At 41.5% G+C, this 258,809-nt stretch overlaps 1 protein-coding gene and 1 long non-coding RNA gene across 51 annotated transcripts; both read right to left on the minus strand.

Moving 5' to 3' along the window:
* Positions 1-24,921: 24,921 nt before the first annotated feature.
* Positions 24,922-192,492, minus strand: CXXC5 (CXXC finger protein 5). 50 transcript variants are annotated; one of them, XR_015733553.1, is made up of 11 exons: positions 192,059-192,278; positions 191,166-191,828; positions 104,345-104,422; positions 82,714-82,835; positions 78,587-78,732; positions 78,150-78,286; positions 75,694-75,763; positions 74,062-75,022; positions 47,984-48,064; positions 45,236-45,363; positions 34,498-35,421 (listed from the first exon to the last, which is right to left on the minus strand). XR_015733553.1 is itself a non-coding variant. In XM_087891256.1 (9 exons), exons 8-9 carry the CDS (start codon positions 74,839-74,841, stop codon positions 29,895-29,897), a joined length of 786 nt encoding a protein of 261 aa, XP_087747382.1. In that variant the 5' UTR covers positions 74,842-75,022; positions 75,694-75,763; positions 78,150-78,286; positions 78,587-78,732; positions 82,714-82,835; positions 104,345-104,422; positions 191,166-191,828; positions 192,059-192,278; the 3' UTR covers positions 24,922-29,894. The 50 variants fall into 50 exon arrangements, 33 of the variants coding, with proteins under 33 accessions (XP_087747382.1, XP_087747383.1, XP_087747384.1 ...); XR_015733550.1 differs by lacking the exon at positions 45,236-45,363; XM_087891256.1 differs by lacking the exons at positions 34,498-35,421; positions 45,236-45,363; positions 47,984-48,064 and adding an exon at positions 24,922-29,900.
* Positions 192,493-215,597: 23,105 nt separating this feature from the next.
* LOC148114807 (uncharacterized) lies at positions 215,598-221,302 on the minus strand. Its single transcript, XR_015733567.1, has 4 exons — positions 221,217-221,302; positions 216,966-217,039; positions 216,613-216,818; positions 215,598-215,683 (listed from the first exon to the last, which is right to left on the minus strand). It is a non-coding gene; the product is annotated as an uncharacterized LOC148114807 (long non-coding RNA).
* Between the last annotated feature and the right edge of the window lie 37,507 nt (positions 221,303-258,809).

A 258,809-nucleotide genomic window follows, 5' to 3' on the forward strand; every position in this document is an offset into this window, starting at 1 on the left:
AGTATATGCTCCCCCATGGGTGTTCCTGCCTTATGCCTGGCTGAGTAAAATTCCCTGGATATTTTGGTTGTAGTGGCTGCACTCTTACTGTAAAATAAATTAAGTATTTTTTGTAGTATCTCTGCCACGGTTAAGTGGCGGCCAAGACTGGGGAAAATGCTGGGTGACAAGCTAGACATTAACAGATAGTAAGCCCTGTGGTACAAACAGTCAATCTCAAAAGTCCATGGCTTCTTGGGTGGGTCATCAAATAAGTACAACATATTTTCTTTCAGAAAAGCAATTTGTAGTTGGTGGTTCCACTCCAAAAGATTGGACCCATCTAATTTCAATTTGTGATTGTCAGCAGTAAAAGTTACGTTACTTACAGTCTGGTGCTGTCCATGGTTCTTTATGTGAGTGAACTCGCAATATGCTGGCGGAATGCTTGTTGCCAGTCTGAACTGACTTATCTCTATGTTCCTTTCTCTTCCTGTAGGTGGCGACTGAGCATGCGCGAGGCTCATTTCACGCCGGAGGTCGTCTGGTGAGGAGCTCCTTGTTGCTGCTCTCAGGCCTAGGCCTAGGCCTGCTGGTGGGGGGCTGGGCTCGCTCCTGATGGGCCCGTAGCCCTCCCTGGACGGCTGGGCCCCTGCATCTTGGGCGAAGAGTGGAAGAAGGCAAGGAGGTGAGGTCGCAGGTCGAGGATCCCTGGAGACAGTGGCGGCAGAGGTCGTAAGTCGAGGATTCGGCGGTGCAGCAGCGGCGGCGGAGGCGGTGGATCCTGGGCGACGCTGGAGGACCTCCGGATGGGTCAGAAAGCCTGGTGGAGGCCGCATGGCTGGTGAGTCGTTGTTTCTTCTCCTCATTCCACAGCCTAGGGAAGTTGGTGCGGCGGGTGGCGAGTGCGAATCCTGCGGGTATTCAGTCCTGCAGGTGGCCGGGTCTTGGGTGTAGTTTTTGGGGTGCGTTGTCCCACGTGGTGTCTGCAGGTATGCTGCAAGGGTTCCAGTGACTACCCTGCTGCTCTTTTGGGGGTGCTGAGCATCAGTTTGTTTCTTCCTGGCTCCTGGGGGCTTGAGTGTTGAGCCGAGTGCTGCAGCCAGGTTTCCGATCGATTCGTCTGCTTCGGGCTTGATGAGTGAGCCCCCGCAGGCTTCCGATCTTGCTTGGGTGTTGTTTTGGGGGTCTTCCCCAGCGAAGTTGGGGTTCTCGCTGTTTCCCGCCATTCGATTTGAATCTCGGCTTCCCATTGGCTGTTGGCCATTCCAAGATGGCCGCCAAGAGCATGGCGCGGAAATGAAATCCTCTACGTCCGGAGCTTCAGCTTGGGGATACCTTCCTCTTGCTGGGCTGGGGATTTCTTTTCTCTGTTGCTGGATGCTCATCGCTGCTCCATTGCTTTCGAGTAGGCTTTGGAGTTTCACGATGAGTTCCTCTTTGCTGGCGGTCACTTCCATTATATCCAGGATGGTGGATCGGACTTCTTCGTTGCTTAGTGGCTCTGCCCTTTCGCAGTAGTAGATTTCTTCTCTTGGCCCTTCATCCCTGGGTTGTGGACTCGGGTTGTAGTCTCCATCACCTTCTGTTGTGGTGGTCCTTGCTGTGGCAACTTCAAGAGCCTGCAATTCTTTCATCTGCTTGATGTAGGCTCTGGTGGCCATTCTTTTCTCTGCCTCTGTCTGGGTTCTTGATTCTGCCATCTCTGTGAGTTGTGGGTAAACCATCCTCTGCTACCAACCTGTGACTGATTTCTAGGATCTTACCCAATAACTCCAAACACAGGATGCAGTGAACCAATGCTCTTTATTGATCAATGTTTCTTTTACAGGTATTTGGCTGGAAGTGGCCCCTGGACTCCTGGACCATGTCTTAAGTACCTGGGAGGCAGAGCTAAGGTAAAGAGGGTTCAGGGGAGGATCTAGGTGGATGTAGAGTTAACCCTTATCATACCTGGGATGGTGAATGGTGGGCATTTATACTTAACAGCATTCCATTCATCCTTAAGAGTCTATGGAAGAGGACTGAAAAGACAAAAAAATATTTACCTAATTACAGAATAAATGAGTTGGAAGGGACCTTGGAGATCTTTTAGTCCAACCCACTCCTGAAGTAAGAGACCCTATACCCGAGAGGTGGCATGCCACAAAGAGAGGGCTGCGGGGTTTTTTAAAACTGTCCTTGTCTAAACTTTTAAGGGGTTTGGGGAGGGGGGAGGGGGGTTGGACAGGAAGTAGGGTCGTGGGTTTGGGGGATAACCCACTTAGGGGAGGGTCGGGCCAGGCCGGGATGTGCGGCGGGGGGCGGGGGGGATCCGGGGGTAATAGGGGGGGGTCAAGCTTGTCCAGACTGTGTTTCTATCATTGGTACTGTGAGTGGGAGGGGTAGATATGGCGGGAGCAGGGGGCCATATCATGTTAAGGGAGCGCGCTGTCTCCAAGCGGTAGGGCGCTCCGGCCCCCAAAGCTCTACTCGATTTCCAGGTTGCACAGATCCTCAGGGCCTGGGCCTTCGACTGATGTTGTGCAATGCCAGGTCTGTAGTAAATAAAGCCCCCCTCATTTGTGATCTTATTCAGGAGGGGGGAGCGGACCTGGCGGGTATTACAGAGACCTGGTTGGGCCCGGAGGGAGGGGTCCCTCTGGTAGAAATGTGCCCACCAGGCTTCCACACATTCCATCAGCCGAGGCCTCAGGGGAGGGGCGGGGGAGTAGTGGTTATTATTAGAGAAGGTCTTAGGCTGAGGGAGACCACTGTTCCTCAGACGGCTGGTTGTGAGTCCCTCCTTGTGAAGTGGGGTCATGGGGTGCAGATGGGCTTGTTGATCACGTACCTGGCTCCCTGTCACGTGGCTGCAGCCCTGCCCGAGCTACTCAATGTTATCGCCGCGGTGGCGGTTGATACCCCCAGACTTATGGTCATGGGGGACTTTAATCTGCCGTCCGTGGGTGAGGCATCTGAGGTGGCTCGGGAGTTCATGGCTTCCATGACGGCCATGGACCTGACCCAGTTAATTCATGGCCCTACGCACAGGGGGGGAAACACACTGGACCTGGTTTTTGTCTCTGGACAGTGGTTGAGTGATCTTGAGATAGGGGACATAGTCACTGAGCCCTTGTCATGGTCGGATCACTCTCTCCTTCGCCTTGACCTTCAAACCGTGGTACCCTGCCGCAGGGAGGCGGAACCGGTCAAATGGTACCATCCCAGGCGCCTGATGGAACCCGATAGGTTCCAAATGGAGCTTGGGCCAATCTCCGAGGATCTTGCACACGCCTCGGCTGGAGACCTAGTGGCCGCCTGGGATAGAGCAGCTGCTGGAGCTCTGGATTGAGTTGTGCCTTTGCGGCCTCTGACCCGGCGCCGTTCTCACCTGGCTTTTTGGTTTACTGAGGAGCTGAGGGAGATGAAGCGCTGGAAAAGATGCCTAGAGAGTAGTTGGAGGGCTAGTCTTTCTGAATCCGACCGGACACTGGTAAGATCTCATATTAAGACTTACCTAGTGGCGATAAAAGCAGCAAAATGTACCCATTTTGCTGCTCTTATTGCATCATCAGATAATCGCCCGGCCGCCCTGTTTAGGGTGACCCGCTCCCTGTTCCACCAGGAAGCGTGGGAGGACCCCTTGGAGGGAAGAGCCGAGGATTTTGTTCAATATCTGCATGACAAAATCACTCAGATTCGGGAAGGTCTGGACTCCGACTGGGTAGGTCCAGCGAGGGTGACGGAGGCAGGTCTTGAGAATGTTATCTGGGACGAGTTTGATCCTGTGACCCCAGATGACGTGGACAGGATTCTGGGTAGACTGAACGCGACCACATGTTTGTTGGACCCGTGTCCCTCCTGGTTAGTACTGGCTTCCCGGGAGGTGACGCGAGGCTGGCTCCAGGGGATTATAAATGCTTCATTGGGTGAGGGTACCTTCCCTGCCGCCTTGAAGGAGGTGGTGGTGAGGCCTCTCCTCAAGAAGCCTTCCCTGGACCCGGCAGTATTGGCTAATTATCGTCCAGTCTCCAACCTTCGCTTCGTTGCGAAGGTTGTTGAGAGTGTGGTTGCACGACAGCTTCCCCAGTACCTGGATGAAACGTCGTATCTAGATCCGTTCCAGTTGGGTTTCAGGCCTGGGTACAGCACGGAAACGGCATTGGTCGCGTTGGTTGATGATCTCTGGAGGGCTCAGGACAGGGGTTGCTCCTCTGTCCTGGTCCTGTTAGATCTCTCAGTGGCTTTTGATACCATCGACCATGGTTTCGGGGTGAAGTACCATCAGTACGCTGACGACACCCAGCTGTACATCTCCACCCCGGACCACCCCAACGATGCCCTTGAAGTGATGTCCCGGTGCCTGGAGGCCGTATGGATCTGGATGGGGAGGAACAGGCTCAGGCTCAACCCATCCAAGACTGAGTGGCTGTGGTTTCTGACGTCCCAATATAGTCAGCTGGTGCCATTGCTGACTATTGAGGGTGAATCATTGGCCCCCACGGAAAGGGCTCGCAACTTGGGCGTCCTCCTGGATTCACGGCTGTCTTTAGAAGATCACTTGACGGCCGTGACCGGGAGGATTTTTCATCAGGTTCGCCTGATCCGCCAGTTGCGTCCCTTTCTAGATCGGGACTCCCTACACACAGTCACTCATGCCCTCGTCACCTCTCGTCTGGACTATTGTAACACTCTCTACATGGGGCTCCCCTTGAGGTACACTTGGAGGCTCCAACTGGCGCAGAGTGCGGCTGCACGGGTGGTTATGGGAGCAACATGGAGCTCCCATGTAACACCTCTCCTGCACGAGCTGCACTGGCTCCCGGTGGTCTTCCGAGTGCGCTTCAAGGTTTTGGTTACTACCTTTAAAGCGCTCCATGGCTTAGGACCTGGTTATCTACGGGACCGCCTGCTACCACCAATAGCCTCCCACCGGCCAGTACGCTCCCATAGAGAGGGGCTCCTCTGGGTGCCGTCGGCCAAACAATGTCGGCTGGCGGCCCCCAGGGGGAGAGCCTTCTCTGTGGGGGCACCTACTATCTGGAACGAGCTCCCCCCGGAGATACGGAGGATCCCGGATCTTTGCACCTTCCGTCGCGCGCTTAAAACGTTTTTATTTCATCAAGCTGGCCTGGCCTAAATCATCTCCTCTTTTAAATTTAAATTTTAAACATAAATTTTTAATCTGTTTAATTATGGGGTATTTTAAAATTCAGCCTAAATTATTTAATCTGTTTTAATTTATTTTAGATTTTGTATTTCCTGTGTTTTATCTTCTGGCTGTTCACTGCCCTGAGTCCTTCGGGAGAAGGGCGGTATAGAAATTTAATAAAATAAATAAATAAATATACCATTCTGGAAATATACCATTCTGTCCAGCCTCTTAAAAACCTTCAGCAATGGACCACCTAAAGTTCTGGAGGCAAGCTGTCCCATTGATTAATTGTTCTCACTGTCAGAAATGTCCAGATTGCATCTCTCTTTGTTAAGCTTCCATTCGTTACTTCTTCTCCTGTCCTCAGGTGCTTTAGAGAATAGGTTGATCCCCTCTTCTTTGTGATTGCCCCTCAAATATTGGAAGGCTGCTAACATGTCACCCCAAAGCTTCTCTTCGTCAGACTAGACAATCCCAGTTTCTACAACCGTTCATTATATGTTTTGGCTTTCAGTCTCCTAATCATCTTTATTGCTTTTCTCTGCACTCTTTCTAGAGTCTCAAAATCTTTTTTGTATCATGACAAAAGGTGGATGCAATATTCCAAGTGTGGTTTTACCAGTGCAATATAAAGCAGTTACTAACACTTCATGTGACCTCCATCCGGTGGTCATGCTATCTATTCCACATTTTTCTCTTACCAAGTAGTAATTTGTGGTCTTGTTAGATTGGACTATTCTTTGCCTTTGTGAAAAGACGGACGCAAAGAATGAATTAAGCAGTTCTGCTTTCTCCCTACTGCCTGTTACCTCGTTGCCATCTTCTCCCATTGGTGGACTGTTGCTTTGACTTTTTTCTTGTTTTTTTACATGTTGAAAGAAACTTTTTAAAATTATTATTGATATTTCTTCCAAGTCTTAGTTTGTTTTTAGCCTTAGCTTTTCTCACTTCATCTTTGCAAATTCAGGCTATTTGCTAGTATTCTGCTTTAGTTCTGTGTTTCTTTCTATTTTTTTATACTTGTCCTTTCAGTTTATCAGAGAGTTCCTTATGCAACCATGCTGGTTTCATCTGGAGTCTCTTGTTTTTCTTTCTCAGTGATATTGTGCTACACTGGGCTTTTATAATCTCATTTTTCAGTTTCCCAAGCTTCTTGAGTCGTTTTCCCCTTTAAGATTTTCGTCCATGGATTCCTTCCTAAGCTTCCTCTAGGTTTGTTAAAATCAGCTCTCTTAAAGTCTAAGACACTAGCTTGACTTTGTTCTACTGCTTGTGTCTGCTTTTTGTTGAATTCCAATATGGCATGATCACTTTGCTCTAAAGTTCCTGCACCTTCAACACCCTCTATCATTTTATTTCTGTTAGTAAGGATTAAATCCAGTATAGCTGACCCTCTAGTTCCTTCCTCTACCTTTTGGGTGACAAAATTGTCTGCTAGGTTTGTCAGGAACCTGTTTCATCACCCATTACTCTTCTAGTGTGCTTCCTGCAAATCTTAGCTAACAGTTGAGCCAAAAAAAGTCTAATTCCTTTGTTTGCTTGGCTATTCTGTAGTATACATCTATGGCAATGTCATTCCTTTTTGCTTTTAGATTAATCCAACGTGGATTAATTATTCAGGTCTGAACTTCAAAATCTTCACTAGTTTTGTTAATGATTTTGAAGAGGTAGAGGGAATATTTGTTAAAGTTGCAGGTAATGCAGAACTTAATGTAGTAGTGAACAGAAACTGATTAGAGACCTGCAGTGAAAATAACAGAATGAAGTGCCGATAAAGATTCTCAGTCATCCAGGCAGAGATGTCTGAAGATTGTCTGAAGTTTTCTAAAGGTGAATCATTGCAACTGGCCTGGTTTTATTTTCAGAGATGTTTCACTGCCCATGCAGGCAGTTTCCTCAGTCAGAGCAGGGTGGTTAGGCAGAGAGTCATTGGAATGTACCAACTCCTGCCACGCCAACCTCTATGAAGGTTGTCTGAAATTGTCTGGACTAATTTTTTTTTTAGTTTCAGAGATGTTTCACTGCCCATCCAGTTGCAATGATTCAACCTTCAGACAACTTCAGACTACCTTCAGACATCTCTGCCTGGATGACTGAGAATCTTTATTGACATTTTGCAATGTTGGAGAAGAATCCCCTGAGGTTGATGTGGCAGGAGTTGGTACATTCCAATGACTCTGTGCCTAACTACCTTCCTCTGACTGAGGAAGCTGCCTGCATGGGCAGTGAAATGTCTCTGAAACTAAAAATTAGGTGAGTTGCAATGATTCAACCTTCAGAAAACTTCAGATAACCTTCAAACAGAATGAAGTATTAAATAAAAATGAATCAAAAGTCACAATATTTGAACGCATTTAAATGTTCTCTGAAATCCAGCATATGACAAAAGTCAAACACCCAAACTTGATCTACAACTTGATGTTCATATGTGCATGTGCCAGGTGGATGTTTAAAGCAGATTATATCATAACAAGCAAGAAACAAAATCTAAACCAATTATTAAAATGGGGTTTTCTTCCCAAGGAATTAAAAAAAAAATTGGAGTGACTTCCTTTTATGGAAATTTGATTCTGGAAAGGAAGGATGAATCTCCCCCCCACCCCCCTTCAGATTGCCTCTGCTTCATACTTTCTATTTTTAATTATGTGTACCAAGCAAAGATGCATTTAATATAACCTGCAGCTGGATCCTCAGTGCATGCTCTTTTCAGCTACAACTGCTTTTGCCCAGGAACTGGAAGAGGGCAAATGAATAGAGCTGACAAAAAGCTCACTGTTGGTCTCTAAAGTGCTTTCCAAATCAGAAATGTTATTCCCTTATTCCAAAGGAATGATGCATTTGAGAGCGTGGTGAGTGATTGCTTGAAAATAACACAGGCCAATTTTCTTTCTTTCCTTGATCTCTCATCTGGATAGCTACCACAAATCACTAACTGGTCTTGCTTCTTTCGTTCTCTGCCTTCTTTCCTAGTAAGTTGTCATAGTCGGTATTGTTTATCCCCAAAGCAGATGCCCTGCCTGGCTATACGTATACAGACCCCTGCGCATAGCGCAGATGGCTGCAGAAATGTTACACTAGGCACTGTATTCTGCAGAAGGCAGAATCTGTTGGTAAGTGATTATGCACCAACCAGAGAAGCTCTCATAGGAAATGTTAGCAAGAGGACCAGAGAAAGGTGAAATCAGTGGAGGTGAGGGTGGCAGTGATAAACTTCTCAGAATGCCTGGCAATTAATCTTGTGCTGTGAGGATCTGAGAGCCACAACCCAGTCCTTGGCAATGAAACACACTACCAGCTCCAGCTCCAGGGAGTTAATCTCATCTTTGGGAGCTTTCAAATGCCATCAGGCTTAGAGAGATATTAATTCTGAGAAAGAGCAAATGAAGGAGGCACATCTGAGGGGTACCCTTCTCAGTGAGGTGTGTGCACAGGCTGACGTCCAGCAACCAAATATGAGAAAGATTTGTTCAGGATTTTTCTTGGGAATTTGAACAAGAGCTTTCAGAAGGAAATCAAAAGATTGAAAATAAGAAAAATAACACTCAGGGGTCTTTTAGTCAGAGGAAAGAGATGACACTTGTGAACAGTATACATTAGTGGTTACTGTTTTTATATAATCATCACCCCCATCTTGAAAAGATTGCCCTTAATACTGGCAAGATTCCCTGAAGCACAAGTGCTTTGCCTCACTTATCTTTCACATACAGTAACTACAGACGCAAATGCAGTTTTCAAATTTAACAGCAGATGTCTCTCCTATTATGATTTATCCAAATGTTTCCAATAAAGTATGCAAACGTATTTACAATAAGAAGTCCCATTCCTGAACAGAGCCTCATCAATAGTGCTGTGTCAACAATGTTTGAAATTATTTCTCAAGAGTATAAACATAATATTTCTAGCTTTATGATTAGGTTACTCAAATACTGGATCAAAATCTGCTACTTCCCTGAAAAAATAGAATGTAAAGAAGCATAATTATATTCATTTCATGGACTTGTATTGTTCTACAAACAAGAATGGATTAGTTAAGTTTCTTGAAGATGCCATCTACAGTGCAATTTTTCTGGACAAGTTTCTGAGGCAAAGTATGCCTTGAAAGAGACATTGGCAGTAAAACACTTAAGCAAATTCTCCCACAGAATTTGCTTAAGTGGACATACTTGCCTCTTTTATTTAAAAGGGTACTTGGAAAAAGATAAATATTTAAATTTGTTTAAAAATGTAGGAACAGAATTATCACAGGGAATTAATTAATGGGCCTTAGTAGTAGGAAAGCAATAACACAGGATTGCTCATCCATAGCAAGATGTCTACAGATCCTGAACTTGGAAACAACTTCTGCTATATTTGGAAGCAAGGTAACATTAAGGGAATATGAAGTACTGGAGAACCTTATGACAAAAGAAGCCAAGGTGCTGGTATAAAGATAAATAATTATCCATTTAGGAAGAAGAGACAGAAATAGAAGAAACAAATATTCTATTTATCTCCGTTGGGAGACCAAAAATCTTTGTATTTGGATTTGTCTACAAGCTGCCTTGTAAAACTCATTTTTCTGGGCATTTTTTCTAAAGGTATTTCCTCAAGAGAAGCTTCAGAAATGCTAAGCAAGTCAAACTGCTCACATTCAAGAAGTCAGCACAACTCATTCTGCAGTAGAGAAAGTGAGGCTATACAATTCCTTTTTAAAAAAAATAAAATAAAACCACATTCTTCTTCTCATGCTGGATTTTTACTCATTTTTTATCAAATATTTCAAGTTCTTCAGTCTAAATAAATTAATGTTTATTCTAAATGAATGAATGATTAACAAAGAAACAAAATCAGGAGTAATATTAGCACAAATTCTAGTCTAGCATTAGATACTGGATAGCTACTCAAATGTGTACAGAAAAAAACACATAAAACAATCAAGGTAGCCTTCACTGAGGGCTCATCTCTGCCTTCTCTATTGCTGAACCTGATTAGTGAAACCACATACCCTTTGACATTTGGATGGCCCTGATTGAGATGATTTTTCATAAGGCATTAAAAATTTGGTTTGCTTCTCCAAGTCTTGACCCAAAAAATTAAATTATGTGTATATGAGCATTCCCCAGGCTTGATATGCTTCATGTTTTTCATGACCCTATTATTGTTTGTAATTTATTGTTTTCCATAAACTGTATGTCGAAGGGCAACCCTACAAATTGAACAAACAAACCTGCAAGTTCTGCTTCCTCCGACAGGAAGACAACCCGCAAACCAGTGGTGGGTTGCCCCCAGTTCGGACCAGTTCACAAGAACCAGTAGTAAAACTGTGGGAGGCCCCACCCACCACCTCAGATGTCATCATCAGCAATCTGCGCATGCACAGAAGCTTCTTCAACGCGATCCCATTGCGAACCGGTAGTAAAGGTAAGTAGAACCCACCCCTGCGGCAAACTATGGTATTTCTTAAGGGCAGGAGTGCACACCAACAACTTCAACCTATTCCATCTTGTTGCAAAGATAACCTCACTGTTTTTTTCTTGCTCCAGATCAAAAATATTGTTTTTTTACTCACCGTGGACTACTGGGATTGGACCTTCACACAGTGGATCAGAGAAACTGTATTAGTTTAGCCTGCTTCCCCTTCTAGACAAAGCTGCAGGAAAAAAGATAAAGCTGTCTGTTTAAATATATTTTTCATGAATAGTAGACATGGTAGACATACAGAAAGGTAAAATGTCAAATATGAGATGACCAACAGAGAGGGTTTCATATATGAGTTCTATTGAAGGAGTCCACATTTCCTCAAAGAATTCTCAGATCTCCCAAGGAAAGCAAAAGATCCTTGCTTTCCTCAATCCACCAGTCAGTGGCTGTGGTAACTATTATCAGGCCAGCATCATTGCTAAATGTTAAGACAGCACTGAAATCAGATAACACCAGCTTAATCATATCTTTCTTTCCTTCTTTCTTCATGATTCAATAGCTCCCACCCACCCATCTTGTTAAAAGCTGGATCTAGCCCAATAACTCAAAGACAGACTCCGATTCTTTTCTGTAGCTTTATTATAGATTTGATGGTACTGGAGGTCACTGACCTTGTACCTTTCTCTTTCAGGTATACATCTGGAGTACCCTGTGGACCACGTGGTTGGACCTTTTATACCCAGGAGGAGGGGCAAAGAGGTAAGGAGTGATTACAGGGGTTATGGGATATGTGGTCAGTTAACCCTTGCAGGTCCGGGTGATCAGGGATATGTAGTAGTTAGGCATTTACCATGACAAAACCCCCTCTAAATGCCTAACTGGGTACCTGGGGGAGTGATTGTATACATACAGAGAATACACAGGCACAGGCACGAATTACAAGTAAACACGCATTTTAGACATGAGGTATGCATGCTGTTTATGTGGTAGGGGTTTAGTGAGAATATCTGCTGTTTGCTCCTCTGTGTCACAGTGTACTGCCTTAATGAAACCTATCTCTGAAAACTGCCTGACGTGTTTGTATTTAATGTCAATGTGCCTAGACCGCTGACCTATGGCATCGGCCTTTGAGATCTCTATCGCTGCTTTGTTGTCTTCGTGGATAACTATGGGATATGGAGGGTTCAGCCCAGATGTTGCAGAGCAGGTCATCGAACCATACTAAATTGTTTGCGGCCTTTGATAGGCAAACAAATTCTTTTTGATAGGCAAACAAATTTTTTTTTTATTTATTGAGTGCCGCAGGAGGCTCGAAAGCGGAGCCTAGGGCAGCGGTGATGGTCTCGATTGCCTTTTGCAACTCGAGATCGGTAGGTGTCTTTTTCTGAGTGATTGTGGTTTCTTCGTGGTCGCTTTCAGAGTCGGGCTCTTCGTAGTCGCTTTCTGAATCCCCCTCGTCTGTTTCGGGGTTCAGGCATTTTCGCGCCAAGGGATTCAAATCCTGGCTTCCCATTGGCTGGTGCTCGTCCCAAGATGGCCGCCGGGAAGGGGGCGCGAAAATGGATTCTGCCAGCTCAGGATCATCGGGTTGGGGTGGCTTACCCTTTTTTGCTGGCTTTTCTCTCTCGGTGGTCTTTGGGGCCTCAATCACTGCTTCTTGCTGCTCGAAGAGGCTTTGAAGGTCCGCGATGAGGTTTTCTTTGTCGCTGCTTGCCTCCATCAGTTTCAGGATGGAGAGTTTGAATTTATTCAATAGCTCCCACCCACCCATCTTGTTAAAAGCTGGATCTAGCCCAATAACTCAAAGACAGACTCCGATTCTTTTCTGTAGCTTTATTATAGATTTGATGGTACTGGAGGTCACTGACCTTGTACCTTTCTCTTTCAGGTATACATCTGGAGTACCCTGTGGACCACGTGGTTGGACCTTTTATACCCAGGAGGAGGGGCAAAGAGGTAAGGAGTGGTTACAGGGGTTATGGGATATGTGGTCAGTTAACCCTTGCAGGTCCGGGTGATCAGGGAGATGTAGTAGTTAGGCATTTACCATGACACATCTCTACCCAGCAGTCCCTTTCCAGTGGCTCCACTCCAGTCCCTCATCCAGTAGCTCATAGACTCTAGGAGTGCTTTCTGCAAGAGCAGCTGTAGCTGCTGGCTTCTCAAGCCATACCTCTAATCCCTGTAAATTCTACAGAACGAATAGATGAGCACCAAGCAAGTTAAAAAACAAGGATGTCCCATTCCTAAAAGCATTTGAGTTTCCAGAGAACAATTTCATTCATATTTCAAGACAGTGAGAGGGTCAACCTCTCAGAATTGAGGTAGCTTACTGCTGTAGAACAATGGAAATGGAGGGACATCTCCTTTCCACTCTATATTCTAAGGAGATGGTGGGAGATTCTGTAAGAGCTGTGAAGATACTCATGAAAGGGGAGGGAGGGTTCATCTTTCTCACCAAGTTAGCCCAGTGTTTATATAAGATAAAACTCTGGCAGGTAGGTCTATATTTTCACCTCTCACAAGATAACTTGACCTAATTTCAATAAGTTTTAAGATTGAGAAGAAGATAAAATACTGAATATATTATATGAGGTAGTAACATGGTAAAACTTGTCAAGCTCAGGAAATCTGGAACCAAGATAAGTTCAAGATAAGTGTAAGCACTACACATTTATGCAACCTATAAACAAGAATCTGAATCAACTAATGGTCAAGTGAATAATAAAGGTAAAAGTCATCAGACTTCATGTGGGGCTGGACTTATATCTCTTACAGGAATGTAGTGACTCCAAACTGATAAAGCATTTGATTGCACAACCAGCCTCAGTAGTTCATCTACATATCTATGATGAATATGAATTTTATGTTATTTCAAGATAACAACATTAAGACATGAAATGAAGCTACAATTATCACTGTAGAATAGAATTTCTGTGATTAAGATGTTTTACCTAGAATGTTATTTTTGTTTCAGACAATATCTATTTTGACAACTGATGTGCCATTTAAATAATGGCAGCAGGATATATCTAAATTTTATGGCAGGAGAAAACAATGAATTAAATATAAGATACTACAAGATGCAAAAGAAAGTGGATTAAATCTATCAGATTTGGAAATATATTTTGCTGCCTGTTGTTTAGTTTGGATGAAGGAATATGGGTGTTGTTAAGAAATAGAAAGTTATAGAAAGAAGGACATGATATAGGATTTGTCATGGATATTTATGGTGTGATAGAGCCAAGGTTAATGTAGATTTCAAAATTCATTATGTCAGGAGGGCCATTCTAAGAGTATGGAATAAATATAAATTTAGGTTTTGCCCAAAACCAACTTTGTGGCTTTTATAGATGAGAAATGATATGTAGATGAGAAATAATAAGTAAACATAAATGGCTAACTTACTGTGATGTATTAGAATTTTCTGAAGAAGATTGTAAAATGACATTAATAGATTTGACAATAGCATATCCTTGCCAATGGTTTTCTTATGTACAATTATCAGAAAGCTGTAAGGTAAATGAAACATTTTATAATTTTGAGCAATGTAAAACTGAGTTTGAAACAAAATTATGTACTAATGATGAACATGTAATTGCTAAAACGTATACAATTTTGTTGAAATATGAGACAGAAGAACAAGTGAAATGATGCATGATAAAATGGGCTAAAAACTTTGGTTACAACATACAAATGGAACAATGGGAAAATATGTGGCTGAAAGCATTGAAATTTACATTATGTTAAAAGTTTTTTTTAAATGATATATCATTGGTATTGTCATCAGAGGAATTATCTAGAATGTATAACTGTGTTTGGAATCATTGTTGGAAATGTGGACATAGCATTTTATCATGATAGTGGATGTTTAAAAAAACCAAAACATCTTGGACACAATTTATATATTAATTCAGAAGATTTAAAAATTAAAGTATAACTGGAACCAGAGACTTTTCTTTTGGGACTAATGGAGAAAAAGTCATGAAACTTCATTTTTATATATGACAACTGCAGCAAGTTGTCATATACTTGTTACTTAAAAGTGGAAAGGTTCAATGCTACCCACAATGCAGGAATTGTAGGTGAAGGTGATGGAGTTTGCAGAGACCGCTAAATTAACTTCCTTGATCAGACATATCAAATAACTACATTTATTGTTGACTGGAAACTGGAAATTCCTTATGGACTTTTTGCTTGAAACAGAAAAGTGCATGTATGATTTGTGATTTTTATGATTAGAAAAAAAATGGATAATAGAAAAGTGAGTGTTTTTGTAATCATCGAGTAAGAGGTAATTTTGTAATAATATTTATATTTGATGCAGAGGAAATTATAGAAGCTTTGTTGTTTCTTTTTATTCTTTCTTACTGCACTTTTGGGTGTTTTTTCCTTTTTGTTGTTTCTATTTTGCATTAATTTGGGTTAGTTTTTATGCTCTCTTTAAAACTTTTAATATTTTTTTAAAGATAGCTTGGGCTTCTTTCTTGAGTGGCAGTGTCCTGTCACCTTAGCAACTAGGCTATCACACTTCTCTTGGCCAGTGCCCTTATCATGTTGCTGCCTGGGCTGGTTGCCTTGGTAACTGGTACAGCAGCCAAGGCAACCAGCCCCAGTTCTGGTCCCCTGCTGGAGGCAGGTCTCCTTTACTTGCCAAGCTGAGGTGAACCATACAATCCTTGTTGGTTTTGAGTTCAGGGGTTTCACATAGGCAGACTGGTATTAAAATCTCTGCTTTCATCTCTGTAAAGGTTGAAACCTTCAGGATTGTTGAAATTAAGGCAACACAATTGGTCTTAAAACTAAAAAAACAACAGTAATCAACAATAAATCAGTATAAGAGTAAGATATTTCTCCCTCCCCTGTGTGCTGTTTTCATATCTTATAGTCTTAAAGCTAAGTTCATTATCGCAGAAGTTGAACTGAGATTGGATAATATATTAAAGATTCCTGATATACCAGCCTGCCATAAGAATCTTCTAGTATAGTAAGAAAATACTTAACTCAGTATGCTAGTGATTGAATCCTAAGAATTAAATGTTACACTCGTTAACCCAATGGTTATATATATAATTCCTTCTTAAGAACATTTTTTCCATATTAATGAGACCATTTGGTCCCATGGTTTTCTGAGGAACAGAAGACAACGATACAAGAAGGGAAATATGTAAAATGCACATTTAAAAAGAAAAATGAAATAGGTCAGACCTCATTCTGGAACCTCCCTTCTGTCGGGGGCAGCTGTTCAGATTTGTCTGATGCGTATTCCAATGTGGTCCACAGATTTTCAGAAGATTTACTAAGCACTTTGTGAATAAACTCAAGTGATCTCCAGAATGCTGCACAGTTTTATTTTGTAAGCTTTCTTTTTATTTTATTATTTATTAATTTATTTTGTAAGGTTCCCTTTCCCACCTTCTTTATTTCAAAATGTATGATTGTGTATAAGGTAGTTTGAGGAGCACAGCCAGCCAGTCATGTGTCTCTACAATCCTTTTGGTTCATAGCATGCAACATGAAGGGAGCATCTTTTAACAAGACAGATCACTTTTTAAAGAGACACTGTTACTGAATAAGACTCCTTTGGTCCTGATTATTGTACGTATGATTTTTCTAGTGAAACTATTTCTGATTTGGATAACCTACCTGAGAAAGTAGTTACCATTCCTGGAGAGTGTACAAGAAAAATGTGGCACAGAAAACAGACACTACATTGTAAGGATTTATAAGTCTTGAGTCCAGAAACCCTGCCTTGACTTGTTATTTCAGGCCTTGACTTGTTATTTCAGGACATATCTGGATGTATAATGATGTTCCTCTAGAGATTTGAGGGGCTCCCATTTTAATAGCGTTGCAAAGGGGCTTTAAGATCTGCTCTTCTCCAAGGCTTTGTTTTGGGTTGGTTGAAGCTTTTTGTTAAGTGCATGTTTGTTTATCTAATTTGCCATCTTGTTGAGAAGAGATAGGTAGATAGATGTGTGTATGTGTGTATTTTACATATATATATATATATATATATATATATATATATATATATGTGCAAGTTTTGGTATATTCGGGTCTTTTCCCGTGTAAGATTGAGAGTATCTTGGTGACGTTTCGACGAGGTCCCACTTGTCATCTTCAGGCTGGTGTCTTTGGCTTTGTGCTTGTGCGAGGAAAGCGTGATCGGAGCTGCCGTCTCTCTATAAATACTGGTGGGTAGGTGTGGGGTGCTGGCTTTGTTGCTATGAGCGGGTTGATTGCCTGTGTTGTTACATTTTGATTGGTTGATGGAGTTGATGTTTGCAGATTAGTCAGCTGTTTCGTAACATCCTGTGTGGGTGAGGTCTTTGATGTGTGCCCATTAGTCTTTTTTCAAAACTTGCATACCTCTACCTGTGAAAATCTACGAAATCAAATTTATATATATATTGTCCTAAAGATGCGAGTTCCAGGTGTAGTTATAGAAGAAGCGATAGACATCACGATCTCCGGAACGTTTAAAAATTTAAAAATTTTAAACTTTTAGTACCAGGTTTATGGGAACCCTCAATTCCGTATACCCGGATATCCAGTTTACAATGGAAGAGGAGGCCAATAATAAACTAGCCTTCCTGGATGTGCAAATTAGCCGCAACCCAGATGGGAGCATCGACACAGAAGTATACCAAAAGACCACAAGCACAGATCGCATTTTACACAACGAGAGCAATCACCCTAATGCGCACAAAGTCAGCTGCATTCGGGCATTATTTAGCAGGATAGATACCCATTGCAGCACACGGGCAGCCAAAGCAAAAGAACGTGCACATCTCCACCGGGTCTGCACTCTCAATGGCTATTCTAGGGATTTTATCCATCGATGTATTACACCCAGGGCCCAGCAGCCCATGGAGGGTGCATGTGGAACATCAATGTGGAGGGTGCTCCCATACATACAGGGGGTGTCCGAAACTGCGGCACGCATCCTTGTACCACATGGAGTTAAAGTGGCACACAGACCTGACCAAACACTGAGGAAGAGAGTAATGCGCCCGAAAGAAGCTTTGCCGAAGGAGGAGACTTCCTCGATAATCTATAGTATTAACTGCAACAATTGCGCAGGTCATTACATAGGAGAAACATCAAAACGACTGAAAACGAGGGTGCATGAGCACAAACTAGCAGTCAGACGTAAGGAACAGCGCTCCCAGATTTGGATGCATATGGAGGAGCATGGTCACGAGTTCAACTTCCAAGAGACCGAAGTCATTGCCCACGATGAAACAAAAGGAGGGTGCCTCTTGAAAGAAGCCTGGTTCTCTAACAACTCTCTCAATAGACATATTGACATACCACCGGCATACCAGGCTTTACGGCACCAGGAAAGACTTAAGGAGGACCGATCACTAAGACTGAATGGAGATCGGGGACAAATCTCCTCCTCTAGGCATAGAGATTGGCCCAATGAAGGTGTGACAAACCCTGACAGAGGGCAAGAGAGTAGGTTAGGGAAACAGCAGAATGAGGGAGATGGGGGGGGGGTAAGGAAGAACAACGCAGACCCATCACAAGATCATGGGTAAAACAAATGGGTTTAGAGGAGGCAACGTGTGCGCCTAAAAAGGAAAGGCATAACAATGAGGGAGAGGGAGCTGGGAGTAACACCTTCAAAGCAATGCCTGATAACCCTGCGTTACCCCCCAGGGAGAGAAAGAGGCAACACATAATGGGGCAGGAGGCAGGGGAAAGTGCATCGTCATCTGTCAGCATGACTAAGGCAGAAAATAAGATAATTACAGGCGGAAGGCAAGGGTGTGGGCCTGTTACACGCGCAATGACCAAATTGATCAGCATTACATAAAAGCAAGCAGCTCTTCAATGGTGATTTTATACTCTGACGAAGTCGATAGGGGCCGACGAAAGCTTAGCACAAGTTTTAAAATAAAAAAATTTTAAACTTTTAAACATTCCGGAGATCGTGAGGTCTATCGCTTCATATATATATATATATATACCGTATTTTCCGGCGTATAAGACGACTTTTTAACACATGAAAATCTTCTCAAAAGTCGGGGGTCGTCTTATACGCCGGGTGTAGTTCTCCTGTAACCAGGCAGACCAGCCCGAAAGGCTCTGACGAGCCTTAAATGGCTCTGGCGATCCCAGCTCTGGCGATCCCAGCTCTGACAATCCCAGCTGAGTTCCCTGCAACTCAGCTGGGATCGCCAGAAACCACGTAAAAGGGAAAAAGTTTTTTACCTTTTACTCTGAGGATCCCAGCTCTGACGATCCCAGCTGAGTTCCCTGCAACTCAGCTGGGATCGCCAGAACCATGGCTCTGACGGTCCCAGTTCTGACGGTCGATCCCATCCCAGCTGAGTTCCCTGCAACTCAGCTGGGATGGCCAGAGCCATGTAAAAGGGAAAAAGTTTTCCCCCTCCAGCTTGCTTACCTCAGCTGCTAGTCGCAACGCTTGCCTTGCTTTGCTTGCCTGAATCTATTCAGGCAAGCAAGCAACTCCCTGCCTGCAATCAAGCAAGGAGTTAGTTGTGGACTTCAACTCCCAGAATTCCTCAGCCAGCAAAGCAAAGCTGGCTGAGGAATTCTGGGAGTTGAAGTCTACAAGTCTTAAAGTTGCCAAAGTTGGAGACCCCTGTTCTATTGGGTAAGTTTTTTTCCTCTTTGGGAGCTTTAAAAAAAATAGTCAATTGGGGTTTTTTTAGTTGTTCTTTTTTAGACCTAGCCATTTAAAGTTTAGGAAGTTTTAAATTTAGCTTTCATATAAAAATAAAAATAAAATAAAATAAAATAATATTTGTGCAGCTTTTTGAGATTTAGTGTGTTTCTGTAGTGTTTCACTCCAACTACACAAACACACAAAATCTCACAAAGCTGTATGTGGAATTTTGTGTGTGTAAAGTGTGAAAGTTGGTTTTTTGGACTTTTTGTGGCTGTGTGAGGTTCCTGCTTGTTGCAGGGGCCATTTTGGGTCTAGCACAGCTGCTTTTACATTGTGGGTGAGCCAGTTGTGTTGTGTTGTGTGTGTTTAGAGTGTGAAAGTTTTTTGGGGGGGCTTTTTGTGGCTGTGTGAGGTTCCTGCTTGTTATAGGGGCCATTTTGGGTCTAGCACAGCTGCTTTTACATTGTAGGTGAGCCAGTTGATGTTTTTTAATTTTTATTTGGTGTGCATTGGAAGAGGGGCAGTCTTATATGGCGAGTATAGCCCAAACCCTATATTTTAACAGGAAAAGTTGGGGGTCGTCTTATACGCCCAGTCGTCTTATACGCCGGAAAATACAGTGTATGTATATATATATATATATATACATATATATATATGTATATATAGTGTACATATAGTATACATATATATATATATATATATAGTGTACATATAGTATACATATATATATATATATATAGTGTATGTATATATATATATATATGTATATATGTATTCTTCTTACTTTTTGTAGGTTTCATGTGTCTTTTTCTTTTAGCCAGGTTTCTCCTACGTAACCAAGATTTTTCTTTCTACAGCCCTACAGCCCAGTGGAGTCACATCCACTCGATTATATGTATATGTAGGTCTTTGGTTATTCGGGTTTTCTCCCGCGTAAAATTGGAAGTGTCTTGGCGACGTTTCGACGAAGTCTCATTCATCATCTTCAGGCTGGTGTTTTCAGTTTCGTGCTTCTAGGAGCAATGTGTGATCGCAGCTGAAGATGACGAATGATACTTTGTCGAAACATCGCCAAGACACTTCCAATTTTACGCGAGAGAAAACCCGAATAACCAAAGGCCTACATACAAACACCCGCGAAAACCTCAGAAAACACACATACACACACACACACACACACACACACACACACATATATGTATGTGTGTATGTGTATGTGTATGTGTATGTGTATATGTATGTATGTATGTAAAAAGTTAAAATCTCAGGTGTTTTCCCGCGTCATTTAAAAGTCTGTTAGTTAAAATGCTAAAGTTAACAGACTTTTAAATGATGCGGGAAAACACCCGAGATTTTAACTTTTTACATACACACACCCGCAAAAACTTGAGAAGACATATATATATATATAATTTACATTTTGCTGATAAAGATTGCCCCTCCTACATGTTGGAGTAGACCAGGTGCCTCGATAGGAAAACAATACACACACACACACACACAAGTTTTGGCGCATTCGGGTCTTTTCCTGTGTAAGATTGAGAGTACACGGGAAAGTACACGGGAAAAGACCCGAATATGCCAAGACTTGCATACATGTGGATATTAATCCTTTAGTTGCTTACTGAAATTGTTGGTTGCTCCCTCTGTCTTTTTTAGCAGATAGGACAATGGTTTTTATAGAGAATTTATTGCTCAGTGAAAACTTTTTCCCCCATTTACCAACATTTAATACTATTATGAATTAAACATTTTTTCACAATTTTTCCCCTAATGGAACAATTTGGACAGGTATAGTTCTGTTCAGAAAAGAGTGTATGGAGATTCTCAGTCATCCAGGTCATGGTTGTCCTAAAAGTGGTTTTTCAAGAGGCAACTGAACTTTCTGGTTTTTCTTTGAAAATGTTTTGTTTTTCATCCAAGAAGATTCTTCAGCTCTGGCTGGATAGTGGGGAATAGAACTATTTATACTCCTTGCAGATAGGAGTATATGCATTCTTTTAGAGAGTTGTTGAGGCCACCTGGAGATTTATCTGTGTCGTCAGGGTCACCTGACCCTGAAATAGTCTGATAGAATAGTGCAAATGGGTCATCAAATATCAAATAAGACCTTACAGGAGCTTCTCCATAACAGACAACAAAGAGAATAATAAATGAAGCAATGTTGTCATTCCATACATTGCAGGAATATCTGAAAAGCTCAGGAGGATCTTCAGCCAACACAATATATGTGCACACTTCAAACCCAAGAATACACTAAGGCAGAAGCTTGTCCACCCCAAGGATAAAACTCCCAAACACAAACTGAGCAATGTGGTATATGCAGTACAATGCAGTGAGCCATGTACAGATCTGTACGTTGGGGAAACAAAACAACCATTTCATAAATGCATGGCACAACATAGGAGAACAAGCCCACCAGACAAGATTCAGCAGTCCATCTGCATTTAAAAGACAAAGGTCACTCCTTTGAAGACAGCAAAGTCCACATTTTGGACAGAGAGGAGCGCTGGTTTGAAAGAGGGGTCAAACCGGCGATTTATGTCAAAATTGAACAGCCTTCTCTCAACAGAGAGGGAGGATATGACATCATCTATCTCCAGTCTACAACCCAGTCCTTTCAACAGTTCCAAGAAGGCTCCACACTCATTTGCACTATTCAGGTGACCCTGACAACACAGGTGAACCTCCAGGTGGCCTCAACAACTCTCTAAAAATGCAAATGACCAGCTGTCTGCAAGGAGTACAAATTCTTCCATTCCCCCCGCCCCCATCCAGCCAGAGCTGAAGAAGCTTCTTGGATGAGAAGTGAAAGTCTTCAAAGAGAAACCAGAAAGTCCAGTTGCCTCTTGAAAAAGCATCTTTGGGACTTCAGAAAAGAGGTGTTTGTTTGTCATTATTTTCTCCTTTATATAACAAATGTACAGTTTAAATAGATAACCTCAAAAAGGCAGGGTTTTAAAAAATGGCAGGTTGACCACAGCATTAACACCCTTGAAGGAGAAAACAGAGGGGGTGGGGGAGGGAGAGATGAAATGTGAACGTTCTGCTATTTAGTTTTTCTGGTGAACAGATTCTCCAGGTTTCATAGAATCATACAACAACAGAGTTAGAAGGGACTTGCAGGTCTTTTAGTCCAATCCCCTGCTTGAGCAGAAAACTGCATACCATTCTGAACAAATGGTTCTCCAATCTCTTTTTGAAAACCTCCAGCAATGGAGCTCCCAGCTGCAGGAAACAAGCTTTTCCACTGATCAATTGTTCTCACTGCCAGAAAATTTCTCCTTACTTCTAGATTGGATCTCTCTTTAATGATCTTCCACTCATTACTTCTTGTCCTCCTCTCAAACGCTTGGTAGAGTAGGTCAACCTCCTCTTCAGCCAACCTTCTCTTGTCGATTTTATTTCTGCTTTTTTAAATTTTGTATGTATGTATTTTATTGTTGGCTGTTCACCGCCCTGAGTCCTTCGGGAGTAGGGCGGTATACAAATCAAATAAAAGTAAAAAGTAAGTAAAGTCTGACAGCCCCTCAAGTTTTGGAAGACCTCTATCATGTCACTCCCAGTCCTTCTCTTTGGTAGACTAGATATATCTAGTTCTTGCAACACAATATCTCCTGACCCGGGAAAATGATTGTGACAGATATTTTGACCTTCTCTTTCAGTACAACAAAATTTGGAGTAGGTCTTCAGTATTTGGAATATCTATCTTGGTGTGACCTAAGACTAATGTGAACTTAACTCACCATAACTGACCGAGACATTTATTTGCTCTTCTATTTGTTTTATATCTTGGGGGGAAGGAGGTGTTTTATTTTTTGTGTGTTTTGTTGTGCTGTAGAAATTAACCATCTCATAGTAATTTAAAAAAACAGGAGACAGGTTCCAAACATTCCTGACTAGAAGAGGTTGGACTGACTTTTCAAATAAGTGTGATATGAAGGGAGACTTGTGACATCTTGAAAAATAATAGATCTATTGTGGCGCTTCATGTCCTGGATGATTTGGGTTAAGATTCATGATATGTTATGAAGTAATGGTGGGTTTTACTCCACATAAACGTACATCATAGCAACTGTACAAGACTATTCGTTCTCTCAGCTGAAATGGGTTTAACCGGAATGTCATCATAAGGCTGGATCCACAGTCTCCTTAAAGTCCAGTTCTTCAGACAGGAAGGACTTTTGTCTGAATGTCTATGAATGTTCTCAGTCATGCAGGTCACAGTTGTATCAAAAGTGGTTTTTATTTTTGAAAAGGTGACTGGACTTATTTTTTTGAGGAAGAAGACATTTCACTTCCTGTCCTGGAAGCTTCATCAGTTGTATTGGATGCTGTGGGAGATGGAAGGACAATTATTGACAGCTGAGATTAGTTAGGGGGGTGTGTGTGATAGGATCTGACAGGCCAGTGGTGGTGGTGGAAATAAAAAGATTGTATGTTCTTTGCAGTCAGCTGGTCTTAGCACTCTTTGAGAGCCATTGTGGATACTTGGGGTTTTCTCTGTGACCTCTGTGACCTGAGTCAGATATATGGAATCTTCTTGGAACAGCCAATAGGACTGTTTTAAGTCGGGGATAGCTGGTGTCTTATCCCTTTCTCTGTTGAAAGGGCTGCTCAATGTTAACACTTTTGTCTACTTTTTCATGTGAAAGAACAACTGTGGCAAGGAATCCCTATGTTTGCTCATTTTTACTGACACATTAGTACACCCAAGGCTGAGCAGCAATTGGCATGGCTTACCTATTTTTTCTGTCCCCCCCTCCCCCCGTTCTCTCTTTCTCTCTCTCTCCTATTCTTTCCTGAACAGCAAAAAAAAAAAAAAAAAAAAAGGTAAGTCACAACCAATCACTTATTTCTGAAATATGGTAGAGGGCCACATGAATTTAGTCCAAGGCTGCCCATGTGCTCATAAGATTGCAGGTTGTTCACTCCGTTTCTCTTTGATGTAGTTCAGAAGCTTCAGCTCACATAAAATGTGGTCACTGTTCCAAATGCACCAGTTTCTTAAAGTGCTCTCAAAAAGCATCCCATTTAATCATAGCCCTGGAGATCCATAAATGAACTGGAACTGTGTTTTTTTCTGTATCAGTCCTCAAAGACTATGCTTTTATTTTTCTGTAGTTATAAAAATCATAAACATAGGAGCAAATCATTTTGTTTTTAAAAATTGTTTTTACATTTCAAGAGTGATCTCTTGCTCAAAAGAGACCCTGAACAAGTACAAGGAAGGATAAAAGAAGGAAGGGGAAGGAAATGTCTAAAGCCAGACATTAAGAGGTTCTTCTGACATAAAAAATACTGCTGATGCAATTCCGAGTTACAAGAGTCTTCATTTTGCAAGTTTTGGGAATCCCACTGAGATTTCATCTGCTGCCACTGTATTTATCTGAGCAAAAGCTAACTCTTTCTGAAGTAATGGCCTCAAGAACCCAAAGTAGGAAAAATGTTCAGATCAACAAAACTGTCATAGCACTGTGTATTTTGGATTACTTCTGTGATGTCAAATCTGTCTGATGATTTTCCTGATTGCCCACTCCTCCTGCTCACTTCTGTATTCACATTACTTCCTTAATAAAAAATAGTCCAAAGTTGTTTGGGGTAGGGAAGAACAGAATCCAATATTCAAATAAAATAAATTAAGTGTATTGGCCTTTATGGGTTCTTGGGCAAGCCTCCTTTTCTCAGCTTTCTTCACATTTCCAGTATAAAGATAATAATACAAGATAGGGCTGCACTTAAAGATATACTCAACTAATAATGGAGAAGAGTTTGAAGTTTATTTACAATCTAAGACCAATCATTAAAAATACATCAAATACAGCTGATAAAACACATACTAAAAAAGGAATAGGTTTTCACAGTGGAAATTCTTAACAGTTTAAACAGCTAAAGGAATGTTAGGATGCTGTTTTATGCTTTGGGGGTGGAACTCAAGTGATATTATAGAAAAAAAATCAAAAAATTAACTCACAATCATAAACCAATTCAGTGACATATAATGATCTGGGATTTTGTCTATTCAGTTTGAATTTAAACATGCCATTCTGCCTAAATGTATAATCTAAAAGTGCTACACATTATGACTAATGTTTCTTTATATTTCACAAATGAATAAACTATAAATAATAAATTTATTAATAAATTATTATAATAATTACAGTATGGCATTATGCATTTTGCTGTTTGGATCAGTGGTGAGTGGAGAGAACCACCTCAGCTTTTCTATGGACTATGTACACTGGAATTTACACAATCCATTATTTGAAATCACTAGCTTTTTCAAAACCAGGTATTTTGGCAAAATTATTTCCTTAATTAAGAGCATTTCCGCACTAGCCATTTACAGTGTCACCCTGCCATTGCTACAGTGATATAAAGCTTGTCTTCATTACTGATTTATTGCCACAGCAATTGCTGGCCATGCTATAAATTGCTAGTGTAGAAAAGCTCTAAGAATAGAGTGGAAATGGAATGACCAGCTCCACATTCCTTGAATATTGCAAGGCATTTCTAAAAATCTGTATATTGATAAAGAACCCAGTTTTTATGAAGTTTTGTACAGAAATTAAATTCTATGTTATATGTTATTCTATGTTATAGAATAAATATTTCCTTGATTTCACTGTAATAATAGAACCTACTCAAAAGGAATCTGGGGATTTAAAAAGGAACAGCTGAGGGGTTTTTTATGTTATTTGGTAGGCAAATATGTGAAAGAATAAACTGTGTCTCCTGGTTTATTCATTTCACTCCTTCTCCAAGAGTCCAGATTTAGTAATTCAGGTCTTAGTAACCTGCAGACTGGCACACTTTCTTGAGGGTTGCAGAACCATGTTAGTCTGATGCAGTAAAAAACCATAAAGACTTTAGATAGCTAAGAGATGTATACTAAAGTAAACTTTAGGGACATGGAGATTCTATATACTTTTGTGTGGATAGCCTAGTGAGCCAATGTATCTGTGAGGAGTAGGATATATTGGCAGTTTGATCCTATCATGAATCCAAAGTAATACTCAGCTGATCCTGCTGACACCAGAAAAAGGGACAAATAAATGAATTAAGCAGACTAATGACTGTTAGATCCAGCTTATTTGAGAACGTTGTCAGTAGGGATAAGAATTGTGCCTGATAGAAAGTATTCAACATAACTAAAGAACATACCTGAACCCTTTTTGGCAGAAGGGTAGCAAAATTATAGAGTTAAGGAGTGATGAACTTTAGAAAGTGATTTTAATTGCTAAACCAAAGCCATCGTTTTCAGTAAAGCAGTAAATCCTAGCCAAAGTATGATCAGCATTAAGGGCAGGAGTGAAACAGGCAGGGGGGTTCCCTTTGCTTCCACTCTGTGTAAATTCCCTTTGTATGCAATGGCCTGCATTGCAGAGATTTTCCTCCTATCTTCTCTGCACTCCTCCCTAGGATCATTATGATGAAGTCATTGTGAATTAAGACCTTGCTGTAGAACCCAGCGGGCTGTTTCTGTGGCAAAAATCCAGTGACATGGTTGCAGGCTTTTAAATAGCACACTAGCAGTGCTGGAGAAAAAGCACTTCCCACAGCATAATTGTCATGTGAAAAGGGCACTACCATATGGGGGCCATTGGGCTGATTGCCTCTTTCTGTAATAAATCCCTTTGTGAGTTCCACAGGCTAGTGACTCGAATAACCTCTTTTTGCTTGACAGGCGCAAAGAACACAGTAGCACACAGTATTTGCTGATCAATATAGTGCATAACATCCTCAAGTGGACAATATAGCCTTCAAAAGGCCAAAGGAATACCATTACATTTCTGGAGAATATTATGTGGACCTATTTCAGTCAGGGGTTTTGTTGCAATATTGTACTGAGCTTGCTTAATCATCTGGATGGAAAACATATGCTGGAAAGTAGATGAAGAAGTTCAGCTCTGTAAATTCTCATGGCCTCTTGGTGGCTTTTGATACACAATTGTGGTATCCCTTAGGACCATTTGGCAGGACTGAACCTTGGAAACCCTGTTTTGTAATGATTCAGTACAATCGATAGGGAATTATTGTTCCACACCTTAACTGTTGACTCATGGTATTCCATTTTATATTTTACGCATCTTCAACATCTACATAAAACTACTGGGAGCTCTGGAATAGGATGTCATCAGAATGCTGAAATTCCCTGGTTCTACTACTTGTAGCCATCCAGTTGTTAACTCCAGTATTAATTAAGGAAGTAATTAGCACCACTGAATGCAGATTCAGAAAATAATCCAGTCAAGACACTGTTAACCAATATGAAATGGAATTTGGAGTTGGACTCCCAAAGACAGAACAAATCTGTCTGCTGGAAATCTGTGTTTCACTTGGAATGACAAATGGCAATTGTAGTACAAAGTGCAGCCACACCATTACACCCAAGTGTGCCAGCATAACCATGCCTTGATAGTTGCATAGGGCCCGATATAAAAAGTGTCCAGAAGTTGTCACTGAGACAAAATGTAGTAAAAATGTGAGAACTGGGCTGCTAAAGAGTGCAAAATACTGTACTGAACTGAAAGATTTGTACTATTTGCCAAATACTTTCTGAACTCCATTTAAATTATTAGCCATAAGAAACCTAAACAGCATAAAATCTGTCTAAGGGACATCTTGTTTCATTATGAATCTGATCTGCAGATGACCTTCTGAAGACATTGCTTTTAGAAGCTCATTTATATGGCTTGGTAAAGATGGCTTTGTCTGTATTTCTCCCAAGGCTATGGAATGCTGTCCCTTGGGAACTGTATTTGGCCTCATTCTCTCTGTCTTCAGAAAGCAGTAATGATACATCCGTTGTGTCAGGGCTTTAATGGTTAAGTAGCTTAATTTCTTAAATTTTCCAATATACTCTTCTAATTAAAAAATAAATAACCTGGCACATTACAAAGCAAAGTACTACCCTCTGACATTATCTTTATTTTCAAGTCTTCAGAGGGCCCACAAAATGGAGTGCTAATATCAGTCCCCAAAAGAAACCTGAAGATACATATATACAGTATTCTAGCACGATTGAGAAGGGAGAGTACATGTTGGCTGTATCCCTTGAGGCAAATCAGCGGCCTGCTTTTGAGAAGTGAAGGAGAGAGCTTAAAGTAGCCACCTGAATTGCCTACATGGGTATGTTTACTTGTTAAAGGTCCAAGATAGATCATAAGCTTCATCCCTCTTTGAGGATAGTGAAATGTCTTGTGTGTCAGAACCTCTGAACTTCATAGTTTTTTTGATCAGCAGGGAATGGGTAACTTCAGCTGTAATAAAATATTTTTTTGAAAAAACAGATGAGGTGCTTTAATGGGGAAGTTTGTATTAAAAATACATAATATACATAATATATAAAGGACTGACCTATTTTGATTAGGTCTAACAATGAGACTACTCCATTTCCAAATAAGTCCCATCCAGCAAGGATCCAGGAATGCTTGTTGGTGTACTGTGATAATGATGATGATTTTGGTATTTTCAGTTATCTGGAAGATTGTTCTAGTAGTTAATTTTGGTGAACTTCAAGCATTGCATAGAACATTGAGAAATGTTCACCCCAATTATTGCAGATTTAAGCCTGTGGACCATATTGAGGGTGCCACCTATCTTCATACCAAAACCTCCTAATTTTCAAATGGGAGTCTCTAAATGAGTGCTCTGGACTCACAAGAACCCCCACCCCCCCAAAAAACAGGAGTGCCTCTATGGTAGCCACAACTTTTAAGCTAGTCACATACATGGTATAGATGTTACTTTCATATTAAAGAACCACTTGAAAGTGTGGTATGTACGTATGTAAAATATCCGTGTATTATAAACTTTGCTCAGGAGCCTCTTGTACTCTTAAGCACTGCAGATAGAACTGGAGTGGCTATTTACTGAATAGCTACAGACAGAACCACTCCAAAATAGGGTCATCTATAGCACAAGTCCTCTAAACAAATGGGGTGTTCTGCAGTACTAATGTATTCCATATATTACTTGAAGTCTTCTGGAGAAGCACTAAACTAAGTCATCAAGACAAGTGTGACAGGGTGTAAAGATGACTTAAAGGGGAAGTCTTTGGATTCTTAACTGCTTAGGTCTTTCCACCTCTGTAATTATACAGATGGTATTGGCGATGTTGAAGCAATTTTATGTTGGATTGGCCTTTTGGTAAATTTGGAAGAGGGATTCTTGGAATAAACCAAAGGTCCTACATTTCCAAGATTTTTGGAAAGTAGAAACTCAGTCCTGAAGTTCCAGGTATCTTCACAGTTGTATGATTAAACTGAATGAACAATGAATGTATATCTTACATACAGATAATATGGTATTGGAAGATGAAGAACCACTTTTTCTACAAAACTTGTAAATTTTATCATTTTTGAGAGCAAGGCAACTATGTAGACACAGGAGGATGACTCAGAGCTTCTCTTGTGACACTCCATCTTGCATCCTGCAATTGCTTATGGATCTTGGTAGTTGTACCCTCAGCTATTTTATTAATTATATAAGTAATTGTTACTGCCTTTTCTGCGTTTTGATTCCTTTCTATCTCCATACATAAATTCCTGCATCACTGAACATTCTATGCTGATAAAAAAAAAAAAGCGGGGTTCTCCCAAACCCTTATACACTACAGATTAGAAAGTCTTCATCTGTTTAGATTAATGATGCATTTTCCATGCAAAATCTGGATCCTATTACACCATCAGTGCTCAACTTTTCATGCAGACTTATCATCAGGTATTCTTATTGCTGAAAGAGAAAAAGGCAAAAGATGAAAGCAAACTGTTTCTTATATCAAGCAATCACTATCACTAAGCAAGCTATATACCTTTGTTAGATGCAACATACTGTAACATTAATTGAAGGCTTATTGTTTTAGATAAGGGCTCTGCTGGATAAAAAGGAAAGCTACAAAAATGCACTAAACCAATAAATCAAGGAAATCTTATTACAAATGTCCTTTTATCTCATTACTGTCTGGTTCTCCCTGTACTGTGGAATACTGTTATCCTGAATTAATTATAAAAAAGTGGAAATTAAAACAAAACACAATCACCCATTTCCTTAGTTGTGCTGCTGCTTATTCCAAACAAGAAAACTGAGGACAGAGCTTATTAGAACTCTCAAATGCCTCAATGTTTCAAAAAAACCCACAAAACCTAAAAAGGGATTTACTTTAGCAGCAGAATGCCCAATTTTCATTTCAGTAGTGTAGATTTCAGGCCAGGCATCTTCAGTTATAAGGTTTTGTTAGGCAGTGATGGAAAACTTGCATGAAAGTCTAGAAAACTTCTCTCTAAGCAATTAATTCTGAATGAAATGATCCAACTATATAATTTGGTAAAGGGTATCTTATTGTTTCCTAATATGTTTCCTAATAAAATTGTTTCCTAATTCCTAGTATGATTTGATTGCTTATTGTACCGTATGACTGTCACTGGGTGTTGTGCCCTGTGATTTTTGATGAATGTATCTTGTCTTTTTATGTACACTGAGAGCATATGTACCAAAGACAAATTCCTTGTGTGTCCAATCACACTTGGCCAATAAAGAATCCTATTCCTTTTTATTCTATTCTAATAGGTTAATTTATCCCATTAAATAGGAATAGACTTTTAGTAAGAATTCAACAAAAACAATACACAAATTTTTCATAACACTTAACCTCTGGAATAACATCAATCTGAAAGATTATAGACTAGTTTATCCCAAGCATATCTTGACACATATTATGATTTTATCTCATCTCATTCAATAAATGATGGGTTCCTATATTTTGTTGAATCAGCGATTGATTACATTTACACTATTTACCTGTCACAAGAGCTCTCACAAAATGACTACCATCAAAAGCCTGGGTGCTCATAAGGCATCATTTACCAGAAGACAAATTGGTGTGGTTAACCCCATTACTTCTATAGGACATGCTTTTCCATCCCAGCTTACCTTTTTTATTTCCTGAGAAACAGGCAATTCCAAAATATCACTCAACTGTTCCAGACTTAGTATTCCTGGAAATAAAGCCTGCATGAGAGGCTGGTATTCTGCTTTGCTTCCTCTTTTCTTTTTATTAAAATATTTAGTAAACATGAAAGCATGAAACAACCAGTTACTGCTTAGGTGTCTGCCATTACAGTGTTACTCTTATTCCCCTATTCTACTAGCACCATTTTAAAGTTTTGTATATTGAACCTCAGAAGCACGTCAGAAGGTCTTATTTAAAAACATTTCCAGTGTTGAGTACTCACCTGGAAAGACACTTTAATTTGTTCACATTTAGGAAAGTTTATAAAATAAATAACAGCAACATGAAAGCACCCAAAACTGAAAATGATTAAATGACTAAGGCTGCAGATCTCTACATATGATCTCTACATATAAAATTTTTGACTTTATGGTTTTTGTGCAAAGTTATGGGGAAAATAATATGCACTTGCAAGTAGTTGACAGTATCCTTCATTTTATTTTGTGATATCTAGTAAAGCCATCCATGACCATGCAGAAAATAGGAAGTAGGCTCAAATGATATTTTTCTTTTTTCAATTTTCCACTTTTGGATATACCGTAGTTCCCTAAACAGCCTGAGATCAACAAGCAAGTACATGTGCATCATGCATAGTTCTCAGATTATTTACGTAGAGAAAAAAAATCCTTTTAGCTGGTGAACAAATCTGAGCATTTTAAGCAAATATATGATTCAATTTAATAAGATTTCAGAGCAGTGACCATATTTAAAGCTGTTCCAGTGACTTTTCTCCACCACTGATCCTCACCAGAATAAAACTTAGTCACCTAGGTCTGGAGAATAGACCTTTTTTCTGTTCTGTATCAGATACATCCTAACTAGCTAACCTATATCAATCTCCAATGCCATCTTGGCACTGCTTATCAGAAGGAAGAAGTGTTCTTAGAAATGGACTTGCATGAGTTCAAATTTAAGGAAGCATTATTAACTAAAGTGGGGATTGGAAGCATGACTGTTTGGCTTTCTTTTTAAACTATTCATAAGATAAACTGATGAGGAATAAACATTGCAATTCTTCAAGGTAATCCTAAAGTCAAAGCCAACTGGATAGACTCCATGTAAATTTGTTAAGTTGCAGAATCTATTTTCCTGTAGGCAATATCCATCCTGTATTCTGTATCGCAGATGAAACCTGGGTGTCCCATTACACTCACTTTTAGGAAAATTGTGTATCTTTTTCTCTCAGACTTCTACCTATAGATGGATAGAAGGGGAAGACTTACATTAGAGAGGTAAGAAGATTGGTCTCACCAATGTTCCAAAGAATCCATGTATCTTTCAAAATGAAATTGGGAGTCTCTGCTGACATATGCTATGACATTCTATATACATATATTTATCAAAAAAAGGAGGGCTGGCACATTGAATGGATAGTAAAGAGGAAGGGCACCCTATAAAATTATGATTTATGATTATTGTATTTTATAATTATGATTGTGATTAATCATTTGTTGCTTGCATGTACACTGAGAGCTTATGCACCAGAGACAAAGATTTCTCCTCTTCTCTTCTGACCTATTCTCTGGATTGTAGGAGACCATGAATGAACTACTATTATATTCCTCCAAAAACTAGAAAATGAATACAATCTGATGAGAAGCAGTATAAAGTTAAATGATCTTTTTGAAAAGGGTATCAAGAAGCCCAGAATCACTTAAAAGTCAGAGCAGAAAAGTATAAGAACTCATTAAGTACTGATTTACAAAGCATTTTGCAACTGTTTATACTCAATGTTCACTTGGTCACAGTAGCTTATCTATCAGTTCAAGGAGCCTGTAATCGGTATTAATTGTAGAAACAGTTTATCAATTTATAAACTGTTTGTACCAGTTAGATGTTTCTTTAATGTTTAAATATTTTGAAGCAGGGTTAAACATTCAGGTTAGAATTCATAGTTATCTAATTTGATGGTACAAGACCATTTCATACCCTAGTTTGTCCATTGTCCATCCCAGTAGCTAGGATACTTTAGCTTTTATTCATTTTCTTCTACAATCCAGACAGAATTAAAAATGTGGAGGAATACTGAATTGTAGGCTCACAAAAGCCTATCAGATACCCCACAAAATTTTACTTTGCATTGTCTATATCTTCACGTTTATATGTACATTTATGATTTGTGGTAGTTGTAAAGAAAGTGGCAACATATTCTTGTTTATTCACCAAAGTGAGTTAGGGGAGCTGGAGTTTTGGGCAAAACCTGGTTAAACTTGCACAATAATGGGGATCTCTCTCCTCATCTGCCAGCAATAAAATTACTTGTTGCTCTTATACCATGAAGGAAGAGAAAATTAAGAAGGATATTGTAGCCAAAACCACCAAACATGAAAAGCATTCTTGGCTCTCTTGGAATTCAGTATTAGTTGTCCTCTAGCTTCAATTTTTAATTCCACTAAAATGTTTGCTCAAATTTTATGAACTTGAGATAGCATGTTTCTTTATTGGCTATCTGCTCTTTTTCAAAAGTAGTATGTTTCATCTCTAAACATCCACCTAATATTTTTTATTGACAAAACAAACTTAAATACAATTGTTTGTTGCATATTGAGATTGCTTCATGAAATGTAAAGTTTATTAATGATTGTTTCTACAAAAAATTTTTAAAAAGTTAAAATGCAACATTATGGACTGATCCTTTGAATGATTAGCAACTTTGAGTGACTAGTGACCTGTGCTTTCTAAATTAAAAACAGGGATTGCTTTATTAAAGCAGCAGTCCCCAATCTTTCCACTTTGGCAGCCCGGCAAGTGGCAGCCCACACGTAAATGGAGTTTTTGCTCACACACAAAGCTCCACTTGTGTGAACGGTGAGCCTTTGCACTTGTGCATGAAGCTCCACTCGCGTGAGCTGAGGACACTTGAGCAGAGGAGGCTTGAGCTTGTGCATGAAGGTCCACTCGTATGAATGAAACTTCGTGTGCAAGCACCTGCCACTCAATTAAACAATGTTTAATTGTTTGTCTAACCAAACAGTTAATAAGGTTATACCAAACCCAGATTCAGTACATCATATATTTGTGGAATATGATCAGATCAGATAATCAATTATATATGTAGACTGCAGAAGGAAACATAAAATTATGCCATTCATACTGTTAAACATGTATAATACCTTATATGAAAAATAAGAACCAAAATGCTGAAGTATTATCAAACCCGCTCTGTTTAAATTTTTTGAGGCCAAGAAAGGCCAACATTGGAAAACATTATAGGAAAAAACAACATGTAACAGGTCATTTTAGACTTGGTACCCCCACCCAAGCAACCTGACATGCACCCAAGATGGACAGAATAATGAAGATGAAAACCATGACACAAAACATGCTTTCATTTTTATTCACAAAACAGCTTAGCTTGAATTGCTAGAACATTACAAACAGCCTTTCAATTAGAGATGGTAAGAAAGCAGGAGATGAAGGTTTTTCAACATAAAAAAGGACTTCAATATTTTTTCAGCACAGGTTCTGCAATAGCTTACATTGGAATTCCAGCAATATTTCCAAATGATCTCTAAATCATTGCAATTAGTTCTGGATTTACTATAGTATGTAATTTTATTTGTTCTAAATTTTATTAATTTTGCTTTTCTTTTTTAAAAATGCCAGTTTTAATATATTTCCATTTTATAAGACCAGACATCTTGCTGATTAAATCTCGTCTTATCTGTAGAATTAGGGAAAAGAAACTACCTTATTTTAAATATATGTTCATTTATAAACATGAATAGAGGCATTCTAGAAACTAGCCACACTATTTTTCTTTAATGATGGAAATCAATCAGATAAATGAAGAAACTGCTGTGCTAATTACAGTAGTGCGTATTAGTAACTAGATTTAAAAGGTTACTGTAAATTTACATTCTCTACACAAGAACTGCATCTTCCACACATAAACAACATCAACACCAAAACACAGGAAAACAAATTGATTGATTGTCCATATTCTATTACATCTTGATACTTTATGGATTCTTTTTAAAAAATTATTTGAAAACATTAATGCTTTACTAGTACTTAAAAGATGTTAAACAAATGCCAAAAATTATATTAAAAAAAGGAATGAAATCTGCAAGAAAATATTTTTGGTTCTAAAGGAGACATAGGCGCATCCATTTATTTCCGTCAAAAAATTCCTTGCCTGAGACAACACAAGCAAGCAGTGACATTGCACTGGAGGATAGAGCTTTGGGATTCTTGTTCCTATTGAAACCATCGGAATGCAGCACCTGTAGGAAGCATCACTTTCTGTAGAGACAGAAGAGAACAGAAGAGGGACACATGATAAGCAAGAATGAGAAAAACCAGCCCAGGACAGAGTTTAATTTTGTGACATCCAGCGCACTAGAACAGGAAGTGCCATTTTCCGACTGCAGTGTTCCCTATCACTTGAAGCTTGCGATAGTGTTCACAACTGCCTCCCATATTGTTTTTGCTTTCTGCTCCTGTCCAAGTTTTCTTGATAATTTTTCTTAGTACTCTTTTCCTACCCTTACTTTCTGCACCTCATCAAAACCTATAATCAATTCCATGATCTAGTCTTCTTTAAAAGAACCACTAATCCACATGCAAATTGTCCTTAAACTCTATTTCAACGTCTTCAAGAACTGCTAAAGGATGGAATAGAAACATTGATATTTCTTGTATGACCTCAAAATAAGAAGTTGTCATACACATAGTCTTGAAAAGAATTTACTATATTTAGTTAAGACTTCTGAGATTTGTATCACTTGAATCTTGCTACCCACCGTATATGTTAGTCCTTTTACAGTGGAATGTATTTCTCATGAATAAAGTATAATGTATTTCTGTTCAAATCAACTTGGTTTGGTGAAACTGTTGAAAGTCAGCATCAGGTTTCGAAATCTGTCCTTAGAAAATGAAGGCAATTCAATTCACAGGACAGGAGTGAGAAAGTAATGAGAAAAGGGTAAATTCTTAAAAATATTTACCAATACTCCAATTTCAGATCTTGAGGTTTCCAAGATTACAAGGGATGCCATTTGGAACATTCTACCAACATATATCTTTATACTATATGTGACTGATGAAGTTAATGACACACGTAAAAAAATAACAAGACAAAACTAAATTTGTGCTATTATATAGTATCCTAATTCTTAGTGCTACTCTGGGCAACTACATAATTTGGGCAGCTAATCTGGCAACTATAATAACTTTATCAAATCTTGTGACAAACAAAAGGTGTTTAAGTGATCCAATTTAATCAGTTTCCATGCTGCCAAAGAAACTCCTCAAGCATTCATGCCTTTATGCCCACTACACAATCCTGTGATTTAGGAAATATGTAGTTTCCTTCAATGACTGAAGAAGCCTTATGGTTAGACAGCAGAGCTCAGAATTTAGCATACTTTTGAGTAGACTGTGAGAGGATAATTCGTTATATGAAAGTGCTATCATATGTATGCTTTTTATTTCCTTCTCAAAACTCCTGTACAAAAATTAAGACATAAAAACCTCAATTTTAAGAACAAACTTTATCTATGAATATTTTTGGCTTAGTTAGATAAACTTTCAAGCAAATAAGTTTCTCTGCCTATGCAAAATGTTCTTTCTGGAGCTTTTATGCATGAAAAAAGCCCTTCTCCATGCTACTATACTTATGCAATGAGGTTTTCCCCACAACTCCACAATGCAAGTAAGACTTAGTCCATAAGAACAAAGAGCCAAGATTTCAGGTGGATGGAATATGGGTGTAAGTAACCTATGGTATTGTTGTTAAGAGTTTTCTGTGCTTTACACAAGAAGTAGAATAGCAAACTTGTAAGCTATACTAGAGGTGAGGCAGGTTGTCAGGTTAAAACAAAAAACCACCTGGCTGAATGAGGCACCTGTTCTTTCTCAAACATCCATAGAAAAGTGACCAGTTATGATGTCACTAATATGCAGATCTCTCAAAGAAAAGTGCCCATCAGAAAGGCTCTTAATGATATTCTGTCAAGGGTGAGATGTCAGTGAACTCTCAGGAAACAGGGAATTTCACTTTTATAGACAAGAAAGAGCATGGTGCTCACAACTCACAGTGCTGTACTTTAGGCAGAGAGAAGAAATGTTTCTTTAAACAGCATGAGAGCCCCATTCTACAGATATTTTTAAAAAAGTGGCATGTGTTGAATTCAGCAAGCTAAGACTTGCTGGACATCAAGGCAGAGGAGCTTCCCCAGGCATTAAGGGGTATGGGAAAAATATAAATGATAGTAAAGCATCCTGGCTCACATAAAACTCAGACTCAAGACATGTTAGCATAAAAGACATTAAAACCATTTATTTAGGATCCAAGTTCAAGTAACATAATTTAAAATACAGCACACCATTAATATATTATGTACATATATAATAAACATGCATATATAATGTATGTATATTGTTACATATGTAATGCATGTAATGTAATGTAATGTATGCTGTATTTTAAATTTTGTGAAATAGAATGAGGAAATGCCATGCAAGTTAGCAAATTATTAGCACTGAAAATGAAACAATCAAAGCAGCTACTTTCATTGATAAGCAAAGAGAGGTTCTCTTCACATCCCACACTATCTAAGTAGATAGCATTGAGTTGTCCACAAAGTAGATACTAGTACTGAAGAAAGTTATATGTTATTCACGCTTTTTAAAAAGACATATATTAACTACATTATTACAGAGGCAAACATTATCTGGAAAATGGGATATCCTCTGTAATCAAAATGTTAAAGACATTAAATTATAAATTGCTCCAGTACCCACAACAATCAACACCTCAAGAAAAGGAAAAACTGCAAAAGGCTTGCAATTTGGCTCCTTGCCTCACTGTGGTTACTTTAATCATCTACCATGTTACTAATCCAATACTGGTCCTAATTGTTTAAGTTCCATGGTGACTAAAATATATTTGGGAGATCCAAATCCATGAATCCCTAAATTATTTGATTTAAGATTCTTTAGGTCTGAAAATAGTTAAAGGATTTGAAGGGAGAGACATGCCAAATCTTTTCTATTCTATACCAATTCAGCGGATCCAAAACTAGTGGCAATTTTCTATATATCTTAGAAAAGATGCAGTTACCATTGGAATCCTAAAGGATGAAAATATTCAAAAAAAAATTGCCACCACTGCAGAATTTGCCATAGAAACTGAGCCTGCCATGCCAGAAATACAGTGAGACTTACCTGATTTATCCCACTTGAAATGTACTAATAATCAATTAAAAGCTCCCAGAAGTAATGAACAACAACAAAATCAAGCTCAGGATGACTCACAATAGAACCACATAATCAAGTCAGGCTTAGCTCAGGGAAGAATCACGTCTAACAGAATAACAGAGTTGGAAGGACCTTGGAGGTCTTCCAGTCCACTCCCTGCTCAAGCAGGAAACCCTGTATCATTTCAGACAAATGGTTGTCCAATCTCTTCTTAAAAATTTCCAGCGTTGGAGCATGCACAACTTCTGGAGGCAAGTTGTTCCACTGATTAATAGTTATAATTGTCAGGAAATTTCTCCTTAGTTCTAGGTTGCTTCTCTCCTTGATTAGTTTTCATTTATTGCTTCTTGTTCTGCCTTCAGGTGCTTTGGAGAATAGGTTGACTCCCTCTTCTTTGTGGTAGCCCCTTAAACATAGTTACATGCCTATCATGTCACTCCTAATACTTCTTTTCATTAAACTAGACATACCCAATTCCTGCAACTGTTCTTTGTATGTTTAAGCCTCCAGCCCCCAATCAACTTTGTTGCTCTTTTTTGTACTCTTTCGAGAATCTCATATCTTTTTTAGATTGTGGTGGCCAAAACTGGGTGCAATATTCCAAGTGTGGTCTTACCAATGCAATATAAAATGGTACTAACACTTCACATGATCTTGATTCTATTCCTCTGTGAAAGCAGCCTAGGACTGCATTGGCTTTTTTGGCAGCTGCAGCACACTGTTGGCTCATATTTAAGTGCCTGTCCACTAGGATCGAAATCCCTCTCGCAATTATCACTATTGACCCAGGTACCACCTATTCTACTATTGAGCCAGGTATCACCTGTGCATTTCTCATATGGTACTTGCCCTACAGAGCAGACACTTCCTTGAGCTTATCTTCTGGAGTGTTGGCTATTCCTACCTGTTTGGGGTTATCTGCAACTTTGATGAGTTCCATTCTATCCCATCGTCTAAATCACTGATGATGATATTGAAGAGTACTGGGCCTAAGGTAGAGCCTTTGGTTACCCCACTGAATTCTTCCCTCGATGTAGATGCAGTTTAATTAAGGGCGTATTAAAGAGCATTAGGGTCTTTAGCGCCTTGTGAAGGGTTGGCCAAGTAGGAAGCAACTGAATCTGAGGGAGTATGGTATCTGCTCTGAGGGCAGGTACCGCAAGAGTAGCCATATTTTCGGATTCCCATTAAACAACTTTGTTTGATAGAGGACCTTACCAACCTCCTCAGACTTTGTGGGGACAAGCAGAAATAACTGGAGATAAGTGGTTCTATAAATAAGCCTAGCCTGGGCCGTGAAAAGTGTTAAAGATACTAATGGGGACCTTGAACTACACACAGAAGTTCCTAGTACAGGTGTTAAGTTACATAGGTGTACAGAGACAAGCTAACAACTACCAGTGCCATACACTATGGACTAGCTGTAGCTTTCAAGTAGTCTTGAAAGGCAGCCCTATTTAAAATGCACTAATAACCAAATACTAGATGACCAAAAATTAAGTGACAGCAAATAGTGCTTATGGGTCAATGAATGGGTGAAAGTGGCATGTAAGATGTCTCTTATAAAGCCCTTCCTAATTGTACTGTTATTTGCTCAAGCAGGACCTGAGAATCTAGGAAAAACTCCAAATTCTACACCAAATCTGAAGGTACATTCTAGAACTGAAGGGTCCAGATATAGAAACAGACATTATCCCTTGTTGCTGTCACTTCCATACAGCACTTCAAATATCTGTAGATATCATAGCAAGATCCTTCACTATGCAATAAACTGAGTATTTCAAGTTTGGATGTTCTGCTTGTTAACAGAGGCCTAAAATTTGGAAATGGAGAAATGTGGTAAGACTGTAACTGCTTATCATTCAGAGGTCAATGAGTTTTTATAGATGCTTATGTAATAATAAGGATGTCTAATCATTAATACAGGGGGAAATAAAAACCCACTGGAAATTTAGATGAACAGCAATGAGAACCTTGCATTTCATGAAACTTCAAGCACAGCAGAAAGCCCAAAGGATGCACCCAAACTAAAAAAAAGTGATTTCCTATTATGAACAACTTGTTCCAGCAATAATAGAAAAGAAATGTGAGGATAATACTGACAAATCCTTGGATATCGATTCGGTTTGCCAATCTCTTCAAGTGAAAAAAAATGGATGCTGAAATCATCACAGATGAAATAACTAATGATGGAATTCCAATCCGTGCAAAAAATTCTAAGATCACAATCTAAAAAGCCTTTTCCATCTGATGGCAGCAGATGGCAGTGAATTAAAAACACTGCCTTCCTTAGTCAGAAACCCTCTGGTGATGCTAAAGATAGAATCAAAGCTGAACATGATCTATAAACATTAGAACCTGTAGGCTGATTTGATCTAGAAGACTGTGGTCTGATTTGCAGATAAAAGTTTCAATGCTAAGGGTAGGGTATTAAGCAGAAGAGGAACAAGGAATTGGGAGTAATTCCTAACTAAGCAGTAATTCTTTTTTTTTTTTACCCAGGCATTTCTTCATTTTTTCTCATTGAAAAGGCCTTATGCATTTAAAGGATGGTCCTGATATAACCTAATACATGCATCCTTCAACAAACCACAAGAAAAAGCACCATATGTATTGACGAAATTATGATTCATGAAACCCCCTTCAAGAAGCAATATGTTAGATATTTAGTTATACTAAGTTGTCAACAGACCAGTCTGGATGACTTATCACAGAAAATGAATGCTGACACATATTGAGATTTGGGTAAGTAGGTAGAATTCTTTCATTCATTTGTTTGTTTATTATTTTATGTCTTCAAGTCAATTTTTTAAAACTTTAAAACTTAGATAAGGTTTTTCAGGAGTGGTTTGCCACTGCCTTTCTATGACTGAAAAAGAGTGACTGGACCAAGGTCAACCAGCAGGCTTTGTGCCCAGTTTCTAGCTGCCTTAACCACTACACCAAACTGGCTGTCAAGTAGATAAAAAGGTGCAACCTTTTCCCATAAAAAAAATATGGCAGTGGGCTATGCACATGTGGTAGTTAGTGATCTGAAAAGAAACTGCTCTCATAGAAAAGGTTCTTGCTCAATGATATTCAATTGTTGTCTGTTACTGATCTACCAAAACAAAACAGGTGGAACGGGAAGAGCTCTGTTGTACAACTTGATATTATTATTTGCAGCACAAATAGTGTACAAATAGTTGTCAATTTACAACAATGAAAGTTATATTTTGGGCCACCATGAGATCCATCTTAGAAGCCACAGTCATGTTAGGAAATAAATAGATTTACCACAAGGTCAGCAAACACCCAGTCAAAAGATGAGACAAGATAACAAGATTTAGGATAAGCATAATGGTGAATATATCCTGAATCATTCTCATTATAACAAGAATAGTTTGCAAGAGGAAGGAGACCTGGCTGAAAATGTATAATGGAAGCAACTAGTTTCATATTTTGATCCATGGATGCAAGAACAAGAAACCTCAGGGCTCAGGAATCCATGTCATTATCTGTGTAAATGAGTAAAAGATTACAAAATAGCAACATGTCAAATCTATAAACTTCTTTATTGAATGAAGGAAAGGGGACAGACCAGCAGTATAGCAAGCCTGCAAACCTCTCTTGGACCTTATCTTCCAACATTACAACCACAAGAAACATGTTCTTTATAAGCAAGTCCTTCAGAATAGCAAAGAAAAGTAGTAAAGAGTGAACATTAGAGTTATCATAACACTACTGTAATAGGAATGACTGCACTCTAAAATTTACATTTCTTTTCTCTTGTTTTTGTGATGCTCCTCCTCATCAGAGCCAACTCCTTTGTACTTCAAGCAAGTGAGGAAATTCATACAAGAGTTAATCTCAGAAAAAATAAAACCTGATGTCAATTGCATCAAACTTCTTGTCAAAGTAGTGGGGCTGCTGGCTGCAGGCATTAGGTTTCTATATTGCAGAAACTTTAGCTACTGCAGATGCCACAGCAGAAATGTCATCCTGAAGGATACTTTGCCACTATGTAAAGGAGCCAGTGCCATGAACATCTGGCAGTCAGAATTATACACTTGTCCTCTAAACACACAAGTCCAAGAGAACATCTGTCAGAAGACGGTAATTGGATTCTACATTTAAGACTCTTATAAAATGAGACCTTTAGAGCCACAGGGAGGCCGAGGACACCAGAAATGTGATTGATGTGATAAAATAACAATGATTACACAAACTGGAAAAAGACATAAATGATGGAAAAATATAAAAGAAGGAACCGCTTCTCCAAATGATTGATCACAATATTGCTATGCATGTCAGAAGGAAATGAGATAGTGAACAGCACTTCCCAAGCATGTATACAGGAAGGTGGAAGAAGTGCCTTTTTCTTACTCAGCTAGAAATATTCTGATAATAACAAGGCATAGAACCCCCTTTGTTTGAAATATGGGAGGCAAAAAGGAGCTTATCCTAAATATATAATATTCTTAACAAGAAATTCAGAATGCAGTACTGCATGTGGAAAGCAATCTACTAACTTCAGCCTGGAACTAGGCAATCAGATATTCAGCTTCATCATATCTTAGAGAAATTAGAAAAGTGTGGAAACAGCCAGTTCTGTTCTAAGACTTACAGGAATTACCCATATAAATAGCACAGTCCATTCAGCTGAAATGAACTGGATTCGCAACCAATAACTATTCATTATCCTCTAGGCCTTTACTTGGATTGTGGCATTCCTGTCTCAAGGAATTAACCAGATGCTTGCTATTCCATTTGACATAATGAGGAACGATCTCAATAATTTTGTTTGCACTGAAACCAGTGCATTCTATTTTGCATAATTTCCCACTTATCAAATCTTATAGGAACATTTATAGAATATGGTTACAGCATGACATACTATTTGTACAAATAATTATGTAGCATCTAGAGATGATCACACCCTAATTCAAAAATTTAAAAGTGGGCCAAAAATAAATTCTGATTTGATTTCATAAATTAAAAGAACAAAAACTTTCATGTAAAAAAAAAAACACCACATGCATGAATTGCTTAAAAACAGTTCTTTACAGGTAAAATATCTGGTTTTGTCCTTTTGCACTGTCAAAGCAACCAGGAAGCACCATTATCTATTCAAATGTATATGGACAAATATTGTAATGATTTTGATCTGGTATGCTTGTAGTTAAATTGTATACACATATAACCTTAAAAATAAATTTCACTGAATTTAGTGAGGTTTACTCATAAATAAGACAACTTTATGATAGTTTAAATCTGGCTTAACTTTGTCTTATTTAAAACATTTGTTGAGAGCTCATTGCACCAACATTCAGATTTGTTTCATTTCTAAGGACATCCCTAAAAGGGTCAAATGTTATCTATTAATTATAGTTCTAACTTTGAATAAGCATTTTATATATCATAACTGCTATCCAAATTGGAATTAATCTAGAAAAAAAAAAGAAGAATTCAATTTAGCTGAGTGAACAATCATGACAAACAGCTCTTTGCTGCAAAAAAACCCCTCCCAATTTAGTTAGCAATGTAAATATCTCTGACTACAATGTCCTTAAATGAGGCATTGCAGCTTCTAAACAGGGGTTGGTTCTACTTACCTTTACTACCGGTTCGCAATGGGGCCATGCGCACTTCTGTGCATGCACAGAAGCTTCCTGATGATGTCGGGGTCGATGGACAGAGCCTCCCGCCGGTTTTACTACCGGTTCACTCTACATTGAAAATGTAGAGTGAACAAAATATTCACTCCCTCTTTTATGAATCAGATGAGTCAAATATATAAATGTACCCTGTTTCCCCCAAAATAAGACATCCCCTGATAATAAGCCCAATTGGGCTTTTGAGCGCATGGCAATAAGGCCAAGTGCTTATTTCAAGGTTTTAAAAAATATAAGACAGGGTCTTATTTTCAGGGAAACACGGTACTAGATTTACTGGCAAAACTCTAACTTCTTTTTGAGAGTGGTGTCCCTCTTCTTTTTATGAATGAGCCTGCACTCCAATATATTTTTTTAAAAAAAGTCAAATTGCCAAATATATAAGATACCGAAATGGGTAATCTGTGAGTCACAGATAAGGTAATTAAGTGTATTCAATTGTTTGCATTTTCGCTTAACATACTAGTTATCTAACCCCTCGTACAATGTTTTCCTGCTAAATGTTTGGACGGTCAACACTGAAGTATGATCCTAAGTGTGAGTTCAAGCATCTGAGTGTCACCAGTTGGACAAATCTAGTATACTTTAAAGATAAAAGGGCTGTTTATTCAGAAAATTACCCTTTAGAAATCATGTGTAGACATATAATCATATACAGAGGCAGTAGACCTCTGAAGAGCAGATGTTCTGAATATCTTGATGCCCTACTTTTGAGATTCCAAAGGCATCTGGTTGTGCTTCGGTTTGGTCTTGCAAACCAGATTTTTGGAGGGGGGGGTGTTGGAAAAGAAAGAGATTACATAATAAAGACAAGAAGTAGTTAATTTTTGTTGCATTTATTACCCCTAAGATTGAGATTAAAATAGCTTTACTCTGTGACAGAGAAGTGGGGAAGGGCATGGTCTCTGTCTTTGACAAGGACTTCTCTTCTATGCTTCTTTTCATTCACTAAATAGGTATCCACTGAGTTGTAAACATCAAAATTACAAAATGTTTTCCATTTAGATTATTTGCATTTTCAAGGGCAAAATGTTTAGTACATAGGACAACTATGCCTCAGCTCAAGAAGAGGAGCTCAAGAATAAGGGATATACCAAGTTATTTGTTGCAATCAGTGAACATTGTGGAACTTCATCTTATTCTGTCCTATTCGGGTATGATTAATGCTTTCAAAGGACCACTGATAAGCAATATGATATTACCAGGGTAGTTTAATATCCTCCTCCACTGGATATTCTATACAACATTCTTTACAAGTTCATCATGCAGCATTGTAATTTGTTCATAGATGTATGAAACACAGAAGTGCAGTGTTTTTCATTCTTTTCATCTGAAAATAAATTGCCAATTAAAATAAGCCTTATTATCAGTGATCAAGTGGCAAAAGGCAGGTAAGTATGCACAGGAAAATATAGCACACATTTTACAGGATTCTTTTTAACCATGGCTAATTAAATTAAGTGATAGTGATAGAGGTTTATAGGAAAGTAAACCATAAGATACGGTTTAAAACACTCAGTTACAAGCTTCATACAGCACACTAAATCAAAAACACACAAAGCAGATTAAGTCTTAAATGCAATATGTGGATCCAGCCAAAGGCTCCAAGCACTCCCAAGAATTCATGCATTTTATATTTTAACTTTCTTAAACTGGAGATGTTGATTTTTGCAGTATTTAAATTTAACAATGTCTAATCTGTTCTATTTATTTCACCTTAATTGTACAAAAGGGTGCAAGTTCTTTCCACATAGAGATATTATACTGAATGAAGGAACAATTCAGGAAAAACAAAGCCTGAGTAAAGAGCTGGATACAGAAATAAATCTACCTTGCAACATAAAACCAAAACTACTTTCAAAGAATTCTGGGCCTTCTGAATCTTTCTCAGACAAATATGATAACCACAACTGGATGTTATCATACTTGCTGCATATATAATTTTGCATTGTTCATTACCACCTCCGTTCTATAGATGAATTATTACTTTAAACATCTGAAAGCTGCATGCACTCATATATTCATACAAACAGACTTTGACTCTTTTTTGATCCTACAAATCACAGAAACTAGTATTTGGAGTTTCTAGAAAAGTAAGCATTTCAGTGTCTTTTTTTTATATTATCTTTCTACCTGTGGCTAAATTAATGCTTCATGGGGAACTAGATATATGTTGCATATTTGTAACTTATTGTAGAATTGCAGGATTCAGCATTTTCTTTGCATGTTTTTATTTGTCTAACAGCAGAATCACCATAGGATAATAGCACCTTGAGTACTCCCTAAATAGAAAATCAGGGCATACAATAAACAATACTATTGCTGGGAAGGCTTTAGTGATTTCTCAGTCAAAGACCTGGGTTATTATTTTATACATTTTGATCAAAAGTAAACATTTTAGAAAAATGTTTTCTCTAATAGCCAATACGGATTTCATCTAATGAGACTATGCTAATAGGTTAAGCATAGTTAATACACATTTTATATGTATATACAACTATCTGTATGTGATTTGTTGTGTTCCCTATCTCAAAAATAGGAATTGGCTCCAAAGGTACAAATTTGAAAATGAAAACAGTTTAATTTGAGAGAACTAGATAAACAATTTTGCTAAATCAATTGGGAGTAGACACGAAAAAGCTTGAAAGCAGAATAACAAGACTATCTGAATTGAAATATTTATTCATACTACATTAATATATACTAATCTCCTGACATTAATTGAGGTTCTATCTGGTCTTTATAAAGTTCATGCATGTATTGCAATATTAAGAGTTTGCTAGTTTTTAACTACACATTCTTCTAATCTTTGCACGAAGTTATTTATATTTTTCTTGAACATTCTATAGATTTATCATTGTGAAACAATCTATTACTTCAAGAATTATAAGAGGCAATTCTTCCTCTCCCTAGAGCAGGGGTCAGCAACCTGCGGCTCTGGAGCCGCATGTGGCTCTTTCACCCCTCTGCTGCGGCTCCCTGTCACTCAAATATGCATCACAACTGCCAATGTGTGACACCTGCCGGCATGCAATTCATTGAACTTTTCAACCCCCGATAGGCCAACCATGGATAAATCCAAGAAAAGTTAAGTTTCTGAAGAAAACAAAACATTTAATTCAACTACATATGCTAGTTTTGTGGCCGCTCAAGAAATAGTCAGGCACGGGAAGGGTTTTGTGGCTCCCGGTGTTTTCTTTTCTGTGGGAAATGGGTCCAAATGACTCTGAGTGTTTAAGGTTGCAGACCCCTGCCCTAGATTTAAAAAATGGAAGTATAGATTAAAAGAATTTCTGAAGACTCACAAACACTTTTGCACATATTTCTATGACATTAGCTTCCAGTTTCTTTAAAGGAGAATTTATTTTGCCAGTTATAGAACAGAATCAGATACCTCATTCAATAACATGTAAAGAATTTTTTAGTAAATAAAGAGCAAATCATTAATTAATTTTAAACTGCATAAGCACTTGATGAATTCCTTTTTTATACATCCCTAATGATGGAGGACCTGTTTTAGGCATTTCTCACTAACAAATTATGAATCAAAATACAGGTAGTCCTTGACCTACAAGAGTTCATTTAGTAACTGTTCAAAGTTACAACAGCATTGAAATGAAGGACTTATGATTACTTTTCACACTTATGACCATTGCAGCACCCCCATGGTCACATGATCAAAATTTAGACACTTGTCAACTGACTAATATTTCTGACAATTGCAATGTCCCAGGGTCATGTCATCCCCCTCTGCGACCTTCTGACAAGCAAAGACAATGGGGAAGCCAGATTCAATTAACCATGTTACTATCTTAACAACTGTGGCAAGAAAGGTGATAAAATGGGGCAAAACTCACTTAGCAACATAAATTTTGGTCTCAATTGTGGTGGTAAGTCAAGGACTACCTGTAAGAAGTCCTAGGATGGGAGTGAAGTGAAGAAATCCTTACTGTGAGATGATGACAGCTCTTGCAAATCAGAAGACAGGCAGCTCTGAACAATCAGGGACCACAATCCACTGACTCTGTGTCCTGTATTAATTAGACAGAGGAAGGACCTATTGGATTTTCTACTCAGGATGGATGCTTTTAAATAGCAATTTTAAATTTCTGATTTAAATCCCACAAAAATCTGATTTAAATACTTAACCAAAGAAATTGTCTCGATATGGTGGATACAAAGGCATACCTGAAAAATAATTAACAGAAACTGACAATTGCCTTAATCATTAAAGTATTTTTTTATGTATGAATACATACCTGCACCATGAAATGCAACAAAAAGAAACAGGATCAAATAAGACATGCACAAATCTGGCAACTGAATGAAGCTGTTTGTCAAAACTGACTTGGCTTCACTGTTGCTTGTACCTGATTTCAGCTCACAGTTTGCCAAACAGAAATGGGGTAAATTCCTAGGGAGGGGGGAGGTCTAACGAATGTATGAGCACCTTCTGCTGCCTGAGAAGAGATACCCATCAAGGACAGGTTCCAGTCTGTTCAAACAGCACAGACTGTTTTCCCAAAACAAAAGCACTGTCTGTAACTGGTTTTACCTATGCAGGTTTTCGTGGGAAAACCTCAGAACTGACTTTGCTTCTGCTGTACCTAGATTTCAATAAAGTTTTACTCTTGCTGAATTAATTGGACCAGGAGTTCCTTTTTTTAGAATGTGCCAACTGAGATGGTTCACACTGTTGATCCACATACCATTTTCATTATCTACTGTATTGTATTCTAATATACGGTACTTCTTTTCAATCTTTATATCTAGGAGACCACAGTTAAACTCAAGGCTTTGTGGGCAATTTTTCTACTGAGTTATAACTCCATAAGAAGACTCATCTTCATGATAAAAGGTAAGATTATGGGCCAGGTCCTTAAGAGACTACATTATGATTCTCTCTTTTATCTGGTTTGATAACTATAGGAATATGCATCTGGTTTTCCTACTGGCACTCTCTTTTTTATCCAAATGTTATTCACACAAGAACATAACCCACAAGAAATATTTTTGAGGCACATTTGCAACTTCTTGTGGTGAAACCTGATTGCCATATTATTATACTTTCAGACAAAGCAAAAAGCTAGCTCCCATGTTGCCTATTGTTGTCTTCATTCTTCATTATCCTGGTGATTCTTTCCCCATTGTTACAAAAATTAGTTTCCACTATTCTGCCCATCATGTAAGCCCAGACTGGACAAATTTATTGTTCTACTTGAACGGGTGGACACCATAGAAGTGCGATTAGTATCCCTTGAAGAAAAAGAAAAAACGCAGAAAAGCAAAGCACTAATATTCTGAAATCCTATCCCAACCCAACTACCGCAGCCGCAGATAACTGCTAATCCTGTAACATCTCCATCCTTGTCAAAGACGTGATTGAATGTGAACAGAAGTGTCCCAACACAATCTTATTTGGACTGGACCAACTTATTTGGATCAACGAATCCGATGACATCACAAAGATCCGTGACATCATCAACAACTTCCAGGCATCAACCATCATTCCCGATGAAATCATCGACATTTCCCATGATGGCCCTGAATTCAAGAACAGTGATGACTCAGCCGCCCCACACTTCTGCAGAGTCATTTGCAAGAGTGAAACTAGCAAACGCAAATTCATCTCCACAATAAACTCACTCGCCAAAAGCTGCACAAATAATAGGAAACTTAATTCACGGCCCAACCTGTCCATAGTACAAAGTGCTGGCACCCGCGAGCTTCGTTCGGAGCTCAAGAGACACCAGGATCAAGGAGAGACTGATCTGTACATAGACTGCATTAAATGCAGGACCAGTGGCCTGCGTCTCAACAACTGCCCTCCCAACAACTTAAATTAGGCATGCACACTTCCAACTTCTTCCAGGTCCACCACTACAGGTCTAAAATGCAAGTTACTTAACACAAGAAGCCTCGTAAACAGGACGCCCGAATTCCTCCTCCTCTTAAACGCGGCCCTATTTGACCTTATTTTTGTCTGCAAGACATGGTTGAATGTATCCTTTCCAGACTCCGTTATAAGTGACTATCACGTTTTCCAGTCTGATCGTGAAAACCGTAGAGGGGATGGTGTTTTTATCTTCTATAAAAAGTCCCTTGGTCTGAAAAAGATTTATGTTACACAGGAGCTTGCTCTTCCTGAGACCACTGTTTGTGAACTGTCTTTAAATACGTTCGTTTCTTGCTATGTTATAGAGCCCGATTACAACCTTGGTCATACGAACAAGTTAATTGCACTACTAACATGGGCAGCTTCCCTTTATCTTTCTTGGTGACCTCAATCTGCCTCTTATTAATTGGACCTTAAACGAATGTACAACCGAACCTATACATGCAACCCTGTACCATGCTGTTACGATGCTGGGGCTGGAGCAGTTGGTAACGAACAACACTAGGTTCAACAATTGCTTAGATCTCATCTTCTGCAATAGCTTAAACTCAATTTATGGCCTACAAGTTAAAGAATCTTTTTCCAACAGTGATCACAGTATGGTTTATTTTTGTCTCAACTTGTGTCCTTGCAAAGAGGGTCATAATGATGGGACTCCAAATTATAATTTTAAAAAAGCCAACTACAATTTCATAGCTGCCTCATCTCTTGGTTGGCACCTTTTGTTCACAGGTTGCAATACTGCAGAAGACCATTATAACATTTTTTTGCTCGAAGTTAATAGAGTCATTAACCTATATGTACCAAAAATAACCCCTAAAGCCAAAAAAAAAAAAAAAATTACCCATATCAATAAGAAAGTTACAATAAAAAAAAAATCTCTTTGGCGAGAAAACAAAACTGGCTACATAGCTACTGTATTATTCGGAGTATAAGAAGACACACTTTTTTCCCTCCTAAAAGAGGGTGGAAATGTTGGTGCGTCTTATACACCAAATATAGCCATTTTTGGTCTCCCGAAGCCCTGCCCCGCTCATCCCATTTTTGCGAAAAATGGGCCCGTTGTTCGCAAAATCAGGGCGCACAGAGGGTTTGGGAGGTCTGCAGAGTGCTCCTGGGGGCCAGGGAGGGCAAAAACCTTTTTTCTTTCGTATCTCTTCGAAATCTTGGTGCATCTTGTACAGTGGTGCATCTTATAGTCCAAAAAACCTGGTAATTTTACAAACCACTACAAAGCCTTATGCCACCCGATAAAGGCAGAATCAGTTACCATTGCAATCAGGAGGAAGAGTTGTTAAACTCCGTCACAGCCTTCTATAATTTCATAAACACCAATCTTAAAGACTCGAAAACTATCCCACTCCTAAAAGGGCCTAACGGGGAAGACTGTAATGATGAAGCTGTTAAGGCCAACCTTTTAAATACGTTCTTCAGCTCAGTCTTTGTTGACTGACCCCCCATTTCCTAGTCGTATCCTAACAAATTGTAATGATTTACTACATATTGATCTTACAGTAGATATTGTTGAAATGGCACTACGTAACCTAAAGCCATCTCTATCCACTGGCCCTGATGGCTTATGTGCCTACTTCCTGAAAAAGCTCGCCACTGCCCTAGCTGAACCTCTATGTACAATCTATGTGGTATCTTTTAGAACCAGCTCCTTGCCCGATTTATGGTCATTAGCCACGGTCATACCTATTTTTAAAAAGGGAGACCCTAGTCTAGTGGAAAATAACAGACCGATCTTACTCTGTTGCGTCACCTGTAAAGTCATGGAATCAATTATAAATCAATCCATTACCCTCCACTTAGAAATAAACAACTTGCTTTCCAACAAGCAGTTTGGTTTCAGGAAAAATTTGTCCTGCAATCTGCAACTTCTACACTGCAGAAACATTTGGACCACACATCTTGACCAGGGTAAAGCAACTGATGCAATTTACTAAGATTGGGCATTGGTCCTACCTGAATGCCCTTTCTCTGCATTGTGGAACTGGCAGCCAGGCATGGGTTAACTCAGTCTGATATCCAACAGGACCGAGTCTGCAAGTTATTAAGCACTCCTCTTCCTCTTGCTTCCCAGCTTTCCGACGAGGATGATGCTGCAGACTGTCATGCTGAGCTGCAAAGACAAGGTTATGCCCCCACCACAGGAAGGGAAACACCGCCCCCAAGAAGCCACCCACACCAGACCCAGGAGGCCAAGGTTGGCGCTGGCTGCCGGGCCCACAATGCACAGAAAGGGCATTCAAGTAGGACCAATGCCCATTCTCCAGAAGAGTGGGACCGGCAGCCAGGTATGGGACATATCAAAGCCGATATCCTACTGGGGGAGGAGCCAACCGGCCCGGTGTCCCCCGGTCAGTGTGAACCTGTTGAAGCACCCTGCACCCAAAGGCTACATCCGCTGATACATACATATCTGTTGTGGCTCCATCCTCCGAGCCTATCTTATCGGAGGAAGAAGGCTCCGAACATGAAGGAGAGGAGCCGGCCAGGCCTCCCTCTCCAGGCCCCTCCTCTCTGGCAATGCCTCAGGTGTCTGCCGAGGGAGAGGAGATTGACCAGGAGCCAGGTGTCTCCGATGACAGCGATGAGGGTGATAAGTCGTTCCTGGATCCACGCCAACGAAGGCGAGATAAACATTTGCAGCAGATGAGGAGGCGTGCCAGGGATTAAGCTGAGTCACTGGACCACACCCCACAGGCTATATAAGAGAGTGTGGTGGCCATTTAGAATCTGTGATGGACAAAGCTAACTTCTGGCTAGTCACTTTGTACAACGCCAAATCTGCTGAAGGTTTCATGTTTGAGCTGGACTGTTTTGAACACTGTATTCGTTGGTGTTATCTGGTGGAGGAACACTCCCTCTTCTTGTAGTAAAGCACTTGGCAGACGGTTATCGTATTGCTGCCAAGTTCCTGATAACGAACCTTGTGTGTGCCGAGTACTTCTTTAACCCCTGGCTGGCTGTTTGTGTGTGTGTGGGGACGGGGACAGAACATCTTGTCCGTCACCTGAAATGTAAACCATTGTTTAACCATGATGGACCAACAGCTGCAGCAGCAGTTACAGCAGCTGCAAGATGCCAACCAGCTCCTGCAGCAGCAAGTCAGCCAGCTAATTGCGCAGCTGGCTTTGGGAAATGCACCTGCAGCTGTCCCTCCACCTCCTCCTCCTCCCCGTCAGAAATGCCCTATCAATGTGCCAGATAAGTTCTCTGGGCAGCAGGAGATGTTCCCGGCCTTCATGGGACAATGCCAATTGTTTATGGCTATGAGGCCAGAGGACTTTCCGGACGACCGAGCTCAGGTGGCATTCGTAATTAACCTCCTCTCTGGCAATGCCGCCCGATGGGCCATACCCCTATTGCTGCAGAATAGCCCCTTGTTGGCAGATTATCAGGGCTTTTGGCAACATCTGAGGGTGATGTACGAGGACCCCCTGAAGACTCAGACTGCAGCCAGGCGCCTCAAGGACCTCTGTCAAGGGAAGCGCCCCTGCAGGAATATGTGGCTGAATTTCGGCTTCTGGGCCAGGACTCTGACTGGAACGATGCAGCGTTAAGGGACGCTTTCCAGGATGGCCTCTCCGACGACCTGCAGGACGAGCTGGTGCAGGTGGAGGCGCCTCAGACCCTCAACGCCCTCGTAACACAGTGTTTGCGCATCGACGCCCGCTTCCAACGGCGCAAGACCCACCGGCCCATCCAGGAAACCCCGACCGTTTCTGCATCCCTGCGTCCTGCACCGACAGCGTCCCGGGTGACCCCGCGTTTCGTGGCAACCGCGGAGGAGCCCATGGAGCTGGGAGTGGCTCAACCACGCCTGACAGCCCAGGAGCGAATGCGGAGATGCCAAGGGGGATTGTGCCTCTATTGCGGGGAGGCTGGACATTTTGCCGCCTCCTGCCCCAGGAAGAGCAGTGGGGCGCTCAAGCCTGTTCCGGAATCTTGGCGTGACCAGCCGGGAAACGGGGCAGGTCTGGCCTAGGGGAAACCCTGGGTCAGGCACGTAGCCATGCCCCGCCGGAGTCGGCGGCTGTGGACTGTGAGCCCCCTCGGCACCTGATTCTGGACACCCGGGTTTTGTTGGCCAACCGGTCGGAGGGGCTTCAAGCGCATGCGCTGGTGGACTCGGGGGCCACGACAAACTTCATGGACCAGGCCTTTGTGGCCCATTTTAAGGTTCCCATGGTTCCAGTGGACCCTCCATTGAGGGTCGAGACTATTGATGGGCGGGAACTTGTAGCGAGGCCCATTAAGTTCGTGACTCAGCCTTTGCGCCTCACCATTGGGGCCCACGAGGAAGCGATCCAATTTTATGTGACGGCGGACCTGCATTTCCCGCTGGTCTTGGAGATGGCCTGGCTTCGGGCCCACGATCCGCAGGTGGCCTGGTCAAGGAATGCCATCTCCTTCCCGAGCCTGCAGTGTGTCGATCACAACTGCCACACCTGTGCTGGCCAGGATGTCTCCACCCCTGCTGTCTCTTTGCCTCCTGAGCTGACGCCCTTCGCCGACGTGTTCAGCGAAAAGGAGGCGGACCGCTTACCCCCGCATCGACCCTATGACTGCCCGGTGGACCTGATCCCCAATGCGCCACTGCCCGTGGGATGCCTGTATTCCATGTCGGAGCCCGAGTTGGCCGCCCTACGGGACTTCCTGGACAAAAACTTGCTCGAGGGTTCATCCGGCCTTCGTCCTCCCCTCTCTCAGCCCCGGTCCTCTTTCTGAAGAAGACGGGGGACTTACGCCTGTGCTGTGACTACCGGCGGTTAAACGCAATCACCGTGCGGAATCGTTAAACCCTGCCGCTCATCTCGGAGCTGATGGAGAGGTTGCGGGAGGCCTCGATCTTCACTAAGCTTGATCTCCGAGGGGCCTACAATCTGGTGCGCGTGCGAGAGAGGGACGAGTGGAAGACGGCGTTTGGCACCCGATACGGCCACTTCGAGTACACCGTCATGCCATTCGGGCTGACCAACGCCCCCGCAGTTTTCCAGCATCTAATGAACGACATTTTCCGGGACATGTTGGACCAGTTTGTGGTTATATACCTGGATGACATTTTGATCTATTCCCAGACCCAGTAAAGCCACCTCCAGCATGTCCGCCAGGTCCTACAGCACCTGCGGGAGCACCAACTCTATGCGAAGTTGGAGAAATGTTTCTTCTTCCAGACTTCCATAGAGTTCCTAGGGCACATCATCTCCCCCAAAGGCATCGCCATGGACCCGCGCAAGGTAGAGGCCTTGCGTAGTTGGGAACCCCCTCGTCGGGTGAAGGACATCCAGCATCTGCTGGGTTTCACCAACTACTACCGAACTTTCATCCCGGGCTTCGCCACCCTGACCTTGCCGCTGACCGAGCTCCTTCGGAAGAAGGTTCCGTTCCAGTGGGGTCCCCCGCAGCAACAGGCCTTTGAGGTCCTGAAACAGGCCTTCATCACGGAACCTGTCCTGAGGCACCCCAACCCACATCGTCCGTTCATAGTCGAGACAGATGCGTCCAATGTGGCGATTGGGGTGGTGCTGCTACAGGCCCCGGTGGATGGCGGCACTCTTTTTCCCTGCGCTTATTACTCCCGGAAACTCAATCCTTCTGAGCGCAATTACACCATCTGGGAAAAAGAGTTGCTGGCTATCAAGGCCGCGTTCGAGGCTTGGCGGCATCACCTCGAGAGGGCCCGACACTAGGTGGAGGTGCGGACGGACCATCGGAACCAGGAGCACCTCACCACGGCCAGGAAGTTGAACCAGCGGCAGATCCGGTGGTCGTTGTTTTTCGCCCGGTTCAACTTCCAAATGACTTATATCCCGAGCGGCCACAACCAGAGAGCAGATGCTCTATCCCGCAAGCCGGAGTACTTTTGCCCTAAGGACTCCCTTCCCCACGGACGGTGCTGCCAGCGAAATCCTTGGCCACGGTCCAAGAACCGATGGACTTGCGGGCTCAGGTGCTAGAAGCGCAGCGTCAGGATGACTGGTCGCAGCAGCGGAAAGCGGAAGTCGGCCCCGCATCCCCATGGACTTTGGAGGAGGGCTTGTTGAAGCACCGGGACTGGTTGTACGTGCCCACGAGTCCGCTCCGAGCCCTTGTCATGAACCAGTGCCATGACAACCCCGCGGCGCATTTCGGGTTCTTTAAGACGCTGAAACTGGTGACTTGGACTTTTTGGTGGCTTCAGGTACGGCACGGCGTGCACGCGTACGTGACATCCTGTGTGACGTGCCGACAGGCCAAAGCCGCATCCAGCCCACCTCCTGGACTCCTCCAGCCGCTGCCGACACTGGAGAGACCGTGGGGAGCCATCTCCATGGACTTCCTGACGGACCTGCCACTGTCCGCTACATTCACGACCGTCCTCGTGGTGGTGGATGCGCTCACAAAGATGGCACATTTTATCCTGTGCCGTGGACTGCCATCAGCCCACAACACAGCACGCCTGTTCCTGCAACACATCTTCCGCCTCCACGGCCTGCCGGACCGGGTGGTTTCGGACTGCGGGGCCCAATTCATGGCCCGCTTCTGGAAAAGCCTGATGGCCGCGTTTGAGGTGCAGGTGTGCCTGTCATCGTCACACCATCCGGAGACTGACGGGGGAATGGAGAAGGTCATCGGCATCCTCGAACAGTACCTCCGCTGTTTCGTCAACCAGCAGCAGGACAACTGGGCCGAGTACCTTCCCCTGGCGGAGTTCGCCTTTAACAACTCCCAACACACCTCCATCCAGATGACCCCATTCCATGCCAACGCGGGATACCACCCACGGTTTTTCCCACTGGCCATCTCGGACTCTCCTGTTCCCAAAACCCAGGACTTCCTCTCGGAACTGCAAGCAGTGCAGCAGCTGGTGTGGCGGCAGCTGACCCGGGCAAAGGAGGACTACAAGCGGGTCGCCAACCGTTCTCGACGGGCGATGCCACCGCTGGTAGTGGGAGACCGGATATGGCTGTCCACGAAACACCTCCCGACGGACCGACCGGTAAAGAAGCTCAACCACCGTTTTATTGGTCCCTTCCCGGTCGAGGCAGTCATCAACCCGGTGGCCTACCGGTTGACTCTGCCACGCTCCATGCGACTCCACCCTGTTTTCCATCGGTCCCTCCTGGTCCCTGAAGCCCCAACGAGCCATCTCCGACGCCCGACAATGCCTGCCCCCCCCAGCCGCAGCCGACGAGGACGACACCTCGACGTACGAGGTGGACAGCATCCGGGACTCCCGTTGGCTGAAGGGGCGCTTCCAATACCTCATTGCCTGGAAGGGGTACAGGCCCGAGGATTTCAGCTGGGTGGACGCTTCTTCCGTTCAGGCCCCTGACCTGGTACGGGCCTTTCACGACCAGTTCCCGTCCTGACCACATCCCGACCGTCAGACCCGGGGGAAGGGCCCTGCGGTGGGGGATAGTGTTGTGGCTCCATCCTCCGAGCCTATCTTATCGGAGGAAGAAGGCTCCGAACATGAAGGAGAGGAGCCGGCCAGGCCTCCCTCTCCAGGCCCCTCCTCTCTGGCAATGCCTCAGGTGTCTGCCGAGGGAGAGGAGATTGACCAGGAGCCAGGTGTCTCCGATGACAGCAATGAGAGTGATAAGTCGTTCCTGGATCCACGCCAACGAAGGCAAGATAAACATTTGCAGCAGATGAGGAGGCGTGCCAGGGATTAAGCTGAGTCACTGGACCACACCCCACAGGCTATATAAGAGAGTGTGGTGGCCATTTAGACTCTGTGATGGACAAAGCTAACTTCTGGCTAGTCACTTTGTACAACGCCAAATCTGCTGAAGGTTTCATGTTTGAGCTGGACTGCTTTGAAAACTGTGTGTATTCGTTGGTGTTATCTGGTGGAGGAACACTCCCTCTTCTTGTAGTAAAGCACTTGGCAGACGGTTATCGTATTGCTGCCAAGTTCCTGATAATGAACCTTGTGTGTGCCGAGTACTTCTTTAACCCCTGGCTGGCTGTTTGTGTGGGGGGGGGGGACGGGGACAGAACATCATCTAATTTATAATGGCAGACAAATGGGGAAGGGGACGTCCAGGTGGGAGCCCTACAGATGTCCCCCAGGGAGGCCTGGGTAGCCCAAGACGCCGAGGTGGCTGCACTCCTGGTGGAGTGGGCAGTGATACGCCAAGGGGCGGGCAATGCCTGGGCCTTGTAGGCTTTAGCAATACAAGCCCAGGGCCAGAGACCTAGAGTGGAGGATGTAACCTTATGACCCAAGGTGGCAGGTTGAAAGGAGGAGGAGGTCCGTTTAATATATACACGGAGAGCTCTCCAGACATCTAAGGTATGCCACAAGCGTTCCAGCCGGTGTACTGGTTCAGGACAGAAATTGGGTAGAATCAATTCCTGAGATCTATGGAACGTGGTATTAACCTTCGGAATGAAGGTAGGGTCCAGTCGTAGAACAACCCTGTCGGAATGGAAGACACAGGTCACCAAGAGAGCCGCCAACTCGGAAATGCGGCGAGCCGAGGTTACGACCACCAGGAAGGCCATCTTGTAGAAGAAAAACTTAAGACTGGCCTCCCTCAACGGTTCAAAGGGACCTCTGGTGAGGGCATTCAAGACCCATGTGAAGTCCCAAGTGGGAAACCAATGGATAACAGGGGGACGAAGATTAGCTGCCCCCGAAGGAATTGTCGAATCAAAGGAAGGTGTGAGAGGGAACTCCTGGACCCGCACCACAGAATGGAAGAAAGGGCAGCTACCTGTCTCCAAAGAGTGTTAGGCGCCAATCCCTCCTCTAGGTTGTCCTGCAGAAATTCCAGGATGTTCACCGTGGACACCTCCCTAGGCTCCAGAGCCATTTTGGAGCACCAATTGCTGAAAGCCCGCCAGGTAGTGACATAGATCCGGTTGATGGAATCCTATCGCGAGGCGAGGCCTGAATGAAGTCAATCACGCTGGAGGATAGCTGGTCCTTCCTCAGGAGATACCGCTCAAGTGCCAGGCGGTCAGTTGGAACCACCAAGAGTCCGGGTGGACCAACTGCCCCTGGCTGAGCGATATCCTGGCCTGAGGGAATCTCCAAGGCTGGGCCACAGAAAGGGCCACCAGGTCCGTGAACCAGGGGCGCCGGGGCCAATGAGGAGCCAGCAGCAGTAGCTCTGCCCCCTTCTCCAGCATCTTCCTGATGACCTTGGGGAGAGGGGGAAAGGCGTAAAGCACACCTGGAGGCCATGGGCTGCGCAGGGCGTCCATGCCTTCCACTCCTGGCATTGGATATCTGGCAAACAATCTCTCCACCTGGCGATTGTCGCGGGTGGTGAACAAGTCAACTGTCAGAACCCCAAATCAGACCGTGAGGTCCCTGAACAGGTCCGGGTGCAGGCACCACTCCCCGTGGTCAACTGAAGCTCTGCTGAGCGGGTCCGCCTGCATGTTCACCAACCCTGATATATGAGAGGCCTGAATGGATCTTAGATGAGTCTCTGCCCAGAGGCCCAACTGAATGGCTTCCTGCATGAGGTGCCAGGAATGGGTCCCTCCAAGGCGGTTCACTTGGCAGCCACATTACCTGTCACAATCAAAATGTCTCGGTCTTCGACCACCATCTGAAATGATTGCAGGGCTAGGTGGATTGCCCGGAGCTCCAACCAATTGATGTTGTGGGTCAGGTCCTCTGGAGTCCACTGATCCTGGGCCATGCATGAATCGAGGTGAGTTCACCAGCCGTGAAGGCTGGCGTCCATCGTCAGAACTAAGCGATAGGGTTCCCTGAACTCCCGACCCTGTGACAAGGCGGGGGAGACCCACCATCTGAGGGAGTGTCAGACCTCTAGGGGAATCCGGACCAAGGGGGATGTAGTGCTCTGATGGGTCCTCTGATATGGGAGAAGAAACCACTGCAGCACCCTGCAGTGGAGGCGGGCCCATGGTACGATGCCTATGCAGGAGATCACCTTTCCCAGTGTCACTGCGTTATTTTATTTACCAGCTGAGCCAATTATTTCTGGACTATCTGACTTTCTGTACCTTGCCAAGAATTGTTATCAGAAGCTACTACGCATGTGCATCCACCCACATTCCTTCACTTGCTTCACACACTCTTTCCTTTGTTCTCTTGCCAGCAAGGTCCGGCTGAGAAATAGCCGGCAAGAACTATTTTCAAAAATGTAGCAATTAACTTTTCTTGGTTAGTGAGGTGTTTTATTTTCTTTATAACAAATAAATGAGTTTTATTAGAAACTTTTCTTCGCGTTTCTTTTTCAGAATATTGCAACAAGGAATAAGCCTCGATCCATCCTCTAAACCAGAGCCAAACATGGGATTAATCAACGCCCTGACATCTGGTAGCTCGGACGGTTGATTTATGGCTTTTTTCCTTGTTTTGTTATTTCTGATAAGAGCGCATAGGCAATTAGTTTTTAGCTACTGAGGTACGCTAATTATTTTTGCTAAAATGCCGAAACAGAAGAAAAAAGGCAAAATGAAACTAAGACCACTCTTCCTAAATGATTTGATTGATCTTTCCAACGAAGAGGTGGCAGACAGGAGATTTTCCGATTTCCAGCCCCTTACTTCAGCCACACGCCTGGAACAAGAAGCTGTGGGAACAGAAATGGAGGGAGATAAGACAGAAGCTGTTTTTGAAGGTGAAGCACTACGACTGAGGTCAGTAACTCCCCCTTCTAATTATGCCAGCTCTCAACCTGTCTCCCCAGAACCTTCTGAATTTGTAATGCTCGGTGCAAGGCCAAAGCAAACTGCCGAGCAAAATTACTCCCACGCAGAGAGAGAAACAATTCATTATTCTCCTCGAAGCTCTAAGCTCACCCTGGATGAGCTGGCTATGAAAGCCTATCGTGACCGTATAAAACTCTATGAACAGGAGCTATCCCAGGCAAAAATGGCTATATCTATGCTTGAGCAAGATAAGGGAGATAACTTAAGATTTTCAAAAAGCGCCATATTGTCTTCTTCCTCGGAGCCAAAGACACTCCCCCTGGTGGATCCTGTGTCAGGCCAATTAAGACAGAGGGCAGTGCATACGTCACATGAAAGTCTCCCTGATCAAGTTACATATAAACCTGCCACGCAATCATTCCTTGTAACTGGGCTGCCCGAAGCTAAAGGTGCAGCACCATCTGCTGGCGAAAGAAATTTACTACAGGAAGCTGAAATGCCACAAGTGTTTCCACAGGCCCAAACTCAAACACCCCCTGGTGGTGTTGGTGTCCTTTTAGATAGAACACAATTAAACTTAATGAAGCAAAGGCAAATGACTGCATCTCCAGCAGGTCATGCCAATATTGCAGATCAAGCACAAATGGCAACTGGAATACAGCAGATTCCAGTGCATCAGCCACAGCAGCTACAAATGCCTGCATATGTGCCCCAGCCACAAGTGCAAATAGGGCCACCTCCTGGCCCCCCTCCAATGGCACAACCAAGACCATTTTTAGGTCCACAACAGGCACAGCAAATACCACAGGCATTTCTGCCAGCACAACCAGCATATCAAATGCAGGCTCCTTACCAGGCATTTTCTGTCTCTCCACTAACTGGTGAGTCAAAACTAAAAATGTCAGGACACAATTACAAAGTCTGGGTCAGTGAGATTAGACTATTGCTTCTTAAGAGAAGGCACTCACTCCATGGTTTTTAATCCTCCTGCACAACCATGGGATTTTGCAATACGAGATCTAGAGTTAAGAGCTCGTACAACATTATTGATGTCCATGGATACTGAACTGCAGGTCACTTTTCCACCAAACACAACAGCCCGACAAATTTGGGCTGAATTGGAAAATTGCTACAGGCCTGTCTCAATTGAATCTTCATGTTTACTCATGTCTGAATTCCACAGTTTGAGATTGAAACCTGGTGAACAAATTGGAGGGGACTTGACCAAACTGAAAGGACTGAGAACAGAACTGAGAGAAAGAGGCCATAACATTGAAGATATTCAAATGATCAGCATCATCATTAACTCTTTGAATTATGAATGGAAAGATGCTGTTACAAAAATTAACCAAGTCCCAATTGCTCAACGCACAGTGGACAATGTCTGTAGACTTTTAATTGAAGAAGAGGCATTCATGTTGGCCACGCCACATTTGAGAGGACCACCCGCATCAAGAGCTCCAGCTAGGTGCCCCTTCCGAGGAAGGACCTACACTCCAAGGATGCCAAGATGCTACACCTGCAATCGTGTGGGACATGCCACCCGGGATAGTCCCCAACGAGTTCCAGCTCCCGTCACATACCAGCCCAGAGGAACAGATTCCAGAGGCAGAGGCAGAGGCGGAAGACAAGGTCGTCGTGGTCCCCGACGTAATCCACAAACTCCACTCACCACATTGGCTTTAACCAATGATCCACAACCTCAACCAGAGTACGACAGACGACTCCTGTGGACTTTGGACAGTGGTGCAGCATTGCATGTTACCTACAGAAAGGAACTTTTCACAGAAATGCACGAGCCTGAACCAGAACTACGTGAACTTTATTCTTTTTCAAATCATCCTTGTCAGGTCAAAGGAAAAGGAACTGTTTATGTTGAAGAGCGCGATGCATTCATTTCTGATGTTTATTACATACCAGCAGCAACCAGTAACTTGCTTAGTCAGAGTCACTTGTCTAGAGCATTAAAATTCCAGGTTCACCACCTTGAAAATGCAAGTTACATAGTTAAAGATGGAGATATTGTTGCTGGAACCATATTAATTGGTGGTGTTTATTACTTAAAGCCAAAGCCTAAAACACAAACACAGGCAAGTATACAAACTCCAAAAAGGGAAGGCCCAGGCCCAGAGAGAGATGTTCCAGAGAGAGATCCTGTTGCTATTCCTAAGGCTCCTAAAGCCAACAAAAATAGAATTGGTAAACAGGTTGCTCAGAGCAAGCCTGAGGTTCCGCATAAAAATGTTATGTTGAGAATTCACTAACTGGTAAACCTTTGCATTCTAGGTGTATCCATAAATGGCATAGAAGATTGGGGCATGCCAGTTTCCGTGTTCTTAGGAAGATGCCGGAGTTCGCAAAAGGTTTGGATCTAAAGGGGTGTAAGATGTTTTTGGATTGTGCTGTATGCAAAAAGGCCAAATCCAAAGCAGCAGCCATTCCCAAACACGCTACACGCCTGTCAACACGCATTTTTGATTTGGTTCACACTGACATAGTTGGTCCTTTCCCACCATCATTTGGTGGTAGAAAATATTTTCTAACAATTGTTGATAATTACTCTAGATATGGATATGTATATCCTATGAAAGAAAAATCAGAGACTTTTCAGATCTTTAAAGACTTTGCAACCCTTGTTTCTACCCAACACCAAGTTCGCATTGCCAGAATCCAGAGTGATCGTGGTGCCGAGTTCATGTCTCAGTGTTTCCAGGACTGGATGCGTAAGAATAGAATTATTCATCAGACTTCGGCCCCTTACACACCAGCTCATAATGGAGTCGCAGAACGAAGACAAGGGGTACTGCAAACCATGATGCGTTGTCTCCTAGAAGACGCCAACCTTGGTAAGATATACTGGGGTGAAGCTATAAAATATGCAAATTACATTGTTAACCGTACTTGGAGCAGTGTAACAAATCAGACTCCTTTCTTCATGTTGTATGGCTACAAGCCCGATCTTAAAAACATCCATATTTTTGGTTCATATGCTATGGTGAACATTCCCTTAGCTCAAAGAAGAAAAGGAAGTCCAGCAGCAAAGAGACTGAGATTTATGGGTATTGATGATAACTCAAAATGGAGCAGATTTATTGACTCTAAACATGCAATTTTAATTTCCCAATCTGCTAATTTTGAAGAAGATATTGACTGGTCCAGGATTCATTCCAATGATCCTGGAGTTTATTTTCCCAGAGATGATACTGCTGATGCCACGCAGATTGATGATCAAGATTCCACTGGTTCTTCTCAACCCGATGTTCCGTCTTCGCAAGCCGCGGATGCTGACGCTAGCGACGAAAGTGAGGACGAGGACGAAGCAGAAGAAGACTGGACAGTTGTCCCGAGACGTTCCAAGAGGGCCACAAAAGGGATCCCTCCACAACGATATTCTTGGCAACTGACAAAAGCACCCTTGCCTTTGATTTGCAATGTCACACTTCCACCTGATAATTTCACACAAATCAAGCAGCTCCCTGATTCAGAGCAAGACAAATGGTATGATGCAATGCAGGTTGAAATGGACAGTCTAAAGAAACTTAAAGTATTTACACCTGCAAAACCTCCAGCAAACAAAAAGGTCATTGGCACTCAATGGGTCTACAGAATCAAAAAGAAACCAAATGGTGAGTCATTGTACAAGGCCAGACTTGTAGCTCAGGGTTTCGCTCAACGTTATCCTGAGGACTACACAAATACTTACTCACCGACAGTCAGAACTGAGAGTGTAAAAATTGCTTTAGCAACTGCAACTATCCTTGGTTTAGAAGTTTTCCAGTTTGATGTTGACACGGCTTATCTACATGCAGACCTAGATGAAGAGATCTACGTGAGAAGTCCTCCAGGATTCCGACAGCAAGAAGGGGATACCTGGTTCCTAAACAAAAGTCTTTATGGTCTGAAACAATCTGGTTTAATGTGGTATTTATGTCTTACTGACAAACTAAATTCAATGGGCTTTATTAAGTCCGAAACTGATGAGTGCGTGTTCACAAAAAGATCTAACAATGCATATAAGATAGTTCTTGTTTATGTTGATGATATTGTTTATATTGGTCTAAATAAGCAAATGAATGAAATTTTTGCCGAAGCTTTGCATTGAAATCATTAGGTCATATTAGCACTTATTTAGGTGTTCAGATTGAAAAGACACAGAAGGGGTTTAGTCTTTCACAAGAAGATAAAATTGAACAAGTTTTGCATCATTGCAACATGAAAGATGCTAACACAACAAAAACACCTATGCAAACAGATTTTCATAACTTGACACAAGAAGCAAGTCCTGAGTTCGACGATCAAACACTTTATCGTTCAGTCATTGGGTCAGTATTGTACATTAGTAGTTGGACCAGACCCGACATTGCACTTAGTGTTAATCTTTTATCTCGACACGTAGGTAAGGCAAAACAGTTTCATTGGACATGTATTAAGAAATTATTGAGATACCTAAAATACACTAAACACATGAAATTATTGTTAGAACCAACACATACTGATTATGCAGAATTATGTTGTTATGCAGATTCTGATTGGGCAAGTGATAAGAAATCACGCAAAAGTACTTCAGGTTATATGATGTTCTTAAATGGATGTCCTGTTTATTGGCAAGTACGTAAACAGAATTTTGTTTCTTGTTCATCTACTGAAGCTGAATATGCTTGTGTTTCAGATGCATGTAATTCTCTAACTTGGTTTGATGCTTTAGTCACAGATATCTGGACACACCCGATCCGACCGATCACCGTGATGGAAGACAATGAATCGGTGGTTTATATTTCTGAATCACATTTTACAGGTTCTAGGTCCAGACACATTGACATTCGTTATCAAAATATAAAACATTTAGTGAAAAAAGGTTTTGTCAAAATGCAGTATGTATCTACACATGATCAAATTGCTGATATGCTCAACAAACCACTTCCAGCAGCTCAACACGACTATCTGCGTAAGAAGATGTGCCTTATTTGATGATGTACTGATATTCGCTCAACTGGCAAAGAAGGGGAATGTCACTGCGTTATTTTATTTACCAGCTGAGCCAATTTTTTCTGGACTATCTGACTTTCCGTACCTTGCCAAGAATTGTTATCAGAAGCTACTACGCATGTGCATCCACCCACATTCCTTCACTTGCTTCACACACTCTTTCCTTTGTTCTCTTGCCAGCAAGGTCCGGCTGAGAAATAGCCGGCAAGAACTATTTTCAAAAATGTAGCAATTAACTTTTCTTAGTTAGTGAGGTGTTTTATTTTCCTTATAACAAATAAATGAGTTTTATTAGAAACTTTTCTTCGCGTTTCTTTTTCAGAATATTGCAACAAGGAATAAGCCTCGATCCATCCTCTAAACCAGGGTGATTTTTCCCAGAGCCAAACATGGGATTAATCAACGCCCTGACACCCAGGAACTGGCAAAGAAAGTGCAGAGGAACTGGTTGCCCCGCACTGACCCTCATAACCAGATCATGCAGATTGGAGAGACGCTCCTGGGAGAGATGTACCCTGTTCTCGACCATATCGATAATCGCCCCCAAATGTTGGATGCGAGTTGTCAGATGAAAGAGGCTCTTGGCCCTGTTGATTGAAAAGCCGTGGTCCTGCAACACCAGGAGGGTGGTAACCAGGTCTGCGCTCGCCAGAGACTCCGAATGGGATTGGATAAGGAGATCGTCTAGGTAGAATTGTATCCTTATTGGAATTGTCCAGAGATGGCCTGCTAGGGCAGCCATCAGTTTGGTAAACACTCTGGACACGGAGGAGAGACCGAATGGCAGGGCACAGTATTGGTAATGGTTCCCCGTGTGGCAGAAATAGAGGAACCTTCTGTGGGCTGGGAGGATGGGAATGTGGAGGTAAGCCTCCATCAGGTCTACTAACATGAAGAAGTTGCCCTCCCCAACACTCTCCAAAATGGACTGGAGAGACTGCATCTTGAACCACCAGTAAACTATGTGGCGGTTCAAGGACTTCAGATCGAGAATTACCCTCCATTCCCCCGAGGCTTTTTGAATCATGAACAAACAGGAATAAAACCCCTGTCTGTGTTGCTCCCATGGAACCAGCTGTACGGCCTGAATGGTGATGAGATGTTTTATGGCTGATTCCACAAGGAGCCGCTTCATCCGGTCCCGTGACGGGACAACAGATGAACAGGCTCGGGGGGTGGGGGGGGTGGAGAGAAATTCCAGGGAGAGGCCTGACCTAACCATCTCCCTGACCCAAGCGTCCGTGGTGGTAACCTCCAATTGGCTGGCGAAAAGCGCCAGTCTGCCTCCAATGGGAGGGTTGGACAAGCAGTCAATGGGAGCATTGACCCCTCTCACCCCAAAAAGGCCGCTTAGGAGGACCTCTCTGTCCCAGGCTTCCCTGTCTGTCCTGGGGTCTACCCTGCCTAGGGGGAAAGGACCATTGTGATCTCTGCTGCATAAAGGAACGAAAATAGGGTGCTGGTCTAGAAACTGACCTGTGGGACACATTAAGTAAGACCTTGCACTTATCCCTAGATTCTACCAGGAGGGGTTCCAGGGAACAGCCAAAAAGCATGCCCCCCGAATATGGGGCGGACGCCAGGCGCCATTTGTTCTTGGCATCAGCATGCCAGTGGTGCAGCCAAAGCAAGCGGCGGGACGAGATGGTGGACCTGATGGATTTGGCCACAAAGGATGGGTGGTCCAGGACCAGGTCCTCATCATCCGACAAATCTGGTTCCCTCAGAAAGTCCTTTCCTGCCAAAGAACCCTGGTTAGGGGAAACAGCAGGGTAATCTAGGTCCTGTGAAGGGCCTGGATCTCCCAATAGGCCATGGCTGACCTGGGAGCTAGGGCAAGTGGAGACCCATGAATGGATTCTCTGCTGCATGATCTCTGTCATGCTGCGTTGAACGGCCACAGAAATCAGGTCAGCTATATCCGCTGGACACTGAGGGCCATCCTACTGGTCATGCCTGAGGCCAGAGGCTGTGGGCATAAACATGGCTTCGGCCTATCTCACAGGCTGGGCCCATTGGGTGGTCATGGGGTCAGGGTCCAGGGCGCCAGGCTCATCCAAAGACCAGATAGCCGTGGCCTCCTGCTGTGGGAGGGCCGGTTGGTCCAACTGAAGTGGGGGAGAAACCGGCTGAATAGGTTGGTCCCCAACATGTAGGTCCCGAGACCTTTTGCCAGCCTCCTTGATGGCCCGATCTGTGGCCTTTTCAATCGCCTTGTGGCATTTACTGGCCTCTCTCTCTGAGGCCTTAGAAGCCTGTTTGGGAGGTTGATGGAGGATGGGTTGCCTTGCCCCGAGAGGAGACCCTGGTACCCGAAGGGCCTGCCTCCACCTGGGCAAGAGGCCCATCTGCTGTAGCTGCCTGAATGGCCCGCTTGTCAAGCTGCTTGGAAGGAGCGGTTGCCATCTTGGAAAGGGCCGAGGCCTGAAAGGCTAGGCCTCTAATCTGCACGTGGCAGGGAGGCTCACAAAGGAGCACTACTGGGCCTGAAGCAGGCAGAAGCCTCTGGAGCCTTCTCTGTGGGGATGGATGCTGCCCTCTGTCTTCCAGCTGATGGAGCAGTCTTACCGGGCTCTTGTGGGTCTCTGCGAAGCCGGGAATCCTTCCTGGGGCTTGCCGTTGTCGCGTGCTCCTGCGCGCGTGGTCTGTCGCAGGGGAAACCCCCAAACCCTGGCTCCAAGGCACGATGATCAGGACACAGCCCGGGAGTGCCAGTCCAACGCCCTGCTGATCGCAGGAGCGTCGCCGCAAAACGGCCTTCAGCGGGCTCTGGCAGATCATCATTCACGCTGGGAGAGAAGGGAGCGATACAAGGCAGGCTCCCGACCCGATTTGCATGCCCTGAAGGCGGCCTTCAGCAGGTTCGGGCTGGATCGCCCTTCACGCTGTAATTCGACACTTGGTATAAAAAATTCTTCTTATAGCAAGGGAGCAGCTCCAAAAGGCACGTCTCTCCCAATCAGACCGAGTCTGAAAGCTGGGAAGGAAGAGAAAGAGGAGGTGCTTAACAACTTGCAGACTTGGTCCTATTGGATATCAGACGGAGTTCACCCATGCCTGGCTGCCGGTCCCACTGTTCTGGAGAATTCTGTAAAGACTTTGATTCAGTGGTGCACGACAAACTACTGTTGAAATTAAGTTCTTACGGCATCTCTGGATCCCTACACAAGTGGATAGCCGCGTTCCTGTCAAACAGGCAACAAATAGTCAAAATAGAGAGGGCCCTATCAAGTCCGGCACCAGTTAACAGCAGAGTCCCACAAGGCAGCGTTTTAGGACCCACACTCTTTCTGCTTTACAACAACGACCTATGCAATAATATTATAAGCAGCTGCTTCCTTTTCGTTGATGATGTAAAATTATTTAACACCACTGACAATTCTGCTGCCCTGCAAAGCGACCTTGACTATGTGTCAGAATGGTAGCGCAATTGGCAACTCCAAATTTCAATTAATATATGTTCTGTCCTACACATTTGACAATAAAAATCAGAACACCAAATACAAGTTGGGCGGAAATGAGAGTAAGGTAGACAACCTCACTCTCTCAAGGACTTAGGAGTACTCATCTCAAACGATCTAAGCCCCAGAGCACACTATAACAGTATTGCCAAAAGGCACTAAGAGTTGTTAACTTAATTTTGCGAAGTTTCTTCTCCGGTAATATTGTATTGCTAACTAAGGCATACAAAACCTTTGCCAGACCAATTTTTGAATACAGCTCGTCCACCTGGAACCCACACTGTATTTCGGACATTAACATGATTGAGCGGGTTCAGAAGTATTTCACAAGAAGAGTACCCCACTCCTATACTCACAATAGAATTCCCTATGCCACCAGGCTTAAAATGTTGCATTTGGATAATCTGGAATTGCGCCGCCTGCGGTCCGATTTAAGCATAGTACACAAAATTGTCTGCTACAACATCTTGCCTGTCAACAATTTCTTCAGTTTCAACCACAATAGTACACGGGCAAACAATCGATACAAACTCAAGGTAAACCGCTTCAAACTTGATTGCAGGAAATATGATTTCAGCAACAGAGTGGTCAACGTCTGGAATGCTCTACATGATTCCATTGTTATATATACTTGTTGTCTTGTACATGTTTGACAAACAAATAAAATAAATAAATAAAATAAAAAAGTAAAAGGAAATACAAGGAAAAGAATGTCTACAAAAACCCACTGGTACTTCAGCAACAGTTCTGAGTTTTCTCTTGAGAAGGGATGAAAGATTCTGAAGGGACTAGGAGAGAGAAGACGCACTCCAGAAGTGCTATCCTACAATTTATGTGACTCTCATTAATTATGGAAGTGATGATTCCAATGTATCTAGAATGCACCAGATTAGGGAAGGCTGGTCTACATTATTTCTTACTCCTGGATCTACACATGAACGTTGTTCTTTGATACTGAAAGTATAAAATCATGCAATTGTGTTAGACGTTATTTTGGAAATAATGCCATTCCATTTTTTTTATCCAAAGCAGGAACTGCAATGCAACACATTACTATAAAATACACAATAGCTTGCTGCTCAGTGGTGGGTTGCCCCCGGTTCACACCGGTTCTATAGAACCGGTAGTAAAACCGGCGGGAGGCTCTGCCTACAGACCCCGATGTCATCAGAACGCTTCTGCGCGCGCGTGGCCTTGTTACGAACCAGTAGTAAAGGTAAGTAGAACCTATCCCTGTTGCTGCTCAGACTCCGCTTAGGTATCTCCAACAAAACTAGGATCCCCAAAACAAAACAACCCTCACCAATTGGAAGGTTCTTAGTGCTTCTTTCAATTTCATTCATTCATTATAGCCTTTTCTTTCTGGACCCAGAGAACTATTCTGATTCTTTGTTTGCATGACTGTCTTTTCAAACACTGTTATGTTTTAATCCACCAATGATGATATTTCTCTTAATAAACTTTAATACTGTCTGAAGAAATGAAAATGATAAAATAGTAAAACGAAATTGCTTGGATAGTAAATAAATGTCACAATGTTAATAGAATAAAGACACATGCATTCTGGATTTTATCAAATTCTAAAATGCCTAGAAGAGAAATATCTTAGCCTAGTACAACTGTGATGTTTCCTAAATCAGGGGTCCATAACCGTTAAGACCCATTCATGTACATGCGGTATCCAGGCAGTATGCAAAACCACGCCCACTAGTCCATGGGAAAACCACCCTCCACAGAACCAGTTCCTGGCACCCAAAAGGTTGGGGGCTGCTGTCCTAGATGGAAGACGGATGGCTGGCCTCAGAAGGAGAAAGGTTTAAAAGTTTAAAAGGACAGCATTAGTACCCTGAGTTTGGTTTAGAAATGGTCTAGAACCCAATATAGCTGATACCTTAATATTCTGTTGACCTACCCCAATTAATACAATTCTTAATATTCTGTTGACCTACCCTAATTAATACAATTGTACTTCAGTAGAAGTACAATTCTGGATTACTGGATTATTTAAAAAAATAATTCTAATTAGAACAATAGGAGTAATCTGAGTGAATGAAGTATTACACCTGATTCCAGACAAGATAATTTGTACATTTAGTACTGATTAGTTGGTAATACACCATTTAACCACTCAGACAACCCCCAATGGCAATGACAAGAGTAGTCCCAAACAGCATAACTGAAATTTCAGAGAAAGTCCATCCCAGATTGAATATCATTCACTTGGGGAGACAACCTATCTCCATCTCATGGTATTTTTATTTTATCTAGGCTGCATTTTAACATACTGGCTATCAAATAGCTTCCAGTCAGCTAAGCAAGAAACTGAAGGACCAAACTTCCAAGGACACCAAATTCCAGTAAGTAGATTTATTATTAGTTAATGACCTCCACAGCAAAAGAATTCCAGAAGACTGCTATCCATCCTGTACAACCAAATAAAATCAGGGTTTAAATTTTGGCACCTCTCCACATAATGTACAGGCTAGAATATACAGGCTTTGGATGCAATCTGACAATTCTGTAATTCAGGAATCAGCAGTGACCCAAATAAGAAATCAAACCTGCATAATTTATATGCAACAGATTTAACAAAACTGCATGCTACATGAGAATACTGATGTTCCCTTCCTTTATGGAAAAGCAGCCTCAATTGGTGAATTTTAGTTCAGAGAAATAATCACCTGGGGGGGTTTGCTTTTGTTTTATCTCTATTCAAAATTCGCATTATCCAAGCTCCAAACTGCATCTGATTTTTTTTCTTGCAGAAGGTGCACCATCATGGCTTTGGTGCATACATTCTAATTTGCTTTCTTGAAACAACTCATTTGAATCAAGTTCATCTCCTGCTGAATTGCTGATCATATCCATGCAATTTTCTTCATAATAGCATGGAAGTGATTTGCCATTGTCTTATCTTTTTGCAACTATGCTGAAGAAGCCCCAATGTTATTGTCTATCAAAATTGATTTATGTACATTTTCAAGTAAAATGGGAGTAAATTGTTTAATTAAGGTCACTCCTCAAATTCAAATAAATTTATTTTTTAAGTCATTAATGCATCTTGAGAAATGAACTAGTATATACACATTTTTCTTTGCTTGCAGATTTGCAGTTAAATCTAAACATTACTGGATTTTTTTCACATGCTGGAATTATTTATGTCTTTATTTTGCTGTGCTTGTATCTCAATTATAATCCTAATCCTTATTGTCTAATCTTTATTCTTTCATTTGAGAGCTCATGTTTACTGTATTTAAGCACCCATTCTTTCAAATTATAAAGATTTGGAGCTCTATGCTTAGTCAAACATCAATGAGCTTTACTAAATCAAATTCTATTGACAAGAAAAGTTTAATAAAGGTTCTGGGCATGGACTTTCAAGATTGTCAGCTACTGGGCAAAGTTCAGACAGATAAACATCTGCGAGAAAATTCACACCATCCCAAGGGTTTGATGAAATAAAATGAAAGAATGAATGTAATCTTTATAACAAGTTAACTTCCTAGGAACAGGATATTTTCCAGAGTTTAAGAACTATAATGGGGTGTTCTAGAATATAGACATATGTGTTCCTTGTGCTTCCAAGTTATAAGAATCTTGTATAGCTGGTTAAATCAAGACCTTTGGGACTTTGAAGAGATGATGCTGAGCTTGTCGATCAGAAAAGTCGGCAGTTTGAATCCCTAGTATAGGTCTCCTTTGTGAGCAGGGAGTTGGGCTAGATGACCTCCAAGGTCCCTTCCAACTCTGTTACTGAGATGTAGTCAAAATCAGTACTGGGCTAAGTAAAGAGTACTATGTTGCAATATGACCAAGGGAGGGAGGGAGGGAGGGAGGGAGGGAGGGAAGGAAGGAAGTTAAGTGCCTAGCTCTGATTCTTTGAGAACTCTCACATTATGCTACATCAAGCTTCATTTGTTTGAAACTAATATGGATTAATGGATGATCACATCTTGAGAAGAGGCATGCATATTAACAACTTCCTCATAAATAGTACAAAGTGGTAAATCTTTGCATCACTTAATAACTTCCATGAAGAGGCAAAAACCCTACATCTTTATTTCTAGCTCAAAGAAGGATGAATACACAGTTGCACCACCTAAGCTACAAACTCTAAATGCAAATAGAGATAGTCTTTGACTTACAATATTTTGTTTAGTGACAATTGCACTGAAAAAAGTGATTTATGACTGTTTTTCACACTGACAACTGTTAACAGCATCACAATGACCACATGACCAAAATTTGGATGCTCGGCAACCGACTCATATTTATGACATATCCCAGGGTCATGTGATCACATTTAGTGACCTTCTAACAAATAAAATCAATGGCAAAGCCAGATTCACTTAACCGTGTTGTTAACATAACAACTTTAATGATTCATTTAATGATTGTGGCAAGAAAGGTAAAGTGAGCAAAACACACTTAACTGTCTTGCTTAGCAACATAAATTTTGGGCTCAATTGTTTTATAAGTCAAGGGCTACCCATATCCCTCCAGCTGTAAAATTAATAAGCTATACCTATACCTTCTTCTACCCTTGGCCCTTCTTCTAATATAAGCTTACCTTACACCATTGCTGAAATATTAAAATCAAAGTAACACATGTAAAAATATTGTGAACACTCAAAAGCACTATAGTATTAAACAAGAAATGTATACAAGATAGAATAGATCCTCTTTCTTTAATGTACAGGAATTTCTTCCTGTACTTATTATCTTTCCTTGGAAAAATACTCAGCAATCTGAACCCATGCATGCAGTCTTGGATGGAGGTGTCCGTGACTGCCACATCAGCTGCTTAACTTGCTATAAGGTTCTAGCTCATTGTATCTCATGAAGGAAACTAATGTAAAACACCCTCTCTTTTAAATATTATTATTAACTGTGTGGATGTATATCTGTGAAAAGCCTGGGCTATATAAAATATAAAGGTACAAATTGTTAATGGATTCAAACGTCTGACATTTCCACATCCAGTCCTCATAATTTGATTCCACAAAGGACAGTTGAGAGGGAATTATTAAGCTGTGTCAGCAAAGGCAATTACCTCCAGTGCAGCAGAAGGCTTCTTTTTAAGTTCTTCACATTTTCGGAATTTGCAAATCTGATGTCCAGTTTTACGGTTCCTACAACTGCTGCACTGCTCACAGTTTATTCGTCTTCTGCAAGGAGGACACATGCCACATCGTTTTCGTTTCTTTTTCCCTGAATTGATGGCAGATGCCAATTCATTCTGCATTGGGTACTCTGCTAAGCCAGCCATATGGAGTGCACTTTCTGCCAAAAATACACCAGCAGGGGTCATAATGAAAAGGCCAGGGTTGATGGGAAAAGCCCCCAGGTAAGGAAAATCAGATGGGTTGTTCATTGTTTCAGCTGTTGAGACAGCTTCCATGTCTGAGATGCCCGTCCCATGGTCATTAGGCAGAGGGATGTGCTCCTGGACTACTCTTTTGAGCAACTCTGTAGACTGAGCAAACTGTTGCAAGATGTTCTGTCCTTCCAAAGAAATATCTGATCTGCTCAACATATCAGAGATGGTTTTGTGCTTTGAGGTAGAATTGCTTTTTTCCACGATTGCCTCACTGCTGTTGGTCATAGGGACACATTTCTCTGAATGTTCACTTAATGAGCTGCTGCTACCAAAAGCAGAGTAATGGGACAGTGGTCGAGACTTCTTAAGACTTTTGTTCAAAGGTTCACTAATTATCCCACTTTTGTTCCTTCTTTCCAAGTTGATTGAGGGCTGAGAATCACCAGAATTGTTGCTTTTTTCCAACAAGCCTGGCTTGATACCAGCATCTTGATGGGCGTCAGGATCAGACATCTTTCTTTCTCTTTTTTTAAACAAAAAGACCAGACAAAGCAACCAGCTCACTTGTAGAAAATGATCAATCACAATAGTAAGAGCAGTAATCACAAAAAAATGGAAGGAGCAAGATCTGTCCTCAGTGTAATTTCACAGTCATTACAACATCTCCTGCAGGTTTCATATATCACACGTAGCTCTGAAAGTAAAAAAAAAAAAAAAAAAAAAAAAAACAGAGAGGAGAGACGTTAGCAAACTGCTAAAAGTTAGTAACTGCTAAAACAAATAGCTTCTCTATTAGTGTTCAACTTAAAATTTCCCTTATACCGTGTTTCCCCGAAAATAAGACTGTGGTTTTTTTTGAACTGTGAAATAAGCGCTTGGCCTTATTGCCATGCACTCAAAAACCCGATTGGGCTTATTATCAGGGGATGTCTTATTTTGGGGGAAACAGGGTAATAAAGTCAGGACGCATCACATAGTCAGAATAGATATTTCCATGTGATTTGCATCATTAATCTAGATTTTACAGACCTTCGCTGGATGACTTACTCTGTGATCTGACACTGCTTGTACAATACATGAGAAACAAGAGACTAATTCAATTCTTTATTTGCAAACTTCTTGGCTCTATATCTTCCCTTCCTTTCAGGGTACTCAGAAGATCATTTCTCCTACAGGTATTGTCCTTGATGTGACCAAGCAGGATAGTTATGAATCAGCCATTTCATATTAATTTATGAAGAAGCCAGCTTCTATTATTAAAAACATAAATTCTAAATTGGGAAACAAGTGCTGAAATAAACTGCAATTGTTAATTTGCTATTTATTATTGCCCATTTATTTTTAAAATGATAAATAATTTTATACCTGAGAAGAAAAGAATCTGTGTGCAAGTCCAATTCCAGCATTTTTACATGGGTCTGGGAAAAACTCCTGCCTGAGAGTTGTTATGGGTAGACAAGAGTGAGTTAGTTAAACAAGTACTCTTACTGTATTAGACATATTGTTCTATGGTAAGAGAGATGAGATATCTTATTTATTCAAGAAAAACAAAGCTGAAATAAAAATGTATAATCGGCAAGAATGTAATCTTAAAGAACTGAAAGAATATGCCAGCATGAATGAAAGCTCAATGTATGCAAAAGTTCCTAATAACATAGATATTCTCTACTTCTAAATACAAATGTCACAAAAAACTTGAGTTTTTCACTTTCAAACAAAAGCAATGTACTGTGAAACCCCAAATAGGTAGCAGGCTTTCAGGCTGCAGCATTGAATCTATGAAGGAGAAAATATGCAACAATGTTTCAAATTTTCATAATGTCCAGTTTATGTCTTTCAATAGGAAATTAGACTTTTAGTTAAGACATTCATTCACATGAAAGGCAGCAATGAGTTTGCAAGGAGGATGCAAGACAACAGAGATCTTTTCAGAGGCTATAATAATGGGGAAAGAATTCATCAAAGGTTAAAGTAAAAAGGCCAACTAACCCAGTGAAGACTTCAATATATCTTGGATCTCATTCTGAGATAGTCAGTTTTATTTCTATTATATGCAAATAATCCATACTATGAAGTCATAAATAGAAACTATGCAAAAAGTCTCTTGAAACTTAATTTATCTTTCTAACTACTTGACAAATCGGTATTTCAGTCTGAAGTGGTAACTGAGATAATGCAATTTCAAAGGTAAAATTTCTTTAATTTCTCCTCAGAGGGGGCCTAAAGCATTTATAAACAGTAAAAGATTTGCCAAATTTTTGAATAGGATTGAAAGTAAAGCATAAGTGTTTTGTAACAGGAGATCTCATAGCCAAGGCACAATGGCAGATTCTCACTCTGTTACTGTCAACCACAGTAACACAGAGATCTTTTCAATTTCTTGAACTGTGACACTGTCATTGTGAAAAGGAACAGTCATAAATCCAAATTGAAACATAGAGATGTCAGTTTTCCAATAAGTTTTCTTACTCATATTAGTGTATCATCACCATATCCATAGCACTGTACGCACTGGTAGTTGAGATACATTATTTGAAAAACAATGGATAAAAAAATTAAATCTAGCCTATAGAACAAGCAAATAAAAAGATTTGCTATGTGGAAAAAATATTTTTACTGGAACTATGGAAATTATATTGAGAAATAAACACTAAAAAATAAAAGAACTTTTGAAACTGCCAAGCTTGCTTAAGTTGAAAAATTTTGATCCTGAAAAAAATGGCAAAATGCAACAAAATATATACAATCAGAATGGTTTCTTCATAAATAATCTTTCTTTCAATTTTTTTAAATGAAAATGTTTATCCCTTTCTTTTTTCTCATCTGCAGAAAGTGTGCATGACAAGAGAATCTTTTCCTGATACCTTCAAAAGGGAAATGTTTTTCCAAGCAAGCTTCAAATTTCAGACTGAGATTACCAACTTGCTCTATATTTCTCCTAGCCAAAGATCTGTTCCTTGTGATATGTTGTTGAACTTCAGAGAAGTAGTACAAAATATTTTCTCCTTCTGCCAAGTTATATTGCAGTGTGATATAATGTTTCTGCTACCAATTTTCTAGCATATGCAAACATCTCAAAAAACAATTATAATAAATGGCAAATGTAAAATTATGGCTTGGCTAGTCCAGTTTGTCAGACATGAAAACTGGAAAACCAGGATAAGAGCATCACCCTTTCCACTGAGATTTCATTTAATCTTCATTGGCACTTCATTAGGGAGAGAAAAGTATGGAGCATCCAGGAACCAACACTCATAAATCTCACAATGTATGGCCCAAAGTAATTTCAGTTTCCATTTCATAATCCAAATTGTACAAATGTGACTAACAAAGATATCAAGATTCTCCTTAATACTGTAGTCTCAAGAATTAATCCATCAGGGCCCTCTAGTAAGAAGGAGTTACATTTAACATATTGCATTGTATATTGCTATGTTCTGAAGGAATGCAACATTAATACTGGGGGATAGCTTTCCATTTGGTCCCTGGTGATCTGACAGTCTCTTTGGACCTGTTATATCATTTCAGTAATTGAAGTATTTGGAAAAAACTATGTCTGGTAGAATGGTAGAATGCTCCCATCAAAGAATCTTGTAAGTTCCAAAGGTTCCCAAAAAGACACATGCCTTTGTGAGCACAGTAAAGAACAAAAAATTACTATGGATTGATAAAAGAAATTATAGTTTCCCCAAGTACTATTGTTAGATTCCTTCAAAACATAGCAATATACATTAAGAAAATGATATGGTTCCTAAAATGTAGGACAGTGGTTAGCAAGTTTAAAGTAATTCTTACAACAGTACCAATTAATTCCTACATACCTATGACTTCCTCTGGCGAGTGGTGAATATTTTACTTCCCATTTAACCCTACAGAATTAAATGGTTTTGATATATCCTCAATATCTTGTGTCCAGACCAGAATCTTCAAAGTTAAGTTTCAGGACAGAGACAAAGCCCTAAAGCCACCAAACAAACAGTAACAAAATCAGAATTTTATTCTAATCTTCTTTTCTCAAGTTCAACACTCTCTCTGCCACTATATACTTCACAGCAATTATTTCCAAGATTGATTTTTCCTATCACTGATACAGACTTAAATTTACTAGATCCACAAGAAACATCTACATCTCTTCAACCTAACACAGAGAATAAAAAACAGGTTGAGAGAAAATTTGCATGAAAAAATTCCACTTCTAATAATCTTACATATCCAGTTCCTCTACTGACCTTCATGCAGCATTAGCAATACCACTTACCTATATATCACTCCACATGCTTTATAGCACTCTTGGAATGGTTTACAAATGTCAGCATATGATAAAATAGACAATGAGTTAACCAGGTTATGGATGAAGATCAAGGACATAACCAGATGTCACATATGACATATTTTAGGCAAACGCTGTAAATAAAGAAGACATAGGCTTTAATTGCAGAAAAGTTACAAAGGGCTCTCTAATAAGAAAGCAAAACAGTGCCAACAATCCAATAAGAAAAGCTCTGACAATACAAGCAAATCAAAGCTTATACAGCTCATTGCTGTAAAGCCAAATCTGCTGCCGCCATGATGGATGGTGTTGTCTACTTTATTAGATATGCAGCCATGCTGGTAGCTTTCTCCATCAATACTCCATACAGTGCCATATGTAGAGTAGCAACATGGATGTGTTTCTCTTTTATTTGTTGGATTTGTTAAGGCCACCCAATTCCAAAACTACTCTACCATGACCAAAATCTCCATCAGTAGACAAGCTCTACAACAAGTAGATTCTTTTTGTAAATCTAGTTGGTGAATAACTCCTGCTGTATTGAGAGACATGGCTAAATCTCATCAAAAGCCAAAGTAGAAATAGGGAGTTTTATAATATAATAAACAGCTACAGTGACAATTTTATTTGAAATGACATAGGTCTTCAATATGGCTACAAACCTCATTCTTGCACCAAATGTTCATCATAGGCACAGACACATTTGAAAAGCAACCATATCCATAATGATTTAGCTACTTAAGTGTGCCTCATGGCAAATGGTGTTAATAGAATTTGCTATTTAAGTAAATGGTAAGCTTTAGCATGGAAAACTTTACCGCTAACTTACTAACTTTAGAGGTATATGACCATCTTTATCAGATCATTCAAAGCATGTACATTCAAAGCAGTTGGAGGATACAAGAACAAAAACTTTTTTGGCCATCTTTACCTATAGGTATGGATGGTCCCACAATGTCTCGAAGTATTGAAAGGCTCAGCAAATTCACTACTGGGTGAACGACTATTGTAGTGGAGTATTAAGTGACCAAGCATTTACTGTGCCCTGCAGTGGCAAACGCAAGCCCATGTCCAGAAAACTGTTCAGAATAGCTTCTGAGATTTTGATTGTCCATTTGGTTGCTTAAGCACTTAGGCTTCAATTTCATTTAGGTTGATGTACAGACTTAACCTACAGAAGGTCAAATGTTATTTACTTGTGGATGAGATTTGAGAATAGTAAAATCCTGAGCTTTCAATCATTTGAGGGGGAAGAATGTTAAATGCAAATGTATAGTATTTGTGCCAATTTATATAATTTGCATAATTATATAACTGTCATAAATGGAAGCATTTGGGTAGTAAAACTTGATATAACGGACAAATCTTAATGCAACGTACATTGGTCCATTAAATGGGATGTAGTCCAAAGAAAAAGTATGCATTGTACTCCTCTCTAACCAAATTATGACAACACTAAAAAAACTCTGCAGCTCAGAATTCCAAATCCTAGTGTTACAATTTGAGTCTGCAAGCATTATAAAATCACCTGCTATACTGGGATGGGGCAAGAGCATTGCAGAAATCTTATACTAATTCATTACCAGTTCAGGCACTTGACCCAGCAACCCCATCGCCATAGGGGGCACACCTGATAGTCATGCAATACCAGCTATGGGTGGGTTTCTTGGTTCAGGATCCCAAGCGTGTAGTTTGGTTTCTTCCTCGAGGTTCCAAAGCCTTGTGTGGGTATCTATCTGGTTCTCAAGCATATATAAGCAATCGTTGGAATTTGGCAGTTCATATGAACAGTATGGACTTCAGCTTGGAAATCATATAGGATACCCACTTTAGGCTTGGGAACCTAGCTGCCCAATTGCCGGCTTGGAAATCCACCCATGGCTGGTATTGCATGGCTATCAGGTGTGCCCCCTATGGCGGTGGAGTTGCTGGGTCAAGTGCCTGAATTGGTAATGACAATGTCACCATGGACCAACACAATATAATAGTAGTAATGATGTTTATATAAAACAAACAAGATGAAACAATAATAGAATGGATGTGACATTGCCATACAACGCCCTCCACTTTGTCCCTATTTTTAGGGCTTTATACGTCAGCGATGAAACACCAACTCTACTTTTTTAGGGGGTTTGAAACATGCTCTTTCCAATGAGAATGATTTAACAGAGTTTCTAGAAAGTCTTTTTTTGGAAAAGCAGGCTGAAAATACCCTATTTTTGGCATTTTTACAAAAACAGTCAAATTTACACTCAATTTGTGAACTATTGGAAAGCAGTAGGAGAATGAAATTTTATATTCAACAACCTTGTGTTGCTAAGTTATTATGCACAAAGTTTCACATTTCTCATGTCTTTCCTTCCAAAGATATAAGAAGCCAAACTTTACCCTTTTTTTGCACTACAGTTATTTTCGGCCAACTTTGCTCCCAATTATCTAGATGGAGGTCGCTCATGAGAATGTTTTTATTATTTTGTTTAATAGAGCTCATCAAGTTATACAAGAGGGCCAAGTTTTGTTTCTCTCAACAAAATATTGCCGGAGATATTATGTCTCAAAGTTGTTGAAATCTCAGTGTCATACTGTCGAAGGTTGCAGTATGAAGTCATACAAATGACTATATCTCCGCAAGTATTGCATTGGCAAACATAACACTTTACCAATGTTCATTGGGGATGTGTGTGCATGTTCACACCAAATTTCATCAAAATCCGTGATGGTCGACCTGGGAGCACCAGACGTGACATGGAATGTGACCCTTCAGTCACAAAGCTGGCACACATTCGATAGAACAAATCTAACAGCTAGCCTAGAAATGGCAATTTAAAAATAAGGCCCATCAAGATCAATGAGTTCGGTCCAAAATAAATCTTTGGGCCATAAGATCCCATCTTTGTAAGCCCTGTTCCATTTGCCTAGTTTCATCTCACTGTGGTAAGATGATTAAACGAAGCTAATGCATAATTCATAAACATGAAGTAATCTTCATAAAGTTACAAGAAACATTTCCTTTTTAAACCCATATGGCCTGCATTCACTTTGGCCAGGGCCAATGATGATGTTTTAAAATCGGGTGGGGGGGGGGAAGCAGGGTACTGACTAATGAACTTTCGAGTTGCAAGCTTTTCCTGATATGAACAAACCAATCTGTAACCAAAACTTCCATGTCAAGTGGTCTGGAAATGAGAAGAAGGCAGGAAAAGATTTGCAGCAGGGTGTTTATCTAAGTGGTATGCAAGAAACTAACCCTTCCCGCCTTCTCCCAACTTCCTTTCCTACCATCTCCCAACTTCCATCAGTATACTATTAATAGATACATTACATACTGTAAGGTAACAACTGTACTGCACATGTTTTTATTGCTTGTTGGACTTGCAATCAAAATGAATTTATGAACAGCCTCAGGAACGTAACTCAGGAACAAAGTTATGTTCTAAGTGGAACAAAGTTTGTACTTTTTTCAGCTACTCATTAATTCTGTGCTATGTATTTTACTGCTCTTTCATGACTGCTACTGAACAATGAGATGCTCAAAATTATGAAACTAGAACATATCTAAGAATTCTTGGATTTCATGAAACCAACCCTACCTCCAGATTTCCCCCTTATAATCAATCTAGTAACAACTAGGGTCATCACACTTTTTCTAACCAACAACCAAACTAAGGACAGAAACTAATTACTATAATTCTTAGGAAAAAACAATAGAATTTAGGACTACAAAACCTGAAAATTTCCAGAATACTGCAACCACATCTAGGCTAATTGCCTTACACAATCACAGGTAAATTTCTATCCTTTGGGGCTCAGCAGTATAACTGCGATCATATTCCTGTGGATCATATTTTTTTCTGCTCTTTATACAATATGTCATTTGTTTCCCACAAGATGAAATAAGGAAATGATTTTTTAAGAATGTTGATGGTTTCAGTATTCTTCAACCTCCAACTCGTTTCCTAGATGTACCGAATACATCTAAATCAAATGGTTTTATTTTAGAAAAACCAGCTCTAAAAACATTGTAATTAGTTCAGTAGAGGCAACCAAACACAACATCAGTTCTCTGATTTATTTTAAAGTGATTGACTTGTGTAACTAATTGGAGCAATGTCTACCTTAGTATTTGAACCTGAAATGTAAACAGCAGCAGAAAGGTGTGTGGCCTGTTCTTCTATTTATCTCAGCACATTAAATGATACTCCATATGAAATCCATCAACAAATCTTCAGATTCCTCCCTGGATAATAAAACACAGAAGAAAATTATTATTATGCATCAATCATTTTATGGAAACATATGCTTCTTATCTACAGTACACTATTAATTCAGTTCCCAATGTTTATCAGTTACAGGTTCTCCCTCTTTAAAATTGTTAATTTTGGGCCCAACATTTATGGCTATCTTTTATTAACAGTTTGTTAAACATTATGGTGATAATGTCTGGTGGTGATAATTTCTCCTTAGTCAGTTATAATAATGTTATAAATTGTATATAAAATGCTGTCCTATCAGTATTATAATCCAAATACTGCCACATTACAGTTCTTTCCAGCAGCAATTTAGATAAGGTACAAACCCAAAAAAGTACAGTTTTTGGGTCAATAGTGTTGTATGAGGAGGCGGAGGAGGAGGAGGAGGAGGAGGAGGAGGAAAAGAATAGGAGCAATGATAGTAATTCAATAAGCAAACAAAGTAAGTTAACTAATTAATTGTTCATCCCATCCAAAAACATTTTACCCACTGAAAAATGGCTATCATTTAGAGTTTTTTGACAGATATGCACCTGAGCAATCAGAAGGTGGTGGAAATCACATAATGGTTTCCATACAGAAATCAGAAACCTGTTGCTTCATTCTACAGCCAAAAAGATACGTAACCCCATCACAGCATAAAATGAAGACTGAACTAAATCTTTAGAATATTCATATTCATAGATTATGAAACATTATTTTATATTTTTATATTTCACTCTCTTGGATTTTTGGTCTTCAATATATGGAAACCTGACATGTGTTACATCACAGAAACATTTTCTATAAATGTTTGACACATTTTTCTCTGGTCAACTTAAATAATAAACTATAGTTCAAATTCTTGAAGACACCCTAGATTTCAACCACGTTTACTCTGAAGTAAATCTGTCTAATGATGATTCCTCCAAATAAGTGTCCTATGATTTCTTCTATAAAGTAGATTTTGCATACAACCTGAGCCACAAGTGGCATGTAGTTCTTCAATATAATTTAGTAGAATGTGCAGTAACAAGGAAATGGTCAAATACCAACTAATATTTTGGGTGGAATTGAATACTGAGGAACTGTCATATTCCTACAACTTACACTCATTGTAACACTACAATTCATTCTACTGAATCACAGTGGAACAAAGAACAAATAAATGAAACAATTTCAGCCAGACCAACTACTTTTATTATTTTACAAGTCAATTCAGAAACTATTGTAGAAGTTAGACGTGGTCATGTTCTTAGATTTTTTCTCCATTACGATCTGTATTCAGTTACTAAATGTAACTTCCCATGTAAGTCTTTAGACATCACAGGGACAGTATTGTCATGACGTTTAGGAGAATGTCTAAATTAGTCAGGAAATAAAACACTGCTGCATTGCACCATTTTAAAAGATTTCCATTGTATTACATATATATATATATAAATCGGTAATATATCCCCTATATTTTTTGTATATTTCTAATTTTTAACCAATTATACCAATTATTCCATATTTTATAATAATCTGATTCTTCTTTTTCTTGTAATTCTTTGGTTAGCCTATCCATTTCACCGCATTCTAAAATTTTCCCTATTACTTCTGTTTCACTTGGTATTTTTTCTTGTTTCCAATTTCTTGCATAGGTTATTCTTGCAGCAGTTAATATGTGGATTGTAAGATATTTGATATCCTTAGGGTATGATTTGTTGAATATTCCTAATAAAAATGTCTCTGGTTCTTTTTCAATCTGTGTTTTTGTTATTTGTTCCAACCATTTTTTAATGTTAGACCAAAATTTCTTTGCTGCCGGGCACGTCCACCATAAATGATAGAAAGTCCCTTGTGCCTTTTTGCACTTCCAACAAATTGGGCTATTTTTAGGTTGTATTTTTGCCAATCTGGTTGGAGACATATGCCACCGATAAAACATTTTCAGTTGATTTTCCTTGTACGCCGTTGCTTTCGTTAACTTTAGGTTTACCTGCCAGAACTTTTCCCATTTTTCCAAAGGTATTGTGTGTTTGATATTTTGAGCCCACTTGATCATCGTTTCTTTAACTGTCTCTTCTTCCAATTTATAGCGTAGGAGAAATTTATAAATTCTACTAATTAATTTTCTGAATCTAATATAATTTTATCTATTTCTTGTTTTTGATTGTAAATTTCATATGTTTTTATATGTTCTCTATATTTGGATTGTATTTGAGTGTAAGTCCACCAGTCTATTCCTCTGTGTAAATCTGTCTCCAATTGTTGTTTTGTCTTTAGTTTGCCTTGATAATCAATTATATCTTTATACCTAATTATTTTTGTCTTATCTGTTAAATTTGGGTGCCTAATTGATTCAGCCAGTGCTAGCCAACTTGGTATCTTCATATAATGTTGTTTTTTAATTTTAAGCCAGGTTTGTAATAGTGAGTTCCTTATTGTATGTGTTTTAAAATATGTGTTTTGTATTTCTCATCCCACATAAAGGAGTGCCAGCCAGTTTGAAGTTCGTGTCCCTCAATTGTTAAAATTCTAGAGTCCTTTAATTCTATCCAATCTTTGACCCACGATAGTACTGCTGCTTGATAGTATATCTCCCAGTCAGGGAGTGCAGCTCCACCTCTATCTTTTGTGTCCTGAAGCAGTTTTAATTTTATTCGTGGCCTTTTCCCTTGCCATATAAATTTAGATGTAATTTTATTCAGCTTTTCAAAAAACGGTTTATCTAATCTAATTGGGGTAACCTGGAACAAATATAAAAATTTAGGTAGTATAGTCATTTTGATGGCCAAAATTCTTCCTAGGAATGAAATGTGTAAATTTTCCCATTTTTCTAAGTCTTTCTTTGTTTGTTCTAGTAATTTATCATAATTGTTTTCTTTAATTGCTGATGTTCTTGTAGATAAGCAGATTCCTAGATATTTTATTTTTGTTGTTGTTTGAATTTATATGTTATCTATCAAATCTTTTGTTTGAATTTCCGTAAGGTTTTTAACAATTAGCTTCGATTTACTTTTATTGATTTTTAGTCCGGCCACTTCTCCAAATTCTTCTATTTTTTGGAACAAATTAGGTATAGATTCCATAGGATTTTCTGTCAAAAATACTAAGTCATCAGCAAAGTCTTCTCTAATTTTTTTCAACAGGATTTCCAATGATAGAATATATAATAAGGGAGAAAGTGGACAGCCTTGTCTAACTCCTTTTGTTATATTAAATTTGTCTGTTATGTCATCATTCATAATTATCCTTACTGATTGCTTGGTATAGATTTCTGCTATAATTTTCCCAAATTTTTCCCCAATTTGCATATTTTGTAGTTGTTCAATCATAAATTTCCAATTTTGGTTATCGAAGGCCTTTTGGGCGTCAAGAAAAACCAACGCTGCCTGCTTCTCCGGGTGTGATTCATAATATTCTAAAGCATTAAGTATTATTCTCATATTGTTCTTTATTTGGCGTCCCGGCAGCAATCCATTTTGGTCTGGGTGTATATATGTATTTAATACTAATTTAATCCTTTCTGCCAAGATTGCTGCAAATATTTTGTAATCGGCATTCAATAATGAAATAGGTCTATAGTTTTGTATTAACTGGAGATCTGTGTCTTCTTTTGGAATGATTATTATGGCTTCCGTCCATGAATTTGGTATTTTGGCTTTCTCCATAATCGCAACATATTCTCTCCCAATACTTCTTGCATTGTTTTATATATTTCTACCGGTAATCCGTCGGGTCCCGGTGTTTTATTGTTTTTTTGCTTTTTCAGTACTTCATCTAATTCTAATTTAGTTATTGGCCTATTGAGGGTAATTCTTTGTTCTTCTGTGATTTTTGGCATTCCTGATTTTCCTATGTACTGTTTTATTTTATCTTCCTCTATTTTCCCGATTATATAGGTTCACATGAAATTTCTTAATAATTTCTTTTTTGGCCTCTTTACTATGTTGAGTTTCTCCTTTATCATCTTTCAATTGGTATATCATTCTTTTTTTCTGTTCTTTTTTCAATTTATAGGCTAGCCATCTGCCCGTTTTATTTGCGTGTTCGAAATAGTTTTGTTTCACCATTTTTATTTTTTGGGCTAGTTCTATTTGGTTTATCAAATTCAATTTATGCTTAATCATTCCCCATTCTTCTCTTATTGTTTTGTTCTGGGGCTTTTCCTGGAGTTTTCGTTCTATTTGTTTTAGGTCTTTCTCTAAATTATCTAATTGTTTTTTCTTCTCTTTATTCTTTTTCCTCGTATATGCTATTACTAGGCCCCTTATGTATGCTTTTAAAGTATCCCATGTGTTTTGTAAAGAGGTTTCCTCTATTTTATTTATCTGAAAGAATATTTTTACTTCCTTTTCTAACATCAAATTAAATTCTTTTTCTTTACATAATCTTTGGTTCATTGTCCATCTCTTACGTCTTCTTTCCCCTTTCCAGTTTATGAATAGTGGATTGTGGTCTGCCCATTGGTTTGTGCCTATCTCTATTTTTTCTACTTCTATTTTGATATTTGGGGTCATCCATGCCATGTCCGGTCTTGACCAGGAGTTATGCGGATGGGAATAAAAGGTGTATTGGGCCTCTTCTTCATGTGTTTCCCTCCATACGTCTACCAAATTTAGTTCTTCAGCCATAGTAAAAAATTCTTTTGGAAGTATTTCTTTTTTCTTTTGTTTTTTTTCCCCAGTTTTGTAGTCTTTCTTTGCATTTACTATTGCATTATAATCCCCTATTACACAAATATCATCATATTCTAATTCTGCTAATTTTATATGTAGGTCTTTAAAAAAAACCTGTAGTTTTTGGTTAGGTGCATAAATCCCTACAATTAACATTTTCCTCTTTCCTATTTCTAATTCAACCATCACCACTCTACCTTGCTCATCGGTATAAACTAGTTTAGATTGTATTTTTTCTTTTACGTAAATCACTACTCCTTTTTTCTTTTTTTGGACCAAAGATATAGTTTTCCTAATTTGGGGTTTTCTAGGATTTTTTGATAATCTTTTTGAATGTGTACTTCTTGCAGACATATCACATCTGCTTCTAATTTTCGTAATTTTGTGAAAATTTGATTCCTTTTCTTTGGGGCATTTAAGCCATTAATGTTTACCGAAAAGAGTTTGATCTGTTCATCCATTGCCTATTGTATCTGTTTTTTTGTGTTTCTTGTTTCCATCCGTTCCCTAGGTTTTGCACCTTCTCTCTGTTCTCTCTCTTTTTCTTGCCTCTGTCTTATTTCTTTTTCTTCATTTGTTTCTATTGGTTCTTCTTCTTGACTTTTACTATCTGTTTCCTCCTTGCTTCCCTGTTCTACTTCTAGTCTAAAATGTGTGTTATGAAATTCTCTTGCCTTTTCTAGAGTGTCTATTTTATATTTTTTGTCTTCCCACGTAATTAAGATCCCCTCTATTGGCAGCCATCTATACATTATCTTGTATTTAATCAGTAGTTGTGTTAAAAACTGATATTGTTGTCGTAGATTTCTTACTCTTTGGGGTATCTGTTTTAAAATTATAATTTCTTTTTCATTATAGATCACCGTTTCTTCTCTAGATTTCTTATAGGCTTCATCTCGGATTGATTTTTTTTAAAATTTAACATGGACTTCTCTTGCCAATCTGTGTCTTCTTATATAATTGGTTTGTACACGGTAAGTTTCTTCCAATTGTCCTTTTATTTCTTCTGGCTCTTTTTGTATCATTCCTGCAATAATCTCCACCATCTTTCCTTCTAAATCCTCATTTTTTTCTTCTGGAACATTTTGAAAACGCAAGAAGTATGAGGCCTTTTCCATTTCGAGCATGGCTAAGGAATCTGACATTTCTTTGTTTAGTTGTAGGGGTTTTTGTTGCATTGCTTCTACTTTTAATTCCACATGATCTATTTTTGTTTCCGTTTTCCTAATTCTTAATTCATTTTCTGCTATAGAATTTTGAATGCTCCCAATTTTATCCTTCATGGTCTTGATGTCTTCCTTAACTTCTCCTAATTCATTTCTGATCTCTGCATGGAACGTTCTCATTTCTTCCTGATTTTCAGCTATTTTTTCTTGTGTTTGAAACAGTGTTTCCTGGATCTTTTGAAACATATCTTGTATTACATTAGGTGCCATTTCCAGTTTTTCTTTTTCTTTCCCCATCATGCTATCTATTGTTTTTTGTTGTGAGGGGGAAGGAGTCATTACTAACGTATTGGTTGTAGGTTTTTTCCCTGTCTTTGTTATGGTGGATGTTGTAGACATTTTTAATATTCGTGTAAAGCTTTCCAACCTTAACATCAATTATTAAATTATTCCTTAATATCTCTTTTCCCCTCCAAATACTACTTATACACCGCACAACTTATATATAGTTATATTATATTATATTGCCAGTTATCCCAATTGAGCAATTAATTCTTATTCACAGTATAAATCTATTTACTTATCAATCAAGATTTAAATTTAATTTTCTTAATTTTCTAATTAGCAATCTTTTCAATTACCTCCTTTTCAATCAATCTATCTCAGAAATACAATCAACTCATCTATTATTTTGTATAAAAATCAGTCTTTCACTTTAACAATAATTCCTTGTCTAACTACAATTTCACAATACAATTTATAGCTATAAAAATATTGTCAACTTATATATTTCTTTCAAATATTAAACTTATTAACTAATTAAACAGTTCAAAATTAATAATTCACTTAATTTTTATTTTCTTTAGTCCTTATTGTCTTCTTGCTTTACCTCTCTCAATCTGTTCTTTCACAATCATAAAAAACGTGATCTGTGTCGTCTCAGTCTCTTTTTAAATTTCTTCTCCCAGTAATCGGATCTCTGCATCAGTTTTCAAATCTTTTTTTTAAAACTTATTAGACTAAAGAGAGGTGAAGAATTATATTATAAGTAGAATTGTAGAACATCACTCTGAAAAAATGCTTAAGAAGAAACTATACTTTTTTGTGTATATGTTGTGTAAATGTTTGTTGTGTATATGTTATGTATGTCTTTTTTAATATTTATATTCAATAAAAACTATTTAAAAAAAAATAAAAAAAATAAAAGATTTCCATTGTAAAACTAACAGGTCACTGAACCAATTAGAATCTATCCATTCAAATTTTACTACCAATGGAGGTGATAGCTAGAACTGTTTAAACGCTGGAATGAGGCTTCTCTATATCCTAATTCCAAACAAGAAGTAATATACAAGTTTAATACATTAATTTTTTTTTTTTAATTTTGATTTATATGCCGCCCTTCTCCGAAGACTCAGGGCGGCTTACAATGTGCTCAGCAATTAGTTGAAGTTTGAAGGGTATAGTTACTTGTAGGCTTTGTTCATAATATTTCTCAACAAGAATTTTTAAAAAGTAAGCCTACTGATTTTGTTTGTTCATCAATGAAAACTTTTTATACTGTTTCCCCGAAAATAAGACCCAACCGGAAATTAAGTCCTAGCATGATTTTTCAGGATGCTCGTAATATAAGCCCTACCCCCAAAATAAGCCCATTAAGATTGTCAGCCAGATGGGTGCATTTTGTACCGTATTTCCCCAAAGATAAGACCTAACCAGAAAATAAGCCCTAATGCATCTTTTGGAGCAAAAAATAATGTAAGACCCAGTCTTATTTTCAGAGAAACACGGTATATCTTAACTTTAATAAGACAATGAAGAGCCACATGCTACTTACACACATTGAATTCAACTATCTCCCCAGAATGCTAATTGGAATAAATGTTGGAATGAATCCTGATAAGTCTTAAGATATTTTTGATTTTTCTAAAATTTTCAGCAGGCTTCAACAAGCATCCATTTTTTCCAGTTTGTTGCCTATAGTTTTTCTAGAAAACAGGTGAATAGTTACCCATAGTATTTCTAGCTTGTGAGCTGTAGCATACAACCGTATGTGTTTTAGTAAAATTTGTTACTTAGAAAAGGTAGAACTGAATTCTTTCTGATTAATGAAAAAATAGTAAATGTTCTAGCTCTAGGCATCAAAGCCAGAAACTTCGAAGAGCAATTAAATGTGCATATAGTAATATATATGTATCTTTCGAGTCCACCAGCAGGTGGCAGCAATTTGAAAATCTTGCCTGGGCCTAAAAGTGAAACAAGACCAAGCATGGTTAGTACTAGAATGGGAGACTATGGGGAATATCACACCTGCAAAATAGATTGGTAAATTGGAAAACATCCTAGGCAATGGCATACCACTTCCATACTGTGAAGAAAGAAAAATATGATGGGTTGAATGTAGAGCTCCTACTTTTTGTACGTATTGCTAATATTCAGGATTTTCTGGGGAAAGTTTCTAAATCAGCTTAAACACAAACAAAATAAGTGATTTATTGTATCCCATCTTTATTACTTTTACACACAGCTCAAGGGATGAACATATCCAACCTACCTTCTTCCTCCTATTTTCCCCACAACAACCACCCTGTAAGGTGAGTTGGGCTGAGAGAGAATGACCCAAAATCACCCAGCCGACTTTCATGGCTAAGGCTAAAAAAGTTCGCAGGATCCAATCTGGGTTGATCACCAGGACCAGAGGTTTTGGTTTTGCTCCAGCATGAGTCCAAAAACTCAAAAACTAAACCTTTGATCCTGGTGACCGACCCAAATTGAATCCTACAACGTTATCCTGAGATACATATATTCGCCTTCATTTGTAAAAAAAAAAAAAAAAAAAAAGTCTGTACTATACTGGAATAGAGAAAAAGTTGAAAACCTCTAAATGCTTTATTTTAGAATAATAATTTAAAACCCTAGTCCTCATACACTGCTTTATTTCTCACAAAGGCCTTTGATTACTTGTAATACATTTATGCACTGTATCCTAGCACTGATCCTCTACATCAGGGGTGTCAAACTCAAGGCCCAGGGGCAGGATTTGGCCCGCGGGGTACTTAGATCTGGCCCGCTGGGCTGTCCTGTAGACAGCAAAGGACTGGTCCACGGTGCCTCTGCCAGCGATAATGGAGCTCTGTTTTCACTGGCAGAGGGTTGAAGGAGGCCATCGCAGCTGAAAAAGAAGCTTATGAGGGCCGCGGGTGACCCTCCCGAGTTCCATTTTCGTTGGCAGAGGGTTGTAGGAGACTGTTGCAGCCAAAAACAGAGCCCGAGAGCCCATTTTTGCTGGCAGAGATCTCGGGCCACCACAGGCACCCCCAACACAAGTGATGTTGAGCTGACCATGCTCACCCTAGCCATGCCCACCCTGGCCACACCCACCCCAGCCCCCCAAGGTCAAACACAACCCTGATGCAGCCCTCAATGAAATCAAGTTTGACACCCCTGCTCTATATTAAGGAATAACATTTGAAAGATGTCTCAACCCAAACAAAACTTCAGTCTCCACAAGTCTCAGAAACAGGAGGGAGAATTAGCATGAGTTCAGAAAATGAGATTGAACAAAATCTGAAGGCAATATATTGTTCCTAGCTATCTTCAGCATTTTAAATATAATATCTAAGAGCAGAATATGCATGTCTGCTCTCTTTTCTTCTTAGACTTTTTTTAAAACCAAATTTACAAATCTGAGATTCCAGGTATTTATGGTTCCATTATATATTACTTGCAAGGCATTTCACATGCTCAAAAGTGAGATATAAATAATAATCATTCTTAAAAACAGATACGTATGCTAATGGTTCCACTCAATATAATCAGCTTCACGCAAGAGGCCACCTAAAGAGGCTCAAAGATATTATCTTGCTGCTCTCACCAGATTTGCATACATAACCACAAATGGGATGTGAAAGAGAATAAATTCAGAGCTAGACTGAAAAAAGATTTTTCGGCTGGTTAACACTAAATAACTCATTATACCCAATGCTAGGTTCCATCCTAGTCATGGTTATTAACTACCAGGCCATACTGTAAATCTGTCTGATTTCAGCCTGGTGTCTATCCTTCATTCTCTCTCCAGGCTCTAGTCTTTCCTTCCAATCTAAGGTAAAATACTTTTGAAACAATTAATTATTCACCATTCTGAGTGACAATTTCATAGAGGCAGTGGCAGCTGCTGCTTCAGAAGAAAGCAAAGAACTGTATCAGGCCAGAGAGACCATTTAGAACACAGGGGTCAAATTCGCGGCGTCACATTGCTGTCATGTGACATTTTGTGATTCCCTTCGTGGAGCTGGGGTGGGCATAGCCTGCGTGTGACACATCTGGCCCAGTGACTGCCAGTTTGACACCTGATTTAGAAGGACCCACACAGACAGCTCTCAAGAGAGTTCCAGCTGAATCTAAGTAGAGTTATTGGATAGTTCATCCTCACCAGTTCAAATAATCATTACTTGAATAGCTTAACCAAAGAAGGTGGGGAAAGGAGAAAATAAGTGGCAAGCCATTTAATTTGATTTAATATATTCTGACGTAATTTGCTATTTATACTAGTTCAGCACCTTGAAATCAACTTGCATTATTTAAAAATGAAACATTTGGGAGTAGTGAATCACTACAGAAAAGGCCCATTTTGTTTTAAGGAGAAAAACAGCAATTCAGTTTTCTGTATTAATTGCTGTATACGCACATCACATATAACAGAAAAGAAACCTTGAGTTTTGAAGTAAGTCACACCCAAGCTACATTAGTTTGCATCTGGATGCAGCATTGTATTGATGTGATAATTTACAAATAAACATGGATTTTGTTATATTCTGGGAGAAGAATGGAGGCAAGGCCAGAGTGATTTCTAACAGTTCTTTATTCAATACTGTCTGTGAGGCAACCTCACTCCCTGGCTGACATAGCTCCTTTTATATCCAACTGATCAGCCAAACAACCTATTAGGAGAGAGTATTTTCTCACTCCAACAGAAGACCAGAATGAGAACTTCAACTGACAACTATACACTATATACAAAACACAACAGATTTTATATAGTAGACCAGGCTGCAATTCTGTGGTTTTGTATCTCTCTAAAATAGGAAATCAATTGGGTAACTAATCCTTTGAATAAAACTAATTACTTCATTCAGGTTAGGGTTAGGGCAGTACAAGAAATAGATCTACCACTTTCAATAATTATATATTAATTAAAATACTTTAAACTATGACAGCTTGAGAAGCCAAACTTTGGGGGATTACTGTTATTATCTATAGAGGTGTAGGACCATAATAAATTTTGATTTGATTACTGTTATTATGGCTTTGTTAGCATACCTTTGCTAACAAGAATTTTCACTATAATAAATACATGAAACCAGCCAAGGTTTATACTAATATGGCAGCAATTGTATTCTACTCCATTCAGTACTTTTATTTATTTTTTATTTTATTTTATTTTAAATTTGTATACCGCCCTTCTCCCTGAGGACTCAGGGCGGTGAACAGCCAAGTAAAAACATCAAGTACAAATATTAAAATACAGTTAAAATATATATATATAAATTTGGCCCCATTAATTAAAAACAATAAACAAAACACTTAAAAACACTTAAAAAATTAGGCCAGCCCGGCTTGCTGGAAAAGGAAGGTTTTAAGGGCAAGGCGGAAGACACTGAGGTCTTGGATTCTCCTTATCTCTGGAGGCAATTGATTCCAGAGGGTAGGTGCCCCCACAGAGAAGGCCCTCCCCCTGGGGGTCACCAGCCTGCACTGTTTGGCTGATGGCACCCTGAGGAGGCCCTCTCTGTGGGAGCGCACGGGTCGATGGGAGGTCATCGGTGGCAGCAGGCGGTCTCGAAGATAGCTAGGCCCTATGCCATGGAGCGCTTTAAAGGTGATAACCAACACCTTGAAGCGCACCTGGAAGACCACTGGGAGCCAGTGCAGCTCGCGCAGGAGCGGTGTTACATGGGAGCACCATGCTGCTCCGGTCACTACCCGCGCTGCTGCGTTCTGGACCAGTTGGAGCCTCCGGATGCTCCTCAAGGGGAGCCCCATGTAGAGAGTGTTGCAGTAGTCAAGGCGAGAGGTGACGAGGGCATGAGTGACTGTGCACAGGGAATCCCGATCAAGAAAGGGCTGCAACTGGCGGATCAGGCGAACCTGACAAAAGGTCCCCCTGGTTACAGCCGTCAGATGTTCCTCCAAGGACAGCTGCCTATCCAGGAGGACTCCCAGATTGCGAGCCCTCTCTGTGGGGGCCAACGACTCGCCCCCAATAGTCAGTGATGGAGTCAACTGACTATATCGGGATGCCGGGAGCCACAGCCACTCAGTCTTGGAAGGGTTGAGCCTGAGCCTGTTCCTCCCCATCCAGATCCGCACAGCCTCCAGGCACTGGGACATCACTTCAAGGGCATCATTGGGGTGGCCTGGGGTGGAGATGTACAGCTGGGTGTCATCAGCGTACTGGTGGTATCTCACCCCAAAGCCACGGATGATCTCGCCCAGCGGCTTCACATAAATGTTGAACAGGAGGGGCGAGAGGACCGACCCCTGAGGCACTCCACATATAAGAGGCCCAGTCAGAGTCCAAATCCCCCCGGATCTGAGCGATTTTGTCATACAGGTATTGTCCGAAATCCTCCGCCCTGCCTTCCAAGGGATCCTCCCGTGCTCCCGGATGGAGCAGGGAGCGGGTTACCCTGAACAGGGCGGCCGGACGATTCCCTGATGATGCAATAGAGGCGGAAAAGTAGTTAAACTTTGCCGTCTTTATCGCCACTAGGTAGGTCTTAATATGCGACCTTACCAGTGTTCGGTCAGATTCAGCAAGACTGGCCCTCCAACCGCTCTCTAGGCGTCTTTTCCGGCGTTTCATCTCCCTCAGCTCCTCGGTGAACCAAGGAGCCGTGAGGGATCGACACCGGGTCAGAGGCCGCAAAGGCACGACTCGATCCAAGGCCCCACCAGCCGCCCGATCCCAGGCAGCTACCAGGTCCTCGGCCGAGTCGTGTGCCAGATCTTCAGGAATTGGCCCAAGCTCCGTCTGGAACCTATCAGGATCCATCAGGCACCTGGAGCAGATCCATCTAACTGGGTCCGTCTCCCTGCGGCGGGGTGTAGCGGTTCGAAGGTCCAGACGAAGGAGTGAGTGATCTGACCATGACAAGGGTTTCATGTCTATATCCCCTATAATAAGACCACTCAACCACTGGCCAGAGACAAAAATCAGGTCCAGCGTGTGCCCCCCCCCCCGTGAGTGGGGCCATGAACTAACTGGGTCAGGTCCATGGCCGTCATGAAAGCCATGAACTCCCGAGCCATCTCCGACGTTTCACTTAATCTATTAAAACTGAAGGATTTGTCTTAAAAGCACTATAAATTTTGTTCCTCTTTGATTGTACTGCTGGTAATAATATTGTAACTGCAATAGCTCAGATTTGAGGTATTAATTCCAAGCACATTTATAAATTGCTTAAATCCAGTGAAAGCCTCTGAAGTACCGTATTTTTCACACTATAATACGTACTCTCCCCCCAAAATACTGGGTGGAAATGTCTGTGCGTCTTATAGAGCAAATGTTGCCGAGGCCCCACCCACCGCCCGCCTCTTTCTCCTGGAATACCACCGATCAGCTGTTCCAGGCTGCGGGGATCGCCGCCGCCCATCAATGCTGCCTATCGCCACCTCTGCGCATCCCATTTTCAGCTTCTGCACGCCCCATGTTTGGTCTCTGCACATCCCATTTTTGGCCCATTCCAGGTAGCCCTGGAACGGCCCGTAAATGGGCATGCAGAGCTGAAAATGGGATGCACAGAGGCGGCAACACCCGTAGCCTGGAACAGCTGATTGGCAGTATTCTAGGAGGCCAATCCAACCGCTAATCTGCTGCTTGTGCTAAATGAAGCTGACCAGGCTGTTTGCTATTTGCCGCAAGAAGGCAAATTGCTGGGAGGCAGAGGCAGATTTTTTTTTTCGTTTTCCTCCCCCAAAGCTAGGTGCGTCTTATGGTCTGGAGCGTCTTATAGTGCAAAAAATACGGTAAATTATATAAATTAATATAAACTATTAATGTGTATATGAAAATTTGGGGGAGAAGCTCTATAATTCATTAACACACAATTATTCTCCTTTCAAACGCCTAAATTAAAAGCAGATGTTTCATTGAGCAACTCTACAACAAGATAAAACTTCTGCCCCACAACATTATGGCAGAACCCAGACCTAATATAACATTTGTGAAGAGACACTAACACTGCAGACAACCTTAGAAAACCATAGAAATATTGTAGTTGTGCCTATTAGGATTCCCAAAGACTATTGCTACTAGGTATTATGATAATTGCATTTGAATGGGGTTTTTTTAAGTGGTGATTGTGTAACTGCAAAAAATATACTTTTATTTTTCTGAAAAAGCCTTTGCATATGTCACCATTTATATTTCTATCTATAGTTTTATAAATGAGCTAGCTGAACATTTACTTCTCTTGCAATTTTATTTCATCCCAATTTTTTTCATAATTATTTTATCCAAACCAATAAAATATTGAAGAATTCAAGACTTAAGTTTAAATCTTAAAACGTTAATATCATTTTTGTTGTTTGTTACTCAGTTTCCCTTCTGATTCTTTTCCCTCTCTCTTACTCTGAACATATTCACAAACCATTTTATTGTTCTCTCCCCTCTCTCTCAACTCAGCCGAACTTTTAATTTTCCTGACACTCCACAAATCCAGAATCCCTGTATGCATATTTATTGATAAACTAATCCTCATTCTACCTCCTATATGTTTTTTGTTCAATAGTCAGTAGTTTTTTGATGTCGACAGGAGAAGATGTTGGCATCTTCTCCTGTCTCCCAGCTGTGATACCAGCTGCTACTGTTACTGATACTTCTTGAAGTTCGGCAACGAAGACTGCATGGTAGGAGAAATTGTTATTCCCAAGAAAACACCGAACTCATTCAAGGGAGACATATCAAATGGCTACTTTTGAAGAAATAGCCAATTTCTTAATTGTGACTCTTTCTATTCTGATAAATGCTGAGTGACATCAGAATTGGGGTGCCAATCAGGGTCAAAACAATTCTGAATGCAGCCAACAGGCTGGCATGCTGGTGATTGGCTGCCAACAGCATTATATTTCTTCCAGCTGGGCATAGATGCTGAAGGACAGTAATGTACTTCATAGATATGCAAGAAGAAATTCTTCCTGTTGCTCGAGAATTTATTTATTGGCTGTTACTCTCAAACATAATCCCTTTTCCGGGAATACTAATTCACAGCCCACTTCTTTAGACACTGGAATCCTATCCTGCTGAAAGGCCCAACAAATTGGTTAATTGGTTATGAAAACATTCCTATTAAAGAGGAGGCAACCCTTCAATGATCATTTGTAACATGGAAAAAACACAATGAGACATTTCAGGCCATCATGATGACCTGAGTAAAGTACCTCCAACTTAGTCTTCAAGTAGTGATACTCTATTGTTATGGTATTAAGGTGGCCTGGTTTGTGAAATCCTAAGCAGTTTACATTCAGGCAAAAGAGATGAGAAGAGGTCTTCTTTCAAATCTGGTAAGGTTGGAATGTAATTGACAAAAGCATGTAGGTTGACACATGCGATTGATGCTTATGAATATCTTTCAACACATACACACATTATAAATTAATAGTATCACATCCCATGATGCTTTTTCTGCACAGGAACAAAAAAAAATAGAATTTTTAAAAATATTCTTGTTTGAAGTGGACTAAAATAGGAGTTTTTCCTAATTTTTATTCTAAGTTTATCCCAACCACCAGATTTTTAGTATAAACAGCTGCTGAGGGAAAACAGTGAGAACAAAAATAATGCTGCTTGTTTATTTATTTTACTTTGGCACTGTCCAACACCAGAGCAACTCTGGCCAGTTCACAATTTGGAACAGAATATAGTTATGGTTGACAATCAGCCACATGTTTAGACTGTTCAGTATTTTTATCTACCTACTGAGTTTTCCCAAGGACATGGGAGAGTCAGATGTTGGTGCTTGATGGTGTTAAAAGTATGGTGACAGGATGTAAACTCTTTCAAATAAAACTGCTTTTTGCAATTGATTGATTATGATTTTGTCAATGCGGATGGTATTCAAGTGGTGCTCCAGATGTTTTGGAATTGTACCCAAGGCATCTATTACTTTCAGTACTATCTTTGCTTTCTTTTGCCATTATCATTCTACTTCTATTTGCAGGTCTTTCTATTTTGTGATTTTCTCCAGTTGTCTTCTGTTATGCTATCTCCAGGTACTGCCACATCCACCATCCAGAATTCTTTGTCTTTCTTTTCAGTAAAGTCTGGGATTTTGTCTGGCAGATATTTGTCTCTTTGAATTCTAAAGTCCCAGGGCATTTTAGTTTCATTTTTAATTACTTTATCTATTTTGTGATCTTATTAGTTCCTGCTTGCAGGCAAATGGCATTTCTTGCAAATATTCCAATGCATCATTGTTGCTACTTTATCATGCTGTTGTTTGTAGTCTGTCTGTATTATCGTTTTACAGCAGCTAACTGGGTAGTCCATTGTTTCTTCAACTTCTTTGCAGAGGCTGTCTTCTCAATTAAGGTTTTGTTATAGCCCTGTTGGATCTGGGTTCAGAGGAGGAAGAGGAGTTGGAACCAGAACCATCTGACGGAGATGCCACATCTCCTCTGGAACCAGGGTGGATAAAAATCAATGATTTTTTTTTTAAATCAGATTTATTTTTATTTAAATCGGATTTTTTTGATTTTTATCGAATTTATTTTAATAAAAAACTTTTGGGGTAAAAATCTATCGTAAGATAGTTTTCTATTTAAGATACATAAATAATTTAGTTTGTTCAGCATGAAATGGAGCTTAGTTATGTAGCACGAGGCTGTATATTCTGCAACACTGGGACTATTGGTGAGTCAATAGTAGGATAGGAGTAGCAGAGATGACAGTTGCTCTTTAAAAATTATGATTTAAATCAAGCCTTTTTACTAGTGATTTAAATCATGATTTAAATTGTGATTTAAATCAACTCGATTTAAATCAAATCCACCCTGCCTGGAACATCCAGAGATTCCAGGGGCTGAGGATGATGCTGTCCCAGACCCAGAGTAGATAAAAATAGATGACTTTTTTAAAAAATAAAATTTTAAAAATCAGCTTTTTTTCATTTAAATTGGATTTTTTTTAATTTAAATCACATTTTTTTTTATTTTTATCGAATTTATTTTAATAAAATGCTCTAGGAGTAAAAAAATCTATCTAAAGATTTTTTTTAATTTAAGATACATTAATAATTTAGTTTATTCAGCATGAAATGAAGCTTAGTTATGTAGCATGAAGCTGTATATTCTGCAATATTTACATTTTTGGTAAATTCATTCAATGAATCCAAGCTCTGCATGCTGAGATAACATGCACTGCATTGATGCATTCACACAATTTCATAGTAGCCATGAGATAAATCATAAAACAAAGTTCAGGAATATTCCTTAATCCCATTATTTTGCTAATCTATGTACACTACAAACTGTATGATTGTTTGAAGAGAAATGCATCTAATACCAACAGGCTCTAAGTGTGAGGAAGAAGAGCAAGTAGTAAAAATGAAAGTGAAACCTTCTAAACAGCTTATAAATAAAATATTAAAGAGCACTTGTCATTTCAGATCCATCATGACAGCGCCTGTTAGGAGGCATTCAATCATCTGCTGCCTGCCACATCCCTCACCTTGTTGTGTCACTGCTGCACCACCGCCAGTCTCATTAAAGTGAATGGGACTGTTAGTGAGTCAACAGCGGGTCAGAGGAGAAGCCGCTGAGGGACAGAGATGACAATTGCTCTTTAAAAATTATGATTTAAATCAAATCCACCCTGCCCAGACCCTTCTGGCATTGGGGGAAGTGGTCAATTGGACTGGGAGCTGCCTGCCTTCATGAATGCAGGGGAGAATCAGTTGCAGATGGGCAACAGCTGTCAACGTTCCAACAACAAACCCAATCAAAGTAAGCACGGCTGAGACAATCCAATCTCTTAATGCAAAACTTTATTGAGTACATCATATTGGCAAAGATGAGGGCAAAACCAGATCTAATCATTTTCCGTGCAAACCCACATAGTTAAAGTTCAGGTTTGCCCTCCCCCTATTAGACCGGGTCACATTGTCCAATGGAGTCTCCTGGTATTGTTGTGAGAAATTCTTTTGGCTCTGGTACACGTTTCTCATGGCTGGCATCTTGATGTCTGGAACCTAAGTTCTATCTACCCCTCCCCCGCTTCATTGGCAAGCTGAGAAGCAATAATAGTTGCAACAGCAAAAGGACCTTTTGAAGCTTGACAGCAGCAATGAAAGACAACAGATCCCCTCTGACAAGGAACAGCTGCCTCCCCCACCCAATCTGCTGGTGCAGGGAGTGGAGTGAAGGGAAGCTCAGAGGAGGTCTGCAAGGCTGCTCATGAGGAGGCTGCCCCACCCTCCTCATAAGGAACATGTGGCTCAGGGTAATTTAACCAGAGGTCAGGGTATAGTGTGTTTGTTGGGAATAACCATTTATCTTGGCATGCATTCCCCTGACTTTTGTAAACCCTGACTCATGGACTTCTTGTGTTTCAGCTTTTTGATTCCCATACTTTGCTTTGCAGATTCCGACTCTGGACTATGGCAAACGGACCTTGTTTTGCAAACTCTGCACCTGGCTTGTGGACTTAAGACTGTCTTCCTGTTTGGGGGCTTGGTTCTGGTGACTAGTGGACCCAGCTGGTGGGACTGGGTTACATTGACTATGGGTGGTTGTTTTGTGGGGAAGAGTGGAATTTTACCAACACCCATGAATGGCCATCTGTCGTAGCTTAGCAGTGCAGTAAGAGACTTTATTAGTGCCTGTATCTGCCTTCGAAACCTGGATCAGAAGAGACTTGGTCATGTGCAGATAAGAATTAGACCCAAAGGTGCTTTTTCAGGAGGCAACTGGACTTTTTTTTTTTCTTTGAAGATGTTTCGCTTCTCATCCAAGAAGCATCTTCAGCTCTGACAGGATAGTGGGGAACGGAAAGTTTTATATTCCTTGCAGACTGATGGTCATTTGCATCCTTTTAGAGGGTTGTTGAGACACTTGGAAGTTTATCTGCGTCCTCAGGGTCACCTGAGTAGTGCTCCTGATTCCTGTAGTCTGCAGTTTTTTCTCTGGAAATCCATTCCTATTCCGACACCATTCAAAGGTGTTCATCCCAAATTGGATAGCTAAAAGTCTGTAGAGTTTCTCAGTCATCCAGGACATGGTTGTCCCAAAGGTGTTTTTTCAGGAGGCAACCTGAATGGATTTGAAGCAAAATGTCTTCAAAGAAAAAACAATAAAGTCCAGTTGCCTCTGGAAAAAGCACCTTTGGGACAACCATGACCTGGATGACTGAGAATCTCTACAGACTATAAGAATTAGACCTTCTATCTCTTTCTTCAACTTTTCTGCTCTTAGCCATTTCCTAGTCTTTTAGATGTCTGTTTTATCTGCTAGTTTATTATTATCATTATTATCTCGTGTGCCAGAGGTGGCACGCAGAGCCCTCTCTGTGGGCACGTGCACCGTCGTCAGCTGCACTTCTGGTTTCTGCGTGCGCATGTGCACCAGCCAGGTGGTTTCCAGTGCTCCGGTGCACACGCACATTCCGTTTTGGGCACTTGGTGCCGAAAACGTTCACCATTACTGCCATATATGATGGAATGAGGGGTGTCACTCTCCCCTGCCAAAGGCCTGGGTGAAGAGTCAGGTCATTATAGTTCTTTTAAATTTTAGCATAAATAAGAATGAGATAATGCAATGGCAGTCCAGACAACAAAAACAACATAACAACAAAAAGCATCTCTAAAAAAGTAGATTCCACCCAATGCTCACATTTCCCTTGTCCTGTTGATGCACAATGTCTTGCCAGCTCTGATATAGTGCAAAAGTTCTCACTATGCTAAATAAACTCCCAGTATATGTGTAGAGGGGTACAGTGATCAAATAATGCATAAACGGTAAGAGAAAGTGAACAACCACTCAGCCCTGGGAAAAGGGAAGACATGAGAAGGAACTCATCATAAAAAAAGCCTTCATTCTGTGTTTGGTGTAAGGGGGTAGACAAATACTCTGGGAGGTTTTTAAGATGTTATTATGCTCTACAACAGTAAAGTAGTATTCTTGAATACTTTGCTTTGTTGTTTACTGACCTGTATTATCTCAGAGGGCTGACAATATATGCTATAGTACTTTACAATTCTGAGTAAAATAAACTTGAAACAAATCCCTTGCTTCCTCAGTTTTTGACTAGGGCAACAAGCAGATAGGATGGTAAGTCATACCAAATTCTACCTACTGAAAAAATTACCAAAGTCATTACAACATTACTTGCAACAGCAGTGTAACAGTTAAGCATGTTGTTTGAAGAATGACTGCAAAACCAGAAGCCCAGCAAAACAGTAAGAGCAATAGACTCACTTCAATTAGCCCATAACCAATGTAACAACTGTAAAAAAATATACTTTAGTAATGAGCAGTTTGACACTTCTTATCTCAAGAAGAATATTGTGCTTAAACTGTTTGCTGTAGAAATTCTAAATTCCAGCCCCTTCTAATATTGTATACCATAAAGTTATTTACTTCCTCCATTTTACTTTTTCTTATTTATTCTTATGTGTATTTAAACAAGGATGTAAATAAACTGGACAAGTTTTATAAATATATTTTATATGTTTAGTTAACACAGTTCAACAGGTTTTATATTTTTATGCTATCTTAAATTTATCTATCTATCTATCTATCTATCTATCTATCTATCTATCTATCTATCTATCTATCTATCTATCTATCATCTATCTGGATATTTTACTGTGTTTTCTTTTGTCCCCACTAGTTACACTAGTTTTAAATTCCTATTACTTCTTATAGGAGGAAGACTTAAGATACTTTAAATGTTGTTCTATTTAACACCAACTAATGGAAACATTTTCCCTAAAACTGGAACTTTTTCCCTGCCAACTTTTGCACACTTTCATAGTTTAGAGCTCAGATTATTCTTTTAATTAATCTTCTCTATTAAAAAAAAATGGAGAGGCAGTAAAAAAGTTGAAGCAGTTAAGAGAGTCATCCCCGCCCCCCGGGTTGCTTGTGAAATTTGTAAATTGTGAAGTTTGATTTATACTTTCAGAGTAGATAAAATGCAGTAGAAACTGCATTCTCCCCACCCCACCCCAATATCCTGTGTTCTTTCTTTATTATATAGTTGTAAAACCTATTCAATTAATATTATTAATCTTATCATACTAGGGTTCTGAGTGTAAATCTTGATCTTTCTGGTAGCCACAGGCAAAAATCCTGATTCTATATCATATAAATTAGGTAATTGCATGGCAGAAGGGTCTTTTGTGATTTTTAGATTGAATAGTCAGACAAAGAAAAACATTACTAGCCATGCATTTGAGAAACTGATTTCTGACAATCTCATAGTTGGGTCAAGGAAAATTTAGGACCTCAGTAACAGGTTTACAACAATAAAAATTAAGAGCAATAGAGGGATGCCTGGAAAAGTCATTCAGCAACATCTGGAGCAACATCCATTTTTCTAGATCATACATTATGTTCCTCTTATTTGTAACCTATTTGACTTTTTGATTATTGTATTTCAAAGATTAAGATGGTATCTTAATACCCCACCTCTGGATGAATGTTCTTTAACTGAACGTCCTCTTCTTCAGGAAACCTTTTCTATCTTTTCCTTACTTGTGCAAAAAGCTGAAATAAACAGAACACTAAGATATAAAATTAAGTAAATTTCAAAAAAACCTTTATTTTAAAATCTGAAAATGTAATTCTTTAATATTAAGTATTATTTTTTATAAAATTGTAAAGACTTACAGTATCTGCATGTGCAAGTGGTACACTGCTGACATTAGAATATGCATGGAATAAATGAGAGTAAACAGAGGCCTGAAGATTAAGAGGCTTGAAGATTCATGGCCACAAACTCATGCACACATTAACTCACTGCCACCACCTTGTTTAAAAAAAATTGATGTTGCTTATTACAGAAAATGAAAGGAGGGAAAATATAATCTATAAGGAAGGATTAAGAATGACATGATAACTGTCTTCCAGTACTTGAGGGGCTCTCTCAGAGAGGGGGTTGACATTCTCCAAAACACTTGAGGGCAGGACAAGACACAATGGGAGAAAGCTCATTAAAGAGAGATCCTACAAATCATTCAATAATGTCCATCTTTTAATTCTTTCCAATCCACTGAAATTGGAAAAAATACATAAACAGGCTTGGAAGCACTGTCTACCTGCACCTCACAGCAGGATAACTCCAAACACAGAACAGAAATGAGACCAGATTTGAAGTGATGGTAGAAACCAGCAAAAGAAAAACATGATTTCAAGGATGAATAAGGTGCTTTCTGAAAAAAGAAATGGTGGACTGAAGACGGCTTCACAAGAAGTGGAGCCAATGACTGCAGTGAAGAATGAACAGCCTGCAAGTAGACCAGTTCTTTGAACCTCTCTCCAGATAAGGAGAGGACTTGAGATTACCCACAAGTGCTTCACACAGCTGCTTCTCATGAGAAGACCACAGATAGTGGTCTCTGGTGGGTTTGGAGGTCTGAGAGATGATGGAGTAGCCATCTTGCTCAAACCATGGCACCTTTGGAAGGAAACTGCATTCGCATACTTACTTTTCTAATCACTTTCTGAGAAATTGCTTATTAACTGTATTTTAGCTATATTAGAAAACTTTGCATTGACAAGCCTGAAAACATCAGGTGAGTTTCCTTTAATCCTTAGGAAAAGATAAAATAAGTTTTAAATACAAGTTTATGGGCATACACACACGGACACACATACATAGGTACATACAGACATACACAGGCACTCAGATGCGTGTACACGTACGTGTGTGTATATACACATACATATATATACCCCCACACACACATACATACATATAAACACACGATAGACGATAGAGAGAGAGAAAGAGAGACAGACAGATAGCAAAAGGGTGATTAGAATTCAGATTTTGGAAAATTACAAACGAACTAATAGTCCAGATGGATTTGAAATAAGATTTTGGAATTACAAGAATCTTTCTCACAGGAAAATGCTTTTGTTTTGAATTATTTTTAAAAACAGTGATAAGATGGGGCTGTGAAGATTGGACATTAGAGAGAACTAGAAGGAACCAAAGATTACAATTAAAAGAGAACACATAAACTCAATTTACAATTTATAGAATGGAGCAAAATATTCTAACCTTGGACATATTGAAGGGCATTTTTGAAAAATGGACTCAGAATGTAATATTAATAGGGTTAACAGAGACAGCTGCCTATAAGCAGATATTGTGCCTAAAAGATATTATTTAATTTATTTCTATATCAAACTTATTAACCACTCATCTTCCTCACAGAAGGGCTCTAGGTGGTGTAGAATTAAATCATTACAATAAAATATTAAAACCAAATAATTTAAGATTATAAAATGAAAAATGAAAAACATTATAAAATTGCAAGAGATGGAGAGATCCAAGACGGGGAGACTAAGAGTTGTTAATACAGGAGGGGGAGGGAGTTCTCATGGGACTAACTAGCTCCCTGGTTCTGTGGGGGCCCGTGTCTCCCACACAAGGCTACATAGCCAGGTTTTGACCCCTTTGTGGAAGGCCAGAAGATTGGAGGCTTTCCTCACTTTGGGTGGCAAAATGTTTCACAAAGCAAGAGCAGCAGCAGAAAAGGCCCTCTTCCTTGACCTCACCAGTCGGAATTCTCCCATTGATGGCCTTCCCTGCCTGAGCAAATGGGATGGGCTGATGTGATGGAGAGAAGATGGTTCTGTAGGTAAACCAGTCCTATGCTATGTAAGGCTTTATAGATAACAACACCTTGAATTGGATCTAGAAGCAAACTGGCACCCAGTGCAGTACGTGGAGCAGAAGTATCATATGTGCCCTTCTTTGGGCACTCAGTATAGCTTCTGCGGCTGCATTCTGTACCAGTTGATACCATCCATACAGAACACTCTGTTCAGGTAAAAAGATACCACATCCCTAGCAAAGGTAGTGCTTGACTTACAACCACAATCGGGACCAGAATTTCTGTTAGTAAGCAAGGTAAATGAGATTTTATTACCATTTTTGCCATGGTTCTTAAATCAATCACAGCAGCTGTTAAGTGAAACATATTGTTAAGAGAATCCAGCCTTCCCCATTGAGTTTGCTTGTCGGAAACCAACTGGGGAAGGTCAGAAGGGGCGTTGGTCCTACCTGATACGCACCTTCTCGTTGGGTGGAGACAGCAGCTAGGAATGGGTGTTCTCGCCTGTTCAGCTTGAAGGACTGAGTCTGTAGCAAAATTAAGCTCTGCCCTTGTTGCTAGGAATATCCAGCTTTTGACAAAGACGACAAACAGACTCGGTGTCTCGGGAGAAAGAAAGAAAGGTTAACAAGGAAGACCGGACAGTCAAAAGGTGGGGCTGGCTGCTGTCTCCACCCAACGAGAAGTTGCGTATCAGGTAGGACCAACACCCCTTCTCCATTGTGGGTGGAGACAGCAGCCACCCCCAGATGTAGCACTGCCCCCAGCAGTGGACAGCACTGCCCCCAGATGTAGAATACGTGTCGACGAGACCAATTGACTTTTCGCTATATTAATAGAGAAACTGTGCCCTCGGAGACAATGCATAGTTACTTGGAGATCCTCTAAGGAGAGATGTTCAGAAGAGGACTGAAATAAAATATCATCCAAGTAACATTGGACATGGATAGGGATGGCCCGGAGATGAGCCGCCAAGGTGGCAAGTACCTTAGTAAAGGCACGGGGAGCAGAAGACAGTCCAAATGGTAAGGCACAATACTGATAATGCGTACCGGCATAATAAAACCACAGATATTTGCGATGTGGGGGGAAAATGGAATATGTAAATAAGCCTCAGTGAGGTCAATGGAAGTGAGGAAGTTGCCCTTCCTGATGCCAGCCAAAATAGATTGAAGAGACTGCATTTTGAACCGTTTATAAACCACATAACGGTTCAATCTTCTAAGGTCCAGAATAGGTGTCCACACACCCGAGAATCTGGGGACCAGAAAGAGCAAGGAATAGAACCCTTGGCCCATCTGATCCTCTGGCACCTGCTGGATGGCTTGAATATCCAGTAGGTGTTTCATGGCCAAATCCATGAGGGCCTTTTTGTGCCCGTCTTTAGAGACAGGACAGTGAATAAAGAAAGTTGGAGGGGTAGAGAGAAATTCAAGGGATAGACCAGATATTACCGTATCCCTGACCCAAGAGTCCAATGTGAGAATGTCCCATTGGTCAGCAAATAGAGCTAGCCTGCCACCAATGGAACCATCAGACCTGCATCTATCGTTGACGGCAAAAAGGATGGCTTCCTCCCCCTCGAAAGGGCCACCTGCCAGGGGGAGTTCTACCTCTGTATCGCCTGTCTTGGGTCCCCCACTGTCTAGGTATGAAGGACCCCCGAGAATGAGAAATTCCAGTGCCCCAGTCAGATCCCCTCACAGGAGGCCTGCAGAAAAAGGGAGAGAATCGAGTGTCAGTTTTACGCTGCGAAGAAGGCAATATTTTGCGTTTTGTCTTTCGACTGTATGAGAAAGGGTTCCAAAGAAGAGCCAAATAAATTGCCCCCCGTAAAGGGGGAAGATGCCAGGCGCCACTTGTGATGGGCATCCACCTCCAATGTCGAAGCCAAACAAGCCAGCGTGCCACCACCGTTGAAGCCATAAAGTTCGAAGCGAAGCAGGCAGAGTCGAGGGTGGCATCTGCCGAAAACTGGACTGCCGCGATGATTTTATTTAAATCTTGCTGCAGCCTGGAGTCCTCAGGAGGCAATTTGCTTAACCAAAGCAGTGTCGCCCTGTTGAAGAAGGAGGCCGTGGTGGCAGATTTAATCGCCCAAGCCGCCCCCAAATGAGCACGTTGGAGAGTTTGGTCAGAACAGCATTCCTCAGGATGAAGACCTTCATCAGGTTCACCCGGGATGGCAGTGTGAGGCAGTAACGCTGCCACATGGGCATCAACTGTGGGTAGTTGGAGCAGATTAGCCATGTCGGGAGCCACATTAAACAAACGCTTGTCCATGGAAGAAGGAGCTGGAGCGGAACCAGGCGACGACCACTGGCGTTGAATAACATCCAGGAAAAGTGGAGGAGCTGGAATAGAATTGACAGATTTAGTAGGCTCAGAGAAAAGGGGGTTAAACGACCTTTGGGGTGTTGGAGGGACCTCTCCAGTAACCATTGGGCCCAGTTGCACCACTTGTGACGCTTTAAAGAGTAAGGATTTAAAAATTGCCGGAGGAAAAAGACCAGTAAAGGCCGGTTGTTCCGGCTCAAGGCCCTCGTCATCAGACAAGTCCGGTTCCGGGTGGTCAACCTCATCAAGAGTCGCTGGACGGGTCGCATGCGACAGAGCCGACAACTCTGATTCCGGACAGGATAGCAGAACATCCTCAACGTCCCTCCCAGGAGAAGCAGAAGGAACAGATCTCACAGAAGAAACTCTGCCAGGACGCAGATGACCAGCTTCCAGCGACATCTGTAGAGCCCTGGAAAAAATCTGTTGCAGATTATCAGGGAGCACATAGTCTCTATTGTGTGTGAGAAAGGATTCAGTCACCCCTGAAACTTGGCTCGGAGCAGTCTCCATGGACCCCACTAGAGGAGGAGGAGGAGGAACCAAGGCCATAGAAGGGCCCCACAAACCTGCAGTGAACACAGAAATGGGACAGTCCTGGAGGGAAACCTGGTCAGGTGTCACTACAGAGGGGAGAACCTGGGGAAGCACCTGCAGTGGAAGGGTCTTACACTTGCTGGCCTTACTGCAGATTTTCTGCAAGGCCTGGTCCCTGCGCCTCTCGTCCCTGGTGGCAACTGAGCTGTAGCTGCCAGGGGTATGATGAGAGCGAGACTATCTGTCCCCTGGGGGCATGTCCATGTTATCAGGGGCTTGAGTCGTTCCTGAGTCCAGGCTCAAGGGCACCCTATCAGCTTGCCCAATAGACCCGGCCTTCCGGCCATGTTTTGATTTAGAAAGTGCCTTAGACATCCTTATTGTAAAAATGAAATGCTCTGTGCCTGTTAGGAGCAAGGCAGGTCAAAGCCTAAGGCAGACTGGTCCCCAAAATGGCTGCCAGCCAGTAGAATAATTGCAAATGGCCACCTTAAATTCAAGAAAACAACCAGGGCACTTCTTCCTGGAGAAAGCTGCCGGTGAAAAACCTCCAGTTCAATTAGCTGGGAAATCCCCAGCCCTAGATAGATAGCAGAAACAAGGGCCCCCTTGGGTAAGCAGTTGCAAGGCACAAACGCGCTATTAGAATTGAGCACGAATTTCAAATGGCGGCTGTTATCAGACAATGGAGCGCGAAGCTCCTGATGGCCACAAAATGGCACCCAACGGCCAGGCAGTGGAGCGTGAAGCTCCTGAATGGCCAAACGGCTCCCAACAGCCAGGCAATGGAGCGCGAAGCTCCCGATGCCCAAAACGACTCCCAACAGCCAGGCAATGGAGCGTGAAGCTCCTGACAGTCCAAAGCAATCCAAACAGCCAAAAAATGGAGCACGAAGCTCCTGAAACTCAAATAGCGGTCATTAACAATAACGTGGCTGTCCCTGGGATTGTTGCCACCAAGCCGGGAATGCTCGCCGTGGAGGGCTGGCTCCTTCGATGCTTTAAGCAGGCAGGAGCAATGGGAGCTTAAGCTCCAACAGCTGGTCTTCATGTTGGACGGCCTCCGGCAAGATGAAATAAGCAATGGCCATCTGTGCAGCTCTCAACGGAGCATGAAGCTCCTCACCAAATCTTCCGGCTTGCTATGTTCACCTCAAACCCCCAGGAGAAAAGCCTTCAAGGCCCTCCGAAACGCCTGCTAGTTCAATGGTTGAAATTGGGGGGGGGGGGATATCCCCTCACAGGCAGGCAAGCCTGTAGGGAAAAGAACCAAGTCCAATGAGGGCAAGGTTCCCAGTAACTCACAGTTCGATGAGAACAACAATAATCAAAGTCCAAATGTCAAAGACAGCAATAATGAAAGATAAAGGGAAGGTGGTTAAGAGACCCAGCCCAAGACATCTGTCCAGTCTGAAGGACTGAGAAAAAAGCTGGATAATCCTAACAACAAGGGCGGAGCTTAATTTTGCTACAGACTCAGTCCTTCAAGCTGAACAGGCAAGAACACCCATTCCTGGCTGCTGTCTCCACCCACAATAGAGAATTGGCAATCACATGCCCCCAGGCTGTTGCAACTGTATAAATACAATTCGGTTGCCAATTGCCCAAATTTTGATCACATGCTCATATGGACATTAAGTGGGCCGGTCATAAGTCATATATTCAAACAGTCACTAAATGAATGGCTTTATAAGTTGAGAACTACCTTTACAAAGTTTCTGGAGGCCATGACTTGATTCGATGCCCACAATTATGTGTAGAACTTTTTCCTCTTTGAAAACTTAGGATTTTGCTTTTTAAATTCCTCATGGAAAATAAGAAGACGGGCAAGGAGCAGAATGGATTCTTGGGAATGGTCTTTACAGTGAATAGTTTTCTGACAAATATAGACAAGATAATAGAGACATTTTCAGGCACAACTTTGAAAGCCTAAAGCCTAACAAAATTCTAATAAATTAAATTGTAGAAAAAAAATGACAAATTAAAAGTTAATAAGGCATGAAGTGTCTATAGTATGCTCCTGAGAACTCAGAAGTAGCTCACTAATCTCCCTAATACTGGCTTTCATTTCAGTGGTCTACATATTAGTCAAAGAAATACCAATATTTTTTTAAAAAATAAGAAAATTACAAGATTATATATCTATAGCATCTCAGTTAGTATTAGTATAAATCACTGTGAAGGCTAAGAAAATCAATTGCTTGCTAAGAAAGGAAGCTCTTAGTAAACACTATGTAGGTATATATATACTCATCAATCTTTTAGAATTATTCTAGAGTACTCATGGTTGGTTTGGTGACTAAGAGTCAGTCACTCTCTCTCAGCCCAACTCACCCTACAAGTTTGGTTGCTGCAGGGAAAATAGGTGGAAGGAGTATTTAGTATTTTCACCATCTTGAATTATTTTTTATAAAAATAACTAGACAACCTATTGAATCATCATTTCAGGGCTATTTCAGAGAAAGAGTGAACAAGAGCAACAAAAGAAGTGGGAACAGGAACGACTTCCTCCCAGTTTGATTGGGCTGACTGCCCTCTGGTAGCTCATGATGGGACCAGTCTACCCAGTCACACATTTCGGTCACTTAAAGGTTATAAACAAAGAGTTTTAATAGTATGTATAAAAGCAGGATTAAAAATCTAAATACAAAGACAGAAACAGTTGAATATTTTGGCTTTGTAACTCTAAGGTTACAAAGGGTTGCACATGCATGCTTCATTATACCATGTTTCCCCCAAAATAAGACCCTGCCTTATATTTGTTTGAACCCCGAAATAAGGGCTTGGCCTTATTTTGGGGTTTTTTTATTATTTTGGGGCACAATTGGGGGTGGCAGGTGAGGGGTAGGGTGGGGGAGAAGCGAGGGGCAGGAAGCCCTGCCATGCCCGGCGAGGTGGGGAGAAGAGATGGCAACAATGGCAGCTGATTGATTGAGGCTGCAAAAGCAGCAGGAGGCCCCATGTGTCTCGCGCCCCCTTCAAGAACAGTCTTACCTCAATCAGTTGCCAAGAGCTTGGCCCTGATTGAGGCTCCCTGGGGTGGAGCCCGCAGCCCGGTGCTTGAGAGAGTCTTGGGGGGGGGGGAAACTTCCCTTTACATAACCCAGCCTCTCTTTCAGGTGGCCAGGAAGCCCCCTCCTACCATGCAGCCGACTGGTTAAGAATTGGGCGGTCCTGGGAACCACTCCCTGGCTGGACATGGAACTCCAGCAGGAAGGCATCTCCTTTGGGCTACTGAGCACTAGCCTGCAATCCTACTTGGTGCTGCAGGTACCAGGCTACAATCCTGGGTCTGGCGGGTGCTGCAGCTCTCAGACCAGCTGTGTGTGAGGTACCGTAGTTCCAGCGGGAAGTAGTGGAGTTTGCTGGGTAGCAACCGGGGCTTGGCGGTGGACTGCGCTGGGCAGAAGGCGAGGTGGTTGCAGAGCTGCCGCAGGCAACTGGGGCAGCCCTATGCTTGCTTGCCTCGCAGAGCTGGCACAAGAGTTGCAGCGGCCACCAGGGCCAGGGCCTAAAAAGCGTGTGGCTCAGCATAGCTGTAGCCAGGCGTACAAGCCGGCACTCAGCAGCCCAAACATTTGATAATGCAGACCAGCGCCTATTGGGCACCCAAACACTTTCCACCCGTTTCTTCTCCTGGGCGAAAAGTGCATGGCAGTTCAAGAGATCAAATATCTCTGTGTGTGTGTGAGCGACAGAGAGAGAGAAGAGGAGAAACAGTGGAGGGGAACCAGGTAAGAGGATCAAGCCTCCCCTGCCCAGAAGCAACGTGCAGCCTCTCACAGTAACAAGAATTGGCTGCAATTCCTTTTACCGTGAGAGGCTGCACGTTGCAAAAAAGAATGAAGCAAGGCGGGGGGATGGAGGACAAAGCAAGGCAGAGCTGTGGAGCTGTCCCAAGGCCCCACATCAGCTTACCTAAAGGCAGGCCACCCACACCAAACCCTCCCCCTTCCCCCCAGGACAGCCACACCTCTTCACTAACCTTCTTTCCAGCTCCATTCTCCACTGCACATTCAGGACAAGAAAAGTAGTGTTGTATATGGTAAAAAAAAATACTGGTAGTTAAGACCTTCCAACTTCTCATGAAGAAAAAAAAATCTCGCGAACTTGGAAGATGTTTTTACAGTAGCCCCACAGACTATGAAACTTTTCTTACCCTACATGTAAAGGTGGAGAACGGAGCTGGAAAGCAGGTTAGTGAAGGGATTGGCTGTCTTGGGAGGGTTGGGGTGGGTGGGTGAGGGTGTGTGTATGTGTGAGAGAGAGGGGGGGTGGGGAGAGACGAAGGGAACATTGCTGCCAGCTCTGGATAACTCTGAGGTTGGATCAGCTCTCTCTCTCTCTCTCTCTCTCTCTCTCTCTCTCTCTCTCTCTCTCTCTCACACACACACACACACACACACACACACACACACACACAGAGTTCTTTCTCTGGGATCACAGCACAGATGTTCCTCCCAGGATTGCAAGGCTGAAGGCTTCAGATGGAGCATTTTGGGGATATGTGTCTGTGCTGCATCCAAAGTAAAGAACAATCGGCAGGAAAAGGGGGAGTGGGCCGGCAGGTGGGGAGGTGCTCTGGAGATTTGGGCCGAGTTGCACAGCCCTCGCTGACTTAGCTGATCAGCGGGCAGCAATTAAGGGGCTGAACCTCCAGGTGACTGGGGAAGGGAAGGGCAGCCTCCTGTGCTGGCCACGCCCACTCCTTTACTTGGGCTTATTTTCAGGGGAGGGTGTATATTTATGCCCACCTCAAAAATCAGCCTTGGCCTTATTTTCGGGACATGTCGTATTTTTGGGGAAACACGGTACATCGTTTTTACAAATACAGGGTTTTTTGAGGTTTTTCTTGAATGTTGCAGTAAGGTGGTTTTTTCTACAATGGAAAAGAATAGTTTTATCTTCATTCCAGCAGAGTTAACTGTTCAGCTGAACTGCAATGAATATGTGGAACATAAACACAAAGGGAAGCACCTCACAATGATCCTCATTAAATTAATAAACTTCTCAATGCAAAGAGCAGCAGGAAAACCAGGTCTTTAATTGGAATCACTGGCAACAGTTAAAACCCAAGTCAACTGAAAGTTTTAGAGACACCCATCATTTTATAATGCTTATAATGCATTTATGTGTTTGTTTTTGATAATACATACTTGGCATTTTCCTAAGACTTCTAAAGTGTCACAAGGATTCTGTTTCATTGGAAGGCTCAGATATAAATTATGTAAGTAAATAAAATGTGATAAAGACTGAAGCAACCTTGAAAATATGTGTCAAATTTCTATCTTGCTTCAAGGTATTTATACATTCTGGGTTTTTTAAATTAAGTTCCTTTCCAAAGGTTGTTGATTAAATTTAGCAGGAATAGAATAGCAAACTAATTGCCTTACGAACTGATATCTTAAAAAAACAGAGAACGGGGAAAAAACTTGATTAGGCAACTTTGGTGCTTGATGTCTTACCTGATTTAAACCTTTTTAAAACAGAAAAAACTAACGAACAAGTATGTATATACATCAAATAAGAAATGATGAGATGAAAACAAACATTTGAGAAATTGTGTCAAAGTTGGTAAGGTCTGGTTTTCTGACAGAACAAAACTATAAATATTGTGAGTGTCCTGCCATCGAAAACACTGAATATTTTTTTCAAAAAAAATGTCATGAGGATAAATTCTAATAACAAAAGTTAAGGCATACTTGTCCTTTTGCAGCAGGGGTCCACAAAAACAGCTAAAGAAATGAAGCCAACAAGTGACCTCAATGGATGCTTTTCAATACAGCCTGTGAATAGCTAGACAATAGCAAAGATACATTTCTATTTGGTTGAAGCCTCTTCCTAATTTATATATTCAGCTCCTGCGTTTCACATTTAACAAGCTACCTGCAAAGCTCAATGAACAGAACTGTATTTCTGTATTTAACAGCCAAAAGCTCAACATCTAGTAATCCTACCAGCAATGCATATGAGCAATATAGCATTTTGCATTTGAGAGTCTGACTGAACAAGAACATATACATAGGGCTAGCAGTGCTACATCAAACTCCCACTGCAAAAAGAAAATAAACCAGCAATTTTTCCTTTTTTCAATTTCAATATTTTTCTTATGCTCAAAATTATTCTAAATCTTTGAATATACACTTAATTTTGCCTCTCAGTACTTCAGTAAATGATTAGGTTTTTACTATTGTCTATAGAGTAGGTACTTACAATCATTTATAAAGTTATGGTCTTTAAAAGCTATAACTTAAATAAAAGAGTTTTAATAATGGTGCATATGCCATTCATAAAACCAGGAAATTGGAAATTTTTATAAATGTTTATAACACTGCATGGACTTTTGGATGATCTATTTCTAAATAGGAACCCAACTACAAAGATGATGTATTTTCCACATTAGGCAGTGGGATAAAAAGAGCAAAAATGGAGTTGGTCCCTGCTAGCCTTCCTTCCTCATAACTTTTGTTTGCTAATGGTTTATGTCTTGAGAAGATTGCAGGAGATGCTTTTATCACATATGCATCAAGAATAAGAGAACTCAGCTCTGACCCTTCCTTTTTTAGTCTCATTCCCAACTGAAAATTGAACATTGGACTTACCTGAACTCTCATTATGTGAGAGTCCAAGCAATAGGTGTTAACCTCGTTTGATTGGCCAGAGACTGAGCTAAAAATTGTTTCTGTGGCCACACCTCCTCTTCCTGGGTGGATTCCAGTTTCTTTACCGATAAGATGGTGCGGGAGAGGCATAACCTGTAAAGGAAGATCATCCGCTCCTAAACCCTGGACCCTTATGGAACCAGGGAGGGGTTGGATTCTCACGCAGCGCACATAGAACTATGTTCAGGTAAGTCCAACATTCATTCTCCTGTGCGCTGCTTAGAGAGTCCAAGCAATGGGATATACCCCAGTTAATTATCCCCAGGGCAGGAAATGGATGGGTTCAGGATTCCCCCAACTGGAAGAATCTGTTGTAGCACCCATCTTCCAAACGCTGCCTCGGCCGAGGCAAACTGATCTATTTTGCAGTTCTTGATGAAAGGTGAGAGCACCGCCCAGGTAGCCACCCTGCAAATTTCCAGGATAAAACCCCTGTGTAGCCCAAGTCGCCGAGATGGCTGTGCTCCTTGTCGAGTGTGCCATAATATGGGCGGGCTGTGGTCTGGCCTGATGCTCGTAGGCCAATGCGATGCACACTTTGAGCCAGCGACGGATGGTAGATGGAGTGACCCTTGAGCCCATTACCTGGGTTGAAATGAAATGAATAGCGATTCTGTTCTCCTGAAGGTAGCTGTTCTGCTGATGTAGTGTCGCAGGGCTCTGCGTACATCTAATGAGCGCCACCATCGTTCTCTGGGGTGTCTGGGATTTGGACAAAAATCCAGGAGAATGGCCTCCTGGGCCCTATGGAACCAGGTGTTAATTTTGGGCATGAATATTGGATCCAGACATAGTATGACTCTATCTGGGTGAAAGATGCACAAATCTTTATGTACCGAAAGGGCTGCCAGCTTGGAAATTTTTCTGGTAGATGAAATCGCGATGAGAAAGGGGACCTTGAAGGTGAGTATCTTGAGACTGGCAGTCCCTAATGGAGGAGATGTGAGTGCCTGCAACACTAAAGATAGGTCCCAGGATGGGTATCTGTGGACCATTGGTGGTTGTAAGTTGGATGCTCCTTTTAAGAAACTATGTACCTTTGGATGTTGTGAGAGGGTTAATGCGCCATCGCAGGTCAGGATAGTAGCTAAGGCTAATACCTGCCTGCTGAGAGTGTCTGTGGCTAGTCCCTTATCCAGGCCCTCTTGAAGGAAATCCAAGACCTGTGGGACGGAAGCTGACTGAGGAACGAGCTTTGCCTTGGTGCAGCAAAAGGAGGACCATGTGGTCTCATATATGTGGTTCATTGATGGGCGGCGAGAGGCCTGAATGGTGGAAATGACTCTCTTATAAAAATGGTCTTTCTTTAGGATCTCCCGTTCAATTGCCAACCGGACTCATCTGGGCCAATGACAGGCCACAAGCAGGACCTCCGCTGTCTCCTCCAGGATCTTCCTGATGACTCGTGGTATCAGAGGATCGGAGGAAATGCATACGTCAAGCCCTGGGGCCACGGGCAGTGGAGGGCATCAGTCCCCTCAGCTCCTGGTATCTGGAACCAGGTGTAGAACCTCGGTAGCTGTGCATTCTGAGGGCTGGCAAAGCGGTCCACGCATGGCTGTCCAAATTTGGCTGATAAGCTGGAGAAAAAGGTCTGGATGTAGTTGCCATTCGGCCTGATCAATGGTGGTCCTGCTTAACCAATCCACCTGGGAGTTGGATATCCTGGAGATGTGTTCCACTTGCAGGGATAGTAGATGTTTCTCTGCCCATAGACCCAGCTCCGCTGCTTCACACATTAGTGCCCTGGAATGTGTGCCCCCTTAACGGTTCACGTGCGCCTTGGTGGTAACACTGTCCATCAACAAGAGCACGTGGTGACCCAACAACGGTTGTGGGAAATGCCGGAGCACCAGATATGCAGCTGTTAATTCCAGCCAATTGATGGCGTTTAAGAGGTCCTCTGCAGACCATCCACCTGGGGTTACACTGGAGTGCAGGTGGGTTCCCCAGCCAAAGAGGCTGGTATCCATGGTCAGGACAAGGCAGGAGGTTTTCTTGAAGAGACAGCCTTTCTCCATGGCTGTCGACATCCACCATTCTAAGGACCTGATCACCTTCTGTGGAACCCTGATCCGTGTGGTGGCATTGTGGAGACCTGCTTTTTGACTTGGTAACAGCAGCCACTGAAGCGGACTAGAGTGTAATCTCGCCCATGGTACTATCGCTAAACAGGAAATCATTTTTCCCAATAGCATTCAGTGGCACTCGCCTGTGCGTTCTGATCTGTTTGACCATGGACCTGATGCTGGCTAGATGCCCTGGGGACAGAAAAACCTGACAGGTCAAGGTCTCGATCCTTGCTCCTAAGTGGAGCAGATTGACAGAGGGCGTCATGTGGCTCTTCTCCAGGTTCACGGAGAACCCATGTTCCTGAAGAGTTTGGATCATGATCTGGAGGTCCCAGCTCGCTTGTTGTGGGAATGACTGTATTAATATGTCATCAAGGTAACATTGTATCCTGACGGGCCTCAACCGCAGGTGAGCCGCAACCATGCCCAACAGTTTGGTGAAGGTCCTCAGGGCTGAAGAGAGCCCAAAGGGCAGGGTCCTGTATTGGAAGTGGGCTCCTGCATAACTTAACCTGAGGAACCTTCTGTGAGATGGTCTGATGGGTACATGGAGATATGCCTCCTTGAGATCTATTGATATTAAGAGATCTCCCTGTCTGATGCCCCCAAGGATGGAATGCAGAGATTGCATTTTGAAGCACCGGTACTTTATTTTGAAGCACCGGTACTTTATGGTACTTTATCAGGAGATGTTGAATTTTGGTTTCTATCAGAGATCACTTGGTGGTGTCCCTCGACACCGAGTATTGGATGAATTGCCGTGGGGGCTCAGAGCAGAACTCCAGGTGAGACCAAGAGATACAGTCTGCAATGCCCAAGAGTTGGTGGTCATGCATTGTCATCAGCTGGCAAGCCTGCCAAGACGACCGCCGATGGGACTGTCGTTGGAACAGTCCCTTGGTCCAGCGGTAGGACCGGTAGCCTGCACCTCGAAAGGGGCATCTGGATTGTGATTGTCTGGTACGATCTCGAAAGGACTGTCTGTCCGCTGATCTATCCGCGCCCTGAGGATAGATCCTCTGATAATTTGGGGCCTGCAATCTGGTGTCAGGGATTCGAAATGGCTGCCTGCGATACGGAAAGAAGGGCCTCCTGTCCGTGCTTCTGTATACGTGAGGAAGAGCCTTCCTCTTGTCCTTGCCCTCCATGAGGATGGGTTCTAGGGCCTCTCCAAAGAGGTTGCCTCCTTTGAAGGGGGCCAACACTAGGCTCCACTTCGTTTTCATGTCGGCTTGCCAATGCCTTAGCCATAAAAGCCATCTGGATGTGACATTTGACGCAAGAGCCCATGAGGCAAACTTTGTCATATTGAGGGTTGCGTCCGCGGAATGCTCCGCTGCAGCTATCAGCTTATTTATGTCCTGGTTCAATCGAGTATCATCGGGAGATATGCGGGACTGCATTTGGCGGAGCCAAATTAGTTATGTTCTGGCAAAGAAAGACACCACTATGGCAGATCGAATTGCCCAGGAAGCCGCTTGGTGAGTCTTACGAGCAGCCAGCTGCGCCCTCCTGTCCTCGGTTTTCAAGCCCTCAGCCAAATCTGAAGGGAGAATGTTGGAGGTAGCCAAGTTGGCCAGAGGCACTTGTACGATAGGTAATTTCAAGAGCTCCTCAAGCCCTTGCTCCACAGTATACATTTTCCTGTCCAACCCACTAGGGGCAGAAATGGACCTGGGCTGATTCCATTGACGTTGGATGACATCAACAAAGATGGAATCTTGTTTGTGACAGGTTCAGTGAAAAGAAGAGAAGTGGGGTCTTGAGGGTCCGTGGATCCCTCAGAATGCCTAATAAGCACTCCCATATTAGCTGTTGTTTTCACCTTGAACAATAGAGTTTTAAATAGGTCACGGCGAAAAAGCCCCGTGGTGGCAGGTCTATCTGGTAGGACACCCTCGTTTTCAGAAAGATTATAGTCTGCCGTGTCTTCCTCATCGATAAGTGACCAGTCACTATGATATGAGGTTAAAGGAGAGTGAGGCTCCTAAATATATTCCCTGTTGGTATGAGCCACTGGGTGAAGGGCCCATTGGCAGGGTTCAGACAATGGTGATGGGGTTAATAAACCCCTCTGGGTGAGGGTTGCATCAATACCCTTGGAACTGGTTTGTGCAATCATGTCACACATTTCCTGTGATAGTTCAGGTCAGTGATCTTCCTCCAAACAAAGCCCAGCAGTGGTGGGAGTGAAAGTGGCAGAAGCACGAGAAGATCTGTGATGGAGAACTCCGGTTCTGTTGTAGTCCGCCAGCAGCTTGTGGACCTGGCAGCGGAGTCAGACAGTGAGGAGGGTGGGGAGGACAATGGGCCAGTCCTGGAGTCAGGGGAAGGCTCAGATGAGAGCTCTATGTCGGAGGCAGAGATGGGGCCGGGGCCAGGGCCATCTGGGAGCAATGCGTGGACTCCGGAGCCTCCAGAGGCAGACAGCAGAGAGACAGAGGAACAGGAGGAGCCTGTTCCTAGTGCATACATGCGAAGAGCTGCCAGAAGGCAAGAGCAGCTGAAGAAAAAAGGACAACTCGGGAGTAAGGTCAAAAGATGATTGGCCACTTCCATAAAGCTTAAAAGAGCAGCAACGAGCTGTTGGGTTCTTTGTAGAAAAGCAACATTGATTCCCGTGCTTCTTGTCAGCGTCTCTTGAACTTTGTGGGGGTTTTGCCAAAAAAAGACTTTGGCAAGTTGCCAAAGACATCAAAGGTTGGTGATAAGGCCGATGGACAGGTTATTAAGAATTTTGTTTTGGACTAAGCAGAGAATGAATTAATTCTCAGCTGTTTTAATAAAATAAGTTTGTTGAGGACTGAATTGTGTTTGGTAATCACTACTTGGGCTCGGTCACAACAGGTTCGCAGGTAATGGCACCAGCAGGGAGATCCAAGGTCCCAGCGTGTTCAGGGGCCTGAAGTACTTGCCTCCCAATTGTTAAATCAGGGGACAAATCAAATTGATCCGACTGATGGATCTGAGGTAAAACCTCTCCCTCCAGAATAGACCGGGTCTCTTTACTGCTGCTTGGTATGGCAGACTCCCAGCTGGCCTCGGCCCGCTTCTGTGTTTCTCTAAGGCCTTTTGCCTCCTCTTGGCATCTTTATCAGAGACCGAGGAAATGGATCTTGAGCCTGAGGTCTTGGACCTGGTGGAGGGTCCCCTGGAGACAGATCTCCCCCTTGATGGAGCCATTGCCTTTGAGGCCTGTTGTCTGGAAGGGGAGATTGAAGAGTCACTCAATTGAGACCTACTGAGATCCGCCATTTTGAAAGGCTGAATGGGCCTTATGCAGCAGCTGAAATGAATCACAGTTAACACCCATTCCTTGGACTCTCTAAGCAGCGCACAGGAGAAAATCTCCGAATGCCCATTTAATTCTTTGGGCTCTCTGGAATCATACTCCACTTTTGTTGAAAACAGCACCCAGCTAAAGCAAGTGAGCCATGAAAGGAAAGCCGAGATAGGTTAATCTAAAAGTGATATTGTGCCCAATTAATCACAGGGAACTTTTTAATCAAGACCTACCCAGCACAGTAGCTTTTTAACATATAGGGTATTATTACAGCAGCTTTTCTCTATTTTCAATACTTTTCTTCAGCAAGCTATCACCCTCATTGTTAACCTCTTCAGTATAGATGTGAGAAATTACTAATTATACACTTTTAACTACTTTCTCCTACTCACCTGAGATGTTCTCCTACTTTTATAAGCTGTTCACAATTATTAGTTTGTTTTTCTATCTTGGAAATTTGGCATTATAAATTCTATTTTATTTCGGTTCATTGTAGATTATCACAAAGTATTAGGAAGAAGTAGAATATGCAATCTTAATATAAAAAAGTGTCATGTAATAGATCTGTTTGCAAAATGATAATATTCATTTTTTCTTCAAAATCATAATATATTTCAAATACAACCTGAATGCAGTATAGCAAATTTTGGATTATGTTTGGTTGTCTGCTGTGTTTTTCAACACAGATCACAAAGAGGACTTACAGAAGGAACTGAACTCATCTCATTCCAGATGAATTTAGTTATTTTTAAATAATTATTACAAAGAATTGGACCAATTAAATATACTTTCACAAAATTAGGATTTAAATCACACTAGCATCTTTCATTATAAACAGCTAGTAAAATAGCCATACATTATTTTTCCTGAAATTTATTTTCATTTCAAACATTTTAAGTGCATTTCTTTAAATGTCAGAAAATTTTGTAAATTACAAGAGAATCATCAATGACTGATAGGCATGAAACTAATAGGCATGAAACTAACACCTTTTGATTAATGAATGGAAGAACAATTTACAAGCCAGGATAGCTGATGCGCAGTTACCTGCATCCAAAATTATTTACTTCCCAGTAAATACAACTAGCTGTGCTTGAATGTTAGTCTGAAAATCTGGATCTTGATCCACTTAATCGTGCTGTCCTTGATATACAACTGTAATGGAGCCTGTCCATTATAGTCATATATCATAATAGTTATAAAACAGGATTGTCACCTGACTGACCCAATTTTATGCCCCCCCCTTTTTTTGTGGTAGTTGTTAAGAAATTCCCGTCACTGAATGAATCAAAGGTTTGCTATGGGTGTAGTTTTGCCAAAAACTGGAAGCGCTGGTTTTCAACAAAACTGTCATAAAATGTGATCATTTGACTGCGGGATGCTACAAATTGCCATGGTTTGCTGAACACCTGAAGTTCATTCACATGATCGTGGAGGGGGGATGACTATTCGAACTTCAAATGCGGGACATAAGCCTCCTTTTTTGTGGTCAGTTTTAACTTTGGTCACTAAGTGACCAGTCATAAGTCAAAGACTACTTGTATTTATGGCTGTAAGCCTTGTGAGTCTTTTTACATTTAGAATGGAAATATTTAAAATGTAGGCTTCAAAACTGAGATTGCATTTTTGTGCAAGAGAAAAAGATAAAAGGGACACACAAACAAGCATGTGAGAAAATTCACACAAAGCATAAATAGGACAGGTAGTCCTCAATTTACAATTGGTCTCTTAAATGTTATAATGGAGCCCAAAAAAGGTACTTATGATCTAGTTCTGAAGATCCAACAACCAGGGCCCGTTTAAGAATGGCCCACAAATAGGGTTTAGGTCAGGGATTTCCGGTTGACGTTGTGGCAAGATTGGATATGAGGAGTGGGTCTCTGCGAGTTCTCCCTGTTGGAGGGCTCCTAAAGGAGCTAAAGAGACCCTGTAGAGCTGGTGAAGTAAAGAGGTGCACCCTGCAGGTCGCAGAGACCCGCAACTCTCCTACTTGACCCAGGGTTTCTTGCCTCTCATCCATGACAAGAAGAGGCAGTCATCATGGCTACCATGAAGCTGAGGCAGCCGAGGCAACAAGAAATGTGGAGGAGTGGTGTAGGTGAACAGTGACTGGAGCTGGGTGAGAACATTCCTTTTTTATTTAGATCCTAACTTTAAAAGAAAAAAAGAAAGAAGAAAATCCAGGAAAAGAGACTCTTAGAACTATTTTTTTAAAGCTGCGAATAACCATAGAGAGAAAAATCCTAGGCCCGAAAGAAAGGAACTAAGGGGAGAAAAGCTAAAGACCTTTTAAAACATAGAAAATTGGACTTTTAACTGGGTAGGCATTGTTCTGGAAAGGCATTATAAAATGCTGGAATACTTGAATAGCTGACTTTGCTCCCATAAACTGAATTAAATTTGGATTAATCAATTTGTCAGACTCAAAACAATCTCAAAACTGCAATCTAAACTGAGGGTGCCATCTACTGGTGAATGGAAAATATACCATACCTCTACAAGCCTGCAAAATTTCTGATAAGAGAAATAAACAACATTCATCTAGAGGACTATGGCAATACTTACTGTTCTATAACTATCTACTTTATGATTACTGGACTCTATTGTGAGAATAAGGAACACCTTTAAGTTAAGTAAAGTGATTTTTGATTTTTGGACAGCTGCCTGGACTACTTAAATGGAACACATTAATAATCCTGAGATGTAAAGAACTATGATTATTGACTTTTCTGAGGAACTACATTGGACCTGAATATATTGTCTTTGGACTATTGCATAAGAGCAGGGGAAATGAGTGAGACGCACTTTCCCTCCCCCCTAAAAGTGGGTGGAAATGTCTGTGCGTCTTTTATACCGACTGTTGCCAAAGCCCCTCCCACTCTCCGGCCCCCACCCTTTGGCCATTTTTGGCCTCCGCGCATCGCGTTTTCAGCCTCCGCATGCTCCATTTTAGACCCGTTTCAGGCTTCAGGGATCACCACAGTGTATTGCTGCTGATCGCCGCCTCTGCACATCATATTTTTGGCCTCCGTGCATCGCATTTCCGGCGGCGAAAACTGGCCGATCCCCACTGCCTGGAACAGGCCAAAAATGCAACACGTGGAGGCCAAAAACAGGGCATGCGGAGGCCAAAAACGTGACGTTTGGAGGCAGAAAACGCGATGCGTGGAGGGTATCACATCATGTCATTAAACACATATTTATTTAATTAAAAACAGCTACTTTCTTTGCCACTTGCTTGGACCATGGTGAAGGTTGTGGAGTGAGGGTAACTGACATAAGAGCTGAGCCTAGGGGAGGCAGCCACACAGCCATTAATGAATATGTGAAGCATTTTGATCATAAACATTTCAAAAAGCCACAAGAAATATTATGACCCATTTGGCACGACTCTAGCTGGCACACAAACTAACAGAAATATCTAAGCCCTTAGTGGCATAGGAGAATATGAACAGCATCTTATTACACAACAGAATATTTAGTGTTTTTTCTTGCTCTGTTTAACTGTCCAGAAAAAATGTATTTCTGAAGGTCACAAATAAATTTTAAAAATTGAATGGTATTCACATTACATTTGACTAAAGATGTACATATTTTCATTTCCCATAAGATACATTCTGCCAGAAGACAGAAGTCTGTTAAAAATTATCCAAATTTTATTTCTATCTGGATTTAACAAGTTTAGAGATAGAATTTGCTTATTTTGTATAAAGCTACACAAATTGGCCATTCTGAATTAGCACTTCATTTGTAGTATTTTCAATAGGTGTTTATTTGGAGAAAAAAGGACCTAATCAGACAGCCATGTACATGTTTACAAATACTTATTCTATGTTCATTCACTCACAAAGTTATTTAATCAACCCTGTCAACTATTTCATATTCCACATTTGGGGTTCTATATGACATCTGTTAAAAATTAAAGTAGCATTCAACCATTTGAAAGACATTATTCCACCACTATCATGGAGAACCCCTTGGCTCTTCCAAATATCCCTTAACACAGGGGTGTCAAACTCAATTTCATTGAGGGCCGCATCAGGGTTATGTTTGACCTGGGGGGCTGGAGTGGGCATGGCCAGGGTGGGTGTGACCAGCTCGATGTCCCTTGTGTCGGGGGCATCTGTAGTGGCCCAAGCACTCTCCCGAGCTCTATTTTCGGCTGCGACAGCCTCCTGCAATCTTCTGCCAGCGAAAACGGGCTCCCAAGCTCCATTTTCAGCTGCAAGGGCCTCCTGCAACTTTCTGCCAGCAAAAACTGAGCTCAGGAGGGCTGCATGTGGCCCTCCCGAGCTCTGTTTTCACTGGCAGAGGCACAATGGGCTGGTCCTTTGCTGTTTCCAGGGTGGCTCTGTGGGCCAGATCTAAGCACCCCAAAGGCCGGATCCAGACCCCGGGCCTTGAGTTTGACACCCCTGCCTTAACAGATCTATGTTTTATCCAATATTATATGCATAGTTCAGCAAAGTAACAGTTGCTGGCCACAGGAACAACTCATTGTGCTACGCAAAATCTGGGTATCTTAAATAGCTAAGATTTCTGAGACTTCTAAAACTGATCAATTTTCAGGGATAGAAAAATCGAATTCATTCTGGACTAATTCACTAACACGTGCTACACATGAGCAGTGTTATATGAATTTGCAATTCTTTGTAAGATCAAACTGTGTTTTCGCTATAGAACCTGGCTTCCTAGTTAATAATGAATAAACATTATGATAATTACATGTCTAAACCATCCAACTACCTCAACTCTGAGAAAAAAAATCTAGCCCTTATGCAAATGATAGCCTTTATGCAAAGACCAGTTTCAAAATATACAGATAATGGGACCCAAACAGTGGACAAATATTTAAATTTCCATTTTCCATAAGTTACATACCCAATTAATTTACTGTACTTCGTGATTCATTCTCCTACTTGACTAAATTGAATTGCAATAAATTGTGCTCAGTAACATACACAAATGATTAATTTCCTCTGTAAAAAATCTAAAGTTTCTGTTTGTTTCTAAATATTTCAGGATGGGGTATGTTAAATCCAACTTTGATCTAGGTATCTATATGACAGCCCAACCCTTGCTCTTTAAAAAGTCTGTAATCAATAAATATGGCCGACTCCACACATATTAAATCAAGATTTGTAAACCATGACTTGCTGAACTAATCAAAGTGGTTGGATCTGACATTATGTGTGGCCAAAAATAAGGAACGGTGTCTTAATGTAGTTACACAGGGCTGCACCCAGGGATATCCACAGGTCAACATAGTAGCCACAACCATGTGACTTAAACCTACTCCTTTTTTAAATGTGTCAGAATGCACATAAATGGGGGAAGGGAATTTCAATCACGCAGTTGCAGCTGCCATTCCTGCTTTTTACCCACACACCCCATGGATTCTACAAGCTACAAAAAACAAGAATCTAAAAAAATAGTAATTATGAAAACCAACAGGTAATGAGGTAGTCACAATCCAACAGAGAATTAGACATGTTTAAACTCAATTAAAATTAATGGATTTAAGCATGCCCAACATCGTGTTAGATTACTCAACTCTGTTAGCATGATGAGATTGGCTGATGGCCCAAATTCCAGAAAAATACAGAGAAAGTACTTTCTCAATTTCATCAACAGATCTAGCCACACAATTCCCTTACAATTAACAGAAAAATCAGGTCTCAGATAATAATAATCATCTATAATGAAGGGAGGAAAAAAGAACAGAACTTAAATTAGTGCTTGCTGATCAAAACCATCCAAGTTAATTATATTTTGATGAACATGGGTCCTCCTACATAATGAATTCAGTTTGTGAGCAGTGAAAGAGGCATGCCTGTTGATGTAAAATGACTGGCACAGGAAATCATAGCTGTTTACAAAGCACCAATATACCAGAATGTTGCCTACTAGATATAAACTGTCTTACTTTTATCCTTCAGGAGCAGATAGACATATTAATGAAATATTTGTAGACTTCTGGTTACCTATCAACCTAATAGGCTCCCAATTGGGTCTAAACAAATCTTTGGATATACAGTATAGGTGATACTGGAGACTATGTCTTCACTTTGCATCATGCCAATTCACTATTGTTTTAATTAAAAAGCTGATCGGACAAACTTCACTAGTTGGATACATCATGCAAACCTGTTTTTGGACATGAGGATAGGGAAAAAATATGGTTTCAGAGAAGTGAACCATGTCCTATTCAGACAACACATTGCAACAATGTACTTCTTTGTTTGAGATTTCCTGACTTTTTATCTATGTTTTGTGCCCCATTGAAATCTCTAACCAATGGAACAGTGTATGAGAAGAACAGATTGAAAATGGATATTGTTCTTACCTGAAACGTCCATTCTCTGAGAGGGGGGAATGGCAGTCAGGCATGGGTTAACTCGTCTGTACAGCTATAGGATTGAGTCTGCTGATTTGTTTAGCTCCGCCCTCCCCTGGTAGCCTCAAGTGTTTCAGCGAGGACGCTGACGCAGACTGACGTGTCTTTCTGCAAAGAGAGAAAATTAGTGCCTATCGCCCCCGCTTGAAGCCAGGGCTGGAACCTGTAAGGTGAGGCTGACTGCCATTCCCCCCTCTCAGAGAAAGGACGTATCAGGTAAGACCAACGTCCATTCTCCATGTCGGTGAGAATGGCAGTCAAGCATGGGACATACCAAAGCTGCATGTCCTACAGGGTGGGAACTACCCGGCCCTACGATCCCATGCTAAGATGGACGGCCTGGAGCACCCTACGGCTGAACGCCGTGTCCACTGAGGTGAAGGAGTCCACCTTGTAGTTGCAGACAAATGGAGTAAGGCTGGTCCACGTAGCCGCCCTGCAGGGAGGCCTGCGTTGCTCAAGCTGCTGAAGTAGCCGCACTTCTGGTGGAGTATGCTGTGATATTGTGCGGGACCGGTAGGGCATGCCGTTGGTAAGCTGTGGTTATAGTCACTCTGATCCATCTTCCCAATGTAGGCCCCGTGACCTTGGTTTCAATGGACGCTGGTTGGAATGAAATGAACAGAGCTTCCGCCCTATGTAGGGCCATGGTCCTGGCGATGTAAATTTTGAGGCCTCGCCACACGTCAAGAGTGTGCCAGGAACGTTCCAACCAATGGCTCAGCTGTGGGCAGAAATAGGACAAGTTCTTGGGCGTGGTGAAGATGAGTTCACCTTTGGTAGGAAGGTGGGATCCAGCCGAAGCACAACCCTGTCGATATGAAACATAGGTCCTGACAGACAGATAGGGCAGCCAACTCCAAGATGCGGTGACGTGACAGCAATAAGAAAGGTCACCTTGAAAGAGAGGAACTGTAGGGAAACCAGGCGAAGCAGTTTGAACGGAGAAGATGTTAAGGTGTTGAGGACCTTGTTCAGATTCCATGTGGGATAGCAATGGACAACTGGCGGACATAGGTTAGGAGCGCGATGCAAGAAATGACGGATAACTGGGTGCCTCGAAATGGCGTCGGTAGAACTGCAGGCCAAGACTGAGGAAATGGCGGCCACTTGTCAGCGAAGTGTATTGGGAGCTAAGCCCGCTTCAAATCCATCTTGTAGAAACTCTTAAGATGTGAAAAATAGACGCTGCCATGGGCACAATGTGTGACCTCTGGCACTAGGTGACAAAGGTTCTCCAAGTGGCATCATAGATGCGATTTGTAGATGCCCTACAAGAAGCCTGGATGGTACAGATGACGCGTGCGGGTATGCGGGCCTCTGTCAGGAGGCACCTCTCAATCTCTAAGCGGTTAACGTTTATCAGTTAATGGATATCACGTGGGGTCCGGATGCTACAGAGCTCCCTGTATGAGGGCGATCTTGGAGTCGGGAATCCGCCAGGGCCGGGTCACGGATACTAAGTCTGCGTATCAAGGCCTCCTGGGCCAATGAGAAGCCAGTAGGACCAGTTCCGCCTCCTCCTCCAACAGTTTCCTGATGTCCCTGGGGATTAATGGGAGGGGAGGGAAGGCGTAGAGGAGACCGGGAGGCCAGGGGCTGCGCAGGGCAACTGTGGCTTCTGCACCGGGATCCGGAAACCTAAAGAAGTATCTCAGAACCTGATGGTTGGTGGCCAACGTGAAGAGGTCAACTGAGGGAAGGCCGAACTTTGATGCCAACACCTGGAAGAGAGGGGCTGTTAGGCTCCATTCTGTGTGGTCCACCCGATTGCAGCTGAGAGCATCTGCTTGACTGTTCGCCACTCCTGAAATGTTGTCCTTCCTGAGGGAGCTGAGATGGGCCTCAGCCCAGAGACTGAGGCATAAGGCCTCCCGCATAAGGGCCTTTGAGTGGGTACACACACCCCCGTTTGTTTACATGAGCCTTTGCTGGTACATTGCCCGTGAGGACGAGGAGATCCTGGCCTGTCACAATGCCCTGGAAATGGAGAAGAGCCAGGTGAATGACTCGTAAGTCCAAGAAGTTGATGTTGTAGTGCCTCTCCCATGTGAACCATTGACCTTGCGCCATGCGGTGTTCCAAGCAGCCTCCAGTGAGGCTGGCGTTGGTGGTGAGGAGCAGATGCGAAGGCTTCCGAAATGAGCAGCCCCTTGAAATCGCATCGGATGTCCACCACTGGAAGGAGGTGAGAACTACTGGAGGTAGAACCATCCTGGTCATAAAGGTGCTGCGCATGGCCTTCTGATGAGGTAGGAGGACCCACTGCAATTCCCTGCAGTGGAGGCAAGACCAAGGAACAATGCCGAATGATGAGACCATTTTACCGAGGAGTCGGGACAGTCCTAGCACTGTTGACGAGCAGGTTGCAATATATTGGTTTGCCAGGGCTCGGAGGCTGGCCTGGCGGTCAGGAGAGAGTGAGGCTATGGAAGTCACTGTGTCAATGACCGCTCCCAGGTGGAGGAGCCAGGTGGAAGGAGCCAAGTGGCTTTTGGCCCAATTGATCGAGAAACCATGATCTTGACACACCAGGATGGTGATTGCTAAATCCTTCTGTGCCAAAGGCATGGAAGATGATTGAATGAGGATATCATCTAAATAAAATTGGAGTCTAATGGGCAGGGTGTGAATGTGACCAATTGGGGCAGCCATGATTTTTGTAAATACTCGGGGGGCCAAGGATAGGCCAAATGGCAAAGCCGTATATTGATAATGTCCCCCGAGATAACGGAAGCAGTGGGTAGGGAGGATGGGGACATGGAGGTATGCCTCCGTTAAGTCCACCAATGAAAGGAGATCGCCCCTGCGAATACACTCCAGGATCACGTGGAGGATTGCATTTTGATCCAACGGTAGATAATGTACCGGTTCAAAGCTTTAAGGTCCAGGATTGCCCTCCACCCCACCCACCCCGAAGATTTCCTCACGATAAACAAGCGAGAATAAAACCCCTGGCCATATTGGTCCTGAGGGACTCGCTGGATAGCTCTGATATTTAAGAGGTGATCAATGGCCGAGGTAACTAGTGGCCGCTTGGTTTTGTCTTTGAATACTGGGCAAGTGAGGAAAACAGTCGGGAGAGGGGAGAGGAACTCCAGGGAGAGGCCCCAATGGACTGTCTTCCGGACCCATGCATCCATTGTTGAAGACTCCCATTGGCTGGCAAACAAGGCCAATGGGAGATTCTGGGAGGGAGCTACTTGGACTTGCAGAAGGGTCAACCCCTCCCTCCCCGAAAGGAGTGCCTGGATTGGAACTTGCCCCCCTGTCTGACCTGGTTATCCGGTTGGTGAGATCTGGGCTGGAATGATCATTGATAGCGGGACTGACCGCTGTCAGAACTCCGAAAGGACTGTGAACGAGAATAAGATGTGTAGCGAGAGTCACCCCTCTGGGAAACTGAAGGCATAACTTTGCGCCTGACTCTCGTCTCGATCAGGATGGGATCCAGCAATGGACCGAATAAACTATTAGCAGCATAGAGTGCAGAAGCACAAATTAGTGATTGGTTTAACTTAACTGAAGAAAGAATGTTAAACATAGAAGGTTATGATTTGTTATATGGATGGTATGCTTATTTGTTGTATGAAAAAAAACTGGATAAAGGTTTAAGGATCATATACTCAGAAATGCATTGTTGAGGGTTTGGAAAAAGTACCAATATAAGCTGAACCTATATGGGCAAATCCCAGACATGCAATAGAAAATATAAGTATAGAACAAAAAATAGAGGTGATTACCTATAAAGAGCTTCTTCTTTTGGACAGAGGTAAGTTGCAACTGAAATCTCTAGAGGAATTAAAAGAAGAAGGGATAATTTATACTTGGTTTCAGTATGGTCAGCTTCAAGCTAGATGGAGGGAGGGTCAAAAAATTGGAGTTATGCAAAATGAGGAAAATTTGGTGAAACAGATTAGAGATCAAAGTCAGATGCATATTAAAAGGTTGTATAATGCATTACTGGAAATAGACTCAGAAACAGAACTGGTTAAGGACTGTATGATAAAATGGGCACAAAACTTTCAGGAACCAGTGATGATGGAAACATGGGAAAAAAATTTGGGTCAGAAATGTTAAATTTACGCAAGCACAAAATTTGAGAGACAATTTTTAGATCCTAAAAAATTATCATGTATGTACTCGAACTTGCAAGCTAAATGTTGGAGATGTGAATGTAATGATGCAACCTATTATCATATATGGTGGACCTGTAAGAAAATCAAGGCATTTTGGATAAAAATTTGGTGGGTGATGCAGAACATTTTGAAAAGAAGGTTGAAATTTACTCCTCAATTGTTTCTATTGGGTATAATTACGGACTGTACAGTTTCAGAGATTAAATTGATTTTGAACTTAATATCAGCAGCTAGGCTGCTGGTAGCTCAATATTGGAAGAAGGATTCTTTGCCTACTATTGAAGAGTGGATATTGAAAGTAACAAATCTAGCAGAAATGGCAAAAATCTCGGCATATTTGAAGGACCACACGCAAGAAAGATACGTATCGGAATGGAGAAGATGGATTGATTATATTCAAAATAAGTATCAGACAAGAAAATATCAAATAGCTTATGAATGAATGTTAGTATTAGAAGTATTTGGTTATCTGTAGTGGAGTTAAGGTTTCAGTGGGGGAGGCAGTACTTTGAGGATAAGTAGATTAATCTAGTTTATGTTTGATTAAATGAAATATCTTGTATTTTGCTCTGGGAAGTCGGGGGAGAAGGTGGGATGAAGGAGGGGAAAGGGTGGGGGGAACATGGGGGGGGGGAAATTTTTTGTATTTCTTTTTTGTAAATCTTTTCAATAAATAATAAAAAAAGAGTGCAGAAGCTAGCTGACATTTACTCCTGGTGTCTGCCTGTGAATTCCTGAGCCACAAGAGTCAGCGAGATGTGATAGTGGACCCAATGGATTTTGCTGCAAATCTGACGGCATTTAGAGTAGCGTCACCCGAAAATTCCAAGGCAGCCTCAATCTTATTGAGGTCCTGATGAGACCTCGTGTCTGACGGAGGGAGTCTATCCTGTAGCTATTTAAGCTATAGAAGAGAGGCCCTATTGAAGGACGCTGATGTCACGGCCTTGATGGCCCAGGCCGCTGCTTGGTGGCCCTTAACTAAAACCTTTTCCACCCATTATCTTCTGGGCGAAGAGAATCCTCTGGAGGCCCCGTGAGGTGGGAGGAAGTTGGAGCATCCACTGTAGGTATTTGCAAGAGATTTGAAAGATCGGAAGCAGAATAATAGAGGCCTTTGTCCAATCTATTAGGACTGGGCTCCGAACCTGGGAGAGACCATTGCCTCTGAATAACATCTGTAAAAAGTTTGGGAGCAGGAATGGTCTCCGGTTCTACAGCAGGCTCAGCGAACAGCGAGGAGGCCAGGTCACTTGCAGTCAAGGTGGAGTCACTGGTCAATGGTACACCGCCGAGGCGCGTGGTAGAGAGTGCTTTGAACAGAAGGGACCTGAAAACCTGGGGTCGGAAAAAGCCGATGAAGGAGGGCTGGTCGGAAGCCAGGCCCTCATCGTCTGATAGAGCAAGATCTCTGGTCCCTTCATGCTCTGAAATGGAGCCCTGATCAGAATGAACCAGAGATTCAGCCTTTTCCTGATCTGACATGGAATCCTCGAGGTGCTGAGGTGTATGTTGGAGACTGTGATGTGCTGGGTAATCAGGGATAGATGGAAGAGAGCCCTGTTGGAGGCACTGAGCCATGCCTTGTTGGATAGCCCTGGCCAGGATGGTTTCCAAAGAAGCCGGCAAAACTGAGCCTTGTGGTTGGGGAGGCGGGTGTGATGCCAGGGAAGACCTTTCAGGCGCAGGAGCCTCTTCCCCCGAAGACTGGTGAGGTCTGGAAGTGGACAGTGTTTGGAATTAAGGGTCACTCCCCGGTGGAGGAAAAGGGCTGCAGGGTGCTGGTTGGTCTGGGGATAAATCCCATTTAGATTGCCCTGACCCTTGAGGAAGGGGAGATCCAGGCCTGTGCTGTGGGGATTCAGTTGAGGTAGGCCTTGATCCCGACGTGGCGACTGTCTTGGTTGTTTGCTTTTATGCCTTTATGATGGCTTTTTCTATCGCTTTGTGCCTCCTCTGTTCTTCTTTAGAAGGTTTGGCAGGCTTGTCTGATGGCGGGGGGAAACCCTTCTGGAGCTGAGGCCTTTTGGGGCATGGTGGAAGCCCCGATGGACTCTCGCCCGGGTCACTGTCATGTCTCCGCCGCCCGCTAGAGGCTGCTCCCTTAGGAGAATGGGACCGCATGGTGTCTGCCATTTTAAAACGATGCCGGGCAAGTTGTGATCAAAGCTAAGTAATCGGAAAAAGGCAAATAGCCCATAGTCACTCATGATTTAACTTTGAGAGATAACACCCCTGCTCCACTGGTGAAGAGATTCCGAGGAGTAATGGAGCTTGCCTGCCCCGCAGATCACTAGCCGTCCGGCTTCAAACGCGATCAAGATTAGTGCCAATGCTCTCACTCGAGCTTTCGCTGCTAGGCAAATGCCGTTAAAACACAGCCAAATTGCTCACCCAATGGTATGGGGAGCCCTGGGACAGCGTGAGAATGAAATCAAGCCACTGCACAGATGGAGCTGCCAGCCATTAGTCCAATGCTGCTCCGCGGCCTTCACCAGTATCAGGCGAAAAGCCCTTCACGCTGGAAAGCATTGTGTCCAATTAGGACTGAAGAAACGGCCGAAATTGAAGGGAATTCAAAGGAAATTTGAAGAAAAAATGATCCAAAAGGTGAAGAAATGGCTAAGCTGGGAAGAAACGTCTGTCCAGCATAGACCGAGTCGAAACACTGGAGGCTACCAGGAGAGGGCAGAGCTAAATAAATCAGCAGACTCAGTCCTATAGCTGTACAGACAAGTTAACCCATGCCTGACTGCCGTTCCCACTGACATGGAGAAAGGAGGAAAACCAAACCTAATTTGTACAAATAACTTATGATTACTTATCTGTAAAGGAGCTAAAATTCACATTATTTACAAATAACCCTAGATTTACATATCAGACTAAGTCATAATCAGTGAGCTCAAAATACAGAGGAAACGGGGACCATGATGTATGGTTCAAAAAAAACCAAATCTCCACAAGACTGCAACAAACAGATAAAAGGGGTTTTTTTTAAAGTAATAATTCAGAGTTTTCCAGACAGATGGGGGGAAATTAATTGTACAAATGTTTTAATTGTAATTTTTAGTACTCCAAGTGACATAGAACACATTAAGTAGTTAACATACAAGCGTTTGTATGCATAATCAAAGGCAAGTGACCTTAAGCTCTTGAAGGAAAGCCAGAAAATAGGTTCAAAAAAACCTCCCAAAATTATAATTTAAAACAATTTCAGGACTTAGTCTCCAGCTGAAATATATCCATCTGAGCCACTTTAATATTTTTTGCACTTTAGCTGCTCCATACACAACCAAGACTGTTAATGTATATCTTTCTTTTTCATTAGGCTTTCTATCGTGCTGGACCAAGAGATGATAATTTCTAGTAATTTCTATTAATCAAATGAAATTTTAAACGAAAGCTTGAGTCACACAAATAATGTTTCATCTCTAACCTATATCTTATGGCTCACAGATTGACAGCTAACTTATCTATAATTTATTCATTAATTATTATTTTTTTTGCTTACATTACACAATTACCCTATGCCAAATTATAGTTTAATTCCTAGTCTTACAAGAGTAACCCAAAAATAAATTATCCTTCATTATATGACCACGATCATATTTCTGGTCTGCAATGTGTTGCTTTTTGTTAGTTTATACCCATCTTTATTTATGTATTAAACTTATATGTCATGCATCTTGCCTAGGAGTAATTCTAGGTGACTTTGTGAGACTCATAAGGTGCTGTACACTACACTTTCTCCCTACTTTTCCAAAAAAACTCCACTTTACTGCTTTCAAATACAGAGTCTGCCAGGTGGTACCATCAAATTCAAATCAGATATCAATGAAAATCACAGGAAGCAGCTAGGTTTAGTATCTTAAAACTCAGATTAAAGCCTATATAGCACACAAGAAAGTCAAATTAAGACTAAATATAAATGTACACTTATTAACAGACAGCAAAGGTACATACTGCCAATGTCTGTTTTCTGCCTGTAAATATATGGCTATGAAAGCTGGGTTATTACAAAGGCTGAACAAATTTGATAACTTTAAATTGGATGCTAGAATAAATTGTTGAGAATATCTTAATGATTGAAGAATAAATCACTTGGTGTTAAATGAAACAGAAGAAGATTGCTCATTGGAAGCATTGATAATGAATATAAAAGGCTATTAAAAATAAAAAGTAAAAACTTATTGGAGAACATCCTGACACCGTGGGAAACTCAAAGGCAATAGAAAATCGATGGTAGAAGACAAGGTGGCTAGATACTGTTGTTGTTAACACTAGCATGGACTTAAGCATTTAAACAAACTCAGAAGAAGCAGTTACTGACAGAAAATCCTGGCCAAATCAAAAGGATGCCTATTATGCCATAGACTCAGAAGTAAATAAAGAACAACAACAACTATTTCTCAGGTTTATATGAAAGTGTTATTTTGTCCAAAAAATGGAAGGATAGGGGGAGGACAAAGAGAGAAAGTGCAAGTCTAAGGACACCACAGAAAGTGCACAATTTAGAGTAGAAAATGTCTGCCACTGCTGTAAGTTCCCGCATCAAATAAGGAGAACCTAAAACAAAATGTTGCAGCAAAACTGACAAATTGTGTGATATGTCAAAAACTAATAATTATTACAAATTGCCAGCAATAAATTGAAGATACAAAATACCAAAAAAGAACATGTCACAAATAAAATTCCATTATAGGATTTACTAACACAAAGAGATATTGTAGTAACTAGTATGAAATTCAATTATTCTAACATATGGAGGTGAGACTAACTGGAATCTAGTTACAGTGATAGTTATAAGTAACCTTAAGATTAAGAGAAAGATGGTGATTACCAGATGATGGGGGGTGGGGGGAAAGAAGCAGCACAGGGATGCTACAACCTTCAAATAGAGAAGATCTCAGTCTAGACAGACTTTCATCCTGATCGGATTCCTGCAAATCATTTAGTAAATCATCTAGTAGACTGTTATTAAAATCTGGGTCAGGTTATGCTGCAGAATGGCACAACATCTGACATCTTAAGTTATAACTCCTGGAGCATCCTCTTGAAGCAAACAATGCCCGTCCTGGTTTAAGAATATTGCGAATTGTAGTCCAACACAGTCAGAGCATGCAGGCTGAAGCTGTTGGTCAGCATAGAGATTTCTGTATTTTCATCTTACGAAGGTAAGAAATGAGACTACGTAGATGTGCAAACAGTACTTAAAAGTAAAAGGTGGCCAGAGAGGCCCTGCAAAAGCCCCCAGCAAGCTTACATATTGGACAAGTGCATATCTATATTTTTTTAAAGGGTGTTGGTCTTACCTGATACTCCTTCTCGAAGGGCTGACTAAGAATCCAAAGTATAGGTGTTGACTCCGCCTTCTTCCTTTTAGAGACTGAATCCTTTTAACTTTCTGCCACACCTCTCTTGGGTGACCCCCCATTTGATGAAGACATAGCAGATGACTTGACGTATCACTGATCTTGTTGTCCGCTCCTGGACTCTGGACCAGACGGTCGCCAGAGTGGGGTTGGATTCTCAGTCAGCCCATTGAGAAGGAGCATGTCAGGTAAGACCAACGCCCTTTCTCCGATGGGCTGACATGAGATTCCAAAGTATGGGACATACCAAAGCCAACTTGTCCTAAGGGTGGGCCACACTCTGGTCCCGAGTCCCCAGATTTGTATGTACTTTCCGAAGGATCTTTCTGCCAAAGGCTGCCTCAGCTGAGGCCAATGCGTCCAGCTTATAGTGTCTGATGAACGGGGACAGTGGTGACCAGGTCGCTCCCCTACAGACTTCCTCTACAGAGGCCTGTGTCACCCAAGCAGCTGTTGTAGCCACACTTCTGGTAGAATGGGCGGTCACTCGCCAGGGTAGTCCGGCAATATGATTTCCTGCGCCCTGTGTAACCTGGAATTAACCTTGGGTAAAAATGAAGGGTCTAGACGCAGTACTACCCTGTCTGGATGAAATATACACAGGTCCCCCCTTACGGAGAGGGCTGCCAGCTCTGAAATTTGTCTGGCCAAAGTAATAGCCATGAGGAAAGCTACTTTGCATTTGAGGTATCGTAGGCTAGCTTCTCGTAACGGTTCAAAGGGATTCAAGGAGATTGTATGCAGGACCTTGGATAGGTCCCAGGTAGGATACCTTTGCATCACCGGAGGCTTTAAATTGGTTGATCCCTTAATGAAGCTGCACACCATAGGATGATATGAGAGCAATTCTAGGTCCCTGCATGACAACACCAATGCTAGCGCTGCAACCTGCCTACATATGGTGTTTGGGGATAGTCGTCTTCAGCCCATCCTGAAGAAATTCTAGGATTTGGGCCACTGTTACTGAGATGGGATCGATGCCGCCCTTGGAGCACCAGTTACAAAACGTCCTCCAAAACGAATCATAGATCCTGTTAGTTGATGATCTCCTGGAGGCTTGGACTGTTGTGATTACTATGATAGACAACTTGCCCTGTGTCGGGGCTCTCCAATCAAATGCCAGATGGTCAGTTTTAACCATTGTTAAACACTTCCGCCTTCTCCTCCAGTACCTTCCCAATTACCCTTGGGATCACGGGAAGAGGGGGAAAGGCGTCTAGAAGCCCTCTCGGCCACGGAGTGCAGAGTGCATTGGCCCCCTCTGCCCCAGATGTTACGAACCTGGAGTAAAATCTTGGCAACTGGCTGTTTGACGGTGTGGCAAACAGGTTCAGGACTGGAGTCCTGAACCATTCTGTTATTTCCTTGAACAGTTCCGGAAGCAGGCACCACTTTGCATGATCTTTTGTGGTCCTGCTTAGCCAGTCTACCTGGACATTCGTTGTTCCCGAGATGTGCTCCGCTCTGATGGAGAGAAGATGCCTCTCTGCCCAAAGCCCCAACTGCTCTGCCTCTCGCATGAGTGCTCTGGAATGTGCCCCCTTGACGGTTGATGTGGGCTTTGGTGGCTACATTGTCCGTCAGGATGAGAATGTGATTGCCAGTTATCTTGTCCTGAAACCCTCTCAGGCCAGGCGAACTGCCTGAGTTCCAGGCAGTTGATATTGTTTGCTAGGTCCTCCTGCAACCACTGCTCCTGTGCCATCTGCGCCTGACAATGGGCACCCCAGCCGAAGAGGCTGGTGTCTGTTGTGATGGTTAGTCGGTTGGCCTCCTTGAAGGCACAACCCGTCCATGGCCCGGGATGACCACCAACAGAAGGACTGTAGCATCTTGTGTGTGACTGGAACCTTGGTGTATGAATTGCTTTCTCCTGACCTCTGGTAAGGTAAGAGAAACTACTGTAAAGTCCTTGCATGTAGGCATGCCCAGGGCACTATCACGATGCATGATAAAATCTTGCCTAGGAGCTTTGAGAGAAGGGCTAGTGGACCTTGCAGTCTGTCCAAATTGGATTTATTAATGTCTTTATGCTGTCCTGTTGGTCCCGTGACAGGTAGACCTTGCAAAGTGAGGTGTCTTTGATCATCCCCAGGTGGGGCAAACGAGTGGTAGGAGTCAGATGGTTTTTTTCTGTAGTTGACGGAAAAGCCGTAACTCTGAAGAGTCCTGATTGTGACCTGTAGGTCCTCTATCACTCGATCATGGGAGCATGGATTAAAACATGGATTAAAATGTCATCCAGGTAATACTGGACTCAGATTGGTAGTGCCCTGATGTGGGCCGAGAGTGCTCCAGGATTTTGGCAGGATGGATTGGAGAGATTACATTTTGAACCTCTTGTAAGTGAGGTATTTGTGCAAACTTTTTAGGTCTAGAATTGCTCTCCACCCCCCACCCCCCAAGGCCTTTGGGACCAAAAATATCAAGTAGAATCCTTGCTCCTGTTGGTCCGCTGGGACCAGCTGGATAGCTTGACTATCCAGGAGATGTTGTAATTTGATCTCTATGAGGTCTCTCTTTGTGTTGTCTCTTAGTATGGAACAACGTATGAAGAATCTCGGGGGTGTGGAAATAAATTCTAGCCTGAAGTCTAGTCTCACTGTGTTTAGAATCCAGGAGTCTGACGTGGTTGCCTCCCAGTGGTTCACGAATAGCGCTAAGCGACTGCCAATGGGAGGGTTTGACCTGGGGTCATTTGTAACTTTGTAACACCAGAAGGGACGGTTTCCAGAGCCATGAAATTGTTTCTTGGCCTGGAACTGCTGTTTGGTTCTATCTCGGAATCCTCCTCTAGCTGTTTGTTGATCAGATCCCTGTGGGAATCTCCTTTGGTAGTAGCCTGAACCAGTCTCTGCTGGTCGAAAGGAGGAACTACGCACATACGGCAAGGCCCATCAGTCCACCAGCCTGTGTAAGGATGGGAGGATCTTTCTTCTGTCTTTGGTTTCTACCAAGATGGGCTCCATGGCCTCTCCAAATAGTTTGCCAGCGTGAAGGGTGCAGAGGCTAGTCTCTATTTGGATTTGGCATCCGCCTGCCAGTTCTGGAGCCAAAGCATTTGCCGGGTCATCACCACTGATGCCATAGCCCTGGAAGCAAATTTGGCAGTATCCAAGGTGGCTTCTGCCAAGAATTCCGTTGCCGCTATCAGTTTGGTGACGTCTTGTTGAAGACATTGGTCGTCAGGTGGGATCCTGCTTTGCATCTGACACAGCCAAGTTAATGAGGCCCTATTGAAAAGTGAGGCGGATGTAGATGTCCTGATCACCTAGGCCGCTGCCTGATGGACTCTGCAAAGGGCCAACTCTGTCCTCCCATCCTCTGATTTCAGGGAGTCTGCTGTGTCTTGGGACACAAGGCTAGATGAGGTTAAGGCTGCTACCGGCCCGTATACTGTTGGTAATTGCAGTTCCTTTGCGAAGTCAGTGGTTACATTATAAAATCTCCTGTCATTCCCATTTGGGTTGGGATATGTTCCTGGTTGGGTCCATTGTTTTCGGACCACGTCACAGTACAATTGCGGTGAGGGAACCTCCTCTTTCTACACCCCTGGTTAGGAAAATAGGAGGGTCTGGTAGGCCCAGGGGTGCCTTTGAAGTACTAGGTTCCTCCCCCATGTTGGCTGTGGCCTTGACCTTGAAGAGGGAAGGTCGGAACAGCCCCGTGAAAGCCAGAGGCTCAGGAGCCGATCCCTCATTTTCTGAGAGACTCCATTCTCTCTGCTCCTCCTCTCCTGAAATCCAATCTCTGCTCTGTAGAGATGAAGTAGGAGAGTTAGGCTCTCTAAAATTTCTCAAATCTTTCTGACCTTGGGGTGCCATAAACTGGCTATGCTCCAGGGCTGAGCCTGATGTCATATAATCCTTCTGGATCCCCTGTTGCAGGGATGTGACCCGTCCTTTTGTTACGGATATCAGCAGGTTCATCTGCTCAGAAATTCCTAAGCTTAGGCTCTCCCCGGGTGGATATCCACCGGTGTGGGAGTGTAGGTGGCCTCTGTGGTCCTATGCATTCTCTTTTGGTCAGGCTCCCCTTCATTCTCTGGTGACAGGCTATTTACCTGTGAGGATTGCTCTATGGTGCCCTCTGGTGACCAATTTGGGAGACTTAGATGGCTCTCATACCTGGCTGTCTCTGAGTGCCCTAAGGAATAGACGCTCTCTTTTATCCCAGAGAACTCTGCTAGTACTCTTCATTTCGCCTGTCTTTTCACTTTTGAAATCTCCTTTTCCAGGGCTCTTTCTCTCCTCTGGGCACCCCTTGCCTCAGCTTTAGAAATTTTCCTCTTTGAAGCTGCAGGGCTTCTTTGTTCTATCTGGGGATGAACTGAAACCCCCCTTTTTTCCCCACTCACGTGAGCCACCTTGTGGCTTTCTGATGTAGCAGTATTCTCCATCCTTCGATAAACTGGGGATTTTCTGGACCCCTGCTGGAGAGGCACCAGGACGTCTGCTGAGGAAAGCGTGCCAAATGTTGGCTTTTCTGGGAAGGAGACGGAAATGGCAGCTGGGCTGAGAGACTTAAATCTCCAGCCGCTTAAATTCGGCAGCTGCCAGACAAGCCGGTTATAGCCAGCACTAACTTTTCAGCAGATGTGCCTGAAAGATCCGCTCTTTCCTTGTAGTGGCACTAGTCAGACTGGGTAGCCTGCTAACTAGTTGCAGCAGCTGCCAGTCAGACTGGGTAGCCAGCTGTTTCCTCCTGACAAAGTGTCCAAGGTCCCCTCTCTCGCGCAACGAAAGGTTGTTTAAATCCAAGCCACGCAGCTACAGCGTTCCTTGAAGTCTTCCTGATTCAAGCCGCTCCTGGCTCTCAGCTGATTGCCCTGTACTTCCCCAACGCTCTACATCTGATTTCAGTAGATAGCTAAAGGAAACAGACCTTCCTTTTAACCGGGCACCCCAAAAGTGCCGCTTCTGAAGCTCCGGCTTCCCATTTGTCCCAGCTGCTCTTAAAGTGGCGGGCTGAGCTTCTCTGACACTTGGAAGGTTGAGTTAGACTGCTTTCTTAGCTCTGATGATTTCCACTCTGATCTGAGAATCCAAAGTAAAAACAAAGTAGCTATAGTCCTTCGCTCTAAATCACTCCACTAAACATGTCTCTCTCAGATGTAAGACTGAATCAAACTCGGGGGGTCAGCCAAGAGAGGCGTGGCAGAAAGTTAAAAGGATTCAGTCTCTAAAAGGAAGAAGGTGGGAATCAACACCCATACTTTGGATTCTCATGTCAGCCCATCGGAGAATTACAACTTCACTGAGCAAGTTTAGAATCTCTGAACACTCATGCTCATTAGGGCTATGGATATGGATAATAAATATAAAATACAAAATGAATTTATTCATTAATGTATATTTATAGTCAATATTAAGAATTTACAGATTCCAGTAACTTAATATTTTAAAAATTGGAAAATATTGTGCACGGGTTGAGCCCAAAAAAAAAATCCAAGATACAGGTCCGACTAGCAGTTAGCAAGTTCTATTCACACCTAAGAAAATTCAAGATTATGATGTAAATTAGATGTAAGGTGCTAATAAATTTAAAAGTGTATACCCCAAGTGCTAATCTATTTGCATGTACTATTAGCACACATATATCACAAGTACATCCAAGTGTTGCAGGACATGCCTGGATGCATAATCACTTTATATGTGGCTCACATCAGATTTATTTTAGCCCTGTCTAAATGACTGGAAAAAGACTGAGAATGAAATAGCTAAAATTTAGCCCTGGATTCTCTGCAGTATTCTAGTAAAAGAAGTGCTGCTGTTAGGAGTTTTGCACTGTGGATAACCAGCTTTGCTCTAGTTTTGCTCAGATATTCTCCATGGGATTGGGCATGTCAGGTCAACTGACTAATGACATAACAGCAGCTAACTATTTCTGGCTGCAACTACATATAGCCAAATATTCTATTAAGGTAAAAATCACTATGCAAAGAGCAACCTTTAAAAATTATTTTAAATTCATCATGGTTATATTTATTTGCCAAAACAGCAATAAAGGCATTTGCCCTCTTACGCTTGACTTCTGCAGCCAGACCCAGCAACTTGTTTTACTGCTTGTTTGTTTGTTTCTACTTATACAGACACCTCTCTTGCCAAGGCAACACCTGTATCTCCTTGCTTTGACTGCAGGGATCTCTAATAAACAATGTATGCAAGGCAAAGTCACTTTGCAGCTTGACTGTTAATGATTTCATAGACACAACCATGCAGTTTCCTTTTTGAGATTAGCCAAGGTCAATTAGGTGCTGCTACAGCTAGCAGCAACACAAGCATTCATTAATGCTGAAGTCACTTCTTTGGACTGCCCATCTTACTTAAAAGCACAAACCACAGAACATACCCAACCAAATGAAAACCAAAGCTGAATTTGTTTGCACAAAAGTTTAAAACAGGCTGTTTTACTAATAAAATTGATATTTTTCTTAATTTTATAACTAGGCTGGCCTTGATATGCCACCACATAAAACTTAGGGAGTAATTTCAATGAATTGTCCATATTCTTTTTAGCTTACTTATTATTTAAAGTTATAATTAATCATTACCATATTGAACTTAATTTCTTCACAAATTAATTTGTTCATATAATTAACATGTAGAATAAGTAGGTTTTATCACTTTAATAAAAGAAAATATTGACTATGCTGTTGAAGTAAAGTAATCCTTACACAGCACATACACTTGCCCTTGTATAACTGTTCTCAACTAGCTTCCATTTTATTTAATAAGACTGACCTTAAACCAAGTACATGGGAGCTCAGCCATAAAAAATTTGATCACCTGCCAAAACATTTTACACCTGTGAAATAATTAAGATAAGCTATTTCCTAAAATTTTAAGGAGAAACAGATCAGTTCTTCAATAGGACACCTGATTATCACTTACCTATTTTATATTTTTAAAAGACAAAGCTTTCCCAAGACATCTTATTGCTGGATCTTGTCCTATATTTCCTACATCTGTTTTGTTTTGAATTAAAATCCTTGCCTTTACTTCTTTTCTAGACTAGAGCACCATGTCAAAAACAAGGAATATATGAAAGATTATGAATATGAAATATGGAGATGATATGGTGAAGGAGTAAGAAGTTACTTGTTTGTTTCAGTTGTGAAGTACCACATGTACTACTTTGGGTTCTCTGATAAATTCCCTAAAGTAGTTTGAAATGGTGTTAACAGGCCATACAGAAATTAGAATTTTAGTTACTGCCCATCAGATCCATCTCCTTTCCTTACAAGCACTTACATTAGCAATATAAAAAGAAGTTTAATTAATTTGTCTCTCCCAGTATTATTCTATATCAGGGGTGTCAAACTCGCGGCCCGTGAGCCGGATGAGTCACGTGCTGGCCACACCCACGCAGAGTTTAGTGAAGAGGGAAAGAGTTGTGATACGTCACGTGATGACACCGTGACAACTCGAGTTTGACACCCCTGTTCTATATGAAATGGCTTGAGACTTTGATCTGCTCAATAACTCATTTACAGTACACTGACAATAACTAAGATAACAATAACTAAGGAGCCTGAGTGGCGCAGCAGACTAATGCTACTGTTAAAGGTAGTATTTAGCTTCCAGCTGCCTGCAATTACTGAGAGTTCAATTCTCACCAGGCTCAAGGTTGACTCAGCCTTCCATCCTTTCTAAGGTAGGTAAAATGAGGACCCGATTTGTGGGGGCAATAAGCTGACTTTGTATAAAATATACAAAAGTATGAAGGCTATTGCTTAACGCCTTGTAAACTGCCCTGAATCTCTGGATTATTGTAATGCTCTCTACATGGGGCTTCCCTTGAGGAGCACGCGGAGGCTCCAACTGGCGCAAAGTGCGGCCGCGCGGGTGGTTATGGGAGCAACATGGCGCTCCCGTGTAACACCTCTCCTGCGCGAGCTGCACTGGCTCCCGGTGGTCTTCGGTGTGCGCTTCAAGGTTTTGGTTACCACCTTTAAAGCGCTCCATGGCTTAGGACCTGGTTATTTACGGGACCGCCTACTACCACAAATAGCCTCCCACCGGCCGGTACGCTCTCAGAGAGGGTCTCCTCCGGGTGCCGTCAGCCAAGCAGTGTCGACTGGCAGCCCCCAGGGGGAGGGCCTTCTCTGTGGGGGCACCCACTATCTGGAACGAGCTCCCCCCGGAGATACGGAGGATCCCAGATCTGCGCACCTTCCGCCGTGCTCTTAAGACCCTCTTATTCCAGCAAGCCGGCCTGGCCTAATTTTTCTCCCCTTTTTAAAATTTTAAATTGAAATTTTAATTGGTTTTAAATTTATTGGGATTTTAATTGTCGTGGGCCAATATTATTTAATTTGGTTTTAAATTGTTTTAACTTTTGTATTTCTGTATTTTATCTTGTGCCTGTTCACCGCCCTGAGTCCTTCGGGAGTAGGGCGGTATACAAATTTAATAAAACTAAACTAAAACTAAGAAGGGCGGCATATAAATCAAAATTTAAAAAAAAGATATATAAACTGATTATAATCCTTAATCTGCTTTTCTGGCAGAAAGCTTCCCTCTCCAGATCAGTCCTATTCTTTGGTATCTTCTTTACCTCAAGCTATTGGCTCCTCCTACTCACTGATTAGAACTTTCTATTCCACTAAATAAAGGAACCATTTATTTATTTATTTATTTATTTTGAATTTGTATACCGCCCTTCTCCCTGGGGACTCAGGGCGGTGAACAGCCAAATAAAAACATCAAATACAAATATTAAAATACAGTTAAAATATATATATAAATTTGGCCCCATTAATTAAAACAATAAACAAAACAATTAAAAACACTTAAAAAGAATTAGGCCAGCCCGGCTTGTTGGAAAAGGAAGAGGGAAGAGAAACCTACCAAAATTTGGCCTCCTCACACAGCTGATCATAGTACTATGTTTCAGTAAAAATGACAGTATTAATGTGTTTACTAAAAAAGTGTGTTTTGCCTAAGAAACCACAGTCATAACTGAAACTAGATATCACCTGCAGTCATATTTAGGAATGTTTTCAATTGTACAATTTTTAAACAGAACTATTTAGCTCAGTAGCACTCAGGTATAATAAAGAGTTGTGATTTACTGTATGAAGTCTTAATTAAGTAAATATTCTTTTAAAAATTGCCATGTTTTGATAAAGCAACAAAAATATACCCGTTAGTATGTAAATCAGATATTCTCAGCATCATCTATATTTTGCCTTTGATTATCCAATCATGCAATTAATCCCAAACCAACATTTTAAACAAGGAGAGTGTTTATATAACAAGAGACATGGTGTTTAAAAAGATGTCAGCTGCATGCTGTGGACCAAATTCAATCGTCTCTTGCATTTCCTCTCTAAAATGCTGAGAGGAACATTGCATTTAGCACTATTATTTGCTAGCTATCCTAAACAACTTCATAAAATAGCAACATTTTGTCACAGCACAAAGGTTTGGCTTAAAAATCCCTGCATTTGTATAACAAGCACCTAGTTGCATTTGACCAAGCTAAACACATTTCTGGAAGGAAAAAAGAGATCGTTTCAGGGATTGGGTGGGGGACAGTATTCAAAAGATAATTCTGCTCAACTGAAAAAGACAATTGCTTGTGAATGAAGTTCCATCTTCCAACTGAAGAGTAATTTATAAGTTGATTGCCACACCAAAGGGAGGAAGGTAGGTACATGAATTCACTCCTGATGTGTAAATGACATGGACAGAAGCAAAGTATGAAACTTTTCAAAAGGTTTCTTAGCCCTTTTTTATTCAGGTAGAAAGCCTCAGTTTGAAAAGATGAGCAGCCACTGAGACATTAAATCAATCTCCTTTCTTACCTGTACCAAATCCAACTTTTATCTCCCCAACATTACATATTACCAAAGTAAAAAGTAAAAAAATACAAAACAGAAAGCTATGGTAGTTAAAACCAATCCATATAAAAAATATAGGGGCTTGCATTAGTTTTAACAGCCCATGCAACGAAAATGGATTTGTTCCAAACTCATGGAGCTAGGCAGCAGATGAAAACAGGATAGGGGCACTCTGAAAAAGCCACTGCTTATGTGCTTACCTATCCTATTTTAACTTGCAGAGAAACTCAAAGTACAGCCTCTACTTTTGATCGCAAACCCTGGCCAGTCAAGTATATGCACACATGAAGAAAATGCTAGAGAATTTCAGCATGTAGTAGGTGAGGTAAAATGAGAAATCTTAGGTTTCAGACATACTTAACTGGAGGAAACTCTTCTGCCTCATGACAATTCCTCAAATGATGTAAGGAACAAAGGGCTCAGGTTAACTAATACAACCAACATTTTGTCAATATTCTTCAATCATTATCTATTTTCCATATGTCAGGAAAACAGTGAGTTCTCATCAGATCTTGGATTTCTTTCCTATTTTTTAAATTTGACTTTTGCATAAACATGGAATATTCCAGATGCAAAATACCATTTCTTGATGATGCCCTTGAGAAATTTGAATTCAGTGTAAAAAAAGAAACATGGTCCTGAAAAATTGGGGGGGGGGAGACAAGGGGGAATAAACTTCCTATGAACGGAAAGTCACTGCAGTATTGGGAACTTCTGAAATCTGAGATCAGATTTCCTACTCATTTACCTAGAACATAGAATAATAGGAAGGGATTGTGGCGATCTTCTAGTCCAGAAGAAGGTGGACTAGAGGAAATCCTATGTTTGAACCATAGAAAAAACAAATTGAGACATACAGCACTTCAACTTTTCCCCATATTTTATATGTCAAATGGTTTCCATAAGATTCTAAACGTAGTGTATGTTTGAAAACCCCATGAACGGAAAGTCATTGCAGTATTTCAGCATAACTTGACCTCTTATGTTTACTGTAAGGCTACAGGATATTCTGTGAAGAAAAGAATGTAGCTATATTAAGAACCTTTGGTGGATTATAAATCTTACAAATATATATGGATATTTGTATTTGTATGTAATGAACACAGATAAATATATATTTGTATAAATAAATTGAATTTCTTGGTGTACTCTGAACTTGGTTGTTTTCTTGCAAACGTTTCATTATCCAAACTAAGTAACATCATTAGTATCAGTGATAATGATATTACCTAGTTTGGGTGTTGGAAGTTAAAACCCACCCCTCTCCTAGAAAAATGAAATATTTTAGGATATACTAAAAAGGCAGAATATTTCCCCCAAAAAGGGAGGCAGAAACTCATCTAGCAACAGAAACTCCCCACATGGCACCTGGGAAGATTACATTAACCAGCAAGGCTAGCTATGACCTCTTCACAGCAACCAATCAGGATACTCCCAGGAAGTTCAAAGCCAGAGGAGGTATAAAACCCAGGGACTCTCAGCATCTCTTCCAGTGATGGGTTGCCCCCATTTCGGACCGGTTCGCAAGAACCGGTAGTAAAACCGACAGGAGGCTCCGCCCACTAACCCGGACATCATAAGTGGTCTGCACATGCACAGAAGCGGGCGCGATGCGAACCAGTAGTAAAGGTAAGTAGAACCCACCCCTATCTCTTCCCTTTTTCTGTTCAGGAACTCAAGCCATGTGATTCCTGTCCACCATTAAACCATCTTTCCAAGCAGTCTCCATGTTTCCAGTGTCTTTTTCCCCACTTGGAACTGAACCCAGATGGACATTTCTTCCAACAGGGTAATGAAATGTCTGCAATAAGCACCAAGGACCCCTCATTTCAACCATAAGATACAATATTCTCCTTTATTGGTAAATTGAATTAATTTGCTGTTTTTCCCTCTGAAAAATATCAATTCAAGAAAGTATATTATATTTCCATGTATGCGATACATAGAATATCTCCATGCATACTGATCATTCTCCAGCCTTTTGGTATCACATTCAAGCAGAGATTTTAAAAGAAAATAATTTCTAATGTAAATCTATATGATTTTTAAGTTGTAATTTTATTCTATATTCACCTACTCCCCTTTCATACTGCTTGTCCTATGTATAACTTTTACTTTTGTAAAACTCAAATAGCTTTAAAAAGTGTATCTTTGTCTTAATATTTATAAATTCCACTTCACAAAAAGAGAATGAAACTGAAACTGCACTGTGAGAATCTTCCAAACTTATGCCTATCAATCATGAAAAGCAAGCATCTGCTACTCAAAATAGGAAATGTATATGTAACTTTTCCGCTGCAAAATCAGTGATATCACATTGTCCATAGATCTTTCCCAAAAATATATTACTGGCTGCCAATGGCAGGAATATACAGAATATTGTGATTCATGGTGTGGGGCTACATCCAGCTCTATTATATGGACTACTCTCACCTGTTGTCCTTCAGCTATGCTGAATTGTAATTTTTTTTTCTTCTGTTAAATCATGTCAAGGATTTAAGGACTGCCTGGACAACTTCCTGCAGTTTTTACTGCAAGGCTTTTCAAAAGTAGTCTGCCATTGCCTCCTTCCTTGAGCTGTGAAAATGTGAGTAGCTGGCCTTGGGCCTAAGGCAGGATTAGAACTCATGGACTCCCAGTTTCTAGCCTGATATCTTAACCTCTATACTATACCAAATTGGGTATCCTCAATTATAATTATCATAATCCTAATATTTATGCTGGATGGATTAACAAAAGAACATGAGAGAGCCTTCTCTGTGGGGGCACCTACGATCTGGAACGAGCTCCCCCCGGAGATACAGAGGATCCCGGATCTGCGCATCTTCCGTCGCGCGCTTAAGACTTTTTTATTTCATCAAGCTGGCCTGGCCTAAATTGGACGTTGCTCACCTGAACGTCCTTTTTCGTAGTGCTGCCCAGTCAATTCATTCATTGGGCTTTCGCTGTCTGCTTGTCAGAAGACTGAGCGTGGCGTTTCTTTAAATTCCTTTAACCACGCCTCTCTTTTCCTCAGGAACCCCAGAGATTTCGCGAAGGCTGCAGTCTCCAAGTCACTCTGAGAAGAAAACACAAACAATCTCTCCGGCCGAACCAGGCAGCCGAAAGGTGGGACGAATTGACTGGGCAGCACTAAGAAAAAGGACGTTCAGGTGAGCAACATCCATTTTCCATAGAGCTGCCCAGTCAATTCATTCGTTGGGATATACCCAAGCCTCGGAAGTCAAAGGGAGGGAGGCTGACTGGACGTACCCTGTGAGTCAGAACAAACCCTCTACAGCACTCGACGGCCAAAAGAAGCCTCGGCTGACGCAAAGCTGTCCACCTTGTAATGTTTGACAAATGGCGTCAAGGAAGTCCATGTGGCCGCCCTGCAAATTTCTAATACAGAAGCCTGGGTAGACCAGGCCGCCGATGTTGCTGCGCTTCTCGTGGAATGGGCCCACACTTTACCTGGAACCGGTGTCCCTTTAGAGCTGTACGCCAAGGAAATGCAGGCTTTGATCCAGCCCGCCACAGTTCGAGAAGTGACCTTCCTCCCCAGAGTCGCAAGGTGGAAAGACACCAAGAGCGCCTCAGTCTTACGGATCGAAGCAGTCTGTGCGATGTATCTCTGTAGTGCTCGCCTCACATCTAGTGCATGCCACTGCACTTCCAACCTATGCTTTGGAGAGGGACAAAAGTCCGGTAAAATAATTTCTTGAGATCTATGGAATGTGGAGTTTATTTTCGGGAGGAAGGAGGGATCCAGTCGTAATGTGACTGTGTTGGGCCTAAATATACATAAATCCTGGCCAATGGATAATGCAGCCAGCTCAGACACCCTCCTGGCTAAGGTGATCGCTAAAAGAAATGTCAGTTTAAAGGTGAGTAGTCTTAGGCTAATCGACGCCAGTGGCTCAAAGGGAGTCATAGTGAGGGCCTGTAATACTAACGATAAGTCCCAAGAGGGGTATCGATGGACTGTGGGCGGCCTGATGTTCGTCGCACCCCGTAAGAACCCCTTAACCCTAGGATCATGAGTCAGTGGGTGAGAAGCGTCCCTGGACAGAACTATCGATAATGCCGCGACCTGTCTCAAGGTGGCAGGGGCCAAGCCTATGTCGAAACTGTCCTGTAAAAAAATTAAAATGTCAGTAATAGTAGCAGAGGTGGGGTCGACGTGGTGGAGACGACATCAAGAGCAGAATGCATGCCAAGACGCCTCATAGATTCTCGTAGTGGACGGCCGCCTGGCAGCCTGGATGGTCTGGATCACCTTCCCTGGAACATTGCTCCTCCTCAGGAGGATCCTCTCAAGTGCCACACGGTTAGGTGTAGCCATAGAGGGTCTGGATGTTGAACTGCCCCTTGGCAGAGAGAGATCCGATCCTGAGGTATTTCCTAGGGAGGAGATATCAAGAGGTCCACCATATCGGCGAACCAAGGACGTCTTGGCCAATGAGGAGCCACCAACAGAACCTCTGCATCTTCCGCCATCAGTTTCCTTACCACTCTTGGGATGAGGGGTGGGGGGGAAAGCATAAAGAAGACCCCGCGGCCAACAGCAACAAAGGGCGTTGTAGTCCACCGCCCCCGGGCATGGGAATCTCAAAATGAACTTTGGGAGCTGGGCATTCTCTGGCCGGGCGAAGAGATCGACCTCCGGCTGGCCGAACCTCCTGACAATGTCTTTGAACAAGTCCCTGTGGAGCTTCCATTCGTATGGGTCCATCTGAGTCCAACTTAGCCAGTCGGCTTGAACGTTCGAGGTCCCTGATATATGCTCCGCCCTCAGGGAGAGGATGTGAGTCTCTGCCCAGCTCAGTAATCTGTCGGTCTCCAGCATCAGCAGAGGAGAGTGAGTGTCCCCCTCACAGTTTATATGGGCCTTTGCGGCCATATTGTCCATCAGAACCAGGACACGGCGGTGCAGAAGCCTGTCCTGGAAGTGACGAAGGGCCCGACGGACTGCTCTCAGTTCCAGCCAATTTATAGGGTTCTTGGACTCCGCAGTGGACCATTGTCCCTGAACTAGTAGATATTCTAAGTGAGCCCCCCAGCCCACCAGGCTCGCGTCTGTCGTGACAACAATCCTTTCGGGTTCCTGGAAAACACATCCCCTGCTGATGGCTCCAGAAATCCACCAACTGAGGGATGCACGTACCTTGGGAGGTAAGTCTGTCCTGGTGTTGGATGTACTGCGGCCAGATCTCTGCGCTGGAAGCAGGAACCACTGGAGCTGTCTTGCGTGTCTGCGCGCCAAGGGAACCACTGCAATACAGGAAATAAATTTGCCGAGCAACTGCGACAATGTGAGATAAGTTACCTGCTTCTGGGCTAGAACTTCGCGGACCAAGTCCCGAATGTCCTTCTGTCTCTCCTCCGACAGGAAAACCTGTCCCATGTGCGAATCAATCGACACCCCGAGGTGGGATATGCGATTTGTCGGCTGCAGGTGACTTTTTGCACGATTGATGGAGAATCCGTGAAGAATAAGGACGTTGCACACCGTCTCCAGGTCCCGAAAAGCCTGTTGGTGGGAATGAGAGAGAAGCAGTATGTCGTCCAGATAACAAAGTATCCTTATTGGAATTCACCTGACCGTGGCTACCACAGCTGCAAGAAGCTTTGTAAAAGTTCGTGGCGCCAAAGAGACCCCAAACAGCATTGCACGGTATTGGAAGTGTCTGCCTGCATGTGCAAACCTTAGAAACCTGCGATGGTCCGGGTGGATGGGCACATGCAGGTATGCCTCCTGTAGGTCCAGAGACGTCATCCAGTCGTCCTTCCTGACACAATCTAAAATAGTCCTGAGGGACTGCATCTTGAACTTCTTGACTTGAAGAAATTTGTTGACAAATTTTAGATTCAAGATGCCCCTCCAACCCCCTGAAGACTTGGGAACAAGAAACAGTACTGAATAAACTCCCGACCCCTCCTGTCCAGCCAGAACAGGTTCTATCGCCCCAATGTCCAATAGATGTTGGATCTCCAATGACATCAGGCGTCTCTTTTCTGAGTGTTTGGGAAGAGGACAAGGAACGAAACAGTCGGGGGGCCTGGCCTTGAACTCCAGTTGAAGGCCCAGGGATACAGTCTGCAGAATCCATCTTTCTGATGTGGAAGCCTCCCACTGGTGGACAAACTGGTTGAGGCGGCCACCAATGGGAGACGGAGGGAGTGAGTCACTTCCCTCGCTTGACGGACCTGGGACCAGTACCACGGGAAGGTCTCCTGGCTGGCTGGTATCTGCCTCTGTCCCTAAATGATTGTCTATCGGAGAACCTGTCCCAACCTTGACTGTAAGACCTGTTAGAAAAGGACCTACTGGGTCCTGAGTTCGTAACGAAAGGGCTGCCTCTGTGGATATGGTGTGAAGCGTCTTTCTGGTCTATGGTAAGACACTGGCAGAATCTTACGCTTATCCTTCCCCTCAACTAAAATAAGGTCTAAAGCTGCCCCAAACAATTCTGAACCTTTGAAGGGACTGAAGCTAACTTCCATTTTGATTTTAAATCGGCCCTCCAAGGGCATAGCCAGAGGAGTCTGCGGGACATAACTGTAGAAGCCATAGCCCTGACAGCAAACTTCGCTGCATCTAGGGACACGTCCGCCGAGAATTCGACAGTGGCCACCATTTTGTTAATATCTTGTTGAAGCCTTAAATCATCCGGCGGCAGTCGATCCCTTGGTTGCTTCAACCAAATAAGATTGGCCCTATTAAAAAAGGATGCTGAGGCGGCGGACTTAACCGCCCAGGCAGCTGCCTGGTGGGTTTTGCGGAAAGCAATTTCCGCCTTCCTATACTCTGCTCTCAAAACATCCTCTACATCATGAGATAACACAGTAGATGAAGTCAGATTGACAACAGGGGAATCTACAGAGGGAAGCGCCAATAATCCTTCTAAGCTAGGGTCCACACAGTACATTTTTTATCATGGGTCGAGGGTGCAGAAAAGGACCCTGGGTGGTCCCACTGTTTTTTAATTACTTCGGAAAATAATTCTGGACAGGGGATGAAATCCTGGTCCTGAACAGGAACAGCAAAAAATTCACTTTGGGGTCCCTTCGTATCCTGATCCGAAGTGTTTGTAAGGGCACCCATATTGGTAGCCAACTTGGCCTTAGGTAGTAATGTTTTAAATACAGATGGTCGAAACAGAGAAGTGAACGCAGGCTTATCTGGTGTTGCGCCCTCATCATCCGAAAATTCCGGATCCTCAGGCTCCTCCTCATGATGCCACGACTCCTCTGCCACGAGCGATTCCTGCTGGGTGCTAGGAGGTGGACAAGGCACAGAGTGTGCCAGGTGAAGCTGGCATGCAGTCGACGTGGATGGTAGCTGCATCTGCTGAGAAAAGCCTGAAGCCAAGGCCTGGGCCAAGGCGTTAGTGAGAAGTGTTTGGAAATTAAAGGGCTGAGACATGTCAAGCCCTTTCCCCACTCGAAGGCCAGCAGCTGTTGGGGTAAAAGTAGACTCTGGAGGAGGCCTACTCTTGAGATGAGGCACCCTCAACCCTGTATGGGGTTCCTGTCCATTGTCCTGTCCCCGTTGCGGGTGAAACTCTGAAACAAGAGGAAGCCTGGTCAAGATCTGGCTGTGACAAAACCTCTATCTCCTCAGCAGGAGGAGATGCAGGAGCTACAGATAATTGAGCTTTCTTTTGTGCTTTTTCATTGTTTCTCCAAGGCATTATGCCTTCTCAAGGCATCCCTGTCCAGCGTGCCTTGCTTAGATACCGCCCCCCCCCCCCTGTTCCTTACTGGCAGAAGGAACAACAGATCTAGACCTTGACTTAGAAGTCTTTTTTGGTCTTGGAGGGGTCTGAGGCTGATCAGGATCTGAAGAAAATTCCTGGTCTGCCATGTCAATATGTCTGTAATTGTGCAGACAGTCAACCCTCAAGGCAATCACCAACAGGCACAGCAATAAAACTGTTCAAACAGTCACAAACAACGCTTGACAATCATTCATTAACGATGTCCAGCACACTCTGCAAGGCTGAGTTCCCAAATTGGGACAAATAAGAGACAGAAGGAATTGATCTCCTCACATCTCTGCAAGAAGCCTCCTGACAGCTGAAAAATGGCGGGAAGATTTGGCGCCCTGCGGTTGCAATTCCTAGCGGTTCCAATCTCCTTCACACAAACTCCGCTTTCTCTTCCTCCTCACGAGATCGCAGTGAGACAGTCCAAATATTAGTCCACAGAAAAGGAGGCTTTCAACACAATTAATTAAACATCGGAGTTTGTCTCTAGATGAGCAGTGACTCCGGAGCCGCCCTCACTATTTGGAGCCCAAAATGGCGGCCGTGATCCTCCCGGCACACCGGAGATCAGCGCACTCGCCTGCAGCTTTTCAAACGAGGCAGAAGCCGAAAAGAGCTGCCCAGCCGGGACAGGCTCTTTCTCCTTAATCAATAGAACGTGGGGTGGAGAGGTTCTGGAGCCCCAGCAACACTCACCCACCACGAGCAGTCGGGGACAGCTGCAGCCGCAAGCTGCCCCTTCAGATCTTCGGCTCCAGTAATCAATGAACAGACCAAAAATAACAAAACCTAAGAACTAAGCTAAAAAACAAAACCAAAAAAAAAAAAAAATAACTGCCAAGCAGTACAAAATGCTCAATAACTGCCAGAGCAGATCAAAAACAGTCTTGACAGCAAGACTGAGCGAAATATCTGGGGTTCCTGAGAAGAAGAGAGGCGTGGTTAAAGGAATTTAAAGAAACACCACGCTCAGTCTTCTGACAAGCAGACAGCGAAAGCCCAACGAATGAATTGACTGGGCAGCTCTATGGAAAACTTCTCCCCTTTTTAAATGTAAATTTTAATTTGTTTTTAAATTATGGGGTATTTTAAATTTGTTCAGCCAAATTATTTAATTTGTTTTTATTCTATTTTAAATTTTTGTATTTATGTGTTTTATCCTGTGGCTGTTCACCGCCCTGAGTCCTTCGGGAGTAGGGCGGTATAGAAATTTAAATAAATAAATAAATAAAATAATGATATCTGGAGGACTCTGGGCTAGAAAAATCAAGAAGGATAAAGGGGTGTTTTTCTGAAGCTGCTCATTTGCACATCTATTAATAGTGTTAAAAGCATACAGCAATTATTACAATGCTATTGTGCTAGCATAGCATTTTGTAAAGGAAATAGCTATAAAAGAAAAGTGTTCCATTGAACCAAAAAACGTATTTCCTGTTCCAGAACAAGGCTGCTTTTTTCAGGAAGAAAAAATAAGAACTTGGAATCTACATCCTAAAACCATCACTGAAGTTGAAGCAAGAGAAAAAAGTAAAATATTCCAGCATGATATTCTAGTTGAGCAATGGAGCATGAGTAACTAATGGGAGGCTTTTCGTGGTCTGATGAGTTTAAGCTATGAGCTGAAAGTTTAACTGTTAATGTACTTTGGATGTGCACAAATGTACATTAAAAAAGCATTCAATGTTTTTTCTTCCCATGGGGTACAGGACAGTTTATTCCCACATTTGCTGTTTATGGTGAATGCAGTAATAGGTCTCACATTGTCTCTATCTCATTATTGTCCATCCCTTGTGTTTCAAAGGTTGTTTTGCTGCTTCTATTTTTAAAGCACTTATAAGTTTTTAAAAAATGTTTGAAACTAAACCTAAAACTGTTGCAGAATTGAGGATAATGATGAAATCATGGTGCTCAGCCAAGTTTTATGATCAATACGCAAAACCACTTTCATCTTGACAGAATGTATCATCAGGAAATGGGCAGGTAATTGTTATACACGTGTGTATATACACATGCACTCCTGAGCTGTTTTTGACTCCCAAGCTGGCCATTAGCAAAGGGAGAGGAGATGCAGGCAAATAAAGCTAACTGAGGTCAGAACAACTGCCAGGGAATAAAGCAGATCAACTGACCGTAGCAACCTCAGAAGTAGCTAATATATATCCTGAGAGGTCAGGGGGGGGGGGGGGGCAGCTGTTTCTAGCTTACTAGTTGTAAGCCTGGATGTGGTGATTAAAGCATGTGATGAAATGGCAGTCAGACAAAGCAAGAGAAGCTGCTGCTGACAGGAAATTCTGGTACTTCTCAGCACAGAAAGTAACTGAATAGCAATCATAGAAGAATGCTGGAGGAAAATCCAGGGATGATGCAAGCCCACCCTTAAGGACCACGTATGGCTGTCAAGAAGGGGAACTAGATCCACTTGGACAAAGGTCTTTTAAGATGCAAAAGAATCTTATTTTTAAGCCCCCGAGTTTGTAGTGATGAAAAGTTATATTCTGCACCAATTATACAAAGAGAAACAGAGAGAAAATCAGTCAGCCAGCCACCAAACCATGAATGAATTATGCTTTACAAAGCTATCCAAATTGCTCATTTTTGAGAAACTTGCTTTTTAGGCATCCTGGGCTAGAATCTTGCAGATCTGTTTCCTCTCGTATACACTCCTAGAGGTGGACAGGAGATGAGATACCTCCCAAAATTTCAAGTAAGGATGGCAGTCATGAAAAGCCAACAATATAACAACAAGAATTCACAAAAGAATCTACCTTGGATTTAGCATTTTCCTTGCAGAGCTTCTTTTAAAATTCTCCCAATTTTTTTTAAAAAAAAACATAACCTAGACAAAAAATTGAGGACATTTTTACAGAATCAACAACTATAGGTAGTTCTCAACTTACAACCACAATTGAGCCCAACATTTTTGTTGCTAAAATTAAGTGAATTTTGGCCCATTTTATGACCTTTTGTGCCACAGTTAAGTGAATCACTGTAATTGTTAAATTAGTAATATGGTTGTTAAGTGAATCTGGCTTCCCCATTGACTTTACTCGTCAAGAGATTACAAAAAGTGAACACATGACCTAGGACACTGCAACCATCATAAATATGAGTCAGTTGCTAAGCATCCAATTTTTAATCACATGACTATGTGGATACTGCAACAGTTGTAAGTGTGAAAAACGGTCATAAGTCACTTTTCAGTGCTGTTGTAACTTTGAATAGTCACTAAGTGAACTGTTGTAAGCCGAGGACTACCTGTACTGACATTTTTTTTCGCCACATTTCTGTAACAAGAGATAAAAATCAGTGTATTAAAATTGAGAGTTGAAATTAAATTGATGCAGCAGAATTCCTAATCCTAGTTGTCTACATTGCACAAACTAATGGGGCATTTTAAAAAAGAGAAAACAGTAAATTGTATTCACTTAACCCATCTTTTGACACCACTTTTTCTGATCAATCCTGCCTTATTTTATGGACAAACTTATAATGCCCAGATGGGTATTCGAGGTAGCCTCTCCAGTAGGGATTCTCAAATGCTGCAGTGCAGTGCAATAATAAGAGAGGTAAGTATGACCATGACTCAAACTCATCAGTTTTCACTGGAGTTGAGTTGGCAAGAAACAAAAACACCACAAACTGTCAATGTATATATCAAATAAAACAGTAATACAACTTTAAAATTTTATAAAATAAATAAAATAGAAAGACAATACTGAATACTTATTCAACTGACTGCTGGTATATTACAAGCAGCCCTTGGTTAAAGATTATTAGCAATTCTTCAAAATATGACAGTGCTAAATGGGGATTCTTATGCCCAGCCCTTAAAGTCGCAGCCATCGCAGCATGCCCACTGTCACATGTGTAACACTTAGCAAGTGGCTTGTAATTATGGCAATCACAGCATCCCTCGATCATCATCACTTGCAACCTTCACTGTTGGCTTCCAACAAGCAAAGTAATGGGGAAGTAGGCAGAAAATCATAAATGGCAATCGTGTCACTGCACCTAATGAACACAACTGAAAGTCACTGCAGCCATGTGACATCATGCTTTGTAAGGCTTAATAATGGAGTTTCCAATTCCATTGACCATCATTAACCAAGGATTACATATATTACATGGCACAATGGCAGAAATCAGACACGTGCATTTATTCCTGCAAGAAGAAAATCACAACCGCTGTCAGCCAATGTCAATGGACTGCCATTTTCTCTATCATCTATAGGTAGTCCTTGATTTATTACTAAGTTGGTGAAGTCGTATCACAAGGTGTCACATCATTGCACCAACTTACGACAGCAGTCCTGACTCTTCCTGTTGTGGCATCTTGAGTGATTACGTTAGTATGCAACTCCCCCCACTTGCCTATCTCTTCTACCATCTCTGCCCTTCTGGCCACCGTGCACCCTGCCTTGCAGTGTGGCAAGCAGCCCTAGGATGCATGGTTTTGCATTTGCTTGCCATGTCTAAGAAGTTTCAGCAAGTACCAGCAGGCATTCATTTGCCTCCTCTCCCAGTTCCACCTCCCATCAACACCCAGCACCTTCCAAAGTGGATAAAGCTGTGCTCTCTTCACAGACCTTTCCTTTGCTGGGTCTGAAAAGGAGAGAGCAATGGAAGGGAGCTGTTGGGCGCCAAAAGTTGGGGTAGGGAATTGGTAGAGAAAGCAGCTAGGCAAAGGAATGCTTGCTAATGGTTGTTGCTGAGGCTTCTGGGCCATGTCAAGCGGCAGCAGAGCAATGCAGTTCTAGCCATCCCACAAGGATGGTGCAAAGCAGCCAAAAGGCCAGACATGCGAGAGGGGAGATAGGCAGGTATAGGGAGCTAAAGTGTCCCTGCAGCTTTAGGGAACTTCAAAATTTTGCTGAAATGTGTGGTTGGTAAGCAAGGACTACCTATATTTTAAAAAATTGTCAATGTTTTGAGGAAATGGATCGATTTAAACTTTTTGTAAAATAAATTGCAAATATAAATATCCATTTCAAAAATTATATAACAAAAACTTTCAGTCACATAAGATTTTTGCTGGATCATAAGAAAAGGAAGCAGGTTAAAACAGGTTCATAAACTTAGTAGTACAGATAATCCTCATTTAGTGACCACAACTGGGACCAGCAACTTGGTTGTTAAAGCGGTCGCCAAGTGAAATGGCAACTGTGCTATCAGCTTACTTTAGCTTCCGCAAAGGTCATAAATAAAAGGGTTGGTTGAAAAGTTATTTTTTCATCACTGTCATAAGTACAAACTATATGAGGCAGTTGCTAAGCAAGAACTACTTGTATTCAAAAGTCTGAGCTAGACTACCTTGCCTGATGCAAAATATTAAAAAACAGTTAGGATACAGTCCCCTTAAGTTATTCATTACTCCTTTAGGAATTCAGAACTTCCAATACTATAGGGAAAAGAAGTCTCACTTATCACTGTGACCTTTCTACATTTGGCTGAGAAATAGAACCAAGAGGAAAAATTGGGTGCAGAAAAGAATTGCAAGGAAAACCAATGGGGAAATATTAAGCAGCTCTGCAGCCTGCAACTTCCCACATAAAATAGCTCACAAAAGACACAATGGAAGGAAACCCACTTTTACTGCCAAATATATTGTTGTAAATGAGATGATCCACTGCTTTTTTTTTTAAAAAAAAGATTCAGTCTCCCTCAAATTAGTCCCAACTTTTGTGACTATTTACTGCAGGGGTGAAATCTACTTACCTTCCTTTCCAGTTTGGAAGCGCACACGCTGCAAAACCTTCTGCACATCCGCAGAAGGTAAAATAACATTACTTCCTGGTTAAAACCAGGAAGAAATGACACCCGGGAGGCGATCGCTACCGGATCGCTGAACCACAGGGAAAAATCGCTACCAGATCAGGTGATCCAGTCTGATCCGGGAGCATTTCACCCCTGATGTACCGGTATTTGTAGTTTCCTTGGTAAATTACAGAAGTGGTTTGCCATTGCTTTGATAAGCCAAGGCACAATTTGGGGTCATTAGGATGCTGCCCTTTTTTTTTCTACCAACCTTCTGTTGCACTGTCACGCAAAGTCAGGAATAAATTTGAAGCTGAAAGCAGTAACAAAAGTCTGTAAGTTTTCCTGCCGAGTAGCCAAACTAAAGATTTCTGAGCACTTCAACCTTATACAGTCCAAACATCCTGCAGCATTTTTCCCCAAATGGAAAGGAAGTAAGGATCACCTTGCAATTTATGGCTGCTCTGCCTGCCAAGAAAAAGAAGAGTTGAATTCTTCTCACACTTGCTGCATTGAGTATAAAATGTGGAAGTTGCCTTATCAGAAATGCAAATTCTTTACTAGATAGCAATATATTTTATTGCACAGAACGACAATGAAAAACAGCAGACCAATAAGTCCTATATCTTAGTAGCTGATCTTCTTGTTATGCAGTGCAAAATAGAAAGCTAAAGGTGTTCCCCTGCAAGTGTGTTAAGTTTTCAGCACATTTGTGCAACTTAATTGCCCAAATGAAAAACACCTCACACATGTTCTCAAAAAATCAGATAGCACTTTCAGTTAATATTGAATGCTAAATATGTCAGAGGCAATACATAATTGCAACAGCAGGAGGCAAAAGGTCCTGGCTTTGTGATGCAAGCTCTGCTCTTTTGCTTTGTGCATTGTGATATTGCACACATGCCCAAAAAGGACATAGTTGGCAGAAGAAATATTACTTTTATCAATACTAAATACAGTGGTACCTTGGTATTCATCTTTAATTGGTTCTAGGAAGCATAATGAGTACCAAAAACAGTGAGTATCAAACATATTTTCCCATAAAGAATAATGTAGTGAGTCACAAGGCAGCCAACATCTATTAGTTTTAGCTTGTGCATTGAATACGAAACAAATGATGAGTATAGGGACAAAATTTTCATGTCAAAATACATTGAGTACCAAATTCGATGAGTTTCAAAGTGGTTGAGTACCAAGGTACCACTATATGTTTGATAAGGTTACAACAGCTACACTGTATGTTGAATTTATAAACATTTTGTATACCACTCATAAAACTCCCATTTTACAACCTTTTAATCCCTTAATTCGGGGAAAAGTGGGGGTGACTGGAATAATGGGGATTAAACCTGATCAACAGGAATTCCAGCTATGTAAGCTAGACAGGAAAGAAAATCCAAAAGCAACTATTTCACTATTCATGACAAGATACATGAAGCACTGAACACAAAAGTTTTGACCTGAAGGAGTCTTCACTTACCAGAAATTGGTATTAGCCAATAGCGCCTTTATTTCAAATCTGTTTCCCAAGATGCCAAATTCATTACCTAAAGGCCTGACCTTTCACAAACTGCAAGAGAATTGCATCTTATTTTCAAACCTTCATGATCATGGGAGGGAGAATCCATATGGCAATATTTTCTCCCCCCATATCCTTCAACCCCAGAAAATTCAGTAGAAATATTCCTCCATTTCCAAACTTTAGAGAGACTGCTCTTACACGTAGACAAAGCCAGCAGCCAATTTTTTCAACTCTGAAATATTGAGATGGAACAACAGCCCTCCTAGATATAACAATATTATTCCCACTTAATTTCAATCTGGATTCAATCTACATGAAGGATGCAGGAAATTAATCATACATAAAATAGCATTCAACCAAATGAAATATCTAAATGTTATAAACAGCAACAAATTTTGCACAAGATGAAGTACAAATCCAACAGAATCCTAAACCAAGAACCACTGTGTATAGGAAATAGAATATTTGTAAGCACACACATTGTACTGGACACTTTTCTTCACATATAACGTACTTTCGGAGTGTAAGACGCACTCCCCCCCACCCAAAAGAGGGTGAAAATGTCGGTGCATTTTATAAACTGAATACAGCCATTTTTGGCCTCCCAAAACCCCATATCACGTTTTTGGCAAAAACAGGACGCGCAGAGGGTTTGGGAGGCCTGCAGAGTGCTCCTGGGGGCCGGGGAGGGCAAAAATGGGATGCGTAGGGGGTTTGGAAGGCCAAAAATGGGCTCCTTTTGTCAAAAACAGGACGCGCAGAGTTTGGGAGGCCTGCAGATTGTTCCTGGGGGCCAGGGAGGGCAAAAACCGAACACACGGAGGCCAAAAACTATTTTTTTTTCTTGTTTTCCTCTTTGAAATCTTGGTGCATCTTATACTGCGGTGCATCTTATAGTCCAAAAAATACAGTAATTAACTCTTAAATGTTTCTGGTTTGGCTGATGGGAGGATGTGAAAGCATGCAGCACAGGTTGGGAAGGTTATATGAAACAGTGTTGTGCAGATCAAGGAGGGACTGTAGAAGTTGTACTGTAGAGGTTGGGGGAGATGTACTCAAGCAACTTACAACTTTCCCTGCCATTGCCAAGCTTCCCACCAGCAAAGACTCGTGAGAAGATGGGCAAGGTGCTTTTGAAACAGCAGCATGGTAGTGCTGAAGTAGCTACAACTTTCCCAAATTTCATTCCCATGGGATGGATCCTGGCATTCTGTAGGTTAGCGCATTAGAAGTACCCTGGTTCAAAAACTGTTGCCGTATGACACCCTATTTTGCACAATTGAAGGTTACAGACAGACATAAGCGTTTAGGGGGGGTGTATATGTTTGAATTCATAAAGATACATTTTAAAATGTAGTTTATATTCTACTTCGCTGCACTGGTTCAGAATGATTAACAGCAAGCTTCTTTTTGCTAAAGGCAAACAGTCTTTATCTTTTAGAGCAGGGGTCACAGGAGATAGATTGGAATCAACCAGGCCGCTGATTTGCAACAGATCAACAAGAATGAATTAACAGCAGCAACAGTAAAATGAGTCTTCTTCACTTTAAAACAGCTAAAATGAAGGAAACCTGTTTTGTACAGAGGAGATTAAAAACTGGTTTCTGTGTTTAGGTTTTATTACTTCTGTTCAACTCTAAAGCACAAAAACAACCTCCAAGGTTTAAAATTCTTTATTTTTAATCCTATGCACTTTGGAAGAGAGAGTGAGTACAGCTTGAGTTTTCTTGTCTAAATCAAAGCATAACACACAAGCTTGAAGTCTGCTTTCCCCTGCCCTGGAGACTTGCAGACTAAGGAAATCGAACAAAGCAATGTAAAATGTAAAATGAAAACATTATTGTAAATATAAAATCAGTTCTTTAAAAGCAAAATGCAATGTCTACATTACATAGTGAATAACCAGTTCCAAAATGACCTTCAAAGAACAGTGTGTTTCAGAGGAAGCTATCAATTAAATGTTTTAAATGGACACTACAAAGTGGTCTGAGTATAATACAGATAACTAGAATAAGTCCCAATCTTTGCTAAATAGTGCCCACCTCCACTGCATATACAAAATCCATCAATACTTTACATGGGTGGTCAAATTTTAACACTAGCATAACACGGGAATACAGTAATATCCATCACACTGGAAGTTCATTTGGGAAGCAGAAGTCAGATTATGTGATACATGCCAATTAGTTCTCTCAAACAAGGAATGGCCAAGGAACTCAGAAGCAATTGTTAGGGAAAGATCACAACTGCTTCCCAGAGTCTGTGTATCAGTTGACTGCTTTACTCTACTAACAACAAAGTTTATCCAACTTTTGATGTTTCTAGAGCTCTTCCAAGTGGTAGAGGCATTAACATTCACAGGTTCTAAAATGCTCTTCCTCTATACTTAACAGCACCAGTAGCCAGTGAGTACATAGCTGAAAACAAGTTGCACTAATGAAGCTATTTCTTTAAAACCAGGAAAAATAATGGGGAAACATATTCTGGGACAGATTTTGTTCTTAGTCTCATGAAGGAGTCAGAGGTAAGGAACACATCTTTATACACATATAATGCTCTTGTGCATGCTCTTTGTGCTTACCTCAAATAAGTTATACAATTTGGTGATTGCATTCCTCACCACATCTGTACAAATCAATTGAATTAATTAGAAATTACTCTTTTGATCCATTTAGTAAAAATCTTGAATAAAAAAACAAGACATTGTCTTTAAATCAAGAATATGTTTTTGGCTAATCTAAATGCCCGAAAAGTGAAGAAGATAAAGAGTCATTTTATTGGTGGTGCCCAAAGAAGCTGACGTGAAGATGAATGATGGAAGTCTGCAATTGTGGCTCACAATACTTGCAGCAGGTTTGCTTCCCTCAACCAAGCATATATTTGCAGCAAGAACAAGACTGTAGCAATCTTTGAAGAAAAGTCAAAGGGTTAGAGCAGCAAATGGCCATACTTTAGCTGATAACGATAAAAGAGGAATTACCAAAAGGAAAATTTAGCAGAGACAGCTCTACAATAGCAGCTACCCATATGGAAGACAGTTGAATAGAACAGCAAGCAGAACGGATATGGGTAAGAGGCAGAAACAAGAAATGCAGAAGATATCCTATATCTTTTGGAAGTCAAGCCCTTGTAATTTTCAAGTCCTGTTCAGGAGAAAAGACTCAAGAGAATGATAGATAAATATAAATTTCTAAAGAGGATACAACTGTACCTATAATTGGGAGTCATGGTAGTTGGTGATTCATTACTATCAGGAACTGAGTTCAAATATACTGACCAGATCCATCAGTTTGTGAAGAGTGTTTTCTCCCAGGAATAATATGGAGATGACAAAACTATTTCTAAAACATATCATGCCCACTGACAAATACTCCTTCTTAACGCATATGGGGATAACGAGGTTAAAACACTGTCACTAGAATCTTTGAAAAACTTTAATATGGTATTCTTTTTCATCCTTTCTTCTAGAAGAAAACTAAAAAAGAAAAGAATACTGCAAAACAATTGTTAGCTATATTTTTAAAAATGATGTCAACTGAAGATTGTTAATGTTTCAAAGTATGGTATGAATTTCCAGCATGAGAGGGGCCAGGGTGGATAAAAATCAATGATTTTTTTTAAAAAAATCAGAAAAATCAGATTTTTTTTATTTAAATCGGATTTTTTTTTATTTAAATCGGATTTTTTTAAATAAAATGCTTTTTGAGGAAAATATACTACCATCCAAAGGTTATTCCATCATGAAATAAAGATTAGTTTTTTAATTATGTAGAATAAGGCTGTATATGTTTAATTTTTTTGGTAAATAAATTCCATTAATCCATTCACAATGTCATGCTCTTCCAGAGGTTTTTGTAAGATTATTGAGGCAGTTTCTCTGCCTACAAGATATTATCACAGATGCTTGGTTTACTTTTGCAGTTCTCAAAACTGAATTTGACTCAGCAGAGATCACATGCCTCTTCTTCACAGCAAAAATGTTATAACATGAACAGAGTTGAGAAAAAGACCTTAATCCTATTGTTCTACAAACCTATGAATACAGAATCAACCCCTTCAGTGCTAAGTTTCAAGAGGTTCAGTGAAGAGAATAGAAACAATATTTTTCCGATTGTTTGGAGTGGAATAGATCTGCACAAGAAGAAAGTGAAACTAAGTGTGAGGAGGAAGGGGCAAGCAGACAAGCAGTACAAAATGAAAGTGAAACTTTCTGAGCACAATACTGCACAGCTACAGACAGACAAGTCTTTGGATCTTTTTGTGTTTATGACCTGAGGTTTATCACATTCTTTCCTTGGAGGAAAAAATCTATAATGACAGCAGGCCGTAAAAGAGACCCAGTTTGGCAATATTTTAATGAAGTTCCTTTACCTATCGGTAAGGCAGGCATGCGTGCAAATTGCAAACACTGCAACAAAGAAATGCAAGGCCTGGTGGCCCGAATGAGGCAACATCATGAGAAGTGCTGTGATGAAGATGACCAAAGAAACATATTTGAACAGGTAGGATCTTCAGGTTGGTAAACATTTTTATTGAATTATATTTCTAAAGATTGCCTTGAACTGTCATGTTTGAGCAAAATTATATTTCTTATTATTACTGCATGTTACTGTCATTTGGTACAGTTATGAAGCAAAGCAAATATTCCTTTTGGGGCAGTGCTGTGTACAATAAGCGGAAATTGTATAAACAATAAAATAACAGCATTGACTTTTTTGTTTAGGGGAATTCATGGATTCTGGAAACTCTCCACCTTCAAGATCACCATCCTCCTGTTCTACAGTTTCAGAGTTATCCGTCCAGAATAGTGCTTCATTAGCATCATCATCATCAGACACCCACAGCCACATATCACTATCACCTAAAAGAAAGAAAAAACCCTTCCCTCCTGGAACCACCATAGATAAATTTGTGATAAAAACTAGCAGATTAGAAAAAAGTTAATTGATGAAAAAATTGCCCAGTTTGTTTATGCAGCGAACTCTTCTTTCCGTCTGACTGAGAACCCACATTTCATTAATATGGTTCAGTCACTGAGACCAGGATACAGTCCACCCAGCAGAGCAGATGTTGCAGGGAAACTGCTGGATAAAGTGTATGACAGAGAAATGGAGCAATGTGCAACAGCATTGGAGGGTAGAATTGTTAACCTAAGTATTGATGGGTGGAGTATTGTCCACAATGATCCTATTGTATGTGCTTGTATAACAAGGGAAAGTCTTCCTTGCACAAACAATTGATACGTCAGGAAATGCACACACAGCAGAATACTTACAAGAAGTGGCAGTAAAAGCTATAATAACATGTGAACAAAAATTCAGATGTCTAGTACGCAGTTTGGTCACAGACAATGCTGCAAATGTATCCAAGATGAGAAGAAATTTAGAAGAGCAGGAAGGGAATACAAAGCTAATAACATATGGTTGCAGTGCTCATTTGCTGCACCACTTAGCCAAAGACATAAGTGTTCCAGAAATAAAGACTAATATTGTTGAAATTGCTAAATACTTCCGTAACAATCATTTTGCTGCAGCAGCTCTGAAAAGGATGGGTGGAACCAAGCTAACGCTCCCACAAGATGTTAGATGGAACTCTATGGTGGACTGTTTTGAGCAGTATATCAAGAACTGGCCTATTCTGATGACAGTTTGTGAAGAAAATCGAGATAAAATAGATGGCACTGTCACGGCCAAAATCCTCACCATTGGGCTTAAGAGAAATGTTGAACATATGCTGAGCATCCTGAAACCCATCTCTGAAGCTTTAAACAAAATACAGAAAAATAGCTGCTTTATTGCTGATGCTGTTGAAATTTGGAAGGAACTGAGTGAACACTTAAAAACAGAACTACACATGGACAGAATTAAATTACAAGCATTAAAAAAATGAATGGGACAAGTACCATCTCAAGCTCATTTTTTGGCAAATATTGTCAATATCCAGTATCAGGGTCAAAACTTAAGTGCTGAGGAAGAGGAGTTAGCTATGACATGGGTATCCAGCAATCATCCATCTGTAATGCCAACTATAATAAACTTCAAAGCTAAGGGGGAACCATTCAAGAAATATATGTTTGCTGAAAATATTTTAAAGAAAGTCACACCAGTGAACTGGTGGAAGTCACTTAAGCACTTGGATTTAGAGACTGTTCAAGTAATGATTTCACTTTTAACAGCAGTAGCTTCTTCTGCAGGCGTTGAAAGAATATTTAGCCAAATTAGTTAACAAACATGGATGTTTGTTTACGTAAATAACATATGCTGTAATGTTATTATTACAGTTGAATAAATCTATTTAAATTGTTATTATTAAGGTAATGATTATTTTTCTCCTTCCTAAGTACAACAGAAAAGTTGTCCAAATATGAATGATTAACCTATTAAACTGGGGATAAAAAAACTAATATGAAAAGTAGTTTTTCTAAAAATCTTCATCTACTTGCATATTAAAGTTATACCAGCAAGAATTAGTCTTTATGTAGAAAACTATGATTTAAATCAAGCCTTACTGACTAGTGATTTAAATCGTGATTTAAATCAGTTTGATTTAAATCAAATCCACCCTGAGAGGGGCTACAATCACAAGAACTGGTAAAATCTATTTCACCAAAGCACAGTGAGCTTGATTAGAACAATTTTAAGCTTAATTCTATGATGGGTCAAAATGAAAACCCTGAAGTAAAGAAATCTGATAGAACTTACACCACAGGTGTCAAACCCGATCACATAGTGGGCCATATCATGACATATTGGGATGTTTTTTGACCTTGCAGAGCCGGGCCCGCTGCCCACCAGTTTGACAGGCCTTACACTATAGAAAGTTCAATTCTGTGGAAATGGGATCTCTCAAATTATTACATGAAAATCAGAAAGGACATTGGCTCATAAAGTTCACAGCCATGATTGCCTATTTGCTAATGTCTAGAATATCAGAAATAAACAAGGTGATTTTGACAAAAACAATTATAATTTAATTGTTTGATATAATGGGAAACCTGGTGGGATGCCTCCCGTGATAGGAAATAGCAATTAAAGGACACAATTTGTTTAACAGAAAGATAAATAAAATAAATGGAGGATGCATTGCACTCCATGTTAAAAATATACATTCTAGTTTGGAATTCCAAATGAAGGAATTTGGTAACGCTACAGAGTATATATTAACTTAAAAGAATCAAAAGGAATAAATAAAAGCAATTTCTTTGGGGGGTGGGTTAGGATCACTTACCTGAGCACAGAGTAGAAGCATTAAGTAATGGGAGATTTATTTACTCAACAACTGTTGGGAAACACTTTGCCATGGAACTTCATGACTTGTGTTGCCAACAGTTTTTTTAAGAGGATGGGGAGACATGCAAAAAGATGAAAAATCTTTAATCTAATTCTTGTGAACAATTTTATTTTTATTTTATTTCAAATTTATATACCGCACCTTCTCTCGAGAGACTCAGGGCGGTATACAGCCAGATAAAAACATACAATACAAACATTAAAAAACAATTAAAAGGATATATATTAATTTGGCCCCAATTTAAGATAACAAACCAATTAAAAATTAAAAATATGTTAAAAAATATGTTAAGCCAGCCCGGCTTGCTGAAAAAAGAAAGTTTTAAGGGCACGGCAGAAGGCACTGAGGTCTTGGATTCTCCTTATCTCTGGGGGCAGCTGATTCCAGAGGGTAGGTGCCCCCACAGAGAAGGCCCTCCCCCTGGGGGTCACCAGCCTACATTGTTTGGCTGATGGCACCCTGAGGAGGCCCTCTCTGTGGGAGCGCACAGGTCAGTGGGAGGTCATCGGTAGCACCAGGCGGTCTTGAAGATAACTAGGGCCTATGCCATGGAGTGTTTTAAAGGTGGTAACCAACACCTTGAAGCACACCCGGAAGAGCCAGTGCAGCTCACGCAGGAGCGGTGTTATGTGGGAGCGTCAGGCGGCTCCCATGATTACCCGCGCGGCCGCATTCTGGACCAGTTGGAGCCTCCAACTCCAACAATGAAAAATTAGTTGAGAAAGTAGTAGTAGCAGGAACATTGGAGAAGTGATGTGATTCTGAATTTATTGATTTTTAAGGACAACTAAAATTGAGCATCGTCAAATGTATACATTTGATTTTCAAAAGCATATTCAATGAATTCATAGCACTGCTAAGCAGAATTTCTTGGAAAAGCAAATGGGAAAAAAAAGTTAAGATGGTTCAGAGATCCTAAGGAATATGCCAAAAGTCTGTTTGGAACACAACATGCCAGATATCATGGTTGTTAAGGGCCAAAATGTACAGTTTATTGATATCGCTATATCAGGAGACGCCAGAGTCGAAGAAAAAGAACTGGGAAAAAAATCACAAAATATCGCAACCTGGCCATCGAAACTATGTGATTATGGATGAAATGTGACAGTGATACCCATTGTCATCGGGGCACTTGGCACCATATCCAGGAATTTTATAAAGTACATCAAGAAATTGCAGCTTCCTGCAATAACATCAGCAGAACTGCAAAAGACTGCGCTACTCGGAACAACATACATTTTAAGAAGATACTTGGTTGATACCTAGGATTCTGGCAGCAACCCATATCAACCATCAGAACCAGTCAATTATATTTGTGATACATTTCTAAATGTTCAGTTGACTGAGTTTCATGTTTAACGAATAAAAGAGATAATCATAATCAATAGATCAGAGGTCTGAAAATAATACTTGAAGATTATTTTAAAGCAGAACCTGAAGACATTGATCTCAAAGCATCTTGAAAATAATACAGGGTCATTACCAAAAGTCATCTCAATTTGTCAAGAATACCAGAATAGTGTGGAATCTTGCCACACAAACTTCAACTAATTTTCCAATCTGTAACTTCCTTAATAGACTGTGTGAACATTGTACAGATATCTTGATTCCAACAAAATATCTATCAATTAAAAATCAAAATATCAGCCCTAAGGCCTTCTATATTTTAGTAATGAGAGACTAAGAGATAGAGGTAATGCTTATCCAGTTTGCAGATGATACAAGTTGGATACAAATCTATCACTATGCAGAGTACACAAAAAGAGCAAGAAACAATATATAGTGCCAAGAAATTAAAGGCATGAAATAAGGAAAAGAAACATAGTTAAACTGCTTACATCAGTACCATCCACGCTGCCTCTCCATATCTACCTCTGCAACTGTCTTTAACTTCCTACGAGTTGGGGTTCATTGCTTTACATTATACACAGTCTTTTTATTCTTTATTTCTCAACTCTTTCTTTTTGAGAACTCCATCAACTCTATCAAACCATTATTTTTTTTATCTTCTTTCTTTTAACCATTCCCGCTTTATTATTGCAATTTGATCCTTATATATTCTGTTTGCATGATCCAACACTTTTAACATTTCTTTACACCTTATCACATTTCTTTCATATTAGTCACTCAGTTTTGTTTTGTATTGTAAGTTTTGTATTCCGGTCACCTTCATTCAACACCCATTCATTTATGACCCTACTGCTTTTTGGTTTAACACACATGGGGGGAGGGGGAGGGGGGGATTAGGCTTGGCACAATAATACTTTTAAAATGAATCTTGGACTTGGTCATAAATGCATGAATTACCTATATAATGTACCTGCTAAAAATATAAACAAAATTAATTGAAATACAGTTTCAAAAACCCAGAAAGAAATTATCGCACTTTATTTTCCATTGATTAAATCCACAATAACCATTACATAAAATTCTGGGCACCACACATTCAGAAGGATTCAGAGAAATCTGAATAGGTTCAGTGGAAGGCACCAAAGATGCACAGGTGACTGAAAATAAATCCTATGAAAGGAGATTTGGAAAACAGGATACAATATGTTTAGCCATGAGAAAAAGAAGCAAGGAAGCATATGAGAGCATTCTTCATATACTTGAAACAAAAAATGGCCAAGACCATTTTTCCTACATCTTAAAGTGCAGGGTGGGGAATGGCAGCTTTAAGTTAAAGGACAGCAGAATCCGGTTTGAATGCTAAAATAAGCTGCATAATGATAAAAGCAATCTAACAGTGGAACTAATTTGAGAGCTAGTGGGCTCTTTACATGACGTGTTCAAGCAGAGTTTGGAGAGGTTCATAGAATGTTGAAAATGAAGAGCATGTGACTGCAGTCCAGAAGCAGCCAGTAGTACTGAAGTAGTCATAACCTTCCCAAATTTAATTTCCTCAGAAGTCATGGATCCTGAATTTTGGACATATTCTTAAAGTTAGTCCATTAGAGGTAATTAGAACTGCAGAAAAAACAATTACTACCAATCTGCCTTCCATTGAGGACCTGTATACTGCACAAGTCAAAAAGAGGGCTGTGAAAATATTTACAGACCCCTCGCATCCTGGACATAAATTGTTTCAACTCCTACCATCAAAAACTACTCTATAGAGCACTGCACACCAAGACAACTAGATACAAGAACAGTTTTTTCCCGAACACCATCACTCTGCTAAACAAATAATTCCCTCAACACTATCAAACTAGTTACTAAGTCTGCATTACTATTAATCTTCTCATCTTTCCTATCACCCATCTCCTTCCACTTATGACTATATGACTGTAACCTTGTTGCTGGTATCCTTAAGATTTATATTGACTGTTTCCGTATGACTATCATTAAGTGTTGTACCTTATGATTCTTGACGAATTTATCTTTTCTTTTATGTACACTGAGAGCGTACGCACTAAGACAAATTTCTTATGTATCCAATCACACTTGGCCAATAAAGAATTCTATTCTATTCTATTCTATTCTATTCTATTCTATTCTATTCTATTCTATTCTATTCTATTCTATTCTATTCTATTCTATTCTATTCTATTCTTTCTATTCTATTCTATTCTATTCTATTCTAAAAAACTTGGTTCAAAAATGTCCAATAATACACATTACAACCAGTTAAAGATTGTGACAAGGAGAGTTTTAGTATTTCCTACTCTATTTGTCAGGGTTGCACGCACAACCTAGGTTATTGCCAAATTACAGGATCTACATAAAACTGATCCTTCAGGAAAAAAATAGAAGTTTCTCAAACCTCCTAAGGACTACTCAACAGAATCAGTTCTGATTCTGATCCCAAGATTTAAGAAATCCCATGTCTTTCGTATTTCCTGCTCTTGATTCAACTATTACTTATTTATGATCTCTGCTTACCAAAAATGCTTGCCAAAAAATGCACACATGTAACATCTTCTGAGGCTTCTTCAGATTTTTAATTCTTTACAAGGTGGGTTCTGAGACCTCAATCTTCATCAGATAGTTGCAATTTCTTGCTAGTCCAAATCGGACTGACCATCTCTAGACCCAACTACATCTGCATCAACAAAGCTTTTCCTGCATAATACAAAGGTGGCATTGTGATTATTTTATCTCTATGGCCTTAAAACTAAACCCATGTTCTTTAGTGGTGTATCCTATATTCTCTGTCACCATTTTCTATGTTTCGTTTTATCTGGATCTGCTCCCAGTTTTCATCTATTTTACAGACACACAGATGCAGATGTGCACACAAACGCCAGAATATAGCAAAAGAAAAAAAGCTAGGAGAAAAAAAGCGTAAGGTTGTAAGAATAGCTACTTCCAAAACTAATGCAGAATAAAGTAATTAACTGGAAATTAATCGAGACAGAAGCAAAAATTCTTCACAGCTCCACTAAAAGGGAACAGAAGGGTGTGTTATCCCTAGGTTTCTTGGAGATTATTATAATTATCAATTACCTAAAATAAAGTATCGGTTAATCACTAAATATGCTGTACATTCTTGTCTCAACAATGTTTTTCCACCATCTAACACAGCAGTTCTCAACCTGGGGGTCGCGACCCCTTTGGGGGTCGAACGGCCATTTCACAGGGGTCGCCAAAGCCCTCTCTCGCCCCCCCCACGCCTTCACTCACCCTCACCCTCTGCCTCTGTTGAATCGCCCGGTCGCCGTTCGCTTATCCCGCCCACTCCCAATCTATTGCTGCCTCCGGAGTCCCAGCTGATGGCTAGAGGGAAAAAAAAACTTTAAATTCTTGCCACGGGGCTTCAAAGAGCTAGCTGCAAAGAGGTAAATTCCTGGAGCAAACTTTTTTTCCCCTAGCTATGCTGAAAAGCGAAATTGAAAGTAAAGAAGGGTCTTTGCTGCAATGTGACAAAATGAGGCAGAGAGATTTCTTTTTCTTTTTCCTCACCAAAAAAGGTAGGTGCAAAACTGCAAACAATGGGAAATTTAGGGCAAGAGGAGGTTCAAGATTTTAAAACACAAAAGAAAAAAAGCTCTATTTAACTAGGGAATTGTAATAATAATTGAGATACTATTAATTGTATATTGTGTTGAAAGCAGAAATGGTTAAGTTGTGGTTTGGAGGAATATATGGGGGAAATTATTTGGTTTATTATTATTGGTAAATATAATTAATTGATTTGTAAGAAATTGGATTGCATGGAAATAATTGGAATATTCATGTTCATATTGATTAATATACAAAAAAGTTATATAACTAATTGATTTATATTAAAATGTTGAATTTGTATTAAACAACTGTATTACATAATTAACCAATGTGAGGATGGATATAAAAATAGATGACAATGCGAAGGGGTATAATATAGAATAGAAGGGAAAAATTGAATTTGATTAAGTTTAGAGATGAGGATGAAGGGTAATATTGGTTTTTTTAAAAAATAGATGAGGAATAAATATGGTAAAAAGGAAATATAGAAATTGTAAATTTAATTGAAATGGACATTGACTTACCTGAATGTCCTTTTTCGGAACGCTGCGTATACACTCCAGCATTGGAAAATCCTCTTCTCTGACAGCAACTGAGAGAACTTTTTTTCACTTATCTATCTACTCTGTGCTCTCTCCACGCCCCCTTTTGCACCCGAATCCCCAGTCTTGAACGAAGACACAACAGGTGAACCACAACAAAATTTATTAACACAAAACAACCACAAGCCAACAAACGAAAAGGGAGGGAAATGGAGTGTATATGCAGCGTTCCGAAAAAGGACATTCAGGTAAGTCAATGTCCATTTTCCAGAACGCTGCTACTACACTCCAGCATTGGGACATACCCAAGCCTAACTCCCAGGGTCGGGCAAAACACCAGTCACCTCAGAAGACCCAAACACCACCGCCTGCAAAACACGTCGCCCAAAAGACGCCTCAGCCGAAGCGTAGGCATCAATCCGATAATGTCTTATGAAGGGCGACAAAGAAGTCCAAGTAGCCGCCCTACAGATGTCCAACACAGAAGCCTGGGTAGCCCAGGCGGCCGAAGTAGCCACACTCCGAGTCGAATGAGGTAAAATGTTCCCAGGAACAGGACGACGCTGATTCTCATAAGCGGAAGCAATACAGGCCTTAATCCAACGACCAATCGTAGTCGACGACACTTTCTGACCCATGGATGCAGGATGGAACGAAACAAAAAGGGCTTCCGTCTTCCGAAACGCCGCCGTCCTACGCATGTAACGTCGCAATGCCCTGCGCACATCCAGAGTGTGCCAAAGAACCTCACGGTGATGTCTCGGCGATGGACAGAAATCCGGAAGCACCAACTCCTGCGCCCGGTGAAACCACGAATTAACTTTGGGCATAAAGGCAGGGTCCATCCTCAGGACCACGGTATTAGCATGGAAAATACACAAGTCTTTCCTGACGGATAAAGCAGCCAGCTCAGAAATGCGTCTAGCCGACGTGATCGCCAGGAGAAATGCAACTTTGAACGACAGGAACTTAAGTGAGGCGGAACCCAGCGGCTCAAACGGAGACAATGTGAGAGCCTGCAAAACTAAAGATAAATCCCAAGAGGGATAACGATGAACCGTAGGCGGTCTCAGGTTCGTAGCTCCATGAAGGAACCCCTTCACCCACGGATGATGAGCCAAGGAGGTGTACGGCGGACAGGATAACACAGTGGCCAGGGCCGCCACCTGACGTCTGAGAGTGGCTGGAGACAAACCCCGTTCCAATCCCGCCTGTAGAAAAATGAGGACATCCTGAATCGTCGCAGATGTAGGATCCACATGAGCAGTCGCACACCAACGGCAAAAGGCTCTCCACGAGGCCTCATAGATCCTCGTCGTGGATGGTCGACGGGCCGACTGAATCGTACCAATTACCGTATCCGGCAAACGGCCTTTCTTCAAGAGGACGCGCTCAAATGCCAGACGGCCAACTGCAGCCACTGGGGCTCGGGATGACGAATGGCCCCCTGACACAGCACGATCCGATGTGGAGGAATCACCCACGGGTCTGTCACCGACAACTCCACAAGATCCGCGAACCACGGCCTGCGGGGCCAATGTGGTGCCACCAATAACATCTCTGCCCTCTCCGCCATCATCTTGCGGACCACCTGCTGAATCAGTGTGACAGGAGGGAAGGCCTATAATAGACCCGCTGGCCAACGACACCGCAGAGCGTTTGTGTCTTCCGCCCCTGGAGCTGGATACCGAGTAATGAACCGGGGAAGTTGGGCGTTGGTCGGACTGGCAAACAGGTCTACCAGAGGTCGTCCAAAGCGAAGCGAAATCTCCTGAAATAGACTGGGAAGCAGCTGCCATTCGGCCTGATCGATCACTTCCCTGCTGAGCCAATCCGCTCGTGTGTTGGCTTTCCCCGAAATGTGGTCTGCGAGGATGGACTCCAGATTTCTCTCCGCCCAGTTGAACAGATGTATCGACTCGAGCATCAACGTCTGTGACTTCGTCCCCCCTTCCCGGTTTATGTGCGCTTTGGCAGATGTATTGTCCGTGAGAATCAGGACGTGACGGCCCCAAACCAGCGCCTGGAAACGCAGAAGGGCGAGACGAATGGCTCGAAGTTCTAATAGGTTGATGCTCTGTGCACGTTCCTCTGGAGACCATTGTCCTTGGCCCACCTGGGCACCCAGGTGGGCTCCCCAGCCATGGAGACTGGCATCGGTGGTGATCACGACCCGGTCTAGCTCCAGGAAATCGCAGCCTCGCAGGATGGCCGGCGACTTCCACCAACTCAGTGACAGTCTGATTTGAGGAGGCACGAACACTGTCCTTACGGAGTTGGAACTGCCTGTTCTCTGGAACGGAAGAAGTAGCCATTGCAGTGGACGAGAATGTCTGCGTGCCCACGGAACAATGTGGAAGCACGAGACCATCTTCCCTAACAATCGTGATAGAGTCAATAGAGGAGCCTTCCTCCGGGTCAGCACTTGGCCCACAAGCGACTTGATGTTCTTCGCCCTCTCTGAAGACAGGAAAACCTGACCCTTCTCGGAGTCTATCAGGGTCCCGAGATGTAGAATTGAGGTCTTGGGGACGAGCTGGCTCTTGTCCAAGTTGATGGAGAATCCGTGCTCCCGGAACGCCGAAAGCACCCTGTCCCTGTCTTGCGCCGCTTGTGTCCTGGACGAGGACAGGATTAGAATGTCGTCCAGGTAACATAACACTCTCACCGGAACGGCACTGAGAGACGCGGCCACTACCGCCACCAGCTTGGTGAAAGTCCTGGGAGCCGAGGAAAGACCGAACGGCATCGCACAGTACTGGTAATGCCTGCCCGCATACTCGAATCGCAGAAACTGTCGATGCGAAGGAAGTACTGGAACATGCAGGTATGCCTCTCGCAAATCCACCGACTGCATCAGGTCCCCTTGGCGAATGGATGCCAGAATTGACCGAAGAGAATGCATCTTGAAACGACGGTAACGTACCGCCCGGTTCAACTCCTTGAGGTTGAGAATGCCTCTGACCCCGCCCGAACTTTTGGGAACCAAAAACAGAATCGAATAGAAGCCTGTCCCCAGTTGGTCCAACGGAACCGGTTCTATCGCGTTGATCTCCAGCAGGTGTGCTATCTCTTCCACCATCAGGCTGCGAGAATCTGTGGACAGGGGCACAGGACACCGGATGAACCGTCGTGGGGGCCAATCCGTGAACTCGATTGCGAGGCCCTCCGAAATCGTGCGACGCACCCACTCGTCCGGAGTGGACCGGGCCCACTGATGACGAAAGGCCCGGAGACGTCCCCCCACTGGCCCTGGAGTCGGTGAGTCATTTGCCCCTTCTGAAGGGCCTAGAAGTGGACCCACGATAGGGGCACTTGGAGGAGGACTGTGATCTGCCGCGCTCTCTGAAACGCTGTCTGTCGGAAAAGCGATCTGGAGCTTGGAACGACTGCCGGTAAGTTGAGGGGCCTCCCTGCCCCGAGTAAGAACGAAATGGCTGACGCTGCGTGTAAGGGGTGTAACGCCTGTCTTGTCTGCGAAAGGACGAGGGCATAATTTTGCGTTTGTCTTTGTCCTCCACAAGGACCGGCTCCAACGCCGTGCCAAACAGGTTCGGAGCTTTATACGGGGCCGCCGCCAACTTCCATTTGGTTTTCACATCGGCCTTCCACGGCCGTAGCCAGAAAAGGCGTCGCGATGTGACAGATGTCGCCAACGCCCGCGATGCAAACTTGACAGAATTCAACGAAGCATCCGCCGAATATTCTGTGGCTGCAATGATCTTGTTAATATCGTGGCGCAAACGGGTATCCTCTGGAGGGAGCCGTTCCTGAAGTTGGCGCAACCAGATCAAAGAGGCCCTATTGAAGAATGAAGTAGCCGTGGCAGTTCTAACAGTCCAGGCCACGGCTTGATGAGACCTACGAAAGGCCAATTCAGTGCGCCTGTCTTCCGATTTGAGACCCTCCAGCGGATCAGATGAAACCATCGAATGAGAGGTGAGAGACGCCACCGGTGCATCCACTGTAGGCAATTCCAACATGGCCTCAAGTTCGGGCGCCGCACAGAACAGTTTCTTATCTAAATTGCTTGGTGCAGTGGACAACCCTGGTTGGGCCCAAGGCGCCTGCAGAACATCCGCGAACAGTTGAGGGCACGGAATAAAGTCCTTCTCCTGCTTGACTTGTTTAAATAGGGCATCATGAGGACCGGTCTCAGACGGGGTTGTCGGGGGTTGTGCTCCCACCGAACCCAAATTAGTAGTCAAGCGAGCCTTGTGAAGGAGGGACTTAAATAGTGCGGGACGAAACAAGCCCGTGAAGGCTGGAGTGTCAGGTACCAGACCTTCATCCTCAGAGAATTCAAGGTCGTCAGGACCCTCCTCGTCCTGACACGAACCCTCAGACGAAACAGACTCACGAGGCGAGGGGGAGCGAGCCCTGCGGGAGCTTGAAGTGGCCAACGTGCTTGAAGAAGTCCCCGCCGCCGATGTCTGGGCCGCTGACTGTGCTCCAGCCACCATAATAGAAGCCAACGCCGTAGACAACATCGTCTGGAAGTCGAACTGAGACGGAGGCGGAGGATTGTCCACCGCTCGGAGACCCGCTGCTGTAGGCGTGAAGGTGGCCGAAGGTTGGCGTCTAGGAGGTGGAAAGGCCTCCAAACCCGCTGAGGACACATCAGGCATCGACTGGGACACGCCCTTCTGCCAAGCCAAAGAACCGGATTGCACCCCTCTCCGCTCCGAAACTTCGGGAACAGGAGCAGACTGTTGAGCTGATCCCGCATCACCACTGTATAAAGAGGCTGACGCCTGCCTGGCCTTCTCACATCGTTTCTCCAACGCCTTATGACGCCTGAGAGCATCCTTATCGGCGGCAGAGGAGGTCTTAGAGTGGCGGGACTTGTGACCGCCAGACGCAGAGCGTTTGCCCGATTGTTTCTTGCGGGACTTAGATCTGACAGGGCTGACCTCCTGATCACTGTCTGAGGAGAACGAACAGTCCGCCATGGTGAGAATGCCCCAAGCTGAATAGTAATTATTTATTAATTGATGGACAGATTGATTTGTAATAAAAATAAGAAATGAATCAATAATTGATTAATAGATATCAGCTGCTTGAATAATTGATTAATTGATTGGATGAATGCTTGCTTGATCAATTGATTGGTTGATTGAATGACTGGTCACTTTAATTAAATAATTGATTAATAGGTATCAGCTTGCTTGATTAATTGATTGATTGGATGAAAGCTTGCTTAATTGATTAATTGAGTAATTGAAAGTCTGGCTACAGCTCTGGGCAATGCACTATACCCAGCAAGCAGTGCTGGCACTCCTGCCACGCTCAGTACGAGGGCACCCCTGTCTCTGCCCAGGTGTGTGGGAAGGCCTTGCACAAAAGGCTGCCAAAGGGGTGAGCGATAACTGCAAACGCTCCTCCCCTTCCCCCTCCTCCTGAGTCAATGCCCAGACCGGGACAGAGACTCAGCCAGCAAGCTCTCAGAATAAAGGCTGCGGCCCTTTAATTAGGGTCCGCGCTGCCCTAAGCAATCCAAAATGGCGGCCGCCCCTGCTCAAAATGGCGGCCGCACGTTGGTGGCGTAGGAATAAAATGGCGGCCCGCCCTCGCTCTGTAGAATGACTGGGCACTTTCCCCTGGCGCCACTTGCACACGGACGCCACTCAGGGATTATAACTTGGCTGGCCGCCTCACGGCGGGAGGGTGGCGAGCAACAGAAAGCCACGCCACACCCCCCCCCAAGCCAACACTCATGGCAGTCGAAATGAAGCCGATCAAGCCTGAAATCGCAGCGCCGCCCGCAGAAACCTGATGGGACGGTCGCTGGACAAACCACGCCGCGCTGTGAGGGGCGCCGGTAGCCGCTCCTGGAAACGTCCCTGCAGCGGCTCGAAGGTCTGAAGCGGCGGTCGGGGAGCAAATCGCTCAGCCCCGACCTCACAGCAATGGAAATCCGGCCGGATCCGCCCCGAAGGGACAGAAGCCGGCGGCAGCTAGCGCTGCAGCGCAAAAGCCGGCACGACCCAGCTCCCTGGGCACGAAACCGACGACCAGCTGATTGATCCACAGAAAAGAAAAAAAACTAAACCTGCCCGAACTAAACAGAAACAAAAAAAGGGGGCTAATCAAAAATAACCAAAAGGCCTACCGCAATACTCAGAGCACAGAGAAAACCCTCTCAGTCTGTCAGCAACTGAAAGACTGGGGATTCGGGTGCAAAAGGGGGCGTGGAGAGAGCACAGAGTAGGTAGATAAGTGAAAAAAAGTTCTCTCAGTTGCTGTCAGAGAAGAGGATTTTCCAATGCTGGAGTGTAGTAGCAGCGTTCTGGAAAATGACTAAATACTGTGTTGGAAGAAATATCCTTCTGGGTTCTGCTCCAAGTGGGGAAAAAGACACTGGAAACATGGAGACTGCTTGGAAAGATGGTTTAATGGTGGACAGGATCACATGGCTTGATGGGGCCCATTGTGTTAGTTTCTGTTGCTATTGTGTTGCAAATGTCCTTTGACAAAGGATTGACTTTCTGCCTCTGGCCCATTAACAAAGGGTGGGGGGCAGGAAGGTGGGAGCTGCTTTGTCTGTAAAATATGCTTCTCCATTTCTCATCCAGGGAAATATAATATTCTGCCTTTTTAATATTTCCCAAAGTATTTCATTTTTCTAGGAAAGGGGTGGGTGCTAACCTCGTACAACTGTTTAAATTTGTGAACCGGCCAAATACTCTGTTCAAAGAAAATACGTTGTATGTTTGTATGTGTGTTTCTAATTATTGCTATTTATTGCTATTTGTTTTCTTTTACTCTTTATAGTTTAACAATTCATTCTTTATCTTAATATCTTAATATTTGTTTGGGGTTGGCTTTCTTCCCTTTCATCTTTTTTATTGTACAGCAATCTTTCTCCTCAAACCTACCACCTCTGTCTTTTCTTTCTTACTTACTTTCTCTTCCCCCCTTCTTCTTCTTCTCCCTACTTCCTCTTTCTTTCTCCTTCTCCTCCTCTCTTCCTCCCTCTCTTACCTTCACTCCTACTCTAATTTCCCTTCCCTTCCTTCATCCCTCTCTATTGCTGTATCCGTTTATGCATATGGACTACTCAGAGGGCTGAAAAAGTTATTTTTGACTGGTCCTCGCACTTTTGGCCAGTCCTCAAACTTACGACTGTCCTCACAATTTACGTTTTTGCCCTATCTTGTCACCATGGTGAAGAGAAGTAGTTGTGAAATGAGTGACACGGTTGTTAAGAATGGTACAATGGTACAATGGTACTGGGCATAAATGATGACCAGTCATAACTGCGAAGACCAGTCAAAAGTGCGAGGACCTGTCAGAAATCACATTTTTCAGCCCTCTGGGTAGTCCTTTTGTGCACAGGGACTACTCAGAGGGCTGAAAAAGTTATTTTTGAGTGGTCCTCGCACTTTTGACCAGTCCTCGAATTTACGACTGTCCTCACATTTTACGTTTTTTGCCCTATCTTATACCATGTTGAAGAGAAGCAGTTGTGAAATGAGTGACATGGTTGTTAAGAATGCTGCACAGGCATAAATGTGAGGATGGTCATAAGTGTGAGGACCAGTCAAAAGTGCGAGGACCTGTCAGAAATGACTTTTTTCAGCCCTCTGAGTAGTCCCTACACACATAGCCATGGCCACCCGGTCACATGACCAGCTAGCCACGCCCACCCAGTCACATGACCTCCAAGCCACGCCCACAAAATAAGTCACGCCCACAGAACCGGTAGTAAAAAAAATTAGAACCCACCCCTGATTGGGGGTCACCACAACATAAGGAACTGTATTAAAGGGTCGCGGCATTAGGAAGGTTGAGAACCACTGATCTAACACATATAACAGAATGTTAATATAACAGTTCACATTTAAAACAAATCACTTGTTCAAAAATTTATTTCTATTCATATTCCTAGTTATATTTAAATAATTATTTTTATTTGCTGTATTAATTTTATTTAACAGTATTCTGAGCAGTCAGTTTCTCGTAACATGCTTTGCCAACTTAAATTTATTCAAAATCATTAACTAGAACTTTCAGAAAGCGGACTTTTACTCTGGATTGTCCTGAAAAAACATATGACAGGATGTGTTTCCTAAACAACCTATATTCTTTAACAAAGACCTACATTCTTTAACAAAGATATAGGGTCCTGGCAGCCTCCAATACCTTTAAGTATATGTGTAAATCATATTCTGCTTAAAAAAAAAAAAAGGAAGAAATCACTGTTTCCTTCACAACTCCACAACTTCCAAAAAAATCCAATTTAAGAATTTTGAGGCAAGCAGCATGATAAATAAGTCGTCAACCCAACCTTGAAATTTTGCTTGTTCTAGAGCAATCTAATGTTTCATGACATTAGATTTTCTTAATTATGATTTTGAAAGAGAATTTTTATAAAATGTTTCATTGGTACACGATACCAGATAAATTGACAAAAATGTATAAGAGAATTTCCAGTATTCATTGGAAATTTAATCATATGGAAGGAATATTCTATCTTTAGTGGACGTGTAATAAAGCTAGAAAATACTAGGATCAAGTATGTATTTTGATGCAGAAGATTTTACAAGTGAATTTATTTATTTATTAGTCGCATTTCTATGCCGCCCAACTCCCTAGGGACTCTGAGCGGCTTACAGCAAAAAAAACAATGCGAACAATATCCCGTAAAATTTTTTTAAAAGAAAACATTAAAAACCCATACACTCCATTCCATGGCCGGATCTCGCAAGATCGCAGTAGCAAGATCAACGGCCCCAGGCCTGCTGGAAAAGCCAGATCTTCACTGCTTTCCAGAAGACCAATAGGGTGGGGGCGATCCGGACCTCAGGAGATAATTGGTTCCAGAGAGCTGGGGCAGCCACAGAGAAGGCCCTCCCCGGCGGGCCCGCAAACCGACATTGTTTAGCTGACGGGACCCGGAGACCAGCTCTGTGGGATCTTACCAGCCGCTGGGAACTATGTGGTAGAAGGCAGTCTCGAAGATAGCCTGGCCCTGAGCCATGTAGGGCTTTAAAGGTAATAATCAACACCTTGAATTGCATCCGGAGACCGATAGGGAGCCAGTGCAGCTCACGGAGAATTGGTGTAATGTGGATGTATCTAGATGCACCCACAATGGCTCATGCGGCTGCATTTTGGACCAACTGTAATCTGGTAGCCCCATGTAGCCTGGTAGCCCCATGTAGAGCACGTTGCAATAATCCAACCATGAGGTGACAAGGGCATGAGTGACTGTGAGGAGAGCCTCCTGATCCAAGTAGGATCGCAATTGGTGCACCAGGCGAACCTGTGCAAAAGTCCCCCTAGCCACAGCTGTCAGATGTTGTTCCAATCTTAGCTGTGAGTCTAGGAAGACACCCAGATTGCGAGCCCATTCTGAGGGGGACAATTTCTCCCCCCACCCAGGACCAAGGATGGATAATCAACATAGTCTTTAGGAGGCAATACCCACAGCCATTCGGTCTTGTCTGGGTTAAGTCTGAGCCTGTTGACTCCCATCCAGGTCCTCACAGCCTCCAGGCACTGGCACATCACATCCACTGCCTCAATGTACAATTGAAACCAGAGATCTTTCTTTTGAGCTTTTAATGGACAAACAAATGGGGGCTTCTTATGAGGCTTTGTTTTTATGTATGATAATGGCAGAGGAATTTTTACAGGTTCAAGAGTGCAAGGAATTACAAATACCTTTACAAATGAAAATATGGGTTGTGAAGGTGGTGGGATTGGTGGAGATGGAAAGATTGAAAGTGTTGATAGAAAAAACTTTGAGAAATTTTATTTTTACTTGGAAACCATTTTTGGATTTTGAAAGAAATTGAAAGAAATGAAATGTTGATTTTGGGACTTGAAGATTAGAATCAATGTGATTATGGAAATAATCTACACAAATGTTGATCTTAGAGAAAGGGTTTGATATATTTTTACATATCAGTACCAAAGAACATTGAAAGGCATTGCTTTTCTATTTTTCTCTCTTTTCTTCCTCTTTCTTGAACTCTTTTTCTTTCCCAAGTTTCTTCTTTCTTAAAAAAAAAAAATTCTGTTTCTCTTTTAAGCTTTTTTTTAATCAATAAAGGAAGGAATGGATTGATAGATGGATGGATGGATAGATAGATTCATCCATCAAAAATCATTTTAGTGTTTCCTTGAAATAGTGGAAAGTAAAAGGTGGCAGATGTACCAAACTATGAAACAGCAGTTTCTAGTATTGTTAACTAATGCTCTAAATTTTGCTCCCTATTTGAGATAAAATATTGTTTCAAATATTCCAACATCTCTGAAGGAATACTCAGAGCATCAATAAAATAACCTGTATAAGCTTATGACCACAATTATGATTAGAATTTCCATAGCTAAGATGGTTGTTAAGTGAGTCATGTCTGCTTTTATGACCTTTTTTGTCACAGTTTTAAAGCGAATCATTGCAGCTGTGAAGTGCCTCACACAATTGTTTAGTGTATCTCACATTGCTTGTTGGGCGCCAGCTGGGAAGGTCGCAAATGGTGATCACATGACCCCTGCAACTGTCGTAAATACAAGCACCCGAATTTTGACCATACAGCTGTGGGGATGCTGCAACAGTTTTAAGCGTGCGGATCGATCATGTTACTTTTTTCAGTGCCATTGAACTTCAAACAGTTGCTAAACGAATAATTGTAAGTCGAGGCTTATCAGCTGCCTACAATTTGGCAGTTTAAATCTCATTAAGGCTCAAGGTTGACTCAGCCTTCCATCCTTCCAAGATCGGTAAAATGAGGACCCAGATTGTTGGGAGTAATATGCTGACTCTGTAAACCACTTAGAGGGCTGTAAAGCACTGTGAAGCGGTATACAAGTCTAAGTGCTATTGCTATCTTGAGTATTTCCAGTCCTTAATTTAACTGCAGCTGATATACTGCCCATTCTCCTCTAAAACACTCACTGGCCATATATAGATAATCCAATTATGTTATAGTCAAAACAATGTTGGAAGTTGTCCACTACAATATTTAGGTTTGAATGTGGCTGGGGGGGGACTGTAAATTGCAGTTTGAGATGTTTCCCTGCTCTATGAAGGGAAATGCAGCGATGCAGAAGACTCATCTACTACACTTTACTTAAAGTGACATTTGATCCTACAAACAACACAGAAATGAAAAACAACTTTTTGTGTCTTGGGCATTATGATTTTCATCTATATAAAGTAGATTTTGATTTTTTTTTCAAAGCACAAATTCATCAATCTGTTTAGTATTTGGTGACTCCTTAAAACACTTTAACTGCACTTTAAGCTCTTGATTTCTTTGGTTTACTCAACTTTAAATTAGACCCTACACAATCACTTTCAGTCACTGACCTCTGACTTCCTAAATGCTTATTCACATTGTATTGAAACAAATGGCACTATAGCTAAGTATTACTTAAAAATCAGGGCACTGAGCTTAAGTTTATATAAGCAAGAGTTTCAGTTGGATAGATGCAAGAATAAAAAACAGTAATTTTTAAAAATCATATTTTTTCTTCTATTCAAATTAGATTTCAAATATTTGGTTAAAAGAGATTTAATTTTTTTTCTTTAAAAATTGCAAAACATACCATTGTGAATAAAAACCATTTGTAATTTGAGGGTTTTTTTTATTTTTAAAGACAATTGATCAGAATAAGTAGGCACATATGTGTACAGTAAAAAGCCTGTTCAAGCACATTATAGAATATATATATATCATGTATGCATACTTATTTGAACTGTAGTTGATCCCCCATCTAATTAAATCAAACTGCACAACAACTTTGATAACAATTCAAATCAATTCATCTAAAAAAATCAGAATAATTTCATTATAATATTAGACTGGAACTATCTACTAAAACAGAATTATACTGTTCTGACTCTTCTGGGATTGAGATTTAAATTATTTTGAAGTACTCAAAAGCAAAGTATTCAAGCAGAAACAAACAGATGACTTTGGAGGATTGAAAAATATGCAATATGAAACTCTCTCATCTTTGTGTACACATGTAAGCACAAACACCCTATCATAAATGTCATTAAATGAGCAGGTCGGTAACATAATTGTAATGTATATACATCTTGCACTCTGGCATGCAACTAGTATAAAATAAAGATAGCACAATTCACAAAAAGGCAAAAGTTTGCAGATGCATCTAAGATGGATACCCAATGGAGCTGGAAGGAGACAGAGCAATCCAGCCAATGGTAGCTGCAATTAAGAACTACAATTGAGTGAGCCACAACCGGATATGCAAATTAAATACAAAAGAATTCAAAGTGTACTGTTAAAAGATTTGTGTATGACTCACAGAACATAAAAGTAGTCTTGAAAACACCTGTTCGCCTCATGCAAGCTACAGAATTACAGATCCTATCTATCTGAATCTCTAAAAATGCAAACATGACATTTCTGAATCTCTACCAGAACACAATCATATTTGGGAACAATAAAAAGAAATACATTGAGAAGACCACATGTAATAAAATATTACCAAGAACACTGCATTCATTTTTTTCCTAGTTTTAAATATTTGTAGTAGGCAGGCTTAGATATCATCCCATATCAGGCTAATGAGCAATATGGGAATTGAGAAAAAACCAAAAAAGTTGAATGCATGGGAATAGATCACTGAAGAAGTGTTTCTGAATAAGCAAGAAGTGATAAGGTTAAGCATGAACAGGTAATGAGCTGAACAAAAAAGTGAATTCACCAGTACACAAGCACACCATAGACCAGACACACACACACACACACACACACACACAGATGACTTGGTTATACAGGTAGTCCTCGACTTAGGATCACAATTGAGCCCAAAATTTCTGTTAAGTGAGACATTTAAGTGAGTTTAAGGACATTTTACAACCTTTCTTGCCTCAGTTAAGTGAATCACTGCAGTTGATAAAGTTAGTAACCCCATTGTTAAGTGAATCTGGCTTCCCCATTGACTTTGCTTGTCAGGTCACAAAAGGTGATCACGTGACCTTGGGAGACAGCAACAGTCATAAATATGAACCACTTACCAAGCATCTTAATTCTGATCGTAAGTCACTTTTCTCAGTGCCGTTGTAACTTTGAACAGTCACTAAATGAACTGTTGTAAGTCAAGGACTACCTGTATAGCAACATACTACAAATTGCAATTGCAAAACAATTACATGTAGGAAGACTAAGCAGGTTGAGAGGTAGAAAACTGAAAAGCTATGGTTGAGTAAGAAAAAAAGGAAATGTATGGTGTGTGTGTGAGAGAGAGAGGGACAGAGAGAGATGAGAAGGATTATAAAAAAAGATATATTGGCAAAAGTTAGATAGATTTTGGAGTCAGACTGCAAAATCACTTTTAATCACCAGCCATCTTTTTTTTCTTCCAGAATGATCCTGACACCACAAGAGGCCAAAAAGACTGTTACAAAATGAAAGGCAGAACATAGAATAAACCTTTTGCTTTTCAATACTCTCAACCAAGCTGAAAGGGCCATTGCTACTTAATAAAGTTTACAGGAATTGGTGCATAGAAAGGAGGTTAGCATGTTATTTACCAGCTTGCAAAGGGAAAGGGGAATATAGGAGGGGGGGTCACATTAATAACTGCAATGCTATTCTTGGGAGTCACAACTAGTTGTGAGGACAAACTTGCCATCTATCTGACACTAAATTCAGGTCTTGCTGACAGGAAATCCTTGAGGAGGTTTGATTCTTTCTGAGCACAGCAAACAGATATTCTGCTCTTTCTCCTTCTCACCCTACACATTTTACTGTAGTCAAATCCCAGCCCCACCCACCCACCCACACTGATAAGGCCCACTCCACAGGCTTTTCCACTTACTATCAATGTATTATCAGGCAGCGTCACTGCTTAAAACTCTACATACCTTTAAGGCAAACAGATGTGGCATAAAATGCAGTGGAGCGCTTTAGTAAGGTTCTCTCACCTACTGATGGAAATTTCCAAATGGTCAATCATGAAAAACATGAAAAGCAGTGAACTCCAGCAAGGATCACAGCACATAGCCTGTAACCAACAGCAATATAGGAAGGACTAAGCATCATGAACATGAGCTGATGGGTGGTAGGGCCTGCTGCCTGAAATGAACGGCTCAATTAAGAAACAAATTTGGATTAAGTTTACTTTAAAATATATCAGTTTGCTTTTTGATTTTCCTAATTAAGGCAAAATATCAACAAGCCCTTGCTTTTGCATCTGCTCCTGTTTCTTCGAACCATATTCTTTTGGCCACCAACAAACCCAGTTACCTTTTGGAAACTCCTTCCTGCTGCTGCGAGCCAAAGAGCAGTTTAGTGAGGATGGGGGAAGGGTGTCAGAGCGTGGAAGAGAGCAGCAACTTTGGTTCTCCCTTCAGGGTTTAAGGTTAGTGGGGTTAAGGAAAGGGGTCCTAGTGGGGAAGGAAAGTCTTGCCTCACACAGCTTCTAGCTGCCAACATAGCAAACAGCTGCATAGTGGTGCAGTTCTACAATCTCCCAAGTCTGCAGATTTAAAGCTAAGCAACGAACTGCAAAGGAAAGAAAAAAGTGTGGCTGCCACCACAAGATAAATGGATAGCCCAGAAACCAACCAGGAATCAGAAGCAAATGCTGTTTACAAAATAATCTTCAAGTGAATCCGTGACTTCTAACTTTTTTGCTGCTTATTTCGTGAAACCACCTCAAGTAAGAGAAGAAGGTGAAATGAAGCCTTCCTTGCCGAAGAAATTAAGCTTCTAGGACGTCTCTTCTTTCCTGCCGACCGCATATTTTGGGTAAGGTCATCAGTAGCAGAGCCAGCCAACCTCCTTCCCTCCCTCTTCCCCCGCCCCCAGCTTCAGGCGCTGCAGGAGGCAGGCATGGAAGCGCCAGCCAGGCTCGCCCACTGTCCGGCAAGACCTGGCGGGGAGAAGCAGAGGCGAAAACAGCTGACAGCCCCTGCAGAGGCGCTCCTCAAGGCTCGGGCGCCTCTCTAATCCGCCGCCTGCTCGCACAAGCAGAGCAGGGACGACGTGGTGGGTCAGCCAGACCCAGCAGCCTTCAACGCCTGGCTGGCTAGCTGCAGACACTACGGCTGTAACCTGGGAAACGAACCACCGATTAGGCGGCCCAGGGGGCGGATGGGGGGGAGGAGCTCTCGATCTTCAATGCAGTGGCCGACCCGAGAGGGAGGAGAACGGAAAGAGACCCTGCAATAAATCCCGTACGCTGAAAGCTGGCAGCTGTCGCCTTAAAGGAAGGGAAAGGGGGGGGGGCGCTAAATCTTCCAAACAAAACTTTGCTCAGCAGCCACGAACCAAGCGCTCACTCCCCCCCCCACGCCCTCCCCCCAAAACCCCAAGGACCAGGAAAAACGAGAATTGGCCGAACCTTCCTGGCGGGTCCACTCACAGCCTCGGCGGGCAGCTCCGGCCGCTTCTCTTCCTGCAGAAACAGAAAAGGAGCCGAGGTCTCTGCCCCGGGTTGGCTTTCGGGATCGAGGGAAGAGCCCGCCCTCTTCAGGGGACCTCCCGAAGCTGCTCTTTTGCCGCTGGCGCTGCTCAGAATCGCACGCGGCACACACCCCAAATCCCCCCTCGCTTTTTGTCTGGAGCCACTGATCTGAGACCAGCGTGGATGTGCTGCTGCGGCAGCAACACCTCCCCAGAAGGAAAGCAGGGAGGGACGGAGGAAGGCGGCGCGGAAGGTGGAAGGAAGCCAGAGGGACTTACGCCATCCACTCGGCAGCACCCGAAGGGAAGGGAATTACTTCACCGCCGCAAACTTTTCCGCAAGACTTTCCTCCTTCCCGCCCTACATCTACATATAGAACCCAGAGAAAAGGCCTCTTCAGATTGTTGCACCTACCAGAAGCTAAGCGGTCCGGAGCTACAAGAATAGCAGCCGTGAAGCAGAGGGAGGAAGGAGAGCTGCACCCGCCACCCCGGGCAGTCCGTGTGTGCGTGTTGCGCGCGCGCTGGCGCTAGCCGGATTAGAGAGGCAAATCCAGATCGTGCCCAGTGGTGATGCTGGCGATTTTAACACCTGCCCCAAGGTATCCTCTCTCAAAAAGGGACCTCAGCGAAGCGGACTCCCCGCCGGACACATTCAGGAGCGGCAGCGAAGCTAAAGCAGGCGGCGGCGGGCATATTAAGAAAGAGGTCGGAGCGGACAAAGTCAGAATTGCAAATAAGTTGATCGCGCTAAAGATAGCTGACGAGAACAGTTCTTGCCCTCCCTCCCTCCCTCCCCGCCAGCAACTCCACGACAAACCCACCTCTACATCCTCGCTCTGCAAGTGCCGAGACAGGCGGACCACATTGCAAAGGGCTGCCTCTTGCTGCCGCCGCTATTGCTAATGCCCGGGGCTGTAAGCAAAACCCGGACCGGACTCTCAGAGCAGGCTCCCATTCGGCTGCCTGATTTCTCCTCCCCTTCTCCTGCAGCTCGCGCTTTCTCTGCCCTTGTCTTTAGCGCTCCGACGGTGAATATCCCCCTAGCCTCTCTAAAAGCTACAAGTCGACAATTTCGTAGCCATCGGTTCACTGGCCTTCCGAAGCTGGAGTTCGTTCTTTCGGGGGTTACGATCGCTTAATCCAAACAACGCCGCTATCTCCCACCCGATTCCTTGCACCTTCTTCCCAATGTTATTTCTGCTGTTCAATCTCCTTCCCCGTCCTGAGAGAATTCCGATAGCAAATACTGTGGCAAGTTCTTTCCCTTTAAACACGCATACGCACGCGACCCAAAGTAGAGATGCAAAACTTTGAAGTGTTAGTTGCGGGAGGTAGCTGGGCTGTATTGCACCACATCCAGCGTTCCTCGGTACAGTTAGACGTTTTCAAGTCCACCAAAGCAAAGCGAGTATATTTTGGGAGAAAGGGATGAAGTTTCCAGATCCTCGCCGGGAGGCTGGTTTCAGCCACAAGTAGGGCCACGTCTAACAGAAGAGGTGAAAAAGGGATAGGCTTGGAGTAAACAACGAATGTAAACAAATAAATTAGCGTCAGATGTAAACAAAAAACCTGATCAAAGTGAGCTTTGTTGTGATCATCCACCTCGGCCTTTAGAAAGAAATCAAATTTTGTTTACAGTGAATCTGAACGTGAGCTCAACAATCCAGAATAATACTAATTTTTATAGTGGCGACCCGAACCCTCCCCTACGTACCGGAATTAGGCAGGACCCAATCGCTTGGGTCAGCTTTTGGCTGGACTCTCCTCAGCTGTCATATTTCCATAGCGGCTACGTGGGCGGACCCTTGATCCTTTTAGATTCCAGTAACCGCGTGACCCCCAAAGACGCGGACTTGAGCCATTTTCTCTTCCTTCCACCCTCTCCTTCCTCTCGCGTAAGGCTACAGGGCAAGCTGCAAATAGCATGGCTCCTCCCTCAAGGCTGGGACGTGATGAGCGCAGTATGGGTGGCCTCGGAAGAACCAGACACCCTTTCCCACATAACTTTGAGCACGGGAGGGGGAGCGGAAGCCTTCGCAGCGCCTCGGCTCCGGGCAGTGGATTGAGTGCGTGATTCGCCCGAGGATCAGTGTGGGATGAGGAGAGAGAGGCAGAAGTGGGCAATTTATTCTCCGCAATGTGCAGCGCCGTATGACAAACGCCTAAGAGAGAACCGCTGAGCTCAGGCTAAAGAACAGCGTGCGGCAATTAGGAGCCAGTCCACCCAAATTTAGTTTCAATTCCCGTTGATTGCAGGACCGAAAAGTAAATTTAATTCGGAGTGATATCAATGAGCCAGTATCGTTCAGTTTAAACGCTAGAAACCCTTTAGGGATTCCAGTTTCTGCGACTGGATAAATAAATAACACATTTGTTAAATGCATTAATAAAGCGGTCCTAAGTGCTACAAAAAAGATACTCCTTTAATACAGGACTTCTGGTTGCCATGATGTGTTGTGCAGGCTATATAACAAGGGTGCTGTTCAGATGGTGATCACCCGCGGCCCTTTTTGATTTTCCAGATTCCTCTTGATGTCACACTCAAGTAGAGTTTTAAGTATATTTGGTAATACTTATTAAATATTTCAGTTGTTAAACTGTTATTTAATGCCAAATTTTAGATTATATTTCAACTTGTCATTTGAGCCTTTTGCTTGTAAACAAATTGATTGATATTACTGCTATCAGTTTATGTCTGATTTTTTAAAATGAAAACATTTATATTTTGTCTTTTTTCTCCAAGCTATCCAAACAACATAATAAATATATTTAACATACAGTGAAAAACATCCAATTGATAAAAAGACCACATGAAACAAGAAAAACAAGAAGAACAGCCAGTAGACGAAATGGGGCACAGTCATTATCTGAAAGGTAGTGACTTGACCTGGCCTGGAAAGGGAGTGGAAGGAATACCAAGTTTCTTTCTCTGGGAGCAAATTCCAAGACTGAAGGCAGCTACCAAAAGACCCCATACACCTATTCACAAGTAAACACTCAACATTCTTCAAATAGTGGTGAGCAATAAAAAGGGCTTTGGTTGAAAACCCAAAGTTCTCAGTATTCATATATAGGAGTGGAGATAGATCCTAGCTACTTCCAAGAATGACTGGCCAGAGACTTTAAAGAGGTTGTCCAAGGAAGGCACAAACTGCAATTTCCTGTGGTTTTCCTTAGCAACTGATAATTGGAACCATATTGTTGCTGAACTGGAAGTTCCTTTAGCTGTTGTGACTAACACCGAATGTTGTTTGTCTTGCATAAACTTATTGCATTCTTTAGAAGAATATCCAATGCAGTATTCATGTCTCTGCCTTATGACATTGACATGAATTAGGTCAGTTAAATTCACTTGATAACCCTGAATTTTTTCCCCATTGTTCTTACAATAAGTTAATATTATTTGCAGCACTACATTTTAAATTCCCACCTCATTTTGTAGGGTCAGAAGGTCATAGGGGATCCTCTAAGCAAACCTGGAATCAGTCAATAAAGGCTGGTGCCAGAAATTATTGACTTGACTGAAAAAGAAAATGTACCAAATTCTTTTCAGGTTATGTGAGCCTTTTCCTATTATATTCAGAAAAACAATGTCTTGGGTGCTAGACAAAGACAGAATCACATATATGCTTTTCCACAGGATAATGTAGAACAGCAGTTAGAAGCTTAGAAAATAGATACCACAAAACTACAATTCCCAATAACTGGTCAGTAGTGAGGAATCGTGGTTCAGTAACACAAGAAAAGCCACATTCCTTCATTTATACTGCAAAACATGCATTTAACAAATAGCAAACAAGGAATGTAATATACACTGGTAGTCCATGGTGCCGTTAAAACATACATATGAAATAATACTGGGGATAGAAAAGCTGTCCAAATGAGAAAGGAAAAAAAGATGGGGGACAGGACAAACCTGCAAACATAAGCCAGGGAGGAATTGGAAGAATTAAAAATATACACATCAAAATAAGACTGTATGAAGGAAAACATGGAAGTCACTAAAGCTAAATTAATTTGTTCCAGATCACATGGAACCAATAGCTGTGTATGAACTAGATTTTATTTATGGGATTTATCTGCAGATTTATGATATGGAGAGATGATAATGACTATAATTAACTGAGAAAGGGAAAGAATAGGTAGACAACATAATTAAAGTTGTTATCAAAGACATAGGTATAAATAATATATGACAGCATAAATAACCACCCAAACCATCCACTCTGTTAAGGTAGCAAAACAAGAATTTGCATTTGATACCTCTCTAGATTAAACTAAAGAATTCATGTTGGACCAAAGTTAAAAAGTTGGTGTTGAAAATAAATTATTAAAAAATAACAATAATGAAAGAAGGAATGTGAAAGAGGGCATATAGCTCAATCTGGAATAATACTAACTTTTGGGGATTTTCTAAGGATGTACATAAAACAGCAAAGATTTTGTTTTGAACTTGGAACAAAACAACATATAAAAATTCATCACAATAAAACTGGAAACACTTCCTTCAGAATAGAACACAAAGCATTTTAAATTTTCCAGTCATAGGTAATAGCAACATAGAAAAAACCTCTTGATCCTATTTTTAATGCTCCAGAGTAATAAGTCTAGATAAGCTAGCAATCAGTACTGACTGCTAACAGCTAGACAACTTGCAGAAAAAATGGACAGATTATTTTAAAACATTTTTAAGAACTCCCAATTACAAACTTGACAAGTAATTTGCCCTGAAAGCTAGACAGAAAATGAATCCTAGTTAGTCTATGCCAAGAGGAGTAATTTCTGAGATGTTTATTAAAATCACACTTTTTCCCCTATTTTACTATAGGGTAGTTTGTAAATAGCCATCAATTTAAACTATCTTCTGTTGCTTCAGTACTTAATTTATAGATTGAACCAGGGGTGAAATGCTCCCGATTCGGACCGGATCACCTGATCTGGTAGCGATGGAGGCAGGTGGTTTGGAGAACTGGTAGCAAAAATCCCTGCCCCCCCCCCATGCCCAGCTGAGCCACGCGATCATCAGAGGCTTTTTTTTTAATTTTTAAAAGCATTTTTTCTACAACCTCTTTGGCCGAAGAGGTTGTAGAAAAAATGTTTTTAAAAGAAAAAAAAGCCTCTGACGATCAGGCAACTCAGCTGGGATCGTCAGAGGCTTTTAAAAGCATTTTTTACAACCTCTTCAGCCAAAGAGGTTGTAGAAAAAATGGTTTTAGAAGTTAAAAAAAAAAAGTTGGCCATGCCCACCCAGTCACATTACCCCCACCACAAAGCCACGCCCACAGAACCGGTAGTAACAAATTTTAGATTTCACCACTGGGTTGAACCATCAGATACAGGAGGTTCAGGAGATCATGTTTGAAAAATTTTACATCTTTCCAGATGAGTGATGCTGAAAAGACAAATAGGTGGAGCAATATGGTAGCTTCTGCTTCACAGAATGAACACATCAGATATATTAGATAGATAGATAGATAGATAGATAGATAGATAGATAGATAGATAGATAGATAGATAGATAGATAGATAGATAGATAGATAGGCAGGCAGGCAGGCAGGCAGGCAGGCAGGCAGGCAGGCAGGCAGGCAGATAAAATGTTTCTATCCAGGAAAGAAGCCTTACATGGGAAATATAAAACTTGCTATCCCAATGTCTGCATTTATATTCTAAAAACTCAGTAATGACCAACAAAAAAGATGAAGCAACAATCATGGACAATTCACTTCTTAGAAAAAGCAAACAAATCCACCTCACACTTTGTGCGCCTGAAATGCACTTTAGCAGACAGGCCAGTCAACAAATTAAAACATGTCTTTGTAGAAGAATGTACTATGGACTGCATCAATCATGCACAAAAATGTACATGTAATGTACATGTAAACATATCCCCCAAAGCTCAACAAAACAACCCTAACCAACTAGAAAAGTTTTTGCATTCTACCAAGAATAGGGCAAAAGATAATGTAATCAGACCAAACCAGCACAAAGACATTTAAGGAGAAAAGAGAGATTACGTTTTTGCTTTACTTAGGTGTATGTGTGGGAATTCTTCAATGGTTCTGCTGATTGTAGGGCTTTCAGAGTGCCTTTGAAAATGGAGCTTTATCTTTAAAGGCATCTGGAATCTTGTCATGTTTACAGTTTTTATTAGTTTATAATATAAAATACAAAAATAAAAAAGCAAATAAGAGGAAAAATAAGAGAGGGGAAGGGAGAAGTATAGAAAAGAAGGGAAAAAAGAAAAAAAGGCATTGATTTCTGACTCCCTTTAGTGAAGTAGAATAAGACAGTAACATCAAACCTCAACATTTTACTTTTCCATAATAGTATAAACTAGCCATTTCTATAACAACAAATCTAATCAGTAAAACCGAAAATCAAAGTTTCATTTTTTTCTACCTCAAGGACAAAGTTCAGAAGCGGTTTCCAAGTAGAAACAAAAGTACTTATGTTTTGTTCTTTGATCAAAGCAGTCAATTCAGCCATCTCTGCTAACTCCATCTACTTTTGCAGCCATTCGTCCATTGTGGGGATTGAAATGTCCTTCCATTTTTTTGCATAAAGTAGTCTTGCTGCAGTCAACATATATAACATCAAAGTTTTTCCAAAAAGCATCTGGAATCTCAACACCAGATTATAAAAGCATGCACAGAACACACATGCATACACAATACACCTGTAGATATAGTGTTTGTATTTATATTAAAAATAGATGACCAAAATATTTGTGTGTATGGTTTTTGTGTGTTTGTGTGTATGTGTGCACCATATTTCCTCTCTCACTACCAATGGTAGTGAAGAGAACAGACTCACATGAAATCTTATATTATGTGAACATCACTCAAGTGCTGTTCACGGATTGGAAGAGTCTTCCAAGTAAGCCATATGGTATCTCTAGTCAGCTGCATCTTTTAGTTAATGTAAAACAAAGACTCATCCAGTAAGGCTTTTCAGATAAGAGTGATCAGATGAGCTGTATCTTGGAGACAGCACTTAATCCTATCCAAGCACAAACCTGGACAGAGGGCAAATCTCCAGAAATCAGATGGATGAAGTCAGGTAGTAGTCTAGGGGCAAGATGGGTAGGTTTAGCAAGGATAATTTTATATTTAATACATCTTGCTCTAACAAATCAGCATCTCAGCATGAATAATTTGTGTCTCCACAAATATCTGCTCTAGAGAACATCCTTTCACCCTGGATAATAATAATATATTATCTTGACATGGTTGTGAAGTTGTATGCTCTGAGGAAGATGAGAACTATGCCAGAGGTTTAACCGTACGGTCAAGTCTCACCAGAGGAGCCAGACAAAGATTGTTTCTTCTATAAGTAATATAGTAAGACATTATTTACAGAAACCCATACTGAATCAGTCATTGCCTGGGTCAACAAGAACCATGCTAGGTGTTGAAGTTCCTGGACATCTGGTGAAAAATGGGCTACAGGACTCAGGACTGTGAGCTGAGCAACCAGGGCCAGAAGGTGCAGGAGGACTGTAGAGAAAAAAAGGACTTTCAAATGTACAAAGATTGAAAACAAAGAAATAATGATCTGTTATTACAAATCAAGTCCAACAAGAAGAGGATATCTGAAAATAATACACCAATTCTGAAAAGAACAAATCCAGAATCAGAAGTAACAGAACAAGGACAATGAACACAACAAGCATCATACATCAATAAGATATTGTAACCAAAAAGATGGATGGATGGAGAGTTAGGGAGCAAGGGGGAAGAGGTGAAGTCTGCCACCCACCTCCAGCATTTGGTCCCCAGACAAACCAGCACAGCCAGGTCTTCAGGGTCTTATGGAAGGATAGGAAAGTGGGGGCAGATCTTACCCTAGAGGATAAGTTGTTCCAAAGGGTGAACACTGCAGCAGAGAAAGCTCTTCTGTTGGATCCCGATAATTGGAGTTCTCTGATAGCTGGGATCTGAAGTAGGCCCTCTTTGCTGGCATAAGTAGGACAAATTATGATTATAGAATGGTTGAATCTTGTCTCTTGGGTATTCTAACGTTTCTTAAAGAGCTCTATGGATAAAGGACAGTATGGTGAGAATATAAAGCAAGCATTACAGCAGATGTTTAAATTGTTTTGAAAGTTGCACTAGCTTAAGTGAATGAAGTAAATTGTCATCTGTTTTTGCCTCCTCTTTTCAACAGGGGACCAGCTGCCATGCTTTGCCTTTTTTTAAACAACTGTGAGTGGGGGAGAGCTATGAGCAGTTTCTTTCCATCTCCATTTTGAAATATAATTTTTCCACTCCATGACACTCTGTCTGTCTGTCTGTCTGTCTGTCTGTCTGTCTCTCTCTCTCTTCCTGCCCTGTCATCATCTTCCTCTGTCCAGCCAACACAGTAGCATGCAGCCATGGTTACAGTTATTTGGCTATAAAAATTAGGAGATCTAAGATGCAAAAACCCACATGATCACTGCTAATATGATTTAATGGTTATCCAAATCAAGTGCCTCCTTCATATTTCACCACCATTGTTAACACAAGGCTTTAATTTTATTGCAACTGTATATCAAGAACCTAATGATTGTGCTCTTATAGAAATTTAGTAGTTTCCTCCTACCTAGAGAAAACTGGCTTGAGGAAGCTAGTTTATTTGTTACTCATATATGATGTATAAATAGTATTATTTGCTCAGTATCTGTAGTCGCTTGAAGATGGGCACTGATATATAGATATAGCACTCTGGTTGGCTGGAAGAAGAGCATTTCCTGAAATATGGTGTTCCATGCCTATTCTATGCTTCAAGACTGATAAGCAGGCAATTTCAGGTCTCATTCAAACTGGTTTATAAAGGATTGGTAAATAGGAAAATGTACAAGTAAATTTAGAAAACCTATCTTGTAAAACCTAATGTCTGGACACGTTCATAACAAGACAGATGGTTCCACACCACAGATAGCTAAGTATCAAGGCACTTAGGATATTAAAACAAATATTTGGAGTTTGGAAACAATTTTTTTTTTATCAGTGTATATCCTTCAGTATTAGAACCTGTTTGGTGTAATGGTTAAGGCATCAGATGAGAAGCTGGGAGACTGTGGATTCTAGTCCCACCGTGGGCCCAAAGCCAGCTGGGTAACCTTGGGCCACTCACTCTGTTTCAGCTCTAGGTAAGAGGCAATGGCAAACCACTTCTGAATAACCTTGCCAAGGAAATTGCAGAGACTCATCCAGGAAGTCTCTGAGAACTGAACACCACTGAACCGAAGGAGGAAAAATTCTTTCAGTATAGCTTTGATGTAGTAATAGTAGTGTCACATTTTGTACTAACTAATCTTCTGTGTATTCTTCTGAGGTAACCTGAAATACAAAGTGTTGCAACAAGTTTCATTCTTGCTTCTTACTGTGTGTTATTTAGATTTGCAGTTAATCACTAGATATGATTTACCGTGATTTGAGAAATATTTTTAAATAGCTTTATTAACGGCATGTCTGCTATGGCAAAATGAACAAAACTTCTGACTTTTGGGGCTTCCTGTATCTTAAATTAAAAGTGTCTTACTTGTAATTATTGCCCTTTTTCCTCATGACTAAGGAAATAATATTTCTAATATATATTCTGGTGAAGAAAAATTGATGTCTTTGAACTATAGCACTGAGGGAAAATGTTGAGAATACCTTGGATCTCAAGAACAAAAAATTGCTACTAGATGAAATAAAATCTGAACAACTCCCCCCCCCAAAGAACTAATAACAAAACTAATATCTTAATATTTTGGACACATAATGCAAAGATGGAAATTGCTTGGTAAAAAATAGAAGACAATTGTAAAAGAAGCCAAAGGAGACAAAGAGGCAATAAAACAAAAATCATGACTATAGAAGACCTCAAAGAAGGAGCTACTGACAGATAATCCTTAAGAAATTTTATCCTCTGGGTCATAAAGAACCAGAAGTAACTGTACAATTGAGCAACCACCATTCCAGCAGAATATTGGAATATTTCTGCTGGCTAGAAATGTAAAGAAAAATGAAATAAGTAATGAAAGCCCCCTACTCTAGCAGGAATAGAAACTCACAATAAGAGTCAATTAACAGAGTCTATTCACAGAAAAATTAACAAGCAATTTATTAGCAATCTTGGTCCCTTGCTCATCCAGAAGCAATAAAAAGGTAATAATACATAAGCAAGAAAGTTTTAATTAAAGTTTCAAGGAATCTTTACTAATTTTTAAGCAAATTGTAGGGAAGAATCCTGGTTTTGCAAAAAGGCATTGCTAGTGGCTGCAATGGTATATTAAATACTGAGCAAAACTTAATTTCACCTGTAAATGTTTGCAGAAGATAAAACTTCATGTCAAGAGATCTTGTGTGGAAGCATGCAAGAGAAAGGTAATGAGTTTAGAGCAGAAGTTCTTAAGCTTTTTGTGGCATGGACAAAAGATGTAAATTGTATTATCAAGAACAAATTTACTCAAATGCAGTTATAAACATATTTTAAAAGAAAATATATGTAATACAATAAGACAAGAGCCAGTTTGGTGCTTGGTTAAGGCACCAAGCTAGAAATCAAAATTCTGTGAGTTTTAGAGCTCCCTTAGATATACCTTAGACACCTGCTGAGTGACCTTGGGCCAATCATTCTCTTTCAAGAAGGCAATGGTAAATCACTTCCAAAAATCTTCAAATAAAACTGTAGGTACTAGTCCAGGCAGTCACCAGGAGTCAACAGTGACTTGATGGAACATTTACCATATATACTGTATATAAATGTACATGCTTCTTTATCAATCAAATCAAGTACAAAGACTGGCAAGTTTAAAAAAAGTTTAAAAAATAAGACAAACTATAGAATGATCTTTGACAAGGGAACATGCATGTCATATTGGACATGTAAACAATTTCAATTTCCTGTTCTGATGGTTATAAATATTGAAAATTCTGTTTTACAGAAATACATTGTTGCAAATGGAATGAAAGTTTCCATAGCATTTTAGAAGGCAAAGATTGGCCTTTTTCATGCAATACCAGAATTCTCTAAAACACAAGTTAACCAGAAATTATATTAAGTTTCCTGTCCTAAGATCCACAAATTCATATTTGCTGAGGTCAGCATTATTGACACAGTTTATATCAGAAAGAAAAGCATTTTATACCCCTTGTTGAACCTTAATGTCATCAAAATACAAACAACTTTGAAAAAACTTAGCTTTTTTAGGCTATAATAATTTTCAAAAGTGAAATTTATTAAGATTAAATATTTTAGGAGTCTAAAGGTGTTAAATTACTTTGTTGCCTGTATTCATTACTGATAGAAAGCTAGCTTTCAGTTGGATATTAGTGATGCATTTGTTTTCCCATACAAAGTCAAACACTTTCTGAAATCTAATTACAGACCCTCTATGCATCCCAGGTTAAGAAAATCTGCTTAATTACAACATTTGTTCAATTTTGAGAGTAAATTATTGAGAAATATCAACAATGTCCCTTTTATTTATGTTCTTGTTTTGGAACATACATACCCATGCACTGATCCATCCCATTGGGTAGGTCTCAAACTGACTTCACTGCAAAAAATCTGTTGTCCATACAAAAAACAGTTGACGATAACTCAACCTCATTCATTGTAAAGCAAAAAAAATCTGGCAAGAATATGTCCTTATTTGTTAGATTCAGTAATAATTATTTTATATATTTGGGATAGGAAAATCTTGGCTAAATCCTGTAAAATAAAGTATGGATGACTTGGATTCCTATTCACATACAGAGGGTTGATTCTATTTGAGAAATTTAAATTAAGAATAATGTTTCATTATTCATAATGCTTCAAGTAGTTTTGTAACTACAGGTAGTCCTCAATTTACAACAGTTCGTTTAGTGACAGTTCAAAATTACAATGGCATTGAAAAATGTAACTTATGACCAGTTTTCAAAGTTATAACCTTTGCAGCACCCCTATGATCATTTGAGCAAAATTTAGATGCTTGGGAACTAGTTCATATTTATGACCGTTGCTTTATCCCAAGGTAATGTGATCACCTTTTGTGACCTTCTGACAAGCAAAGTCAATAGGGAAGCAAGATTCACTTAACAACCAAGGTTTAAGATTACTAATTTATAACTGCAGTGACTCACTTAAAAATTGTGGCAAGAAAGGTTGTAAAATGGGTGAAACTCACTTAACAGATGTTTCATTTAACAACAGAAATTTTGGCCTCAGTTGTGGTCATAAGTCAAGGACTACCTGTACAATACTGTACTCTAGCTATTATTTGTTCAGTACATATTCCTTTCCTATTTACTACAGTTGCTTGCTCTTACAAAAAACAAGACCAAAGTATTTTTTAATTAAAGTCTTCAAAGTTCTGAAACATTTCAGTGTAACTTTCAGTATTCTGAGCCCATCCAAGTAATCTGGTAGTTGTAGCACTTTTATCTGAGTTAAAACAATTCACGGAAAATACAGCCATCAACCACAATTGCTCACTGCCTGGATGTTCTCTTTTTCCCTCAGCAACAGGTGGAGGAGCCAGACGCTCAACCAAGCTAGATGATAGTGAGGGGACTAAGCCCCTAAAAGTTTAGGCAAAAAATGTTTGTTTTATTTTATTTTGAATCTGTCCTTTTGCAAATACAGAGACTGCCTAGTTCTGTGATGGCGAAGCTATGGCACGCGTGCCACAGGTGGAATGCGTGCATGCGAGTGCCGGCCAGCTGATTTTTGGACCTTCCGGGCCCACCGGAAGTTGGGAAACAGGCTGTTTCCAGCCTCTGGAGGGTCTCCGAGGGATGGGGAATGCCCATTTTTCACTCTCCCCAGCCTCCAGAGCCTTTGTAGGAGCCTGGGGAGGGCAAAAACAGCCTTTCCCACCCCCCCGGAGACCCTCTGGAGGCAGGAAACGGCCTGTTTGCCGACTTCTGGTGGGACCAGAAGTTGGGAAATGGGCCCCCAAGAAAGCCTGGGGAGGGTGAAAAATGGGCCTACCTGGCCCACTGTGCCATCACGTGCCAAAAGCAGGGGGAGCACAGGGGGTTCATGCATGCATGCACGAGGGGTGGGGCGCATTGAATTATGGGTGTGGGCATGCACGTGCATGACCCCCCGCACTCCCCCCACTTTTGGCACGCAACAGCAAAAAGGTTAGCCATCACTGGCCTAGTTGATCTATGTTCTGTTCTCCATTACAAGGGGATCTGCATATCCGGGACAGGATGGAAACAAAGAGAATTTTGCCTCTTATATTTTTTAATAACAAAAGTAGAACCTTTAATGAATCAAATGTTTTAAGTCAATCTCTCAACATCCTTGCAGAGTCCCTTGTTGTAATTTAATGCCATTTTACATTCTACTAGTCACTATGTTGTACCAGATAGTATCTAAACAGCATTCCTTGGAACTTTCTCTTACTCCACTTAAAAATGCAATTGGTGTAGCAAACATTTGTAACCTCAGCCAAAATTCTCCTTTCCCTTGTTTTAAAAAGCATTCAGTTGATAATAAACTTGAATGGTTCCACCTAGTTTATTTAAAAATTGTTGGCATAATAAAGGTAATGCCCTTGTAGATTTGCAGTTTTCAAATTTTCTCATAACCATCACAGCTCCCAATGGATAGTATGCATCCATATTGCATTAGTCAGTCAGCACAAATCTTACTTGGTGGATGTGTGCTTGATTATTGCCATTTTTCCACTGTGATTATGTTCATCAGTTAAAGCAGGCATCTTGCATATTTTTGTTGTTCAGTTTCAGTTCTATTCTGTTCTTGCTTCCTCTTTTTCAGAGAGCTATTACTTCTGGATCATTTTCTTTCCTCACTTCTTAACAAACAGTAATATTTCTTGCAGACCGTGTTCTGAACTTGCATTTTCAACTATAATACATTCTTGTTTCTTGCATTGCTTCTTCATAGGTTTTTCCATCTGTATGTCACCCTCCTACATATTTTGGCTCTCTCAGAAAACCTGACCTAAAATATTAACAGCTGCAGAATGAATTCAGACTTTATACTTGACCTCACTTTTGCTTCTATTTCTTCCTGTCACTTATCCTTCCTTATTCTCCCTTTTTATCATTGGTGTAGTACAATGGTCCCCATGCCTCTCTCTTACTAATGAAGTCTCTCCCTCGCTTCTGTCTTCTCTCTCTGGTCTAGTCGTTATGGGTAAATTAATCAGTTTTTACATTTTATTCCAGAAATAATTTGGAAATATTAAAAAGTAGATTTGTACTTTTTGGAAGATATGAAAATATCTGTATTCCATATTTCTATCCAAACGGAAAAATGAGGAAACACCTATAGAAGAAGCAATAATCAAAAAAATATTAGACTGTGCAGAAACGGACAGACCGACACTGAAGATAAAGGAAAAAGAAGACACAGATTATTTTTGAACATGGGACTTGTTTTACAAATGGTTAGACAACAGAGGTAGAAAGTAGGAACTGGAAAAATAGTATTATGTAAGCAAATTAATCCAGACAACACGCTGTTCACAAAGCACTTATGTATGTAACTCTGTAATATGATTTATATAAATCCTTACAATTTATATTGATATTGTTTCCTGACTGCTTATTTGTACCCTATGACTATTAAGTGTTGTACCTTATGATTCTTGACGAATGTATCTTGTCTTTTTATGAACACTGAGAGCATATGCACCAAAGACAAATTCCTTTTGTGTCCAATCACACTTGGCCAATAAAAAGTTCTATTCTATTCTATTCTATTCTATTCTATTCTATTCTATTCTATTCCAAATAAAAACCAATTATTAGTAAAAATAATTCTTCCATAAATTTTGCTTTGAAACTCTTTATTCTTATGTAAACTTTTCACTCGATGCTATTTCCTACAGTTTTAAATAACAGTAATCTAAAGAAAGAAGTATTTAACTTCCCAGTGTTTCCACAGGCTAAATCTTGAAGACAACAATAACAATTGATTTGATTTCTTATTTATTCATTTATTTATAATTAAATTTATATACTGCCCTACTCCCGAAGGACTCAGGGTGGTGAACAGCCAGAAAGTAAAATATACATAATACAAACGTTAAAAACCATTTAAAATACATTAAATACTTTGGCCAGATTTAAAACACCCCAATTATAAAACCAATTTATAATTATGTGGCATCATTTTATAAATCTAGCCAATAAAACTACATTACAGTTAAATGCATAGATATATGATACCGTATTTTCCCGAAAATAATTTATTTATTTTATTTTATTTTATATTGGATTTCTATACCGCCCTTCTCCCTAAGGACTCAGGGCGGTGTACAGCCAAATTAAAAAAAACATGCAGAACAAATATTAAAAACAATTAAAAGATATATAAATTTGGCCCAATTAAAACTCATTTACCAATTAAAAACGTTTAAAACATTTAAAAACAGTTAAAAATTTCATCTTAAGCCAGCCCGGCTTGTTTAAATAAATGGGTTTTAAGGGCGCGACGGAAGGCACTGAGGTCTTGGATTCTCCTTATCTCTGGGGGGAGCTGGTTCCAGAGGGTAGGTGCCCCCACAGAGAAGGCTCTCCCCCTGGGGGTCACCAGCCTACATTGTCTGGCTGATGGCACCCCGAGGAGGCCCTCTCTGTGGGAGCGCACGGGTCGATGGGAGGTCGTTGGTAGCAGCAGGCGGTCTCGAAGATAGCTAGGCCCTATGCCATGGAGCGCTTTAAAGGTGATAACCAACACCTTGAAGCGCACCCGGAATACAACTGGGAGCCAGTGCAGCTCGCGCAGGAGCGGTGTTACATGGGAGCGCCATGCTGCTCCCGTCACTACCCGCGCTGCTGCGTTCTGGACCAGCTGGAGCCTCCGGGTGCTCCTCAAGGGGAGCCCCATGTAGAGAGCGTTGCAATAGTCAAGGCGAGAGGTGACGAGGGCGTGAGTGACTGTGCACAGGGAATCCCGATCAAGAAAGGGCCGCAACTGGCGAATCAGGCGAACCTGACAAAAGGTCCCCCTGGTTACAGCCGTCAGATGTTCCTCCAAGGACAGCTGCATATCCAGGAGGACTCCCAGATTGCGAGCCCTCTCTGTGGGGGCCAATGACTCGCCCCCAATAGTCAGTGATGGAGTCAACTGACTATATCGGGATGCCGGGAGCCACAGCCACTCAGTCTTGGAAGGGTTGAGCTTGAGCCTGTTCCTCCCCATCCAGACCCGTACAGCCTCCAGGCACTGGGACATCACTTCAAGGGCATCGTTGGGGTGGCCTGGGGTGGAGATGTACAGCTGGGTGTCATCAGCGTACTGGTGGTATCTCACCCCAAAGCCACGGATGATCTCACCCAGCGGCTTCACATAAATGTTGAACAGAAGGGGCGAGAGGACCGATCCCTGCGGCACTCCACAAATGAGAGGCCTCGAGGTCGACCTCTGCCCCCCTGCCAACACAAACTGCGACCGGTCGGAGAGAAAGGAGGAGAACCACCGCAACACGGTGCCTCCCACCCCCAACTCTTCCAGCCGGTGCAGCATGATACCATGGTCGATGGTATCAAAAGCCGCTGAGAGGTCTAACAGGACCAGAACAGAGGAACAACCCCTGTCCCGAGCCCTCCAGAGATCATCAACCAACGCGACCAATGCCGTTTCTGTGCTGTGCCCAGACCTGAAACCCGACTGGAACGGATCTAGATAAGACCCTGTCTTATATTTATTTGAACCCTGTTCAAACCCTGAAATAAGCACTTGGCCTTATTGCCATGCGCTCAAAAGTCTGATTGGGCTTATCAGGGGATGTCTTATTTTGGGGAAAACAGGGTAGGCATCAGCTGGCTCAACAATAGTAACTGTGAGAGGGATTTAGGTAGTGGGCCATAACTTAACTGTGAGCCAGCAGTGTGCTGCAGCTGCCAAAAGAGTCAATGCAGTCCTTGGCTGCATCAACAAAGAAGTAGCATCAAGAACACGAGAAATGATAGTCCTATTTTATACTGCACTAGTGAGACAGACTTGGAATACGATATCCAGTTCTGGTTACTATGATACAATAAAGATACTGAGACCAGGGGTGAAATGCTCCTGGTTCAGACCGGCTCAGGTGAGTAGGTAGCAATGGTGGGCAGTTCTGAGAACCAGTAGCAAAAATCCCTGCCCCCGCCCCCCATACCCAGCTGAGCCCCGCGATCATCAGAGCCTTTTTTTCCTTTTAAATGGCTCTGACCAGCCAAGCTCTGACATCCCAGCTAATCAGGCAACTCATCTTGGATCGCCAGAGCCATGTAAAAGAAAAAAGGTTCTTTTTTTCTCCCCCCCCTCCCAGCCTCCAGCTTGCTTACCTTAGCTGCTGATTGCATGACGATCGCAATCCATACATCAGCAAGCAACTGAATCTCCCTGCCTGCAATCAAGCTCATTGGTGAGCAGCTCTTTCTGCCTGCCTGCCTTCCTGCCTAGACTTGTGGACTTCAACTCCAAGCAAAGCTGGCTGAGGAATTCTGGGAGTTGAAGTCCACAAGTCTTAAAGTTGCCAAGGTTGGAGACCCCTATTCTATTGGGTAAGTTTTTTTCCCCTTTGGGAGCTTTAAAAAAATAGTTAACTGGGGTTTTTTTAAGTTGTTCTTTTTTTAGACCTAGCCATTTAAAGTTTAGGAAGTTTTAAATTTAGCTGCTTTTATATAAAAATAAAAATAAATAAAAATAAAATAATATTTGTGCAGCTTTCTGAGATTTAGTGTGTTTCTGTAGTGTTTCACTCTAACTACACAAACACACAAAATCTCACAAAGCTGTATGTGGAATTTTGTCTGTGTAAAGTGTGAAAGTTGGTTTTTTGGGCTTTTTGTGGCTGTGTGAGGTTCCTGCTTGTTGCAGGGGCCATTCTGGGTCTAGCACAGCTGCTTTTATATTGTGGGTGAGCCAGTTGTGTTCTGTTGTGTTGTGTTGTGTGTGTGTAAAGTGTGAAAGTTGGTTTTTTGGGATTTTTGTGGCTGTGTGAGGTTCCTGCTTGTTGCGGGGCCATTTTGAGTCTAGCACAGCTGCTTTTACATTGTGGGTGAGCCAGTTGTGTTGTGTTGTGTTTTGTAGGTTAAAAAAGGGCAAAGAAGTAACATTGACTTGGCCACGCCCACCCAGTCACCTTACCACCAAGCCACGCCCACTAATTAAGCCACGCCCACAGAACCGGTAGCAAAAAAATTTAGATTTCACCCCTGACTGAGACCCTAGAAAGTGTGCAGAGAAGAACAAGAAAGATTATAAGGGATCTGGAGGCTAAACTGTGTGATGAAAGGTTAAGGGCAGGGCTGGTATTCACTTACCTTCGCTACTGGTTCACAAATGTGAGCGCATGCGCCACTTCCGCACATGCACAGGGCCTTCTAGACATGTGCAGAGTGTCAAAAACAGGATGTGATGATGTCTGGGCAGGTAGGCGGAGCCTCCCACAGCCACTGCTACCGGTTTGCCCGAACTAGATAGAACTGGCTGAATGGACTGGTTAAGGAAACTAGGAATGTATAGCCTCTCAAGGAGAAGGTTTAATAAGTCTGTCTTCCAGTACTGGAGGAGCTATCACAGAGAAGAAAGGATCAACCTATTCTCCAAAGCACCTCAGGAGCAGGACAAGAAGTAATGGGTGGAAGTTCATGAAAGAAAGACCCAACCCAGAAGTAAGGAAAATTTCCTGACAGTGAGAACAATTAATCAATGGTAGAGCTTACCTCCTGGAGCTGCAGGTGCATCACTGCTGGAGGTTTTGAAGAATAAATTGGACAACCATTTGTCCAGGATGATATAGGTCTCCTGTTGGACTAGAGCAGGTCCCTTCCAACCCATGATTCTAGTTACCAAAATTGTAAGTTGTCTCAAACCCTTTCCACCAGAATAACTATCTCAATGAAGATTGTCACAAATGAGGGTAATATGCACTAAATTGATTACAATTCTTCTAACATCATCTGGAAATACTCTGATTAATACAATTGCAATTCCAAATGTAACATCTTTTATGAATTATTTTTATTGATTTTTAAATATATAATTCACCAAAGTTGGATTAAAGTTGTAGAGACAACTAGTGTGATATGATAGTTGAAGTATTGAACTGGAACAGGAAGATCAAGTTCTAGACCTCTCTTAGCCACAGAAGGCACCTAAGTTACCTCAGACAAGATTCTCCTCTTGGCCCTAATTAGTATCAGGCTCGGAAAAAGGCAGCTGATAAACAAAACCCCTCAATGCATCATAGACAGATAACATCACTGTATGGACCAAACAAATGCAGTACAAGCACAAATAGATCTTGAAACCATATTGAATAAATGCTCAGAACAACAGCAGCCAATACAGAATTTAGTGGAATGAACACCATAACAAATTCTAAGATGACTAAGTTCAGATCCCAATTTTTATTCAGAAGAAATAGATTTTCCATCCCTAGTCACCTCTAATCCTATAAAATTCTTTTGTCTCATGCCCAGAATTGGTCACATTCATCATGTATTTAAACTTATGTACTCAAGGAGGGAAGAAGAAGGAAATATCAGAATATATGAAAATTTTTATTAAATGTCCTTTTCTCCTCTCTCTCTGTTTTCTCCTGTTTTTAATTTATTTTGGTTATTAATTTTTCTTCATCTGTGTTTGCATAATGTTGCAGACTACAACAAGGAATACTTTGGTGGGTATGTGTATATGTGCATGTAATATCAAGGTGAAATGTGTTGCCCTCGCCTAGTAGACTCCAATATTTTCTTTGTCTAGCTACACATAGATGGGGGAGGAGTGAGGGAGGGAGGGAGGGAGAGAGAGAGAAAGAGAGGAAAGCTCCAAAAATAAGGTCTAACCCATGTTACGACACCATGTTCTTAGCCTTCAACTACCTAAAAAGGATTTTAAATGAATGAATAAAAAAAAACATAGCTAGTAAGTTTAAAGCAATAAAAGATTTGATGGATGTGCTTTAGGCATATGTTGTTACAGTTTAGGCATATGTTGTTACAGTTACAGCTGGAATTGATAAAACAGTAGTTAACTTCCAATTTGTTGAAAGACAAACAGCTTCTGAAACTGCTGTAAAAACATGACAAAAAGCTGATGAAACGCTACAATCCAAGCTTTTTATTCTGGAAGCATAATTGCACTGGAGCTACGTAACATTATTTGCACTGCTAAAGAGTCAGAAAAAGAAAGCTCAGGAGTCTTTACTGAAGTTTTTGTTTAATGCCTTCAAAAAATTAAATACTATAGACATTGTGCTAACCATAAACCTATGAAGTATAGGAATGTAGCTGTTAAAATATTGTCTGGGATTCTTCCTTACCAGTTTCCGATTGTACTAGCAAACTTGACATTTCTTGATCAAGCAGAATATATTTGTCATGCATAAGGGTGTAATCAGAGGTGGTATTCAGCAGGTTCTGACCAGTTCTGTAGAACCGGTAGCGGAAATTTTGAGTAGTTCGGAGAACCAGTAAATACCACCTCTGACTGGCCCCGCCCCCATCTATTCTCTGCCTCCCAAGTCCCAGCTGGTAAGGAGGAAATGGGGATTTTGCAGTAGCTCCCCTGGAGTTGGGAAGTAATGGAGATTTTACAGTATCCTTCTCCTGCCATGCCCACCAAGCCATGCCACGCCCCCCAAGCCACACCCACAGAACCTGTAGTAAAAAAATTTGAATCCCACCACTGGGTGTAATATAAGATTAGTATACCTTGTAGATTTAAATAATGCTAAAATAAATCCTATTGTAATTACTTCACTAAATGCAAAGGAGGATGGAATTAATGAGAATTATCTAGTACTATGAGCTTCAATAAAAACAAGGATCTGGGATAATATTAATATTTTATAAATGAATAAACTCTCATGGGTAATTGATATCACGTGCAGTATTCCTTCACACATACATAAGCTATATTATCAAAAATGTAATACATAGTTGTGGGTATTTACTGAAGAATTGTGTCTGTTTTTTACTCAGGCAGGTTCAAGAAGGAGGTTTTCATTCTCCACTTTTAAGTTTGTATCTGAACTTTTTTCTAAGATTAATGAATGGCATCTTTTGCCTATTGGGAGTTTGCTTCATGGACTATTTTGCAATTACTAGTAGATAATGTTAAGAAACTACTTTAGAAAGCATGAAATTTCCATTCCTAGTACATTATTAGTTAGCCAAACCACACCACCTCTGGTTTGATCCTCACTGTCATCCTAAATTAACAATATGGGGAAATCTAAGCTTCAAAATAGCATAGCAATTGTTGTAGGGAGACCTGGACATAGATCTAAGAGTAGTTAATAAGGTTAGCTTATGTTTTAGGTAGTTGGAGAACTGCAATACAAATATTATTTGTGGAAAATGTAGAGTGGCAATATCTTTTAAACTGAATATATTTTTATATTTATTTATAGATTGGGACATGGTGGCTCAGTGGCTAAGATGCTGAGCTTGTCGATCAAAAAGTCAGCAGTTCAGTGGTTCAAATCCCTAGTGCCGCGTAACGGGGTGAGCTCCCGTTACTTGTCCCAGCTTCTGCCAACCTAGCAGTTCAAAAGCACGTAAAAAATTCAAGTAGAAAAATAGGGACCACCTTCGGTGGGAAGGTAACAGCTTTCCATGAGCCTTTGGAGTTTAGTCATGCCGGCCACATGACCACGGAGACGTCTTCGGAAAGCGCTGGCTCTTCGGCTTTGAAATGGAGATGAGCACCGCCCCCTAGAGTCGGGAACGACTAGCACATATGTGCGAGGGGAACCTTTACCTTTTTATAGATTGGTAGTGTTAGTACTGGAGTATTTATATGCCTATAATAACTACTTATGAATTGGGTATTGCAATATACAGTAAACTAAACTTTTACAACTACAAGAAAAATGTTATTGCAGGATACAAGTAGTTCTTATCTTACAACCACAATGGAACCCAAAATTTCTATTGCTAAGCAAGACTGTTGCTAAATGAGTATTATCCTGTTTTGCAATCTTTCTTGCCACAATTATTAAGTGAATCTCTGTAGTTGTTAAGTTAATATTACATTTGTTAAATAAATCTGGCTTCCCCCATTGATTTAGCTTGTCAGAAGGTTACAAAAGATGGTCAAATGACCCCGGGACACTGCAGCTGTCATAAATACAGGCGTTGCCAAGCCAAGCATCTGAATTTTGATCATGTAACCATGGGGATGCTGCAACAGTTGTAAGTGTGAAAAATGGTCATAAGTCACTTTTTTCAGTACTATCACAACTTCAAATGGTTGCTAAACAAACGGTTGTTGTCAAGTATTTGTATTTCTCTAACAATTGTAAAATGGCCTGAAAATTCCTCCCCATTTCTGTATTTAGACATGCATTTTATCAACAAAGTCACAAGTGAAGGAATATTTTAAAATTCAGACTGCATATACTAGTTTGCATTTAATTTCCAATTTGTTTACTATTGTTAAATGATTTAAATGTTAACAAATTACCACAAGGTAAATAAAATTCTATTCATGGTAACCTCATAGATATCCGCAGCTCCCCCCCACTTTTTTTTTTTTGCAACAATACATATGTAGTTTAATATTACCTTCTTCCAGGAATTTTACCCTCAAGTCCAACTATAAGCTGTATTTTCTATTATTTTCTGGTGGTTTCTAAACCATAAATTATTAGTGTTAAATATGTAGGCTAAAATTTGGAATTCAAAGAGAATACATGATAATCAGGGATAGGTAGAAGATGAAATTCTTGGGCAAGAAATACATACAGTGATTAAATGCAGGGTTTCAACATCAGAGATGAAAAACAATGAAAAGTTTCTTAAGAATCTCAACGAACTGAAGAAAATAACAAGAAAAGGAAAATGACAGATGTTTTTGTCATGAAAAATGTTTCTGAAAATCAGAGAAATCCCCCCCAAATTTACAGTTAAGGTAGAAATTATTTAAGTATAATCATAATAGAGTTCTAATAGCCAAATGATTTTAAATGGGGATGGAATCATTACACTGAAAGTCTTAAAAATGGAATTGTAGAACAACAAAGCAGATGTCAGGAGGGAATCTATTAAGGAATCATCCTGAAAGTGAAAGTGAGATACAAAAAGCAAGAAAAAATATATTGGATTGTTCAAACCTGCTGAAAAAGAAGTAGCTGAAATGCCATCAGTTCTGTATCAGCCAATATGGAACAAAATCCATACAGATTGGGAAAGTTTGCTTACATATTATGTACATGTTGAAGTGACCAAGTAATTCCATTCCATTTTCAAATAAGCAAAGTTTTGTTTAAGATGCTAAAATAATAGAGCCCTATGTGGAGGGGGAAATACAAACAAACAAGCAGGTCTCAGGAAAAGGAAAATACCAGATTGGATGCAAACATAAGATAGATAAAGGAGAGAGCAGCGATGAAATCCAGCCGGATCTATCCGGCTCGTGCGAACCGGTAGCACTGGCGGCGGGAAGCTCTGCCCACCCACCAGGACATCATTACGTCTCATTTTTGACCCTCTGTGCATGCGCAGAAGGCTCTACACATGCGCAAAAGAGGGGCATGCGCTCACAGTCCCAAACCCGTAGCAGAGGTAAGTGCATTTCACCATTGGGAGAGAGCAACAAAAAAAAGGTAGGCACATCTTTGTTGTATTGATTGCAGTAATACCTTTGATTATATAGGTATACCAAAATTTGGAATATATTAAGAATAATGAGTGTGAATGCCCAGCCCAAGAAATTTTACAATGAATAACTACTGTAATTTGGAGGAATAGAATATAGTTGGTTAGAGCAGAGAAAGGAATTTGTTAAGAATGCGTACTGTATTGTACTGTTAAGAATGCGTACTGTATTTGTTAAGAATGTACTGTATTAAAATTATAAGAATGGCAGGACTGGAAGAGTTACTTCTTCATTTTAATTGTTAATGACAGAAATTTAGCCTAAGTTACTGTTGGAATTCTATTTTCCAGTACAATTAAAAAATTGAGTCAGTCTGTCTGGCAATATGTGTATATATGTGCACAATCTATCACTGGCAGATTACATATAAAAAGTACAGAACAAAAGATGCTCTTGAAACACAATGTCCTATCCATGGCCTGGACAAGCTCCAAAACAATGAAGAATCCCAGTCTATTCCCCACGAGACTTTGTGAGAGAAGTATAACAGTGGTGAAATGTAAATTTTGTTACTACCAGTTCTGTGGGCGTGGCTTGGTGGAGGGGTGGTAATATGACTGAGTGGGCGTGGCCAACTTTTTTTTTTCTTACTTTTAAAACCATTTTTCTACAACCTCTTCAGCTGAAGAGGTTGTTTAAAAAATGCTTTTAAAGCCTCTGACGATCCCAGCTGACTTGCCTGATCGGCAGAGGCTTTTTCGTTTTTCTTAAAGCCTCTGACGATCCTAGCTGACTTCCCTGATCGGCAGATGCGTTGTTTTTACTTTTAAAAGCATTTTTTCTATAACCTCTTCAGCCGAAGAGGTTGTAGAAAAAATGCTTTTAAATTTTTTTTAAAAAGCCTCTAATGATTGCGCAGCTCAGCTGGGCAATGGGGGGGGGCAGGGATTTTTGCTACTGGTTCTCTGAACCAGGGGTGAAATGCTTCCGGTTTGGACTGGATCACCTGATCCGGTAGCAATGGAGGCGGGTGGTTCAGAGAACCGGTAGCAAAAATCCCTGCCCCCCCATGCCCAGCTGAGCTGTGCGATCATCAGAGGCCTTTTTTATTTTAAATGGCTCTGACGATCCAAGCTCTGACGATCCCAGCTGAGTTGCCTGATTGGCAGAAGGTTTTTAAAAAACCCTCTGACGATTAGGCAACTCAGCTGGGATCGTCAGAGCCTTTTGAAAGCATTTTTTTACAACCTCTTCGCCGAACATCCATGTGTTCGCTTGGCTAGGACCTCAAACCATGTGGTCTCGTCCACCATTAAACCATCTTTCCAATCAGCCTCCATGTTTCTAGTGTCTTTCTTCCCACTTGGAACTGAACTCAGATGGACATTTCTTCCAGCACTGCTTTGTTTTTTTCTACTTTTCTCTGTGAGATATCTGTTTAATCTGTCAAAATGTGTGCATTTTATGAGAAGGAAGGAAGGAAGGAAGGAAGGAAGGAAGGAAGGAAGGAAGGAAGGAAGGAAGGAAGGAAGGAAGGAAGGAAGGGGGAAGGAAGGAAGGAAGGCAGGCAGGCTGTTAAAATAAGGAACTAGCCAAAAATGAAACAGCAGATTTGTCAGGTATAAATGCTCTGCCCGTGCCAGGGATCAGCTATAGCTCAGTAGTGCAGGGGTTAACCCAGACACCCACCTGGTCAGCTCCTCCCTTAGACCCCTCCTTACCTGAATCCCCGCCCACAGGTATAAAAGGTGGGCACACTCCTCCATGTTCCAGATCCTAATGTATCCAAGTGATGATAAGATGAACCTGCAAATAAAAGAGAGATATTTTACTTGATGACTAAAGTCTCTTTATTGGGCCTGATCCACCATTCCTCGTAACAAAATGGTAGCAGAGGATAGTTGGTAAGGCCCAGAGATCCCAAACCACAAGACAAGGACCCATACCTACCTGCAGAATGGCAACACCCCCGAAGCAACAGGAAAGCAACCCATCGGACTCGCCAGGGAAGGCAGGAACCTCAACCACCCCCAAAGCCACCACGACGGAAGAAAGGGGGGAGATCGAAAAAGGGAAAAGGGCCCACCACTACGATCAAGAAGAAGAGAAGCTGCGACTCGACGTCCTGCAGCTGTTGAAAGAGCGAGCCGGCGACAAGAACCTCCTTGCCGACCTGCGGAGCTTCATAATCGACCGCGAGGTGGCAAGGAGCGAAGAAGGCTCGGACTCCGAACTCGAGGAGCTGGACTCGGTGAGTGGATCGCCCAAAAGGGCACCCCCAACGGCCACCGAGCCCCAAAGCCCCGCTCTAAATTTGAAACGGCGGCCATCTTTGTCCACGTGGTCGGACAAGATGGCCGACCCCCAACCAATCAGCAAACAGAATTCGAAATGGCCGGCGCGCGAAAAATGCCGGACCATAAACAATGATGAAAGTGACCGGGGAGAGGGGACTGAATCCGACTCCGACCCCTGGTACACCCCCAGCGAGCGGCAAGTGGATAGGGCCATGAAGACCCTTGCCGCCGCCTTCGGCCCAGGCCTCAAAATCACTAAAGAGAAGCTGGAGAGGCCAAAACAAAAGGGAAGACGAGGAGAGGGGCAACGGAGCACCCACCCGAGAGCCACCGACGCCCGTGACAATTCGCCAGCCCACCTTCGCACCCCAGGGACACCGCGCCCCCGATCGCCCAGGCCACGCACCCCGGACCGCATGGATTGGGGCAGCTACTTACAGCCATCGCCGGAGCCCCAGCACCGCCAGGATCTTCACTCCAGAGAAGCAGCTGCTGGACGACGCCTTCCGGAGCACACCTGGACCCCCAAGGCCGAAGCCGAGGCCTACCCGACCGGCAGAGGCCTCTACAGCGGAGCCGCGATGAACAGGTCCTTCCACAGCGACAGCGAAGCTGAAATGGACTTCGCGCATGCGCTCTTCCGCCTAGAGGAAGAAAAAAGAAAAAAATTACAAAGCGGGACTTTTAAACTACCGGCAAGCGTTCCCATGCCTTACTGCTGCTATAGACACATAAGGAACCATGGACAGCAGCCAGCAGTAAGAACTTTACTAATAGTGCTGGGAACTTACCTGTTGACTTTCCCAAGTTGAGGATGGATGGGGGCAATATCCTAGAGTGGTCACAGCAGCTCCAGGTAGTATTTCTGAAAGAAAATATGTCTCATTTTATTAATGACCCCCCAGAGAGACCATGGACTTTAGAGCTGGATTGCATGCACCATAGGGCATTCTACCTTTTGATTGCCAGCATATCCCCCACGATTTACCACTGTATAGGCCATAACCTCACGGTATCAGAGATCATAGGAAAAATGTTTGGGTTATTTTACAGTGAGAGTGTGTCCACCACCACCCAAATTTCCAAAGACTTCTTCTCTGCCAGGCTTAAACCAGGGACCCCCATGAGTGAGCACCTAGTGTCATTGAGCGGTACCAGAGCAGAGCTACACCTTAGGGGGGAAGTTATTTCCGACCAGATCATGAAAAGTGTGATGATCAACTCTTTAGACCACTCATGGAATAACTTCTTGACACACTTAGACACCGTTAGTCTAGGGATGCTATCCGTGGAGAAGCTATCCAACAAGCTTATCGCGGAAGATAATCTGAGGAGGAGCCGCCCCGGCCCTCTCAGAGAACACAAGAGTGAGAAGAGAGTAGTCTTCCAAGAGAAACAACACAACACGCCAGAGTGCTACATCTGCGGGTCGAGGGGACACATCAAAAGGGACTGCCCCAAGAACTATAGGGAGAGAGGCAGGCCAGAGCATAGGTACAGACAAACAGAAAGGCACACATCCGAAGAAAGGTATAGGCGTAGAGACTCGCCCATTCCCAGGGATAAGAGGGGGAACAGAGACAGCTCACGCGACAGCAGGACAGGGTCTCTATATGGGATAGGGGAGCACACACACACCACACACCAAGACAAAGACACCAGCTCATGGCTCCTAGACTACACCACCTACAACCAGAAACTACTCTCATCATTTAAGAGGGAGGATTTTTCCATCAAAGTTGCGGACCAAAACCAGGTTAGAGTAACAGGCAAAGGGACGATTACATTACCAGGCGTAGGGAAAATAGAGGGGGTACTGCTAGTCCCGGAGATACCCCACAACATCCTGGCCGCAGTAAAGCTTAGCAAGGAATCAGGGGTTGAGGTGATCTTCACTAAAGGCAATGTCAAAGTTAGCAGGGATGGGGAAGATGTAGGAAGAGTAACCGTTAACCAAGGGTTACCTTACATAACTTTCTATGAGGATTACACCCACAGCATAAACACCAGTTCAGAGAACGCAGAGGACACTGACCAAGACAGGACTGAGAGTGAACAGGTAGGCGGGAGAGAGATAGATAGCGATGATAACACGACACCAGAAACACAACACAACAAACACACCCAAAAGAGGCCCTCAATAGGCAAACCAATGCATGACAACTGTGCCCATCTGCTGCACCGGAAGCTTGGACACGCCAGTTTTCCCGTGATACAAAAAATGGCCAATTGTACCGAGGGTGTCATAATAAAAAACTGTGAAAACTACCTCGAGTGCTCAGTGTGCAAGTGTTCAAAACTAAAGGTAAAACCCAGACCCAAGAAGTCGTTACGTGCCGCCAAACAAATATTCAACTTAGTACACATGGACCTGGTAGGGCCCCTAAGGCCATCCATAAATTATAAGAAAAGGTACTTTCTCACCATAGTGGATGACTACAGTCGATATGGCTTCGTCTACACCTTAAGAAAAAAGGATGAGGCCTTCCAAAAATTCAAAGAGTTTTATAAAAGAGTAGAAACCCAAAACAACAAACAAATCAAACAGATCATGACCGACAGAGGGTCTGAGTTTCTATCTAAGGACTTCTCCCATTGGCTCAGGTCCAAAGGCGTGATTCACTTTACGTCGTCCCCGTTTTCCGCCTTTCAGAACGGGGTTGCAGAACGACGGAACTCCACGCTGCAAACGATGGTCAGGTGCGCCTTAGAGGACGCGGGCATTGGCCAACACTTCTGGTCTGAAGCACTGGTCTACTCCAACTACACACTAAATAGAACGTGGTCCAGTGTGATAGACAAAACACCATACGAGATCATGTATAACAAGAAGCCACAGATAGCACACCTACACGTGTTCGGTGTAACTGCTGATGTTCACATACCCAAGCAGTTGCGCAAGAAAGGGGATAAGGTATCCAGAAGGCTCAGGTTTATGGGATACGAGCCAGGAACCAAGGGCTTCAGGTTTGTGGACAGCAATAATAGGTTTGTGGTCTCCAGAACAGCGGCATTCCATGAGCAAGCCAACTGGTCCAGGATACACTTAAATGAGGTACCCACCAAGCAGGAGGATAGTCCAATCGAGCAAACTCAAAACAAAAACGAGACAGTGGGTAGGCAGGAAGGGAGCAGGCCCAAGCCCAACCTCCAAGGCATCAAGGTTGAGGGATGGAAAGAGAATCATCCCAAGATAAGTGTCGAATCACTGACACAAAGAGAGGCCAGATATCTGCACGACACTGAGCAGACAGCAACCAGACCGGTCAGGTCAACCAGAAACCAACTGCCAAGAAGGCTAAATGATTACGTGATGCACGTGCACACAAACCACGTTACGCCAAACTCCTACGAAGAGGTACTGAGACTACCCCAGGGGGAGAGGGCAAAGTGGGAGTTAGCCACGGCCAAAGAACTGGACAGCCTGAGGAAGCTGGAGGTATACACCCCCACCAAAGTCCCAGAGGGCAAGAACACAATAGGCACCCGGTGGATCTTCAAAGTCAAGAACTTAGAGGGTGGCCAAAGCCTATACAAAGCAAGATTAGTTGCCCAGGGGTTTGCTCAAAGGTTTCCGGAGGACTACACAGACACCTATTCGCCCACCGTAAGAACAGAGAGCGTCAAAAGCGCCTTGGTCATCGCATCCTTGCTAGGGCTGGAGGTGCACCAGTTCGACGTGCAGACCGCCTACCTGCACGCCAAACTAGACAAAGAGATATACATCAGAGCCCCCCACAGCAAAGAAACCAACAGAGGGGACACCTGGTTACTTTATAAGAGCCTGTATGGGCTAAAGCAATCAGGCAAACGCTGGTACGAATGCCTGGTAGAGGCCCTGAAGTCTATGGGATTCACGGCGACCATAGCTGACAACTGTTTCTTCACCAGGAAAGAGGGGGACTCACCAGAATACATCCTAGTTTACGTGGATGACATTCTATACATCAGCAAATACGAAGCCAACCGCAACACCTTCGCCAGCAGGCTGAGCGAGCATTTCACCCTAAAATACCTTGGAAGAATAAACCGGTACCTGGGGGTGCAAGTCAACCAAACACCAAAAGGTTTCCAACTATCACAGAAAGAGAAAATAGAAGAGTTACTCCATAAGTGCAACATGGCAGACGCCAAGGGATGTGATTCACCCATGCAGGTGGACTTCCTAAAAAATATGCATGATGAATCACCCGAATTTGGAGACAACACGCTGTACAGGTCAGTCATAGGTTCCCTCCTGTATATCGCTAACTGGACAAGACCGGACATTGCTCTACCCGTTAATTTACTGTCCAGGCACGTAAGCAAGCCCACCACATACCACTGGGATGCAGTGAAGAGGGTGCTAAGATACCTGAAACAAAGTGTCAATGCATGCTTAACCCTAGAGCCTGAAAAATCCGACGAACCCATCCTCTCATGCTACGCTGATGCTGACTGGGCCGGAGACGCCAAAGGCCGCAAAAGCACGTCTGGGTACATATTCTACTTAAATAACTGTCCGGTGCATTGGTACACAGGCAAACAAATCTTGGTGGCAACCTCGACTACTGAAGCTGAATACATATGCCTCTCCAAAGCCGCCAACAATCTCATCTGGTTCGACGACCTACTCGCCAGCGTGTGGAGAGAACCAGCTTACCCAATAAATATCTACGAAGATAACAAAGCCGCCATAGAAATATCCATGTCCGACGCCGTAGGGCAAAGGTCAAGGCACATAGACATAAAGTATAAGCACGTTAGACAGCTCTCCAGAATCGGTTTCATAAAGGCCATACACTGCGATACAGAAGAACAGACCGCAGACATACTCACGAAACCCCTACAAGGCAAGCAACACTCACACTTAGTTTCCAAGCTCAACATCCACCCCAGGGTACCAACCAGTCAGTCAGGCCCACAGACACGGGTCAGGCATTTAGAGGGGGATTTGTCAGGTATAAATGCTCTGCCCGTGCCAGGGATCAGCTATAGCTCAGTAGTGCAGGGGTTAACCCAGACACCCACCTGGTCAGCACCTCCCTTAGACCCCTCCTTACCTGAATCCCCGCCCACAGGTATAAAAGGTGGGCACACTCCTCCATGTTCCAGATCCTAATGTATCCAAGTGATGATAAGATGAACCTGCAAATAAAAGAGAGATATTTTACTTGATGACTAAAGTCTCTTTATTGGGCCTGATCCACCATTCCTCGTAACAAGAATTGCATGGTAAGCAAGAAGAAACCACACAAACATGATCCAAAATGAAACATTTCACAGTCTTTATCAGATATCAGATAAAGCAATGCAGGAAATACCCTGTACCAGGGCTCTTAGGTTACCAGTTCAGGGATGCGTAAGAGCAGAATTGTCCTAAAGATGGATGGATGGATTGATAGAAGGAGAAAGAAAAAGAGAGAGAGACAGGCAGACAGACAGGGCAAGTAGTCATACCTTGTTCTTGAAAGACCTTATCCTGCCACTAGGAAAATGACAATGTATTGCTAGTAAGAAATTGACTTGTGCAATGTGCATGCTTTAAATTCAGGGGTTATCCCCTTGAGGACTGCAGAAGTCAGTGCACTGAGGTTAAGGTCTCGCCACGAACAAAATTTCAGAGTTAAAATGGAGGAAAGATAGGATAGTGGCACACACCCATCTGAGAAGAATCTATGGATTGTGAGATTGGATACTATGCTTATAGTGGCTTGGAAACCAATATCCCAGATATGCTGCTTAAGATGATTCCTGGCATTTCCAAACCTTAATGAGCAGTGACTCCCCAAAGACAGACCTAAAGACTGGGGCTTCCTAGCCTGGCTGGTTTAAAATGCCCTCTGAAAACCAGTAGGCCAGACCCACTTTGGGGTGGGGGCGGGAATTAACCTTCAATTATCCAAATGCATATCCAAAATGTGAGCTCAGGACTATTGCTGAAGGAATGTCAGGTATCCTTTATTGAAAAATATGGGGAAAATATTGCACCAATTTAAAAATAATAATCCTTGTCTGAACTAGATTGACTAACTCCATTATTCTAAACAACTCCGACTACAATATTTCTACAAGCATATTTAATCCATCCACAATAATTTTCAACAGACATATCTCATGATTTGGGGGCCTGCATTGGAATAATATTACTTTAATAGTGGAGGATAAAATTTCACTCTTCAGTTATCAATCCTGGTATTACTGCTATCAATTTCTTGCTCTCCCATTGTACATCATAACTATTTAATTTTTTTTTCTCTTTTCTTCTTTTAACAAGAGCTGAAGGTAAGATTTCTTATTTCCATAACATCAACAGTAACAATCATGGCTAAAGTTTAGGAAGAACATTTTCACACATCTCAGTCACCATTCATGCTTCAGGCTTTCACAGAGTGATACCAAAATCCACCATAATCGCTGACTAATATTAATCAATTTATAGTAGTAAAAATGCAATTAGTAAAAATGCAGTATGCTTTAATATTTGAGTTAATGGGGCAGTATTTCAGTGAAACATACTTTCCCCTTTTTAAATGTCATGAATGTAACAGTTTATTACCTCAGAAAAGTAAAAATTATGGATAGCATTGTGTAATGCAATCATTACCAAGGAGTCCTTGTTGAATATAACTTTCACATAATTAAAACCAATTTATGTGCAATGTAGTTGTATGATTGCCCTAGGCACCTATTTGCGATGTTCTGGGCAATCCTTGATATTTTCATTTTTAAAAGTTTTCTACATTTTCTCATTTTCTCAAAAAATGTAGCCCTATACATCCTAAACTTAAGTACCTATCACCCACCAGTTATTGTAAATTTAAAGCACTGAACAACTACCATTAGTGTTTTATTCTAATGTGATTGTCACTGAAGAATTGTGACTGATGTATTGTAGAGCTATGGAAGCAACTTAAAAGGATGCATCCTTTGGTAGAACTATTATGAGCTTGGAGGTGTGGACAATTGAAGTCCAGCAAGCATGCCCTTTCTTCCAGAAATTCAGCCAAAAATTCAAGTAAAAAAAATCCTTCTGATAACCTGCCACCAATCAGACTGAACCTCCCAGCACACCCTAATCTTGCTGGCTGTAGAAAGTTTAACTCTTTTCCAAGGACCTCTTCCATCAGTTCAGCACAAGTAAAAACAGAAAGGAAGGTACATCTCCCTGGCCAATCCCAGTAAAGAATGTAGCAAATCTGCCAATTTGGAAACACTTGGGAAGCTGTATAACAGAGCAGGTTCGCATAGGAAAGTCTTTAATGTAATTCTAAAGTTAATTTATTCATTTTGGCATATTTGAATATTTTTGAATAATTAATAATTTAATTAATTAATTGAATAAAAGAAAAAGATGATTCAGAATATTATGCAGTGTGGGATAAATAGTATAGATGGATTGATAATAGAAACAAAAGTAGGTAATGTTTATAAGAAAGTTAAAGATATATGTATATATGTATATATGTATATATACTGCTCAAAAAAATAAAGTGAACACAAGCAGAAGACATCCGAGATCTGAATGAATGGAATAGTCTTATTAAATACTTTGTTCTTTACATACAGTAGTTTATATACTGCTCAAACAACTAAAGGGAGCACAAAACTACTGTATGTAATGAACAAAGTATTTAATAAGGCTATTTCATTCATTCAGATCTCGGATGTCTTCTGCTTGTGTTCCCTTTATTTTTTTGAGCAGTGTGTGTGTGTGTGTGTGTGTGTGTGTGTGTGTGTGTATGTATGTGTATGTATGTGTGTGTGTGTGTGTGTGTGTGTGTGTGTGTGTGTGTGTGTGTTCTCTCTAGCCAGGTTTTATATATATATATATATATTTATTTATTTGTTTATGTAAGTTTTCACGGGTATGTATGTGTGTATAGTTAATATTTCGGGTTTCTTCCCGTGTAATTGTGGATATATCCCTAAAAGAGTAGAAGCGACGTTTCGACAGAATCCCATCTGCCATCATCAGGCTTATGTCAGCAGTCTTTTGCACTAACTGCCGTTGGTATTTCAAATCTGGTGCTGGTAATCTGGGATGGCTCCACCTTTTCATTCTGATTGGTTGGGAGTCCCAGTATGTGTTTATTGGCTTGGCTTCGGGTGTATGGTCGGTTTTTCTCCACTAGGTGGCAGGGCTTCATCTTTGTGGCTGGTTTGAATATGATTTGGTTGGGATTTTTTTGATTAATGTTTGGTCTATGTTTTATATATGGTGTTAAGATTCGTCTATCTATGAGAGCAGGTTTCCAAATAGTAGGCAGACGTGAAGTGTCATCCCGTTTATTCATGCAATATGGTCTTTTTTCTATTTCAATTGCTTCTCTGATTATCCTGCCATTGAGATGTTCTATTTTTGCAACTGTTTTTGTTTTATTAAAATTAATATTGTGTCCTGTTGTATTTATGTGTTGAACTAATGATGATGTGTGTTCTTGCTTTTGTATTGAGTTTTTGTGTTCCTCGATGCGCACACTCATTCTTCTGTTGGTCTGTCCAATGTATGTTGATGGGCAGGAAGCACACGGGATTTCGTATATGCCTTGATCTTCTAATTCTATTTTGTCTTTGGGGTTTCTCAGAATGGACGATATCTTCTATCTGTGCAAAATATGGTTTTGATGTTGTGTTTATGTAATACTTTGCTAATTTTATCTGTTGTTCCCCTTATATAGGGCAAGATGGCTTTCCCATTGTTTTGTTCCTCTTGTTGTTTTTTATTCTGTCTTGGTGTTGTATGTTTGATCATATTGATGACTTTATTTCTACAGAACCCATTTGATGTCAGTACATTAGTTAGTGTATATAATTCTGTTTGTAAATGTGCTTCATCAGCCAGACGTTTAGTTCTTGTGGTTAATGTTTTGGCAACAGAGTTTATTTGTGCTGGATGGTGGTGTGATTTGGCATTGAGATAGCGGTTCGTATGTGTCTTCTTTTGATAGATGGTATGTCCTAAGGTGCCATCAGATTTTTTATAAATTAATACATCGAGGAAAGGTAACTGGTTTTCTGATTCTATCTCCATGGTGAACTTTATTTTGGGATGGAGGCTGTTCAAATAGGCAGTGGTTGGTCAGATCTAAGATGTGCTTGGGGGGGTTATATTTGTTTTGGATAACTGTCAAGGCTTCTTTGATTGGTACTTGGGTGAAGAGGGCTATGACATCGAAGCTCACGAGTAGGTCACTGGGCAACCACTGCCTATCCAACACATACTTCATCTATAATGGACAGAAATACAAACAAATAGAAGGAGCACCCATGGGATCACCCCTCTCACCTGTCATTGCTAACCTCTACATGGAACACTTTGAAACCCAAGCTCTAGAAAAATCTGATCACAAACCCAAACTCTGGCTCAGATATGTAGACGACACCTTCATAATCTGGCCACATGGGAAAGAAAAACTGGACAACTTCCTCATACACCTCAACAGCCTACACCCCAAAATACAGTTCACCATGGAAACAGAAGCGAACAACCAACTTCCCTTCTTGGATGTCTTAGTCTACAGAAAATCCAATGGCTCCCTAGGACACACTATCTACCAGAAGAAAACACACACAAACCGCTATTTGCATGCACTCTCACACCACCACCCTGCCCAGATCAACTCTGTAGCCAAGACACTCATTTCCAGAACAAAACGCTTAGCTGACGAACAACACCTAAAAACCGAACTACACACTCTCACTAACGTACTAACATCCAATGGATTCCAAAGAAATAAGATCACCAACCTAATCCAAAAAGAAACCCCCACTAAAATCCAAGACAGAGAACAAGAAAACGGCAAAGCCCTCCTCCCATACATAAAAGGCACCACAGACAGAATAAGCAAAATCCTCCACAAACATAACATCAAGACAGCATTCTGCACAAATCGAAAAATATCCACCATCCTAAGGAACCCCAAAGACAAAATTGAGTTAGAAAATCAAGGAGTATATGAAATCCCATGCACCGCCTGCCCCACCACATACATCGGACAAACCAACAGACGAATAAGTGCACGCATAGAAGAACACATGAACTCAGTCAGAAAAGAGGAACCAACTTCTTCCCTGGTCCAACACCTTAAAGCCACAGGACATGATATTGACTTTAAAAAGACCAGAACTATCGCCAAAACTGAACACTTTAACAACAGAATAATCAGAGAAGCCATCGAGATAGAAAAACGCCCACACAGCATGAACAAACGAGACGATACCTCCCGCCTACCAGCCATTTGGAAACCCGCCCTTATTGACAAACGAGTCCCTAACATGACGAATGACACCAGACCCACACTCACGAGAGCCACACAGGATGTCACCACCACACATCCACGCAGAAAGCAGACTCAAACCCACACTGATAATGAGCCACGACCAAGGACCAGAAGCCAGACCGCAGCTGCATCATTAGCCACTTTAAACCCCTCCAATCCATACATGAAGCAGACTGACACCCACCATGAAGAGCTCGCACGGCCACAAACACGAAGCCAAACAACAACAACGCAGCTCACCAGCTCAAATCCCCCTGCAACTCAGACTAAGCTGAGCACAACCAAGCCCCCACCCAAACAGAACACACCCCCAGCCAATCAGAGCACAACCAACCCCCCATCCAATCAGAGCACAGCCAAGCCCCTAACCAATCAGAACACACCTCCACCCAATCAGAACACAGCCAAGTTCCCACCCAAACAGCTCACACACCCACTAGCAGTTAAAAGGAAGAGACAGCTGCAATCTCACATTGCTCCTGGAAGCACGAAGCCGAGAACACCAGCCTGAAGATGACGAATGAGACTTCGTCGAAACGTCGCCAAGACACTTCCAATTTTACGTGGGAGAAGACCCGAATAACCAAAGACCTACATACAAACACCCGCGAAAACCTGAGAAAACAAATATATATATATATGTATATGTAAATGTATATGTATATGTATATGTATGTATATGTATATGTATATGTATATGTATATGTATATGTATATGTGTGTGTGTGTGTGTATATATATATATATATATATATATATATATATATATACACACACACACACACACACACACACACACACACACACACACACACACAGAGAGGCACGAAGCCGAAGGCACCAGCCTGATGATGACGAGTGGGACTTCAACGTCGCCAAGATACCCTCAATCTTACATGGGAAAAGACCCGAATACGCCAAGACTTGCATACCTCTACCCATGAAAATCTACGAAAACATATAATGTAGAGTTTATATGAACAATTAACCCAACCTTTTTCTTGTTTTTTGAAGAAAAAAAATGACACTGTCTGTTCGATTATGTATTGGAATTTTGAAAAAGAAAACCACAATATTTTTTTTTTAAAAAAAGGAAAGTCTTTAATGAGAAATATCCTTTATTAAACCACTGTAGCCAAATTTCTGGCAATAAAAAGTAGTTGATTGGGAAAGGGGGAATATAACAAAAACAAAGGATGGCAATAGTCACACACCATATGAATTACAAATAAAATTAATACAGTCAAACTAAACTGGGTATCTACTTGAATAAAAATTCATGCTTTGGCATATATTCAGGGTTCATGAAAGAAAGATCATTCACTTGCAAGATATTCCTTCTCTTTCTCTGCTGTCTTCTTCTGTACATGATTCTAAGTTTCACAGAATAAGGAATATAATTAAAACACACACTTTGCAGAAAGGAACAATTACTATGACCACCCTTGATATCATAGTCAAATGACGGGGGGAGGGGGATTTAGCAGCTGAACTCACATTCCTAATGATTCTTAATTTGGTGATCAAGGTGCTTATCATGTAGACCGATCAAAAGTAATCCCAAGTATTCAAGCTTCTCAGCATGGGGTCAATTTAGCAAATGATTAGGAGACCAAAAACTAGGAATTGTCGTAGTATTTCATGCAATGAAATCATTAGTCAAGTGATCACTATATTCAATAAACTTTCACGCATATTTTTAGAAGCAGACGGCATCATGCCTGAAGCAGTATTTAGTTGTTTGTGAGCAAATGAAACACAAAGAGGACAATTATTGTTATATTCTATATTAATTGGTACTTGCACTGTTTTTCATAAATGTTAAAGTATATGGTATAGCAAATCATCTTCATTAGTACAGTTCCCACTAAATGTTGTTTAGCAGTGTATTTTGGATTTAAATTTTGGGACTACACATAAACTAAATATAAGTCCATTAGTTTTTAATAGATTGAAGAGAGATTTGATTTTAAACCCAAGGAATATCAACAATGGGAAAAAGTTGGAATACAGATATTACCAAAAGGCTATGAATTCCCTAAATTAAAAAAAAAGTTTATGAATTGAAAGACAGAAAGAAAGAGAAAATTCTCCTAGGCCAGGAATAGACCTTGTGGTTCTTCTTGATACTGTTGTGGATACCTCCCTTGGTGTCTACCAGGTTCCCTGATACCTGAGACTTTTTTCTCAAATGGCCACACCTACCATGGTGATTTTGTCTACCAAATTGAGGCAGGGAATAAATTGATTAAATAAACAATACAACTCCTACATGCCTTGGAAATTCTAAATGTGCACTGGATCCAGAAATTCTCCATCCCTATTTTATGTTGTCATATGATGTATATTGTAAGAGAAGAGCAAGCAGAGCTAGGGGGCAGAGTTAAGCGGTTCATCAGCCTAAGTCACTATGTTCCCACAAACGGTCTAAGTCCAACCCCTCTTGAATTCTGTTGACCCTTATCTGATACTAGTTTATTATATGTTAGTTGAATAGATTCTTATGTACAGGTTTCAGCATAAATCCTCTGAACTGGAATTTATGTATGACCCTTAGCTTTCATCCCTGACAATATAGGACAAAAGCTTGCTATTGACTAAATTATTTTTTTCTTCCAGTATGTCAAGTAAACAGACCAAGGGTCTTTCCACACTGCTGAGCTGATTAACTATTTATCTACCCATCCATCCATCCATCCATCAGCTGAAGAAAAATATACCAACATTAAAAATGCTGATCAGCCTCTATTGCAGGGGTGAAATGCTCCCGGTTCGGACCGGCTCGGGCGAGTAGGTAGCGATGGCGGCAGGCAGTTCGGAGAACCGGTAGCAAAAATCCCTTCCCCCCCCCAGCCTCCAGCTTGCTTACCTTCGCACGCTGCTTTGCTTCGCTTGCCGTAATCCCTGCAAACCATTGCATCAGTAAGCAACTGAATCTCCCTACCTGCAATCAAGCTCATCGGTGAGCAACTCTTTCTGCCTGCCTGCCTGCCTGCCTGCCTGCCAGTTTTTTTCCCCTTTGGGAGCTTTAAAAAAAATAGTTAACTGGGGTTTTTTTTAATTGTTCTTTTTTTAGACCTAGCCATTTAAAGTTTAGGAAGTTTTAAAGTTAGCTGCTTTTATATAGGATAGGATAATTTTATTTCTATACCGCCCCTCTCCCGAAGGACTCGGGGCGGTCTACAGCCAGGTAAAAACACAATACAAATATCACAATTTAAATTAAAAATTATTAAAAGTATTACATTTAAGGCCAATTAGCTAAAAACCCAAAAATTTAAGAATTCCGAATTTAAAACTCAATTATGAAGCTAGCCCTGCCAGTCAGAAGAGCAGGGTCTTAAGAGCACAGCAGAAAACTCGGAGGTCAGAGATCTTGCGTATGTCCGGGGGCAGTTCATTCCAAAGGGCAGGGGCTCCCACAGAGAAGGCTCTCCCCCTGGGTGTCGCCAGCCGGCATAATTTGGCCAACGGCACCCTGAGGAGTCCCTCTCTGTGGGAGCGAACTGGTCAATGGGAGGCTATCGGTGGCAGAAGGCGGTCTCGTAGGTACCCAGGTCCTGAACCATGGAGTGCTTTAAAGGTGGTAACCAACACCTTGAATCGCACCCAGAAGACCACTGGGAGCCAGTGCAGCTCGCGCAGGAGAGATGTTACATGGGCACAACGAGTTGCACCCATAATTACCCATGCGGCCACATTCTGGACCAGTTGGAGCCTGCGAGTGCTCTTCAAGGGGAGCCCCATTTAGAGAGCATTACAATAGTCCAGCCGGGAGGTAACAAGGGCCTGAGTGACTGTGCGCAAGGTGTCCTGGTCCAGAAAGGGATGCAACTGGCGAATCAGGCGAACCTGATAGAAAGCCCCCCCTAGCCACGGTCGTCATATGCTCTTCTAAAGACAGCCGTGCATCCAGGAGGATGCCCAGATTGCGAGCCCTCTCTGTGGGGGGGTAGAGATTCACCCCCTATAGACAGCGATGGCATCACCTGACTATACCGGGACGCCAGTAGCCACAGCCACTCGGTCTTGGAAGGGTTGAGTCTGAACCTATTTCTCCCCATCCAGACCCGTACAGCCTCCAGGCAGCGGGACATCATGTCAAGGGCATCATTGGGGTGGTCTGGGGTGGAGATGTACAGCTGAGTGTCATCAGCGTTCTGATGTACCCTCACCCCAAAACCACGGCTGATCTCGCCCAGCGGCTTCACATAAATGTTGAACAGAAGGGGTCAGAGGACCGACCCTTGCGGCACCCCCCAAGTGAGGAGCCTCAAGGTCGACCTCTGCCCCCCTGCCAACACAAACTGCGAGTGGTCGGAGAGGAAGGAGGAGAACCACCGCAACACAGTGCCCCCTATTCCTAACCCCATCAACCGCTGCTGCATGATACCATGGTCGATGGTATCAAAAGCTGCTGAGAGATCTAATAGGACCAGAACAGAGGAACAACCTCTGTCCCAAGCCCTCCAGAGATCATCCACGAATGCGACCAATGCCTTTTCCGTGCTGTACCCCCGTCTGAAGCCCAACTGGTAAGGGTCCAGATAGACAGCTTCATCCAGGTACTGGGGGAACTGTCGTGCCACCACACTCTCAACAACCTTCACCACAAAATGAAGGTTGGAGACCGGATGGTAATTTACTAATACAGCCGGGTCCAGGGAAGGCTTCTTGAGGAGGGGCCTCACCACCGCCTTCTTCAAGGCGGCAGGAGAGGTGCCCTCACTCAGAGAAGCATTTATAATCCTCTGGAGCCAGCCTCGTGTAACCTCCCAGGAGGCCAGTACCAACCAGGAGGGACACGGGTCCAATAAACATGTGGCAGCACTAAGCCTACCCAGAATCCTGTCCATGTCCTCGGGAGCCACAGGGACAAACTCTTCCCAGATAATGTTATCAAGACCTACCCCCATCTCCCCCCCCTGGACTCACCCAGTCGGAGTCCAAGCCTTCCCGAATCCGAGCGACTTTATCATGCAGGAACTGCACAAACTCCTCATCTTGACCCTGCAAGGGGTCTTCCTGTGCTCCCCCAAAGAAGGGAACTGGTCACCCTAAACAGAGCAGCTGGGCGGTTCTCTGCAAATGTGATAAGAGCAGAAAAATAGTTAGATTTTGCCACTTTTATCGCCACTAGGTAGGTCTTGATATAAGACCTCACCAGTTTTCGGTCAGATTCAGATTGACTAGTCCTCCAGACACTCTCTAGGCGTCTTTTCCGACATTTCATCTCTTTCAGCTCCTCAGAGAACCAAAGAGCCAATTGAGATTGACATCGGGTCAGAGGCCGCAAAGGCACGACGTGGTCTAAAGAGTCGGCGGCCGCCCTATCCCAGGCGGCCACCAGGTCTTCAGTCAAGTTGTGTGCCAGAGTCTCAGGAAATGGCCCAAGCTTCATCAGGAACCTATCAGGGTCCATCAGGCGCCTGGGACGGAACCACCTGGTCGGTTCCGTCTCCCTGCGGCGAGGGGAAGCGGCTCGGAAGTCTAAGTGAAGGAGAGAATGATCTGTCCATGACAAGGGCTTAATATCTAAATCCCCTATTCCTAGATCATTCAACCACTGACCAGAGACAAAAATCAAGTCCAGAGTTTGTCCTGTGTGAGTGGGGCCTTGAACAAACTGGGTCAGGTCCATGGCCGTCATGGAAGCCATGAAGTCCCTAGCTGCCTCCAATGTCTCACCGATGGATGGCAGGTTGAAATCCCCCATGACAACGAGTCTGGGGATATCCACCGCCACCCCAGCAATAACGTCAAACAGCTCGGGTAGGGTTGCCGCCACGTGGCAGGGAGCCAGGTACGTAGTCAGCAAGCCCATCTGCACCCCACGACCCCACTTCACAAAGAGGGACTCACATCCGGCTATCTGAGGAACAGTGGCCTCCCTTGGGCAAAGACTTTCCCTAATAATCGCTGCCACCCCACCGCCCCTCCCCTGGGCCCTCGGCTGATGAAATACACAGAAACCCAGTGGACACATTTCTACGAGGGGGACCCCCCCCTCCTGGCCCAACCAGGTCTCCGTAATCCCTGCCAGGTCCGCACCCCCCCTCCAATAAAAGGTCACAAATGAAGGGGGCTTTATTAACCACCGATCTGGCATTACACAACATCAGCCAAGGACCCAGGGCCTGAGATTCTGTGCAACCCGGGAAACGAGACATGCATTGGGGGCCAGAGTATGCAATCGCTCGCAAACAGTGCGTGCGTACCCCCCAAACATGATATGGCCCCCTGCGTCCACCGTGCCTGCCCCTCCCACTCACCATTTCAATTCAGCTGCCCTTCATCTCACCCCCCGGCACCCCATCCCCGTCCCCTCCGCTGCGCCCATCTGACCCACCACCCCCTTCAGTGGCTATATGGGACCCCCAGGTCCACCTTTACAATCCCCTCCCCCCTCCCGGGTCCTCTTAAAATTTTTGTTAAAAATTTTGTTAAAAAACAAAAAAAAATTGTTATATAAAAATAAAAATAAAATAAAATATTTGTGCAGTTTTCTGAGATTTTGTGTATTTCTGTAGTGTTTCACTCTAACTACACAAACACACAAAATCTCACAAAGCTGTATGTGGAATTCTGTGTGTGTAAAGTGTGAAAGTTAGTTTTTTTGGGCTTTTTGTGGCTGTGTGAGGTTCCTGCTTGTTGCAGGGGCCATTTTGGGTCTAGCACAGCTGCTTTTACATTGTGGATGAGCCAGTTGTGTTGTGTTGTGTTTTGTAGATTAAAAAAGGGCAAAGAAGTGACATCAACTTGGCCATGCCCACCTGACCACCAAGCCACGCCCACCCAGTCACCTGACCACCAAGCCACGCCCACCTGACCACCAATCCACGCCCACCCAGTCACCTGACCACCAAGCCACGCCCACTAATTAAGCCACGCCCACAGAACCGGTAGCGAAAATTTTTAGATTTCACCCCTGCTCTATTACCTCTATTTCCAATGCCTATCAGTCAACTCGTTTCATCCAAAATAACAGATTTGATACACCTTGTACTGAAATAATTGGGAAAATACTACTTTAACCCTGAAGAACGATTTGAGACCGTGTCAATCATGAACTAAGGACAAGATAAATTTAGTGTCATGAGGATGTGACAGAAAAGAAATATTGCCAGGATCTTTTTGTCCCACTGTAGATGCATATGGACAAAAACGTTTAGTTAAGTCTGGAAAATATTTATTTAGTTCAGTATAAATAAGAAATCATTTATTTATTAAATTTCTTTACTGCCTATCTCACCACAAGGCAACTTATGAAGTCAGAGCAATAATTTAACCAGGATAAAATACCATAGAAATCATATGACCAGTTATCATTAGCCCAAAAAAAATGTAAAAATCCACTTGGTTGAGTTGGTTTGCTATAGAAATTGAATAAATAAAATAAAAATATTTTTATGTAAGAAATCCTCAGCCCAAGCTGTTGACAAATAATTATTAGCTGACTTTCCTTTTTTAGAAAGATTACTGGGCCTTACTGTCCAAGATGGTGATAGGTTTTAGAGACTTAGACTTAGAATGACTTTATTGTCACTTTAAATGTACACTAATCGGCATAAATTAAAATGAAATTTCGTTGCATACAGCTCTCAAAGGGTCACCACCTCCAATATACACTAATAAACATGAATAACAAACAAACAAATAAATATGCATATACCCACATCATATGAGATCATTAGGAAAATAGAAGAAGCCATATGAAAGTATGAAAATTTAAAATGTAACTATCTGAACTCTGTGTGAAATTCTCTGAATGAGGAAGGATGGATTGCATAAATAAGGGTTCTTTTGGAAGAAGCTCTAACTAATATATTTTAGGTTTGCCTGAAAAACTCTCATTCAGGCATTAAAGCCAAAGAGAGTTAGTAGAGTTAAGGTGTTTTTAGAATATTTATATTGTATTTGTAAGATGGGAAAAGATTAAGCAAATTAACGCAAGTGTTCATAAATATCAAAAGTAAATTTTTCAAGAACCTAAAAGATGATTGGGAATTAGCAATTAATGAAGGAAAGCTAGTCAGTTAAAAAGTCATTCAAATCTATGATTGGAAATCTCCATAGTTTGTTTTATTTACTTATTTATTTTAACAAAGCAGCCATGTGGAGCTGTTAATTTGACCTAGGAAATAGCACCGTCAGTTCAGACAGTAATTTAGGACCAAGGAAATGGCATAAAAAGAAACTCTTTCATCCTTACCCCATTTTCTCAATACATTTAACAGCCCCAAGAGACTGCTTTGAAGTTAAATAGTAAGTCGTCTAAGATGACAGAATCCTGATAGGACAATTTTGGAAAATATTCGTCAAAATTACTACCTTCTGCAGTCCAGAGACAAACAAACAAAAGTATTTTATTACTAGTATGATTGATAAACTACTTAGGATTTTGTTAAATGTGTCAAAGCAGCTGGCTTCCATGCCTAAAATACAATTACAAATCAGGCTTAGACTAGCACCTAAACCACTATACCAAATTGGCTGTCATTTTCTAAATAGAAAAGTCACTAAATTAATTAATAAATGTAAAATGACATAAAACTATAGCATAATATTAATAACAGAGAAAATAGTGCCATAAAACAATTTTTAAAATGGTATAAAGATAGTTCTCAAGTTACGACCACAATTGAGCCCAAAATTTATGTTGCTATGTGAAACATTTGTTAAGTGAGTTTGCCCCATTTTACAACTTTTCTTGCCACAGTTGTTAAATGAATCATTGCATTTGTTGAATTAGTAACATGGTTGTTAACTGAATCTGGCTTCCCCGTTGACTTTGCTGGTTAGAAAGTCGCAAAAAGGGATCACATGAGCTTTCAACACAGCAATAGTTCATAAATATGAATCAGTTGCCAAGCATCTGAATTTTGATCACATGACCATGGGGAAGCTGCAATGGCTATAAGTGTGAAAAACAGTCATAAATCTCTTTTTTCAGTGCAGTTGTAATTTTGAACAGCCATTAAATGAACTGTTGTAAGTGGAGGACTACCTGTACTCCAGATATATAAATTTCAACCTGAATATTACTTACTTATTTATTTGTAACAGATAGCAAGCTCTAAAGGTCACTTTAGAGGAAAACACATACACATATTTGTCAGCCCTTTGAGGTAGACCAGAGTTGAACACCAAAGTCATGAATTCTAAATCCACTTTTATTATAGGGTTACAGTAACAGAATCTTGAAATTTTAAAATTAAGAACTGGAAAAAGTCAAGTCTATTCACTTTCTCTCAGCTGTGGTTTCAGATTTCTCTTGTTTGACTGTTGCCTTGACTATGGCTCTTCCCCAAGGTTATTCGAACAGCCCATTACAGTACACACGCAACACAAATGACTGTAACCAAATTCTTGCCCCCTCTAGCAAGAAACCCAGGAAAGACCTTTGGCTAAATTCCTAAGCAAACATCATTCTCACTCAACTAAGATTAAATAGCCACGGAGAAATTTTCTGGATATGTTATTTTGCAGTTTTCTTGGGAGCATGGTGATTGGAAAAAAAGAAGTAAATGGTCTAAAATGTAGGGGAAACTTGCAGGATTTTAGGAAAGAAAGTTGCCTGAGTCTTGTCTCTCCTCTCCTCTCCTCTTGGATGCGATTCTTTTCTTAGCTATTTTCCCTGAGATTCAATTTTCATTTCCTCATTGTCCTTTTATTTACACATGCTCTTGAAATTTTGGCCCTTTTCTCTAAATCCATCACCTCCTTTGTGTTTCTTTTAATATTTCATGCTTTTTAATGAAGTAAATACAATTTTATATAAACAAATTTTACTGCCAGTTTATGTCTCAGTAGATGTAACCAAGTAATAGCCCTCAGATGTCCCAGGCCTCTGTAGATTGATTTAGCACTTGCTACACTTAAACTTCAGTCATTTTTAATTAGGGAAAGGTATTTTCACTTTTTAACTTTGGTCACATCTCCTTGGTTTAGGGTTGGAAGAGAAATGGTAAAAGTGACAAGACCTACTGTTTCTCCAGAGCAGTGGTTCCATTGCCAATCTACTCTGTTAGGAAGAGAACCAGTTTTGCAGCAGCATCTGCCAGGAAGGGAAGAGCAGGTCAAGGGTGCCAAAAGCCCCAACTCTTTTGTACAGGTCTTGTGATTTAACCCAGGATCTTAATTTCAATCTTCAATCCTGCCCCCATCATCCTGCTTTGCTTCATAGCAGACAGACTTTTTTCTCAGCAAAAATCAAGCCAAAGTTAAAAGTTGAGCTGTTCTTCTCGCTTTTTAACTTATTAGCTGTTTTACTACCTTCTTTGGTGAATTAGTGTGCTGATTAATTTCTCTTCTTTTTATATTTAGCATACTGGATCTACTGGAGCTCTTTTTATTGTTCTTATATTCCTTCTTCAAATTTGGAGCTTTGGCCTTTCTAATCATTAGCAACTTTAATTCTAAGTCACTTGTCCATACTATACTCTGGTCCTGTGTCTCTCCTTCCATCTGCCAGGTTTCAGAATTTTGTTTTCTGCAGCTACATTTGGCTACTGTCACAAACGTTTGCAGTTTTTCCTGGCACAGCTCCCATACATCACTGCTCTGAATTTATTAAAAATTATTTTCTTGAAGTCCAAGATTATATTCAATTTAATTTTCTTTTAAATCAAGAACTCCAATATAATATTATCATTTCCCTCGAGTTTCCTGCTATCTCTTCCTCAATCAATACCTTGTATTGGTTAGTATCAAGGCAAAAACAGCCAATCCTCTTGTGACTTCCTTCATCTTTATTAACAGAGCTAATTAGGACACAGTAAATTCTTGATTCACTGGATTAATGAGTAGAAGTTGTATCCATTACAGATGAATGTTTGCCCAATCAAATATTTATCCTAATCTTGTCCAATAACAAGTAGGTCAAGGGGAATAAGTAGAATAAGGTTAGTGCACATCATCCCCATTTTCCTCAGTGGCTCCCAAGCATGTCATATCCCACTGACTCATTTCCACCCTCCCTGTCTTCCCAGCACCTTCCCTCTCTCTCTTATCTATTGCTAATGTCCCAGTGGGGTTTTTCTGTTTTGTTCATTAAAGTCCATTAAGCAAGATTCATTAAATCAAGGATTTAACACATCACTTTTTATTAATTCTGCTACTTATTTTAGTCCATATGCTCTCTATTGTACCACCAAGTTCATTCACCTAGCTAGATTTCTTAGCAAGGGTGGATGTTTTAACATATAATATGACTGTTCCCTTTCTACTGTTTTTGTTCCTTTCAAACAGATTGTATCCATCTATTACCATTTATTTATTTATTTTGTGTCCAGATCAAACCCTAAACTGCCAAAACAAAGCCACTTTTTTGGCTTTATTGTTGGCCAGAAACAAATCACTTTCAGGCTGATAGTAATTGACAGATCAACAAATGGACAGATTCTGCATCTCACCACATTTGCACAGCATATTGTTATCCACCAGCAATACCCACCTGAAAATATAGGTAGTCCTCAACTTATAATTGTTAAATAAGAATTTGTTAACTGATTTTTGCCCCATTTTATGACTTTTCTTGTCCCAGTTGTTAAGTGAATCACTGCAGTTGTTAAGTTAGTAAACTGGTTGTTAAGTGAATCATGGTTTCCCCATTGACTTTGCGTGTCAGAAAGTTGTAAAAGCTGATCACATGAGTCTGGGACACTGCAACCGTCATAAATATGAACCAGTTGCCAAGAATCTGAATTTTGATCATATGACCATGGGGATGTTGCAAAGGTTGTAGATGTAAAAAATGTTCATAAATCACTTTTTTCTGTGCTGTTGTAACTTTGAACGGCCACTAAATGATCCGTTGTAAGTCGAGGACTACCTGTATTGGTCCTATGTTTAGGCATTCCTACCCTCAACCTCTTCAATGTTTTCCAAGTAACATAAGGGAGATCAGATTCCGCAACCATATTCTCTTCTGAGATTATTCCTTGTTCTGTAAATTCTTTACTCCCTCTTCTAATTTGGTTTTGCTCCTGTGTGTCTTCAAAAATATTTGTTCTTGCCATAAAACTCTTCCTAGATCTGAGTTGACAAGTTTGGGTCATGTACCCATTCAGAGGACATCGGGGAACATTCTTTTGTTTGCCAAGACAACGATCTCGGCATCTGCTGCTACTTCTCTTATCTATTGCCATAAAATATTCCAATTATGAGAACCATCCCAGCGGATCTCTGTTACACCTATTTGATAAAGTTGTTTTTATGTATTCATAGTTGAAATTCATATTTCAGAGTTTGGGGGGTGGGGAAACACATGCTAATACATAGACAATAATGAAAGACATAAACTTTAATGTATAACCAATGGTCTTTCTGATTTTTATGGGGGAGAGGGCAATTATTAGCTCCCATTACACTTCCACTTCCTTTTACATTACATGAATATCCACAAACTTTTACTGAGGTCTTGCCTTTAGCATTTTTGTCTTCAGCCCACATAAGACTCATTTGAAAAAAAATCCCTATAAAACTCACCAGGTGCAAGAAAATGAGGGAATGCTCCAGACAAGACAGTTGAATGTTTATCTCAGAAAAGGCAATTCAATCCAGTGCTGGGAGTTTTACCCACATTTATATATCCTCCTCATATATACATATAGTGAGTTATCATGCTATAATATTTAAAATGTAATTAATCATTTTGCAGATGATAACCAGTCAATTGAATCAGTTTTGTTAAAAATCCACATAGGTATTTTATTTGTAATTGAATTATCTACAAATAATAATAATAATAATAATAATAATAATAATAATAATAATAATAATAATAATAATAATAATAATAATAATAATAATAATTTTATTTCTATACCGCCCTTCTCCCGAAGGACTCAGGGCGGTGTACAGCCAATTTAAAACACAGGACACAACAATCATTAAAAATTAAAATAATTAAATAGATTTGGCCGATTTAAAACCCCAAAAATTAAAATACCCGTTTAAAATTATTATGTTGATAGCCCTGCCTGGCGGAACAACAGGGTCTTCAGTGCGCAGCGAAACACCCGGAGGTCGGAGATCTTACTTATTTCCGGGGGCAGTTCATTCCACACAGCAGGGGCTCCCACAGAGAAGGCCCTCCCCCTGGGTGTCGCCAGCCGACATAACTTGACTGATGGCACCCTGAGGAGACCCTCTCTGTGGGAAGGGACTGGTCGGTGGGAGGCTATTGGTGGCAGAAGACGGTCTCAAAGGTACCCGGGTCCTATGCCATGGAGCGCTTTAAAGGTGGTAACCAACACCTTGAATCGCACCCAGAAGACCACTGGGAGCCAGTGCAGCTCGCGCAGGAGGGGTGTCACGCGGGCACAATGAGTTGCGCCCATAACCACCCGCGCAGCCGCATTCTGGACCAGTTGGAGCCTCCGAGTGCTCTTCAAGGGGAGCCCCATGTAGAGAGCATTACAATAGTCCAGCCGGGAGGTGACAAGGGCATGAGTGACCGTGCGCAAGGCGTCCCGGTCCAGAAAGGGCTGCAACTGGCGGATCAGGCGAACCTGATAAAAGGCCCCCCTGGCCACGGCCGTCATATGCTCTTCTAAAGACAGCCGTGCGTCCAGGAGGACACCCAGATTGCGAGCCCTCTCTGTGGGGGGCAAAGATTCACCCCCAATAGTCAGCGATGGCACCTGCTGACTATATCGGGACGCCGGCAGCCACAGCCACTTGGTCTTGGATGGGTTGAGTCTGAGCCTATTCCTCCCCATCCAGACCCGCACGGCCTCCAGGCAGCGAGACATCACATCCAGGGCATCGTTGGGGTGGTCTGGGGTGGAGATGTACAGCTGAGTATCATCAGCGTACAGATGACACTTCACCCCAAAACCACGGATGATCTCACCCAGCGGCTTCACATAAATGTTGAACAGAAGAGGCAAGAGGACCGACCCCTGTGGCACTCCCCATGCGAGACGCCTCGAGGTCGATCTCTGCCACCCTGCCAACACGAACTGCGAGCGGCCGGAGAGGAAGGAGGAGAACCACCGCAGAACGGTGCCCCCTATTCCTAACCCTCTCAACCGCTGCAGCATGATACCATGGTCAATGGTATCAAAAGCCGCTGAGAGATCTAATAGGACTAGGACAGAGGAGCAACCCCTGTCCCGAGCCCTCCAGAGATCATCCACCAACGTGACCAATGCCGTTTCTGTGCTGTGCCCCTGCCTGAAGCCCGACTGGTACGGGTCTAGATAGATAGCTTCATCCAGGTGCCTGGGCAGTTGTCGTGCCACCACACTCTCAACAACCTTCGCCACAAAACGAAGGTTGGAGACCGGACGGTAGTTAGCTAATTCAGCCGGGTCCAGGGAAGGCTTCTTGAGGAGGGGCCTCACCACCGGCTCTTTCAAGGCGGCGGGAAAGGCACCCTCACTCAGAGAAGCAGTTATAATCCCCTGGAGCCAGCCTCGTGTAACCTCCCGGGAGGCCAGTACCAACCAGGAGGGACACGGGTCCAATAAACATGTGGCGGCACTAATCCTACCCAGAACCCTGTCCACATCCTCGGGAGCCACAGGATCAAACTCCTCCCAGGTAATATTCTCAAGACCTACCCTTGTCTCCTCCCCCGACTCACCCAGTCGGAGTCCAAGCCTTCCCGAATCCGAGCGACTTTATCGTGCAGGAATTGCACAAAATCCTCAGCTCGACCCTGTAATTTTTTAAAAAAAAACAACTTCAGTACATTTCAGGATTTCCTATTAGTTCACAGGGGGTCTAGAATAGATATTTAAAAGTATTTATTACAAAGGTCTGGCATCAATTAAAAAAGAAATGTAATTTCTTTTGCATAAAATTAAAAAAGAAGTTGTAATAAGTCAAAGCTTTAACAGAACTTTCAATAATTGAAAGTTTAAATCAATTATCATAATTATTTTTTAGCATAATATTTATTCTAAAACTTTTGTTACTGTTTCAAGAAGTCCAAATCCCATTGCAAATAGCTCAATTTCACTTACAGCAAAAAGTTTTTCTGCATTACTATTTACGCATAATAAACAACTCCGGATAAACCAAAGTACGGTGAAGTTTGGTAATAGCAAATTTGAAACAGATTTTTTTTTCAGTTAGGAAAATGAATTAACATAATTGTTTAATTTTTTTACATTATGGGTTGAAAATGAGTTAGCACTGGACTCCGAATTAGTAAAGATGGTAACATTCTTCTTTTACAGTAAGACTTAATATCTCTTGGTTCCATGTTTAAAATTTACTCTAGATCTTTTTGCAAAAGTTTTTTCACAAATTATCCCAACTGGTACATCCTTCTATTAATCCATAAATTATTACAGTATCAGAGATAGCAAAAGTAGGTTCAGAAAGGATGAAGATGCAACTTCTCTATACAATTATGCTAATTAGAATATACATGATTGCTCAATAATATTGGGTTGAACATGTATATGGTTGGTACATATGGTTAGTGAGTTCAGTTACGCAGTTGATTTTATGAGGTAACGATGTTGAGATGCCAAAACAATTGTGAATTGAGAGAATAAACATAGCTACTTTCTCAAGAGTTACTTTTATGAGTTAATCTATATACTAGCCTTGTTTCCCAGAGTCATTGCTCTTCTCCTGGTATCTTCCCATCTTTATCAAGTTTCTTGGCCTTGTAAGCATTTTATGGTTTTACTAACAGGATTTATTGGTTTCCAAGTCCCTGGAAAAGTAATTAGGAAGGGAAATGTTTGGCCTGTTTTTACCAATACCTTATTTTCTCCTGCAGTTTGGAGAAGATGAAGTGTCCAATCCTTCTCCTTTTTTCCCATTTCTTGACTATTTTTCTTTTGAATTTATGGATAAATTAAACAGTCGAATGGGAAAGTGTACAATTGTATGGAATTAGGAATTTAATTACAGATGGGAATCTTGTTATTACTAAATCTACGTTGCAGAAAGAATTATAATGAATCATTATTTCCCTCATAAAATAACCAGTTTGCATCAATTAGACAACAAATAAATTTGAAGAATGATATATAACTACTTAATTTACTAGAAAGAGAATTTCAATTTTTACAATTCTTTGACTAAGCTTGATTGATTCTCTTGAAAATATTTTTTAAAATTGGGAGGATGACAGATCTCATTGAAACTTTTGTGACATAGTGTTTCTTCCAACTCTATTTAGCAAGTTAATCAGGAACTCACCATGTACTTAATCCATAGTTGATCATTCCCTCTGCTAAAATTGTATCAAATAAATTTTTATTTTTCTGGATTGTATTGATTTGCCATTGCTGGTGGCAATATTAAATTATTTCATCTTGTTAGTTGAAATTTGGTTGTTTTTCCCAATTATTTGTGGTTTATTGTCCAAATTTTCTAACACAAATAGGTTGGTGGGGAATAAGAAATGGATTTAGTTCCTGTTGTTGGTTGCTAAGCTTATTATTGCAGAAATTGGGAAAAATATACTTTCATTGCATCAATTATATTTGTAAGTTTTGTCTGAAAAAATGATGCTATAAAGGAGAGTTTTACAATTATTCAAATTTATTTATAATATATTAGCTGTAAGAATAATGTTTTTCATATTACAAGAATCTACATTAATGACATTCAAAGCAAAAATATGGATGTTTAAAAAGGATTTACATTTTTAAGATTGTATTATATATTTTATAGACACAAACATGCACAAAAATTCAGGTATCTATAAACATGAGTAACTCTATGAACCCTTTCAATTTATTTTCTTCTTTTCAGTTTTGTTTGTCATTTTAGTTCAGCATTTTTTTTAGTTTGTATCATTTTGTTTTGGAAAAATAAAAGAACAAAAACAGGAAAATTGATTGAAATTAATGAACTCCTGAATTTTCTTAGTGATTTAAATCATGAATCAATGTATCAGTGGCTTAAATAGTCTTTCATCTTCTGATTCTATTCTGGAACTTACTTATTTTAGCTATACTTAGTTCAAACAAGAGAAAACGAAGAGGCAATGGAGAATTCATTAGCTAGTTATATGATGAATTGCATAATTTAAGTGAATACATTGGTATGTATACATGTATTTACCTACAGTATATTTACATACTGTGTTTCCCCGAAAATAAGACATGTCTGGATAATAAGCCCAATTGGCCTTTCGAGCGCATGCGCTATAATAAGCCCCCCCCGAAAATAAGCCCTCTCCAAATACTTATATGCATGCGCAGCTGCTGTGCAAACAGCATGAGGTGAGGAGGCGAGGCGGGGGAGGGCAAATGGTGGGGAACATGCCCCATGAGCACCTGCCATCCACCCAGAACGGCCTCATAGAGGCCGCTCCCGCAAACCATAGCTTGCGCGCCCCTTCTCTTAGTGGCATCCGCAAAGAGCGGCTGCAAACAAACTCTTGCCAGCCCTAGCCCTGTTGACCTGGGTGGGGAAGGGTACTGGCATCGGAGCTCTGAACAGTGGCCAGTGCGGGCTGTCTAAGCAGCCATGAAGCGGGATCAGCATGGCCGGTTCTTGCCAGCAGCATTGCCAGTGAGGATCAGGTCAGAGCCACTGCCACAGCTGCCCAAAATTTCTGATGTTCTCCTCCTGGGCGGCAGCAGCATGTTCAGCTCCCTGAATCAGGCTTGCCAATCTCAGCCTGTGATTGCCAATCTCAGTCCATGGCTTTTGCAATCCAAGCCAGCGCTTCTTCTCCTGCTCCCCTTTCCTCCCCGCCCCAAGCAGGGTGTAACTTGAGAACCAGCACCTTGGATTCTATCTTTTAAACACTTCCCAGCCACCCTTTTGTTCTCTGCTTTGGCTCCAGGAGCTGCAACCAAGCCCCATCCCACCCCATCCCTGGCTGGGAGGAGTGCTCGTGAGAACTTCGGCAAGGCTGACCGGGCGACCCTCGGGACGGAGACCCTCACCCCGGCACCCTTGGCTGCTTTGAGAGCGGCGATGCAAGCCCAACCCAGCCCAGTCCAGCCAGCCTCCTTGGTTGGCAGCCAGGGAAGTGGGTTACACACTGCTGGATGGGGGGGGAGGAAAGGGGAGCAGGAGAAGAAGTGCTGGCTTGGATTGCAAAAGCCATGGACTGGCTCGATTGCCTTCCTCTTGAAGAGCCTGCAGGGCAAACAGGAGATCTGGGGTTTGGGCGAGTGGCAGAATTCTTGCTTCTCTGCCTCCCCACCCCTCCCCACCTGCCCCTCTCCCTTGCGGGCTGAAATCGGCAAGCCTGATTTGGGGAGCTGAAGATGCTGCTGCCGCCCAGAAGAACGTCAGAAATGGACTCTCTGGCAGCGGTTCCTCTCTCTCTTTTCCTGAGTGGCAGTGGTGCATCCAGCTCACCGAATCTGGCCTGCTGATCTTGGGTGGCAGCGGCAGTGGCAGTGGCTCTGACCTGATCCTTGCTGGCAATGCTGTTGGCAAGAACTGGCCACGCTGATCCCGCTTCATGGCCACTGCTCGGAGGTCCGGCACCAGTACCCCTCCCCCCAGGTCAACAGGGCTAGGGCCGGCAAGAGTTTGTTTGTGGCCGCTTTTTGCAGCCATCACTAAGGGGCGCGCAAGCTACGGTTTGCGGGAGCGGCCTCCACGAGGCCATTCCGGGTGGATGGCAGATGCGCATGGGTCATGTTCCCCCACCGTTTGCCCCCCACCCCCCCGCCTCACCTCCTCACCTCATGCTGTTTGCACGGGAAGCAAATTAAAAGCTGCCACAATTGCTGGAGGCAGCGGCCTGAGCAGCACCTGCAAAGCAGCTAGTCGGTGCTCTGGCACCAGACCTCCTGCAGTGGGCTGATATTTAGGGGCCTGTTGCACCTGAAAAATAATAAGACCCCCCTGATAATAAGGCCAAGGCCATATTTCAGGGGTCAAAAGAAAATAAGACCCTGTCTTATTTTCGGGAAAACACGGTACTATAGAAAAACTTATTAAAAATAGAGAACTAGAGGAATAAAGCCAATGTAAAGAAAAGTTATTCTATATCGCCTAAATCTACTGTCAGGATGGCACCCAGTTTTGGCTTCTTTCAATTATCTCAGTAAAAATAGAGCTATGGTCCCAAAGCCACCTGCTTCATTTAATAAACTGCTTCTGTTGTAAATTGGAGGAACATTAAGGATATACCCCATAATTCTGAGGTAATTCTTTAATACCATAGTAAATTGTTGGAATGAGCCTAAAATTGAACCAATTCTATATGTATGTTTTTGAAATATTTAATGTTTACATATTTACCACTTTTTTTCAAAAGTTTGTAAGTCATTAATTTTTAACTCCATCTCAACTTGGTGAGTACTTTCTGTGTACTATATTCTGACTAGACTGACTGGGTAAACACAAAGGTTAAGCTTCTCCTGAAATCAGCTTTCTTCTTCTATAAATCATTGACAGTGCTGCGGAGGAATACAGCTATGACTCGTCTCTCCAATAAATTCATCCTTCTTGTAGGGCTACAACATATTTATATTCTGAAGACACCATCGGAGAATTTTCAGTTGTGCACATAGGGCCGAGGCTATGTTTGTTCTGTTTGCTGGCAACAGCATGGATTGCTTCAACTGATACAGGGAATAGGTGATACTTTTTGTTTTCCACTTTTTCATCAGCTAATCACATCCACTCTGATGCATTACATTACTTTTGTGTGGCAAGAATACCACCCCAGTTTCTGAATTTTAGATCATTTTGGATATTCTCTTCCCTTTATATTCCAATTCATCTACCCAAGTGCTGACAGTAATCTAATCAGATGGGTGATTCTTCTTACACTTTCTGCTCCATAATTGTGAGTCTTTCAACTGTCTAAAGGTAGAAAGCGCAAAGATATGCTTTGACTAGGTAGAACATTGTGTAAATCGTGTGTTAAGCATGACAGTTTCTTTCATTCTGTTCCCTCAAATAGGAGATGCTGCAGTAGTGGGTTCTACTTACCTTCACTACTTGCTTCACTCACATGCAGCACTTCTGCGCATGTGCAGAGCATCCGTGATGACATCCGGGCAGGTAGGTGTAGCCTCCTGCCGCCGCCACTATCGGTTCACCCAAACCAGGGTGAACCGGTAGAAAACCACCACTGAGATCCTGACTGATATGAAGGAGTAGTGGCAGTCCAAGGCCAATCCCCTTATTGAAAGTAGAGCCTAATGGGTTGAGGAAGCCTATCTAGACTGTGCTGGTCTTCCACACTCAGGTACTTTGAATGATGCCAGTTCTGTTTGGCAGGGGCACTTTATCCTTTGTCTCAATCAGCAAAATGTATTTTGTTAGCCATGGTGGTAAACCAAGCATCAAATCAAACAACAAAAAAGTAAAGGACATAGCTAAAGGCTCTATATGATGACATCTTGTAACAATTCACCTAATGAATAGCCAAAAGAAATGAAAATTATGTCGTCTTACCTCTCAGAATGTGACAAATGACAGAAGCAATGGTCAGTTAGTTCGTGAAGCAAATTGCAATAACACAAAACAAACAGAAAGCAAGATATAAGATTTGGAAAGGAGGCTCAATAATATTTTGCAAGCCTGTGTCTAATTTATCATCTTTGAACAAAGTTCTAGAATAATTCCAAACATCTCAGCAAGATGTAGGTTTCATTGACCCTCTGATACTGCAGCCTGATTTTAAGATAGATCCAATTTCAATAGGACTTGTAATAACTTTCACTGTACATAAAATTGCTGGAGTATTTTATTCATTTCTACATTTCTGGATCATTTGACTTACAGCATTTCTTGTTTTTAACACTACCAGTTATTTTTGTTGTTATTAGAACATCTTAGGGATTGAGTTTGAATGTGAGTTCTCTATTTTTCTACTGAATAAAAGAGGGACATTAGGAAAATACAGAATAACACAATTGAAAGGGACCTTGGAGGTCTTTTAGTTCAAACCCCTGTTCAAGCAGGAGACCCTATACCATTTCAGACAAATGGTTGTCCAATCTCTTCTTAAAAACTTCCTGTGTTGGAGCATTCACAACCTCTGAAGGCAAGCAATTCCACTGATCAATCGTTCTTACTGTCAGGAAATTTCTCCTTAGTTCTAGGTTGCTTCTGTCTTTGATCAGTTTCTCCATCCATTGCTTCTTGTCTTGCCTTCTGGTGCTTTGGAAAATAGGTTGACCCTTTCTTCTTTGTGGCAGTCCCTCAAATATTGGAACATTGTACATGCCACCCCTAGTTCTTCTTTTCACTGGATTAGAAATACTCAATTCCTGTAACTATTTTTCATATATTTTAGCCTCCAGGCCTCTCAATCATTTTGATTGCTCTTTTCTGCACTCTTTCCAAAGTCTCTTTTTTATATTGTGGTAACCAAATTGGATGCAGTATTCCAAGTGTGGTCTTACCAAGGCATTATAAAGCAGTAGTATCACTTCTCTCCCCAATTCTCTTCATTAATGCAGCCTAGAATTGTATTGTCTTTTTTGGCAGCTGCAGCACACTGCTGATTCATATTTAAATGACTGTCCACTAATATTCTAATATTCCTATCACTGTTACTGCTGTTGAGCCACGTTTCACCTAATTTGTACTTGTACATTGGTTTTTCTTGCCTAAGTGCAAAACCCTTCTTTTCTCTAAATTGAATTTCATTTTGTTAGATAAGGCACAGTGTTCAAGTTTATCGAGATCCATCTGGATCTTGTGCCTATCTTTTAGGGCAGGGGTGTCAAACTGGTGGTCTGCGGACTGGATGTGTCATGCACAGGCCATGCCCACCCCAGCTCCACAAATGGGGAAAACATTGCAAAATGTCATGTTACAGCAACGTGACGCGGCGAGTTTGACACCCGTATTTTAGGATGTTGGCTATCATGGCCAGTTTAGTGTTATTTGCAAATTTGATGAGTTTTCCTTCTGTTCCCTCATCTAAATCATTTATAAAGATATTAAAGAGTGCTGGGCCTAAAACAGAACCTTGGGGTACCCCTCTGCTTCCTTCCTTCCATGTAGATGTAGTTCCTTTAAGGATTATATGTTGAGTGCAATTTATCAGCCAGTTATGAATTCATCTGGTGGTGATGCTGTCTATCTCACATTTTTCTAATTAAGAAGTAAGTTGTGGTTTATTTTGTCAAATGCCTTACTGAAATCTAGGTATACTATGTCCACAGTATTTCACTGGTCCATTAATTTAGTCACTTTGTCAAAGAATGAAATAAGATTTGTTAGGCATGGTCTGTTTTTGAAGAAATCTTGTTAGCTTTTGGTTATAACTTTGTTCACGCCATATTTTATGTTCATCCCTTATTTTAGGAATTATCCAAAACTATTCTGTCCGGCAAAATTGTCTCAATCCAACACTGTGATGATCCGGGACAAGGCACAAAGGCCACATAGCCAGCTGAGAGTTCAAACTCCACTTTACTGCTCCAAATTTCCCTCAAACGCTCCCACATTCTTGGCAAGTCCCAGAGCAAAGTGCACATGTGCACACACAGCCTCTGGCTGCACATAGTCCAGCAAAGCAAAGGAACAGGGAAATGAGTCCACAAAGCAAGGAAGAAACAATGAATCCATGAAGCAAGGAACAAATAATGAGTCCATGAAGCAAGGAAGAAGCAATGAGTCCACGAAGCAAGGAACAAACAATGAGTCCATGAAGCAAGAAAGCAGCAATGAGTCCACAAAGTAAGCAGTCCTGCAAATTCCAAATGTCTGCAACAGCACACAAACTCTACAAATTCAGTGTTTGTTCCCAACAAACACCCCTCCCCACAGCATCTCTTTAAATCTCAGTCCCTGTGTGAAGAGGGGCGTGGCACTCTCCTCCTGAGTCATTGGGTCGGCCTGCGCTGTTCCCACCTTCTCTCCACTCTCCATGCTTGGGGATCAGGAGGGGGCGGTCTTTGCTCCTCATTTCTACTGCTTGCCCTCTCTCGGTCATCCTGCCCCTGTTCCTCCCTCCTAACAAGCCATCCCAATCCTGAGGGGCCCTGGGCTGCCTCATCCTGCTCCTCCCACATTCCTTCGAAGCCAGTGAAGCCAGCCCCTCGATCTCCATCGGCTCCAGCTCCGGCTCATGCAGCTCTGGCTCATCCTCCTCCGCAGATTCAGGCTCCGATGGGGGCATGACAAACACTATGAAACTTCACTCTTAAGTATGAAGCTTGAGTGCCTTTCACTCATAGCAGTAATTTCAATAATATAAAGAAATCTGGAAGTTGAATCAGCTTTATCTCCCTAATAACTCAGTTATTTGGAATAAAATTGATTTCTTTTTCATAACTCCTTCTTTAACTTGGTTTCTTGCTCATGTCAGAGTAAGAGACCACACTGTAATATGAACTGACTTTAATACGTGGGTATGATTTTTAAGGTTAAAAGTATAAAATTTGCCTTGCTCAATGGCAACAAAAATCTCACCAACATCTGGAAATGTCCCTCATTACAAAATCAGTAATATTTATTTACCTTCCTACAACCTAAACTTGTCAAACAGTAAACTTGGTTGAGAAGAACATTAACTATCACACACAGCCATATTGCAAGGAGCTGAATCAGCTAAGCTTGTGATCAATGTTATTGGAATGGCTGATAGATCTAATCTTTCTAGAATAGAAAACTCCCCCCCCCACCCTTATATGGAGGTCATCCATCACCCAAGTCAATGCTGTTTCTACAGCCTAAAGTGGACTGGAATATTCTAATGACTTTAGTAATTTTCAAGTATCTCCAGAGTTAGTCCGGTCTCACCCTTAAATAAAAAGATTCATCTAAGTAGTTCTTCTTTATCAACCACAATTGGCACTGATAGCTTGTTTGTTAAGCCAAATGGTCACTAAATGAAACTATGACCATCCTTATCATCTTACTTCAGCTTTGCTTTACTTATTGAGACTGCGAAGTCTTAAATGCAAGAGTTGATCATAAAGTTACATCATCATCATCATCTGCAAACAACCACAAAACAAGATAGTCACTAAGTGAGGACCATCTGTATTTCCCATTCATCACTCTAGGAAAGTTTCAGTATAGGCAGACCTCAACTTATTACCACAATTGGATCTGGAAATCTGGTCATAAGTTGTTGAAGTGATAAGTAAAGGCATCCACATGACTGAACCCATTTTTCCAACATTTTTCATGGTATTGTTAAGCAAAATATGTGGTTGTTAATCATGGTGCAGTTATTAAGTGAACCCATTCTTCTGAATGGGCATTTTTTTGCCTTAGACCAGCAAAAATTGGTTCAAACCAGCAAAACCCATCCCAAATAACAATCAAAAGACCACTGAATGCTGCAGCCAATCATAAATGCAGGCTGGTTGCTAAGCGCCCAGTGTATAGCCATGTGACCATGGGGGGTTGCAACATTTTACAACAGTCAGAAGTGCTTTATGAGCTATAATGCATTTCTTCCAAGCCCATCAATATTCTGATGAGTCTTAAGTCAAGAATAGCCTGAACTAGCCTGATGTTAGATTAATATATGAATTGTGAAAAACTCCACTGATATGTCTCAGAAAGAAAAAAACTTATAATGGAAAAGGTTGTGTTGCTCACTGCAAGATCTCACTGTAAGATTTTTCAATTCCCCAAATGAGCATTCCCATATGCAACAAGGTGACATAATGAAATTAAGATCATACCATTTTTGTCAGTCAAGACATTTGATATGCAATGGAACATAAATTTAGGTCAGGAGATTTCATAATTTAATAAAATTATTAAAATCATATTTAAGACATTATCACCATCAACCACGGACTTCAGAAAAGTAAATAGTTTCTGAAGGGAAGTTTTTACATGCAAAGCTATGGTCTTTAAAAATGTTAAAGAAAATGAACAAAGCAAATAATGAAAAAGAAATTGATCAGCAAGAGAACTGATGCCAACTAGCCAATGCCATCTACTCCATCTTCTTCATTAATACAAATTTCATGGGACCGAGATAAGTCCAAAATTATTTTTGTCTCCATATAGAACAGGTTTTCCTACTATTGTGACCTCCAAACATGTTGAAATTCGAATCCCATACTTCCACCAAGGTACAAATGAAATAAACAGATATATAGTATTAGAGTACCAGTGGTGGGTTGCCTCCAGTTCGCACCGGTTCTATAGAACTGGTAGTAAAACCGGTGGGAGGCTCCACCCACTGACCCCAACGTAATCAGAATGCTTCTGTGCATGTGCAGAAGCTTTTGCACATGCGTGCGGCCCCATTGCGAACCAGTAGAAAAGGTAAATAGAACACACCCCTGTAGAGTACCAAGCTATGAACACTCTTAAAATTTATGATAGAATCGAACTGTATTTCTCACAAGTACTTCTTAACCTATAAACAAAGAAGTAATTGCATGTGAAAAAGAGTTGAGCAGAAGACCAAATTTCTAACTGTCCACAGTCTATCAACTATCCAGCTCCCACCTACTTTTGCCATGCCCCTGTCGGAGTCTGATTCTGCGGAGGAAGATGAGCTGGAACAAGAGCCGACAGAGTTCAAAAGGGCGGCTCCGTTGGCCTTGGAAGAAACTGGGGAAGGGCAGAGTCAGTCCGGGCAAAGCTTTTCAGGATTAGAAAGGCATGCAGACAAGGAGGAGCAGGAGAGACAGAGCTCAGGCAAAGAGCAAGGACCACCCCCTTCTGATCCTAGAGCACGCAGAGAAGAGAGAAGGCAAGAACAATGCAGACTGAGCTGGCTACGAGGGAGGGGAGTGCCCCGCCTCTCCTTCACAAGGCACACCTGTGGACTGAGATATAAGGAGGTGCTGGTGGGAGGAGCATTTGTCAGGAACAAACGTTGAATCTTGTGTGCACTTGCCGACACCTGGAGATTACTGTGCTCTGACTTGTGAGGCTTGCCCGGTTTGCCTGCTTTGCTGAACTTCTTGCTCTGATTACTGTTTGGCTAACCTGGCTTACTGGACTACTCGAAGCCAGAGGCTGCTGAAAGTGTGTGTGAGACCTTTGCTCCAGGACTTGTAGTAAACATGGTGACATTTGGGGGCAAAGTTGGAGCAATAAAGGGGAGTTAGACCTGTTATCTGGCTGTGTTGCTTTCATGCCATACCCCAGGTCATCACCGCTTTTCTTTTAACCACTCTGCAAAGAACAGAAGCAAATATATCAGGAAGGATCATAGAAGAGATCTAGGTTGAGGAAAATAGCAATAGGACTTAGATTTATATACTGCTTCATAGTGCTTTACACCACTATCTAAGAAGTTGATAGAGTCACCACCTTGCCCCCAACAATCTGGGTCCTCATTTTACTGACCTCAGAAGGATGGAAGGCTGAGTCAACCTTTAGTCGGTCAGGATCAAACTCCTGGGAGTGGGCAAAATAGGCCTGCAATACTGCATTCTAACCACTGCGGTACTATGGCTCTTGCACTGGGCCAGGAAGGATTCAAATTTCTTTTTTCTCCCTCAGGTCTCTGCATCTCTGCTTATACAAGCACAGCATCATTCTGAAAGGGGATATGAGGATTGTACTTCACCGGGGAAATGTAATTTCAGGAAATGGCACAAATATTGTAACTGAATAGAGAGTCCATGACTCCCTTGCAAGATAAAAAAACATTGAACATTGCATTACACAGTCAACTTAATTCAGTGTATCTAGTTTTTTTTCCTAATACTTAGATCAAGCAGGTATTGGTTTTATTGCTTGTCAGCTTTTCCCTTTTAATCATGATCTATAAACCTTAATGCCCTTTTGGCGGAGATCCTAATCCCTGACAAGGGCTGTCTCAGCTGCCTCAAATTACGCCCATAGTTTTGCATTTCAAAGCAGCCAGCCCAGAAATAGACAAATAATGAACTCCCCAAAAGGGCCCTTAAGAATTATTCCTGTGATGTGGGATCTTGTCCTAGAATTCAAGATCAGGAAATCCTGAATCTAGCAGACAAAAATATGTTCATTAGAATCTTTCCAAATGAAATGAACATGAAACAAAAAAATTAGCAAAAACTATATTGTAATTATGATGCTGTACAATAATACATTGGGGAAAATAAATTAATTCCATAGGTAAGGAATGTTGGAAGGAACGTGAAGTGATTGTGGTCAACCATGAAGCAGATTTTGAGTTCATACAGGATAGCTCAATGAAAAGACCTTGAAGTGGGACCACAGAGACAAATAAGGGTTATTAAGAAAAGAAGCTGAAAGGAAAACCATTAGCATTATACTGCCTTTGTATAAATCTGCAAATGGTGCTGGGGAACTAATTTTGCATAATAACTGAAAGCTCATGTGTTTTATTGTGAAGCTGGGGCAGAATTGAAAAAACAAAATGCTATGTCAGATGATTTGGGTGATTGAACAGAAGTAAACAATAAACAGGAAGTTGAACAATGTGATCTGTCTGTTCAAAAAGCAATTGCTTTTTAAAAATGTGTTTATAGAAGCATACACTCCAGACCATAATCCACTCTACTTGACCTGAAGTACCATGTGTAGTTCTGACACCACAGTTCAAAATTCTGAAGCAAGTTTAGAGGAAGGTCACCGGGATGGTAAAAGGCCAAAGGAACAGATTGCAACATGACATAGTGAAGTCTACTTCACTAGAAGTCTTTAAATTGAGACTGGACAATCATCAACTGAGATGCTGTAATGACTCCTGCACTGAGCAGGGACTAGATGACCTTTATCAGTCGGTCTAATTCAATTATTCTTTGTCTCTCAAGTCTTATATTTACACATTTGACCCCACCCAGATCCACTAAATTATATGTGTAACAGTTGAACACCATTTTATTGATTCAATTTTCAACTGTGATTACATGGACTCTCTGAAGTAGGGAAGACCCTCTAATAAGGTGATGATGAACCTATGACATGCATGTTACAAGTGTCACACCATGTCATTTTTTGTGACATGCCAGACCTCCAGACCCTCTGGAAGTCACGGGGGAGGGCCCTGCACTTGCGCACTTGGGTAGCAGCCTATGGAGCCTCCAAAGAGCGTGCAACAAAGAGTGTGCTTTCCTGCTCTTTTCAGAGATTATTAGGCTATGCAAGAGCATTTTCTGAAATTTCCAAGCCTCTTAAGAATCAGAGCTATCTCAGATAGGCATTTAAAAATATTTACAATTATGTAAATATTTATTTATTAAATAACAATTTAAATAATTTTATTTATTACCCTTTCTTATGAATTATTTCTCTTTGGTAGGAGGTGTGACACCATGAGTCAAGGAAGGCATTTTCTGAATCTCAAAACAAAATGTAACCAAGTTCCAGAAATCTTGCGCTGTTGATTATGCCTAACCAGAGGGGGAAATGTGAATCTTACCATCAATAGCAAATGTCATTTTGCTATCAAGAGTCAGGCAGGAAAAAAATGTAGTTTAAAGAAGCCAGATGAAATAAGGCTGGAAGGTGTAAAGAAGTACTATAGTGGAATTAAGGAAACAATCATCTAAGAGGAATGAAATCCAACAAAGTTTCGGAGATTTGGTGACATTTTAAATCAAACCAAAGGAGGAATCTTCACTTGATTACAGGCTTTAATTTGAAGCATATATTATAAGGAAGCTGCCAATCCCAGCTCATATGCTATGGAATGAAAGCTTAAAAAAGAATGTTTTGTTAAAAAACAATATTCAGCAGTCACTTCCCATAGAAACAGAGAACTAGTAGACACAATTTGCAAAGATTTGTTCACCCACACCACAGGATTTGTGCTTTTCATTCTACTTCAGTTCAGTAATGCACCATGTTTAATCTTTGCTTTGGAGCTGTCAAGCAGCAATAGCGCAGTACCAAGTACAGCACAGTCCCATAACTAAAATTAAAATTCCAGCTCACTGAGCACAAACAATAATTAATTAAATTAATACAATGACACTCAAAGTCATGTATTAACCATCCTATAAAGTTGTACTGTGCTATAGAAGTACTTTGAGCTGAGAGATACTGATTTATTGATTATTTGATTGAATCACTGAATTTATTTGCCCATCTTGCAACAAAATGATTCTGGGCAGCTAAATGAAACCCCAAAAAGTCCGGAGCTACAAGGCAGGACAGTAGCTACTTAAGTATTTCAACAGGAAAGGGATACAGGTAGTCCTTGACTTACAACATTTCATTTACTGACTGTTCGAAGTTACAACAACATTGAAAAAAGTGACATATGACCATTTTTCACACTTATGACCATTGTAGCATCCCCAGAGTCACATGATCAAAATTCAGATTCTTGGCAACTGCACAAATTTATGACAGTTGCACTGTCCTGTGGTCATGTTTTGTAACCTTCTGACAGGCAAAGTCAATGGAGAAGCCAAATTCACTTAACATCTGTGTTACTAAATAACTGCACTGATTCACTTAACATTAGCAAGAAAGATCGTAAAATGGAGCAAAACTCACTTATCAGCCATCTTTCTTAGCAACAGAAATTTTGTGATCAATAATGGTCATAAGGCAAGGACTACCTGTATTAGAAATTGGCTAATCAAAGCTACCATGTCCAAGAACACCTTTTTTCATATCCATTTGTTAGTTTTCTTTTACTTCCTTCTAAATCTAGCCAATCAATTTCTCATGCTCCATATTATCAGTCTCATTGCACAGTTCACCAAGCATAGTATTCATATCCAGTGGAAACAAAAAACAACAACAACCCAATAAACTGTAGACCAATGCTAGAAAAGTCACATCTTGGATTGATATATAACACAAATCCAGGTCAAGACCATTTATAAATGACGTATTATTTGAGACCGTAAACTTCCAAAGTAGGTAGAGTACAAAAGACCCTAAACTATTTAGACATGCAACCATGATAAATAAATATTTAGTAGTAGCATTTTATACTGTTGGCTACAAAATGGCTATTATCATCATGGGCTCAATATGATAAACTCAGCTGAAAACTGGTCAGAGCTTTACAATGTTTACAGACCTATATTCTGTATATTACATCATATCCAACAGCCAGATAAATCAGGAAGTTGAATAGCTGCACCTAATAGCAAAACACACTAGGAGAATTATATATTATCGTAGGTTTTCACATAGTCCAAGACTAGGAGAATTGTTCGTATCACTCAAAAGGACACGTAAAATTTTGAAATTCTTTGAGAAACTTGCTAAGAAAGTTTTTTAAAATGTGTTTTAACATATGTTTGGAAGTTACGCCCATTTTTTTCTTTTAAGAGTCATCTGATCAACCACGCATAAAAATTGAAATGTAGTCTAAATTGACCTTTAACAGATCAAGGAATGACTATTACTCTGATTTTATGAGCAAATTTACTTATTAAGGAAAATATGCACTCCAATTTACAAAATAAATCATAAAAAAATAACTAATACAAATATTGTTTGAAAACAGTCAAAAGGTCTACCCTCACATTTTTTAACTTAGCAGAAAATTTTGCAAGGATGGGAAACTGTTTACCCAGACAGTGGAAGAGAGACAGATCAAGTAAACTTTCCAAAGCAAAAAGACGATACTCTGGCCATATTTCAGGCATTACTGAGAATGCAAAGCAGAATCTCCCTGATGGAGCTTAAGGAAGATATATATAATCGGAGGGGGGGAGGGGAAATGCCATGCTGTTCAGTGAAAAAAGTCAGTCCACTAAGCTGAATACTATATTTATTAAAACCAAACAAGATAATATAGAAGATCAAGCAAGTTCCAGAACCTTTTTGTAGACAAGACACTATAACAAGCAGTGACTGACTGAGGAGGCAAGAAGCCAGGTGGTTTGAAAGTGGTTGGTGTTATCAGTGTCAAATTACAATTAGCATTGGGGAAGGAGAGACAAAAAAGAATGGTTGTTTCCTTCTTCATCCACCCTCTGAAAACACAAATTAGCCCCAATCTGTTTCCTACAATGGGCAAAGCTCACAGACTCCCTTATAGTGGCAAAAAGCAAAGTTAGACATTAAGAAATCTATCTCAACAAACTCAGAACATACAGCTATTCTGACCAATTCTAAATGGAAATATCTTCTGATTATACTCAGGGGGTGACATCCTGCTGCTGCTACTGATTTAGCTATGGGGTGGGAACAGGCATTCTCTGTACTGGTACTCAACTTGTGGATTAAACTTCCAGGGGAGGTTAGACAAGCTCCATTGGAGAACATTTTTCAAATTTTGTTCTGTAGACCTCACCCTGATTTTAGTCAAATGCTGAAATTACTATTTATTATTTAAACTATTACTTCTGCTGTTTCAATTATTTCTATATTTTGTTATTATAAGCCAATTTCATATTTCTAAAACTACTAAATTATTCCAAATTCCCATGAAGTTCCATAGGTCATACTCCAAGGTATGTATACTGTAGATCTGCAGCCTTAATCTTTATGGTTTGATTCTTTGCTTAGTTCTAGATCCTAATTTTTGCTAAAATGTGGAGGAACATTGTAGACTGATCCCACTTCAAGCCAGATTGCAATCCAAATAGGTTAACTTGCTTTTCTATCAAACCTCCTACTGTTTGTCTAAAAAGACTGTTGTACTGTTCCATAACAACATGCTATCACTGTTATGAACATAGTTTGGAGATGCTCGCACAGAATCAAGTTATCAGTATATTTTGTCTAGAATTTGTTTAGTCTTTTGGTGGCTCCTCAAAACCTCATTCAATATAATTCAAGTCTTTCCACCTGAGATTGTTTTAAATGGAAATGCTATAGAAACTGAACTTGAAGTGTATTTTCTATCTGTGAGCTATGATCTCTTCTGTCCAGAACTCCTTTATTTTGGGTTTATTTTTTCCCCCGATATAGAAATATTAGGCTTTCAGTATTAGTATTAGTTGACTCAAGCAGGAGGACCTCTAGACTCTCTCGGCACTTAAAAATTTGCAGTGACTTGTCTGAGACCTTGGTGAGTTGCTGCAAACAGGAGAGAAAGAACTTGGCTTGACGGTCATAAAATGATTCAATATAAAGCAACCTCAAGATTATTAAAATGTAGTGGCTGTAACTGGAAGCATGCACCCAAATAATCTTCAAAAAGCAATATACTTGAGGATAGGAAAGGCACATCTGAGCTACATCTTTTAAAAAGGAGAGTGTGCTATATCTTATCGGATTACATACATGTTCAGCCCCATAACTGCCATCTGATAAAAGACTTTTCAGGAAGTTTGAAGTTCCCTGCCTAAAGGAGAACACTGCCCGGTTTTTTGTTCACTACCAGCTTTAAAACAGTGAGGAGTACTACTAGCATCTATTTAGCGTCCCTTTACTTTCCTGTTCAAGCCTGTGGATGCTGATCCTCAGTTTAAACTAAAGAAGTCCAGTCCACCTCTTAGCTGCAGCCCTGTGTCTGGCAGCCTGCCAGCTGAAGTGTGTGGAAATGACACCGCCAGGGCGGCAGAGATTTTCCTTAATTTCTCTCTTTCCCGAATGCAGACAGGCTGACATTGGCTGGAAAGTGGAGCAGCTCGTCAGGGACAATCAATGAGAATCGATCGAGCTGCTCAGACT

Source organism: Pantherophis guttatus, chromosome 3 (assembly GCF_059756535.1).
Source record: "Pantherophis guttatus breed Tessera chromosome 3, ASM5975653v1, whole genome shotgun sequence".
In the NCBI taxonomy this organism is placed as follows: Eukaryota; Metazoa; Chordata; class Lepidosauria; order Squamata; family Colubridae; genus Pantherophis; species Pantherophis guttatus.

Excerpts from the sequence above, each read along its gene's own strand:
- CXXC5 (XM_087891248.1), bottom strand. The coding sequence starts at position 74,841 with ATGTCTGATCCTGACGCCCATCAAGATGCTGGTATCAAGCCAGGCTTG. Across the intron at positions 35,422-74,061 it reads AGCCTTCTGCTGCACTGGAG|AAAGTGATGCTTCCTACAGG; the intron begins GTAATTGCCTTT and ends CTGTCTCTACAG.